Source organism: Tenrec ecaudatus, chromosome 5, assembly GCF_050624435.1.
Source record: "Tenrec ecaudatus isolate mTenEca1 chromosome 5, mTenEca1.hap1, whole genome shotgun sequence".
Classification (NCBI taxonomy): Eukaryota; Metazoa; Chordata; class Mammalia; order Afrosoricida; family Tenrecidae; genus Tenrec; species Tenrec ecaudatus.
Genome location: NC_134534.1, coordinates 29,120,465 through 29,408,822, shown reverse-complemented (window position 1 = coordinate 29,408,822; position 288,358 = coordinate 29,120,465). Strand labels below are relative to the sequence as shown.

Genomic DNA, 288,358 nt, shown 5'->3' with positions numbered 1-288,358 from the left:
AGAGTTTTGAAATTCAGTTTTTTGATTCAACCAAGTATTTTTTTCTTCTACAATCACTACCTCATGATGTTCAACATTTATCTGTCTCCTTCTTGGAGTAATGGACTATTTCCAAATGTCGCTACTGTCAGATGCTCAGAGTCGTCTTTCCTAACTTCTCATCCAGCATATAGTTACTTCTGTCTAGGAAACCGCATTCTGACATAAGGATTAGAGAATGCATATATCGCACATCTCCTTCCTTTTCTCTTGGCTCGCAAACATCTTTTTCCTAAATTTAATTCAGTAAACACTTGCCCTGTTGCTAAGAGTAATGAATTAGGAATGACGATTCTCTATCGTTTGTTTTCTGTTTAAGACTTCGTAGATTAAGGTTTTAATTATCTTGTTCAATTACAAAAATACAGTGGTTTCTATTAACTAAAAATTATGTAAAAAGTAAAGCATTCTCCGGGTAAATGAAAACTCAAAGAATCTGGGAGCAAATATAAGCAGCAAACATTTATGGCAAATGTACCTCATGTATAAAACAGGGCTAATTTTGTTCAAACCGCAAGGGCAAACCATCACCTTTTGTGTAGATTGTTACACAATGTCCTCATCAACCAAACCCATTATCTGTTTATTACCGTACCTCCTCACTTCCCATGCGACTCCAGGCTTAGCCATGTGGCTGCATAGTCCAAAGGGACATGGAAAAAATGGTGGAAACTTAGGCTTGTAGCACTTATGAATGACCACCAAAAGCAACAGTTTTCCATATAGATTATACCTCCATAGAAAGAGAACCCCCAAAACTCACAACCGGATCAACAAACATCATCATGATAAACCAAGAACAGGTTGAAATTGTCAAGAATTTCATTTACTTTGATTCACAATCAGGATATCTGAAAGCAGCAGTGAAAATATCAAAGACGCTGTATTGGAAAACCTGCAGCGGAAGATACCTCTGAAGTATTAAAACTAAAGATGTCCTCGTGCGAACGAAGGCCTGGTATTCCCCATTGACTCATAACCTTGTTCACACTGCACAATGAAGATGGAAGATGACAGCAGAGCTGATGCATTTACATTAAGGTGTTGGGAAAATATTCCAAGTCCTCAGGGCTGCCCGGAGAAGGAATAAATGTGTCTTCGAAGAAGTACAGCTAGACTGCTCATCAGAAATGAGGCTCGTGAGACTATATTACATTGATTTTGGTCATCTAATAGTGGGGAACAGTCCACTGAGAACACCATTCTTGGTAGAGGTCAGGGATAACAGGAAGACACTCAACGAGACAGACGCCACTGCGGTGGAGACAATGGGTTCAAACCCAGCAACGTGGGTGAGGGAGGTACAAGACGACGTGTTTCCCTCCTATGTGCTTGGGTGGCTACGCTTCCGGGCCAGCTCGCTGGTACCCACCAAGAACAGAAACTGATGAAGGTCTTGTGCGGTAAGGACAGGACGGCACCCTCGGAATGTCGCTCCATCAGGGGAAGAAGCCGACTCTGGACTACTGGAAGCTATAGTCCAAACCCAAACTATTCAGTCCATTCGGCTGTGGGCAGTAATAACATGCTGCTCTTTTTAAGAACTGGGTTTTGAGGTGATTTGTTATGCAGCAATTCACAACTATACTTTGTGAAACCTTTCTATCTTTCTTCATTTCTCCCTCTCTTTGGGCACGACAGAGCAAGTGGAGAAAAACCAAGTAAAACTGAAATTCATATAAGAAAGAATGAAAGCCTCTCAGTCAACTTTAAGACTATTAGAAATGCTGATGCTTCTCCTATTTCCCGCCTACCTCAGCTGTCCAATCCCCTGAAGCATTAAGACTTAAAACACTGATGAAGAATGTAAGCAACCATACCCAAAGGACTTCTTTTGTAACAAAGTTCAAAGAACAAAGTTGTAATAATTAATAGGTGCAAATGTTTTTGTTTTAACTTTACTTGAAATATTGAAATTTTTAATTTTAACTGTAATCCTACTCATAATGTGTAGCATTAATCAATAAAGAAACAGGCCACAATAAATATTTTTATTTTTTAAACAATGAATGATATATTTTCCATATAAAAAGATTTAGCTTCTGGTTTTAAAAAAATTACACTTAATATTGTTTTTATATTTTTACAGAAGCCAATTTTTCCTAAATCTGTACCTTCATGTCATAGCCTAGTACTAATTTTACAGAATTATATTCTCTTGAATGGATTTTTAATGTCTTAAAAAAAAAAGAGGAAGTTTTCATTGAAGACATCAAAGCTTAAAAGTCTGCATTGTAACCACCAGCCGTCTAGCTACCACTGATAACGTTTTTGGTACAGAGAAGCAAGCATGTTGAAGTTATTAATTCTCTGTATTTATCTTTATTAAAAAGAGGTTTTTGGTAGTGAGAACAAATAATCTCTCATTTGTTGCCTGAAAGCCTAAAATAGGGTCATTGGTTTCTAGGCTTGCTACTTGCTGCTTAGCAACCTGCCCTACTTTCCTGCCTTCCTTTCTGTTGTAAAGTACAGTGGACATGGGCGTGGGCTGGCGGTAGATGAATACTCGACGGAGACACTCGCAAAGAGCTGCATAGGAGTGGTTTGGAGCACAGGCAAAAAACTTTTTGTCTCTCTTTGATGCTTGGACGTAGCCTGTCAAGAAATACAAAACAAAAAAGAGATTAATATATTAAACATAAGGAGAAAAATATAAAATTAACATCTCCTAATTTTTATTACAAATACAAATGCCTGAGTCAAATAAATGCCATAGATACACAATGGATGAGCTCTGCGCTATTAATAACTAGCCACAATCAAGCTCTCCCGACTGGTGCTAGCAACAATCCCAATTCCTAACGAACAAACTAGAAGGGACTTTAAGCTACTCAAGAAAACACAATATTGTTGGTGTAAGACATGAAAATAATAATTTATAAATTATAAAGAGTTTATGAGGGAGGAAAAAGGAGGGGGAAAATGAGGAGCTGATACCAAGGGCTCAAGAAGAAAGAAGACGTTTTTTAAAAAGATGATGGCATCATACGTACAAATGTGCTTGACACAATGGATATATATATGGATTGTGATAAGAGCTGTAAGAGCTCCCAATAAAATGATTAAAATAATAATAAAAAAGAAACCTAGAGAAAAAAAGAAATGCACAAGATTGTTCCATTGCATTTCGATAAATGATTGAAGCTCCAAGTGAAACCAAGAGGAAGATGTCAACGTATTATTAAATGTCAATTTAACATTTGGCTCAAGAATCAGATGACATTAGAGAATCTTTTCTCTCCCCTTTCCTATCAAATAAACAGGACCACATTTATAGACTATCATCCCAACATGATTTCAGAAGCGTGTTCCTAACACAGGCCCCATCCTTTAAGAAGTACAGATACAATGTATTATTGTTATGACTCCTATAAAGTTAACTGTTTTTGTACACTGATGTCAGTTTTGTTGTACATCCCCCAGAAGGAGAACACTAAGCCTATTAGACAGGGAAAAGAAAACTCAAGTGTCTAATTTTTAAAACTGCATTGGAATATACCATGAAAATTTATTGGTTCTAATCTTATGTTTTTATTTATGTACATGTTTAAAAAGTACTTTTACAAATAAGAAAATGCATATCTTCTGAACTATAAATGAAACTTTTCAAACTAGGAAATGGTGACAGAAAGCTATAACATCTGAGGCAGATAGATAAAAATGTAACTTGAGATACCACTAAGTAATGGACAAACAAAATAAACATTGCACAAGGAGATCAATCCTGGTTTTTCAAAGTTAAGCAGGGTTTAAGGTGAGAAAGTGATGCACATATAGTAGCTTGGAATCAGCTTTCCAGGATGATTTGACAGTTAATAATGTATAAAATATTCTAAGATTATAGATAGAGTAATGCTTACTTAATTTAAAATAAAGTAAACTCTCTAGTAGGGGATTGGGGATACGAATGGAGGATCTGAATATATATAAATTACATCCTTCTTGATAAAACTTTCTTCTTAGCAAAGAAAGAAGAAATGGAATAAAAAATTAGGACTTGTCATGAGGTGAGAAATAATATAGTTAAATTATTTAGTCAATTTTGTATTTCAGATCATAAAAATTCATTTGGATTCCAAATTAAGCACTTTAACACCCTGAATTATTCAACTCTATGGGATAAATGGGAAAGCTCCTCTTCGATCAGAGCTGTCTATGTAGTCATTAAAATGCACAGTTTACTTCCTGCTGCTTCTTTTAAACAACCTTTTGGGAGTGCAGTCGCTGGGGGTGATTCTCCTGCGCGATACTCATGTATTTTGACAAGAAATCAATTATTGTTCAAGTCTACAATTATGTGGTTTAGAATATTTTAAGCCCTATATTTAGCACATCTTCAGAATAAATGAAAAATCTGCTTATTACTCCTTTCCATGAAGTGTTTTCATTTTCATGGCCTCCCACCACAGCTCCACAGAAGTTTCCTAACCAGCACGTCTGTTTCGTTTATGAGGATGACTTTGACCAAACCTGAATACAAGTTCCACAGAGGGTACTGTCAAGTCTCTTGTTCATAGTCTCACACTTTCTAGCTAGAGTAGAATAAGCAGATAGGCTGATTAAAGTGAGTCTCACGATGAGGATAAGCACTCTGATTTCTATCCAGTTGATCTCTACAAGCACGAACAGAGATCGGTGTCTATTCTGACAACCCTAACACTCATCCTCTACAGTACTCGACACCAAATTATGGTACAGATCAATCCAAATGTAATTAGGGTAGCTCAATTAAAAAGCAAGAAGTGAGCCTCAAAACACATGACTGTAATTCTTCATGTAATAAAAACTGTACCTAAAGCATTGAAAGTTGCAATGTGTTCCCACATCTCGTCGTGCTTGCTGCTGTGTGGCTGCCAGAGAAGGGCATCGACATCGTGGCGCAAACAGAAGCAGGGCATTGCTTTAGGATCCACTGTGACGGAGAATAGGTATTGATTGCTTCCAAGATTCACCTAAGAAGTGAAAGAAAAAAGAATTAGGAACTCACTCAACATCAAATTAATAATAATTGACACATAACTAAGTTTCAGTCACTTTTTTAACTCCTTATGTATCTCTATTTATCTAGGGAAGGAGTGCCTTTATTAGAGATGAGGACGCTGACGTACAAAGCATGTTAGTACTTGTTCGACACAACAAATGGTGTAGCTGAGATTTGAACAGACTCCAAGCTTTCGGCCTCTAGGCCACCAACCAATTCAAAACTGAACCCAGTGCTACTGAATGCAGACACCTCTGTAAGATAAGAGGCCAACTGCCCTTCCAGGTTGATTGAAAGGCATTAATGAGATCTTTATGGAGGCAGATGGTCTCATTTTCCCTTCACAGAGCGACTGGTGAACTGGAAGCACTCACCCTGAGACTGGCCGCTCAGTGTGTACCCTACTATGTGTACTTCCTCACGATGCTAAACTCATTCTTAATGGTTTGCTTCTAGTCTGGAACATAGCATATAGCATGCAACTTATCCACAGAAACTGTTTAAACCACAGAATACATATACATAAAGTCCATTTACTTGTACTTAATAATTATCAAGAGCAACATAAACAACTACAGTTTATGAGCACACAACACATGCCAAGTATGTTACAGTCATCACCTCAACAACTCTAGATTATCTTAACCCAGGAGATGAAAAAAAAAACTTGACTTGTAGGCTATACAACTAGAAAAATCAGAGTGCTGATATTCTAACCCACAGCTCTTTACCAGTTATTTGTCACATTAGTATATGGTTTAATGATCTGTCAATAATGTTTATGGCAATAATTATTGCCATATTGATTGCAAACAACATTTTAATATAGAAATATCCAATTGAGTCTCATAATTGGATTCCATCTATTATTATACCCTTTTAATTGATATACCCTTTTAATTGAGATGAATTGCTATGATATTCTCCTTTACTGTAAATATATTTAGAGCTAAAAATGCTCAATTGACTAAATGTCAACACAAATCATATAAAATGTTATCAAAGAGAAACATATTCATAGTACATGGCAATGAAGTGACCCCAGGAGTTTTAGAGCAGTGTGGAAAATCACAAAATGCTGGGTTAAAGTAAGGGGTAGGGACCAGACCTGTATTCAAAAGGCAAAGCTGTGAAGTGGTTTTTCATGAGAATTTACCGGGCCAGCTGGGCTAGCACAGACCACTGGTCAGAGAAGTCAGCGACAGCAGCACCAGTTCCCACTGCCTTGACTATTCCTGGGAATCAAAGGTGTGTGCGGGCCCAGTGCCTACTCTCCGAGGAAAGGGAGCACGCAGGCACATGGGGATCACCCCCAGCTCTGCTCTCCTCTGATAAGCACTGGCTACATGATGTTTACTTCCAGAGTCAAGATTAACTTGCCTTTTGTTATAAGTGTGATGGACTCAAAACTGCTTTAGCCCTTTTAGCTCTCCTCCTATCCTTAATATTCAAACTTCCTTACCAAGAAACAGCAATATCACCTGGTGTGCCTTGGTTGAACCTTCATCATGACACCCTTTCTACCTAAATTGCTCTTTTTTGTCTAATTAATTTAAACTATTCCTTCAAGACTCAGTTCAACTATCAGTTGCTACAGATGAATTCCCTACTTTCATGAGATGCCTAGATTCTGCGAACCCCCAGCATCATGTATATTATTCCTACTAAGTTATGCTCTATTAGGATGATTACTATACATGTAATAATACTCTCCCAAAATGATCATGTCCTAATCTCCTAGACTTAAGAAAATATGTCAGTTTAACTTAAATGGCAAAACAAAAGGGATTTTGCAGATATAACTAAATTGAGGATCTTAAAAGGGCAAGATTACCCTAGATTATCTGGGTAGGACCAATGTAATCAAAGCCCTGTGAATGAGAAGCAGGTGGGCTACAAACACAGAAGGTAACAGGAGGTATATGAACAGAGACAAAATGGAAGAAGCGACACTGCTGGCATCGAAGATGAATGGGTGGACCATCACTCAAAAAATAAAAGGAAAAGAAAAACCAAATTCATTGCCATTGAGTCAATTCGGACTCATAGGAACCCCACAGGGCGGAGAAGAGCTGCCTCTGTGGATTCTGAGGTTACGCATCATATCGGGAATAGAAAGGCTGGTGTGGTTGGACTGCTGACCTGGCGCTTCTCAGCTAATGGGTCACCCACTAGTCACAGGCTCCTCGCTAGAAGCTACAGAAAGCAAGGAAACCGATTCTGCCCTCCAGCTTCCATGGCAGCTGTTAATATATAATAATGGTCCTCCTATATCTTGAATTGATAGTGGTGATAACAGAAGCAAATTTTAGGACTTCTAACCTCCAGAGCTGTGAGACAATAAATTTATGTTGTTTTAAGTCACTAAGTTGTGGTATTTGGTTGCAGTAGTAGGAAATGAATACACAACCTATCGATAAGACTAAATGTCTAAACCCTCTACCAGCCGTTCTCAAGCTGTGGGTCGCAACCCCCTTAATAACAGTAGCAAAATTAGTTATGAAGTAGCAACAAAGATAATTTTATTTTGGGCGTAGAGTGGTTCACCATGACATGAGGAGCTGTATTAAAGGGTCACGCCATTAGGAAGGTTGAGAACCACTGCTCTAAAGATTCATGTATTGGAAAATCTTAAGCTGGAAATAAGAAAACAGTGGAATTTAGTTACAAAGTAAAATCATCAGTTTGGGTTATAAATCAGCAGTGAAAAGGCAAATGGCAGAACAAATAAGACAAAGAAGAGTTCTATTCGGTTTACACAAGAAACAGCAGCCAGCAGACATGAGCAGCAGTAGGAAAAAAATATATAAAACCAGAATTTTTTTTAAAGCAGAGTAGGTTGAAGTAAGTTACTTAGTCTAAGGGAAGAGCCTAGAAATTTAAAATGTTCACACTATTGGTCTTCAATACAATGTTACTTCGCTTCAGAATGTTCCACAGTATGTAAGACAAATTTTAGTAAGGGTCTATTGAAAGGGGGTGTGTGTGGAACTTTAATATAATTTAGATAGTTCATTTATTTAGAAAACTCATTCCTTGTTAATGCCAAATAAATGACTAATTGTAAATAACAAAAAACAAAACCTAAATCCTTTGGCTAATATAATGTAATCCCACATTCATTTTACTGTCATGCTTATTATAAAATGGCTATATTTGTCTTTTAAGTACCAGACAAGGCACCATTAGGGTAAAATATTCTTTACAGAAAAACGTAAAATGAAAATTTGAAATCGTCACTTGACTGTGTTTTTCTTCTCTTTGTGGAATTTGAGCAATTAAATAGTTATGAAGATTAAATGTCGTAGTAAAGACATTTTAACACTTTAACCACTGCAATTACCAAATTACATAGAAAAATAACATTAAAATCAGGATTACCTATTCAGAAATAAAGAGAATGTAGGCAAGCCAAATTGAAAAGTTAGTGACAAGAAACTTTGATTCCAAGTTAGTATCCTCTACACAGAACTGCTTACTGCGATGGTGCACTCTGAGTTCATCATGCACACAGGACTAGCTGGCCTGTGTCTACCACTTTAATTTTCACCACCTGAGAAGCAGGCACCTGAACATCCTCCCATTCTAGAGAAGAGGAAATGGAAACCCACGACATTAAGCATTTTAAGTTAAGAACAAGTGGTCGCTATGCTTCACAACCCAAGTCTTAATCACAGCACTACCTTCTCTTCCAGACCCCATGTTATAAGAATTATTAAGAAACCACCAGACTGGGTCCACCCTACTTGTGAAGTTTTTCAGATCTGGTAACCCAGACATCATAAAATATGACCCATGTTCTACTTTAGTGACTTAAGTTATATTGATAGGTTGTTCATGCAGGGTTTATCTTAAATGGATGTATGAAAAATAACTAAAATAAGTCCTATCAAATCGAGTTGCATTTTCATTGGAACATCCATTCATCAGAAAACAAAGTTGGTAAAAGATGCAATGAACAAATCAATCTCAAATATATTAGCCATACACCCAGCCTCCCCAAAACAGATCACAGTTAAAAAAGAAAATATTATGAATGTTTATCATGTCTCAACTAGGGCAATAATGTTATAAAAACATTAAGCTCAACAGAAACATAATAAATTTAAAGGATGACTGACTCAAATATATAATATTTTAAATGTCATTTAAGTATACGCTTGTGGGGGGATTAATGGCAACAATAACAGAAACAGTTAATGGGAAAAGTCTACAATATGACCTAGAACCAAATAATGCACTATGTAAAGAACTGAAAAACCTTCATGAATAAAACAAGTGCTTACAAGAGCAAAGACCATTTTTAATATACATAGAAGCCAACTTCAATGAGCCAAAGCAACTCAATAGAAACATACAGTCTCAGGAGGGCTTCTCGTAGGAGGGTGACCTTGGCAGATTTGCCAAGCATTTGATTTACAACCAAGACTAAGATATCAGAAAGAACATGAAGGAAAACATTCATAAGGGTCAGTAGACAGACCTGAAACTATTTATAGGCTTCTTTAGGTCCGTTCGCCCCTCCCTCCAACCCCCCCCCCCCCAGCCCATGTCTATTTAGAGGCAGGATAACCAACTCTGAGGAGAAAACAATGGGACCGAAGGCTCTGGAGGGGCATGGGAGAGGAGGAGCTAGGGGAAATGAGGGGGAAACCAACAAATGAAAGGACAAGAGAACAACAAGAGATCTAAAACCGATGGTAAGGAAGGCATAGAATGCCTGGTGGGGGTTGTTCAAGAGAAATGTAGCTGAGAGAAATTACTAAGAGCTGAATGAAGGTCTAATATGATAGTGGGACGGGAGGAAAGTAAAAAGAAATAAAAGAACTAGTAGACAAAGATATGTATAGAGGTGTAAATAAAGGTATGTACATATATAAATACATTACCATACAACAATAAGGATATAGGTCTATGTACATATATTTAAATGCTAAGTATCAAGGTAGCAGCCAGACATTGGGTCTCTACTCAAGTACTCCCTCAATACAAAAACACTTTGTTCTAATAACCTGGATTCTGTGATTCTCCCCTTCCCATCATGATCGCTGAAGACAAATGGGTGCATAAGTAAATGTGATAAAGAAAGCTGATGGTGCCCGGCTATCAAAAGATACAGCATCTAAGGTCTTGAAAAAGGCTTGAAGATAAACAAGTGGACATCTAGCAGAGAAGCAACAAAGCCCACATGGAAGAAGCATAGCAGCCGGTGTGACCATGAGGTATAGACAGGATCAGATATTAGAAGATCCCAAACAAGCAAATGAGGTAGGTCGCAGTGGAGACCCAAAGCCCATCTGTAGACAATTGGACATCCCCTCACAGAAAGGGTCACAGGAAGGAAAGAGTCAGCCAGGGTACAGCATAGCACCGACAAAACACACAACAGTCCTCTAGTTCTTTAATGCTTCCTCCCCCTACTATCATGACCCCAATTGTACCTTACAAATCCAGCAAGACCAGAGCATATACACTGGTCCAGATAAGGGCTCTGGACACACAGACTCCACGACAGATAACCCCCTCAGGAAAAGTAATGGGAGTAGAAATACCATGAGTAGGGGAAGGTTGGGGGAGTAGGGGTAAGAACTGGGAACTGATCTACCTATAACCCCGTCCCTGCTGACCAGGGAGACAGACAACAGAAATGTGGGTAAGGGAGACAGTAGATGATATAAGACATGAAAATAAGAATAATTTATCAAGGATTCACAAGGGTGGGAGAGAAAAAAGAGGAGCTGATAGCAAGGGCTCAGGTGGAAAGAAAATGTTTTGAAAATGATGGCAACATATGTACAAATGTGCTTGATACAATTGATGTATGGATTGTTATAAGAACTGTACAAGCCCGCAATAAATTATTTTTTTAAAAAAGAAAAAAAGAACATGTCTCTGAAGGAAGGATGGCTGAGTGAGCTGAACACACTGAAGGGGAATGGGGGAGGCAGAATCCATGCAAGCATCAAGCAGACCAAGGAACCGATATATACCGTATATGCTCGTGTATAAGTCGAGTTCTTCGGCACATTTTCAATGCCACTTTTGTGGTAAAATTAGGTGCCTCGGCTGATGTTCGGTCAGCTTATACTCGAGTATATATGGTAATTGAGCAACCATGAGTCAAACTGCTGTGCTGGAATCTCAAGGCAGTTTGCAGTGGCTGACAATCACAAAGGGCCACAGTGAATTATTGGCTTGCCAGCAGCACAGAAATGTAGGAGGAACAAAGAAACCGACACCACTACAAAATACCATACAGCAAAAGGACAACAAAAAATGGAAACTTATCAGTAATGATACTGAATGTAAATGGATTAAACACACCAAGGGAGAGTGAGTAGCAGAATTAATTTTTTAACAAAACCCCAAAACAGCCCTCTGCAATATGCTACTTACAAGTTACATACCTCAGGCACAAAGGCAAAAAACAGATTAAAAATCAAAGGATTAAAAAAATGTATCAAGCCAATGATAATTTTAAAACAAGAAATGGAAATATTAATTTCTAATAAAAGGTAATTTTTGACTTCCAGGTAAAATGGGTAAAATTCATTATGGGAGTCAGAGTATTAATTAAAGGGGCATTTGAACAAGAGAACAAACCATAACTATCTGCACCCAATGAAAGACCTTAAAATGTACTAATACCCACAGAGTTGAAGAGAGAACAGAATATTACAATAATTGTAGGGGCGCCCTGGTTGTACAGTGGTTATGCACTGGGCTTCAATCCACAAGATGGCGCAGTTTCAAAACCACCAGCTGCTCTCTACTCCTGTGAATAGTCAGTCTTGGAAACTCACAGGGGCAGTTTTACCCTGTCCTCCAGAGTCACTGTGAGGTGGAGCGGACTCATTAACAGTTGGAGACTTCAATATATCAGACAGAATGGAAAGAAACTCAATAAAGACACATGTGATAGTTACAGTTTATTGTGCCAACCTGGCCGATAAACACATATGGGATTAATTGAAGGGGGGAGAGATAATTGGATCGGTGAGCCTCGCCTTTTCTTGTTCCCTGGTCTCTTGTTCTCTGAAGGTCAGACCAGGGTGCAGCTGCCTTAGCCAGTTCTCTTCCTCAGCTGGCAAGCCTCACTTACTGTGAGACATCCCTGAAGAGAAGCCACATAGACATACCCTGATGCAGGCCTGGGTGCTGGAGAAGCCGTGTGGAGACCCTGCCAGCGCTGAGATGCTTACACGCTCACTGATTCCACACTGGGGCCAGGGTGGAGTTGGATTCTTCTCCCTACTAAAGCTGGAGGTTCATGCGGGCTTGACGCCATTCCCTCACTCACTTTACAACTGTTTTAAAGTACAGGGAGTCCAAGGAAATGAAAAGTATCGAGTACTAAGACTGAAGTTTAGCGACTACTGGTTATTCCTAAATAGGTTTACCTCCAATGTAACTCTTGCTCTTGTCCTTATCCTTCATTTTCAAACTCCCATGTGTGGTACATGCCCATCTCCTACCTTTCACAACTGTATTAACTAAAATGAGTTATTTCTTGTTTGTGACTCCTCAGGTTCCAATCTCAGTAAGTTTATTGATAAAAGCAAATACTCTTTCAGCTGAACATTATGTGAGTATTATCCAATGAATATCATCTGATCTGAGTTCATTGCAATTTTTTCTTAATCCTGTCACTTTTTGCTGGTGGCGTAGTGATTACACATTGGGCTACCAACTACAAGGTCAGCAGTTCAAAACCGCCAGCAGCGCCTCGGGAGAAAGATAGGTCTTTCTACTTTTGTAAAGATTTGCAGTCTTAGCAATTCACAGTGGCAGTTCTACCCTGTCCTCTAGGCTCACTCTGAGTCGCCATTGTTGTGATGGCAGTGAGTCACTTTTTGATTGCAGAATCCTCTTTTTATATCATTTGAACAATATAGATTACTGTTATCAAACAAAATATGTGAGCCACTTATAAAGTACTGAATGTTCAAGTAACCAACATTAATATATATAAAAACAGAGAAACTTATTTTTATAATCTTTATTTAACCTAACATATCTAGACTTATCATTTCAACATAAAAAGTAATATTAAATTCATTAATAATTTACATTTCTTTTCATGCTAAGTCTTTAAATCAGGGTACTTTACATAACATACCTCAAGTCAGATAAGCCACGTAGCAAGCATCCAATAGATACTGAATGTGTGAAGTGGTTGTTTTGAATAGAACAGCTCTAGGCAGAGACAAAAATAACTATAGTTGGATCTGCCTTCTAATCTCAGCTTTATACTCCAGTGCACACATCTTATTACTTTCTTCAATAATGATATTTAATATTTCTCTCATTATATAGCATCATAAATTTAACATTGTCTTTCCCAAAGGCCAAATTCTGATCCCAATCTTCATCCCTTTTAGAGATTCTTCTAGAAAAGCTGTCATTTACAATGTAGATTTTGACCTTTGTGCTATAGTGCATTTTTACAGTATACGGACATGCCATTCTGATAATTTCAACTTGTTCAGAGAGAATATCAGGAAGAACCTAGAAGTAAGGGGTATGATTTAGCGTACAATGTGGGGATTTTAATGAAGTTCAATATGGTTCCTATCAATGAAACAGCATTTTCTTTCTTCTGTGACAATCCAACTATTTTGACCAAAATGCCATTTTGATCAGGTGCACCTTGACCTGTATCATCCTAACAAATCACATCCATCTTTGTAAAGACTTGTAGCCACCCCATTTATTATCGCACAGCTACGCATTTAATTTCACTACACCTTGTCTAGCTTTACAAAACTGTTCAATAATAAAAAAGATGGTGCTTATGATAGTGAAAAAAAGATTTTAAAAAAATCTTGGTCTCCGATTTAATCCAAATATGACAAATCTAAGAACCTTTCATTTTAATTGTGTAGTGTTCAGACTCATACCAGATTGAACATTCAACTGTGATTTAAAAAACAAAAGTGTTTATGTACAAAATGGTGGAAATATTTCACAAGCATTATCTCTAAAAGTTAAGGTGCAATGAAGGGTTGTTTATATATTTAACTGTCTGATGCTAAAAACTGCTTATAATGAGCAAGTCTACCTGTCCTGAAGAATGCATTTTGTTCAGAAGTAGAGAAATGAACTATAGAGGTGTAGGGTTTCTAAACTGCAATTTGTAATCCTGGGGGCTCAGCGGGGAAAAGAAGTATACCGATTCAGTTTTTAATATTGGCTCTATCTTTGATCTCATCTAACCCCCGTCTATGCAATCCTGGCTCAATCCACCTATAAAATGAAGAAGATAAAGCAGAGGGCTTTTAAAAGTTCATGGAAAAAGTCCATTATCTTTTAATTCCATTTTTCCAAGAAATTGTTGAAGCCGCTTGTATAGACAGTACTACAGATCTAGAGTGTCTTCAAAGGTGGAAGGGTGTTCCATTATATTTCACACTTCTTCACTCCCGATAGCTCGAACTATGCAATTATGTAGAGCAGATTTGCTGGCACGACCCTCCAGCGTCCATACTAGGGAGTCAAGTGCTACATTGTAGCTTTTTGTCAGGGCAGTGATTTATTTAATGAGGCTCTTCGAGCTAAAGTCCCTAACTCCCAAAGAAGCTCTTTTCCTGCGTAGGTCTTGGGGAAGGTGGGAGAAGACACTGATAGGACTCACCTGTGAATAAAGGTTAAGAGGCTTCATTAAGATTGCCACCCTGCTGGTTATAAAATGACCCCTCTGAGAAGCAGGACAGGAGATCTCAGTACTAGCAGGGATCAGGAGTAGCCTTTGTCCTCTGGTCCCCGGCATTTCTACACAGTGAATCTCCTGGACGTAGAAGCAGCGTTGACATCGGAAGAGTGGCAGAGGTAAAGCAGCAGCAGAACCAAGAATCAGAGCAGGAAACAGAGTAGGGGACTCCCCAGCCCACAGGACAATGAAAGCTGAGCGCTTTGGAGCAGCAAACTGCCTGGCTTGTGAAGTGCTCTGGGCACTTACTTTCAGGGAGCTGGGGTTTGCTGATCCGTGGAGCTTGAGCTGAAAGACTTCAGGTTGACACTTATATCGTGTGGCACGCCCTTTGGTCATTTATTAGCAGCCCACAAAGAAACCTGTAGTTTGACTGGTCATCTGAATGGGCGCATTTCTCACCTGCACTGCAACGGTTAACTTCCACAATAAACCCTATAGTCATGAGCACGGTCTGTGACTTCCGTGTAACAAATTGTAGAGCCGAGATATGGAAGTAGAGACTGTTTTTGAGAGAACATAGTTTTTCATGTAGGAAGGAAGAGTGGATACATTTCTGTTCCATTCTATCACTTTTTTTCCTCCAAGGAGCTAGACACCCAAGAAGATGCTAAACTGGTTCAGCACTGCTGTGACTGTGGCTAAATCTGCCAAAATCCAGGGTTCTGAGATCAGGTCCGCTCTGCTCACAGACTGAAATCCATCAGTTATAAACGTTTAATTTGGTCCCCTTTCTGTTATGCCTTAGAACACTTCCTGGCTCCTGATTGATTACACGTGACAATTAAACCCTTCAATATGTGAAAAACACATAGAGCTCTCCAAGTATTTAATAGTTCATCTTGATTGAACTGTTACTCTCAGGCAAATGCAGCTCAGTAACTTTAACAAATGATTGGTAAATGGATATAATTGCTGCTATTTTATAGCTGAGGAAAGTAATTTGCTCAGACTGCACAGAGATTCAGCACTAGAGGTGAGGTTCACACTTGTCTCTGACTCCAAGCTCCAAATTCCAAACAGCCTTATTTTTCAAAAAGATCAACAACAAATCAAGTGGAAGGGCGGTCTGTAACAATTACACAAAGGAACCGTGGCAGTACAGACGGTTAAGTACTAGGATACTAATACAGCAAAGGCTTCATATAACAAAGATATTTTAAAAACAAAATCATGCATTAGGTAATAGATGTATACTACAGTCTCTTGAAACATCATATACACACAAATACAGCATCAGAGTACTAACCAAACATTAAAATAAGCATTGAATAACACGAAGTAATGCTTGTATCTTAATGTTGAATAAAAAAAGCAGCATGTATATCAACCAAATAGCAGAATCACAACTATACAAAAAGGAAGCAAAACAAAAACAGCCCTATTTTAAAATATGAATATTCATTAATGTTTTATTGGCAATGTGAAGTCTTAATATTCTCTATTTACTTCTCTGGGTTCTAAGATCCATTGTTATGGCTACACAGAATTCTGACAAAATTCATGATTAAAGGATTTATTAAGGAAAGTCACAAGTTGTGACATCAGTGTGAAAGGCTCCGGGTTGAGTTGTGTACCAGGATATAGTACAAAATTCTATCAAGTCTGCTCACAAATGCTTAAAGGGGCACCTCACTCTAAGCCTTAACCCAAAGGCATTCAGCTCAAGCTCCAGGGGCCACCAAGCCCAGCTCCCTGAATAGAATGCCTAGCGGCACCCCACTCCACTTACCCTCAACCAGAAGGCACCGAGCTCCATTTCCAGGGGCCAGTAAGTGCAACTTCCCCAATTACGCGCCAGAGGAACCCCACGCCACAGCTAGCCTCCTGCACAAAAGCACTCATCTTTCCATCTTCTGTGGTCTGGGGAGCCCAGCACTCAGTTCCAAGCTCGGTCTCCTGGTTCTGCGTCTGCACCTAGGATGGGGTAGCTGTCTTCTGGATTCAGGAGGTTCACTTCACAGGGATCTCGGTTCCATGGGATGGGCTCCATTCCTGACTCTTGGTGGTAACGAAATCCCTCTGCTTCTCAGAGGGCTCATTTTATAGACAGCAGGATGACACTCCAGGGAGTCTTGTTTGCAATTACTCAAAGGTGAATACTATCAGAATTTCCCCTACATTCTTACCAGCCCCATGCAGGGAAAAGTTGTTTGGTGGGAGTTTAGCTCGAAAAGCCACATGAAATAATTCTCTGCCTCTGCAGTAGGAAATATAGAAATATGCTATTTATTCTATAGGCAGTAGGAAATATAGGAATATGCAGTAGGAATATAGAACTATGCCATTAACAAAACAAAAACCAACCCATTCTTAAATTGATTAAAACTCATGGAGAACTCCTAAGTTACACAACAGAACTATTCCACAGTGTTTTCTTGGTTGCAATCTTTACAGAGGCTGACTGCCAGATCTTTCTTCCTTGGCACCACTACCAGGTGGGTTTAAACTTTGAGGTTAGAGGGCAAGTGCAAACTGCTTGTACCACCCAGAGACTTGACCTAGTAAATAATTACAAGTGAGGTCACCAGACTACAATCCAAGGTATCTCTACAACACATGTATTTGGTCATTCACTTTTTCATCTGAGCGACTTCAATTTATTGCTAAAAGATTTAAAATATGGGTGTGGGAGTGCTGTAGAAAAATAAAGAGATAAAATTTATCCATGAGCTTTGTGACGCCCCCTTCCCTGACGACTAACAAAAACTTACCACGTGAGTAGTTTTCAGTGTACTGCCGTCAAATCTGCATAAACTGGAGCTCTCCTCGAAGAAAATGTCACACTCTTCCAACTCCTGCGCATTACAGGGAGGCTTTCCTTTGTCTGGATTTGGATTCTTAAACCAAAAAATACATAAGCATGTAAGCAATGATAACAAATTGAGACATTAATACTTAGAAGTGTAGAAATCAGAACAATAATTAACCAATTCTAGACCCACAGTCAATGAAAACAAAATATAAAACAAAGCAGAAATGACATAATGATGAAAGTAGCAAAAAAGAACTCTGGAATGGTCACTATAAACATGCTCCATATGATCAGAGATACAAAATAAGCCGTGAACATTACAGAATTGAAAAAAATGTATATAATTTCAACTTTGAGACATAAAAACGCAATACCTGAAATGAAAATTTTAAAAATGGGATTAACAACTTATTAGACAGTACAAATAGATGGTGGTAAGTTTGAAGAGGGCACAATAAAGATTATTCAATATTAAGCACAAAAACTGAAAGAAAAAGCAAAAAAAGTTGGTCCAATATTAAGTAGTCTAACATGTAGACAACTGGGAGAGAGAAAACAAGAAAGAGATCAAGAAATAATGGCTAAACGTTTTCCAAATTCAATGCAGACTATAACCCCACAGATTCAAGATGCTCAAAGAATCTCAAGCAAAGCAAACAGTTCTTAAATTATAATTGAAGTGATATTATTTCAAGCTAGAGATTGGTAAGTTAAACACATACTGTAAACTCTAAAATCACTAAACACAACAAAAACATAAACAAAACCAAGTATTATCAAGATATAGCTCACAAGCCCAAAGTGGCAATTAAACAGAATCATGAAAGTAATTTCCACATGCTCTATTGTTATTACGTGCTTCACAGAAGGTAAAAGATAACAACAATGAAGCTATAAATTATGCACACACATGTATGTGGCAGCAGTAGTATCATAAGACAACTGACCAAATGTCTATGTATCTAGTTTGGCACAATAGCCGTGTTATTGAGAAGTTAACGGATGGGCCTCACTCAGTCTATGAGACTACATGGGTGCAAGTGTGGACCACCTCTGGACTAAACCCTGAGTGAGCTCGCTCACTGCCCCCGTGTCAAATCTGACTCTGAGCTCACTCACTGCCCCCGTGTCAAATCTGACTCTGTGCCTTTGAAGGACCGGGTAGAAGCTATCCCTGTGGGTTTCTGAAGCTATACATCTTTAAAGGGCAGAAAGCCTCATCCTTTTTCCTGAGGAGCAGCTGGCGAGCTCAAACTACTAACCTGTGGTGAGCAGCCCAACACATGACCCACAACTTGCCACCTGGGCAACAAATAACATGAAGAGATGCCTGAACTCATTAACTACTAGAAAGATGTAAATCAAAACAATGTCATCTTATCCCAACTATCACATGCGCGCTCACACAGCTACCAAAAAACCCCCAGAACTGCGCTGGAATGAGCTGAGAGCTTTCCTTGTAGGTATTTTTCCTGCTAGGCAAGCAGCAAGCATCTCGTGCTTAGTGCACCCAGTGGCATCGCCTGGGAAGGTTCTCTCTGGTCACAGTGAATTTTTTCTTAAAAGCAAATTTTGCTCAAACCTCGCTTTTTGTGATGGCCAATTTAAGAAAACTGTGGCTGTGAGATTTTGTTTCCTGCTCCTTGGGAAAAATGCCGCAGAAACTGTTGTGATGTTGAACACAACTTACAAAAACACTGCTATGAGAAAAACTCAAGTGTATGAGTGGTTTTTTCCTTTCAAGAAAGGTAAAATATCGATTGATGATAAACATCATTCTGGATGTCAGTCAACAACCCAAATCATTAACTGTTGGGTTGTGCATTAGGCATTGTGCTACTAACCACAGGTTTGTGGTTCAAACCCACTGGATGCTCTGAGGCAGAAAGACAAGGGGCTCTACTCCTGTGAGAGTTTACATGGTCAGAAATGTATATAGGGTCACCATGCATCAGTCAACTTGATGATAGTGAGTATAAGTCAGAAACAACTCCATGGCAGTGACTTTGCTGTATGGTTTTAGTTTGAACATGTATTATACATCCTTCAAACGTGGAACTGAATCCACTCCCAGAGATCAACTCTCAGCTGAACAACACTCAGGACTATCAAGTGAACACCAATACCCAGGAGTGACCATACATCTCAGCATTTGCCATAAAATTCAGTAGATAGAAAGGAACAGGAATGATGGGAGAATGGATAGAAGGTGTAGGAGGCCTGCTAGGGCTTGATCAAGGGCAATGTAATCGAGAGGAATCACTGAAACCCAATGAAAGCTGAACATGAGAGTGGGACAAGAGGAAAGTCAAAGGAAATAGAGGAAAAGACTAGGATGGAATTTATAGAGGTCTAAATACAAGCATGTACATATGTAAATATATTTATAGATGAGGATGGGGAAATAGATCTATGCGTATATGTTTATAGGTTTAATATTAAGGTAGCAGGTGGACATTGGACCTCCACTCAAGTACTCCCTCAATGCAAGAATACTTTCTTCTATTAAACTGGCATTCCATGATGCTCACCTTCCCGACACGATCGGTGAAGACAAAGAGGGTACATAAGCAAATGTGGTGAAGAAAGTTGATGGTGACTGGCAATCAAAAGATATAGCATCTGGGGTCTTAAAGGCTTGAAGATAAACAAGCAACCATCTATCTGAGAAGCAACAAAGTCCAGATGGAAGAAGCACACCAGCCTTTGTGATCACGAGGTATCACAGAACCACAGAGGTATCAAGCATCAAAAAACAAAAAATCCTATTATTTATGAATGACGCAGAGTGGAGACCCAAAGCCCAACTGTGGGCAACTGAACATCCCTTTACAGAAGGGTTACAGGGAGGACACAAGCCAGTCAGGGTGCAGTATAACAATGACGAAACATACAACTTTCCTCTAGTGCTTTGATATCCTGCCCCCCCCCCCAACACACACTATTATGATCCCAATTCTACCTTACAAATCTGGCTAGACCAGAGGATGTACACTGGTAGAGATCAGAGCTGGTAACACAGATAATCCAGGACAGATAAACCCCTCAGGACCATTAACTGAGAGTAGAGATACCAGGAGTAAAGGGAAGGTGGGGGGGAAAAAGGAAGAAGTGATCACAATGATCTACATATAACCCCCTCACTGGGGGGCGGACAACAGAAAAGTGGGTGAAGGGAGACATCGGACAGTGTAAGACATGACAAAATAATACTTTATAAATTATCATGGTTTCGTGAGGGAGAGAGGGTTGGGGAGGGAGAGGAAAAAAATTAGGAGCTCATACCAAGGGCTCACGTAGAAAGAACATGCAACAAATGTACAAATATGCTTGACACAATGGATGGATGCATGGATTGTGATCAGTCATGCGAGGGAAAAAAGTCATAAGAACCCCCAATAAAATGATTTTTTTTTAAAAAAAGTAAAGAAAACAGGACATTTTCGTCCATTTGGGAAGTTGACTAGCATCCAGAATAAGGTTTATCATCACCTGATGGAGGAAGTGGAAAGAGTGCTACTATCTTTTAAGGATTACATCTCATGCCATAGAACTAAATGTATAAAAATTACTGAAAGGGTAACTAATTTTCTCAGTAAGCTTTCCCCACATCAAAATAACGGTCCCAAATATTAATAATTTGTAATAATAAGTTGCCAACTGATGATATGACACTATGTCTAAAGCATTTGAGCAGACAGACACACCATCCTCGATTCTAAGGAGTAGTCTGGCTATACTTCCATGACAGATTTCTTTGTTCTTCTGATAGATCAATGGTATATTCTTCATTAAGACCATCATTCCAATGCATCAAATCTTCTTCAGTCTTCCTTATTCTTTGCCCAACTTTGAATGTAAGTCAAGATATTCTCTGTGTCTTCCTTCCACTCTCTTTTAATACTTCCTGCATCATTCAATATTTTGCCCATACAATTCTAGGCTTGAATTTTTCTTCAGTTCTTTCAGCTTGAGCAATGTTAAATGTGTTCGTTTTCCAGCGCCTGCTTTACACATTTCATCATAATGTTTTACTTTATCTTTTTAAACTGCCCTTTCAAACTTGGTTTACTTTGTAAAAGTTCATCATTTCTCCCATTTGCTTCAGCAAATTTGCATTCAAGAGCAACTTTCCAAGCCTCTTTTAAAATTCACTTTGGGTTTTTTTTCCTGTCCTTGCAAGGATCGTTTAAGTTTTCCATGTATGACCCAGTTTTCGGTCTCTGGTGTTCAATATGACAAATCTGTAAGTTCAGATAAAATATATTCAAGGCCATATGGAGGTTTTCATACATGTGTTTACATTTCCTACCGCTTCATCTTAAACTTGCAGGTCAACAATTAATGATCTCTTCTGCAGCAGACTCCTCAACTTGTTTTGATTTATGATATTGAATTTCTCCATCTTCTATCATCTCTTGCCACATATATAGTCTAGTTGAGTCTATCTAGCAAGATCCATGTGTACAATCACCATTTATGATGTTGAAAATAAAGTATTTTCAATGACTAGCATGTTAGCCTACTACATGATCTTTATTTCTAGTGCTAAGGGCCCATTTTCCATCACTTATTTCTCTTTGTTTAAACTTTCACATCCCAATCACCAGTAATTAATAATACATCTTAATTGCATACTTGATTAATTTCAGATGGAAGGAATTTCAATTTCTTCAATATTTGGATTTAGTATATTGAAATTAGCAAATTTAAAAACAGGGGAAATAGTCTAAGACGATGCAAGGTAATATGGCTGGCTCTCTTTGGGCTGAGGGAGAAAACTTGACGAGAAATGAGAGACAGCTAGTGTGCTAGTAATATTTTATTTCTTGATCTATGCAGTAGTGACAGAGGATATGTATATAGTTTCATACACAGGGCTGAATGGTTATGATTTGTTCACTATATAGATAAATAAAACTGCCTTTGGGCACAGAAGAAACGATCCTATGTCTTCAAAAATAAAAAAAAAAACACGCTGGTGTTCAGTATACATATCTTTTGCAAAAGTACCAATACTCATTAGAAACAATCAAGTTTAAAAGGTAATTAGCAGCAATTATGTACAAGCACAGCAAAAATTCCAGTAATACATTATTGTTAAATCCCTTGAGCCTACTAAAATTCGCCCAATCAATGTTTAAGGACAACATAGACTGCAGGCTTGCTGTGATATCTAGGTTTTATCCTATTACACGTGAATTCCACTACTGTTGTAAATTCCAGTTACTAGAAAAAAGGATATTTAGTTCCTCAGTTTGTACCACATTTTCTTTTGACAAATGTTCTTTCAATATTCTACTCTTTTCTTTCTTCGATTTTAAGATGCAACTAATGCTACATAATTCTTCATAGAGGGCACCACACTACTATAAATTCAAGAGGGAAACAAAATACTGTCCAGCAGTGAAACTGAAATTCGAGAGTATTGGTAGGTTTGTTCAGACTCTATACATTTTAATTTATGTCATCGATGTACTTTTATCATTGAAATTGTTAAAGTGAATTTCTTTTTCAGTAATAAGAACTGTATAGCCTATGTATACACCTTGTGATTTTCTACACTAGTCCATAGAAAATGACAAATGACAAGTAGCAATGTAAGCTATAAAATTATAACTTTTGTCCCTACGAAAACTCTTCAGTTGTTATTCTAATGGGGAATAAATATGAAACAGATACAGACAGATATATATGTATACACACACACATATATATACATATACCTGACATAACATATGTATAAATGTGTATCTATGATGAAGCTTCAAAAAATTAATAAGAAAATCTAATTTTAAAACAATGGATTTTCCTTGAATTTTTGGAAACCCATTTGTACATATATTTATACACACACACATAAGTACACATACAGGCACATATACATATGTATACATATACACATTAATGTTCTTATTTATAGAGAGATGAAAATTCAAACTCTAAGCCCTTTTCAAACAAAATGCAAGGAAATAAAGTTTGAAAAGCCTGGCAGAATCTTGCTTCACGTAGTGTACTTCAGGACCACTGGACAGTTAGTTACGCTGCTTCCGTGGCTTACCAATTCTTCAGAGGTCAGATGCATCAAGCGGTCCGCTATGGCAGCACATTGGGCCGAGTCCCTTAACAATTCCCCTTGTTTATCTCCGACAATTAGCTCTGGCCATGTCAAGCCTCCCCTCTTCTTCATCAAAGAAATATCCAAGCTAGAAATTTAAATGGAAAAGGTATGGTTACATTAGGCAACTATGCAAACTATGTAATTGATAAGACATACACACACACCTTCCATAGAGATTAATTACCTTTCTATTAACTAGAAGATGCTTTCCTGGAGATCTCGTTGAACTCTGCCTGTGATGGAAACCTTTCGTTTAAGGTTAAATTATTTATATTTGACAAACAAACAGGTAGTATCACTGGAGATTCTTCAAAGGCCATTATAAACATACTTTTGAAAAATCCTTTAATATGAATGTGCAGGGTGACTTGAAGAGGACAGTGACTGGCAAGAAGCGTGAGCGCCCAGGAAAGCAGCGTGCGGTCCCGAGTGTGCTGCTTTCCGAACTTAGGTGCCATGGCGAGGCAGGCAGCGCAGCTCCGGGAGACACGTTAGGGAAGTGGGTAGGAAATGGGAAAGGGGTCATGCAAAATTGACTGCAATGGACTTGTAGCTACAAGATATCTGTTGGTATAGGGAGCTGACAAGTAACTTTGTTCTCACAACTAGTAGCATATTTACTTATTAATCTGAACACTACACAATTCAAAACAATACAAATATTAAGTTTTAAAATATACAACTATGGTCCCTAGTAACTTGTTTAAAATCAAATGCTGTACACTTAAGCTGTTAGTCAAAAATTCCAAATGTACTAAAAAGGGCTCAGAGGACTGACTTCAAGAATTGATAGAGGAGGAAAGGGAGAGAGTTGAGTCAAGGCAGACTATGGACAAGGAGAGTAAAAGGTTGGGCCCTGCTCCTTTTAAAAGGAAATGAAACCACAGTTAGCTGCTTCAGCAGGAGCCCTGTGTCCTCCTACAGGGGAAGTAGCTCCTCCACAGAGTGAAGCAACTCTGTCCATGTAGCGTCTTTGCGAGACGTGCACCACACTAAGCCGTGGCCAAAGGAGAACCATAGCAAACAACTGCTGAGCATAAAGGCTATTATCATAATGATCAAATTGAACATGAAAGCTATTCTTTTTCAAGGTTGTATTTTCACCACTCCATGAATTATGCCATTTAACAATTTTCTAAAACTACTAAAGCACAATCTTGCTTATGTAATATGAGACCCTATTGTTAACACTGAAAATTGCCACAATTAACAATGCTCAACTTGAGCTATATTTTTCCAGAGGAAAGCTAATCTTGACAATACTGGTGATGATAAAAACAATAATAATCATCATGATAAGAGTAGCTTGTGTTTGCTTAATCCTTAAGCAATCCTAGGAACTTTACATTGTTTTAAATTCATGCTCATCACAACCAAATAAAATAGGTACTATCATTATCTCCATTACACATGTGAGAAAAAGAGGCTCTGAGAGTTTAAGAAATTTGCCAAGATCACATACTAGTAAATCAGTCTGGCTCCAAGTCTGTGTTTTTCCTGCACTAGCCAGCATCTCTGTAAAAGTACACATAAACAGCTATAAGGAACTTTTATCCAGTGATCAGAATGAATAGTGAATTGCTATGTAGAAAGGTTTGAAAGAATTCATACAATTTGTTATACTCTCCTTTTAGCATGACTGCATTTTCACATTTTAAAAACTCTGTTCTACTCTCCAAGCAAAGGGAAGATATAATGCCATATGTAACAGACTCCAGACATACTGACAAATCATCCTGAAATGAGAGGGAGTATTTATTGTTTGAGAGAGAGACTTTGAATAATCAAGCACAGAGAATGGTAAGTTTTTACCCTAATGATACCACCTACATATCACAGTAATTGCAATCTTTTGTAATAGAAAATAGTAATCAAGAACCTTAGATTTAGTAGGAAAAATAATCCTGGTCTTTGTTCAAGTATTAAATGAGCCTATTTTCATAAGGTCTAGCTGTTCCCTAAACTTTACTGTATTACTCCTTGATGACTTATATGTACACTATGTTATGGCTCATTTGCCTATAATACATGCTGCCCTCAAATCTCTCATTCTGAAATATGGCTAAATTTGTGGAGATACATATTTTAAAGAAACTTTCAAATAACAGTTTTTAATATATTTAAAAATGTAACTAAATCATTATATGTTGTCAGTAAGAAAATGAATTCAGGATACCAGCTTTAAACTTAAAAGCTGTGAAGTAGGTGTGTATTTCTTGCCACAATTTACATTTTTATCAAAGACTCACATGGGTCTACTCAAAGGCAATACTCAACATAAAAAATGGACTCAACCCTCCATGCAACATTAACCTGGTGGTCAGAAGATTTGCTTCTGACAAATATGATAACTTTTAACAATAAGTACCTAGTATTATTACTTAGCCTATCAATGAAATAAATACTTAACTTGATCTATAATGAAAGAAAGCAATCTCATTTATGAAAAAGGTTGAACAATGAAATATCTGAGACAATAGATTTACAAAAGGGCAATGCTGGGAAAGCAGAGGATTACAGTTTTTGTAAGGTTAACTTTAAAAGAAAATCAGTTTGCCTTTTTTGTATACTCCATTTATTGACGTATAACGTACAAATGGTAAAACGCATAGACTTTAAGTCAGAATTCACAGTTCTGAAAATATCTGTTTGTGTAACTGAGGGACGCTGCGGAATGTTCCTACCATCCCAGCTCCCTGTGCTCATTCCCAGTCAGTAACTCTGGAAGTCCCGGGTGTAGGGAGATCCAAAAACCAAACTCACTGCCTCTGAATCAAAGCTGACTCGTAGCAATCCTACCGGGCAAAGTGGTGCCCCTGGGGATTTCTGAGGCTTTGAATCTACAGGAATTTCACTCTCTAACTCTCCCAGAGCAGCCAGCAGTATTGAACTGCTGACCTGACAGCAGCCCAACACCTATCCACTAAGCCTCTAAGGCTCTAGGTGCAGGGAGATCGCCTCTAACGTTCTGACTTTGTAAGGAGGCCCAGTGGTGCTGTGTGCAGGCATCAGGCTGCTCACCACAAGATCACCAGGGCAACCCCACCAGTCACTCCATGTAGTTGAGGCTGTTTGCTGCCTTATGAAAAGAGAGACAGTCTCAGACACCCGACATAAGGAAGCTGAGTTGGCATCAGCTTGATGGTAGTGGTTTCTATCACTGTAGGTGAGTTTGACCAATCCTAGACCCACATGTGTGGAATCACATAACATATAATTTTAGGGGGGGGGGCATGGGCTTTTTCCTCACTGCAGAATACACTATTCATTCATACTGTTCCAGTTGTTCATTCTTTTTATTGCAGAGTAGTAGTCCATTATGTGTACTTATCCAGTCCTCTTGTAATGAGTTGTTTTCAGTTTTTCCCATTTATGAATAAAACTGCTGAAACACATATACGTCCTTATAAAAGAGAAAACGCATAGACAGGAGGAGGGAGCCGTGCGATGCTGTAGCTGCAAGGCAAAGAACACCCACAACAGCGGTTCTCGACCTGTGGGTCGCGACCCCTGTAGGGGTCGAATGGTCCTTTCCCAGGGGCCGCCCGATTCATAACAGCAGCAAAATTACCGTAATGAAGTAGCAACGAAAATAATTTTATGGTTGGAGGGTCACCACCACATGAGGAACTGTATTAAAGGGTCGCAGCATGAGGAAGGTGGAGAACCACTGGCCTAGAAGTTAGAAGCAAGGCAGGCAACAGAGTGTCCTTTAAAGCTTCAGAAAGAATTGACATGGCCAACACCCTGGTACTGGACCCCTAGTCTCCAGAATGGTTAGACCATACGTTTCTAACAAACCATCCAGTTTGTGGTACTTTATGACAGCACTGTAGGAACTAATACAGACTTCTTTAAATTGAGCACACAGACTCTATATTTGATATGTGGATGGCAATTATTTTCTTCATTCTTAATGGTATCTTTCAAAAGGAAGAAGCTCTATATTTTCTAATATGCAGAGGTTTCGTTTTGATTGTCTAATTTATAACATGTCCTGAACAAACACGAGGCTTTGAAAGTTCATGGAGAACTTCTAGTATCTTTCAATTTCATTTTTCCATGAACTGTTTGAAGCCTATTCATAGAAATCACACAGGCAAAAAAAACAAACAAAAACCAGTGACAATATACAGGAAAAAATAGTTAACCTTCACAATCTTCAGAAAAATTTCAATTATTCCACTTCTAGGAATTTATCCTTCAAGTCTATTTCTCTACATGTACAATTATATCAATATGAAAGCTCTTCATTATAAACAACTAAATGTGCAATAGGTAATGGATTTTTTAAAAGTAATAGTACAGTGGATAGATTAAAATACTACGAAATCACAAACAACTTAAACATATTTATGGATTCTTTAAGGAAAATCTCTAAAATGTATTGCTGAAAATAAGCACAAGGAAGGCATATTACTGTACATATCCAAAAATCATCACTGCCATCAACTCCATTCTGCCTTGTACCCCATATGGGGTTTCCAAAGGTATAAATCTTTTATGGGTGCAGAGAAACCGCTTTGTTTCTCCTATGAAGCAGTTGATGGGTTCCAATTCTTGACCTTGTGGATAGCAGCCCAACGCTTACATGTTAAAAGCGAGGAGGGAGACTATACAGACTTCTTGGTATGCATAAACTACCTCTGGAAGGAACCTACGATTACTGGTGGAGGGGGGGAAAGAATGGTGCCTAGATGGCTTAGAGGGTAGGAAGACTTCTCAGACTGTTTTCTGTATTTCTAAATCATGAGTAATGAGGATGCATTATCTAGTGATCATTCCAGTTAGACCTTACAAAGATACTTATTTTCACCTATCAAATTTGAAAATATTATTATATTACTGTTTTTTATTAGATCCAGGGCTGGTAATACAAAGCACTACTGTAGACTTCAAGGAAAAATTATACTACTAATTTAACCTTTGTTCTTTGACCCAGAAATTCCACTTTAAAGCATTTATCTTAAAGAAATAATCAGCAATGCCAAAGAGCCAACTGTTGCATTTACTTAAAAGGAAACAACCAGAACTAAACATTTAAATATAAATAAAGCAATAAAAATACCTATTATTTTCTTTAATTATCCAAGTACTACTTTCATGATCAATAGATGAAAAGAGCTTTCCTTCCAAAAACAGCTGCCCGTTCAACAAAATGTTGAGGTGATCTGGCAAAAACTGCACTTGAATGTCCTCCTTCGCAGTGTCTTCTGGAAGCCGAATCGTTATTGTCAGATCCTCTTCAGTCTGCTGCCAGTAATACAGCGGTTCTAGAGGAGGGAAAAGGTCCTTCAGGTAGTACCCAACTAGACTGGAATGCAGAAGTCTAACAGAAGGGCACCAATCTAAAAGAGTCTCATCTTACTTAGCGTGCTTCCTAATAACCAGCTTTCAAAAAACGATGAGGGGAGGAGTAATTTTACTGAGAAATAGACACATCTTGCTAGGAAATTTTCACTTACGGGCCTGTAGCTGTTGCCCTTGGCATTTTCTTCTTTCAGTCATACGGAAAACACTGACAGTAAACCTTTATTCTCATTCCTTCTCTCCTCGGTCAACCCACCACCCATCCCCACACAGTAAATCCCTAACTCATGGGATACTAAACAAGGCAGAAGCCACTCTCTGCTAGCAAAACGCTTACCATTGCTTGCATTTAACAACATGATAGCGAGTAACTGTGATACAAAGAAAGGGTGGTCGGGCACCATCAGCTGTCTTCACCACATTTGCTTATTCACCTGCTTTGTCTTCAGCGGTTGTGTCGGGAAGGTGAGCATCATAGAATGCCAATTTAATAGAAGAAAGTATTCTTGCATTGAGGGAGTACTTGAGTGGAGGCCCAATGTCCTTCTGTTACCTTAATACTAAACCTATAAATATGTGCACATAGATCTAGTTCCCCATCATCATATATAAACATATTTACTTATGTACATGTCTTTATCTAGACCTCTATAAATGCTCTTTGCCTCCCAGCTCTTTCCTCTAGTTCCTTTGACTTTCCTCCTTCCCACTATCATGCTCACTCCCCACCAGGGTTTCAGCAGTTCCTCTTGGTTACATTACCCTTGATCATGCCCTACTAGTCCTCCACACCCTCCTCACCACTGATTTGGATCACTTGTTATTCCCTTGTCCCTGGGTTTGTTAACAACACTACCTTGCCCCCCACCTCCCTCTCTTCCAAGTCCCCCCGTAACTGTTGGTCCCGCTGTTTTCTCCTCCGGATTGTTCACCCAGCCTATCTTATTTAGACAGACCTGCGGAGATAATACCATGCACAAAAACAAGACAGAGCAAAACCAAGCAACAATATACAGCAAAACAACAACAAACCAATGGGGAAAAAAACACAAGAAAGAAAAGCTTGTAGTTAGTTCAAGGATTGTTTATTGGCCTATAGGAGTGTATTCCAGTCCAGTCTGTTGGGGCACCATGCCCATGCCCCAAAGTCCACCTTCAGCATTCCCTGGGGACCTCGCCACTCCATTCCCTTTCTGTTCTGTTGCACCCCCTCAGTGTTTTGCCTCGGTGTGGCGGGATCAGATCGGGTGCAATTCCCACACTGTGTCTCTGGTGTTGTCCCTTGTAGGGCTATAGGTCAGTGAGGGGCGTCATATCTCATAGTAGGGCCGGCCAAGTGGTCCTCTCTGTGGACTGGCTGCTCTAATTGTGAACATCGTGCTCACGGCCTGGTGGGCCAGGATGTGCTCCACTCTCCTCCTCCTCCCCCTTCATCTTCTCCTGTGTGCTCCTATCAGATATGTCCCTCTCCCAGAGCTGCAGATTCAATGGCGTCCTTTGAAATCAATTCTTCTGGGAGGAGGGGCAGGTGTCCAATTAGCAGTTGGGACTGGGCTGGTCCCTCTCAGACTTCTCCACTGGTTCCCTACTCCACGCAAGCATGTTGCATTCACATCTTGGAGCACATCTGGGGTCTTAAAGGCTTGAAGGTAAACAAACGGCTATCTAGCTCAGAAGCAAGAAAGCCTAAATGGAAGAAGCACACCAGCCGGTGCAATCACGAGGTGTTGAAGGGATCAGGTATCAGGCATCATTACAACAAAACATCTTACCATAGTGAATGATGGGGGAGTGTGGAGTAGAGACCGAAAGCCACTGGACACCTCCTTACAGAAGGGTCTCGGGGAGGAGATGAGCCAGTCAGAGTGTGATGTAGCAACGATGAAAAATACAACTTTCCTCTAATTCCTAAATGCTTCCTTCCTCCACCCCCCACCACCACTCTCATGATCCCAATTCTACCTTGAAAGTCTGGCTAGACCAGAGAATGTACACTGGTACAGATAGGAACTGGAAACAAAGGGAAACCAGGGCAGATGATCCCTTCAGGACCAGTGGTGTGAGTGGCAATACTGGGAGGGTAGAGGGAGAGTGGTTTGGAAAGGGGGGAGCCGATTACAAGGATCTGCATGTGACTTCCTCCCTGGGGGACGGATGACAGAGAAGTGAGTGGGGGGAGATGTTGAACAGGGCAGGATATGACAAAATAATAATTTATAAATTATCAAGGGCTCATGAGGGAGCGGGCAGTGGGGAGGGAGGCGAAAAGGTGAGGACCTGATGCCAGGGGCTTGAGTGGAGAGAAAATGTTTTGAGAATGATGAAGGCAAGTACAGATGTGCTTTACACAGTTGATGTGTGTGTGGACTGTGATAAGAGTTGTGTAAGATCGCTCGTGATCCAAGTGAGTTTAATGAGAGTTAAAAGAAGTTTCAGGTTTTACGCGGCACCTATAGGATTCCTTTCGACCATGCAGTCTGGCAGAGACTGCTCGGTGTCACCCAAAGCTCTCTCTCCCAAGTTCTCCTCCAAAAATAGACCCCTCTCCCTCTGGGTTCCTGCCTTTTCAAGGATTCCAGGGGGAGGCATGGTGAACAACCCCAGGTGGACCCCACTGGCTGAATTGCAATCACCTGGCCCAGGTGGGCTGATCCAGGTTTAACGCCCACCCATGCCCTCCGTGGGAAAACCTAGGCCTTTGTTCTCGTGCTTGGCTCTCTTGGGCATGCATCAATGGACATTCCATCCCTGCCTATATGCCTAACAGTTGCATGTGTCCCTAATAAAACGATTAAAAAAAGAAAGGATGTATTTGGTAGGCTAATCACACATACACACACAAAGATGTCTTTTTCTTGTCATATATAGCTGTTGGCTATCCGACTCCACAACTTTGTTGCATGTGAGCAGAATCATAGGAAGTTCATGGGCTGTCAGCATATTCACTCTAATACCTCTCTAAAATAATCTCCCTTCATTTCTGTCTTTATCTCCTTGGACTAAGAAAAGAAAACAAGCTACTAAAGAATGTCTTTTGATTCACTACACTATAACTACGACACTAAGGAAGTAAAGTATAAATACAAAGTGAATAAATATTTGCTAAACAGCATTTATAAGCTACCTTTGATTTGTCTGAGTCCTAATCAGGACGGACTACAAAACAATGGTTAACAACTGAAGCTGCTGAGTTGCTTAGTCCTGGGCCCGAATCCTGGCTCAACCATTTAAAAATTTTGGCAAGCACATTTCAGCTCTAAATCTCATTTTATAGATCATCATTTATGATCTATAACATAACAAAAGAAAGAATTGCTGACATTTATATAAGTAAATGCATTTAAATAATTTCCTATAAATCTTATGACTTAGGGTATATTATAAACTCAGTCATGAGTCAGAATTAACTCGATGGCAGTGAATTATAAACTCAGCAAATGTGGCTTTGTTATTCTTAAAAATGAGTTTCATGATCCATTATAGAAAAATGTTAGGGATTTTTCATATGCTCAATACAAAGTACTATAATGTATTGTGGGGCCCGGATCTGCAACTGTTGGAATCAGCAGAGTAGAAGTTAAAACAGGCTGTGTGAAAGCCAGAGGTTTGAAGTAGGCCTAGGTTTTGGTTTTGGGTCACTGATGCAACATATCACCTGATCCACCTAACCAATGTGACATCGCCTGATCCAACCTAACCAACGGGACACATCACCTGACATTGCCTTATCCGACCTAATCAATGGGACACATCGCCTGATGATGCCAATAGAGTTCGAGTGACAGCCCACCAGTGACCAACCAATCAGGAAAGCACATGCGAACCTACTCACCAATCACTGCTGGACAATGCTGGTGCCAGAAGTTTTCTCCAATAAGTTTAAAGAACAGCAACCCTGGACTTCCCCCTGGTCTCTGGCCCTATAAAAGCCCGGGAACAAAGAGCTCGGGGCCGATTCCCTTTGGACGCTGCGGGGAGGAAGCCCTAGCTCGAGCTAGCAAATAAACTACTTTTGCCGCTTTTGCATCTCAACTGGTCGTGATTATTCCGGAGTCCAAGGTAAGCTCACCTTCCTTCCCTGAATCTAACAGTATCTTCCTGAATGATCACTTCTACTTCCTGAATGATTTACTTCTACTTGAAGTAAAAAGTAATTTACTTTGGTTGGATATCCCCACACAGAAGGGTTATAACGAAAGGATGATTCAACCAAGGTGTAGTATAGCACCAACAAATAATGGTAACACATTATTCTTCCAGTTCCTGAGTACTAGCCCCCCCACCCCACTACCATGACCCAGTTCTACCTTACAAATCTGGCTAGACTGGAGTACACACATTGGTACAGATAAGAGCTCTTGACACATAGAATTCAGGGAAGATAAACCCCTCACGGACAGTAGTGGGAGTAGAGATATCATGAGGGTAGAGACATGGTCAGGGAGGGGAAAGGGTAAGAAAGGGGAACCCATCACAAGATTGGATATGTAGCTCCTCCCTCCCCACCGAAGGGGATGAATAACAGAAATGTAGGTGAAGGGTGACAGTGGACAGTGTAAGATATGAAATAATAACAACATATAATTGACCAAGGATTCATGAGGGCGGGAGCCTGGGGAAGGGAGAGGGGGAAAAGAGGAACTTATACCAAAGGGTCACGTAGAAATGTTTTGGAAATGATGACAGCAACGTATGCACAAATATGCTCAATGCAATTCATGTATGGAATGTTATGAACTGTAAGAGCCCCAATAAAATGACTTTAAAAATTACTTTAACAAACATGATTATATTTTAGAAATAAATTTACAAAGGGGTACCTCCCAAAAAAAACTAAAGTGTTTTTTCTTAAGCTATATATTCAAATTGTTTTACAAAACAACCTTGTACTCTTCATTGCATTTAATACATTTGCCACTGCTATTTCATTCTTGCAAATATTTTCAAACTCATCTCTTTGGATGGCTGACAGTACCTCCCTCGTGTTTTCTTCACCTCTTCCACATCATCAAATCACTTACCTTTTTTGTCTCTCTTTATTTCCCAAAACAAAAATAAGTCTCACAAAGTGAGGTCAGGTGAGTCAGTTGCGAGGGGCAAGAGAGGTATGCTGTTTTTTGCCAAAAACTAGCGCACTTGAATGAGCAGGTGCATTGTCGTGGTGGCAAAACCAGTCCTGTCTGTCACAATCAGGCTTTTTTTGTTGTTGCAAACTGTTAAGATATCTTTTGAGGATCTTTAAATAAAAAGCTTGATTAACAGTCTGACCTGATAGAAAACAGTCTGACCTGGGAGTGGACATTTTTGTCCAGTTGGGAAGTTCACTGACGTCCAGAATGAGGTTTATCATCAACTGACATGTCACCTTTTTTGAAAACTCCTCATACACGTGTTTTTTCCCACAACGCTGTCCTTATAAGCTGTGTTCAACATCACAACACTTTCTGCAGCATTTTCCCCAATCAGGAAACAAAATTTCACAGCCATAGTCTATTCTCTTAAATCAGCCATCACAAAAAATGAGGTTTGCGCGAAACTTGCTTTTACGAAAATATTCACTGTGACACCTCTGAGCGCACTAACTCAGAGCAAGCTGCTTGACGCTCGCCTGGTGGGAAAGATGCACACTACACTAGCTCTATTCTATCCAGCAAGTCCAGTTTGGGGAGGAGCTCCTCGGAAAATCTAGATGGATGTTTAAAGATAAGCTCATGGCGTTGCAAAACCACCCTGCCTAGAGTGACCCAGCGTTTCTCTCACCTGGCTCTGAGTGCTGTAAGTATACATTTCAGGCTAAAAATTTGAAATATAGTTTCATTCTGTTGCACACAGGGTCACTATGAGTCAGAACTGCCTCAACAGGACCTGACAACAACAGCTCTGTCGCGTCAGAGGAGAGGTTAGCATTCTAATGAAGAGAGAACCCTGGTATCGCTCAGAAAGAGCTTTCGGGGGTAATCTAACCAAAGACATCACATATATGTGAACAGGTATCAAGAGAGTAGATATAAGAACATCAAGTGTAACTCCTTTATATACCCAGAGGAAAGGGAGATGACTTCTCACATGTCACTACATTGATATTTGCAAATATTCTTCAAATAAATTATCTTAATCTATAAAAATAGAGAAACTAAACATTACTTAAATAAGTAAACAAAAAAGGCAAATCAAGAGTAATAGGATTGTTAAAACATTATAAAAACACCAGGTAAGTATTTGTGATACTTTTAATTGTCTATAAACATAAGATATATAAGCAGTAATGCTAATAGAAAAATATTTTCCTGAATAGTTCCAAAAGATTATAGAGTTTACAAAATATATTTGTTCTTTCATGTTAAAGCATGACCTCTATGCATTCATTCAATCATTCATTCAACATTGTCAAAAATAGGTGATTCTAACTTTCTTCAGGTCAGTAGGAAGGGCAAAACAAGCTCCGTAGTATATACCAAAAATAAATATTAATTACCTTACTTTAAAAGATTAAAAAATCATAGCTCCACATTAATACAATAACATGTTGGCTTATCTAATAAATACCTACAGTACATAGAAACTATTTACTCATTAAATATTTATTCAACATGTAACTAGGCAAAGTTAATGTGCAGATTTTATAAAGCATGTCTGGTAATTACAAAATTATTCAATTAGTCCACATCATTTACCTGGTATAGTTTACAAATGCTCTTCTGGGAAATCTAAAGAGCAATTTAAAAATAAAATAAGCATCTATCTTGTCCTGCTAGAAACCGCAGCCTTTCCAGGAAGATAAAACGAGACATAAACGTGTTCACATAAGTACACACAAAGTCCGCACAGATTAAATGTGAACTTACCTTTGACTTGCTCCAGCTTGTTTTCACCCTCGGCTTCTTCGCCACCTTGACCAATGTCAACGAAACGGAACGACTTGTAGGAAACCACCATTAGACCACTGCCATCAGGCTCAAAAGCAGCATAATGTGGCACCGACGTTCCACGGAGAACGTCCCGTTTACTTATCTCATACTTCGTATTATCTGTAGGTAAAGAGAGCAATGTAAAATTTGATTCTGAAATATTTGCACATTAACTTTAACTAAAATGAAACATTTTAAACTTACTCTTAAAATGTAGATTATTCAGTCTTTTCATAAGAATAAAGAGTTTACAACCTAATTTTCTGAAAAGAAATCCTTAATTTTAAAAACTGGGTTTAACGAAATCTACTGACCTTAAGATTGTGTCACACAACCTACCTGCAGAAATATGGAGCAGAACGCTCACCTCACGCCATGCACAAGAACAGATTCAAGGTGGATCACAGATTTCGAGGTAAATCCCAATGTATTAGGGGCATCAACGAGGGAAATGGGACAAATCTAAGATCTTTGGCACAGGGAATACATAGGCTATCAGAAATAGGGAAGAACACAAACACAGAGGAAGCACAAATTGACAAGTGGGATATACTGAAGATAAAACACCTGTGTACATCAAAAGAATTCGCAGAGAGCCCACAGACTGGGAAAACATCTTTAGCAATGATACATCAGACAACGGTCTTATTACTAAAATCTACAATACTCTGCTAGCCTACAATAAGAAAAAAAACAATAGCCCGTTAAGGTGGTAGGCAAAAGACCTGAGCAGAAGTTTCACAAGGGCGGAAATCTGAATGGCCAATAAACATATGGGAAAATTTTTCCAATCATTAGCCTTAAGGGAAATACAAAATAAAATAGCTGTGAGGTACCGCCTAGCATCTGCAAAGACAGCCCAATTCAAAAATCAGAAGCAACAAGTGTTCGAGGGGGACTGGCGAGACAGGAACTCTCATCCACTGCTGGTGGTCCCCCAGGTATGTGCAGCCACGATGGCTGTTGATCTGGTGACACCTAAAACAAATGGAAATCGAGCTACCATATGACCCAGCAATGCCCCTCCTGGGCATATGCCAGAAGTAAGCAACAGCCGACAACCAGACATTATGCGCCGATGCTCATCGCAGAGCAGTTCACAATCGCAGAGTTGGAAACAACCAACAAATGGACTAAAAAACAACTCTGGTGTGTGTGTGTGTGGACACACCGTATATACGTGAGTAAAAGCTGACCGGAATATCAGCCAAGGGACCTGATTTTACCACAAAAACTGCATTAAAAATGTGCTGAAAACTCGGCTTATACACGAGTATGTACCACACACACACACACACACACACACACACACACACACTGGAGTACTAAGCATCCCTAAAAAGCAGTGATGAACACATAAAGCACATCATCTCATGAGAAGAGCTGGAGGAAATTACGCCAAATGCAGTAAGCCAAGCACAAAAAGACAAGCACAATATGCGCCCCTGAGGCAAGCCCAAGAAGCACAAAGAGCACTGGGGCACAGCTCCTTAATGACTAACTTCCCCGGGGAGGGCCAGACACTGACCTGACGGGGTCAGACCCAACCCACGGATGCATCCAACTAAAGAGGGGGGAAAAGAGATGAGGATAGTGGGGAGCAGGGCCCTAAGCCCACCCACAGGGAGGGTATTGTTTATGTCTCCACAGGACGGGAGAGAAGGACCAGGCCTCATCCAGGTGCACCAAGCCTTGAGGACAACATACTGGCATGGAGCAGTGACCCAACAGAGAGGCCTGCAGCGCTGGCCCCAATACGAGCTATACTGACCCCCTCCCTAGAAGAATGTACGACAGAGGGCAGCACTGAAGATATAGCCCCAGGAGCATGGCGGGTCTGCCCAGACCAAACTAAGAGGGGGAGCGAGGGAGACTCTCTTCCTAACCCACCAAGCCTCAAGGAGCACATTCCTGCTCGCAACTGTCAATGCAGAGAAGACTGTAGAGCCGGGCCCACCACAAGACACGACGTCCCCTCACTGACCCACAGTATATGGGGGACAGCACTGGAGCACAGTGCTGGGTCTGTGCCCAGTCTGACTGACCCCACACACCGGGAGAAACATGAAGGGAGCGCAACAGAGTGCTAAGGAGAGCAAAGCAACGAAGCCCACGACGAGTCCCCGAAACAGACTTCTGACTCGGAGGGCAGGGCTTGGCCCTCATCAGGACCAATTCAGAAAACATTCATGAGGATCGGCAGACGGACCTGCAACTACTTATAGCCCCCCCTCCATGTCTATATAAGGTAAACAAGATTGTTTATAATCCCAAGGAGGAAACATCGGGGCTGATGGTTCTGGGGAGACATGGGAGAGAACGCAGATGAAAAGGAGTGGGGAGCCAACAAACTCAGGGACAAGGAAACAACAAGGAATCTGAAATCAATGGTGAGGAGGGTCAAGAATGCCTCGTGGGATTTTATCAAGTGCAATGTAACCGAGCAGAATTACTGAGAGCTGAATGAAGGTCAAACATGATAGTGGGGCAAGAGGAAAGTAAAAAGAAACAGAAGAAATAACTAGGAGGCAAAAGCCATTTAAAGGTATAAATATAGGCATGTATATATGTAAATATATGATAGGGATATAGGTATATGTACATATATTTTTATGTTAAGTATTAAAGTGGCAGACAGACATTGGGCCTCTATTCAAGTCCTCCCTCAACACAAGAACACTTTGTTCTAATAACCTGGCATTCTGTGATACTCATCTTCCCGATGGGTGCTTAAGCAAACGTGGTGAAGAAAGGATGGTGCCTGGTTATTAAAAGTATAGTGTCTTGAGTCTTAAAGGCTTGAAGTTAAACAAGCAGCTATCTAGCAGGGAAGCAACAAAGTCCACAGGGAACAAGCACACTAGCCTGTGTGATCATGAGGTGTCGATGGGATCACATGCTTCAGAAGACCCAAAACAACAATCATATCTTTGCCAATGATGAGAGAGTCAGAGTGGAGACACAAAGTCCGCCTGTAGATAACAGGACACCCCTCACAGAAGGGTCACAAGGAAGGGACAAGTCTGCCAGAGTGTGGTATAGCACTGACAAAACACACAACATTCCTTTAGTTCTTGAATGCTTCCTCCCCACTCCCCCATCCCCTCCACTATAACGACCCCAGTTTTACTTTACAAATCCGGCTAGACTGGATTAATTACATTGGCACAGATAAGAGCTCTTGCACACACGGAATCCAGGACAGATAAACCCCTCAGGAATAGTAATGGAAGTAGCGGTACCAGGAGGGTAAAAAGGTGGGGGATTAAGGGGGAGAAAAGGGGTACATTGATCAACATATAACACCCCACCCCCAGAGGGACGAATAACAGAAATGTGGATGAAGGGAGAAAGTGGATGGTATAATATATGAAAATAACAATAATAATATATAATTTATCAAGGGTTCATGAGGGTAGAAGGGTAGAGGGAGGAAGGGGAAAAGAGGAGCTGATACCAAGGGCTCAAGCACAAAGAAAATGTTTGGAAAATGATGATAGCAGCATGTGTGCAGGTGTGCTTGATATAACTGATATATGGACTGTTATAAGAGCTTTAAGAGTGCCCAATGAGATTATTTTTTTAAAAAAGACTGTGTCATCCAATACGCTGGCAGGAGCCACAAGCTGACCATCTGGGGAAAGTGTATTATGGACCACTTTTCTGCGTGCCTCAGACACTGACTGGGAGTTTTCTTAAAATGAAATATGTTTGTATGGTTTTTAGTTACACTCGGAAATCTATAGGCCTCTGTGATCAAACCTTAATCACAGCACCTAAACCATGGTGGCATAAAGGGATTCTGCATTGAGCTCCTAACTGTAAGGCCAAGTATTAGTAGGAATCCACTCAAATGCAGTGGTGTCTTGTTTGGGGAAATTTTAAAGCTATAAACAGTTAATTTGGATCCTGAAAGCTTTAAGTACATTAAATGAATTGAATCTCCTAGGTCACTTTTTCCTTTAAAAAATATTTAATCATTTCACCCGAGTCTCTCTGTACTTGTGTTTGCACTCTGTTGTTTCATTAAAGTGAGCTAACGTATAAGCTTCATATTAAATAATAAAAAATTTATAATTCAATGTCATGAATTCTACATAATACACCTATTAATGACAGTCTGTTCATCTCCAGCATTCTTTTTACCTACATTCATTGATTACATAAGTATATAAGAATAAGTTTGGAATTTTGTGCTGAAACGAAAAACTCCTATACTTTATTTCCAAAAGAATGAGATTTTACATTCAGGGTACACAGTCCTGCTACCTTTAAAGAGCTCCCAAATCAAACACTATTTATTTTCTAGGATGGCGATTCCCAACATGTGTGGAACAAAAAGTAACAGATAGGTCTCAAAAAATGGGTTCTAGAGTAAAATAAATTCAGGAAATGCTGGGTTTTATCTAATAGGCAATTTGGTGCATACTATATATATGTATGTTATGCAACTTGGTACACCAATATTATGCAGATTGGTGTTTGTTATATTATCTTAGAAACACCAATATACATGATTTCTAATAGAAATACTGTATGCCAGATTTCAAACTTGTTTTATCACAAGTTTATCAAGTGTTACAATGAACAATTTGCAAAAACAATGCTCTATTAGGTTAATTTGGGGTAAAAATGGAAAGAGTAACTAATTAGTAATTATTGGGGGGGCATGAAAGGGAAAAACTAAACAATCAAAGGAGAAATGAAAAATAAAGTTAACCAGTGAGAGAATTTGTTTCTACAATTACAACCTAGGGGGAATCCGTTGAGGATATGAAGACGAAGCAGGTGGCGGTAACAAGCTAGACCAGTCTGGCTGTGTTCCCAGAGGGAAAAGGAGGAACATGCAGAGACTTCTCCTGTAAGACCTTACAGAGCATCCCTTACTAAAATAATGAAAGCTTCTTTTACCGGAAGCTTCCCAATTTTAAGTAAACAGGGCCTCGTGTAGGTATGGCTTTCAAGGCTATAATTAACTTTCAGAAGCAAATAACTAGGCCAGAATTCCAAAGCGCCTCTGCCAACCTTTCATCTAGCAATCAAGCCTTTCCATGTCCCACCCAAGGGCTCTTTATATCTAATGTCTAGTAAACTACGGCCCGGGGTCCCTATTGCAACCTCTGCCTATGTTTTAAAATGAACGGGACAAGTGTAAATCAAATACTTAATTACAGAAAAATGACTTGAAATTCAAATTCCCACGCCATAGCAGCAGCACTCTGCCCGCACAATGACCCACATACATTTCTGCACCATCAACGGTGGTGTTGGCGCCATGCCACTACAGCTGAGTAGGTGTGAAGGTATCATACAAAGGGCTCCAAAAAGTTCATAGAAAACTGAATCAAAAGGTCACAGAGTTTTCCCCATAGACTCTCTGAAAGTCCTTTGTAGAGTGCACAAAGCCTGGAGGATTTACCATCTGGCTCTTAACAGAAAAAAAAAAAAAAATCCCAACCCTAAAGGAGCCCTGGTGGCCCCGTGGGCTACATACTGGACTGCTAACTTCAACGTCAGCAGTTCCAACCCATCAGCTGCTCTGAGGGTCAAAGACGATGACACTTTCGGCTTCCTCGGTCATTTACAGCCTCAAAATCCCTGTCACTGTAAGTCAGAACCGACTTAATGGCAATGGGTTTATGAGTTAGAATCAACTCAACAGCAGTCTGTTTTTGGTTTAAGGTTTAAGTTCCTTCCCAAAGAGAAAACTACAACACTTTGAAAATAGGAACAAATACTTAAAAAAACAAAAACAAATTGGAGATACTTGTTCAGCTTACTATAAAAGAATGCTATCATATAAAAACAGAAGATAAGGAGGGAGAGTTGTTTTAAAACAAAAGGAATAGAAATGTCTAAGAGCCTTTAACAGATTGTATATTCACGGCTATAATAAGGAAAATACTCCTTTGGAGAGAAAATCATCTAAGAGGGTCAAGTTAAGTGAGTACATTAATAAAAAGTTGCTGAGAAAGAGAATCGCCATCATGGAGAAAAGCTCCCTTAGGTCTCAACTATGGAAGAAATACATATGGTGGGTCAATAAGGAAAGCACTGCCAGGGCAAGACCACACCCCAAGGCAGGGGTGCAAAGAGTCAGGGAAGACTGCATGGTTTACAACCAGGAAAGGTGTGTGCCAGGTTCATATCCCCCCACCACATCAATCTGTGTGCCGAGAAAATCATAAGAAAAGCTGGATTTTATGAAGGAGAATGGGAGTAAGTATTGGAGAAAGGCCATTCACAACCTGCCCTGTGCAGATGACATAACGTTGCTTGCTCAAAGTAAGAGGAGGCATTGAAGCACTTACTGGTGAAGATGAAAGAATGTAGCCTTCCGAATGGATTACAATTCAATGTAAATGAAGACCTAAGTCCTCACAACTGGACCAATAGGTAACATCATGCTAAATGGAGAAAAGGTTGAAATTGTCAAGGATTTTTCTTGCTTGGACCCATATTCAATGTTCATGGCAAGAGCAGTCAAGAGATCAAAAGACGTCTTGCAGTAGGTACATGTGCTACACAAGACCTCTTTAGAGGACTGAGGAACAAGGATGCTCCTTTGTGGACTGTGGTGAGCCTGACCCAAATCATGGTATTCGCCACTGAAACATGCTCTTCTCCAAGGAAGATCAAATTAGAAAGGAGGCATTTGAATTAGAGATGGAAAAGAATATTGAATGTACCATGAACTGCTAAAAGAACAAACTGATCTCTTGGAAGAAGTCAGGTCAGAGTACTCCTTAGAGGCAAGGATGGCAAGACTTCCTATCTTTGGATATAATGCCAGGAGCAACCAGTCCCTGAAGGACATCATGTTTGGTAAAGTGGAGGGGCAGTGACAAAGAGAGGGGCCTCAACAACAATGAACTGGGGCACAGGAACAAGAGTGAAGACAGCACAGGAGTGTGCAGTGCTGGGTTCTGCTCTGCATAGGGTCGCTACGGGTCGGAGCCGACTGGATGGCACCCAACAACAATAACAAGTAACTGCCAGCTTGTCAATCTGTGGAGGCTTTGTGTGTTGCTGTGATTCTGGAAGCTCTGTCACTGGCATTTCAAATGTCAGCAGGGTCACCCAAAGTGAACAGGTTTCAGCAGAGCTTCCAGACTAAGAACAGACAGCTCCCCAGTTCAGAGAGAAAAGGCATTAAAAACACAAATAGAGGTGAAAAATGCCAAGTTTGAGGCTAGACAGAAAGCTTTAAACAGGCTTTTCAGGACTTTTCTACATCAGTAAGCAAGTCAAGGGACAAAAAGTAACAATTTTCCTTGAGGTAGAAATAAACAACAGAGTTCAATCCAATTTTTTTTAAATCACAGTTGTGATTTAATGAAATAAAAGCATTCATTTCCACCAAGTACCTATATGAAATTTACATGTAAACTGAACACTGTATCTTATCCATTTAATTAAGTTTGTGTATGTGTGTGTTTGGAGTGAAAGCCCTGATAACACAGTAGCCTAAGTATTGGGTTACTAACTGCAAGGTCGGTTGGTGTCTGTCTGTCTGTCTGTCTGTCTGTCTGTCTGTCTCTCTCTCTCTCACTCTCTCTCTCTCTCTCTCTCTCTCTCTCTCTCTCTCACACACACACACACACACACACACACACACACACACATACACAATCATGAGGATGTTGTAGGACTGGGTAGTGCTTCATTCTGTATATAAGGATGATTTAGAACTCTGTAAAACTATGAGTTGGAACCAACTTGATGACAACTAAAAAACAGTATTAGCCACCCAGCTACTCTTTAATCCACTATGCCACCAACCAGGACAGCGTGCAGATGTTTAATCTCTCTCACACTTAAATGTCATATATATTATACACACACACATACATACATATATGAGGGGGTACCCCCCCGAAAGGGGAAAAAAGCTCTCATAGTATGCATTCTTCTCACTAAGTGAAAATCCAGCAGCTCACTCTGAATTAGTGCACCCAGCGGTGTCAAATGGGAAGCTTCTCTCTGGTCACATGAATTTTTTCGTATTTCGCTCAAACCTTGTTTTTTGTGATGGCCAATTTAAGAGAATAGGGTGTGACTATGAAATTTTGTTTCTTGCTTGGGAAAAATGTCGCAGAAACTGTTGTGATGTTGAACACAGCTTATAAGGGCAGCGCTTTGGGAAAAACCCAAGTTTACAGTGATTACTGACAAACCTCATTCTGCACATCCATCAGCTTACCCAAAGGATGAAAATGTTGACAACATCCATGCACTTGTGCTCAAAGACTGACGATGGACCACTGAAGAGATGGGGAAGTTATCTGGACTATCTTAGAGCTTGGTTCAGCGAATTTTAACAGAAGATTTGGGAATGAAGTGTGGATGCAAAATTTGTCCCGTGGGTTCTGAACAGGAAAAAGAGTGTCTAATGGAAACATGCTGTGCTTTGAAAGAAAAGCTCCGAAGCGACCCAGACTTTTTTCCCAAGGTCATTACTGGTGGTGAGACACGGTGCTGTTCTAATGGCCCTGAAAGCACACATCAATCAGGCCAGTGAAAGACTCCATCATCACCTCGCCCAAGAAAGGTGGTCAAGTGAAGTCAAAGACCAAGATGATGTGCCTCTTTTTATAGGAAGAGAAGAGTGTATTTCGAGTTCATTCCACAAAGTCAGTTAATCAAGCTTTTGATTCAGAGCAGCAGTTCTCAACCTGTGGGTCGCGACCTCTTTGCGGGTTAACTGACCCTTTCACAGGGGTCATATCAGACCATCGGAAAACACATAAATATTTCACAATATATAATTACATATTGTCTTGTGACTAATCACTGTTTTAATTATGCTCAATTTGTAACAATGAAAATACATCCTGCATATCAGATATGTACTTTATGATTCATAACAGTAGCAAAATCACAGTTATGAAGTAGCAACAAAAAATAATTTTCTGGCTTGGGGGTCACCACAACATGAGGAACTGTATGAAAAGGTCATGGCATTAGGACGGTTGAGAAGCACTGATTCAGAGGTTCTGAAAAGATTGTGTAACACTGTGACCAAAAAAGGCCTGATTTGTGGCAGATGGGGGATTGGTTTTGCCACGACACTGCACCTGCACATGCAGCCATCTCAGTGCGCCAGTTTTTGGCAAAAATCAGCATGCCTCCTTTGCCCCACATACCTTACTTCTTTGAGTTTCATTGAATAAGGGAGGGCATGAAAGGACAGTGACTTGACAACTTAGAAGAGGTGAAGAAAAACCCAGGAAGGTGCTGGCAGCCATCCAGATTGTTTGAGAAATGTTTCCAAAAATGGAATCGCAGATATAACAAATGTATTAAGTGTAATGGAGAGTACTTTGAAGGTGATACGGTTGTTTTGCAAAAAAATTTAAATACATAACTTTGAAAAAATAATACCACTTTTTTGGGGGGGTACCCCCTCATATGTACACACACACACACAATACTGAAATGGATAAATTACAATGCAATTTAAATATACTTATGTGTATGTAAGCATGCATGTAAACATATCTATACTCAATCATCCTTATCTAAAAGCTTCCTGATTGGAAGGAACATTGACAAGGTCAGTGGTTTGACCCATCAGTCACTCTGGAGGAGAAAGATGATGGGGCACAGCTGTCGGCTCCTATAAAGGGACAGTTCTGCTTTGTTCTTTGGGGTCACTATGGTCCAGAGTCGACTTGATAGCAGCGGCTTGTTAGTGGTTGGTGGTATGTAGAAGTATTCAGACACATGTATATATTTTAAATTCTTCAAAAATTATACAGTAACATTTCTTTTTATACAAAATGCATTGTTGACTTTGGAAGCACCCACTAAAAGCTCCACTGCCTTAGAGTTGATTCCAACTCATTGCAACCCTGCAAGGCTTTCTGAGGGTAAAATCTTGACTGCAGTTGGGGGGGGGGTGGGGTTTGAACTGCTGCCCTGTGGTTGGCAGTCCAATGCTTACCCAGATGCACCACCAGGGCCACCCTGAAAACACACAACTATACTGTCCTACTACGTATATCTAAGAGCTTAATGAGAGAGGCTCAGCCCACCAAGTGGAAAGTCCTAGAATTATAATAACATAATGCCCCAGAAAGTACAAGCAGAGTCTACAAAAGCAGCCTTGCACCTCAAAACCTATCAGAGGAGAGCAAGCACAGCACAGGGAGTCGGTGCCATTATATTTACCTTCGCTTTTCTTACTGAGAGTCACCCATTCCAAAGAAACATAGAAGCCGCTTCCTTTCTTAAACCTATCAGAGGAGAGCAAGCACAGCACAGGGAGTCGGTGCCATTATATTTACCTTCGCTTTTCTTACTGAGAGTCACCCATTCCAAAGAAACATAGAAGCCGCTTCCTTTCTTAAACCTATCAGAGGAGAGCAAGCACAGCACAGGGAGTCGGTGCCATTATATTTACCTTCGCTTTTCTTACTGAGAGTCACCCATTCCAAAGAAACATAGAAGCCGCTTCCTTTCTTAAACCTATCAGAGGAGAGCAAGCACAGCACAGGGAGTCGGTGCCATTATATTTACCTTCGCTTTTCTTACTGAGAGTCACCCATTCCAAAGAAACATAGAAGCCGCTTCCTTTCTTAAACCTATCAGAGGAGAGCAAGCACAGCACAGGGAGTCGGTGCCATTATATTTACCTTCGCTTTTCTTACTGAGAGTCACCCAATCCAAAGAAACATAGAAGCCGCTTCCTTTCTTATCCAGCTCCTCCTTTTCTATTCGAAGAAGCAGAGTAGCAACTGAATGTTCTCCATCTTTTAGCAATGAAATACTGTGAATTATGGTAAAAGGATTTCCAAGTTCTTCATTAAACATAATCTACGAAAAAAAAACACCCAAATATATAAACACACCAGTGGGCATATTACATGGGAACAACCCACACAGACAGAATACATTCAAATCGGATATACAAAAAATTAAAAATTAGGGGTTAAAAAGGAGGTCTTTAGATAAAGGTGGCAAGATTGAATAATGTCTCTCAATGAAAGCTTTTTAAACTACCTCTTGGCATAAGAGAAACATGATCATTATTCCTGTTTGGAAAACAAGGAAAACACCAGAGCATTTAAAAAGTATTAACAGTCAGAAAAATGAAGCCCTGGGAGGCAGGCAGGCCGGCCAACCTTCACCCAGTTCTTCTCCTGACTCAGGATTCATTTCTGCTCTGGACCCATTCTTTCTGGAAGCTCAGTGCCTTTTTCTCTGTTGGTGGTGGTTTGTTATTCTATTTGTTTCAAGAGTGAGCCAGAAGTCACAGGAATTGCAAATCAAATCACTGGAAAACTTTTTCACAAAGCTACTCACTTATCTTGCAAAGATATGATACATACTGTGAGCAGCATAAAGATATCTGTAAGACCGTATCAGATTCTTTATTATATTAAGAACACATAATCTCTATATTCTCATTAACATGAATATGAAATAGAAGAACTTTTTGAGAAAAATCCCTATTTCTAAATTAGATTTTCAATTAAATAACTTGAAAAATGAATAGTTTAAAAAATACCTCACTAAAAGTTATTCCTTTTATAAAACATATTTTAATTAATCCCCTTAAACCTTCTCCTTCCTGAAAGGTTGTAATAAAAAAATTTGCCTTAAAGTCATCAATTACCCTATGTGTTTGAATGCTTGTGCCAAAAAGATTTCCATTAGCAGAAAAAACAAGTATTATTTTTAAAATCTCAAGTAGGCATAACTGAAGTGACTGACAAAAATGGGGTTTTGGTTGGTTGAGTGTATTTTAGGTGCCTTGGTAGCACAGTGAGTTAAGCATTTAAGCATTAAGCTAAGAAAGCAATTGATGCTTTGAATGTACCAACTTGTCCACAGGAAAGAGATGAGGCAACTGCTATCTAATGTACAGACGTGGAAAACCTAGGAAGCAGCTGTATTCTGTCCTACACGGTCAGTAGAAGTCAGAATGAACTCAGTGGCAGTGGGTCTGGGTGTGGGAAAGGGTTTTGCTTCTGTCGGTGGGGTGGGTAGGAGGATGAGGGCCTCCTGCTGGTGCAGTGGCTCTGCGACTGTGTGAGTGAGAGGCCAAAGACCAGAGGCACATCAGCTAGTGCGGTCAATGTAGGAACTGGATGAGGAGGTGATGCAGCTAAATCCTCTCTGCTCATAATTACAGGTCTGGAAAGCTGACTCTGGTAGGGGAAGACCCTCACAGTTACGAGATAAGAATAAATCTCAATATACAGTCTCATGACTGAACACGAACCCTCCAAAAACCCCCTATAAAGGAGGTAACATATAAGATGTCTCATACTTGTGTCTCGCTATATTCCCTGTGCCTGGAGGTTTTCTGTAGATAAGAGCAATCAGGTCCTATAGCCAAACCACCTTAAAATGTAGCAAACCCCGGGGCTGGCTTCATGGGGGGGTTGAGGTCAAGTAGCACTAGGTCAAGACGGGGACTCACCTCATTGCTGGGTTATTATGTTATCTGCTTATGATATTATCCAATTTCTATGTAATACCATGGTAGCTATATGACATGCATGCCTTATGAAAGATCTGTAAGCCCCATTGTATATACCCACTGGACAAAACATTCACTCTCAGTTCTGACACGGGACGAGGAGCCCCTATGCCCTGCTATCTTATTTTCCACAATAGCAATTTAGCAACGTCACTCCTGAGGACCTGTTCAAGTGTTGGGGACCCTCCCAGCCCAACTTACTTGTATGGATAAGAAGATGTGTTGCAGACAAAAGAACTGTACTCTTAACATTTTACAACCTGCTAGCTTCCTAATAACCTCCACAATTGTGAGAATTGAGAGCTCTATGTGGCCACTGCAATGCATTGTTGAATGCAGGAGAGAAGTAGTGTGTACTGGAAGGGATGGTTGATGTCACAATAGGGTAAAGAGGAGGAGAGTGTATCTGACTCCTGCCCATGGAATTGATCTTTGGGTGGTGTTAAGACTCCTTTGTGTAAACAGAGGTGGTCATATTTGACCCACGTGCCATTTTCTTGATTTGTCATTCCTACACTCTCGTTAAAGTCAACAGAAACCAGATTGATAATAGATAAACTCTTAGTCATCTCTCTCCTGGAATTCATTAACAAAACCTCTTTCCAGGTAGTTGGATTATATCATATTGCCTCATTAAGAATAAACAAATAATACAATTATTACTGAAGACCAGAGGAGAAAATATCATGGCCAGATAATATTTATTTGAAACTAAGAATACGAATAGCTTCTGTATGCAGATTATTATTGTTTTGGTTGTTTATTATGGGCTGTTTTCTTTCTTTTTTAATCATTTAGATTTTTGAATGTACCTTAATCAATAGAGTAGGTTAGTTTTAGTAAGATAGGAAAACTATTTGGTCTTAAGACTTTACTGGTTTTTTTCCTCAAACAAGTTATGCCTGCTTTTGTGGATATCTGATAAAAATAGTTTATGAAAATAAATATATTAAGCTTGCTATTCATTATGTACCCAGAATGAAAAGCTACCTTCTGAGACTAGACTGCAACAGTGTAAGACAATAGGCTTATTATAATCCAAAGGAGCTTGAAGAAATAAATTATTTGACTAACATATCAGCATTATTCTTTTTCCGCCTTCAAAGATGGTGACTCTAAAGAAATTAATTTCTTATTTATTACTGCTATACTCTAATGCCTTCCAGATTAAAATCTATTCACTTAAAAAAATTCAAGAAAACAAAAGATTGGAGTACAGCCAGATTTAACTTAGAACATATGTACTTCTAAGTAGAGAATACATTGACAAACTTACTCTTTGACCAACAAAATCAGTAAAGAAAAAGCATACCAATATCCTCCTTTGGTCAATCCTTGAAGGAAGTCAATGTCAGAGCTTAGTGCAGTATTTGGCATATTTACATATTTCAAATATTTAGTAAATGACTGGAAGTCTTAATAACTACAATGACTATAGATCAAACTAAGAATGGTCCCATAGTTAAAATATTAGTCTTGTAAAGCAAATTAAAAATTTAACAACAAAAAGTTTCAAAACCTCACATATTAAGAAAAACAGAGTTCATATTTAATCTACCCTTGAAGAGTATTTTGAAGGATGCTAAGGCTCAGTTGCTAACCTGCTGACTCTCGATTCTGTATTTTTCCATTGCTTAAGCTTGCTAGTTTGCATTAGTTTTCCTGCCCAAAGCCACCAGATTCAAAATTTCCCCAGGCTGCTGCTGTCCACGCCCATAACGAGTACGAATGCCGGTGGCAAGTTCCCTGGCTGTTTATTCCCTAGTCAGCATGTGCAGTTGTGATTGGACATGAAAAGTCACCCCCCACACTGGTGGTTAGTGGCTTTATAAACCGGAGTTTTAGTAGCACTGGGACGAGAGACATTGAGCAAGCTGACTCATTCGACCAGTTCGGTGTGGTCCTGATTGACTTGGAAACTGGGTACAACAATTTAAGAATAAGTGAGGATAATTTATAAATATTCTAAATTTTGCATAAGTCATCTAAAAAAAAGTCACCAACACTCACCTCCCACTTTTCAGAAGCATTATTTCCTCGTTCACCCGTTGAAACGAGATAGAGTCTTCCAGTTCCATCGGATAAGGTAACCCAGGTAGAAGATGTGAAATGAAGAGATGCACAAAGGCGATTGTCATACACATTCAAATCTGAAGGGAGTCGGAACACCTCCCGTGGCTTTCCTAAAGCAGTGTCCTGAAAGGAAGCCAAACATTTTCACTCATACACTCAAAACAATTATGTTCAGTGTTCTGGTTTGAAATTATTGGTTGTCCACAAATTCTTTAATCCTATTTTCAAGAGATAGAGCTTATTTATCCCCCTTTCCTTTCAGTTCTGATTCACTTCTAACAAAACTAGGCAGAAACAACTGTGACATTTAAGACAAGATCATTAAAAAATACTACATCTTCCATCTTGCTTTCTTTCTTAGATCACATGCTCTGAAGGAGGTTCACTACCATGTGTGGTAGTTAAATAATCTGTTGTCAAATTGAAAGGATTAAGAGTGAAGGGGTGGAGTTTAGCCTGTTAATCAGATCCCAGCTTGATGACCTCATTTGGAGGCACTAAGGGAAGAGAGTTCACTGGAGGCAGGACACAGGCTCAGTCCCTGCGAGACAATTCTTGTTGACAAGCCACATGGAGACAGACTGATCGCAGCCAGAGACTCAGAGCTGGAGAAGCCACGTGGGGACCCTGTCAGCGCTAAGATGCTTACGCTGCCACTGGATCCACAAGACTTTCCACCCACAGGCCTGTAATCTTCCTAAATCTGGCGTCAGTTCATGTCTTTCATGAATCTGAAGAGAATTTTATAGATTGGTATCAGACATATGGGCTAATATCGGACGTATGGAATTGATCTGCACTGGGCTTGGATGTTGTCTTATGCACAATAATTACTCTTTATATAAAACTCTTTCTTATATACATACCATATATGACAAAAGTGATTTGTGGAGAGACCCACAGAGGGGAAAACTGAGGTCTCTTGACAATAACTGCCAGGCTGAGAATGAATCATTTTGAAAGTGTATCCTTCAGCCCAAGTAAAAAACTCAGACAGCTATAGTCCTGCCTGACTTTGGATACAGCCTTAAGAGCGGCCTGGACTAAGAACCACCCAGCTAAGCCACTCCCAGATTTCTGGCCCATAGAAACCAAGTGAGATCATGTTAGTTGGCTCAAATCACTAAGGTTTAGAGCAGTGGTTCTCAACCTGTGGGTCATGATCCCTTTGGGGTTCAAACAACCCTTTCACAGGGGTCGCCCGATTCATTACAGTAACATTACAGTATAGTAATGAAAATAATGATATATTTTAATATTTCTAAAATAATTTTATGGTTGAGGGGTCACCACAACATGAGGAATTGTATTAAAGGGTTGAGAACCACTGGTTTGGGGGAATTTTCACCACAGAAATAGCTAATGCATCGAACACTGTAGTTTTCCTTCTCATGCTATGCAGACTTCTGCCACCTGGTGTTTTTGATAAGAAATCTTTGTCTTGTCTACATAGCTTATTTATACAGCAAGTTCCTTCATTTAAAATGCTTTAGAGGAGAAAATATATAAAATACATAACATTCAGTAAATTTCTTTTCATACACTGAAGTATAATAAGCTCCACGTTTGTTGTTGTTGTTTCTAATGAAGACATTACTTTGCAGTTTGTTTCAGAATATCCTACTGGAAGCTCATAATCCTTGGCCTGTGCATTCTAGCCCCACTCCTGCACTGCCTGTTGGTGCTGGGTGCTGTCCCTACAGCACAGAGCAGACCTGTCCCGCAGGTTCCCTGGGTTGGGATGTCCATGCGAGCAGAGCACCAGGACTGAGCTCCTGAGGAGCAGTCGATGGGGTCAAACTGCCAGCTCTGTCAGCGAAAATGCTTACCCACTGAGTAGCCAGGGCTACTCCTGGAGCTGTTTAGACATAGATGTTTGTGGCATTAGAGAAATTTAAATGATATACACTATTTCCAGCCATACATTTTTTATGACCCATTAATGTTTTTAAAACACTGTTTTCATTTTCCTTATTTAAACAGCACATTTCCTTCTTTTTATACTCATATTTTTAGAATTTGCAATGACACTACGTTCATAATGAAAATATAATAGGCACAGCTAGCATAAGGTTTTTGTTTAATGGATCAAACCTTGGAGTCATGCAAAATACATACCAGCAGCCTCGTGAGTAGCTTACTGGCAATGACCATTACGCCCATGGTGATCTCTGGTCAGCATGTTTTGCAGAGGGAATCCAGTTACTTGGTTTCCAGTTAATACAGTTACCCAATTAAGTAGAAATCAGTTAAAGAAAGATTTACTGAACTGATGTCTATGTAAACATTAGGAATAAGATCTAAAATTTTCAGTTAATGAGGAAAAATGAACTAGTCAATAAATAATATTAGATGAACTATGTTCTGAGAAAGAAAATAATGCACCTTTTCCGTCACTTACAGAACACAAAAAATATTCCATAAGAAGAATATTAATCATCTAAATGTTTTAAGATAAATATATAATAACTTTTATTAAAAATTAACTGTTTTATAATTTCATGGTAGAAAAGATGTTCCTATATGAAATTAAAAGATATATAGGAACCTCCCCACTTAAAAAAACAAAACAACAACTCACTGCAATGGAGTCAATTCCAACTCATGGTGACCCTGTGACACTGGTCAGAACTGCCCCCATGAATTCTGAGACCAAAGAGAGCAGAGACGGGCTCATCTTTTCCTGTTGAGTGGCTGGTGGATTAGAAGTGCTGGCCTGAGATTAGCAGCCAAATGTGAAATCCACAATGCCACTAGGGGACTATAACACACTACAGCCAGACCAAAATGCTCCTTTAAAGCAAGAATGGTGAGGCTTTATCTCACGCACTTCAGGCATGTTATCAAGAAAGACCAGTCCCTGGAAAGGATATCAAGCTTGGTAAGGGGCCGTGGAAAAGAGTAAGACTCTCAAAAAGATGGATTGCCAAACTGGGTTCAAACATAACAACTACAGTGGGGATGGAACAGGACAGGGCAGCGTTTCTTCTGTTCTACATAAGGCACGATGGGTAGGGTAGGCACTTACTTGATGACATGTGACAACAATATCCATAACAAATAAAGAACCCTTAAAAATCAACAAGAAATAGGTGGAGATAAAAAAAGGAATATGAACAGGAAACCCATGGTTAAAACAACAACAAAAACTAGCCAAAATATTCAAATTCACTAAAACAAGAAACTATGAATTAAAATAAGTAAATCTGCTGTAAGAGACCTCTTGAAAGTACCAGGAGCAAAGAAGCCACTTTGAAGACTGTAAGGTGTGCTGGATTCAAGCCATGGTACTTTCGCCTGCATGTGAAAGCTGGACGGTGAATACAGATGACCCGAGAAGACCAGATACACTTCACTTATGGTGCTGAAGAGAACGTTGTAAGTACGGTGGACTGCCAGGTGTGTCTTGGAAAAAGTGCAGCCAGAACACTGCCTAGTCCTAATCCATCAGACAGTCAGTTGTGGATTGGATCACTGGCTGCACCGGGTTTTTATTGGCTGCTTTTCCAGAGTATATCATCAGGCCCTTTTTCCAAGTTTGTCTTAGTCTGGAATCTCTACTGAAGCCTGTTCAATATCATAGCAACATGTGAACTTCCACCAACAGACAGGTGACGGCTGTGTCTGAGGTGCTTTGGTTGGGAGTTGAACCCAGGGCTCTCCCCTATGGAAGGTGACAATTCTCCCATTAACCACTACCACCCATACGCACCTCTGGGAGAAAAATACATTACTACCATTGAGTCAATCTGACTCATAACAGCCCTTCAGGGCACACCAGAATCACCCCTGTGCGTTTCCAAGATGAACTCTTTACCTGAGTAGGAAGCCTCATCTTTCTCCCAGAAGCAGCTGGTAGTTTCAAACTGCTGACCCTGCAGTTAGCAGCCCAACGTGCTACCATCATCCCATCAGAGCACCTTGGACTCCTCATCCAGTCTACCAGTATGAGGAGCAATTCAAACGGACACTTGTTCAGTCGCTGCTCTTCATTCCACACTCAACTTTACGGATAGTTTTAAACCTCATGTGCCACTCATGGACCATGAGTGTTTTTATTTTAAACACAAGGTTCTACATGACAGACTGTTAGAAGTCTGACTATGAGATAAATGGACATAATATCCAATAGAGTATGACATAAAATTGTATGTATACGAAGCTACAATTACATGAGAATACAGGAGAAAAGATACAGTATCTTACTTCAGTTAAATAATATTTAAGAGAACCCAATCTAAAAGTTCCTGATTTTTGAAATCTAATTCTCAAAGGGTAAATTTTAACCGGACTGACTGTAGGCAATAAAATACAAGTTCAAAAAGTATGTGGAAAAGTGAAATGTTGCCCAGAACTTTTGGAAACCGCCTTAGATGTACTTCTGTAAGTCCTAAATTAGAACATCAGATTGCTTCTAAATAAACTCCAATGACAAGTTTCCAAGTTCATAATATTGCCTCCTATTACTAGCATTTTCAATACCCAGGTCTCACTCAATCATTTTCTCCTTCCTCACGAACAAAGCTAATGTAAATACGTTCAAAGTTTTGAATTCCATCCTAAAGAAACATTGCAAAGCTAATTTGAAGAGAAGTAAAAATTCATTGAGGGATAGAACAGTTGCTTAACGACGACAGTGTGCAAGTACTATATTAAATAAAGTACTTTGACTTTTTACCATCTCATTTAATTGTCAACAAATTCTATGACGCTGAAATATTATTACTACTTTAACAAGAGAATTTAAAAATATATGTAATTTGCCTGAAACGCCACTGCCAAGATTTAAATTCTAGTTAACTTGCCTCCAAGTTAATGTTATTTCTCCTGTTACATATTTTCTTAAAACAGATCACTTCCCAAGTTTTTCTACAATATACCTCAGATCTCATTGCATTTTCTAGAATTACCTTTAATATTAATAATGTATTTTGTGTATAAATATCATAAATAACAAATAAGTACAAATGCATAAACCATATTTAAGAAAAGCATTTCTAGAAAGTAGTTTTAGGGCTTTTCAGCTATGGCTACTGACAGTCTCAGAAATAACAAAGTCTGGCTCTCTTTTTGTATTTCAAGGAATATTAGGTCAGTACACCATTTACCACTAAGGCACAAAACTCCTCTTTTAAAGGATCTACCTTGTGAAGGATTTCATCACTTATGACTAACTCTATCTGCAAGAAAGAACTTAAGAAACTTCTCTTTCCTTTGTTTTTGCTAAAGCCTTAAGAAAAATATTTTTAATTCATTAGTCATATGCAGTTTTAAAAAATATGCCTTTCTTTTACCTTTTTTGAACCAAATAACTGACTACCTATGAATAAGTTTACTTACAGAAATTAAGTGGGACTTATGTTTAGAACCGGACAGTGAAGTTGACTAATAAACAACAGTAGCCTGTCACTCCATAGCATAGTGTCCCAAATACATTTTTGTAACTGGAATACATTTCCCACCCTACCTTTCTTCTATTCAGAGAAGCTGGTTTATGTGAATGCGGCATCAAGATTGGAGAAAGTCTTACTAACAACCTACAATATGTAGATGAGACAACCTTGCTTGCTGAAAAAGAGGAGTACTCAAAGAATTTGCTGATGAAGATCAAGGACTGCAGCCTTCAGTATGGATTAAAACTCAATGTAAACAAGACAAAAATCCTCACAACGGGATCGGTGGATAACATCAGAATAAACAGAGAAAAGATTGAGGATGTCAGGGATTTTGTCTTCCTTGGATCCAGAGTCAATTCTCGTGGAAGCAGCAGTCAGGAAATCAAATGAGGCGTTGCACTGGGTAAACCTGCTGCACAAGATCTCTTTAAAGTGTTGAGCAGCAAGGAAGGTATTTTGAGACTATGCCATATTTTCAATCCCCTCAGATGCACGTGAAAGTTGGAGACTGGATAAGGAAACCTGGAAGAATCTATGCGTTTGAATTATGGTGCTGGTGAAGGATACTGAAAGTACCATGGACTTTCAGAAAACAAGCAAACAAACAGAATGCTCCTTAAAGGCAACAATGGCAAGACTTCATCTCACATGCTCTGGACATCATGCATGGTAAAGTAGCAGGGCAGCAAAAACCAGGAAGGTCTTTGACAAGATGGTCTGACTCAGTGACTGCCCCAGAGAACTGTGAGGATGGCCAGGACCAGGCAGTGGTTCACGTTGTTGTTGTTGTTGTTATTGTTGTTGTTGTTGTCGTCCATAGGGAAGGAGGGCAGCTATGAGTCAGAAGCTGTGACTCAACTGCACCTAACAACAACAATCCCCTTCTTTAGCTTTAGCTACAAATTAAAGACCATCATGAGGTAATCCTCTTTTTCAGCAGAAACAAACTCATTTACCAGGCATATGGGGAATAAAGTATGCCAGAAATAATTAGGAAATGCTTAGGGAATATTAACAAATTAAACACATAATTAAAAAAAATTAAACAACTTTTAAATACACTATCATTTTGCATTCCTTACTTCTTTTTTTCTACTTCTGAAGCACACTTACGATCACAATGCACTGAAATTAAAACTTATATGCCCATAAAACTAAACTTACTTAGACATACCCGTATCGTATGTCTATAAAATTCTGTGCTGAACTGCTGCCACCTGCTGGCTCCTCACAAGGTCTGAAGGCTAGGTAATAATATGGGCGTGAGCTCAACCGTCTCAATTACTCAAAATGTTTGTGCACCAGGTACAATAAAAGCACCTCCTATATTCTCTTAAGAAAGGGTTTACAGTGTGTCCTCAAGGTAAGGAACATGTGACTTACCAACAACTCCTATTTGTCTTTCAAGTTATGCAAAATTGTCCTCACTTTGAAATGCAACAAATTTTTTAACACAATCACCAGTCTTTAAATAATTGACAATTCTTGGCATAAACCAAAAACCACACTGAACTCACTGCCATTGGGTGGATTCTGAGTCACAACCCTATGGACGGGGGAGAACTGCCTCAGATTTCTGAGACTAACTCTTTGTCAGAGCAGAAAGCCTCACCATTCTCCCTTGGTGGTGGGTGCAACTGCTGACCTTGTGGAGACCAGCTCAATGCACACCCTCTAAGACACACAGGCTCTTTCTGGCAGTAAAGCAATGTTTCTCAAAGTGGGCAAAACTGACTCCTGAGTGTGGGCTGGGATGGAGGCAAGTGAGAGGTTACTGGAAGGATCTAGGTCACTAGTAGAAAGCTACACTTTCTCCTGGATTACAGGCTGCAGTACAAATGCTTTTCATTGTCAGGAGGGTACTGAGTAAAGTTGTCTGAAAAGGGGGCAGTAGGCCAAATAAGTCTGGGAACCTATGCACTAAAACAAGACTACATAGGAACCAAGTGCTAAATAAATAATAGTATGAAGTACAAAAAGAGTATAGCATTAAGAACTATTAGAACTGGGCAAGTTGTAATGGGGCAACTGGACAACTTATTTGTAAATTAAAACAAATAAAATTCTTACTGCAGTTTCAAGAGATATCTAATCAAATTTCTTCTAAAAGAAACAGCAAAATATTATTGAAACGACTATCAAACTTCACTGAAAAATGTTTCCATAGGCAAAAATTATTCCTATTTTACTAAAAAAATAAAGGACAAAGAATATTTTATTGCTATATAATGGTGAAAACTTTTTTATTAAAGACTGCAAAAAATGCCACCATTTAAGAATTATTTTCAGCTAATTTTCCTTGGATGTGATATTAATGATTTTTTTATAGTGTCCACTTTCTGCTTGCTCACTTTTCTTTGGCATGGGCACAGATATGCAGCTGTCTCCCGGTCGGTTGGCCAGGTGGCTGTCTTCCAAATTTCCTGGAATGGAAGAGTGAGCGTTTCCTGCACCAGCTGCCTCCAGCTGCTGAACCACCTCCCACAGCATTGTCAATTCCCGGAGACTGGTTTTCACCACTGCCTCCAGGACAGGTGCGGCTTCTTCCTTCACTACCATCTCTCTGGGTCATATCTTCCTACAGAACTGGTTGGTTGCCAACTAATTCTGGTTTCATACATTGACTGTGTATTCCTTCCATCTTTTTTTCAGGCTTTCTGGGTTGTTTTTGTCTACAGAATTCATAAGAGTCTTTCATTGGGCCATTTTTTTCCTCAAGAGGTATATTGTCAGGTCTTTCTTTCTAGTCTGTCTTAGTTTAGAAGCCCACAGAAACCTGTCAACCATGGTTGATTCTATTGGTATTTGAAATACCAAATGCATAGCTTCCAGGATCACACCAAAACACAAGGCACCATGGTCCAACAAACATACAGACAAACAGTAAAAATGATTTAAATCCTTAAATTAAAAATATAGATCTTATAATAGGATTAAAAACAAGACCAAAATACATGTTTTTTTTACAAGAGACACACTTTATATCCATAAGGACACTGATAAGGTTGAAAGAAAAAAGGATATAAAAAGAGAAACACTAGCACCAATCTGTTAAAAAGCCATTATGATTATTATCAAGAAAAGTACATTAAAGATAAAATGCATTCCCAAGATAAAGCGGAACATTTCAGAAGGCTAAGAGGATCAACCATGGCAGACAAAACAATCCCGAATGTCTGTTTCTAATTAACATAGATTTTAAAATACATGAAGCTAAGTTAATTCAAAGGAAAAACAGAAAACTATATTATCAGAGTTAGAGTTAAGACCCACATAGGAAAAGTAGGCATGAAGCTCTATCACTCGTGACATAAAACACATTAAGATGCTGCCCATCAATAGAGAAAAATAAGAATAGAATAAAAGGAAAGATATTAAATTACACAAAAATTGTGCCTTACATAAACTGATTATGATACAGTTTCAGTATTCTAATTGTGTACCTTAACTCTCTGGATCTGAGTCAAATGGAAAGTTTACAGAGCAAATTTGCTATAAAATTCTATAACTTGCATATTTTTTCCTTACCAGCATCACTGTTAAATTCATAATTCTTCCAAGGTTATCAATGTAGTAGACACTGTCTTGATACCATGAATCACAGTGTAGGTAATTATACATTCCAAAAGCATGCATGTGCTCCAGTGTATATTGATCATCTCGAAGTTTTACTTCTGCCACAGCTGAAAGATAAAAAAGAAACAAAACAAAACAAGACATCAAGAGCTGTGCCGCAGGTTGTTTGTGCAGAATGCCTACCAGGCTAATGAAATCACAGAAAGCCAACACACAAAGCCTTCAGTGCATTTCACCGTGTCACTCACGCAACAATAAGCTCTGCGTACCTAGCAGGCACTGTGCAGAGGCTACACAGTGAAGAAAAAAGATATGGTGCCACCTTGATAAAACATCAGGGGAAGTAGGGCTTTTTATATAGGGCCTAGCCTTCTTTCTGCTACCGTACATACTCGTGTATAAGCCCAGTTTTCCCCTCATTTTTAATGCAGTTTGGGGGTTAATTTAGGTTAAATTAGGTGCCTCAGCTGATATTTGGTTCGGCTTATCCTTGAGTGTATACAGTAGTTACCTCTTCCTTATTATTACAGAGAAATATGAGATATTTTCTGATAATGGATTTCCTGATAAAAATGAAGTCCACATTACAAAGCATTTTATAGTTCTTAACAATCTTTTACTTCTTTTGTTTGAAACATTCTCACACATTAAGAAACAGAGGCTATGGTTTATTATCCCATCACAGCTAGAGAACTAAAAGGTAAATCCAAATGGTGACTTTTCCAATGCTACATTACACCTTTCTTAGGGGTAAGGAACAAAACAGTGGGGCAGAAAAAGGCCTTCTACTTACAAAATCTGTCAGATATGATCCTTGCCTCCTGGGTTTCCTTGCTCATCATTACAGCTCAGGGCAACCCAGATGTAGAATTGATTTCCATCCCAACAGAAAATATATAAGTGAACCATGGAAGGCCAATACCTTGCCTTAATATAAAGCTCACCTTATCACTTTCTTTTTGTTGAAGGATGATTATCTGTTCCTACCTCCTCTACCTGCCTCCCTAAGTCCTAGCTGACTTACATTCATCTGTTCATTCGTGAATTCAGCAATTGTAATAGGCATCAATACATAATAGTGAGCAGCAAACACAGAAACGACTCTCTCAGTGCTTATGATTCAATGAGGAGATAGACAGAAATAAATACATAATATTGTGAAAAATCTAGTAAATAAAAGCTAAGGGTAATATGAGAGTACAGAACTTGTGGAGTTATCTAGTTAAAAAAAAATAAAGGAAACCCCAAAGTTTGAGCCAAGATAAAAAGGATGAAGGACATTGACTTAATGAACATACCTACCTACACACAAATCCTCCATCTATTCCAGGCTGGAGGGGGCGGGAGGGGGAAGCAAGTAAAGTAGGAGGAAAAACTTGTGTTCAAGGACTAAATAAGACTCAAAACCAAACCCACTGCTAGCAAGTTGATTCTGACTCAGAGACCTTACAAGACAGGACAGCACTGCCCCACACCATTTCCCAAACTGTAAGTCCTTGTGCAGGCAGACTTTTCCCATCACTAGTGGTTGGTGATCAGTGCTTTAACCACTGCAACAAGAGACTCTTTAAAGAAAACTAAAACCAACCAAACAAACAACAAAACCCAAACCCACTCCATCTTTTTCCTGCAGGGCAGCTGGTGGGTTTGAACCAACTGCCTTGTGGCTAGCAGTCCAAGGCTTAGCCAGCAGTGCCGCCTGGGCTCCTGGAAGACCAGTCTGCCTGAAATGGCACAAGAAGCATTGTACAAAGAAAGGCTCTAAAAAAGGAGGCAAGTGAATGGGGCAGGAATTGGATCATGAAAAGCCTTCTTTTCACTTAACTTTGAGGATAAACTCAAAGCATTGAAGCCCCATTTGTGAGTTTTAAACCAGATAATAAAATTCACATTCGGTTTATAAACGCATTCTATGACTGTAGCATTCAAACAGACTGAAGCAGAGCAGGAACTACCCAGTGAGATCCATTGGGAAGCTGCAGTCTTAGCAGGATGACTGAATTACGGAGACAAGTCAAAGGTAACATCATGATCATTTTATGGCACATTTCACAGGAATTGAGGAAAATGTCATATATATATATATACCCCAGAAATTATTTTATAATAAACACTTGAAACACATCTCGCTTTTCAGGAGAAAGATCACGATCAACTCTTGGTTTCCTAGCACCACTGTGTGGATGAAATCACACATTACAGGAAAGACAAAGCAGCCATAATTGCACAAAGACCCCAAACCATTTTCTTCCTATGTGCCATACTCGTGGGCAACCCTGAGCCAGCCAGGTTTCTCTTATTATAATACTTCCACCTGTGAAGCAATGAGTCAGGAAAGCTATAGTTAGGGACCATGGTATCATAAGGCCCTCGACAAGATGGCCTGACACTGTGGCTGCAGCAATGGGCTCGGGCACAGGAACAATAGTGAGGATGGGCAGGGTAGGGCTGTATTTCGCTGTGATACATAGTGTCACTGTGGGTTGCAGCTGACTCGGTGGCACTTAACAGGATGTTGCAGTCACTTAAGATAGTGTATATGACCAAGAGGAATTACTGAAACCCAAATGAAGATTGAGCATGATAGTGGGACAAGAGGAAAGTCAAAGTAAATAGAGGAAAGGGCTAGGAAGCAAAGGGAATTTATAGAGGTCTAAATACAGGCATGTATATATGTAAATATATTTATATATGAGGATGGGGAAATACATCTATGCACATATATTTATAGGTTTAATATTAAGGTAGCAGAAGGACATTGGGCCTCCACTCAAGTACTTCCTCAATGCAAGAATACTTTGTTCTATTAAACTGGCATTCTATGATGCTCACCTCAACACAATCACTGAAGACAAAGCAGGTGAATAAGCAAATGTGGTGAAGAAAGCTGATGGTGCCCGGCTATCAAAAGAGATAGTGTCTGGGGTCTTAAAGGCTTGAAGGTAAACAAGCGGCCATCTAGCTCAGAAGCAACAAAGTCCACATGGAAGCACATCAGCTTGCATGATCACAGGGTGCCGAAGGGATCAGTTATCAGGCATCAAAGAACAAAATAATGTATCATTGTGGATCAGGAGGGGAGTGTGGAGACCCAAAGCCCATTTGAAGGCCACTGGACATCCCCCCCTTACAGAAGGGTCTTGGGGAAGATGAGAGCCAGTCAGGGTGCGATGGAGCAACAATGAAACATAAAACTTTCCTCTAGTTCCTAAATGCTTCCCCCTCCTTCCCCTGCCCCCCAACTATCATGTTCCCAATGCTACCTTACAAATTTGGCTAGACCAGAGGATGTACCTGGTACAGACAGGAACTGGAAACGCAGGGAATCCAGGGCGGATGATGCCTTCAGGACCGGTGGTGAGAGTGGCGATACTGGGAAGGTGGAGGGAGGGTGGGTTGAAAGGGGGAACTGATTACAAGTATCTACATGTGACCTCCTCCCTGGGGGATGGACAACAGAAAAGTGGGTGAAGGGAGACGTCGGACAGGGAAAGATATAACAAAATAATAATTTATAAATTATCTAGGGCTCATGAGGGAAGCGGGAGTGGGGAGGGAGGGGAAATATGAGCGGATGCCAGGGGCTTAGGTGGAGGGAGAGCAAATGTTTTGCGAATGATGAGGGCAATGAATGTACAAATGTGCTTTACACAATAGACGTATGTATGGATTGTGATAAAGAGTTGTATGAGCCCCTAATAAAATTATTATTTTTTTTAAATAGCATGTATATGCTACTCGGACACAGAAATGTACCTGTGGTGTTTTGCAAGCTTATTGTTTTGTATTAGCTCTAAAGGTGAACAGAGAAGGTGCCCCTCTGGTCCCGAATAAGAGAAAAGGGTTACAGTTGCTTTGCTGCGTCACTCAGCTCAAGTATCAAACAGGGAGCAGGGCAACAAAGAGAAGCAAGCTGTGTCCAGAGTGTGTCTGGACGTTAGCCCGCAGGCAGAGGTCCCTGCAGAGGGGTGCAAACCTTGGCTGGGACCGTGCATTGTCGTAGAGGTACCTCAACTAGTAGGGCTGAGATTCTATCCTGTAATGCCATCTCACATTGAAAATGGGAGGGTTCTGCTGAAAGACTCCTCTTAGACTTTCAAACAGAACTTGGGGCCCGACTAGAGGGGAATCTGTCTAATTGTTCCAATCCCTTACTCTCTATATATATCCTCAAAAACCTAGTTTTTCTCATTCCCAAAGTCTTCTGAAAGTCTGCTGTGCACCAGATACTGTACTTGGCATTGGATCACAAACACATGACCCCACACTACAGGTGCTAAAGTCACTGCTTGTCCTTTCAAATTCTACTGTGACGGTTCATGTGAGCAAAGTCCTGGAGTAAAGAGACAAGGGAGGTAAAGAAACTTGAAAACACAGGTCATTGTTGGACCATTTATCTTCTACTTCTATTGTCTTATTTTCACCTCGTTACCTTATCGCTGGCCTATGGTTAGCAGCCCAACCAGTAACCCAACACGCGGTCAGTGCTCCCTGAGAAGCATGGGTGTACACATGGGTACACAGGCAGAAGTATCTATAAGTACATGCACATATAAGGACATGCACGAACTCATATACATTCAAAGGAAAGTTACAGAATAGTTCTTCCAACAGCTGCCAGCACCTCACAGCTAAGCATTCCAGGAAGCAAGCACAGGTTGGCTGTGCAAAGCAGTGACTTACTGTCTATTAAACTGTAAGGCACATGCCTGTAAAGCAATATTCTTATTAGGATACAATATACTTACATCCTACAATGCATAAAATGTTCAAATGTACCCTGCAAAGAAGTTTCCCACATACACGGCTGTGAGAACTCCTGGAATGAAAGTGCCTGACAGAAACAAGTAGTCAGTAGTTTCACCAGCCAATCTCATTGGTAATAAAAAAAAGTCTGGTTTCATTTGTTTTGTTTTTTTTTTAGAGAGGGGGCGAAACTTTTTTTCTTTTCGAATTCTATAAATTAGTTTGTCATGTCTTATGGTCCTTTTTTAAGTTTGTAAGAGCACTTTAAGTACTGACTTACACTTTCTCACATATTGCTGCAAATATTTCTCTAGCTTGTCCCTTGCCGTGTAAATTTCTTTGCTACCAATGTTTATTTGTGTAAATATCGCGTTCCTTTGTGACTTCAGGTTTGATGCTATACATTAAAAAGAACCTTTTCCACCTCATTATGAAATCCATGTTGTTATTGTTAGGTTTTGAGTTGGATGCGACTCAGCAACTTTGTGGAAAACAGAACTCCACTCTGACAGACCCTTTGCCACACTCACAATTACTGTTCTGTAAGTCCACTGTTGCAGCCACTGTGTCCATCCACCTTGAATAAGTCTTCCTCTTTTTCCAGTACGTTGCCCTTTTTCTGGGACTGAGCTCTCCTAATAACATGTCTAAAATATTTGGGGCGAAATATCACCACACTCACTTCTGAAAAGGAGCATCCTGGCTGTGATTCTAGAAAGATCGATTTGTTCTTCAGGACACGAGTGGTACTTGTGATGTTCTTCACCAGCACCGTAATTCAAACGCAATTCACAACCCAAGTACCAGAGACCCTCCAAGGTGGCGGTGCTCAGCCTGTGGGTCACGACCCATTTAGGGGTCAAATGACCCTTTCTACAGGGGTTGCCTGATTCGTAACAGTAGCAAAATGACAGTGATGAAATAACAATGAAAATAATGTTATGGTTGGTGTGTGTGTGGGGGGTGGGGGATGGGGCTCACCACAACATGAGAAACTGTATTAAAGTGTTGAGGCATTAGGAAGGTGGGAACCACTGTTCTACGAACATGTGTTCCACTAATTGTATCAAAATGTATTATTAGCCACCCCCCAACAACAACAAAGAAATCCCATTTCACTCAAAGTGCCTTCTATTACTGAAAGCATATGGTTTTTTTTTTTTGGGGGGGGGGCGGGCGTGGTACCTCAAAGCAGAAATTTGTTCTTGAAAGGGTTAAAGGCACAGCCCAGGGAACCCAGTATTGTGTTCAGGTCCAATTTCCAATGAGACAGACTAGAAAGAACCTTTGGGAAAGAACAGGATTCCAATCAAAAGAACGCTAAGGTGTCAGGTAACCACCTCAGACCAGCTTAAGAGACAAGCAGCCCTTTGAGTTCTTGGATTTATTTCCTGAGCATGACGCCACCGGCAGATGACATGACGTTCTAAACCAGTGTAATGATGGAGGGAGATGGATATACTCCAGCCCGGGAGCATTCTGGCTTTTGAAGGGAAGAGCACCTACGTGCCTGTCTTAGTGCTCTCCTAATGCTCTCGCAATGGCTCTACTTTTACACTTGGTAGGTGGAACGGTTTTAATAACCGGGACCAAAAAAATGGTGTTTTATGAATAAAAGAAAAAAACCTCCCAACTAATAAATTCTACGGGTATCTTCAGTGGCTGAATGAGTCAGTTGGCCACAACGGAGCACCAGTTTCCACGGAAATAATAGAACCCAGGGCAGCTAAAATACAGGTACTATTTTGCCCTGGAAATTATGTTTTCCTCCTAAAAACATTTATACCTTCATGGATCATATTTTTGGACGTGACAAAATTCGTTGATATAATGACCTAAAAATATCTATTCTGGTGGTGGTTGCCAGGTGGTGATGAGTTGGCTCCGATGCCTGGCAATCCCTCGGACGACAGCATGAACCCTCCCGCAGTCCTCCACCATTCCTATGCTTGAGCCCCTCCCCCGGGCCGATCTGCCTCATCACTGGCCTTCCCTTTTCCTTTGTTTGCTGCCCCTCGACTTGTCCAAGCATCGTGTCCTTTTCCAGGGACACATCTTGCCCGATAACATATCCGCAGTGTGAGACAAAGTCTGATCACCCTCATTTCTAAGGAGCACTCTGGCTGCAATTCTCCCAGGACAGATCTGTTTCTTCTTTTGGCTGGCCAAAATACTTTCACTATTTCTAGTACTGAAAGTCAAATTCTTGAATATTCATCTGTGTTATCCAATGAAATCCTTTTAGGACAAAACAAAAAAATGGTAATTTGTATTTTCTAAACAGGTATTTCTTAAGTCATGTTGAAGATGCCAAAAATTCACTCATCATGTACAAACACTATATCCCTTTAGCATGAGATCAAAGATCAGTCTCACCTGCAAGTGGCAGTCTCATTGTGAATGACAGATCACACAATTCTGACAGAATGGAAGTCTGTGGCAATCTTGTACCATGTAAGTTCGTCAATGCTATTTTTACAGTAACATATACTCACTTCGTATTTCTGAGTTACATTTTGGTAATTGTCACAATATTTCAAACTTTTTCATCAGGCAATTTGTATACTTTAAAGTCTGCAGTATAAAACCTAGTCTAAACCCAACTATTACATACATTGGAAACCAAAAACTGCATGTGACTGGTTTTATTGCAATCATCTGGAACCACATGTAAATTATCTCCAAGGTCTGCATGTAGTACGATTCTTTAAATGTCAACTTTTTTTCCTCTTGACACAAAATACACCCAACATACATCAAGCTACACTGAAAACTGCAAAGCAAAATGCTTCCAAACCACATGCTTGTTTGCAGAATCAGCAAGTATGCTGTATCTGTTCCTTTTCTGACCATTAATTACACAGTATCTTCTTTTCCTGCAGGACTGTCCAAAACTTCTACCGTGCCTTTCCTACCTTCTGAATTAGGAAATATCATATTCTTGAGGCCACTTTCCAAGGGATACTGACATGTTCATCCTCAAACTCTCGCTGCTTTCCAGTCAGATGAATTCATCTCAAACTCAAGGCCACATCCATTTGTATATTTTTTCCATGGGTCTCCTCAACATTTCAGTATTAAACTAACCAGGTGGTGTAGTTGCCATTTCTACCCTGAACTTTCCGTCATCTGAGGGAAAAAGACCTGTACCTGCTCCAATAAGAGACTCTGATCGATCCAAACAGAAGACTGGATTTCTGGAATATCCCACATTCCTCCAAGCAACAGCTGGGCTCAGGCTGGGATGGCGTTCACGGAGTACCTCCAAACTTCTCACCTTTCCCCCAGCACACAGGGCCTTCAGAGCTTGTCAGCAGTCATCAGAGATGCAGGAACAATGGAACCAGCCACTACCAAATGAGAAGTTTCCCCCTCTTTGCCCTGCACTTCAGCAGAGCCTTTTCCTACCGTGTACTTTCCAAACGTCTTTGAAAAGCAAAGAACCTTCCAGTTTTCTCACCATTCATTCCCTCTAAAATGCATTTCAAGTTTTAGCTCCAACATTCTATGAAAACAAATTTACTTTTCCACTTAAAAATAAACATTAAGCAACTTTTGCTCTTAGCCAAATGGAGTAAGCGGGACCAGACTTATCCTTTCATCTGAAATCAGAAAAATAAACCAGATAAAATTATGTAAGTTAACGGTTTATGACACTAAACATGACTAAATAAAATATAATGGGCGGGGGGTTCGGGGGAGGGAACCAATGTGAGTACTACCAGGGGTCCAACTTACAGCTCTGAGCCAGTTATGATGCCACAGCCGGGGATGGGGAGTGGTAACCAGAGTTAGGAACAATGTAAAAAATGTAAAAAAAAGACTGAACTCAAACTTGCAGGTATGACTGAGTAACATCTCATTCTGTTACACACACAGAGGAGCCAGCTTGCGTGAGGGCCTTGGTTGTCATTTGAACTCTGGCCTTGAAGACGTGTTCTCAACATTTTAAAGCAAGAGAAGCAGCCTTGGGGCTCCAAGTTCTTTCAGACTGGCCAGATCTTCTTCATCACACCTCTGGACCTCAGGATGTGATAGGCCACTCATGGGCTGCTTAATTAAAGTGATCCACTTGGGTCACACCGTCAGGAGGGCGTCCGCAGTAATGACCACACTGGAGGTGTTGGAAGGAAAGCCCGGTACTCGGCTTCCAAGGTCCCAGCTAGGAGAGCCTGCGGGCATCATTCTACTGACACCCAGGGGCCCCAGCCATCGGCAATCTGCTCAAATACCAAGCACCTTTAGGAATGTTTTAAAAAGAATTAACCTATTACTCATCACCCTCAAGTAATTCTTTACCAAAGTCACTCACGTGAAATGTTGCAAAACCCTGCCCTTCAAACCGGTCCTCTGGCTCGCAGTCCCCTCACCTTCCAAACCTGACCTCCAGAGCCAGAAGATGTAGCTGTTCATTACCCTACTATGCTGACATCTTTGAGTGGCACCCTGTCACCTCCAGCTGTACATCCCCAACACTGGAATGAAGCCAACACTGGTGGAATGAGGGTGGAAGGGGGCAACTTAAGGTATGTTCATAAAGTTAACATATTAAATATAGTGATCTATTTTGAAGAAACTCTGGTGGTGCTGTGGGTTAAGCATCAGGATGCTGAGAGGCAGGCAGTTCAAATCCACTAGCTGCTCTGTGAGGAAAAAAAAACATGAGGCATTGGCTTCTGTAGATTTAGGCTCTGTTCTACAGAGTCAGCATCATCACGTAAGTTTCTGATTTTAATAGAACTTATAAACAAATACCTATTTGATACTCTACCCTAATGTCTCCTAAAAGCCTCGATCAATATTTCTCACACTGATCCACTGGCATGTACCAAGTCTTCAGGGTCCTGAAAGAGCCCAGGTAAGCATCAGACTGCTGGCCACAAATCTGGGAGGATCAAACCCCTAATGGGAGAAAGATGAGGCTATTGCTCCTGTAAAGATTTATAGCCTTGGAAATCTAATCCAGGCTGGCTATGCATTGGAATCGGATGCATGGCAGTTGGTTTGGTTTGGGTGTAGACCCTTATCATGAAACCAAAAGTACCTTGTTCTCTACACTTTAAAACTGTTCTAGAGACGTGCCCTACGACGGAGCCAAAGCCGACCAGGGCTTGGGTAAGTGGAAACGTTCCGAAATGGAATGGACTTGGTCTTTAAGTCCGGGGTTTCCGGCAGAGGAGGTCAGAGCTCGGGTCCTCTAAGGGACGTGTGGTCCCTCACCGTAAACTTTTACAGAGGATGCAGCAGGAAGATGCACTGCCCTGAGTTCGCCCCGCATCAAGGACGGGGCCGGGCCCACCGGGCAGCCCAAGTCCACGGCGCCAGCAAGTGCTGGGCGGCGGAACGGGAGTCACACAGCGCGGCTCGGGCCCAGAGTTCCGGAACACACGGGCCTCGGGAAGGCGGCTGTCTGCGGGTCCCGGGAGGGATGCCAGCACCCTGGATCCACCCCCGCCAGACGGGTCCTCCTAAAGGCCAAGGCCGCACTGACTGCCCAGCTCGGCCTTCGGGGAAAGCAGAAAAATGCAGGCAGGTGGCAACCGAAAGGTAAGGGGTGCAAAGCAAAGGGAGTGCCCGCCGCTTCCCACCTGCGTCAAGCTCCAGTTGATAACAGGGCAACGGCTCGAGGGAGAGCTTGTAACCCTCGAAACGGGGGTCCAACAGAGGTCTCTTCACCCGCAGGGAGCAGTTTGCCGCCACTTCCATCGCCTAATAAGTTCGTAGCGTTAAGAATTAATAAAGCTGTTGTTGAAAGGTCCGCGCTACCCTCCTCTCGACAAGGCTGGGACGCGGCGTGGTTCCCATCCCAGAACACACCGCGGTGCAGCGTGGCTTCTGGGAATTGTAGTGCCCGGGAGCAAGTTGGCCGCGTTGCGAGTCGGGCTGTGTAGTTTTTCAGGGCCTTAACTCGCGCGCCACGGAACCGTCCGGACTCATTTACCCAGAGGGCTGAGCGACCAGAAGGCGGCCCGCGCGGGTTAAACTCTCCCCTTATTGGCAGGCAGGCGAGGCCCCGCCCCGGAAATGCGTGTGCTAGCTCTCTGTGCGCTTAGGTGCCTGAGCTACTGAGGGTCTAAGTCTGGGCAGCCGAAGAGTGTGGTAGGTAACGGCCGTCAGCGCAAGGGTCATTTCGTCGCTGGGAAGGGACGGCCCTCGCCCGCGGTGATGGTGGTGAGCTATGCCCGTGGTCCTCAGGGCCGGGACCCGGGCCCAGCCCAGGCTCCTTTCGATGTGCTGTCTCTCGTTAGCTTCCCCGACCCGCGCTCGCGGGCCTGTAGGGCTCTCCACAGGGCGAGCTCGCGGAGTTGGCCTGCAGCCAGTGCTCGCTTTGTTTTCTGGCTCCGCCCCTCCCGCCGGCTCCGCCCTGTTCTAGTTCCCCCCGAAGGTCTGCGCGGGGAGGGGTTGGAGGATTCCCCTAGCGCCCTCCTTTTACCTGTGAGAAAACTGAGGCCTTTTAAGAATTTCGTGACTTGCCCAAGGTCACCACCCGTCGTTTAGGGGCTCAGACAAAAAGCAAGTGCAACATTCTAGCTGCGGCTTTGAGGAGACCTTCGTGTTTTATGGACGTTAGCTTCCCACAACAGTAAACGTGCCTTAGTCCTTCCTGAACCCTCATTTCTCCGTCCTCAAAAAAAAAAAAAAATCCAACTCGGAGAAACTCCTCGTCGCCAGCCTGAGTTTGCACGTAGGCGAAATGGGGAAACAAAAGTCGCTTCGAGTTCATAGGAGATTGGGGAGTGGGGGGGGGGAGAGACGTAACGCTTATGCCGAGTTTTATTTTTACCAAAACTTTTAAACATCTTGAAGTTTTAAAAACCTGACCATTCTACATCATGTTGGTTTGGGTTACCTGTGCTTTGGGGTTGTGGTTTTTGTTTTTAATAGCAAGTTGAGCTTTTTCGAAGTTATGAATTGGATTGACTTTTTGCCTGCCCCTAGCCCACCAACAAGCCTCCAGAAAGAACTGATTTATTTTTCGGTCACCTGCAACTGATTTAGCACTTAAATCTAAATCTGGACACACCCTAGTGAAGGGTAAAACGCCTCATTCAAATCATGCCTGACAATTTCAGTTCTTAAGCACAGTGATTAATCTTTCGCTGATTTCTCAGCTGTATGGTTTCTCCCAAGTTCTGTTGCAGTTAATGTGCACAAGTGGTTAGCTGTACATTATGATGTGCAGGTAAAATGCTTTCGGAGTTCTGGAGTGGTCAGAGTGCCAGAATTCAAATCCTGCCTTCACCATTTTCTAACTCTGTGCCTCAGTTTCCTCATGTGTAAAATATAAATTGTCGTTAATGCTTACATAATAGAGTTATTCTGGGAATTAAATACTTTGGTTTTGCTTTTGTGAATGCAAAGTGCTTATCCCGGTATTAGGGTCTATGAGCTTAATAAATGTAAATATTATTACCATCATCCAAAGGCTCCCTCATAGAGTACATGAGAACAAACCTGAAAAATGAGCTCATCATGTGACTTTTTAGGATGTGAGAAATGACATGAAGAGCCACGATACTATCTAAGGTCAAGTGTGCAGAGCCACGAGACTGTTAGCACAGTTCATTGAAACTTAGAGTCCCCTCAGTTGTAAGGCAGAATGTGAAATTGTTAGGATGCTGCCTGGAGGATTTAGAAGAAAATGATATGTGTTTTATATCTGAAAATAAATGTTGATGTTCAGGTTAGCAAGATGAACAAAGATGCGCAGATGAGAGCAGCAATTAACCAAAAGTTGATAGAAACTGGAGAAAGAGAGCGGTAAGTAATAGATCATGTTAATTATATTTTTAAAACTTTAAATTATAAGAATCTAAATATCCAGGAATAAACTGATGTCCAAGGAAAAAACAGTCACCAAACTCACTGCCGTCGAGTTGATCACCAACATATAGAGACCCTGTTGGACAGGGTGGAACTGCCCTGGTGTCCTCCCACACTGTACCTTCTGACCGCAGTAGAGAACCTTCTCTCTCCTGCTGAACAGCTGAGGGCTGACGGTTTTGAACTGCCAGCCTTATGGTTTGCAGCCCAGTATGTAACCACTATGCCAACAGGGCTCCTCCCATTCCTAACATGCATTAAATAAGAATTTAGGTCTGTTCAATATTGAAAGACTTGTGGGAGAGAGAATTCTGAAAAAGATAACCCAGAAATTACCGTATATACTTGTGTATAAGCCAAGTTTTTCAGCACATTTTTATGCAGTTTTTGTGGTAAAATTGGGTGTGTCGGCTGATATTCCGGTCTGCTTATACTAGAATATATACGTAGTCTCCCACCGAACCAAAAAACCAAACTCACTGTGATTGAATCAGTTCCAACTCATAGTGACCCTATAGACCAGGGGGGTAGAACCGCCACTGGGGTTTTCCAGGACCCCATGAGAGTAGAAAGCCCAGTCTTTCTCCTATAGAGCTGCTCGTGGTTTCGAACTGCTGACCTTACAGCTAGCAGCCCAACCACTACACCACCAGGATTATTACTCTCCCACAAAGAATGTATATCTAATGGAGAAAAGTACACATTCAAGTAGCCACAATTAAAGACAAAATGTTACCTAAGTTTTAACAAACCAGAAAGAACCAGTTTGAATTACCTATCTCTGCTAGCCTCCAAGCAGCCAGCATTTGTAAATCTTGTTCTCTGAAACAATCTTTTTTTTTCTCCTCTTTAGGCACCATCAGCTCATCTTCCACATCTTAATTTAAATAATCGCCTCTTTTAGAACTCATTTCCTAATTTGTCCTGCTTCAGCATATTCAATTGTAGCCACCTACTTTACCAGTTTGTATTCTCTAATAAAATATATTCTTGAGATTAGAAACACCTTTGTGTATCTAATGCTATGCCTGGCACATAGTCACGTTAATATTGGAAAAGGAAATAGGCTTGCCGGTACAAAGGAGAGACTAGGATTTCAGGCAAGGTTTCCTGGAAGCAGAGTGATAAAGTGTACAGTAGAAATATGCTTATGGCATAGAAGGGAGCCCCCAACTCAACCAGGAGTTGAAAGGTGATGAGGCCTGGTCTCGGTATAGTAAAAGGTAGTTGCACTGGTGCAGCAGAATTCCACATCCTCTGAGCTAGTAAAGATCAGACATTGTCGGCAGGCTGAACAGAGGGGTTGAATAACAGCATGATAATATTCTGGGTAATTGTAATTAATGTGAGGGCTGGAGGATTGAATGTGAAGCCTCGTTTGTACCATTGAGAGGAGTGTAGGTTTTGTAGTTGTCAGAATTCCTTAATTGGAAGTGACAAAACCGACTTGAATGAAATGCTTCAAGCTCATGGAACTCTAAAGTCCAGGGCTTGAAAATGCTACAGACTCCACTGGATCCACGCACTCAGAAGCTGCGGCCAAGAATATGTTTCTTTTCCCCTTAGCTCTGCTCTCCTCTGTTGTTGACTTTATTCTCAAGCAAGTTCTACCCACAAAATGGCAGAGATGGCCAGCAGCAATTCAAAATTTACATCCTTCCATCCCAGACAACCTTCTTGCCAGTAGTTTCAACAAAGATTTAGCCTGGCTGCCATTCTACTTAGGTAACAGGCCAACTTGGGTCACCTTTCTATTCTTAGAACCCTACCAGGATTTCATAGAAAATGGCCAGGTCCCCTTCCCCTCAAAGACACATCAAGGAAATGAGTGGTGGGATTTTCAAAAGCATCTGTTCTCCTCTTTACCCTTGAGAGATGAGAGTCTTTAAAAGATACCATGTAAGGGAATAACTAGGTCATATTTACACCTTAGGAATCTTACTCTGTCGTGAATAGACTTGAGATGAGCTATGTGACAGAAAAAAATCAAAAGATTATCAAAGGTATATTGAACAAAAATAAAATGGAGACCAAAAAAATAAATAAAAGAATTGGCTGCCCACGGTGTGAGTGAAAAGGAAGAAGGCCCCTAGAACAATGCGTTGGGTCACTGGACTTTGGTGTGTCCGACTAATGGAGATTGTTCGCTGTTTCTGGGCACGGGGGGTCGGGGGTGGTTTTACCATTCATTGTAGCTCACAGTTGACATTTCTACCGTATGTGGTACTGGAGCTACAAGAGTGAACAAGAGGAACTCTGATTTAGTAGCACTTGTGGTCTAATGGGATGGAACAGACAATACCTGAATATGCAGTGTGTCAGATGGTGAAGAGTGATGGAGGAATACGGAAGCAGAAAGCAAACCAAAAGGAAAAAATCCTCTGCCATCACATTGATTCCAATTCATAGTCACCGCAAAGGACAGGGTAGAACTGCCCCTGAAGGGGGCTTTCTAGGCTGTAAATCTTTATGGAAGTAGACTGCCACGGATACGAAACCACAGGGCAGGGCTTCCAGATTAAGGTCCTGCAGCGGGCATGTGCCTGGCGTTTTTGAGGAACTTGCGGAAGCCAATGGACTGGAGGGGCAGAGCGGTGTGAAAGTTAGACATACAGCTAGTGGAGAAGCAGACTGTGTAGTGTCTTTGAGGCTATAGTAAAGACGTGCTATGCAGAGAAAACTAGCAAATCACCTGGCATTTTTAACCAATGGAAAGAAGATTGCTTGTACAAGGGAAGAAATAGGAAGACAAGATAAGCTGTAGGACTAGCCCAGACGAGGTGATGCCACGAACTGGGGTAGTGATGGCAAATGTAGTGAGAAATATTTGGGTTCTAGGTAATTTTTAAAGAGCCTATGGGATTGCTCTTGGTTTGGGGGTGTGTTATTAACAGGAGAGTAGGCTGCTGCCAAGGTTTCTACCCTTAGGACCTAGAAACCAGAAGTTTCCATTTTAAGACTGAAAGAATTAAAAGTTACATTTTGTCCTTCTGAGATTGAAAGACCCAAGTTAAATACCATGATGGAAATGTCACATATTAGATACATATCTAGGAATACCAAAAGGGAAGCAGCTTTGGGGGAAAAGAAATTTGATTTTAGACATTGTGTGCTTAAGCAAAGAAATTGTATGACTTAAACGATTGAAGAGTTCTAAAGGTGGTTAAGATAAGAAAGTACCAGAAAGCCCTTGATTGTATCAGTGGTTCCATCGGTTGAATAATCCAGTATTTGCCACTAAGGAAAAGAGAAAACATTGTCAGTTAAATTATTATAAACATGCTGACTATTGAATTGTTAAGATGTGGGGAGGAGACATTCTTAGAATCAATGAACTACCATAATCCATGTGATTTAGAAGGACTTGATGGGCTAGGAAAAGGAAGGGGAGTCTGAGAACTAGATGGGTAAGGATTTGCGGTAAATGTGTTTGTACCTTTGAAGATTGCAAAGATCAACCTTGCAAGCTCAGCCCATGATAGCCTACCGATGATAGCCGCTGGGAACCTGTGCAAAGGACCTGCGAGTGTGTTTCTGTTTTTGAAGGAAAGTAGAAAAAGAGTCAGAAGACTAGAAGTAGAGCTTGAGCATCAACTGTAGCCATTCAGTTCATTTACTGAGATGGCATGAGACCCCACGTTTAACGATCTGCACAGGCCACGGAACTAACTAGTTCACGGTAGAACCAAGGGAAAATGTGGTGACTGGAAGACGGGATTTTTAGTGGAGCAGTTGAGAACTTTGCTTCAAACACCCCTATCTGACAGGTACATTATTGTAGTCTAATTTGAAAACACTTCTTTTTTCAACAGCCTCAAAGAATTGCTGAGAGCTAAATTAATTGAATGTGGCTGGAAGGATCAATTGAAAGCACACTGTAAAGGTAATCACTTTAGAAGTTGAACTAATTCCATTGCTCTAAACTGAGTTGGCTTGGGGTGTACGAGGGGAAAAAATAGTCATAGTATTTTAAGGTCTTATGGGTGTTCAAGCAAAAATTACACAAATTGAAAATGGAATTTTATAGTAATGGTTTCTTTTCCTTTGTGCTGTCCATGTGTGAATTCTTAATTATTAGCTTGTTATTTCCTTATGTGTGTTTCTTAAATGAGGCAAGTGTGCTTCCTTTGTTTCAAACTATTGTTCAGTATTCTTATTCAAAGTGAAACATTAGTGTTTTAAGTAGCTGACAGATTTTCATAGCAATTCTATCCTTCTTATCCTCAACAGTGTTACTTGAAAATAAACAAGCTCTACAGAATCTTAAATTGTGATATATGGGGATTACACTTGATAGATTATTTATATCACCAAAATGCATCTCCTTACTTTTGGGCTCAACTTTTGGCATAATAGAATTCCAGCTATATTTAGTGAATGAATGTCCTTTGTATTTATAGTGTTTTTTACAAAATGCCAGTAAAGATGGCTTATCATAGTGACCCTACGAGGTTAGCGTGTTAAATGTGGGAAAGCACAGGCTTTAGAGTCATGCAGACCTTAACTTGTGAAGAACCAGGACTGGAGAGCAACTCAGAAGAGTTATTTAATCTTTAAGCTTCAGTTTCCTCACTTTTTTCTCTGAAGTGTATAACATACCTAATCCGTTAGATTGTTCTGCAAATGAAATTATGTAAAGCACCTAGCTCAGACAATAAAAACAAACTTACGGCCATTGATTTGATTGAGAAGTGTTTCAGAGACTAAAATGGTTACAGGAACAGATAGTTTAGTCTTTCTCCATAGAACAGCTGGTGAGTTTGAACCTCTGACCTTTGGGTTAGCAATCCAGGGCTTATCTGACAGTGCCTTCAGAACTCCTAATGCGCATCCAGGAAATGTTAATTTCTTTACTTTCCTAGTCTTTTGACCTAACCTAGAGTAAAGAACAAACAAACATGTTTGCATTTTAATTTTGGCTATTAAGTTACACTTAAATAATACTTACTGCCTCTTAATACCTGTAAGACCTAGTACGGTTATGGTGAAATAAGATCTGCTCCATTAGAATTGGTTCCAAGTGCTAAAATTGAACATTAAAGTTCATATTTTAAGTGTTTTAATTCTTCATTAAATTATATATAATTTAGCTAAGAAATGAATAGTCTCTTTTAATCTGGAGATTATGAAATATACTATAAATTTTGAACAAAATAGTCTTCATTAGCAAAGAATCTGTGTTTTTTTGTTTGTTTTGAGGACCACAGTATCCTATAAAAACATCATCTTAACCCTTCCTCTGTGAAAATCTTTCTTACAGATAATGATTTTAAATGATATGATTTGTTTTTTGCTTTTGCATAAGAGGTAATTAAAGAAAAAGGACTAGAACACGTTACTGTTGATGACTTGGTGGCTGAAATCACTCCAAAAGGCCGAGGTACGGAATGGAAACTGTTAAAGGAAACATGGGCTAAAGACATGTTTTGTTTTCTTCTTCCTTGTTCAAGTTTTATTGCTTTTCATAAGGAGAAGCATCCTTTCCATAGTTATTTGGGTACTTGCAATTTATTGAGGTGGGAAGAGTTAGAACAGCCTGCCTGCTTCTCTCGCCCATTTTTGCATAACAAATGAGTAACAGGTATAACATGTTTTTTTAATATCAAATAATTTACAAATATAAGTTGACATGACTGTATAATTTTTGAAAATGGGATTTTTATAGCAGGAAATGTTATTTGAAGCTAGGATGTATTAACTTCATCAAGATAGGGCCTGACTTCAAACCACATGAATATTTCAAAGCTCCACATTTTACTCCTTTTCTGTTTCTTTTCTCTATTGAAAATGAACCAAGCTCTGTCTTCTTGAATATCTCATTAAGAATTTGGTAGCCATTAAATTGAGCGACTTGAGATTTTTCTCTTGCCGAAATGATCCAACCAATTTCAATTTCAAGTAAATTTGAGTAGTATTAACATAGACTACTTGTAATTAACTGCTACCAGCAAGGAAAATGCTCCAGGCTCCCGTGGGTCTTCCTTAACCATCTCTTTTAGCTTGGTGGCAGTGGAGGTTATGACAGATGAAAATCGGGGCTTTAAATTATGGCTCAGGAAGAGGGGCAAAAACACTTAGCATTTCCTCTTCCCCTTATGAATAATTTAAAATAATTCTCTCATTTCATTTTCTAGTTTTTTTAATGTTTATCCTTAGCCTGGTAACATTATTTAGGAACTGAATATTCAGGTTGAAAATTTTACTCTGTTTCTCCATTAACACACTTATATCTTAGACATTTAATTCTCATAACTCCCCTGCTGGAGAATGACTGTCTTGGTCAGTCTAGTGCTGTTATAACAGAAGTACCACACGGTTAGTTTAATTTCCCCTCCTCACAGGTTAGAAGTCTTAATTCAGAGTGCTGGCTCTAGGGGAAGGCTTTCTTTCTCTCTGAAAGTGGGAGTGCTGGTCTTTGTCTCTCTCCAGCTTCTGCCTAAGAAGAGACTGGTGATCTTCAGGTGGCGAGGTATCTCTCTTCCCCCATCTCTGCTGCTGCTTTCCTTGCCTGACCTGCTTTGTATAGCTCAAGAAGAGAATGACTTAAGCCACATTCTACACTGGTAGTGCCCATTAGCATAACTACAAAAACCCATTTCCAAGTGGATGATAACCATTATATATAAATAAGGGTTAGCATTTACAACACATTTGGGATGTGGGACACAACTCAGTCCATTACATGGGCGTATAAAGGAAACAGGTAAAAATAAATATGTATCTTTGTGTTCTTAGTCTTTATTGTCAAGAGTAGACATACGTATTTTTTTAATTAACATAGAGTAAAATTGACCTTTTTTTTTTTTTTTTTTTTAGTGGACAGTTCTATGAATTTTAACACCTGTCTAGATTCATGTAGTTACCACTACAATCAAGGTACAGAAGAGTTCCATTTCTCAAAAGCAAAACAAAAAACAAAACAAAATAAGAACTTCCTCTAAGATATCCCTTTGTAGTCACACCCTACCCCCTAACTCCAAGCAACTGGTCTGTTTTCCATCACCTTAGTTTTGATTAAGAGTAAAAATAATTTTAATATGTGTTACTGACCATATTTCCTGAGGGCTTAAATCACTGATGATGAAGACATTATTTCTAGGCAGGCATAAACTAAACATAAGTTGTACATCCTCCTTGATTTGTGTACTTGCGCTGTTTTTTATAGAAATGTGGAAACGTTTGAAATGTGCCGTTTCTCCAGGATATATATGCAAATGCATTAGAATTTTAGTTCATTCCCTCATTGCTTCATTTTTTTAGTACTAGAAAAGGAGAAACAATAGTGAAGATCTGTTGATTGACATTCAGTATTAAAATTTCAAAATACAGGGATTTTCTTAAGGATTTTTTTGTTTTGGGAGTTTTTTTGGTTTTTAATTTTTTGTTTACTATTCTGAATAGAAAATACTATGGATGGTTTATGGCTCAAATTTCAAAAAGTAATACTTAACAAATACAAGTACTATTGCAGCTTGTTGTCCATCTTTGCCAATCACAGAGAATGCGCATGTGTTATTTCAATAAAATACTGCCAAATGAGCTTCCATTTACACTCCCACGGGCCAATATGAGAGTGCCTGTTTCCCCGCACCAACAGTGTGTTACCAGAGCCTTTGGATTTCAGCCAAGTGATTGGTAAAACATGCTGTGCCCGTATAGATTTGATTTTTATTTCTCTTCTGAGTTGAGCATCTCTTATTTTAAAAGAACCATTTTTTAATCATCTTCTCTGTGAATAGTCTATCTCCGTTGCTCAGTTTTCTACTTGCCTGCTGGTCTTTTTTCTGTCAATTTGAAGAAATTGCGTAGTAGAGAGAGCCGCTCTTTTCTGTAAGAGCCTTTCCCCAATTTTTGCTTTTGCCTTTGTCGTGGTTTTTACCAAGGTTAAGCTATGTTTGAATCAAATTTAGTGGTCTGTTACAACCTCTGAATTTGAAAAAGGCCTACTTTGCTATTCATTTAATTTTCTGTACTTTCTTATCGAAGTACAAAGAGTTTAACTATTCCATTGTTGATTAAAATCATGTTGCATATCTCCTACCCCTGATATATTTGTTTGTATTTTATTGAAGCATGAGAGTCATTTATAAATTTTTTTCCTTAGTAATTCTGAATAAGACAGCAAATCGCAAATTGACATATATTCACTAGACTTGTCTTCTTACTCTTCTGTTTTTATTTTCTTGATTTCAGCCCTGGTACCTGACAGTGTAAAGAAGGAGCTCCTACAGAGAATAAGAACATTCCTTGCTCAGCATGCCAGCCTCTAAGATTGGATTAGATCATGTTGTTCTGTGGTTCTCTCTGAAAGTGAAACTTGCCATACATTAGAAATCCGTTTCCCAAAATAAAATCCTTTTTTGTATGACGTTATACAATTTTCAGTAATGATGTATACATTGTATTGATTTTTTTTCCCTAAATGTGTTATTTTAATAAATATCTCACGAATGAGTTCGAAGTTGCTTGGGTTTGGGAATGAAAAGGATTTTTTTCTATTACTAATTTACCACATTGGGACGAAAAGTCAATTAATAGAGCTGAGGTCATATTTTGTGTGCAGTATGGAAGTCTGTTAACAACTGAGGAGAACACAAATAAGCTGCCTTTCCTGATAAGCTAAATATAGCTTAGTCCTTGAATTCTCATAATGTTTTATAAAATTTTAATGCCCCATCATGTACTACAGTCATTTGCCTCATTTCTTATTTTGCTATAAATTTGGAGGGTTAGAAATGGGTCTTATCCCTTTGTGCCTTCCATTACGCCCCAGAGAATTTACTAACCAGTGCAAACAGGAGCGCTTGCTCATTGGCTCCACACCAGCCTCCCATGTATTCGATTCTGAAATGAACTTGGAAAGCAGATTAGTTGAATCCCACATACTATGGCAAAAAAAGAATTAAGTAGGAAATAATCTCTGTCTATTACCATTACTCTGACGTTGATATGACCTGCTAGAAAATGCGAGTGACCATCCTGACTGAAGTCCCTTCTGTGCCTTGAGTACCGTGTACACTAGCGTATAAGCCAACCTGAGTATCAGCCAAGGCACCTAATTTGACCACACAAAATGCTGAAAAACTTGGCTTACGCACCAGTATATACGATACCTTTTATGTGTGGGACTTCATGATGTTCTGAGGGTTCCTTCTTGAGCGTTCCACCTGACTGACTGGTGTGCTTTGTCCTGGATCAGTTCCAGGAAATTTGGGTGAGACCATGGCTTCAAATACCAACAGGTCGATAAAAACTAAACATCTTCAAGCCAGAGTTCAGCTCAACATTCAGACCTATAGACCTAACAATTACAGATCTACTTCCTTGGATGTCCCACAAGCAAACTGTTCCTGAAACAATGACTGTCCCCAACATCTTCCCTTGGTGGTATTCCTGATACCTGAAGGTACATTCTAGAGATGGCATACAGCTCACAGGAGCCTGTTAAATTGCTGAGTCAACGTGATAGGGCACGAGATCCTGCATTTCCCACGGGCTTCAGTGGCTACACTTGCCACCGTTGAATACAGCAACACTACAGATGGTTGCCTACCAGCCTTAACCTCCTTCCTTGAGGCGCAGCTTAATGCAGTAAACTAATGTTTCCTCACTAGCCCGGCCCGCCCCAGCGATCTCTTCCATACTCTTGCCGAAGTGACCTTACTAATTGCAAATCTGGTCGTTTTCCCCTATTTTTCTACATGCCATGCATTGGTACTGTGCACATGCACATAACATAGCCTACATTAGAGTATGTATATGGAGCATGTAGTTTATAAAAATTATTTGCATAAAAATTCAGTATTCCCTACTTGAACTTATCTCTGACCTCCAAGTTCACATATAACAACTCAGATTTGACAATTAAGCCTTTATCGTGATTAGGGCTTTGATGTGTCGAATCATTTTCTTCCTGGGGTCCTTTGGAAACAAACCCTTCGCTCCCATTGGTCTGGTTTCCTATTTTCAGAAAACAAAAACCACTCACTACCATGTAGTCAATGCCAACTCGATAGGGTAGAACTACCTCAGAGTTTCCGGTACAGAAGCCCCACCTTTGGAGGAGCGGGTGATAGTTTAGCAGCCCAACTCAACACTGCACCAGGGCTCCAGATTCCTGTTAGGCTCCTCCACATTGCTGCTCAAGTTGCTAGAACGTTCTCACAAGCCACGTGAGTTAGCTTCCCTTTGTGTTTCATTAAGAAGCACCCACGCCTGATTTTAGTACCGCAGTTTTCAAACTTTGATCCATGTCCTACTGAGGATAAGAACTTTCTTGACCTGTATTCATAACGGCCCATCTGATCTCCCAGGAGTCTCTGAGGCATGTATAATTTAAGGATGAACGGGTGAAGGTGTGCATGAATGAGCCAGAATAAGCTGGAACCACTCTTGTGCACACAAAAAGATTACCATGTGATAGAGTCGAACAAAAAATTTTCATTCACTTTTGACTTGCTGCTGGAGAGAGAGCAACTTATCTTTTCATTAAATTTAAATGTTAGGGTTTGAACTCCGGTTAATTGTCTATCAAGTTTTGAACTTGGAGAAGACACAATCAAAATCTACACAAAAGTTTTGTTTCACTTCACTTGGTGCAAAGCGATGGTTGCACTGCTCATTCTGAGAAAAGGAGGGAATTTTACCTGTTGGAAATAAATACCTCCTAACAGTGCGTGTGGCTGCAGATCAGACACGACTCCCAGAGATATGTCTGTGTCCTGAGAGAAAACGAAAGTCAATCAAGGTACTATGAAATACCTGAAAATGCAACTACACATAGATGGGTTGAAAGTACTGTCCAGCGATATAAACAGCATCAATCTCCAGTGGCAGTGCCAAGAACAACTCATCTCCCCCATCACCTTTAGGTTTGGGGGGTTTTTGTGTCTCTATTTGCATTCTGGACATGTCTTGCAGCTTTCATATACAACCATTTAATATCTTTCAAATAAAACACCTTTATGAACGTAATGGCGTATGTGTTGATCTATGTGAATTAGGCATACATTTTAAAAATCATTTTTCAATGTTTTTTTTAAATCATGTTGGGGACTCATACAGCTCTTATCACAATCCATACGTATATCCATTGTGTCAGCCACATTTGTACATTTGTTGCCATCATTTTCAAGTCCTTAATATCAGCTCTTTCCCCCATCCCCTTCCTCCCACCCTCCCTCCCTCCCCAACCCTGGATAATTTATAATTATTGTTTCTTCACATCTCAGACTGAATGATGTCTTCCTTCACCTACTTTTCTGTTGTCTGTCCACCAGGGAGGGGGTGATATATAGATCACTAATCAGTCCCTCCCTTCCCCCCCCCCCCACCTTCCCCTTACCCTCCTGGTATTGCTACTCTCATTATTGGCCCTGAAGGGTTTATCTGTCCTGGATTCCCTATGTTTCCAGCTCTTATCTGTACCCGTGTACATGCTCTGGCCTAGCCAGATTTGTAAGGTAGAATTGGGATCGTGAAGGGGGTAGAGCGGGGGGTGAAGCATTAAAGAACTAGAGGAAAGTTATATATTTCATTGGTGCTGTACTGCACCCTGACTGGCTTATCTCTTCCTTGTGACCCTTCTGTAAGGGGATGTCCAATTGTGTACATATGGCATTGAGTCTCCACTCTACACTCACCCTTATTCACATTGATAGGATTTTTTGTTCTGGGTTTTTGATGCCTGATAACTGATCCCATCAATACCTCATGATCACGCAAGCTGGTGCACTTCTTCCATGCGTACTTTGTTACTTCTCGGCTACATGGCTGCTTCTTTATCTTCAAGCCTTTAAGACCCTCAGACACTATATCTTTTGATAGCTGGGCACCATCAGCTTTCTTCACTACATTTGCTATGCACCCATTTTGTCTTCAGTGATCGTGTTCAGGAAGGTGAGCATCACAGAATGTCAGGTTATTAGAACAAAGTGTGCTTGCATTGAGGGAGTGCTTGAGTAGAGGCCCAATGTCGGTCTGCTACCATGACAATATATAAATATATGTACAGAGATATATTTCCCTATCATTATATATAAATATATTTACATATGTACATGTCTGTATTTAGACCTCTATAAATGCCCTTTGCCTCCTAGTTCATTCCTCTATTTCCTTTTACTTTTCTCTTGTCTCACTATTGTATTTGGACTTCATTCGGGTTTTAGTAATTTCACTTGGGTTTTAGTAATTTCACTCGGTTACATTGCCCTTGATCAAGGTCTACTAGGCATCCTACGCCCTCCTTGCCATTGATTTTAGATCACTTGTTCCCTTGTCCCTGGGTTTGTCAACACCCACTTCCTTTTCCTGCCTCCCCTCTTCTGTGTGTCCCCATGCCTGAACCGTTGTTTTTTCCTCTGGATTGTTTAGCCTGCCTTTCTTATCTGGATAAACATGTTGAGACAATAATAAGTCAAAAACAAGGCAGAGAAAACCAAACAAAACCAAAAACAAAACAAAAAAAACAACAAAAGAAGAGCCTATAAATATTTCCAGGTCTGTTTGCTGACCTCTGGTCCAGTCTCATGGGTGCCATGCACTGGCCCCAAAGGCTATTGTTAGTATTCCCCAGGAACTTCATTGCTTTGCTCCCCTTGCTGCTCTATTGCACACACTTAGTGTTCCACCCTGGTGTGTTGAGGTCAGATCTAGCACAATTCCCGCACTGTCTCCAGTGTTGTCTCCTGTAGTGCTATGGGTCAGTGAAGGACCTTGTGTCTGTATCTCATGGTGGGCCCAGCTCTATGGTTCTTTCTGGGGTTTGGTGGGCTAGGATGTGTTCCACTCTCGCCCCCTCCCCCTTCATTTGTTCCTGTGTGCTCTGATCAAAAGTGCCCCTCTCCCTGAGCTGTAGCTTCAGTGCTATCCTTTGAAGTGAATCCTTTTGGGAGATGAGGTGATGTCCACGTAGTTGGAATTGGGGCTGGCCCCATAGACATACATTCCTTAAAAGTCTTGCATCCTTTCATATTCAGTGGAAGAAATTCAATAGCAGGTTATTGTTACATGACTGTACTGAGTGAGCAAAATATTAATTAGGATAACTGTCAGCTTCTCTGATATAAGATTAAAGAAGCTCCAACTAAATAAATCATTTATGCAATCACTTTGCTTTGGCATTATAAGTGTATCATTTGGTTGAGCGGTGCCAAGCCGGGACTTGGGTGATGATGATTGGTAATTGGAGATGGAACTTTTATATAACTTGATAAAAGACTCTACCCAACTCGAGAATCGTGACAGCTGCCTAATGGCTGATGGTGGAAATGATCCCATGTGTTTTTTTTTTGTTTTTAAACCCCTTTGAAAATGTCTGTCTCATATTACTCTGTGACTTCATAAAACCTCTCACATTTGCCATTAGAAATCACACAAAAGTCATTGGATGAATCTAACAAGAAAACCAACAGGCAAATCAGACATTTCTGGTTCTAGTCTCCTCGATTGTAGTGAATTACCAGGTAAGACTCTCTTTTGTCCCAGTTTCCTTATTTGCATGATAGAGCTGATAATACTGAGCCAGCAGGAATTAGGATAAGTAAAACTATAAACACTACTAAAAAGGTAATCCAGAAAAGCAACAACGATTCTACATAAATAGATAAATGCCATTCCTTGAAAGAGCAGTCATTGTTTATTCTCTAAATTGCTACAGGAACAGGAATTCCACTTAAATGGAAAACAGCTGCCCATACCTTTCTCAGGAGTTTCTACTTATTTACTCCCAGTGAGATTTAGTACTAGGAGAATGTCTACAAATATCAAGATAACCGACATGACTTGATTTGAATAGAATTATGTGGCTACAGCAGCATTTAGCAAGGAGTGTTACTCTGTACATCTTTGTGTCCTTACCCTATAAACTCTACGATATATCTTGCGTCTCGATGCCTAACACAGTAAGTACCTGATAATTTGTTGGGGTTTTTTGGGGTTTTTTTTTGATAATTTGTTTTTCAGTGAAGAATTAAGAGGCAACAAAGGGGAAAATGTGGAATGTGCCTATTAGTCCAGATGATAGAATTATGTTTCAGTGTCTGGTCACCCACCACCAGGGTGCACTGGAAGCCTGTGTTTACGTCTTCTCGGGCCCTGTGTGATTGGATTTTTTTCCCATTTGGATATGCCCGATTCTAATTTAGGCTAGCAGTGCTTTTTAAGAGGAGTGTAACCAAATTAAGACATAATGTGGTGTGTGTGTGTGTGTGTGTGTGTGTGTGTGTATTACTTCAGAGTGCTTCAAGTAAAGTAAAAGGTAAAATTAAGCTACCGTTTATACTCGTGTATAAGCCGAGTTTTTCAGCACATTTTTAATGTAGTTTTCATGGTAAAATTAGGTGCCTTGGCTGATATTCGGGTCGGCTTATACTTAAGTATATACAGTACATGAGATATAGATAATGTTTTGCAGATACCATGCTCTGAATCCAATTCAGTAATTAATTGATTTGAGTAGCACAGACAATTGCTGAATCAGTTCTGTTTCAGCTACTTTCCTAAAAAAACAAATTCCTAATAAAGAGGAAAAGGCCCTCTACCAAGATCAAGTCTGAATTCTCTCCTATTCCTGTTGATTAGTAGAGAATGCCCTACAACATGGGACAGTGAGCACAGGTGTACAAAGTCCAGAATTAGCACATGTCAAATAAGGAATGGTGACTGGTGGGACCACAACTGACTATAACTCACTCTAACACACAGTGGAATGTCAAAACTAGCCATCTGAAAACTGGGATAGTCTATATTTTATTTTCACGCTCCCATCCAGTTATTAGATGGGGATTCCAAATACTACAGGTAGAAGAGTCGTACCAAGTATTTTTGCTTCACCACAATATGTCTAAGCTCCTGCTTGCAAGTCTTTTTGATATACAGTGTCCTAGGAGTGAAATCGCTAGATCCCACAGTATGCAGTTCTGCATATAATACTTGGAGGAACTGACCGACCATTTCCCACAGTGACTGCACCATTTTACATTACCACCACTAATGTTTGCATGCTCAGATTTCTCCATGGCCTACCCAACACTTGTTTTTTTCTGATCCTTATGTTTACTTTTATTTCTAAGAATGGCCATCCTAGTGAGTGGTGAGGACTCTCAACTAGATGAACCGATACATGGGCTCCAATGTAACATGTGAATGTAACATGTGAAAATGGCACAGGGATGAGTATGTTTCCTTTTACATGTGGTCACTAGGAGTCTGAATCAAAAGCATCTAACAACAGTAAATGTGATGTGGTATCATCACATGGTGTTTTGATTTGCATTTCCCTGGTGGCACAGTGGTTATGCACTCGGCTGTTAAACAAAAGGTCAGACGTTCCAACCCACCAGCTGCTCAGCACAAGAAAGATGTGGCAGTTTGATTCTATAAGGATTACCGTCTAGGCAACTATAGGGGAAGTTCTACCGTCATAAAGGATAAGTATGAGATGGAAGCAACTCAATGGCAATGGGATTTGATGACTAACGATCTTGAGCTTATTGGTCACTACTAACCCTTCTTCAGAAAAACATTTGTTCAAATCCTTACCCATTAGTCAATTGAATTGTTAGTCCTTTCTTGTTCACTAGTAAGAGTTTTTAAATAAATTCTAGGTAATAAACTTTATCTGCTATATTTTTTCCCTTTCAGTAGTTTGTCTTTTCACTTTCATGATATGCAGGCATTTTGTATTTTAATGAATTCTACTTTATTTTTTCGCTGGTTGCTCTGACTTTTGGAGCTATACCTAAGAATTCATTGTCTGAACCAAGGCCAGGAAGCTGTATCCTCATGTTCTTCACACATTTTTATACTTTTAGCTAGTACTGACATTGAGGGCATTGATCCATTTTGAATTTTTTGAGTCCTTAAAGCCTACATGATCTTTCCCCTGATTACACAGCCTAACACAACAATTATTTTCTTGTGTTTTGATTTTCATGCCTGTTCTTGGGACTATTTGGGATGTTGATTCAGAAAATTGCATTGGGTAGATGGCATTAGCTCTAGTTTCTTAGATATGGTGTTCCACGGTGTACTCTGCTATTAAGTTACACTAATTTATTAATTTATAATGCTAGTTTTAAGTATGAGAAGAATTCAGATCCACAAATCACAGGATAAGACAAATAAGGAAAGACATTTTTGAAAAATAATTAGGAATTCAGGGATTCCCAAGGGAAGCTGTATATAGACCCATGGTGACTGAGTGGTTTTGCATTGAGCTAGCTCAAACTACATGAAAAATAACCTGATTTTTTTTATTAACAAGCAAAGTGAACAGTGATATATGGCATGTTTTCTGTATCTCAAAAACTAGAACGGATAGAGGAAAACTGGTGCCATTTTTGAATCAGCAGATTCCACGTCAACAAGTCAAATATTGGAGGCACCAAAATATGTTTTGGCCAGTGACAATTAATATCACATAACGTACAATTTTGCTTAAAGTAATCCAAAATAGGTTGCAGCAGTACATCACATGGAACTGTCAAAAATTCAAGCCAGATTCAGAAGAAGATATAGAATTAGCAATATCATTGCTGATGTCAGATGGATCTCAGGAAAAGCAGAGAATAACAGAAAGATATTTACCTGTGTTTAATTAACTATGCAATAGCATTTGACTGTGGAACATAACAAATTATGAATAACATTGCAAAGACGGGAATCCAAAACACTAAAGTATACTCATGTAGAATCTGTATATAGATCAAGAGCTGGTAGTTTAAACAGAACAAAGGATTCAAGTCAAAAACTATGTGTATCAGGGCATTACCCTTTCATTATATTTATTCCCTCTTTACGCTGAGCAACTAATCCAAGAAGCCAGACTGTATGAAGAAGAAAGTGGCTAGGCGATATGAAGAAGCAACACAACTTTGCTTCCTGAAATTGAAGAAGACTTGAAGCACTTACTGATGAAAATCAAAGACTGCAGCCTTAGTGTGGATTACACCTAGGCATATAAAACAAAAAGTCTCACTCCTGGACAAATAAGCAATATCATAAATGGAGGAAAGATAAGGGTTTCAGTTTGAGTCCACAATCGCTGCCCATGGAAGCAATCGTCAGGGAGCCAATTAGGTATTGCAGTAGGAACACCTGTCGCCAACATCTCTAACATTTTCAAAAGCAAAGTGTCAGTTTGGGGACTCAGGTATCCCTGACCCAATTCATGATATTTTCTATTTCCTCTGATGCATGTGGGAAAAAAATCTGGACAAGGAATACCAAAGAAGAATTAGTGTCTTTGAATTAAGATGCTGACTAAGAATATTGAATATACTAGGGACTACCAGAAGCAAAAAGAAGTCTGTCTTGGAAGAAGAATAACCAGAATGCTCATTAGAAGCAAGGATGGCAAGCTTTGTCTTACATGTTTTGAACATGTTAATAGGAGGAATCGGTCTCAGTAGAAAAGCATCATGCTCTGTAGAAGGTCAATTAAAAAAATAAAAACCCTGAAAAGAAGGACCAAAAATTTAACAAAGACAACTTTCAGAGGGCTAGGAAAGGAGGAGGCATGGAAAAAGGATACACAGGGTGGTGGTGGTTGTTAGGTGAACAAACTAGAAAGAGCCCAGAAATAACTTTCTAGAAGTCCCACTGTGTCTCACAAAATTGTACAAGTCTCTGTTGTTATTAGCCCACATTGAATTGACCTACCGGCTCCTGCACAATTCTCATAATTGTTATGTTTGAGTCTATTGTTGCATCCACTGTGTCAATCCATCTCATTTGAGGCCTTATTTTCGCAGAGCCTTTCTAAACCCATGAAGAGTTCCAGTCTCGGGAGCCCATGGTAGTTGTACCCTCTCCTATCAAGGTCACCAGGAGCTGGAATCCAAGCAATGGTAATGGGTTTGGCTTTTGGTTTTGGTCTCTTGTGACAACATGTCCAAAGTACACGAGATGAAGCCTTACTATCCTCACGTCTAAGAACAGCTTTCTTCTAAGATAGGTTTCATTATTCTTCTGGCAGTCCAGAGTACATCCAATATTCATCACTAACACCATAATTTAAATGACTATCTTTTTCTGCAGTTTTTCTTGTTCAGTGTTCAACTTTCACATGCATGTGAGGCGACTGAAAATTCCATGGCTTAGGTCTGGCACACTGTAGTCCTCAAAGTGACATTGTTGCTCGTCAGCACTTTAAAGAGGTCTGTGCAGCGTGTGTACACAATGCATCATGTTTCTTTCCCTGAACTACCAGGTCCGTGAGCATTGATTAGGGATACAAGCAAAATGAATTTCTTGACAACTTCATCCTCTTCTTTGTTTATTATAATGCTTTCTGTTGGTCCAGCTGTGAGCATTTTTGTTTTCTTCACATCAGTCTGATTTTTATCAGCAAGTGCTTCAAGTCTTCCTTGCTTCTAGCTGGGATGATTACGCCATCTGCATATCACAGATTGTAATAAGCCTTCTTCCAAATGCCACATTTTTCACCATTTAGTCCTGCTTTGTCAATTATTTGCTCCAGGATGTTAAAGAGATGACAATGGATGAGTTGAAACAATATATATATGTATTATTGAATGGAAAACAGATGAGATGCTCTGTAAGCCTTCACCCATTTCACAATAAGAAATGGATTTGGTTGTGTTTTCTAAAGAGAGATGATTGACACAATGGCTGCAACCATGGGCTGAGACACAGTGCGTCGTAATGCTTGTGAGGATAGGCGGTATTTTGTGCTGTTACACAGAGTTGTGTTTCATTATGTTGTACATGACGCACTAATTGTATCACACCTAAGAACAGCAACATAGTAACATTAATTTGAAAGTAGGTAGAACAATATAACTATCACATCTAGTTTATCTAGTTTATTGCTTACCTACAATCTGTCCAGAATCTGTTAGATGTAGTAAAATCAGTTGAAATAAATTCAAGTGACATAACTTAAATTTACATAGGAAATGTCCGTGTATCCATCCATTTAATAAATATGTATTAAATTCCTTTCAAAGAGATGGATGGACACTGTGGCTGCAACAATGAGCTCAAGCGTAGAAACAAATGTGAGGCCGGCGCAGGCTTTGTTCTGTGGTGTATAGAGTCGCTATGGGTTGGAACCCACGATGGCATCTCATAACAACACGTATTAGAAACCGCTTTATGCATTTGAAACACTTTGGGTCATAGACATACGGCAGCAAATACGACACGCAAAGCCCGTGCACTCATAGAGGTTATAGCAAGGAAGAATGACCCAACAGAGGAAATGATTCAAAACATTGTCTTCTGTAGAGAAGAAACTTGGAAGGATTAAGAACTGTAAGTGGGCAGGGATGTAGGGGTTCCGGGAAAGCCCATGCAACTGAACAAGGGAAGAAAGGGTGGAGGGTATATGAGATGAAATTGGAGAGATAAGACTAGCCAACACACATTTTTATGTCTCAAATGTTAGACTTGTTTCAAGGTGTAAGGATTTGACCTGATGATTCAAAAAATGGCACAACTTTTCCCCTATCAGCTCCAGTTTTTGAGATACAGAACAGATGCCACTCTTTATTCTACTAGCCCATAAAAAAAATCAGGATATTTTAATGTAGTGTTAGCCAGCTTGAGATAGAGGAAATGCATACTGGCTTTATTTAAAGTAGTTTGTGTTGTACTAAGTATTTAGGTCACGCTATACTTGACATGGTATCCTCTGATCCAAAGGTATATTTTCATATTGCAAGTTACATGAACTTGGAAGTTTCTCCAAGTTCACTTCACCTTTACTAGGAACTGTATACCAGGAATTTCCAATTTGTTTTCTTACAAAGGGGCCAGAAATAAGACTTACTGTACAATAAATCAGGAGCCCTGATTATGTAGTGGATTACGTGTTTGACCGCTAACCACAAGGTTAGCTATTCCTTCCTGCCAACCAGCTGTAGACAAGCAAAAGATGAGGCCTTTGCTCCCCAAAAGATTTGCAGCCTCAGAAACCCACCGAAGGTCCACTCTGTCCAACAGGATCACAATGAGTGATCAGTTTACTGGTAGTGGGTTTGATGCAATAGAGTAGAGATTCAAATGTTATGAAACCCAAAATGGGTCTGTCAGAATGTAAACTCCTTTATTAAAATTAAAATGTACCAGTCTTGTTATACGATAGCACAACTTCTCCACCTGTGCATAGAAACCCTTAAAAGAACAGAATTTTTCATATAAAGAACTTGGAATCAACCTCACCTCTGAAACATTTAACATGGCTTAACTATGGACTTCTATATATTAAAGTATGAGTAACAGAAATGTGGGTGAAGGGAGACAGCAGACAGTGTAAGCTATGAAAACAATAATAATTCATAATTTATCAAGGGTTCATGAGGGTGGGGGAGGGGAAAACGAGGAGCTGATAGCAAGGGCCCAAGTAGAAAGAAAATGTTTGAAAATGATGATGGCAACATATGTACAAATGTGCTCGACACATGGATGGATGGGTTGTGATAAGAGCTGTAAGAGCCCTCAAGAAAATGATTTATTTTGAAAATAATAATAAATAATAAAAATGATCTAAAATATACTGCATAATTTGAAGAACAAAAATGTAGATCTTCAAAATATTTAGGAAAATGACTATGAAGTCTTACACCTTTGACACTCTAAATTGCCCTCACACCTTCCAGATATACGACCTTTTTCAATGTCCTTTTTTATGTTCCACTCTTCTCAAGCTGTGCTCTGGCTTTGCAGTATCCAGTGTGCAGTCTCTGGACACAGTGCACAACGTCCCACACCAAAACAGAAAACCTCATTGCCAGCTGACTGACTCTAATTCATGGTGACCCTAGAGGACAGAGAACAACTGCCCCTTCCGGTTTCCAAACCTTGAAATCTTTGCAAGCCTGAAAAGTGACTGGTGGCTTGAACCGCTGGCCTTATGACTAGCAGCTCAATGTGTAGCCAGCTGGCCACCATGAGTCCACATACAGCTTCTCTTAGAAGCTCCTGAATACCTCATTCTTTTTCAAATATTGATTACCTTTTTTGACTGTGCCTGCAATTTGTGGTTCTGGATTATTCTTAGATATAAAACTGGGATGACAGATGAATAAATTAGTATATCTTAATAACTGAAAATAGATTAGAACTCCATAATTAAGAAACTAGAGAAATGCAGCCTGTTCAATGCACTTTTCTGTCAGCATCCTATGTGACCCCAGGAACAAGCCTAAGTCTCAAGAAATCGTGATAGAAAGGGGGGATGGGCTGTGTTATTTTTGAAATGATTTCTGCATTACGTAGAATCTCCTTTTTTGGAATTGGAATGAACGTGCACATGAGTCTCCATTTTCGCAGTTGGGATTGCCTTAGCTTGCGATGTTTACGGGAGGAGAAAAACTCAGTGGAACTGGGGTCAATATAACTCATATTTGCATTTCTTATATATTATTTTGGGAAATAATGAATAAATTACCATGTGATTGAAACCTTCAAAACATTGCCAAAATGATCTTACCCAGTGTTGTGTTTTCCAGAATAGTGTATTTCAGATTCTAGAATTTTTAAACAAATTATGAGGTGGTAATTTTATTTTTCTCAACTCGTATAAGCACAGTACTTTGCACCAATTTTTACTACCAGTCTATGTGGCTAGGAAGTCATGAGATTCATTGCTGTTCCCATTGTCTAGATTTTGTGTAAGGAAAAACCTACACTTGGTTTAGAAGACCACACGGTTGGCATGACTTGCAACAAAAAACTAGAAATTTAAACAATAGAGTACATCTTCTCTTAATGAATTATTGCATAGTGGGAGTAATTACCCAGTAATATCATAACACCAGTCTTTTCCCACTTTGCCAAAAATGTGACAATAAGAAAAATAAAGAAAGACAATAAAGCTGCCACTCTCTATCCCCAATCTTGCCCCCAAAACAAGGTTTTACTGATAAACATTATTTTCTTGTTTAAGATATTTTTGGTTGCAAAAACAGGAAGTGACTCTGGCAAACTTAAGTTAAAGAATTTATAAAGGATTTGCAGGAAGATTGCAAGGAGTTCACATTCACTAGAAATGTGACCCAGTCAAGGTGGGAGCACAGGAAGGAAGCTGGTCACTTACTGTGTCTGTCTGTGGGACAGAAACTTCAGGGAGCGTTCGCTTATATGCACCGTCTGGTCTGCGCGCTTCCGAGTCGATGGATGCATTTCAGGGGTCGCTCTCTTGACTGCTCAGTGCAAAATTCAAGTTCCTGTGAGAAGCTGATTGCCTTCCTCTGGCTCACGTGTGCCGCTCCCACCAGCTCGCCTCACCAGACTGTTTGTTTAATGAGGAAGAGATTATGCCAGAGACAGGAAACTGGTATGATGTCAAAAAGAAAAATATATGAGAGTCACCACCAAAAATCCAGTGTCCACGTTATGCAATGCAATCAAAAATTCCCATGGCATTTTGAAACAAGCCCCTGAGGACAAAGGTCTGTTCTGTTCGTAGTGTATTTGGAATCTCTCTATAGCTTTCTAGTTACCTGGATTTTTATCTGAGGATGCTGCTGGCAGTGTCATCTTAGTGTGGACGAGCAACTTTAAAGCCTGAACTACAAAATCACAAGCCCTACTAAAGCCGCCTCTTCCCATTTGTGAATTTGCGTATCTCCAAGTAGCTGAAGAAAAGACCAACCATGTTCATTGGTTTCACTTTAGTTCAAGATCAGGAGCACAAGCTCAATTGTATATCCAGCGATTACCTTCTGTCCCACGCACCCTGCTCTACTGGATATCCAGCTGGGAGCGGTCCCCATGTGCCCTCTTTATTCCAGCCACTCAGGCCTCTGCTACTTTACACACCAGGCACCCTCCCTCCTGGGCACTTGTTCGCCAGGTCCTGGAATTCTCTTCTCCCCGATGGTCACCTCGCTAAGTCCCACACTTCCTTCAGGTCTTTACACAAATTCTACCTCAGTGAAGACTTTCTGGTCATCCTTTGTATAAACTATGTTGTGCCTACCACCCCCACAATTGTATTTTACAATGGTAACGTGTTACATCTGAGGCTCGTTTATTGGTTGTTGTCCACCTTCGTTAAGAATACGAGCTTCACGGGGACTCTCCTCACTACCACTCCATGCCAGGACATTGAATACTTTGTGGAATGCAAGCTATTGTTTTCAGATAGTCCATTTGGCTCATCGCCTCTCGCCATTCAGTGTCATTTGTAAACGGAGCAGTAGCACACGGCTCAAGTTAAGTGAAACATTCACAGGTAGATTCCTTATTCCCTCTTATTCTGCAAGAGAGATTATCAATCCCTTGTCAATTTCTCATTGCTCCTAAATCAAGGAGTCAACAGCTCTAAGTTTCATGGACTAAAGGAGGAGTTGAGTGGTACAAATTGTTTAGCACTTGACTACTACTCAGGAGGTTGGTGGTTTGAAACCACCCAGCATTTCCTTGGAATACAGGCATGACAATCTGCTCTGCCCAGATGGGTAGGTATAAATCAGGTTCAACTCTACAGCAATGAACAAGCAAAAGTCACACAATCCCGTTATAGCTGCTAAGTATTTCTATAAACTACTGCAATTGTATCAGGTAAATTTGACAAATTAGTCATTCAGTAAGTTGATCGTTGACTAATTGACTTCAGGAAAGTTGATTGTTAACAAATTAGTATGCTTTCTCATGTTATAGAGTCCTTAGCACAGAACTAGGAGCACACAAACCAAAGAACCAAACCCACTGATATATAGACTGATTGAAATTCAAAGCGGGCTCGATAGGGCTCCCAAGACTTCATCAATCTTTATGGGAGCAGACAGCTTCCTCTTTCTCCTGACAGCAGCTGGTAGGTTTCAGCCACCCTTTGGTGCAGCTGTCCAATGCATCCCACCAGGGTCACCAGGGATCTATGGGAACACACATGGCCCTGTTCAATGGATGGGTATGTGGTAGTTACATAATTTCATGTCAGCTTGATAAATAGAATGAAGAGATAGAGCCTAGCCTGTCAATCAGGTCACAGCCTGACCATGTTTCCTTGTGGTTGTGGCCTTCTCATGAGGATTCTAGAAACTTCCTCTTTATCCTGAGAGGTGGGCCACTCTCTCTCTGCTTCACCTTCCTGTTGACAAGCCATGAGGAGCCACACTCAGAGACCTGGAGGGAGCTTCATGCCGGCACTGAGATGCTTCCACCGCCAGTGGATCCAAACGGCTTTCCACCCACTGGCCTGTAATCTTCCTGCATTTGGCATCATTGCATGTACTGTGTGAATCTGAAGAGAAATCCATGGGTTAATATCTAACTTATGGACTTGATCCGGACTGGACTGGGATGTTTTCTTAATTTACAATGACTCTTTTATAGAAAGCTCTTTCTTACACACATATGAGGGTCTATAAATTTGTTTCTCTAGTCTTCCAAATGTCCTGGCATAGATGAGTGAGTGTTACCGGTGCTTCATAAGCATTCTGAAACGTTTCAATGGGTAGTCCATCCGTTCCCAGAGCATCCAGTGCAGTTTGAAGTTCTTCCTACAGCACCATTGCTTCTTGCTCATATGCTACCTCCTGAAACGGTGGCCTGTCAGCTAGTTCTTTGTGGTGCAGTGGCTGCATATGCTTTCCATCTTTACACTTCCTGCAGCAGTCAAGAGTCTTCCAATGGGATCTTTCAAAATGGCAACTCAAGTCTTGAATTCTTCTTGAGTTCTTTGTTTCAGATATGCTGAATGTGTTCTTTGTCCCTTTTGGCTTTCTAATTTCAGGTCCTTGCACAGTGTGTTTATAGTGTTTGGCTTTGCTTTTTCAAGCTGCTCTTTGAAATTTTCTATTCAGCTCCCCGACTTCATCCGTCTTCCATTTGCTTTAGCTACTTTACAATTAAAAGCAAGAAACTCTATGTTTAATGACAAGGTTTTGCGTCTCTTCTGACACTAATGTTGACCTTTTCTTTCTTTCCTGTGTTTTTAATGACCTTTTGCTTTCTTCATGAACGATGGTCTTGATGTCCACCCACAGCTCATCAGATCTTCTGTTATAAGTATTCAATGAGTCAAATTTGTTCTTTCAATGTTCTTGGAATTCAGGTGGGATAGACTCAAGGTCATATTTTGACTCTTGTGGATTTGTTTTAATTTTCTTCAGCTTTGTCCTGAACTTCCATATGAACAGTTAATGGTTTGTTCCAAAGTCATTCCTTGGTTTTGTTTTAGCTGCTGACATTGAGCTCCTTCATCATGTCTCCCCACAAATGAAATGATTTCGGTGTATTCCATATGAACAGTCATTTTTGGTGCTGTTGCAAAAAAATATTAGAACAAGTCATTGATTTTACAAAATTCTATCATGTGATCTCCAACTTTAGTTCTACTACCAAGTCCTTATTTTCCAACTGCTGTTCTTTTCTCTTTCCCACTTTTGCATTCCAATCACCAATAACTATCAATACATCTTGATCGCACATTTGATTCATTTCTGACTGAAGTCATTGGTAGAATTCTTCAATTTTTTCATCACTAACTTTGGTGGTTGGTGCATAAAGTTGAAAAGTAGTTGTACTGATTGGATGGCAGATAGATACAGTTCCATCACAGAGGCCAGTGTACTCCGTGAAAGATTTAGCAAGATGCTTTCTGACAATGAATGCCTCACCATTCCTCTTGCTATTCCTGGCACAGTAGTCATATGATTTTCTGATTAAAAATGGCCAATACCAGTCCATTTCAGTTCACTGATGTCTAGGATAATTGATCTTCATGTGTTCCATTTCATTTTGGGCCACTTCCAATTTTCCTAGATCCATCCTTTGTACATTCCAAATGCCAATTATTAGGAGATTTTGTAGCTATTTCTCTTTGCCTCGAGTCATGGCCCTTCAGCAAATGAAGGTCCTGAAAGCTCCACTCCTACAGGCTTTACTAGATCCACATCACCATGGTTGACTCCCCTCCGGGACATCAGCTCCTCTTCTGCCACATTTCAAGTATCCTCAGACCTGAGGGGTCAGCCCACTGGCAGTATCTCTGACAATGTTGTGATTCCTTTGTTTAAGCCTTCATTGTTCTGCATTGCTTCAAAGCTATACATAAGTTTTTCAGTAGCTTCTTCCTTCCAAGTGGGGAGCTCAGTCCTTCGGTGGCTGATCTTAGTCTGGAGGCTCCACTGAATCCTGTTCACTCTGGGTGACTCTGCTGGCGTTTGAAATACCAGTGACACCGCTTCTAGCATTACAGCAACACACAAGACATCTCAGTATGAGAAACTGAGAGATACCACATGTTATCCCCCAAAAATATGAACATGCTACTTAAACATGAGATCATACCTATTATACCTAATAACATAAATATTCCCAAGTTAATCTCTAATACCTGATGCATTTTCAAGTTACCTAATTGTCTTTGATAGTCTCTCTCCCGCACCCCCCCCCCCCCGTCCACAAAAAAAAAAAACCCCAAACGACCCAGGATCTAATCAAGGCTTATGTGTTGATTTGGCTATTATGTCTCTTAAGTACCTTGTAAGAACACTTTCAAGCATCTTGTAAGAGAAGTTGTAAAAGAAGAAATGGGAAGGTGGAGTGGGTAGAATTACTCACTTGATACCTTAGAAAAACATGAGTAGCTAAGGAGAAATGAAGTGTGAATATTCAGAATGGTGAAGATGGATTGGGATATCCTGCAGGATCATTACATAGGAAATGTTATACTACAAGCTCCAATGAGGATGGGAACACATGTTCCCTTTTCCCTGCTGTCTGACGGCCCAGGCACAGGAAGACAGTGCAGGGCCTCCGTGTATGCCACAGTAAGCCCTCCGCAGGCCCTCAGCGGAAGTCCGTTGATTGGAAGGCAGTGGAGGGGATCAGACTGACTGGAGTGGCTTTAAGACCTCACTGTGCATTTCTGTTTTGCTCATGGACAAGTTAATGGACCTCTCTGGGCTCCATTCAAGGGAGATAAGAATGGTCTGGGGATCGGTGTGAGTTGACTTCTAGAAAGCACTAGGCTCAGTCTGAAGCATGTGCCAAGACATCAACAAATGTTAGCATGAGTGTCAGAATCGATGCGTTTGAATTGCGGCGCTGGCAAAGATCATACGGACGGCCGAAAGGACAAATGAGTGTGTCTGGGAAGAAGAGACTAGAGTGCTCCTTCGAGGCATGGGTGGCGAGACTTCCTCCCTCCTAATTTGGACATGCTATCCAGAGAGACCAGTCTCTGCAGAGACTTGGTAAAGTACCAAGGCAGCAAAAAAGAGGAAGACTTTCCGTCAGATAGGTTGATACAGTGGCTGCCGCTGCAACAGTGGGTTCAAATCTAGCAAATGGAAGATGGGGTGTTTCATTCTGTTGTACATAAAGTCAGATCTGAGTAGGAACTGACACCACGCCACCTAACAAGAACACAACCACAAACTTGATGCGTGCAACAGGAAATGTGAGGTGGTGCATTAGAGATGGACTTAAAGGCACCTCTGAGGGCCAGGGCAGAAAGGGCAAATGAATTTTGGGCCAGAATTTTTTTTTTTTAAGAAAAGAAAAGGCGAGGTTGGCAGAGACATTAACTTGACCATTATCACCCTCTACCCAATCCCACCCCCCGCCAAAAGGAGTCGGACCATGGCACCTCTGGGGACAGACAGCCTGGGGTGGCAAGTACCCAGGTCGGAATGTGGAGGCCGGCTGATTAGACTGGCCTGCAGCCTGCTGGGCTCGCAGCGATTTCCCGAGGGGGTGGGAAGATGCAAATCCCAGACGCGCCCCGGGGGAGCAGGGCGGGGCCGGCCTGGAGCCAAGTTCGCGGTGCAGGGAGGTGAGTCCAGCGCTGGGCGAGCCCCGGCAGGCAGACGGCGGCTGTGAGCAGAGGGCGCGGGCTTGGCTTCCCGCGATGGGACCTCTGTGGCTCTCGGCGGGCTGGGTCCTCTGGGCGCTGTTCCTGGGTGTCGTGGAGGGCCGCACAGGTAACCCGTCTGGGCTCTGGGTGGCAAGATGGTGGCGGTCCCGTGCGCTCCGACCCCCTAGGGGTCTGCCCTGGTGGGGGACCTGGGAACTCGCGGGTCCTGGAAAGAAGCACCGAGTGTGTGAGGGAGGGTGCTTAGAATCCATCAGTATCGCTGTTTGGATGATTAAACTTTTCCTTCCGACGGTCTCAGCTGAAAAACAAACACACTGCCATCGAGTCAGTGCTGACTCTTACCCTACGGAGCAGGGGAGGGCTGCCCCCCACCCCGTGAGTTCACCGTTGAGGGGCATAGAAAACCCCGTCTTTTTCCTACTGAGCTCCTGGTGGTTTTGAACTGCTGACCTCTAGGATGTGGGCAGAACTACAACCTTGAGGGCAGATGAAAGAAGAGTTAAATTTGGTGAGAGTGTACAGGCTGAGGTCTCCTAGCCCTCCCTCGTGTGGGGCTGCGTACCCACTAAATGGAAGGCAGGAGGACAGGAATGGGGCTTTGTAGTTGGGTGTCCGTCATTTTCAGAGGCAGCTGCCTTATCTTCAAAGTAATGCCCAGGAGAGTGCTGGGAAGAGACTGATAAGAAATTGGAGTTGTCTCTGGAGATAGCGGAGGAGGATGAACCTGAGATGGTTGAGGAACAGCACAGTCTGGCGATAGGATCCTGCTCTGTGGTCTCAGGAGTTTCCTACGCTTGGCCGTGGGCTGCTGGGAGTTACCAGTGCGGGGCGCTCTGGGCCAAGACAGACTCCACGTACTGGGGGAAGCCTTGGGGCTGACAGGTGGTCTTCTTTTGGTTGGAGACATTCTGCCATTATAGGCGGAAGTCCACACGAAATGCTTTTTCAGTTAGGACTGAATTACAGTCATACTTGCTTTCGTTCCCCCCCATACATCGATGTATAGCCATTTAAGAATTTACATGCTTTTTTTCCCTTTGCATGCCCCACCTACTCTGCAAATTGGTAAAAGACTAAGAATTATCAGCTCTGTAAAATAAACTTTTTTAGCCAGCGTATACCTTTCAGTTGTTTTCAAACATCACTTGCAGTTTTCCAAAGACATCAGCAGCATCTCGCCCTCAGTCCAGAACCCCTTGGTCCCGTTTAATGAATTTCCCTCCTGGCAAGTTGCAACAGGGGCTCCCTTTTTTCCAGAAGCCAAGAGGCTGCAGCATTTGGGCAAAATGTCCCTTTGGAATCTGCCACTCAGCACTGCCTAGGTTCAACTCGCTCGTTTTCACATTCCCAGTAGTGTAGTTTGTTGAGTGAATTGGTAAACTTTCAATTAAGAACTCCCAATCTTCAATAAACTAGAAAAATGCTAGACAGCATCTTTCCAAAAGTCCCCTTAGCCCCTTAGGAAACATTTTCTTTTTAAAACACAACAGTCCTCTTTGTACCTGGACTGGTCTTTCAGCCTACCTAGCACTCCATTTCCTATAAGCTTTCATAATGACCATTTTGATCCACGAAGCCATCAGGGCTGTTAGGTGGGTTGGTAAACATTGCTGTGGAATGGCAGTCAGTCGGCCCTTGTATGAAATTAAGAGTTAAAAACAAAACATTTTGCAATATGGTATCAGACCTAAGTCCTGCTCCGTAGTGCCCAAGACAGAGTTCTGAAAATAGAAGAATGAGAATTAATGAACCATATAACCTAGTCCTATGCACTGCAGTCAGTGGCTAACAGGAGGGCCAATCAATGAAACTTTCAACCTGGCCATCTTCATAATGATATTCCTCACAAAATATTTCTATCTATGGTATAAAGTGTGATGCTTGAACTTAATGATTTTTACCCCTCCTGTGCTTTCATATGTTTCAGATGCCTTTAAAATCATCCCCAAAGTTACAGAAATAATACCTAAATATGGCAGCATCAATGGAGCAACGAGGTTGACTATCAAAGGAGACGGTATGGTTGCTGTGTATTTTTCAAGCTATTTCACATTTAGAGTATTATGGTTTAAAGTGTTCTATCTCTCTCTTGCACATATGCACACACACACACACACACACACACACAGAGGAGTTGTTTCTCCACTTCGCTAGAGTTGTAAAACTCTATCTCCTTTGATAGCTAAAGAAATTCCTGAGGGCCTCTATCAACCTGATCATCCGAATTCTTATTATAATTACTTAACGCCAACATCTGAATTTCAGTTTGTGAAAGGAACATCTTTAACTTAACTCCACATATGCTTGCTTTATTCCTCATAAGTCTAATCAAATTTAACTTATTTTTATAGCAGATAAATATTTTATAATTTGGGGAGTAGGATGTTAGTAACAAGGAAAACAGGTTAATGAAAGGGGAAAAATTCTGTAGTTCTTACCCTGCCACCCAGTATTTTATGCATCTTTATTTTTCCCTTGCCTGTTTGTCAGACATAGTCATGGAAGGCAGTAGTAAATATGTTTAATGAGCCGCTATTCCTAGGATTTGACTTGAACCCAGTCTTGGGTTCAAGTACATAGACTCAAGACATCCCTTACTTAGAAAAGGCGTAAAACCGTTCTAGCCTTGAGGCATTGTAGAAGGGCAACCTTGCTAACCTAGTTACATTTTCTCTATTGTGGACTTTTGAAGCAATTAGGTTTAAGAGTATGTATTTCTTGATTGTAAAACACAAAAAGCCATGGTGAATTTCTGATTTTACCAAATTTTGGGGTGCTTGATGTTTGGGCCAGGTCGGGACCAAGGCAGCCCCTTTTACCAGCTTCTTGAGAAGACAAATAACCTGGCTGAATTTCAAAACACCTGAACTTCAAAGCACCTGCCTTCAACGTTTCACAGAGCTTACCTCCTCCCCTCACAGAACACAGCCCCACTCTCCCTAGTATTGTTTCCTAAGAACAACATGACCTCCCTGGATAGAACACAGCCCTCCTCTCCCTAGCATTGTTTCCTGGGAACAACATGTCACCTAACAAAACATCACCTGGCCTGAAACTTGCAACGGCAGCACCAAAAACCTCCCTTCCCCTTACAGGCTCACATGCCTTTAAGCTCATACCCTATGTAAGTCCCATTGCCTGACTGCCAGGTGCGACTTCCCTGACCTAACTCATTAGGTCTTGAAACCCACCTGGGGGCTCAAGATGCCCCTATCCCTTTCCCTGCTCTCCCTTCCCGCAGGGAGTTTTTTTCTCCCTAATTCAATAAAATCTTTCTCAACTTCACATTCCTGGCTAAATTCTATCTCTGTTCTGTGCCTCCATCTCCAACCTTTCACTTGAGGCAGAGAATTATGGAATAGCCATAAGAACCACAGAGCCCTACCTGTTCACCTTGGTTTGTCTTCTTCTGGTGTAGCGGTTTCAATTTGGGCTTCGATCTGCAAGATCAGCAGTTCAAAGCCCCCAGCTGCTTTGAGGGAGAAAGAAGAGGCTTTCTCATCCATTAAAAAGTTATAGTCTTGGGAACTTGTAGGGGAAGTTCTTCGACTCAGAATTAACTCCATGGCAGAGAGCTTTCCTCCATTTTCATATTTACTTAGAAATGAGTTTTCTGAGATAGTACTCATCAGGTTTGCTGCTAACATTTTGGTGTAGCCAAATTATTTTTGACTGCTTCTAAACATGATAGTTGGTATTAAAGACGAAGAACATTTTTTAATTAAATCATTTCATTAGGGGCTCATACAATTCTTATCACAATCCATCCATCCATCCATGTGTGAAGCACATTGGTACATTTATTGCCCTCATCACTCTCAAAACATTTGCTTTCTACTTGAGACCCTGATATAAGCTCCTCATTTTCCCCTTCCCTCCCCGCTTACTCTTCCCTCATGAATCCTTGATAATTTATAAATTATTATTGTTTTGTCATATCTTACACTGTCCAACGTCTCCCTTCACCCACTTTTCTGTTGTCCACCCCCCAGGGAGGAGGTTATATATAGATCCTTGGAATCTGTTCCCACTTCCTCCCCCACCTTCCCTCCACCCTTCAGGTATCACCAGTCTCACCACTGGTCCTGAAGGGATCATCTGTCCTGGAATCCCTGAGTTATCCCTGAGTTTCCAGTTCCTATCTGTACCAGTGTACATCCTCTGGTCTAGCTGGATTTGTAAGGTAGAATTGGGATCATTATAGCGGGGGGGAGGAAGCATTTAAGAACTAGAGGAAAGTCATATGTTTCATTGTTGCTACCCTCCAGCCCCATCTTCACAGCCTACTGAGCTTCTGCAGTGCCCACCCCACACCGCCCGGTCCTTCGCCAAGCACCGCCCTTGGAGGCATGGGAGCCAGTCAGCTGGACTAACACTTTTTACCCCCTCCATAACCTGCTGCTCCTACTGCCCCTGCTGCTGCCCTCCCAGCTCCCAGCCAAGCCCCCATTGGTCCCCACCACTGTGGCTGCCCCTGCCCACCCACCCCCTACTGAGAAGGACGCTGGACTGGGGAGGGGGCTACTGCTACTGAGGCTGTGGGCCTGGACCCTTGCTCAGCCATGAGAATAAGCCACTCCTGCTCTCCCCCCAAAAAACAAACAAACAAAAAATACAAAAGCATTTTTACTATATTACCTGATGTAAAAGACTGTCATTTTAAAGCCAAAGGTTTATGATGCCCAAACAGTGTTCTGAGCAATGACAAAATCACAGAAATAATTACATCTAAGAGGACTGCTTTGAAGAGCAGCACTATCATTTTGAAAGTAAGTGCTGGGGTGTTTGGTTATATAATCTTCATACCTTGGATTTCTCAATTTCTTCCCTTGGTATTTATTTAATGGGAGGATTACCAGTATATTTCAGCTCTCCTAGCTATTTCCCTGTCACAGTGTCTAGTGTATGTGGAAATTCAGTGAATCTCTGTTCAATGAAGTGTTGAATTATACCATCAATTTAATGTCAACATTACAAGAAAGCACAAAGACTTTGGTCCTATCTCTTAGGTATATTCTAAGGACTGAAAAAAGATGGTTTCTGTAAGATTTTCACTATATTGGTATATATGTATGCATCTATATATATAAAGCTCCATATATTAGAGATATCTTATTTATGTAATTAGCTTTATGCATTCTAGTATCGGTTTGCTTTCATTTCACAATCCTTATGAGTTTTCTTACATTACCCTGCATTTCTCCTATGCAACGTTGTGAACAACACAGCTTTTAGGGCGATGTCGACAGTCTCAATCTTGCTTTCTAATGGGAGGAACTGCAATACCCCACATTGTACAGGACAACTATGGTCTCTACCAACACTGACATTTCCCACAATAACAGAACAGGTGTTATGTTTGGATTGCTTCTTTCCGGAGACTTGGGTTTGCGTGCCTGGCAATTCTTGTCTCCATTTTTTTCTGCAATAGAAAAAAATAAGTTACATCAACATGTCAGGAATTTCCATCTGAAGTTTCAGCTTGTTCTGTGTCCAGGGTACACCCAACGCTTCCTCTAATCATTTTGCTTTGGAGTACAGCCATTGTATCTTCTTTATAATCAATTACCTGCTAACAGTTATTTTTAAAATAAAGGTACCTTTTGCACTTAATTCCTTTGTATACTTTTTTCCTTTGCATACTTTCTAGCCACTTAGATTTAGTTTAAAAATTAGAATCGTGTCTGTACTTGCTGAGTTTTTCTTTAAATTCTTTTTTTATTGAGTTTATTTTTTAAAGCAAAATTTACACTGAAACTATTTATGAATCCTGTTGATTTGGTTTATTTTTTCCATGTATTTTACTCCTAGGACATTTTCCAATATATAACTTAAAATACATGCAAATTGGTATTCTATAGGTATAGTTAAGTAGATATATAATCTATAATGCCTTCAGCATTATAACAACGCCGGAACGAAAAACAGCATTAAATTTTGTTTGTGTGTTGTTGAGTATTGTTTTAGCTGTCTTAGGAAACCTAAAGAGCAGACCCATGTGACTGTATCATTGATGAGACAAGTTGCTACTAAGAAGGAAAAAACCAACATACATCACATCCTGAGCCACACCACAAGTAAAACTTTCCATTCTTTAGTTTTTCGCCAGCACAAAGATGTTTGTTCCAAACTCAATGTGAACACTAAAGATAAGCAGCAGTTGGCAAAAGGAAAAGGGGAGTTGACAAGTAGCTAGCTTTTCTGTTTCCATGTGTTCTCTTGCCATTCTGCTGTAGCAGTAACTCTTGTTTCTGCATACATGTGTTTGTCCTTGTATGTAGGGTCACCATAAGTCACAACTAACTTGAGAGTACCTAACAACAACAAAACTATTAAATTGAGCCCGAGTTCTGCTTGAGATTTAGACATAGAGGAAGAAAAACAAAACCCGAATTCACAGCAAATCGAGTCTATGTCAACTCATAGTGACCCTGTAGGACAGGGCAGAACTTCCTGTGAATTTCAGAGACTGTAACTCTTTATGGGAGTAGAAAGCCCCGTCTTTTTCCCACAGATTGGCTGGTGGTTTCAAACTGTCTACCCTGTGGTCAGCAGTCCAATACATAACCACTCTGCCATAAGGGGTCCTAGAGGAAGAAAATAGTTTATTAAAACTGCTACCTTTTGTTGATGATTTTTATTACTGTGTCTACAAACAAAAGATCAGATAGGGAGGTAGGAAGATAAGGTCAGGAAGAAGTTTCAATGGGTAACGAGTTAGTACCTGGGTTTGAGTCCCAGGCCCCCAGTTCTGCGGTATTTTAAAAGACAATTATTCTAAGTCATTTTCATTATCTATAAAAATGAGATACTAATACTTGCCTAAATCTCAGGAATGTGATGACTAATAATTAAAGGAGATAACTGTTGAGCTCTCAATATCTCAGCCAGGCAACATCGTAAGCACTGTACCTACATTCTCTTCATAACACGAATTCAGCAGGTCATTGTGATCATTTTCCAGAGGAGTGAGGCTGAGATTTTCTCTTGCCTGAGGTTTATAGCAAGGATTCTAACAACTGCTGGAGGATCCTAACCCAGGAGGTCAGGATTCAAAGCCTGAGCCTTTCCCCTTAAAGGTCATTGCCAAGCAACAAGCAACTGTGTCCCAGCTGCTGGATGAGCACAGACATATTGCCTGTATTAAATTCGTTCAGTTCTCCAGTCATCCTTCTTCATGGTGAATAAGGAACCTCTGTGGGATGAAATGCAAATATTCTGTAAGTTAAAAAAAGTTAAAAGCAGTTAAACCACAGACACTTGGCAACCCAAGTTCAGCTATTTAAACTGTTAAAGATTATTTCAGGCTAGTACATCGTGTCGTGGTGATGGCTTTGTTGAGTATTCTTGAAAAGTACTGATAACTTAAGGGCAATCCCAAACTTTATTTTTTCCTGACTAATAATGTAAGTGCATAGGATTTAAAGAATTGAATCCATATCTCCAGGGTTATAATTGTTTTCCTGTTTAATAATGTGAAGTTTCTTATTTTGTTGTGGTAAATATGATCTATAGGTGATTATGTAATGAAAGTGAAGTAAATGCCATACTTTTCTACATTAATGACCTGATGGATCTCTTTTAGTGTAAAGACTTTTCATTATGAATCCAAAAATATTCTTAGTCATCAATTTGGCTGTAGTAATGTTTTAACACCTGTGATATTTTAGAGAAAAATTATATTTAAGAAATCATATATTCTAAAAACACAAACATTAGGATTTTCACACTTTGAAGTAACCCAGGTAATTTATTTTTTCTTAAACATTCTCTATTTAGTCTTAAAAAACAATACCATAAAAACATAAAATCAATTCTGCATAGCGTAACAGTATTAAAGAACTTTTTCATTATTTTATTAGAACATTTAATTGTAAAGTTTCACAAACAGAAAATATCCACCTAATCTAATTCATAGACTACTTACTAGGTTTACTTCAAGACTTAATATTGTTTCTACAATATAAAATACTGTAGATGTAATTTAAAAATAAAAATTGCTTGTGTACATTTAATTACTCCCAAATCTCAGCTTTGATTTTTATGTATTTAGAATAAAATTTAAATAATCATCTTTTCTGTCTTATGTCATCCATTTCTTTCTTCCTATTGATTCACACCTGTCCACATGCAAACACACTGTTCTTTCTTCCGCATGAAAAAGAGGAAGCAAAGTCATCAGCTGCCTCACCTCTCTCCAGCTCTCAGCTCATGTCTCTTCTCTTGTCACTCAGACCCCTGAAGCAGAGTTGTCAGTGTTTGTTCCTCCTTATCAGCCTCTGACCTGTCTCTGAAGCCAGCTCAAACAGCGCTTGGTCCTATCACTTACTGACACGCCATCTCTGCTCCCCTCCCAATTTATTCTCAGAATAGCAGCAACCGATCTTCCAAATGCAAGTCACAAAATGCCATAGGCTTTGTTGCAGAGCCTCCAATGGTTCCCCACTCATAAATAAATAAATAACTGAATGAATGAATAAATTAATTAATAGAAACTGCTCCCTTTCCAGTCTCTCTTTCCACCACTTCTCCCCGCTCATACATCTCCAACAACATGTGCTCTTGTTTGCATCCGGAAATATGTTCATGCCGCAGGGCCTTGGTACACTCTGCCCCTTGGATCTGAAATGCGCTTTCTGTAGACATTCTCATGCTTTGCTGCGTGCAAAGCTCCCGTGACTGTCTGTGTCAGGTGTCTTCTGCATCTGTGGCCCGCTCACATCTTGGCATCATCTCTGCTTGCAGTCATCAATGCTGCAACGAGTTGATGGTCTCCGCTCATTTTCCACTGGTGGCGTCCAGCAGACAGAGCTGTGAGCACTACGTTGTGAGGCTTTCCAAAGAGGATTATAACTAGAGGGAGACATGGGAGCGGACTGGCCGCTCACTGCAGTACTGGTGTTGTCAGGTGCCACGGAGTCAATCCTGACTCTTAGTGACCCTGTAGGACAGAGTCGAACTGTCCCATAGGGTGTCCTACGGCTTGAAACCACCAGGTGCTCCGGAGGACAAAGATGAAGCTTTCCACTTCCACAGTTACAATCTCAGTAAACCACAAAGGCAGTTTTACCCTGTCTTATAGGGCCACTAAGATTTATTTATTTATGGTCATTTTATTGGGGGCTCTTGCAACTCTTACAACAATCCATATATCAAGGTCACTAAGATTTAGAATTGACTTCGTGGTCGTGAGAAATCTTTATGGAAGCAGATCATTCGGTCGTTTCTCCCTCAGAACAGCTGGTGAGTTTGAACCATGAGCCTTTCAGTCAGCAGCAGAGGGCTGAGCCTAGTACCACCGGGCTCCTAGCTTCAGCGCTACGCACCTATATTTATTGAATGATTCAATACTGAACGACCGCCGTTGCATTTCTCACGATAGGAGTTCACGAATAATAAAGTTTTCTTGTTTTTCCAGGTTTTGCCCAAGCAAACCAATTTAATTATGGAGTTGATAATGCCGAGCTGGGAAACACTGTGCAGTTAGTTTCTTCTTTCCAATCAATCCCGTGTGATGTAGAAAAAGATGCAAGTCATTCAACCCATATTACATGTTATACCAGGTATGTTTTTAAATCTTTTTTTCAATAGTTCAAATATATTTAAAAGACTTGTGAAATCATTACCACAATCAATTTTAGAATGTTTTCTTCATTCTTGTACCCTTTATTATTAGTATTTACCTGTTATTATTACCTCCTCATTTCTTCCCAGCTTCTCCTTCCATAACCCTCCCAAAACCAAACTCACTGCCATTGAGTCAATGCTGATTCATAGTGACATACCTATATGTCTGCCTACCTATATACCTATATGTCTATAGGGTAGAAGTGCTCCTGCAAGTTTCTGTAACACTCTAAGGGAGGAGAAAGCCCTATCTTTCTCCTGCAAGAGCAGCTGGTGGTTTCAAACTGCTGACCTTGTAGTTAACAGCCCCGCACATAACCACTACATAACCAGAGCTCTTTGTCATATCCCCAACGATCTGTTAACCTGTTTTCTGGCTTTACACATGATCTATCCTGGATTTCATGGAAAAGGAAGTCATACAAAAAATCCCAACAAGGATAGTAAAATAAAATACAGAGAAACCTCAATTAAAAAAACTGAATAAAAATGAACAAATTAAAAACAAATGACAATGTGGTCATTTGAACTTAACTACATTGGCATTAATCCACTTTCCAATGCAGTCTATCTGAAAGCACGGCTGTTCACACCGCTTGCTAATGGTGTGCGGGAGTTCAATGGAGGCTCAGTCCATGTGGGGATCTGCAAATGGACTTTGGACTTGCACCGTCATCCATAGCCTTCTGCAACCAGGTCTTCAGATTTCAGCTTGAATCCAATCCCTTCCCCGATCTTGGATATTATTATTTACAGTCCTCTTATCACACAGGCTGGTGTGCTCTTTCTATGTGGCCGTAGCTGACTCCTCACTTAGATGGCTGCTTGTTCTAAAACAAACGTCCATAAGACCCCAGATGCTAGTCTTGCTGGCAGCTGAGAACCTATTGATTTCTTCACCACACTTTGCTATAGCACCCAGATCTCCAAAGATCCCTTCATGAGTGCAAATATTGAGTAGGGCCATGTCACAAGAACCAATTGTTGGACTTGGAGTCTTCAGTGGCATACAAGTTCATCTCAAGCAAGGGTGGGGTGGGGGGGAGACTAATTCTTTTTAGATTAGGCCTTACAATTAAGTATGAACTCAAATTCCATTCATATATCCATGGCGTGTATGTCCCTGGTCCAGGTGAGAGACATCATCATCTTTTCATTGGGAACATTAGAGTAAATCTCCATAGAGCATAAGGTAATTCTAATGGTAGTGTTATTAGCCCGTGGTAAAATACTGTTGAGAAAATGAAAGTATAATTATATAGGACAGAGTTTTAGACTAACATAAATGGATTGTACAGATTATAAACTTAAGTGACTGACTACTATTTACACAAACAATGAGGGTTGGAAATATAGGACAAAACTTTCAATTGTGGTCATTCACTAGAGCAGAACTGTGCCTGCTGGACTAAGACATATCATAAAGAAGCAAATAGAGTATGAAAATAGGAAATATGTGGTAGTCCTAAATTGCCAGTTATTGAGCAAAAATCATTTCATACCATCATTTTTATTGTATCATCATGACGGTATGTCCCTAAGTACGATGATACTATTATGAGTAAGGAGCTGATTTCTGATCCCATAAAGATTTACGGTCTCAAAATCCACAGTCTTGAAATCCCACAGACACGGTTCTACTCACTTCTACAGGATCTCTGTGAGTCATAATTGATTAGATGGACGTGAGTTTGCTTTTGGTTGGATTTATGAGTAATGTTTTCCTGATGAGCCTTTTTAAAAAATTCATGTTTGAAATATTTTAGACCTTTATTTAATTATGGTGTTATTCCATTCTATCTCAGGATAGAAACATATTTGATATCCTTTCCCACCTATTTTTTATCATCACCAAGGTCTTTTGGAAGATAAATAGCCACTATTAAATTGTGATGATGTGCCTGAAAACACCAAAATTACGCTTTCTTGACTAGTTTAATTAATTTTGTGTAATATCTTGACATGGTCATTAAGATTAAAGATGGTCATTTTGTGTTGTGACATTTCAAGTTCCTTTCTATCAGCCCAAATTGATGGATGTTATTAGCAAGTTAGAAGATTCAAAAATATCTAAATAATTTTTTAATTGTAACTTTAGATATTTCCCTTAGAAATAGAGAGAACATGTTTCCTCTCTGTTGGGCTTGCTGGCTTATTTTCCAGCAACAACAGCTTCCCTTTGGGATATTTGATAAGCCAATGTCTTAAATACACAAAGTGTAAAACAGTTGGATTGAATGTGGTGGCATTTGGTTTCTAATAAGTAACTATGCACATAGTGACAATAGGCCTGAGGTTCATGATAAGTTTCACCGTCCATAGTTCAGGTGAAGAACTTTAACTTTGTATAGTCTATAATGGACTCTAACCATAGGCCAAATGGAATTTAGTGCACTTTTTGAAATGCCATGTACTTTTGGAGAGTTGTGTACAGAAGGTCAAAGGCCTAAGCCTGACTCGGACAGATAAAACTTGGCAGCAGAATCCCCCTATGATTCACGCTGGACCTGATCTTTTTTTCTTTTTTAAAAAAATTATGTATTTTGGAGTTGTATTGTTTGGTTTGGTTTTTGATTGTACATGTTAGGGGCTACCTCAGAAGTGTCATGTCATTGGGGGTCACCCCCTTGAAGTTGCAGTATATGTTTTTTTTCATGTTTTGGTGGATGAAAATCAGGACTGATGAACCCATAGAGTCAGCAAATGGAGTAAGGGTTTTGGTGGGAAGGGGGCACAGATATGGGGGCGAGGGAAGGGGTGATGACCTCAAGGGGGGAAAATAGAAAAAGACTATTTGGAAACTAATGGTGGTAGCAAATGTACCATTCTGCTGGGTGTGATTGAACTATGGAATGATTTTATCTATGTATTAATCCATGTAATCTAGGGCAGCATTTTTCACTAATGCTGGTTTGTGTGTAATCAAGTTGATTCCAACCGATAGCAACCCTACAGGCAGAGTAGACTGCTCCACAGGGTTCCCAAGGTTGTGCTCTTTATGGAATCAGATTGCTATGTCTTTTCTCTGATGGTGCGGCTAGTGGGCTTGAACTTCCAACCTTTTGGTTAACTGCTGAGGACCTAGCGATTGTATGGGTAGGGCTTCTTTTTCCACATTAATATTGCACCTTTAATAAAAGAGAGATGACGTTTCTCATATGTTCTCTTTGTGTACCTTCCAGAGCAATGCCAGAAGATTCCTATACTGTTAAAGTCAGTGTGGATGGCATTCCTATTACAGAAAATAATACCTGCCGAGGTCACATCAACAGCTGGGCCTGTACCTTCAATGTATGTAGGCGTCAATTCTTTAATGTATATATACAGTAAACCCAGGGCCTCAACGCTAACCCGGTCTAGAAGGAGCATCGAGATGCTATGCAGCCGAGTTTCAAATCAATTTTCCCCATAAGATGTAACTGAAAATGCATTAATCTGTTCTCGACCACCAAGTTTTTAGCCTAACCTTGCCTTTTTAGATAAAACATTACACAGAAATTTCCAAATAAATAAGTTCGGTGTTAAATAATATAATTTAAATAAGAAATATATTTTAAAAGTTTTTAACAACTACGGTATGGCCCATACCTTGAGACTGATGAGGATCTGGATCTGCAGACACGGAGGTGGAGAGGAGGGATGGCGAGAGAGTCATTGTTTGGAAGGGGAGTCCCCTTCCCTCAAATCGACTGGTAGCTGCTTTTCAGGAGGGTTTTCCCCGTTCTTTACCTTTTGTCCCTAGGACCAGCCTGGGCTTTCTATTACAAAAACCAAACAAACTGCCTAATGTGGTCTGCTGTTGGAGTTTCCTTAACTGTTTTCTAAAAGGGTTTACTAAATTATTATCAACAATATCGATAACACGGTTAGCCAGTTCCTTATCAGGATGATTCTTTTCAAAAAACTCTTTCTTATCTAAAACCAGTACAGGTTGCTTATCTAAAACCAGTACAGAAGGACACAAACACTAAGTATAGCAAAACGCTTGGAACTCAGCTGCAAAAGGTTTAAATAATGCGTGCCAACTGAAACACAAACTGCTTTTGTTTACAAAAATCACGTGCGTCAGGTCGGATTCTGATGTTTTGTTTGAGCTCCGATGCAAAATTTTCTCGACATTTTGAGTTGAAATCTGGTTATGCCGAGTACTGATGTGGTCCAGGACTGGGGTGCTACTGAAATTGACCTTGTGCATTGTTTCTCAGAAAACTGGATTTTTCTTTGATTTTTAGGACGGTATCTCTTCTCGTTGTTGTCATATGCCCTTGAGTTTGCTCTGACTGATAGCAACACTTTGTACAAAGAATGTAACATCCAGCCCTGCGCCATCTTTATGGTTGTTATTATTATTACTGTTATTATTATTTTTTAGCCATTTTAGTTACTTTCGATGCAGCCATTTCGTCAATCTGTTTCATCGAATATCTTCCTCTTTTCTGCTGACCCTCGGCTTTGCCAAGCCTGGGGTCCTTTTCTAAGAACTGGTCTCTCCTGATGACATGTCCAAAGTATGTGAGATGTCCAAAGTTCTGGCAAGACTTCTTCCAAGACAGATTTCTCTGTTGTTCTGGTCAGCCGTGATACTTTTAGGATTCTTAGTCAACACCATAGTGTAAGTGCATCAGTTCTTCTCTGGAATTCCAGCTGTCACGTGCATCTGAGGCAATGATGCTATCATGTCTCGAGTCCTATTTTTACCAATTCCACAGGAAGTACTAAAAGTATATTGGAATATAGCTAAAAATAATTATACACCATTTTAATTATCTTCCATTGTAATAAAATCTATTTTATCATTGCCACTTTGGCTCTCCTTTTCTTTTTTTTTTAAATTTTTTTTATTTTAACAATTTATTGAGGCTGATACAATTCTTTTCACAGTTCATACATATACATACATCAATTGTATAAAGCACATCTGTACAGTCTTTGCCCTAATCATTTTTTTCTCTTTTCTTCTTTTACATTTTATTAGGGACTCAAACAACTCTTACCACAATCCATACATATACATACATCAATTGTATAAAGCACATCCATACATTCCCTGCCCCAATCATTCTCAAGGCATTTGCTCTCCACTTAAGCCCCTTGCATCAGGTCCTCTTTCCCCCCCCCCCTCCCTCCCCATTCCCCCCTCCCTCATATGCCCTTGGTAATTTATACCTCGTTATTTTGTCATATCTTGCCCTATCCGGAGTCTCCCTTCCCCCCTTCTCTGCTGTCCCTCTCCCAGGGAAGAGGTCACATGTGGATCCTTGTAATCAGTTCCCCCTTTCCAACCCACTCACCCTCCACTCTCCCAGCATCGGCCCTCACACCCTTGGTCCTGAAGGTATCATCCACCCTGGATTCCCTGTGCCTCCAGCCCTCATATGCACCAGTGTACAGCCTCTGTCCTATCCAGCCCTGCAAGGTAGAATTCGGATCATGGTAGTTGCGGGGAGGAAGCATCCAGGATCTGGGGGAAAGCTGTGTTCTTCATCGATACTACCTCACACCCTAATTAACCCATCTCCTCTCCTAAACCCCTCTATGAGGGGATCTCCATTGGCCGACACTTGGGCCTTGGGTCTCCACTCTGCACTTCCCCCTTCATTTAATATGATATATATATACATATATACATATACACATATATACACATACATACACACACTTATATCTCTTTTTTTGCATGATGCCTTATACCTGGTCCCTTGGGCACCTCGTGATCGCACTGGCCGGTGTACTTCTTCCATGTGGGCTTATTTGCTTCTGAGCTAGATGGCCGCTTGTTCACCTTCAATTGGCTCTCCTTTTCTATTCATTTTATAAATAACATTTATATTTCCAGATAATTTTCTTATCTAGTTTGTGTTTTTTTCTCTTTCTGTATTCCCGCTCTTAGTTCACTTCTTTCTTTTACGTTTTTATTGGCTCACTCCTGAATTTTAAGTGGAAACATATCTATTTTCTCTTTCTCAATAATTACTAGCGTAATGAGATAAAATGTTACTATATGTAGCATCCCAGTCACTCAAAAGTTAGTTATCCTAAATCCTTTTTTATTGTTTGGACTTGATTTGGGTCACCAAATCTTCTCTGGTTCTCCCTTGTCTTCTGCCCGTCATTCACACTTTTAAGGACCCTTATGGTTACGCGGGCCAACCAGGATAATACGGCTTAGCTCCCTACGGATGATTAGCGGATTAGCAGGCTTCCGTCCATCTTCAAAATTAATCTCCATTTACCAGGTAACCTAACTGATCACAGGCTCTTGGAAGTTGGACACCCCGACCCCCACCTGCCTACCCAGGCATTAGGCACACTAATAAACTTCATAGAATTTCATTTTCCACAGTTCGTGTTTTAACGATTCTTAAGAATCATACGTGAAAAAGAAAGAGTTATACTTGATCTTCTATCGAAAGGTATCAAGTTGGTATTTAAAGCTTGCTTTACTGTGCTTTCCTCATGTTTTGCTTCTGTTTTCTAAAATATGCTTTGTGTTCCTTCATGAGTGGGATTTCGGAATGTTCCTCCACTGGATTCCTAAAAGTCTTGACTGGACAGCGTGACTAGTGTGGTTCTGCTTACGCTCGTAGCCGAAAGGATGGCAGAATTTTCAAAGTGCCACACTAAGCCTGTTCCTAAACTCACTGTGGCCGAACAAGAACTGCACAGGATCTTGAATCGTCAGAATGATCTTCTCCGCGACACTACCTATATGTAAAAGAGGCTATTTGACAACCACATCACAAGTACTGTTGAAATAAAGATTACGCACAAAGTCAAGATATTTCATGAAAGTCAGGAAAAATACACGAACTAGGTTTATTTTTGACTATTGTTTTACAGGCAAAAAGTTTCAGAACTCCAACAATCAGGAGCATCACGCCGCTATCTGGAACTCCAGGTCTGTTATGTGATAATTGAATTAATATAGTTTAAAATAGGAATATATTTCACATAGTCATGAAGATGCAAGTTATAATACATGAACATTTATAAATAATCTCTTTTTTATCATCAAGTACTGCAGCACTGATTTAAAATCAGTATAAGATTTAGAGTTTTAGATCTGTAATAAAAATTCAAATATGGGGAAGGGCAAACTTTACCACAGCAGCTAGTAGAGGGGGCTGTGAAAGGAGTAGCAGAGGCAAATAGGCATGGGAGCTGTGGGGACATGGAGTTGACCACTGTCAAACCAGTGTAATTTCCTTGGTTTCTCATGGAAAACATTTTATACACCTTTGTTTTTCTTTCCAAATTCCTTAAGTCCATGGGATTAAAAATTTTTTTTTGCTCATAAAATAATACTCAATAATTACAGAAAGCAGAGCAAATTATTAATAATCTTACCTTACATATAGAGCAAAATTTTGATGTTGTCTTTTGTTCTCATCTGTGAATTTATGTTCTACATGAAAATATATATCATCTTACAGAATTGGAATATATGTGGACACACATATAACATATATTTGTGTACTTTTTCCACTTAAAATTATATGGTGAATATTTTTCTTTTAAAGATATTCTTTAAGTGGTTGATTTTGTAAAACAATATTTCAAAATGTTTTTCAATGGCTGCTTATAAATCTACTGTATTGTAGTTAACTTTTCTTATATTGAACATTTGGCTCTCATCCCAGGATTTCATAATAATTAGAATCATATGAGTTAATGAACTTAACCGTACTCTTCAAGAATGCCAACTTCTGTTAACTTGAAAACTCTGGGTATTAACTTTTTCCCAATTATTTATATGAGAATATGTTAAGGCATTTAAAAACTCCATTTCTGTGGTTTATGTTATTAAGTTTATTATGCATTTATTAACTATTTGCATTTCTTCCTATTTTAGTTATCTGATCATCTCCTTTCCCTAATTTAATGCTAGTCATCTTTTAACATTTTAAATTAGAAGACTTCTTTATGTGTTAATGAAATTAGTCATTTCTATGCCATCTATGTGGCAATTTTATTTCACATTTAATATATGTTTTAAAAATGAATTTATGATTTTCTGTCATTAAGTAACTGCTGACTTTAATTATCAAGTCTATAGATCTTAATTGTCATTATAGCAAACTTAATTATACTATCCCAAGATTATATATAGTCACCTTTCTTCTAGCACGTCTATGGTTTTACCTTTTAATATTTTGGTTTTTTATTTCATCTAGAATTTACTTTGTTGTATTTAACATTTTCAAGTAAATCACTCATCGACCCCGTTACAATGGTTGAATATTGTATATCTAATCTTCCATGAAACTTCTTCTTAATCTAAAAATTCTTACAGGCCTGCACTCATGTTTTATTGTAGTTGCTGGAACTTTAAGAAAAATGCTAAGCAGTGATTGTAAATTTCAGTAATTGTAACTGCAGTGTATAGTTGCTAGAACTTTAAGAAAAATGCTAAGCAGTGATTGTAAATTGCAGTGTCTGGATACCGATTTTATTAGGAACACTTATAGAGTTGGATATTAAATTTAGGGGGAGATATTCTTACAGAATTTTGCCCTCTGTGTTTAGGTACATTAATAACAATCCAGGGAAAAATCTTCACTGATGTCTATGGAAGTAATACTGCACTAAGCTCAAATGGGAAAAATGTTAGGATTTTGAGGTAACTCTGTTATGCTATTTTGTAACTCAAAAATAGGATATGATATTCCAAAAAGAATGGATTCAATGATATTAGAAACAACCACAGTGTGATGGGACTAACCAACGATTTTCAGCCATATTATGGGTAGAAAACTAGATAGTTGGATAACTCGTGAAATCAGTTGTCAATATACTTTTATTTTATGATATGTTTTAATTCCTTCTCTTTCTGTAGTGTATTTTATTAATAGAACCAAAACCCAAACCCAACCTACTGCCATCGAGTCGATTCCAACTCACAGGGGCCTTACAGGACGGGGTAGAACTGTCCGTGGGTTCCCGAGATTCTTTGCAGGGGTAGAAATCCCACTCCCAAATGACTGCTTTATTTTGTTCTCACTGTAGCTAACATTTATTTGTGTATTATTAAAAACACAAACACACATAACTCACATTCACTGCACGCTCTGCACCCCTGCAGGACAGTGGTTCTCCACCTTCCTCTTGCCGTGACCCTTTCAGACAGGTCCTCATGTGGTGGTGACCCCTAGCCATCAAATGGTTTTCCTTGCTGCTTCTTCACTGTAGTTTTGCTACTGTTATGAATCATCATGTAGATGTCCGATATGCAGGATGTATTTTCATGATTACAAATTGAACATAATGAAAGCATAGTGATTAATTACAAAATAATGTAATTATATAGTATTACATATTTATTTTTAACGACAAATCAATGAACTGTTGTCTTGGAGCATGGTGTAGCCTGGGTACCAGTCATCACTCCGGGTACTCGTATGTGTGCGAATCTGCACGTGGGTGGACCGCCTGGAGATGGATAGAGGAGCGCTGTCTCGGTTCCTAAGACCATGGGAAATACGTGTTTTCCGATGGTCTTAGGTGACCCCTGTGAAAGCGTTATTTGACCCTCCAAAGGGGTCGCGACCCACAGGTTAAGAATCGCTACAATAGGACAAGGCAGTATTGTCACTATGGGTTTCTGAGACTCTTGCCGGGAGGGAGTAGAAACTTTGTCTTTCTCCCTAGGCGGGGCTGGTGGTTTCGAACTTCAGACTTAGCCTGCATTGCTGTTAGCTGCCCAATGCACGACTCACGGCTACCCCAGGGCAGTATCTTCTTTTAAGTGGGGGAATTAATGGGACTTATTTAACGAAATCACAGAATCCTGCAATCAAAAGGAGCCTCACAGGTCAGAGATTATAGTCCTTTACTCTGAAAACAGTTCTGTGTTACATACATTATTTTTATCATTCACCGTGAAATGGGAGATCTGCGAGTAACTTGCATCCCGTTTCTGCCATGTTGACAAGGATACTCAAAGCAAACTCTAAACTGACTGCCATCAAGTGGAGGCTAACTCATAGAAACCCTGCACGACATGGTAGAAATGCCCCTGTAAGTTTCTCGAGACAGCTCTTTCTAGGAGTAGAAAGCTCTGACTTTCTCCTACAAAGCAGCTGGTGGCTTCAAACTGCCAACCTTGAGGCTCACATCCAAAGTGTAACCACATTGCATGGGGGCAGAGTTTCATCACCACAGGAGAGAGGAGAGAGCAGCCGGCCTGTCTTACATGGAAAGACTGAAGACCCGAGTGGTCAGCCTGTTTCTGCTTTTCACAGCCTTGCGAATTCTGGCAAATCTACAATTCAGCTTAAGTATGGTAGGCATACCAATGAGTAACAGGTGTAGGGTCTAGGAGAGAGTACAATCTCATCCCATCCTATTTCCACTGAGTCCATCACAACTCGTGTCGCCCCAGTAGGATAGAGTAGAACTTCACCATAGGGTTTCCAAGACCGTAAGTCTTTAACAGAAGTAGACGGCAACAGCTCCCTCCAGCCTGTCCTTCATGCCCTCTATTATCTGTTTCTTCTTTCGACTTTCCTGTAATGCTTATTACGACCCCTAGTGGCCTTGTGGTGACAGGTTAGACTGCAGACTGCTTTGTGAGAGACAGGGCTTTCTACTCAGGTAAACTCTTTCAAACTCAGAAGAATCCCACAGGGGCAGTCTACCCTGTCCTCTAGGGTCGCTATGAGTTAGAAACGACTCAGCGGCAGTGATAGAATGCTAGAGAGTGGAACATAATATGTATTATGTTCTAAGATGCCAAAGTATACTATGATGATTATGTTTACTGTCCATCTCCCCCAGTGGGGGTGTTGGTCTTCAAGGTCAGGAATCCTTCCCTTGTTCACTGGCGTGTCCCCATACCTAGAGCAGGGACTACCACACAATAGGTGTTTGTGGAATGAATAATAGTAGTCAATGCAGAGAAAGAAATAAGGTGGCTAATGTGCTTGGCTAAGTTTGGTCTGAGATAATTTATAAGATATAACTTGATATTTTCTACAAAAATATTCACACAGAGTTTATGTTGGAGGAATGCCCTGTGAGCTTCTCATACCACAGTCTGATAACATGTAAGTAATTACAATAATTCTCTATCGAAAACAAATGGTACATAGAAATATACTTATTTTAATAGTAATTCCTAACATTATTTCATGGCTACATACATGATAATTTATAAATGAAAACATATGGTAAATTAATAATCTTTTATATAGTTAAGTGTTAAATCCCTTTTTCCAGTGTAGTAAGTTTGATATGCACTATTAATTAGATTATTATGTGAACAGATGTTTTAAGAAACATCTTTAACACAATTATTTCATTTGGCAATATTTTAAATACATCAAAATCAACATCAGTGGGACTAGCCAAATTAAGCTAAAAATATTCACCTGTTAAGGGAACATGTATTTAAACATCTTTAACCAAAGCTGGGCAATATTTTCCTTTTAAGTTAAAATTTTGTTTAATCATGATTTCTGTCCAGAGGCCCAGTTTTAAATAAATAAAATGTTTTTAAGGGGAGTTAATATTTTAAAACTTCAGTGCCAATATAAACCTTGATATTAACATGAATACTTGTTAGGTATGGTCTAAAACTAGACCACCTGAGTGGAGATTTGGGCTCGATGATTTGTAAAAGAACCGGGACTTACATCGGTAAGTACTGCTTACCGTCTCCATCATTCCCATAGGTACTTGACTCCACCCCTGCTCTGTATTTCCTTAGCTCTCCTCCACCTCTCTGCCTTTTCATCTCCTTTTTGATTTCTCCCTTTCCTTGGCATCTCTTCAGTTTCAGGAGCACACGTGTGACTAAGTTTTCCCCCTAAAGTTTATTTTTAAGGTAAGCTTATTCAAGTCTTGTCCTTTTTCCACTTTGCAAAGAACAAGGAGAGCATGCTTGTTTTACCTGTAGGCTGAATATTACTGTATTCCCACCTCCTCACTGACTCTGCACAGGGAGCCCTGGTGGTTCTGTTGGGTTCCCATCAGACTGCTCACTGCTAGATGCTCACTGCAACAGCTGTGCCAAGGGAGAAAGTGAAGGCTCTCTGCTCTGGGAAAGATGGGTGGCCTTGGAAAACCCATTTCCGAGGCTATAAATGAGTCAGAATCAACTGGGTGGCCGTGGCTTTTGTTTGAGGTTATGGTTTGTTCTTTTAAAAAATTCATTTTATTGGGGGCTCATACAGCTCTTATCACAATTCATCCATCCATTGTGTCAAGCACATTTGTACATTTGTTGCCAGTATCATTTTTAAAACATTTTCTTTCTACTTGAACCCTTGGTATCAGCTCCTTATTTTTTCCCCTCTCCCCCCCACCCTCCCGCCCTTCCTCATGAACCCTTAATAATTTATAAATTATTATTACTTTTTCATGTCTTACACTGACCAATGTCTCCCTTCCCTGGGAGGGAGTTATATGTAGATCATTGTGATCAGTTCCCCCTGTCTTCCCCCACCTTCCACTTACCCTCCTGGTATTGCTACTCTCATATTGGTTCTGAGGGGTTTATCTGTCCTGGATTCCCTGTGTTTCCAGCTCTTATCTGTACCAGTGTGCATGCTCTGGTCTACCCGGATTTGTAAGGTAAAATAGAGGTCATGGTAGTGGTGGCAGGAGCATCGAAGAACTAGAGGAAAGTTGTATTGATGCTATACTGCACCCTGACTGGCTCATCGCTTCCTTGTGACCTCTCTGTAAAGGGATGCCCAGTTGCCGACAGATGGGCTCTAGGTCTCCATTCTGCACTCCCCCTCATTCACGTTGATATGACTTTTTGATCTGGGTCTTTGATGCCTGATACCTGGTCTTATCGACACCTCATGGTCACACAGGCTGGAGTGCTTCTTCCATGTGGGCTTTGTTGCTTCTCATCTAGATGGCCGCTTGTTTCTCTTCAAGCCTTTAAGACCCCAGATGCTACTTTAAGCACACAGATCTTTTAGTTCTTGAACCATCACATTCCTCTGCTTCTGGACTTTCGTTAGCTTCTTATCCTGAAAATTTCAGATCAATGGCATGTTCTAAAGTTTCTTCTACTTCTTGATAGCTTTATCACGTGATAAGCTTATATCATAGCTACTGACTACCTCTGTCACTAACTCTGTGTAAGAGTTTAACAGTGTGCTCAGCTTGCATTTCTCAGCACCCCATTACATGTCTGTCTCAAAGAACTAGCTGCTAAATGAATGAATGAATGAATGAATGAATGACGTTTCAAGGCATTATGGTTATGGTATTTGCCTGACTTTCCTATCTATAACCTGGAACAGGTTCTCTGTATTTTAAAAAGTGTATCTTAAAAAAAGTGCATCTTATTAGTTTTTCAAATTGTTGGCACTTCTTTAAGGTTGTCCAGTTTTCATCTCTTTGAAGTTAATAGATGGTGGTATAATTATAGTTATGAATTATGCTTCTTTTCTCTGCTTTACAATCAGGTTTCTAATATATAGTTATTATTCTCCTGTGAGAGCATATTTAATTGTGTATATTTTAATTAATTCCAGGTCATCACAATGTCAGCTTCATCTTGGATAGTGATTACGGAAGGTAGGCCATTTTATAAGAAGTACCTTTCATAACTGATTTAATGAATGGAATAAAATAATATACATGAATATATATTTCCATAGTGCTACAGACCCTGGGATTAAAAATCTAGTGACTTTCACGCCCCAATTAACTATTAATATGTTGTAGCTCCATTCATAATTTGTGGAGCAAATATGACATTGGAATTACTGGGCAATCTAACATTAACTAAAATAATAACAATAAAATAAAAACTGATATTTTTATTAACAAGTGCTGTTTTGTGTAGTGTAGTTCTTCTGATTTGATTGTAGTTTTTCTCATTAAAGTAGTTGATTTTAATTTAAGACAATGGCAGTTAAGAGTAGATAAAATTGCAGAGTTGCCTGAAATCTTCAAATCAAGGAATAGAACGTAGTGCAAGATGGTAGCTGTGACTGTCAATTTTCCCCCTGAGCACTCATATTAATAACAGATGTGTGTTCTTTTTATCAAGACAACAACTTGTTTCCATTCTCCCTATACCCTCATTTTAGTAAAAATGTTTGTCACATGTTTACAGAAATATCCAAATATGAGAATTTCAGTATTTGTGGGAAGCCGCCTACTTTAGATAATGAAAACAGTGATTAACACTTAGTGGTGCACTTAACACTTCACACACGTCTTCCTGTTTAAAGCATCCAAAGATCTTATACATGGAGTACTGTCATCCATTCCCTACTGCATGCGGAGCAATCAATACTTAGAAACACAGACTAATCTACCCAGGGTTGGCCGGTCTAGGCACTGGGTATGCTAATGGCCTGTAGTAAGGGCTATGAATTTGCCAAACTAAATTAATTGTCCTCCCCCAAATGCCATCATGCCTGTGATTGAACAATGTGGAGCTAGTTGACAGAAATCCATAGATATTATATTACAATACTGCTACAGCTCTGCTAAACCAGCAAGCAAGCAGGACAGGTTTCGTGGTTCCCATTGTGAGTACTCTGAATAAATACTCAATGATTAGTAAAGCTTGAAAAAACAACCGAAGTAGATGTTTTTCCTGGCCAGTGTTCCCAGACTTATCAGGATGAGATTTAGTCCCTTCTTGTGTGAGTGTTACGGAGACCAACCTGCCATCACTGTGGTTGCAGGGCATTCCATTTTAGACCCTTATGAGCAATTGCCTTATAACCAAGTGATGCATGTATTCGATACTCTATCAATCTAGATCAATATAGACTGAACCCAAACCATGCAGATTACAATCCAAGGGCAAATTGGAGTGAATGAAATGTGAATAATGCTAGAATTCACTTTTCCAGTTTACACCGGGCAGCACATAACAGAGTCCCATGACTTCGAAGATATGACATACACATGGATAACATAGCTAGGTAGAATGATATGGATTTATTGAAAAAAGTTTAAAGCTATGTTAGATGCAAAAATCATTTTGTTTCAAATAATTTCCTGAACTCTAGGTAGCTCTCCTAAATATTTAACACCACTCTTCTAAAGTGAGGAAAATGAATTTAGTTCTGGGTTTGTATGAAAGCTATTAATAGCCAAATCCATCATCTCCTTCTCAGAAAAATAATTATCCCAAAATAGAATGTTTGACTGATCAAGCTTGAATATATTTGATAAGTATGCATATATATCAATATGGTATATTAACATGCACGGCAGCTTGAACTTTAAAAATTCCAAATAATACTAGACAAAAATATCCCGTCTGCTTGTTGAACCAGCGACCTTGATTTATGCTTCTTTTTACCAAACCACGGACCACAGGCTATCCTTTTGTATTAATCTCTCAGAATTTTGTTTCTATGTTGAACATTTTAAAGAATTTAAGATAATTGTTAGAGATCTAATATTCACAACTTTTAAAAAATCTAGTTTTAAGATTAGATGACATTGTTAAAATGTTAACTCTTATAAATGGTAAACTATATTTTACAAGTTTTAGGAGCATTTCTGACTATCAGGTGAACCAATTAAAGGCCATTGTGATAGCTATTTTTTATTTCTGTTAATATCCACCCATCTCTCCGCCATTACCCTGAGTGCAGACAACAGCTGTTCCAAACTGATAAGGTTCAGACGAGACTCCTTAATTGAGAGGTGCCCAGTCATTATCAATTAATTAGAGAAAATCACCTCAGTGTCATCCAAAATAAATTACACTCAAGTTTCATTTCATTTCAGCAGGCAGTTTTCCCACTAACTCAAAAGGCAGGGTTAATTTTTCCGATGCAATCTAACCTGGGGCAACACTATTGGAGCTACAGAGGTTTCACATCTCTGAGAAACAGACCCAAAAGCTACACTTAAAAATATAAGGTCCAGTATGTATGTCTTAAAGAACTGATTTGGCATTAACTCTTTCTGGGGACTCTAGTTTTACAAATGCACATTTTAATGCCTGCACGAGATTTACAGGGACTTTGCCTGCTGGATTCAACCAGAAGATTTGTATTATCCTTTTGGATTTGGGCTCAGTATTTATAATTACGATGAATGGCTCTCAAGCCTTAACATTTGAATCGTTAACTCTCCTAATCATGACTGCATGAGAGAGGGTGAAGGAACATTTCCTGGGGTCAGAGTTCTTGCCTCTTGCCCTCCAGGTAATGGAAGTGCAAATGTGAATCTTTAAAAACAAAACAACGGACCAGTGAACACTTTTCATCTTATTAAGGATGCTTATGATTGGGTGCATTGCTAGTTTATTTACTCTCATCCAGCTGGACTGTCATAGAATTAGTGGACAGGGAAGGAGGACCGCGTAGCTCTCAGGTTTGAAGACTGCATCTTGTCCTCAGTCTGCTTTATCTTGAACAAGAGAGGTGATCTCTCAGAGCAGCCCCGACCTTGTTGGGGACTTGTAAGGGTTAAATGGTACAGCAGATTTTTAGAAAACCAAACTTTTTGCAGAATTCCTGGTAGGTGTCTAATGAGTGTGGTGTTGGAGACACCAGTGGGTCCCGTCTGAGAGGAGAACTGGGTGGCCAGTAGCAGAGCCTGGCTTTGTCCCCTTGTCTGTTTTGTTTAAATGTCAGTATAATCTTTAAAAATAAGTTTTATTGATGTTATCATTGACCCATAATAAAATTCCCGTGTTTCATGTGTATCATTCAGTGAATTCGGACAAAGGTATCTCCATGTGGTGCCAGCAAACAGAGCCCTGGTAGCTCAGTGCTTAAAGCACTTGTCTGCAAACAGTCAATGGTTCAAGTCCATTAGCCAATCCAGGGGACGGATGTGGCAAGGCAATTTGTTCCGGCAAAGGCCTACAGCTTGGCAACCCTACAGGGCAGCCAGACCCTGCCCAGCGGGGTTGCTGGGAGCCGGAATTTGGCTCAACTGCACCAGGTTTAGTGGTAGCTCAGTTCTAGCCTCCAAGCCAGAGCTAAAGCTTTGAATGTCCTCAAAAGTCCCCTTCTCTGTGCTGCCAGGAGCCTGTCATTGATCCTCTGACATGTAGAAGGGGCTTCAAAAAGTTTGTGGAGAAACTCCATCAATTCTGCATAGGAAATCAAGGAAAGGTGAATCTAGAGACAGTAACTGGACGGATAGTTGCCTGGGGGCGTGGCAGGGGAGGTGGTGGTGGGGAAGGAATGGGGAGCTAGCTACAGTGGTAGGAGAAAGAAGAAAATATCCTGAAATTGATTGTGGTGGTAGTTTCACAACTCTCCTTAATATGAGTACATTGTATGGTATGAGGTATCTGCCAATAAAACTATTTGAAAAAGAAAAATGTAAAAAAAAATTTTTCCCCCTGAAATTTAAAGGTAATTTTTAAAGCAGGAATTTTAACTTTTCTTTTTTTTATCAATAGGAGTTTCCCACAAAAATCAACATATTTTGTTTCTTCTCTCAATAAAATTTCCATGTTTCAAACGTATGCAGGTAGGTGTCGTTGGTCCAGGTCTCTCTCTCTCTCTCTCTCTCTGTGTGTGTGTGTGTGTGTGTGTGTGTGTGTGAAACGAGAGGGTGGTATCTTCTTCCTTTCATTAAATTTAAGATAACAATGATTGAAAAGAGTGGGATTAGAAAACCCCAGAATTAAGTGAGGGTCCTGAAAACTATATTCTTCGTGTAAAGTTGATGGAGAAATAAAAGCAAAAGGAGTAGCAAGGAAGCCTGCATGTCTCAAGTTTGTGGGTGACGAGAGGCCACTGTTCCCAGCCTTGAGGCCGGAAGCCGTGCGTTCAGTGTGACTGGAAACAATCACCCTGTAGATGATGACGGCATTTTCTTTTAAAGAGGCCTCAGGTTGGCCTACTCCCAGGAGTGTCAGAAGCAGACAGATGCTCCAGGAATATCCTTCCTTTCAGGTCAGGGTACGTTTAGATTGCAATAATGTTTAAATGTAAACTAGCAGGTGTCTAAATATTAGTCAGACAACATTTCTAGAAATTAATTACATGTGAGAACTCATGTAAACCTAGATATTTGCAGATATCTCTGAATACATAGAACCTATACATTTGTGTACAGCTGTTGAGTCTCATTGTAGGAGTCCTGGTAGTGTTATAGGTTATGTGTTGGGCTGCCAACTGAAAGATCACTGGTTCGAACCCACCAGCTTTCCCAAGGAAGAAAGATGAGATTGTCAATTTCCATAAAGATTTACAGTCTTGGAAACCCACAGTCTTTCCTACTCTGTCCTCTAGGGTCCCTGTGAGTCAGAATTGACTCAAAGGCAGTGAGTGTGTGAAGATTCATTAATATTACTATGAGATGTATATTGATGTGCTACAAAAAATAAATAGGAAAAATGTCTCTGTAAGTACAAGAAAAATTCATTCTTCAGCAGCAAACGAGAGAAGAGACTGTTTCTTTTGGAACGGAACTTCTAAGGCTTGGCTATGAATTTCTTACAGCCCTCGGCCAAACACCACAAGTCCCGATCATCAGGAAATACAGGTCTTAGTGAAAGCTATATCATTGTCCTCTGAGGATGACTGCATTAGAGACACATATATTGAAACACCTACTTCATGTAGTAACCTAATATCTATCTACATCTTCCATTCTCAGCTCCAGGGCATTCTAAATTAAAAACAAGCATTTGAATTTGTGATTAATATCTGTGACATTTCACTTACTGTGCTTTCCCCACAGAAGTCACAGCCATCTCACCTGCCCAAGGAAGCCTGCAAGGTGGCACCTCATTAACCATCACAGGCCGGTTCTTTGATCAAACTGACTTACCTGTCCAAGTTCTGGTTGGAGGTATTTGTAAATTTTCATTCTTAATATATGATTTACAGAAGAACAACCCCTGGCTTTGGCTTAGCAATTAGTAGAAAGAGTAATAACCATTTCTTCATGTTCTAAATTTTTTTCCATATTTTAAATTTAAAACAAAGTCTTTTTCACAGGATCTGAGAGTTGATACTTATCCTGCTACAATATTGGTAACATTTACAGGTCATTTTTACAGCAGAATTTTTGCATTTAAAAATGAAACAAAACAGAGGTCATGTAGTCTTCTGTGACTGGAATGTGAGCTCTGAGGTCAGCACCAAAGGAATTGGGTGGCAACATGGGGCTGCCACCTAGAGGGGGGATTTGCCACTTACAAATCCCACACCACAATGTCGGGACACACCCATCCTCTGTGGAGCATGATATTAAACACCCTAGTTGAACTGTTGATACACTTCAGTAGGTTGACTAGCTATGGGGGCCATTTAAGTTAGTATTCTGAGACATCTCCTTACACCTATACCATACAAGAAGTATTGCTAGTTTTATTCCAGTTCCTGTGTACATGGGTTTATTGTGCGGAAGCGTGCTTAGACATGTCTCTGCCATCAGTAGATAGCTGCAGACAAGTTCTCTCAGGAATACATTTGTCTTAGACTTTTAGGGTGACTCCAAATCAAAATGAGGGATCTGCTGGGCAGAGGGGTCAGCTCAGAAGGTTTATGGCATCTGCTTTGGGGATCTTCAAAGGAAGGTGGTCTTGTTAGCCTTTCTTGAGGAGTTCTTCTGAAGAGGTGTTGAGAAGCTGACAACTGCGGTTGTAAGGAAAAGATGAGGACAGGTGAGTGCGGCTCTCTTATCCACCACAGCGGTGCACCTGCTCCTTCCTGAGCATGGCGAGGGCAGCCCAATGAGGAGTTCACCAAAACCCTACCTCGTCCCTTCTCCAGCTCTCACCTTGCCTCCTTTTTGTTCCCCAACGCGAAGAACTTTTTAAAGGAATCTGACTTGACTCTTTCAAGGATGTCCTAACTGCCTTTGTGATGGGGTGTAAATAGAAGGATGCAGAACCCTTTGGGGAATGGGCAGGGACATGGACTCACCTTCAGAACTAGATGGAGGTTATAGGGTGAAACAATAATTTCCCGTTGTGATCAAGGTTTCCAATACTTTGTAGCAATGCTTTATGACTTACCTTTATCCTTTCCCATTTCTGAATATCAACAATTACTGATGGCCTTGGCATTGGGAGGAGTATTAATGAATATATTCTGATGAGTGGAGCAATGAAGAAGGGACTGGGTCTCTGGTTATGCATTACTGTTAGCGTGTGCCATCTAGACCTGTCCAGTGCTTGGGAGCTCTCCAGCTCAGAGGGAAGAGAGCATCGTGAATGTGATGTGAGGAACTTGCCACTCCGTCTTAATGACCTTCTCTACCCCGAGAAGCTGTCGCCAGCTGAGAGGCTGGCAATTTGAGTCCGCACAGAGCAGCAGTTCTCAACCTGTGGGTTGTGACCCCTTTGGGGGTCGAATGATCCTTTCACAGGGGTCACCTGATTCACACCAGTAGCAAAATGACAGTTATGAAGTAGCAATGAAAATAACGCTATGGTTGGGGCCACCACCTCATGAACGGTATGAAAGGGTTGCGGCATGAGGAAGGCGGAGAACCACTACTGTAGAGGCTTCTCCTCAGCTGAACAACTTGGATCAGATAAATATTTTCTTCCCCAAGAAGACTGAGGGATTTCACACTCGGTGGGTTTAGGAAACTTCATCTTTAAGGAATAAAATGTAAGGCTTGACTTTAAAATGAAAATGAAGTTGGATCATGGCATCGTTTAACCATTTCCTCTCTCCTTTGCTCCTCGGTAATTGTGAGATTTCCTATGTGTGATAGTGGGCCAGGAGAATTTTGCCGTGTGGAAGTTTGATGATGAATGCGGGATAAGGAGAACGGAGAGCGGGAAAGGGAAATGGAAAGGCCCCAGCATGCCTCTTGCTTGCACAGCTTTTTCTTTTTTCCCCATTGAAAAGCCTTCACGATAATGTGGTCGCATCATGACACTTCGGTAGTCACATTGTCCATCTTCCTTCTCGCAGGCCAGCTCTGTGATGCTTTGAAGGTCACCGAGAGCAGCATCTATTGCAAGACGCCCCCCAGCCCTCATCCTCCGAGAACTCTATATGCAGGTAAGTTCTGAGAGAGAATAATCATTTCGATGTTTTCAGAAATGAGTATCAACAAATAGAATTAGGAGAAAATATTATTTTAGCTTTGAAAATTTTGATGGTGATCATTGTAATCTTTTACACCACTTGTATTTGGAAAAACCTGTATTAAAATAGCTGAACCCATGCTCCACCAAGGAAGGAAAGCCCAGCCCGAAGTCCCTGGGTGCCGTACTGAAAACGCCCTGCTTCTGACGATGGCATCTCATGGCGTCCTTCTTTCAAATTCAGAGATGAATAGTAAATGCTGGTGTAAGTTATAGAAAGATTGCAACAATGAGCTTTCCTGGTTTAAGAAAAAAAAGGAGAGTTTCAATTCTTACTTGCGTAGAATGACTTAATATTGAAAATAAAGAACAAGTGAAATACCAGCAAGCTGCTGACTGGAAGGACAGCTGAGGGCCTTGGAGCCGGCAGTGACGTGTTTGAGGGGCTGGATATACGTCTGTGTGTAGTCTAGCTGCCAAACCTCGTGCACACCCCTATTTTAAAAAACGTTAAAATTGGTTGTGGTAATAACTGTGCAAGTCTTCTTGATACGATTGAACCATTGAAGAATGTGACATGTAGATTATGTGCCCACAAAACTAGTTAAAAAGTTAAAAAATCAATAGAGAACTGCACAGGGTGGAGAAAGAAAAAAACTAACTCAAAAACCCATTTCACCTTACTTCAGGTTTTATGTTCAAATGTAAAATGCTGATCAAAGTTGTAGAGGGGCACACAACATAAAGGCCATTACCCGGGCGGGGGGGTGGGTGTAGTGCACGACTGGACACGATGGATGACGTCATACGATCAGCGGTCACTTTAAAGCCAAGAGGAGAAGATGGGGGCAGCTAGCGTATCGGAAATAGAACAAGTGGAGGGCAGCCAAAGGGAATGAAGGTGACTGTTCATGGAAACGTAACTAATTTCACTGAACAGTTTACGTAGAAATTGCCAGTTGGAAACTTAATTTACTCTGTACACTTTCACCAAAACACAATGATGTATTGTTTTTCTAAAATGTAATACATTAAAACCGTCTACCCCTGTTAACCTCCAGTCCTCATGGGAAGGTTGAGGAGAAGGTCAGGTCATAAATTCAGTGCTCTTTCCCACGCAGAAAAAGGGAAGCCCACACGTGTCGGGCATGTCGGGCTAGAACACCAGGGCCCTATGGTGAATGTTCATGTCCGACCAACTCCCTTAGTGACAGCTCTTCAGCAAATGAAGGAAATGATTCAAATTCTGGAGACTTGCCCAATCTCAAGAAAGTAGTAATGGATGGTAGAGGAAGCCAATTAAATGGTTTACCGACCTCTTAAATGTTTTGTGTGGAATGATATGGATCTGGGGGTTGGAAACATCATTTAAGAACACTGCAGTGCAAAAGGCCTGCTCTCTGATCAACGGCAATGGAGAGGGGTCACCATGGGGGGCCAGATTCCCCCACAATCTGAAAGCTATAGAGGAAGGCATGAGCCCTATCATTGTCTACTTTGGGGGAACAAGAGGGCAGGGGGCAGGAGAACAAAAAGAGGATCACAAGGGGGACCCTGACAAATGTTGGTGCTCCTTTAATGCAAATACTTTCTCTTTGATTCTGTCTAAGGAAGCGGGAGACCATACAGCAGACAGAATGTTGTTTTAAAAAGGGAAGAGGGGTTGGAGTGGATAAAGATCTCCTGGCAGACATCTTCAAATTAACAGTGACTGTTCTTTGATAAGTCATATACCAGTCATACCAGTTATATACCAACTGATTAAAAAAATCTATGCCTTGAATATTGTAACAAAAACTAGCTTTTGTTACAATATTCAAGGCATAGATTTTTTTTAATCAGTTGGTCTGAGTTTTGATGTCATGAAACAACGTCCATCGTATCAGAGGCAAAAATCATTGCATTATGGCTATCATATGGGAAGCACTTACTACGTGCTGTGTATTTGACATGTACTACATGACGTGTCTAATCTGTACAGCCACATGAAAATAGTATCATTAGTCCCGGTTTACAGTTGAGGAACCCAGGGCTCAGAGAAGTGAAGTCGCAATAAAGAAACTGCGTGCTGATGTCATGGCTCTCGGTGCTTTGGGTGCCAGTGTGTGGAAGAGTGTGTGGAATCGATTTCCCTGGGTACATTGTCTAAAAGGTAGACGGAAATAGAACCTCTGTAACTGTAATACTAGTCATTCTGGTAAAAGACTTATTTTATGATCTTTAGGTGGTAGAGGCCTGAAGCTGGAGGTGTGGAATAATAGCCGGCCCCTCCATCTTGAAGAGATTCTCGAATACACTGAAAATACCCCGGGGTACCTGGGGGCCACTTGGGTAGATTCCGCTTCCTATACTTGGCCGATGGAGCAAGACACCTTTGTTGCCCGTTTCAGTGGATTTCTGGTGGCTCCAGATTCTGATGTCTACAGGCTCTACATCAAAGGTGATGACCGGTATGCTGTCTATTTCAGCCACACTGGATTCCCAGACGATAAGGTAGGGATGCCACAGACTATTAGTTGATATAAAAATAGGGTTTATAAAAATATTATAATTTATTATAAACCAAAGCCAATGAATATTGGAAAGAATTTATGAGTGCAGTCAAACGCATGATTGGATTATTGGCCATTTTAATATATCCACTAAGAACTCTAGGATCCCTGGTGGTGCAGTGCTTATGCGTTGGGCTGCGATCCTGAAGGTCGCAGTTCAAAACCACCAACCAGGAGAAAGATGGGGTTTTCTACTCCCTTAAGCAGTCAGTCTCAGAAACTCAAAGGAGCAGCTCTGCCCTGTCCTCTGGGGTCACTATGACTTGGTATTGACTTGATGGCAGTGAGTTTGGTTTTTGAGATTTGGGGGGTGAGAACTATAAAATTGTCATAATAGAAAAACTCATATTTATTCCCGTAAAATGAAATTTTGTTTTATTCTGAGTAAATTATTATAATCAGATAAATTTATAAAGGAGTGAAATATTCCATTGTCATCTCTGAAAAACAGTAATTACTAAATGGAATCTTTACATAACAGAGATCATATGTCCAATTTCATATTTATATTTTCTCATACTTTGATACATATTTCCACACTTGATGAGAATATTTATGTAGCTGCCATTTCTATCAGTGACTGTTGTATCATTAGATGGGTTTTCTAAGCTTATATCACAATCTCCCTATGGATACATATTTAACTGATTTTGTAAATTTTTTAATGACAAAGCTTCATTGAACACCTGTGCTTATTTATTTTTTTGTATTTGGGATTATTTCCATAGGAAAACTTCACAAATGTGAAAAAATGAGACCAAAAGGACAGTTTTATGACTTGAGTTATATTATAAGACTAGTTACCAAATTGACATGCTTAAATTGCTATCTGTAATACATAGATTCTGACTTTTACCATAGCCTGTCTTCGAGCATACTCTGCAGTTGCTACAGCCGAATGGAAAGGCTAAAATCTTCTCACTTTAGTCTACAGATCCATCTAGTGCTCTTGATGTCCTTCAAGGACACACTTACAGGACTTAGTCTTGATTAAATTCCTCAAGGTTCTCTCAGATCAAAACAATATTTTATGTACCAACAACTACCTTCGTCCTACTAAGACAACAATAATACATAGAACCAAACCTATTGTTATGGAGTTGATTTTACCTCCTGTGACCTTATTTGCTACAGAAGAAAACCATTGCATAGCTGTTTGGCTGTAAAACCCTTATGGTGGCAGCTAGCCTGAGCCTTTCCTCGGTTGTACTACTGGGTGGAATCAAAGCCCCCCTTTAAGTTGGTAGCTAAGTGCAAACTGCTTGCTCCACCTAGGGATTTTTCCTCCCAGCTGCATCTTTTCTGTAGCAAGGTTGATAAAATAGTTTTAATATCAGTTAAAGAGAGGTGAGAATTGAACTTTGGTAAATTGCACAAATTTCATTTTGTCATGTCAAACTTGATAGCCAATACAGGAAGAAAAAAAGGAGTATTTTTTTCTCATAATTCTCGTCATAAAAGTAAAAGTATGACAACTAACAAATCTTAAATGATAGCCAGAGAAATGTAGTGATGACATCGAAAAGATTTATTAATAAACTATCTCTCTTTTCTCTCATAAGGTGAGAGTTGCATATCACTCTGCAAATGCCAACAGCTATTTTTCGAGTCCAACACAAAGATCAGATGAGATTCATCTTCAAAAAGGAAAAGAGTAAGTGTTTTCCCCATAAATCATTGTGGAATATTTAAAACCTATACATATTTTGGGAATTTTTCAAATTTTTTGCTTGTTTTTGGAAGTGATATTAACCTATTGGCTTGCTTCTTTAAATTTTTAAATTAAGTTTTTAAATAAATTTGCCAGAATACTGGCATATATCTAATCAGGAGTGTTTGACATCTAAATTGTTCCTCTTACAGAAATTATGACTTTGTGAAATATACTGAATCCTGTTTTTTAACCATTTACTAGGACTTTTTGTTAGCCACTTGGCTTCTCTGTTTCTAAATTCACCTCTTAAACATTGCTAGAGAAAAATCACAAACTGCATCAATTAATGCCCTGTTATTATTTACTGATTTCCGGGCCTATGTAAGCTCTGGGAATGTAATAAAACATATTAAAATATACTACACATCCAGAGAACAGGAGAGGATAATAACAAAAGAGCAGATAATTCCATTTATTGGTCACTCGGGATCCTTAGCAAACAAAAAGGGCCAACACATGTGGAGAAAGAACGTCCAAGAGATGTTGGGGTCATCTTCCATTTAGTACTTGTATCTGTTAGCTTTTACGTCGTAACAAATCACCCCAAGCTTCGGAGCCTTTTGAATGATATGAGAATCAATTTAGAGAAACTCCCAGCTGCTGTCTCCAGAGGTGGAAGCAATGATAACATTGGGGGAGGTTTAGGGGGAGCAGCTGGAAACTTCCAGTTACTTGTGACACCTTATCTCGGGGGAACATTTGTATGATGTACAAGGGACCTTAGATAAAGAATTCCAAGTGTAATAGCTAAACCCTGCCCAGCTGGTTGGAAGATTAATGTCAATCTAATGAAAAGGGGTTTCGTAAAGTAAACTTTCATTGTCTAAGTTAAAAACAGTGCCAAGATCTAAGGCACGTGGTGTTTGGAACGTTCAGCCTTGACCCATACAACCTCTCAGTTGGCAAGACAGGTGTTAGGTCTGCTTAACAGGCTCACTTTCATTTACACATTAATTATTTTACTTCTGTGTCACCTCTGAGTTGTTTGCCAGGGAGCTAATCTTATAATCTACAATGATACTGCGTTTTAAGCTCTCTGAGGATAGGAATAGTATCTTCAATAAATATTTGTTGACTAAACCACATGAATTGATCATGTATGAAGATATATTTACTGATGTGGGTATCTTACAGAATTTGTTTTACATATTAGCAAACTTTGTAAACCTCTCAATATTTGACTATGTTAAAGTGGAAGTATTAAATTAAATCATGTAACAGGCAGGTATTTACATGTGGTACTGAAATTTCAAGGAGCTTCTAGTAGCAAAGTCTATGAGCTCTGGCGGCATAATGGTTACTTACACATTGGGTTGATAACCAACAGGTCAGCAGTTCAAAACCACCAGTTGCTGCATGGGGGAAAGATAGGACTCTCTACTCCCATAAAGAGTTACAGAGTCAGAAACCCACAGAGGCAGTTCTATAGGGTCTCTATGAGTCAGCATCGAGTCTATGGCAGAGGGTTTGTTTCTGTTTTTTAGTGGCATAGCTGATTAAAATGTTGGGCTTCTAACTGCAAGGCTAATGGTTCAAACCTACCAGTTGCTCTGCAGGAGAAAGGTGAGTCTGGAAAGATTTATAGGCTAGGAAGACTTAGAGTCTAGGAAGACTTAGAGTCTAGGAAGAAGAACAGACTAGGAAGACGTACAGGCTAGGAAGACTTAGAGTCTAGGAAAGCCTAAGGAGCAGCTCTAGTGTTTAGTGAGGTCACTGTGAGTCTGACTGCAGTCAATAGTAGTGGGTCCTGGTAGCTAAACTTTGCTCACTAAGAAAAGAATGTTATGAAAATGTTCTGGGAAAAATGTATTCTTTGGCTATGTTCATTTCCAGGTATTATATTGAAATCTTACTGCAGGAGTATAGTCTAAGTGCTTTTGTTGACGTTGGCCTGTACCAGTCTAGAAATGTCTATACTGAACAACAAACAGGAGATGCAGTAAATGAAGAACAGGTTATCAAATCCCAGTCGACTGTTGTTCAAGAAGTGCAGGTAGGTCTTGATTATAAATCTACTATATTGGAAGCAAATGTCCAAAGATACAAGCTCTTTTTGGTCATTAGTCTTATTAGGTAAGATGTTGTTTTAAGGGGAAGCAATCATAGAGTGTTCCAGAATTGCCCGCGAGTTGAAATATCTGTATTATAAACTAAAGAAGCCATTACTTGGTAGAATTTTTAGAGTTTTAAAATATAATTTGATCATTTGTAGTAAAATGTAACAATGAAGAGGCTTTGGATATCTAAATTATTATGCTTGTCAAGGAATTTTTTTTGGCATACTAAACATCTTTTTTAACTGGAAAATAGGTTATAACGTTGGAAAACTGGGAAATGACCAATGCAACTCACGAAGTGCAGAGGATCACGGTAACCAGCCCTTGTGTGGAAATGAGCTCATGTTCACTTTACCAGTACAGGTTAATCCACCACAGGGAAAAGACTGGTACGTAGCAAAAACAAGGGAGATTTAAATTCTCTCATGTGTAGCTGTTGCTGGAAAAAAAAGAGAGCAATTCCTCTAGTCAAAATCTATGGTCTGAAAATAGCTCTGAGAGTATGCTATAAAAAAGAAGCAGAAAAGTGTGAGGAAAGATGTTCTCTTTTAGTTGAATAGGACAGAAAAGTACATCAAACAGTTTTGGGGCACATGCCATCATCTTTTTTTCTCCAAGAATCATAATAAATTTGTATCAACACACGCAGGATTGTATGTCTTCGTGTAAATAGGATAATAGAAGATAAATTGGAATAATAACAATAGTAATAAGGGTTCCTGGAGGAAAGGTGGGGGAGGGAGGGGAAACAAGGGGAGCTGATATCAAAGAGTTCAAGACATAAGAAAATATTTAGAAACTGATTGTGGTAGCAATTGTACAACTATACTTGATCTAGTTGAATTATGGTATGTTATGATATCTGCAAGAGCTCCCAATAAAATGATATAAAAAGTCAAATTCATCATTTTACAGTAACACTTCTCTGCAGTTCTCAAATTAATTGATATATATGAATTTATTGATACATATGAACTTATTGATTAATAAACATGATTATATTTATGTATTTTAAACAAATATTGGAAATGATTTGTTATGTTTGTTCATTGTTTTAATCCGTTAGTAGTCATGAGTACTTATTGTTCACCTAATACACTTCTTACTTCTACGAGAATACTTTAATTTTTTTCTAGATACTTTTATTGGGGCTCTTACATCTCTTATCACAATCCATACATTCATCCAGTGTGTCAAGCACATTTGCACATATGCTTCATCATTTTCAAAGTATTCTCTTTGCACTTGAGCCCCTGATATCAGTTCCCCGTTTCTTCCCCCATCCACCCCACACCCACCCTCCCTCATGAACCCTTGATAAGTTATAGATTATATTTCCATATCTTACATCATCCTCCATCACCCCTCACCCACTTTTTCATTATTTGTCCCCCTAGGAGGGGTTTATAGGTTGATTCTTGTGATCAATTCCCTCCTTCTCCCCCCACCCTCCTCTAATCCTCCTGGTATCTCTACTCTCATTGTTGGCCCTGGGGAGATTGAGGTCATGATAGTGGGGTTAGGGAAGCACCAAAGAACTAGAGAAAAGTTGTGTGTTTCATCAGTGCTATACTGCACCCTGACCAGCTCATCTTTTACGTGTGAGGGGATATCCAACAAGCGGCCATCTAGCGCAGAAGCAACAAAGCCCACATGGAAGAAGCACACCAGCCTGGGTGATCATGAGGTTTTGATAGGATCAGGTATCAGGCATCTAAGACCCAGAACAAAATCATACCCCATGTGAATGGCGGTGGTAGTGGGAGGGGGGGGTGGTTGTCATGGAGGAGAGACCCAATGCCCAACTAGATAACACGAGAATACTTTTACAATAAAATGTGATCCCTTTCCTCAAAATGATCACAGTCTAATTATGTATCAATATTGGTAAACCTGAATCTATTTCAGAATATAATTCAACACCCATTTATACATTTCAGATTATTGGTGATTCAAAAATTTAATTATCAGGCATCATTGTAGGCTGTGGGCGACCAAAAGATTTCAGTTTCTGTATTAATTTATCTGACAGTCCCGCTACCGGCTGATGCTTCAGACTTCATGTTGCAGTCAGCCATCAATGGCCTGTGGTCTCTAAAACCTGACACGGTTCAAGTAACACGGACACAAAATCCCGAGAGCTATATCTACCTGATAACCTTTATTTCAAGTCGAGGTAAGCACGTATTCTTTTTTATGCTCCCATAATATGGCCTAGCCTGTGCAGCTCAACTGAAAAGGGAGAATGTCTCATTAAATGACAGAGGAAAAGAGATGAATGCATCGTCTTGATTGCTGTGAGAAGAAAAGGAAATGAAATAATGGTGGACCTTATGGTACTTCATATTTTACTTATCTTTTGAGGAAGGAATAATGTGTAATGCCAATGCATGAAAGATGTACTACTGTATGCACTGCACATGCATTGGCAATATGAGAGCCAACTATGCAAATTAATAAAAAATAATCATGCTGCAAATGAATGTTTAGTCGATCAGCACCGTCCAGGAGACACCGACCCGGTGACTCTTCCTGAGGCAAGTATGCTGTGTCCACGTTCACAAGGGAAGCACTGCATGCCTGGGCGCCTCCGTGCTGAGACACAGTGCTCAAAAGCATGCGAAAACTCCCACGCAGTCCTTAAAAAGAAAAGGCACCTGTGTTTAATGCAACATTTTCCAAACGTGTTTGACATCTCTACTTGCTCCCACCCCAAGCAATAGCTATTCAGGGAGTCCTGGTTGTGTGGTGGGTGACACTTTGTGCTGCTAACGACAAGGTTGGCAGTACAAAACCACCAGTCACTCTGCGGGAGGAAGATGAGACCAACTGCGTTCACAAGACTTTCAGGCTGAGAAACCCTGTGGAGGAGTTCTCCTGGGTCCTCTTGGGTATTTATGAGGTGGAATCGACTCTGCAGCTGCAGGTTTGGTTTTGTTTTTTTAGGAGCTATTGGCTTACTTTTACATGACTATTTTCCTCCAAGGGCCTTTTGGAAGTAATGAGATCAACATTCTTCTTTAAACCTTGCTTAGCAGTCCATTTGGCTACTTGGCATCTCTAGTTTAAGACATAGTTTCTTGAATACATTTGGTTTGTGCTTTGGGCAGTCATTATTTTAAAAGTACCTACCTTTACCTCCTGACTACCATCCATCCCAGAATTTATCTTATAACACTGTGTTTATAAAACATAAAAGACAGAATCATAAATGAATAGCATTTCATTGGCTGTTTCTGCTGGAGATAAATATTGCTCAAGCTCGAGGACCTGTGTCTTCCCCATTCATCTTGGTTTGTGGTGGGAAACTTCATTGAAATCCAATTTGGCTCAATGTAACTATTTTAGATATCAAGCCAAAACAAACCCCACTGCTATCAAGTGAATTCCAATTCAAATCAACCTCATATAGGGTTTGTAGGTCTATAAATCTTTATAGGAACCAACAGACATCTTTTCACTGAAGAGCTTTTGGTGGGTTTAAACCACCGACCTTGGGATTAACAGCTCAACACCTAACTCACAATGCTGCCAGGGCTTATTTATAGGTACACTGGCCTTGAACTATGTACTTGTAGGTGTACCGGTATTGTAATATTGTACTATTTATTTGTAGGTATGCTGGTATTGTAGTATTTATTTGTAGACATACCGGTATTGTACTATTTATTTGTTGATGTATTTGTATTGTACTATTTATTTGTAGACACACCAGTATTGCACTATTTTTTGTAGGTATATTTATTTGTAGACACATCGGTATTGTACTATTTATTTGTAGGTATATTTATTTGTAGGTATGCTGGTATTATACTATTTATTTGCAGGTACACTGGTATTATAGTATTTATTTGTAGGTACACTGGTATTGTAGTATTGTACTATTTATTTGTAGGTATACCAGTATTGTGCTATTTATTTGTAGTTATACTGGTATTGTAGTATTGTACTATTTATTTTTAGGTACACCGGTATTGTACTATTTGTTTGTAGGTATACTGGTATTGTAGTATTGTAGTAGTTATTTGTAGGTACACTGGTATTGTACTATTTATTTGTAGGTGTACCAGTATTGTACTATTTATTTGTAGACATACTGGTATTGTAATATCGTACTATTTATTTGGAGATATACCGGCATTGTACTATTTATTTGTAGATATACTGGCAGTTTAAAAATACCCTTGGAATTTTTTCACAGGAGACTTTGATCTACTTGGTTATGAAGTATTGGAAGGGAATAATGTGACACTGGATATTACAGAACAAACCAAAGGAAGACCCAGTTTGGAGACATTCACACTGAACTGGGATGGCATTTCTTCTAAGCCTCTTACCCCGTGGTCATCAGAAGCTGAAGTATGTTCTGGGGATGCTCCGATCATGCATTTTCCCTGAAGCTTCTCACAGGCTACTTGTAGACAGATGGGAAAGAGGCATTTCTTCAAACAATCACTATGAATCCTTTTACCTAATGTGTCATGTACACTTTGGACCAAAAGGAGCCACAGAAAGCACCCAGGACGACAGCTCCCAGTTCTGGTTGAGAGATCTTGAGACCTCCAAGGCTGCCCTCTTCTACCGTAGAAGGACTCTCCATTCCCCTGATGTTTTTTTAATTTTATTTTAACAATTTATTGTGGCTGATACAATTCTTTTCACAGTTCATACATATACATACATCAATTGTATAAAGCACATCTGTACAGTCTTTGCCCTAATCATTTTTTTCTCTTTTCTTCTTTTACATTTTATTAGGGACTCAAACAACTCTTACCGCAATCCATACATATACATACATCAATTGTATAAAGCACATCCATACATTCCCTGCCCCAATCATTCTCAAAGCATTTGCTCTCCACTTAAGCCCCTTGCATCAGGTCCTCTTTTTCCCCTGATGTTTTTATTCTAATTTTTTTCACCTGTAAAAGATGAGCCAGAAGCTTTAGTGTAGTACAGTGTTATCGTCAAAGTATTTGTTAGTTTCAAACCCTTGTTAAATATTCATAGCTATGAAGTGTCCGCCTTATCTAAATATTGCCTTAAAGAGGAGTTGCACACTCTCCTACTTGGCACGATGGGTGGCAGCCAACTCATAGCCTGTGAGGAAGGGAAAGGTGGCAAGGACAAAGGGGAGACTAGGAGAGTTCTCCTGTTCTCATACATCTGTGCCAACAGAGCCTAATCCATCTTCATCTCGGGCAGTTGACCATAGAAAAAGGAGGTTTGCTTACAAGTTACTGAATCTTTGAGTACTGCCTCTGCAATGAATGTAAGTTAATATGTGTTTGATGACTAATGATTATACATTTTCTTAAGCCCATAATTCTAAGTATCAACAATTGCCATTATCAGAGGTATCGTGAAACTGTCCTGTGTAAATCAGAATTATTTATAATGTAAAAGAAATCATACATCCTGACTTACAATATCTGCATCTCCTTTTAACAAATAAAATACATTGAGCTGTATAGTCTTTTACAAAAAGATAATTTCCAGTTAATTGGGAAAATAATATATTTTTAATCTCCTGGGTGCTAATTCATTGAGCTTCACATCATTGCTTGCTTTAACAAAACCAAGAAGCCAATTTGGCTCCTTTGTAACTTATTCAATTAAGTTATATATTAGTTGTGAGCAACTAATGACAAGAACAGCAACATATCATTTTAAAAATGTTGGGAAAGTCGTTGAACACTTAAATGATCACATATTGTATTTATTTGGGAAATAATGTAATTATGCCTAAAGAAATTTATTTAAAGAATTAGCAGTAGAGTTACTAATGTCCTGACCCCGTATGTTATCAATTTAGTTTCAGGTGGCATTGGAGGAAATGGTTAGTGCCAAGTGTCCACCGCACATTGCAAACTTTGAGGAAGGATTTGCTGTGAAATACTTCAGAGATTATGAAACTGATTTTAACCCGGTATGAAATGTTTAATATTAAGGATATAATAAGAATTTATAGAAATCTTTGGAGTTTTGTGATACTCTACAGAAATTAGCACTAGATCTTTTCCATTCAAAGCTATGTGGCAAAAATCATTTTGTTACACGTGTCTTAGTAAGGCCCCTGTAGCATCTACCTGCATTGTAAAATGAATCACTCATGAAAGCAGTATTCCCACCACACTGGTGAATTTTCTTGATTAATAGAAAATAGGCAAGATGGACAGATGCAAAAGCTGCTGGGTCTGATTGTTTCATTTAGATGCAAAATACATCCTTTCCCTCCTCATCAGCTTCAGCTAAGATGTATACTGTGTAGTAGAGCACTACTTCGCTTTTTGAGATGACTCTTTAATTTTTCTTGGTGAGATATAAAGATTTTCTTTTATAGACAATAAAGAAAGAAAATAAAATATATACTTTCTTTTCTAATTCCTGTTTTGAAGATTTGGGGAAGCCAGGTATTCACTATTTCCAATTGAATACTATAAGATTATATATATATGTATATATATATGTATATAAATTATCTAACTCATATCAATTCCCCAGATGAGGAAAAACATGAATCTTTGAAAATGCATATCACATGATACTTTATAAGAGTAGATTTATTAGTGGGGAAACAGGACAATCTTACCACAAGGTGTCTTTTTCAACTTAATTCAATAAATACATGTATATTTTGGTTACTTTGTCCCGAATAGGGAACCCTAGTGGCACAGTGGAATCCCTGTTGGGCTGCTAATCACAGGATTGGCGGTTCAGCAACCTCAGCTGCTCCGTGGGAGAAAGATGCTGGGGACAATACTATTCTGTCCTGGAGGGGCCTGTGTTGGGCCGGGCAGTCAATGGGAACAAATCCAGTAACATTCACTATGGACTAAACAAGAGACTTATATTAAGAAGTAATTTTATACATCAAGAAGGCGGGTCAAGCCCATAGGCTAGATGCTAGTTCATAAGTTCCTCTTCAGGTTCATGTAGCTCCATGCCAGGGACGCATAAAGGTGAACCAGGAAGCAGATGGGTCACAGGCCAGTGGATACAGAAGTGCATGGATCCCAAGTCAGTGGGAAAATGGCAGAGCACAGGCAACTCTCAGGGCCCCACATGGGGCCGCCCTTCAGGGCAGGCAGTGTTCCAGCAGGCAGGAAGGCAGAGGGGCAGAAAGAAAGGCAGTTACCAGAGTCCCTCATTCTTCTACAAAAAGCCATGCCTTCAAGGAAGGGTAATCAAGCTACCTCTTGATTGACAGGTTTGGCTCCACTCCTAGCTAGGATTGTCTGACATAAAAGCACCCCGAGAGTCATGAGTTTGATTTGTTGGGTTCTTTTTGTGTGTGTACTGAATGTAGTACTAGAAGCCACAAGAATTGCCCAAGTGATTTATATTATATTTCGTTTCTGATTCATTTCTCGTAACAACCACAATACCCATTCTATGCTTCACCTAACCTTAACTCTCTGCGTTCCCTACCACCAGGCCTCTCCTATTTCTGCTGCTTTGTGCACATGCTGCCCTCTTGCTAAAGCTTCTTGGCCCCTTTCCCATTTAAAAATCACAGTTAACATTTTTTTTTCCTATTTGAGCAGCTCCTATTTATCTTTAAAGACTTTAAAACTCCTTTGTCATTTTTTTCCTGAATTTTATGTCTTGATTCACTTATGAAGATTTGATGATCCTCTTCAGCCTTGGCTTTATCATAGTTTGTCTTCCTCTGATTTGTGAGAACCTGTGTGAAAAGATAGTGTACTATCCTTATATATAAATACAAGAAAGCACAAAACGTAACAAAGCCTGACACGTTGTAAACACAGTGTATGCGTTTGGAATGAGGAATTGTCCTAGAAGAAGACAATAGGAGGAAGATGACCATTGCCCATCTCCATGGAGTCCATCTGGACTTGTAGCAACCCGACAGGACAGAGCAGCACTGTTCCCAAGGCGGTAATCATTATGGAAGGAACCTGCACATCTTTCTCCCACAGAGCAGTGGGTGGGTTCGAATTGCCCACCCAGCCATTAACCAATGCCCCACCAGGTCTCCTTTGAGGAGAAAGATAGGACTGGGACACGAGTCGCATACAGGTACAAAGAGCTATCAATCAGTGTCTGTGCTTTAGCATTTCCAAGAAGAGAGAGAGCGTTTGAAATGAAAGGCGTTTGGGGAGTAAGGGGATCTGAGCTGCACCTTGAAGGCTTGGGTGCAGACATGGGGACGAACGCAGGACAATAAATCATGTGGCCATCTGATATCTTATTGCTTCTGTAGGAACGCAGTAATAGCGGGCAGAAGACAGCTGAGACCGATGCTTATTGTGGCCGTTATTCCCTGAAAAACCCAGCTGTTCTTTTTGACTCAGCAGATGTGAAACCCAACAGACGACCATATGGAGACATTTTATTATTTCCTCATAATCAGGTAAACACAACAAAGTGATATGCTAATTGAATCAGGAAAACACATTGGTAATACAATTTCACAAAAGTTTAATACCAGAAAAAATAGACATGTGTCGAGTGAAATCTTGTTACATTGAACAAGCATTGCAGTTCACATGATATGTGCTTATTATTGTCTTTATGGTAACTCTCAAAAAATTAAAAAGGAAATATAGAAGTAGCACCAGCTCTATTGTATTCTGGTTTGTCCATAATCTTAAAAACAATTGCACGTAGGCTGAAATTCAAAGCCAGGATAATTCTCATATGCCTCTTTTAGTTCAGAAGACAGAAAAAATGGATCATCTTCACAGAGCCACCTTGTGTACCCAGTCAGGGAAAGGGTAAGGGAAGAGGGAGTGCCGGAGTTGTTGGTTTTAACATAGGTTTTTGTTTTTTTAAAACTACCATTCTCTCGCTTTATAATTCTCAGATGATGATGCAAGTTCCAAAGTGTACATGTAATCTGACTAAAAAAGGGTTGTGCATTGGGCTGCTAACCCAAAGGTCATCGATTAAAACCCTCTAGTGGTGGCTCGGAAGCATGGTGAGGCTGCCTGTCCCACAAAGTCTTGCAGTCCCAGAAACTCCCCAAGGTGGCGCACTTGGCATGGACTCGCTAGCAGGGGTCGGGAGACGTGGTCAAAGAAGCCCCGGTGATGCCGCCACGGTGCTCGGCGGCTGCCTGCTGTCTGAACCCAGCAGCCATTTGCAGAAAGAGGTGGCAGTCTGCTTCCAGGAGCACCACCACCTTAGAAACCCTCTGGAGCTGGGCCCCTCGGCCCCAGGGGGTTGCTGGGAGTCCGGACTGGCTCCATGTGGGACTATTCCAGATGGTACTTCAATGCTCATCGTTTAGGGCAGTCCTCATCTCCGTCTTTACAGGTGCCCAGCCTATTCACATTCACATTTGGGGCTGAAGGGGAGGTTTACCTTCCCTCCCTTTACATGTGAAATGGACTTTAAAAAAATCATTTTATTGGGGGCCTTATACAACTCATCACAGTCCTTATATGCATCCTTTGTGTCAAGCACATTTGTACGTTTGTTGTGAAATGGACTTTTTTTTATTCACGAAACATTTCAGTTGGAGCTGGGTTTGATTAATACATGGTCCGTAGGGAGTGACTTGTTCCCATTTTGGTAGGACACAATAGCTAACAAAGCAATCATGATTAATTAGTAATTGTTAGGTCACTTCAAGTTCACTTCATTTCTGAGAAAGCCTTTTTGAAGTCTTCTTTTTATGGTAAGAGGCTGAAATTAATCTTTCCTTACTCGATTTTTGATGTATTTTATGGGAAATAGTCAATAAATATCTACTGAGTTAGTTTGGATTGCTACCAAACAATACAATGATAAGCTATTGTTACTGACTCTCCTCACCTCCACCCCCGTTTCTTATGTAGTTATGTTTGGCATATAAAGGATTCCTGGCAAATCATATCGGCCTAAAATTCCAATACCAAGACCACAGCAAGACTACTAGAAGCACAGACGCACAGTTTCCATTTCACTTTGCTTCTGGAGACAAGTAAGTTACTCCATGAATTAAAAAACTTAAGTTATACTTACTATGTAAACTATGCAGGGAAATGAAACTCATGTCATGCCTTCTCTTCTTTTGGTGTAACTCATGTGCTTCATGGATCTAACTGCAATTTTTCTTGCCTCAACATATTTCCTAACCAAAATAAATGTACCAAAGGAGATCCTTAGACTATGTACATGAAAATAGGTTTGGTGCCATCATCACCAAGGACCACATAAAGATCAAAATAATGGTAGACTGTAGCCTTTTTAACTTAAATATTATTAAATTTAATGATTTTTCTTAGTTATAAAAGGAAGACAGAAAGAGATTGCTTTGCCAAGTACTATTTATTAGGCTTCAATCATGAAAAAAAAATGTGTTGCTGTGTGTTAATGGAAAAAACCCTGTATTTTATTAATGACCCAAAATTAAAGTAGGAAAATTAGACTTACAGAATTGGAAATTCTATAAAATTCTGTAAAAATGGAAACACTGAGTGAGCATGGATCTAAGGATCATGATTATCAAGCCTTTGAGCACAATTTACTTCTCTATAATTATGTTTTGATTCATACTGATTATTATATCATCTGGAATTTGTCTGACTCTCAACTTTGCATTTTCAAAAGCAATGCACACAAAAGATTCTCAGAAAGGTAAGAAAAGCATTTTAGTCTTGCTGGAAGTAGACTACAGCATCTTTCTCCCTTGGCATGACTGGTGGGTTTCAACTGCTGGCCTTCTGGTGAGTTGTTGAAAGCTTAGCCATTATCCCACCAGGTCTCCTTTTAAAGTTTCATTTATTGAGGTGTAATTTACAATAAGGACAACTTATTTTTTCAATTAAAAATAAGTATGCAGTTTAACAAGTTGACAGATGTCTATATAGTCATGAAACCAGTACTCAAATGATATGTTCTTTCCACATAATTTTAGAACATTTTTAAAACTCAAAGTTTGTGACATAAAACAACTATGGTTTGAGTCCATCTCTTTAAAATTTTTTTAAATAAATCATTTTATTGGTGGCTCTCACAGCTCTTAGAACAGTCCATACATCAATTATATCAAGCATATTTGTACATATGTTGCCAGTATCATTTCCAAAACATTTTCTTTCTACTTGAACCCTTGGTCTCAGCTTCTCTTTGCCCCTCCCTTTCCACTCTCATGAACCATTGATAATTCATAAATTACTTTTATTTTCATATTTTACACCATCCGTTGTCTCCCTTCATTCATGTTTCTGTTGTTTTTCCCCTGGTTTGAGTCCAACTTTTGAAAAGATTTGCTTGTATATCTTGAAATGTCATAGCTACATTAAAATATCTTGTGTAGAATTATACAGTTTATATTCTACTTTACAGTTGTGGGCCCTAGACTCAACTCTTACTTATAGCGACGGAGTAGAACCACCTATAGAGCAGAGGAGAATGGCCCCATTGGGTTTCTTAGCCTAGCATCTTCACAGAAGCAGGCAACTACATCTTTCTTCCACAGAGCAGCTTGTGGCTTCAAACCCTTATCTTCTGGTTAGCTGCTGAGTACTTAACCATGGGTGCCACCAGGGCTGTAGGTTATGTTTTTAAAGTGTCCTTATATTGTGATATATGAAGGGCATTATTCTCCCCTCAGCATAAGGATGAAGCTATGATAACTCAGAACTATCAGGGATGGAATATATATATATGAGAAATCAGCCCCTCCCCTTCACTTTGAGACAAGAGGGGAGGTGGAGAGAGAGAACCCAGAGTTGGAAATAGAACCAAATGCTAGCCATGAATAAAAAAAAAGAAATAAAACCAAGGTAGATGACCCGGAGTCTGAATGACTGAATGGGAAGAGAGTTGAGTAGGAAGGATTGACTTGATGGAGGAGCTCGTTTCGGAGTGAGGATCCGGTCAGTGGGCTTGTTTTCCACATCTGCACCTTCACACGTTCTGATGCGTCCATTATTTCAAAACCATTTTTCATGCCTTACCCCATTTCCATAATTTTTGATTCTCTCTCTGCCCACTTGTGTTTTCCAGCTGCAGTGGCAAGCTTTCGTTCCATACCACTAGAAAACCTTTAATAAACAAAGCCATCCTTCAAGAAAAGAACATTCCATAATTCTTCATATTAGGCTTGAAGGATGACTTTGGTTATTAAAGGTTTTGAAAACTTTTAGTATTCCAAACTTCTAAAGTAGTGTTTCTTAAAACTGCAGAGGATATTATTAGTAGCATAATTCTGTTTAGGTGTCCATACGTATGTATAGATTTTAAAGAAGAGTTGAATTTAAAGTAATCATGCTACGATTTTCTAACTGACACGTGCGGCCTACACTTGACTTCATTAGAGGTGGCGCCTATGAGGAGTTTGTGGACCATAAAGAAAATGAGGGTGAAAGGCATTACAAGAACTAACCAGGGCGCCTGATAGAGACTTTTGTTGCCACTTAATTTAGTTATTTGGATGATAGTGTTTATCTCTTCATCCCAGCTCTTCATAGCTGGATTGCTTGACTATAATTTCTAGGATCCCAGTGCAGTTAATATTTAAAAGAAAATCAGAGGCACTTGACAGATGTACTAGTGCTGTCAGGAAGCGAAGGAGCCCTGAAAGGGTAGGGTAGCGGGCTACACATGAGGCTGCAAGGCCAGCAGTTTGAAACCACTAGGCTCCAAGGGAGAAACATGTTCTTTGAAATGCACAGGAGGCGTTCTAGCCTCTCCTATGGGGTCGCTGTGCATTAGCATCACCTGGATGGCAGGGAATTTGTTTTTGTGTAGATGATCTTAAGCCTTTTACTATCAATGTTAGTTCTGCCCCTGTGCTAATGAGCTCCTTGTGAAAATTTGTGTTTATACTTTAAGCTTTTAAAGTTTTGAATATTACACTTGTTTATATTCAAATGATCTGTACACCTAATTGTAACAAATCATATTTCAGCTGGACCTACACTTGCATAGACCTTCTGGACCTCGTGCAAACCAAATACGCCGGCAGCAGTTTTTCTCTCCAAAGGATTGGTTTGCAGAGAGCAGCCCCCTCACAGTCCTTCTATTTGGACATAGTTTACATTGGACAGACATCTACAGTCTCACCATGGGAGGGTATTTTGTTTTATTACATATCTCCTTATATCTTTTACCTCTATGTTGTAGTGAAACTTCACCATTGTAGTGATACCTGCATTTTTAAGGCAAACTTTCTCATTGCGGCAAGAAGTCGTTTTATAATCCTGAGTTCTACTTAAGAATAAGGAAATTACCACAAGCATTTCAGTGTTATTTTATCTTTGAGAAAATAAATACCAGCATGGGGAGACTGAAAGGCAACTATGGGCCTTGACATCTGTTGAGTAAGATTGAACTGAAACTTTCTATAGAAGCAGTCATGTTAACTAATAATACAATATTACAGATAAAAGTTTGAATGCCAGCATTGCTGTTTTAGGCATTTTAATAGACTCATACATGTATGCAATATAATAATAAAATATTTCTTAACTCTACTGCCTTCTTTAAAAATCAGCATATCTCTAAATAACCAAACAAAGCAAGCAATTGCTCTTGAGTCCATTAGTCAGGACAGAGTTGAACTGCTCCAGATAATTTCCAAAGCTATCAGTCTTCAGGGAAGCAAACAGCCTATCATTTCTCCCCAAGGAGCAGCCGATGGGGTCCATCGCTGATCATCGGGTTCACAGTTGAGTGATGAACAATTGTACCACCAGGACTCTTTCCTAACTCCAAATAGTCACCTGAAAAGGTCACTATTCCCGTTTTTCAGAGGAGTTTGAAATCCTTTCCATAATCTGGTTTCAGGTTATGAGTCAACAGATAAGAAAAGCTGAATGTTACTTGTTCATAGTCACACCCTTTGAATATGCCATTACGAGTACTCTCTTAGGGCTGGAGGACAGATGTGGGGAGGACAGCAGGGATATGGTGGTGTGAATGATGTAGATCATTCAACATCATTCATTCAGCCTTTACCATATGTGCAACACTGAGTCAGGGACTAAGGGAAGAGCAGTGAACAAGCAAAACAAACAAACAAACAAAACCAACCAAACAAATTCCCTGCCATCATAGCAACCCAGCAGGGCAGGACTGACCTACCCCGGTGAGTTTGAGACTATAACTCTTCACGGGAGTAGAAAGCCTTGTTTCTCCTGCAGAGTGGCGGGTGGTTTCAAACTGCACACCTTGAATATTGCAGCCCGATGCGTAACCACGATGCTACCATTAGGGAACTGGTCCACAGGGAGCTTCGTGGGGCCAGGGCTTAGTGTGTTTTAAATACTTTGTTTTGTTTGATGTGATGTTTATATGTTGGAAGACATTAAAGATTTATATTTTATAAGTGCGAGTTTACTAAGCTTCCCAGATTACTTTTCTATGGCCTGTTCTATGTTGGGTTGACAGAAACTAAGAAAGACTGTCCCCCGTTTTCTTTGTTTACTTATGTTCTTTAGAAATGCCCAATAGAAGACTACCAGCATTAGCAAATAAAGGAATATTCTTACAGCACTTCCAAGTTAACCAGAAGAAAGTAAATGGATCGGCTGTCAGCAGCCAGTACTCAGTCATGATGACGGTGTACAATTGCAGTTTTCATATCCCTATGATGGCCATCAGTTTTGGTCAGGTAAGGCAAAATCGGGGGCATCTTTCAGAGCACTAGTTTTGATGTCATAAACTTTTCTGTTTTGAAAAGAGCTCACATACAGGTCACACAATAGGACCAGGAAATTATTCTAAGGATCAATGAAGATTTAGAGACTTTTCCCACATGAGCATGAAAATTCCTCCGAGCCTTGGAATGTCTTCAAGCAGCAGATCGAAGGGTGCAAAAAGGAGGAGAGCATGTCCTCAGGAAGGAGAGTTGGTTCGATTTAAGCAGTGTTCCCTCAGCTGCCTCAAAAGGAAAAATGTGTACTCTTCCAGTAAATATCTTGTAACCGAAATATTTGAAAGAAAAGTTCAAATTCGACGTTGAGGTAAAACCGAGTCCTTCATGCATACACACCCCTCCTTTGTAATCGTAGCAACCTTGCCTCAGAAGGAAAGGAGGTGGGCCCCAGCACTTCAAAAGGAGCGGAACCATGTTTTGTACCGGTTTAATCTTTTAGAACAGAGTTCAGCAAATTTGGGGGATGGAAGAGCCAACCGTGTCCTTCACCACAATTTAAAACATTATTTGCAGCCTCTAACTGCTTTCCAAACAAACGAAGTCACCAATCTCTGAAGCATAGCCTTTACAAAACTTCAATTCCACTTCAAAGCCACATCGACAAAGGAGCCACCATTTGCCAGCCCCCGGTTGAGACGATCATGAATTCATTAACTATTGCCACATAGGATGAGTCTTTTAAGTTTAGCTCCCTATGAAATATAAACATGTTAACATAGCTTCCCACAACAAACAAAAGCAAGTGTGCATGACAGGTGCAAGATGAAAGACTAAGCAGTACATGAGCTGTGAGGAACCCTGGTGGCTCTGTGGGCTAAGCATTGGACTGCCCGCCTCAGAGTCGATGGTTTGAGCCCACCGGCAGCTCTGCTGGAGAGAGAGGAAGCTCTTTGTCCCCATAAAGATGTACATCTTGGCAACCCTATTTAGAGTTGCTAGGACATGGGATTGACTAGATGGTGATAAGTTTGGCTGTGGTGTTTATAGTTATGCTGGGTCTCACAGAAAGAACTTTTTACTGACTGAATTGACTTCTCTCATTGATTAGTTTGGACTGTTTTAAAGCTTCCTGCCAGTGGAATGACGCTGTTTGTACTTTTTGAATTTCATTGCTTTTCACCTCAGGGCCAAATCGTACATGAACATTTTTGTACCTGTGTCGTGTTGCTTATATTTAATCATTTTATGGGTATGGGACTCGACATTTTACATTCAGCAAGATTAAACGATAGCACAGTGCGACCAGGGGGGGGGGCGGGTAGAGCACCTTCCACCCCTGCCGCGGGCAGTTGTTGAATGTCTGGAGCCCCTTTTCTTCCATCACTCGGCTGACAGTCACTTAGTGTGAAACGAGTGTTTCCTGCCTCTGGGCCACTAGACTGATCACATCCTTCCTTGAGTTTTCATATCTCTGCGTGTTATTTTTCCAAAGACAGTTTTAGGTTGCTCATAGCCAAGAATGCCTCTCAGACTTCTTTGCCTCCCTACACTGATTATCACTGTACTTGGAAGCGACTGCCTGTTGGAGGGATATTTATTCCTGGTGAGGGAGGTGCATTCGGAATTAATGAGGGATTGCCACACACATGACTGAGTTGATGTTGGCCTCATTACTGCAGCCATGCAGGTCTGGCCGGTGTTGATTTATGGGACTCCCTCGGATGCTGTGAAGAATCTGAATACATTCGGCTCATTTATGTCATGTCACAGGTTTGTACTGTGGTCACATAGAAATCATGTTAGCCAGTTTCGAGCTTAATCGTTTTATCAATATTTATTTTGGAAATTAGATAATCACAAATGAGACAGAGAATGAGTCTGTTTACAGAGGAAATAATTGGCCGGGGGAATCTCAGATTCGCATCCAAAGGATTCGAGCAGCGTCCGCACCTCTCAGTGGCAGCTTTGACATTCAAGCTTATGGACGTATTCTCAAAGGTATTTGAAAAATAATCAGGACATTTGTGCATGTGAATACACACTCTCTAATGCGATAAAATGCGTTATTTCCCTTGAAGAATTATCACTTGCTATTTCTTTTAGTTCTCTCTTTCAAATGATGTTAAAATATGTATAACAAAACATTTGCCAATCCGACCACTTCCTGGGTCCACCTCAGAAGCAGTAAATACACTTACCATGGTGTACAACCATTGTCACATGCCATCTTTCATTTTTTAAAATTTATTTTTAATTGGGAGTTAATACACATAGCTTATCATTTCGTTGTTCAGTCACGTCAAGCAGCGTTGTACAATTGCTACCACGATCAGTTTCCACACATTATTTTCCTTCCTGGACTCCTGGACGTTGTCTCCCTTCTGCCCACCACCACGAGCACTGTACCCCTGCCCCACCCCAAGCCCTTATTCTACTTGCTGATTCTATGGGTCCATCAATCCTGGGTTTCATATAACTAAGAACAGAAAAACATAGAACACGATTTTATTTTGATCAGTGCCCCTTAGGCCGCAACTCCCCATTTCCTTTCCCACCCGCCCCTCGTAACCACTGATCAACGTTGACCTCTCTATATTTGCCTGTTGTAGCTATTTCAAGTGAGATTATATACAATATTTGTCCTTTGCATCTGAATTCTTTTTTTCTGTTCATCCAGTATGTCACCTATAGCATTTGTTCTGTGCTGCGTGCATCCTGCATGTTGTTTATTCCTCTGTATGTTGAGGCACAGTTGAGCTGCTGGGCCTTTGGGCCATTGTGAATAGTGCTGCAATGATCAGTGAACACATATTAGTTTGTCTCTGCTTTCAAATCTTTTTTCACTGAAAGAGAATTTCAGGGTTACTTACTGTTGTTTCTCCCCTTAAATGTATAAGCATACTAGCGAATGAATATTAGTGTGTAACATATTATAGTTTCTTAATGGCCAATTGTAATGTTTTTATTTTATGCCCTTTTGAAAATAGATAAGAAAAGGATGCACTCATCCAAAGATAATATTTTAAGTAGTGATTATTTTTACTTTTTCTTTTTTTAAATTAATTTTATTTTTACTTTTTCTTAAATATAATATATAACTCTAAAGTCGTTTCTTTGAAAATGGTTGAAACCATGAATTTCTTAAGTTTTAGAGACCTTGAAAATAATATATAAATTTTTCAAATGATTGTTCATTGCTAGGGTGACTGGAGAAAGAATAAAACTATAAAATGGAAAATTAGAATATTATCTTTGCCATTGAGAAGTTTAATTATTTAAATTTCATTTATACTTATTGAGTTGGTGTATTATTAAAATTTTCTTTTATTTTTCATAATTCCTCTTATTTGTTGTTGTTGATATACACAGCAGAGCACATACCAATTCAACAAATTCTCCATGTACAAATCAGAGACATCAATTGCGTTCTTTGAATTGTGCAGGCATTTTCACACCTCGTCTCTGATTTGTTCCTTCCCCTTAGAGAGTAAATTTCCTGCCCCTTAAGATTCTTACCTAATCTTTTTAGTTACTGTTCAATTTGATGCCACATAGATAGACCTTAAATGATCATAATGTTACAGGCAGACGTTCTTGACTAGTTAAGGAAGACTTCCGTTTGGTTTTAAGATTTCTGGGGTGTTCTTGGTACAAGGTTTAAGATGAACTCAGGATCATACTTTTTAAGAGTTATCCAGCCTCTGTGGCTACAGAAAATCTGGTGGCTGTGAGAATTCAAAACTCCCTTCTGCAGTTCTACCCTTGTGATCAGGATTTTCCTATCGACTCTTTGATCACAATGCTCAGTCATGGTAGCTAGACACCATCTAGTTCTTCTGTCTCAGGGAGGGAGCTGTTCAGGGAGGCAATTCCATTCCTCCTCCGGTTCCTGACACTTCTATCTTCTATCATCATTCTAGATCAATAATGGCCTATTGTTGTACTTTAAGGAATAGTATTTTTCAAAGACAACTGTGGTGGGATAATCTAGATCTGTTCTGTTCAATGTGAAATCCATAAGGCTCACATCAGTACTGAGCATTTGGGACATGGTTCGTATTACATGCTGAGTAAACAGCATTTTGAATATAATGATGAGTACAAAAATTGGCAACTAGCTGAAAGGCTGGTGATTCAAAGCACCCTGAGTGTTAAGGAAAAAAAGCGATAGTGGTCTGCTGTAAGATTACAGCCAGGAAGACCCAGGGGAGCCCAGTTCTGCTCTGACACACATCAGTTTGCCATAAAATCGATCCAGTGGTAATGGGCTTTTATATAAACAGTTAAATACAATGCATCATTGAAAGTCATTTTACTTAGACCTTTTGTTTTAACTCTTAAAGTATAAGGATTAGAAAAAAATTAAACTGTCTATGGCTTTATATCATTTGGACAGTGCTGACATAGACAACTGTTAGTGTATATTTTCTAGTCTTATTTACTTACATAATTTATATAGCTGAGATTACGCCCATGATGTGATGCTAAATGATCCAGAACAAACATTTGAATTTTTTAGTTGCTTCCCTGCCTCATCAGATAAGAAAGTTTACATTTCACAAGTGTGTTGCTCATCCATAATGATGGCTTATAGATTCTCTATAAAAGGAAGTGATTACTTTATAGAAGACTGACTGTTCAGTTTCCTTCCGCGATCACAGGCCTGCCCGCTGCTGTGTCAGCTGCAGACTTACAGTTTGCTCTCCAGAGCCTGGGGGCAATGGGACACGTCTCCGTTACTCGAGAGGGGACCTGCGCTGGACACGCATGGACCGTCAAGTGGAGAAGCGCGTGTGGGAGGCAGAACCTGCTGCAGGTGTTCGACCTTGTGCTTGTTCCTATGTATTGTTTGCTTATTTGTACTCTGCTTCATTCCAAAGAGAAGATTAACTTGTGTATGTATGTATGTATATATACACATACCTATAGGTATATATAACATGAAAATTATAGACAAAAATAGAAGACGTGAAAGGGATATGTTCAGGAAGATGAGTATTTCAGAAAAGCCTTTTATTGAGTGCAGGAGGAATCTAGGCAGATCCACTTTCAGAACTAAACCTGCTTAGAGACTAATCTGAATCAATCTCGCTGTCTGTAATTCTAACAGGGGAGCTGTGTTTTAGGGCTACCAATCATGTTTAAATTCATAAGTGTGTGTCATAATAGGCCATCATCTAATTGCTTGGTTGAGGGAGGAAAGGAGTTGGGGAAGAGGTCTGGGGCCCAGAATATTTGAAGCAAGGAGACTACAAGAGATTGAAGACACAGGCTCTCTCATAAACTAGTGGGAATTAAGGAAATTATAACTTTCTTGATGGATAACTTCCATATAGATGTTATATGATTCATCAATCTCGGTTATATAAATTAAAAAAAATCATTTTATTGGGAGCTGCGACAACTCACCACAATTCATCCATCCCTCCATCCATCCATTGTATCAAGCACTTTTGTACATATGTTGCCATCATTTTCAAAACATTTCCTTCTACTTGAGCCCTTGGTATCAGTTTCTCATTTTGCCGCTCCCTCCCTAACCTTCCCTCCCTCATGAACCCTTGATAATTTATAAATTATTATTATTGTTTCATGTCTTACACTGACCAATGTATCCCTTCACCCACTTTTCTGTTCATCCCCCTGGGAGGGAGTTATATATAGATCATTGTGATCGGCTCCCCTTTACTTCCCCCAACTTCTCCTTATCCTCCTGGTATGTCTACTCTCAATATTGGTCCTGAGGGGTTATCTGTCCTGGATTCCCTGTGTTTCCAGCCAGTCAGGGTGCAGTACAGCACTGATGAAACATACAACTTTCCTCTGGTTCTTGAGGCTTCCTCTTCTATCCCCTCCCCACTATCATGACCCCAATTCTACCTTAAAAAACCAGCTAGACTGGAGCATGGACACAGGTACAGATAAGAGATCGGTTATACAACTTCATCATACTAAAGTTATATATATATGTCGCACACTATAGTCAATGCAATTTTTTTGAATGACAACAAAACCCTGAAAACGTAATTCATATGAGAATGGTTATTTAAGTGGTACAACTTTAGCATGGAGACTGAACATACACTCACCTCAATGATGGCCATGACCTAACGCAGAAATAAAAGGCAGACTTACTTATAGAAACATTTCTAGATAGGAGGAAAAAAATTGGGGGTGGAGGCGGATAAAGAAACCAATTAAAGGTACATACATGGAGAAAACAAGTCTGTATGGCCATGAAAATAGTCAATAGTCTTGGGGTTATTTTAAGAAAAGACCCAGACTAGAATTGGAAAATTCAGAAATCAGGACCACACTTGAGTTGCTCCAGCAACTTCGCCTTCTGTGGATCTCTTCCTCTGTTTGTGCATCTCCCCTCGCGCTCATCGGACCAGGCTACTGTGCTTGATCATCCTTTCTGTTCGCTCCTCACTGCCTCCGCGTGGTCCGACATGAGGATACCATATTGGCAGAGGAATCTGGAGTGAGAAATGTGGCATATGATGCCTTGATTTTATTTGATTTTTATGATTGAGAGGGAATATAATCTCAGAAATGGAAGATAAACCATCATAGCCTCACATGAAAAATGCTCAAGGGAAAAAGTTGACTTTCAGGAAGAAAGATCATTCAATGCTTCCATTATTTAACAATCATTTATCAAAGTGGCCATCTTTTGAAAAATAAGGGAACTTTAAAAAAATGCGTTTAGTAAATGGGAGAAAGGCTGGGCTTTCTAATTTCATATAAAATTGCAGTCTTTGTGGTCGCTATGAATCAGCATTGACTTGATGGCAGTGAGTTTTGGTTTGGGTTTTAGTAAATTTATTTTCTTTAGATACAATTTATTAATTCTGTAAATTAAGTTAACAACTCCACTTAATATTAACTACAAAGTTGTAATTAATACAATGGATGATGTCACAATGGTCTTATTCATATTTCCTTTGGATAAATTTTGTTTTGTCTTTTACTTAAGAGAGACTCCTTTTTCCAGACATGTGACAAAGTGGTTTTGAATTTTTTTCTTACATCTTTTAGCTTAGGTTCACTTTTAAATATGTTTAAATTTGAAAGAAAAATTAATGTTATATTTGTCAGTCTTTCTGATGAAATGATTTTGTGTAAAACTAGGTGAACGATTCACACATTATTGGAGAAAATGCTACGGTAACCATTGCAAAGGTAAAAGAAGGTGGCTTATTCAGGCAACGCATTCTTGGAGACCTGCTTCGTGTACCCCACCAACAGCCACAGGTATTTCTGAAATGTCGATCATGATATTTAACATAATTTTAAATGTATAACTTACAGGTAATATACTAAAGAACTAGGAAAATATGCACGTGGTGACATGTTTATTTGTGTTATTAGTTGACCATCAGAAGATGATGATTGTCGTCCTTTGGGGGTCGTTAGGAAAAGGCAAGGAGTCTGTGGCACTGTGGTCTAGGCATTGTGCTGCAAACTGTACGGACAGTTTGCAAGAGAAAGAGTCAGCAGTCTACTCTAATAAGGATCAAAATAGATTTACTGAAGGCAAGACTAGGTTTAAACTGAGGATAAACAGAGTCTACAAAGTGAGCTATACTCTCAGCTAGGCAATACTGATACTGTTAAATGAGGAATTAGCAACATCACATGGCAAGTGACTTACGTGTCGTCACCTTGGTTAGGTGTTGCTGAGTCCGTTTTGACTTCTCCAGAGCAGAGTAGGATTGCCCCAGATGGTTTTGGCAGCGGCCTTTGTCACAGCAGCAGCTCGCCAGGACTTTTCTGCCACGGTGTGGCTGCTGGGTGAAAGCTGCTCGTCTTTAGGTCAGCAGCCAAGTTGCTTCATCATTGCACCAACAGGCCTCCCACTGGCTTCCTAATGATTGCTAAAAGCCAACGGCAGTTAGGAAAAGCGGAGGCTTTGCAGTAAATGGTTAAAAGAGTCTTTTTTGATGAGTTACTACTTGTTGGTAGGATTTTTGTTGTTGTGTTTGTTTTTTACTACTTGCTGCTGATAGGAACCCTGGGGAGGAACTAAGAGTGTTAACAAAGCAACCAGGAAACCTGTTTTGTTCCTGCGAGTGTAGCTTTATTGTACAGTGTGGTTCATGGGACTAGCTTGTCTGAACTTACCTGCAATGAAAGCGTTTTGTTCGAGGCTGAGTTTTCTGTTGACATTTAGCTCCTTATAATACAGCAGGTCTTTTCGAAATGAGTTTAAGTCCAGGCCCAGAAGCAGCCATCCCTTAGTTAAGCCAAGTGCCCCAGAGACTTACATTTTAGGATGCTCTGTTTCATTTCTCCCTTCTGATCCGCATTTCCATGAAAATTCCTCGTTCACTCTTGGAGATTTTCCCTCCTCTTCATCTCGCAGTAGCTTAGCTCCCTGTCTTGAGGGAGTCGTGCCACCAGTCTTGCGATCTTGTTGTTGTTGTTCAGTGCTGCCAATTGACTCTGGCTCGTAAAGAGACATCGCTCCATCCTCATGTTCACCATCAGGTGTGAGCCATTGAGATGGCGATCATTCTTTCCTTGAACACCCACAGAGGAGGAAGTTTCCTTAGGAAGGACAATACACGAAGCTTTTGTTTGATTAAGATTTTGAGCCAGCCAAACTCAGGAAAACAACCTTGGCATAATTGAAATAAGGTTTGTCTGGAGTAGGAAGCTATTTGAAAGGGCAGTTTGTTAATTTGCATAATATTTTCATAGTCATTGTAGTAAGGGTGAAAGTGTTTGATATATATTTTATAGAACATTTCATTATATTTGCAATAATCAAAACAAAAATAATTCCTCTAATGAGCAGATAGATCTAATCCAAGGTTCAATACAACTTGGTAAATCATTAAAGATGCCAAGCAAAGGACCATCATGGGACATATTGAACGTAACCACATAGCCTTCTGGTGGGCCTTTGTTAAGTCTTATTCAGTTTCTTCAGGTGTAGTTATCAAAAAAAGCCAGAAATATTAACAGTGAAAGATTTCTCCTTGTGTAGCCAAAAGAAAACTAACTTATTATATTTTGACATATTTTATTAAAGATTCTAAAGACTTCTGCTGGACTGTCATCCTACAAGTGACATTGTTAGCATCTGGATGATATTAGCTGATAAGACGTGAATGGATTTTTTTTTTCTACCTGCAGTATACTGAATGGGGAATGAAGCTCAAAGACTAACTCCCCCATGCCTATATTGCAAGACTTAATCATTCCTAATGCAATCAATAATCTATCTGCAATAATACATAAATGGCTCTTTTAAAAGATCTTTCATTTTTAGAGTAGCAATGAGTATAGATCTACAGTTTTAAAACTCTAGCGGTAAAGTGGTCAGAATGATCTTTCGTGGACTGAGGAGAAGAGTGATATCCAGCAGCAGTCTGTCAAATTGTCAGCATTACCTATGTTCTTATATAGGTGGTCTATTCAACGAACTTAATGAGGACAAATTTCTTCCTAAGTGATAGAAGGAGTTAAAGAAAGTAGTAAAAGGAAATTTTCTGCAAAGCCTTCAGAGTGGAGGGAAATAAAGTAGCATAAAATAATTACTGTAACCAAATAGACCCTTTCAGTGATTTGCATGAGGGGTAAAATACCATTAGAGAACAAAGCTTGCTGTCACAACAAAGCAGTTTCAAATGCGAGGCATTGTTAAGAAAGTGCCTTATTTTAAGAGTTGCCTAAGACTAAATGAATTTAAAGTGTACGACAGCTATCAGAATAAAAATGGCTATTATAATAAAAGCACAGAAATACACATTTATATAAGCAATTTGCATGCATTATTCTAACTAGCTGATGACTCTATGTGTATAAAACAATGCATTTTCAAAGACATCAAGTATAAAATAACTTGCTATAATAAAACAGAAGACAATAACTTTGTGAGTCTACATGAATTCTTGTCTGTGTTGTTGGATCAGCAGTCTACTCAACCTCGTCTATTTTAGGCCTTGGGCATATTTAAGGGTCTACTTTGCCAGGAAAGACAAACTGAAGGGGGAATGGTATTGTATTCATCATCAAAAAGAACATTTCAAGATCTATCCTGAAGAAAAACATTGTCATTGATGATATACTATCCATATGCCGACATCAAAGACCAATAAATGACTGCTATCCAAATTTACCCACCGGACATTAAAGCCAACGATGGGGAAATTGAAGCTCTTTACCCACTTCTGCATTCCAAACCTGATCAAACACGCAAGCAAGATGCGTTTATGATCACTGATATTTGGAATATGAAAGTTGGGAGTAAGGATCAGTAGTTGGAAAACACAACCTCTGATTGGGATATAAATTGCCTTTGTGGGAGCGAGCATAACAAGACCAATGACTTATGTGGATCATAGCAAACTGAGGACCACAGAATGGGACTCCCAGAACACTTCACCGGGTTTATGTGAACCCTGAACATAGACCATGAGGCAGTCATGCAAACAGAACAAGGGAATATTGTGTTTAAAATTAGGAAAGGTGTGTGTATCAAGGTTGTATTCTTTCATCATATTTATTCTATCTGTATGCTGAGCAAATAACCCAAGAAGCAGGTCTTTATGAATAAGAACACAGCAGGAAGATGAATTAGCAGCCTACCATATGCAAATGACACAATCTTGTTTGCTGCAAGAGAAGAAGATTTGAATAATTTAATCATGAAGACCAAAACCCATGCCTTCAGGACGGATTAAAACTCAATATAAAGACCAAAACCCACGCCTTCAGGACGGATTAAAACTCAATATAAAATGGACAAAAATCCTCATAACTGGAGCAATAGACACATCTTGATACATGGAGAGTAGAATGAGATTGTCATCAACACTCATGGAAGCAACAGTCAAGAAATCAAATGACTATTACGCTGAGCAAATCTACTGCCAAAGATTCCTTTAAAGTGTTAAAAAGGCAAAGACGTCACTGTGAAGACTCAAATATGCCTGATTCTAGCCAGGGTAATTTAGCTTGTTCCATATGCATATGAAATCTGGGCAATGAATAAGACATATCAAAAGTATTGATGCCTTTGAGTTATGGTACTGTAAAGAATATTAGGTACTGATAAAGAATATTAAATATCCTTCATATTGTGTATGAGGATCATGAGTCAGAACCAACAACAGTGGTTTCAATGGATTTTCCCAAAAGATACTGGACAAGCACAGGTACTTCTTGGGAAGAAGTGTTTAGAAAATTGCAAACTGCACTGGTGAAGAAAAGGCCAGGCAAGTTGTGCTGATCAATTGCTTCCAGCCACTGATTCACTTGTTCAGTTTTTATGACTGACAAAGCCTATCTTAGAAGGATTTTGATGAGAAACCCTGTCCTGTTCACCCTAAAAGCCCTGATCTTTCCCTTTGAGATTACATTTTGTTCCCCAAACTCAGAGACTATTAAAACACAGCATGATTTGAGTCCCTTGAAGATGCCAAAACAATAGTTTGGACACATACAAATAGAAAGGTGCAGAATTAGGGGAAGGACTAGAGAGATTGAAGCGCCACTTCCAGAAGTGTGTAGACCCAGGTGGAGGACATGTTGAGAAACAATAGCCTTAAATTTTGTTATTTTTGTTGAATAAAACTTTCTATGCTTTTGTAAACTTTTCTATATTCTTCATAATTATTCTTCTACAAATCTAGCACAGTTCTCTAATCTACCATCTCAAGAATATAAATTGGGTGACATCGTCTGATTTTTAAATGCAGTATTTCCACCACAAGTACTCAACGCAAGTGGGTCCATTTGCTGAATGAATGAGTGAATGAATGAAGCAGACAAATATATAAAACAATATAATCTTCTGTTTCTAAATTCTGTATATATTGTACTTTACCCCTGTTCTCTAGCTGCGTGTGTCTTTATTTTAAGGTTCAAGTCTATGTCAATGGAATTCCAGCTAAATGCTCAGGTGACTGTAGGTTTACATGGGATCTCCTGACTACACCCCAAGTCTTCAGCATGAACCCTTTGCAAGGTAACCTTGTGCTTCTTATCTTGGAATGTAGGGTAGAAGGGAACTAGCAAATACTCTGGTCATGGCATTTTTTATGTTCTCACAATTGAGGCAACTAGACAGATAAAGTAAAAAAATCTATTAAATTAGAAAGCTAATGGAAAAACTAATTAAAAAAGGACTATTGTCATTGAAGTCAGATTCCTTGGTCCTATGTTCCCGGTTTCACCTGTTGGAACCAATCTCTATTATTCTTTTTAAATGGAGTTTCCTAGGATATTAATTGGAATTGTTCATTATGTGAAATCACTTCCTCTGGGAGATTTAGGAAATTCTTAACAAGAACTCGTTCTAGAGGACATGTTTTACTGTCTCTTCAATAGTATATTATTACTTTTAAAACAAAGAATTATACTTTGCATCTAGCTCCCCAGGATTAAAATAGACAGTAGGATTTAGGACTGTAAAGGGCATTTTTCCCCAATCATAGAGATAAGCTCATATGGAATAATTACAATTTACTCTTGATGGCTAGCAGGAAAATTTACCTCTAATTTTCTATCAGCAAAAAATGATATACATGAAAAAAATTTTAATGAATGAATCTTTGTGTTGAAAATATCTTCTTCAGGCATTTTTTTACTTTCACAATAGTACACCTACTCTTTACTTTCTGACTATGTCATTATGACATTTTGCATTTACAGCAGTAATTTAAAAATCTACTATCCCAACTCTTTTGTGAATTATCAATGAACATCTTGCAGTAACAAATGCCAAGCATATTGTGAGAGTAATGCTGACTGGGATGGTTAAGATTTGCATCAAGTTACCTGGGCCATGAGTCCCAGTGGTTTGACAGTTATATAATTGTGTGGTTTTAATAGTTATGTAATGATGTAGTCTTCCTGTATTTTGTGATCTGTTGTCATCATCCTCCATTGTGTACAATGTCAATCTTCAAATAACATCGTCTTTGGAACCTAATTTATCAATAAATGAGGAGTGTTGAGTATTAACTTTTGGATAATTTACGTTACGTGATGCCAAATCTCAAAGGATTTGTTGTACTTTACTACAGTCTTTTGGTATTAATTTTATTAATCTTATGTAAGCATGGTTTTGTAATGATTTCTACTTTGTAATGAATTTTAATTTTTACATGCACTTCTTGAAAATAATGATTTCTCATTCTAACACACTGAGCTGAATAACGTTTTGTCACATTTTGATAAAGGTAAAAGTAATGAAATATATGTAAAAGGAATGTTATAGAAATACCTATGGTCCCCTTACTGAAAATTCATATTTTGCCACGTTTACTTCTCTTTAAGAAAAGTACTACAGAAACTGTTTAGTTCCCCTCAGGTACTATTCCTTGTGGTAGTGTGATACAGATGCCCAGGGGTCATCACAATAATCACTTTTGTGTGTATTCTTCCATATCATTGAAAAATATTTTCTATGTTCCACACCTACATGTGGTATTTTTGCCAGTTTTTTTTCAAGTTTTCAAATGAGATATTACAATGTAAATATCTTTCCGTATCTTGTATCAGTCAGCTTTCATTCTGATACGTATGCAGTTGTATGTACATCTAATTCCTCCTTTTAAACTACTTCATGAATATATCCATTCTTATTTATTTGTTCTGCTTTCAGTGGACTTTCAGACCATTTCCAAGTTTTGACTTTGCAAATCGTGGTCTTAGTGTTGAGCTTTGCTGTACTCTTTCTACCTGTGTCCTCTATTCTTTAGCAGATCCCTATCTGCCCCAAATCATTAAGAGAGTTGATGAGAGTCTAATGTTTTAGAGTCTTGTTTTCATTCTTGGCTGTTTAATTCCATGTGGAATCTATGTTGTGTATGGCATTATCAATGTTGGGGAGTCCTATCAAACACTTTTAAGAATGAATGGAAAGCTATTCAATATCCTTGGACAACAGGTTTTTATCCACGTAAACTGACTATATCTCAGACACTTTCTTAATATGTAATACACTAGGTAGAGTAATCTTATTTTTATTCAAATGGAATGTGCTTACGCACATATTACCTGGTTTATCCTTTCCTCATGGGGTTGTGATGGCAAATCGATCCTATGCCAAGTTGCCACCTAGGGATATTGCAGTTTCATTTATTTTTCATAAGAATATCTTTATTTTCCTAACTCATTTTTATACTTTCAGTCACATCATGATCTCCACTGATAACTGTCAATATTCAGATTCTAAATATGAATCAATGTAAGGTAGTTAAATGAGAAAAACAATAGCCTGGCTAAATCTATTTCCACTCCCCACCATCCCGCTTCTTGCTTATAGATCTATTGTTTATGTGTTTTAGGAGATATTTTATGTATTTTATATATCTTCCCTAAGAAATATCTGATTTCCTAACAACAGATTTTATAATTTTTGTTATTTTAATATTTAAATTGTTCTTTGCAGGGTCCTATGAAGAAAACACAATTCTCACCATATTAGGCTCTGGATTTTCTCCTAGTTCATCTGTATCAGTCTCGATTGGGCCCATAGGTTGCTCTCTTCTTTCTGTTGACGGTAGGTCCTTTTAAGACTTATTATTATTATTATTATTAACTTTTTCTTCTCTTAAGAGAACATTGCCTCAAAAGAGTGCTATCACAATTACAATTACGCTATAGTGCGTTCTATGGTTTTTTGAAATTGGTTAAATGCCTTAAATTTTTCACAGTCAAATTTGAGTGTCTCTTTCACATAGCAGTTGGTTTTTATTCATTTTTCCTCCGTCATTAGGTTACATGAATACTTTCTTGGCTGTTACTTTAGAACACAAGAATATATGAATCACTAGTCTGGCGTCCCATGTACTCTGACAAGATCCTATCAGTCAGGTTGCAAGCTAACAGGGTCGTCTTTCCAGACTTCCACTTGGATCCTCTGTTGTTTGCCATACGCGCATCCAGTGGCATGGAGGGGCACACATGACCTCTCCTGGCTCATCCAATGGCGTGGAGGGGCACACATGACCTCTCCTGGCTCATCCAATGGCATGGAGGGGCACACATGATCTCTCCTGGCTCATCCAATGGCATGGAGGGGCACACATGGCCTCTCCTGGCTCATCCAATGGCATGGAGGGGCACACATGGCCTCTCCTGGCTCATCCAATGGCGTGGAGGGGCACGCATGACCTCTCCTGGCTCATCCAATGGCATGGAGGGGCACACATGGCCTCTCCTGGCTCATCCAATGGCATGGAGGGGCACACATGACCTCTCCTGGCTCCCTTGTTGCAGTAGGCAGCATCCAGACATGCCTTTACACTCTGCCCCTCTATACTCCGGTCGCACGCCAACTGCTCTGTCTAAGGCACTGCACTTCTGTGCTGGGCTTGATCATTCATTCCAGTGGCTACCCAGAACTCACAGACATTACTCACAACTAAGGGGATTTATTAATAGGTTACGACCCATCAGGATCAGCAAACAGTCAGGGTACATTCATTGGTCCATGGCAGCAGCTCCCCTCGGCCAGCAAGGAAGTCTTCCCTGGTTCTCCGCCCCTCAGCCAGGGCTTGTCCTTTGCCCCCATGCACCAGGAAGTCAGCCTGCCTGTCCCTTTCTCTCACAGTTCCATGGTCTCGGATCACATGTAGAGACTGTATCTCAGAGTCTCTGCTACATGTATCTCAGAGAATGTATCTCAGAGTCTGGTGCATTTGGCCTTGGCAGCCTCTCCTATTTCAGATGTCTTGCATATGCTCTTCCAAATGGTCCTGTGATTTTTTTCCGTGTCCCAGGTGGCTCTTCTATACTAAGAATGGCTTTGATGGAGGTGTGGTTTTCTCTTTAGACCAGATCCCCCAAGGAAAGCAATGGTCACCCACAAGGGCAGTTCTACACTGTTTTACAGGACACTGTGAGTCAGAATCAACTCAGTGGCAGTGAGTTTTCTCCCACTGTGCCCCTGGTGGATTTGAATAGGCATGTGGTCCAAAAATATAATACATCCAACTATAATGCAAACAATATGTAAAAATATCAGGAATTATGGCTTAGACTTAAGCAATGGATTGACTAAATCTCAATACAGATGAATAATTATTTACATTTCTGCCTCTTGAAATAATGAGAACTATATATATTTCTCTAAAAATTGTCTTTTATAATTCTAGATGTTTACCTTAATTTTAGTAGATTGGAATGACATGAGTGAACCCATTTACCAAATCAGTGATGTTTTCAATCTAGATTTTTCTATAAATTCTTGGGATTTAATAGTCAAAATTGCCCCTATATTATAAATATATACACCTTATTCTAAATGAAGCAAAGATATTTTCATTTAATTTGTAACCTTTCTCGATCAATCTTAGTGTTTTACTGAATTTTAGACTTAGCAAAATATTGGACCAAATATTTTATAACTGTTAGCAAAAATGACCTTACCAATTACGGTTATGGGTACTATCATAAAAACTTTTGGGGAGGGGGCATAGGACCAATCATGAAGACATTTTAAAAATGGTTTTCTTCATTATTGGTTTGCCTGTTTTCTCAGAGAATCTGATTCATAACATCATGTAGTTTATAAAGGTTTTTTCTCAATATATGAGTTATCTGTAGACATATTTCTTGGGTTATAAAAATGAAGTCCAAGGTAAATATTTGCAAGGAGACATTTTTCAAGAATTTTGCCTTACAAGAAATACTTGCTTTTTCCTTTACCTCGTTATTATCACAAGAAAACAACATCACATGCCAGGTTCTGAATGGAAGTGCCGGACAGTTCCCAGTTGCTGTGTCCATCGCTGATGTTGGACTAGCACAGAGTACGAACAGTGAGGCCTTTTACTTCACCTATCACCAACAGCTCTCACGCATCGGGCCTTCTTCTGGAAGTCTCGCAGGTATAACAAAGAACATGACATCTATTTCCACCATTTGCTTGTGCTGTGTTGGGAACGGGCTGAGGGGAGGGGCCCTAATGCCGTGGAACAAAGCAAAGTACTCTGTTAGAAGGTACAGTGACTAAATGGCTGGCTAATTCTTTTGTTTCTTATGAAACACAAGTCAGGGTGATTGCTTATACTTACATCTTAGGTCAGTGAATTAATATCATCAATTATTACATGTTTCTATAACAAGCTCATCAATTATGTCAAGATAAGATTTATTAGTTAGTATTCTGCTTACCAGCTGCTCCATTTGTAACCATGGTCTCAGTGGAGCTACTTGACCCAGAAAAAGTTCTCGGAACACATCAGAAAAAGGAAGGCTAACGCCCAGAATAGAAAGAAAAGCACACATTATTTCCCCCTGTTCTGTTCCATTTCCGTTTGCTTTATTTGTTGCTATTTTTTACTACACTAGGTTTTAGACTCTGTGCTCTGGATTTGAATTGGCTTTATGATTTGTGTGTACTTAAATTATGCTTTCTTTAAAAAAATTGTTTTCTTTTGCTTCCTTTTTACTGAGAAGTATGCAAGTTGAGTTTGGTGAGAGTCTTAATTCACCCACATTTCCCACCCACAGCTGCTTGAACAAAGAAACCACCTAATTTCTTTGTAGGATAAAAAAGTTACCGTGAAAAATAGTAGTTTCTGGTAGTAACTGCCCAAAGCAAATAGCAATTACAAATTTCTTGTTTCATTAAACTGCTTTGTGGAGCACCTTTCTAATCCCAAAATTCAGTGTTGGGGCTTGGTATGCGTTGGTTATTGGATAAAAGCTAAATCCCTAATCCTGAGTTTTCTCCTTCATCTACTTGCCAATTCATCTCTTGAATGATTAGATAATCAACGAATGAAAAATTCTATTATTGACCCCAATTGTTGTTGTTGTTCTAGCTGATGTGTTCTTTGTGTTGCTTTCTCATAAAGGTGGTACTCTTCTGACTCTGTCTGGATTTGGCTTTAGTGAAAACTCCAAGGTCGTAGTTGGGAATGAATCTTGCAATGTGGTTGAAAGGGATTCCAATACTATAACCTGCAGAACACCAAAAGTAAGGCATCGCGTTTAATCTATTTTTACTTTTTTAATATGCCCGATCTTTTATGAATCAAAGAACACTTTATAAAGGGTGACACAAGTGGGGTATTTATCTAAAAACTACAATTTCGTTTATGCTGTTCAATAATTATTTCTTCCACATTTTCTGTCTGTTAAGATACAAAGACAAACATAACCTCCACATTCTAGACACTTGAAATGTTGAAGGAGAGCAGACATATAAACAAGTACTATGCAATGTGATTCTATTTTAAGTTATAGAAATAGATACAAAAGAAAAAAACATACATCAGGAAGAATTCATTGGGAACTGTTTTGAAGAATAGTTGATGATCTGTCAGAGTTTGATTAATCAACAGAACTTTACCATTTAAATCAAAACCAAAACCCTACTGCCATAGAGGTGATTCCTTCTTATAGCCATCCTGTACTGATCTTCCAGAAAAAAGTAGAATTGTTCTTTTGGGATTTTGAGACTAAATCTTGAAAAACATGTTAAAGTTTCAGTTTGCTTAATAATAAAATCAAAGTTTTCCCTGAAATATTGCATCTTTGAGCCAAAAATAATGCTTCAATCTAATCCAAGACTCTCACTGGTTTATTATGTGTTAAGTGATGATGAATCTAGTCATTAACACTGAAGGGAACAAAAAACAAAACTATAGCAGAGTAGGTTGGGTTTTCTGTTGTAGAATATGTAGGAAAGAAATCTGAGAATGAACTAGACTGAATGATGGGTGTTGAGACTCTGAGGAGTATAGTAAGCATACTGTGTTTAGACGCTATCATTGAGTCACACACTGTGTGCATTGCAGAAGCACTAGTGTACTAGGGGAGAATTCCCTATGTGTTCCAGCAGTGAATACACAGGTCACAGAAAGCTGGGGCCCGGTGGGGCAGTGGTGAAGCACACAGCTGCTAACTGACACATTGGTGGTTTGAGCCCAGCAGCCAGTCTGCTCACGGAAGCTGTGGCTCATCTCTCTCCCCAGACTTCAGTCTTGCAAACACGATGGAGTACCTTGACTCTGTCCTACGATTCACAATTCGCTCAACAGCTACGGGTTTTTGTTGTTATTGTTGTTTGTGGAAGCAACACATCTTTTCCTATAAGATCCAAGTGCTGGCCTTGATTTCATGGACTGGGCCTGAAAAAATAAACCCCACAATTCTGTGTTTTATCGGGTAAGAAGAATCCAACTATATTTGAGTCTGTTTTAACTGCAAAAATAAAGTGACATCTGCCTTATGCGTGTTAAGCCCAGGTGCAACAACTGACTCAGTTGTCCAGAGTCTTTAGACTGTATTGCAGGAATCCAAATAATGTATTTGTCTATCAATTGTTCACGAGCAGCTAGACACAACCTTAACATATACCTTTATCTCTAGAATTCAAACTCACTACCTAAGTTTGACACCGCAAATTAAAAAATATCTAAACGCTTATTTTTATCAAACATAACACCTTCAGAAGTTGATTTTAAATGATTCTGTTTCAGCCATTGTATGTCTTCTGCATTTGAACATTTAACGTTTTCTGATGATTCGCGTTATCCTTCTCTTGCTTAGAGACTTGAGGGCACAGTGGATGTATCCGTCATCACCAATGGCTTTCAAGTCACAGCAAATGATGCTTTTAGTTATAATTGTTTGCAGACTCCAGTTATAACTGATTTTCACCCTAAAGAACGGGCAATACTAGGTAAGAAATTCTTAAATAATATCAATCATTTAACCTAGATATTAACGTACAGGAGCCACATCTAGAGAGTCTTTCAAAGCACAGTTTTCTACCATGATTCGTCTAGTAGTTCTCCGTAAACACGTTCAATCAGGGGAAAATGTTACAGACAGGGGAGAAAAGGTACTTTGTCATCCTGGTGTGTGTGTGAAACAATTCAACAAAGATTTTATTTGTACCTGGTCATTACCAGTGTTTTCTTTTTTGCTACTGAGAATATTAAGACTTCCAGAATGACATGGGCGCTAAGTTGGCCTCTTGACTATGTATGTTTCACACTTGATCGTGCATTGAGTCTTTTTCTTGTTTTTTCCCCATAAATTATAGGAGAAGTTAATTTAACAATAAAGGGCTATAATTTTGGAAATGGACCCACCCAACACATGGTCTATGTTGGAGGAAAACCGTGCCAGGTCCTTCACTGGAACTTTACAGACATTACATGCCTCCTGCCCAGCTTGCCTCCTGGCAAACATGCTGTCAATGTCGAAGTCACCGGCTGGGGGTTTGCATCCAACAGGTATGGTAATCCCTTTATCCTGGAACCAAATCCACCGCTTCTGTTCAGCCAAATAATAGATGACCTATAAAATAAACAATGGCACGCATAAGGAATGTGCCCTTTTGAACCATCAGCTACGTGAGACCAAACTGTCCACATCTTTCTGGTCAACATCTCCCAGCAGCAAGCGCGAGAAGACAAGGGACACTGGCCGGACAGCAGGAAATGGGGCAGCCCGGGTAGACATGGTGTGAACGCCGGCACATTGCAGGGGCTAGCACTATAGTCACGGAGCAATATAATACGTACGCGTCATCTAAATGGGATTTGATTTGCTGTGCACACACTCCCCTCAGACACAAAACGTTTTTACGAAGACACAACCATGAACGGAAGTCAAGGCACCTGGGGCTAATCGTATGCCAGCTAGGAAAGAAAGCCATCAGTTTTATAATCTGTCGATGGTTTCCATTACCTTGCTGCTGCTTCTTGTTGCAAGTGACTTTGAGAATATACCCCAAAAAGCATAGTAATGCTTGGGTTTGCGGTCAATGCCGTTCAGGTTCAATCGTCAGAACCTCTGTGAAAAGGCCTTGCTGTACATGTCAGATGATGTGCTTCCATTAGGAAACGAGTGATCAAGCAGATGCTCTGGGGCAGGCCCTTGCTCCGGATAATGCGCAGCGGCGAACAAGAAGGGTACTGTCTTTGCCATCTACCTGTGCCTACGACTTTGTGGGGGATACAAACTTTAAACAAAAGACTGGAGCAATATTTTAGGTGTAAAAGTGAGAAATACTATAGATTAAGGGGTACCAGATGATGTAAGACTATAGAATAGAAACCTACTGCCTTCTAGTGGATTCCAGCTCATCTTGCGCTATCTAGGCCTCTAAACGCCTTCTAAGTCTTCATGGGAGTAGCCAGTTTATCCTCCTCCCTTGGAGGGGCTACGAGGTTTAAATCATGGGCCCCGTGGTGAGTAATCCAACCCTGACCAGACACCGTCACCATGGTTCCTTAAGGGTGTATCAGAAAACCTACCGCCGAGCGTTGATTCCGACTCAGCCTCTCTATAGAGGGTTTCCGAAGTTGTACATCTTTACAGGATTAGGTAGCCTCAATTATCTCTATAAGGATGACTGGTGGGTTTGAACTGCCAACCTTGACGATTGACAGTCCAATGCTTACCCAACAGTGGCACTAGTGCTCCGTAAGAGTATGTAATAATAAAACTGAACCAACAAACTCACTGCATGCGTCGATGCCATGGAGGACAGGGTGGAATGGCCCCAGTGAGTTTCTGAGACTAACTCTTTCAGGGAGTAGAAAGTAGCAATCCAATGAGTATCCACTATGTCACCAGATCTCCTATTAATCGTATGTAATAGAGGGAGCTAACTGATCCTGAGAGGTGGGGAAGGGCTCTCTGAAAACATGTTAATGAAGTCAAGATGCAAAGGATGAGTGGGAGCAGGCTGTCTGAAGAAGAAGAGAATCCTTGCCCAACTGTAAGCCCCCTAAATAAATGTGGAGTATTTTCATCCCAGCACTTGCGTGCTATCTGATAAAATTTTAGTTCTGAAATGAGAAAGTTACCGAATGGAATTTTAAAATTGGAAATAGATTTAGGCATTAAAAATGCAAGTCAAGCTGATATTACGGTATCATGAGAGATATAGTCCTGGAATCTTATGAAGAGTGAAGAATGGCGAGCAGCAGGAAACACAAGCCTCAGAACTGCAGCCTCTCTGTCCTTCAGGGGGTGGAGCTGAGGTGGGTTCTGTGGAGTGAGAAAAATGGGCAGGCTGATACGGAGCACCACTAAAAATATGGCAGCATATGTGCAAGTGTGCTTGACTCATTGGAGCAATGTATGGATTGTGATAAGACATGTAAGAGCTCTCAATAAAAGTTTATGTGTGTGTGTTAGAGAGATATCAATCCCATTGATTGTTCTGGGGAATTAAATAAAAGTTCATAGAAAGCCTCATTTGAGTTGCTCTATTGCTCTCTGTTCTTGGTGGCATCTGGGAGAAATGCTTCCGAGAAGGTGTACTGTCCATAACAAAGCAAAATACATTAACAGCCATCTTACTGAAATAGTGGGATAGGAGCCTGAGTAAGTGTCTAATAAAGATAGAGTCATAGATTAATTGCATAGAATCTTTTATTACTCTTATAAATGTGTGGAATTACTTTGCTCTCATTTTTTAAAATAGTGCCGTCTTTATGTTCTACTCTAATGAATATATAAAGTATTTGAAGGGATTTCATGTATTTTTATAACCTCAATTCTCATAAGCATATTTTTTCATAATATTTTAAAATCTTCCATTTAAAATTCTTCTGCCTTGAGATTTTTGGAAGTTGAATTTTCATAGGTAGGGAGAAGCAGTGATACATAAACCATTAGATGAAATAGGGGCCATGATAATTATCTGATTATCTAGTTAAAAAATTAATGTCTGATTAAATATTCAGTTGCTGCCTCCTCCTAAAGAATTTGTATCCGTCTAACACTTGAACAATATGAACCTTTAGAAAGCTCAATGAAACATCACCTCTTCCCCACGCCTCCAACTCTCTTTCAGAGATAAGTTACAAGCCTCTATACAGTATATTTTGGAAGTGACCAACATGTTTCCACGGAGAGGGTCCTTATATGGTGGGACTGAAATCACTGTAACGGGTTTTGGGTTCAGCACGACATCAGCGGAGAACACGGTGCACTTAGGTAAGAGCTTCTTTCTCACCGAGATGCTATGCTATCAGTTTGCTTGGCTCAGATAATGTGCACAAGGTGCATTGTGGGAGATTTCACACACACTGTCATAGAAACTTTATTTTTCTTCCAATGTATGTTTATTGAACACCCTGGGGGGTAGAAAGAGGGTCATTTTTGTTCTGAAAATAAACAATACTTAAGCATAATTATTATCAGACAAATTAGAAAAGACAGAGTTTTCTCTAGACTTAGGTTTATTAATTATACATCATCTTAATGACTCATTGTATAAACATAAAAAAGTTTCAGGAAATATTTTTTCATCTTTATTCTTTCTAGGTGCCTTTCCTTGCAATGTGATATCATCGTCATACAATGTCATAAAATGTGTTCTTCGTTCAACAACGAATGTGTTCAGGGTTACTAACAATGGGGAAGATTCAGGTATCACGTCATATTTATTTTACATAAAGGAGGTGATGTTTTGTATTTTGCTCTTAAAATTCAAGTGCTTGAAGAATATGTATTTCTCTTTTTTACGCCCTGGTTCAAGGGTATTTTTGTTTGTTCTTTACATAGGTGATCACATAGAGGGTGAATCTGTGGAAGGCTAGATAAGCTTTCCCATTTCTAAGTTCAGGAATTGTCATTGGGTTTAGTGTATTAGTGTATTCTGTAGTTGGTTAGCAGTTAGGATGCTTCTGAGTGAACGTTAAATGCAAAGTATATAGATTTTGCATGCCTATACTGGAAGAAATCCAAACATTAGCTCTCAAATTTTCTCTTATGTTATATATTTCTGAACAAATTGTTTATCAGCTGTTCAATTATTTTCCAAATTATCATTTGATCATCAGTTTTGGAGTTTTACAACATTTTCCTCAAGGGTGTCAGTATCTTCCTTTTTGTTCTTTTACTGCTAGATATTAAAACTGCACACGCAGCAAAGTTGTATAAAGTTAATTGGCAGTTGTTTTCCCTGACGTTCATATAAAGAACAATATATTTTCAAGTTAATGACTGAGACATTTCTCATTTTTAAAAAATATGACTCAAACCTTGCTTTCAGAACATGGATCAGGCTATGCGTGGTCTCCATCAGTGTTAAATGTATCCGTGGGCGACACGGTGGTGTGGCGCTGGCAAGCACATCCGTTTCTTCGGGGGATAGGGTATAGAGTTTTCTCTGTCTCCAGTCCTGGAAGTGTAATTTATGATGGCAGAGGATTTACAAGTGGAAAGCAAAAATCTGCATCTGGTATGTTTCCATGCTGTTGAAATTTATATCGTATCTCCTTTTCCAAGATCTAATAAAAAAACATTTTGTTTAGATTCAAAATGCTTTCACATAAATTGTATAAATGAGGGCTTTTCAAAAGTTTGTGGAAAGATTCTATTTTCTTTTAATTCCATTTTCCACAAAGTGTTTGAAGTTCCCTCGTATGTCTATGAGTATGTAACATTTGTGTGTATATCATTTAAGTGTGTATATAATATATGCCTCTAGAAGAGTATGTAATATATAATGCCATAATGAAACTTTATAAACGATCATCAGCACGGTATTTTAAACACATTAGAATTTTGATATTAGAAGCACCTTTATTCATGCTGCAAAAATAAATCAGAAAAAATAGGGAAAGAAGTAAAAACAAAATAAATACAAATGTGTTTTTTTATCCTGCCAATTTGATATTAACTCATTAACTTTTGTGCATTGAAATCAGCTAGAGAAGGAACATTTCTGTTGAAGCCCTCAGTGTGTCTTGTAGACAGATTGTTTTATAGCAGTATCAAATTCTCACTTGAAATTTATGTATTCTTTGCTTCTTATCCCATGTGAGTTTTTCTCTAAATTCTGGTAAGTTATGCTAGTCTTGATCTGATTTTCTACAAAATTAATGCTGGCTCTTATCTTCCCGGAATGTAATTTCGTTAGCCAAGATCACTCTTTTATCGCCTTTCTCCTTCCTGCTGAATTACCACACGCATGAAAAATAAGAAACCTGCCATTTAAAAATGCATTTAAATGGTCCTTTCAGAATTGTTTTGCATGCTTTTCAAAGCCTCGTTAATTGCTTGTATTTATTATGAACAATCTTATTTTATGACAGGTTCATTTTCGTACCAATTCGCATCACCTGGAATTCATTACTATAGCAGTGGGTATGTTGACGAGGATCACTCTATTTTTCTCCAAGGAGTCGTTAATGTTTCACCAGCTGAAACCAGGCACATTCCCTTGCACCTGTTTGTGGGTAGCACTGAAGCCTCATATGCTCCGGGTAAGATGGCCTGAGATGTAAGCTCCAATACTGGGTCCACCCAGGACGTAGGAGATGCCTTAGAATAGGAGTGCAGACGATGGGGGCCACATGACCCCTAAAATGATCCTGATTAAGCCTTGGCTGCTCAGAGGTTGGATCTTCCTCCGTGAAATAAAGACCTTGTTAAGGGATCCTGCCAGTCTCTGAGAATCCTTATGTATTTCCAAGGAGATGCCATCTGAGAGAGGCCTGGCCCTCTGGGCATGCCCCACTATGTGAAAATGTGAGGTGATGTTATCGATTCTTCTCCAGCTCCCTTGAGACTCTGACCTGAGACAAATTAACTGAAACGTTAGACTTAGATTTCTTACTCCCTTTTTACTGTACCAGCTCTGCTCATGTGTTTAGGATCTTTGCATTGTCTAGCGCACATCTTGTTATTTAATATTTTAAAAAATAGAATTTCAGCTACCAGCATCAAAATAATGGGAAAATCAATCTGAAAACAGCTCTTATTTTAGGAGGCATCCACGACTTACAGGCAATTCTTTTATCTAAAGCAGGACCTGAGTACTTGCATGGGGGAAGCTCTCTGGCAGGCTGCCTAGCAACGGAACCCCTGGGTAACCGGAACCACACTGAGGTTAAACATGCAAACAAATTGCTCTTTGAGCTTTCGAGTTGTTTTTCACCTTCAATAAACAGCATTAGTCCTTCCACTGGCACAGTGAATGAATTGATAACCATCACCGGACATGGCTTCAGTAATGTCACAGGTGCAAATAAGGTAAGACTATATGGAAGCTCGTCATCTACTTCTATATCCTCAGTAACAGGAAGATGTCTTAGTCGAAAGCTCACAATTCAATTGTTCGCAACAGCTCAGCTGCTAACGGAAATGGTGATGGTTTGGATCCATGCATTGTTCAGTGGGAGAAAGATGTTCCACTCTCTTTCTGGAAAGACTGGGAGCCCTATCGAGCAGTTCTACTCCGCTCTGGAGGGTTGCCTTGAGTTATTGATGTACCATTCACATGCCACACTGTTACCCATTGAAAGTATACGATTCAACAGCTTTCGGTATATCCTTAAGAGCTGCCCATCCATCCGCACAATCAATTTGAGCCCATTTTTCTTGCCATCAAAAGAAGCTCTTGTACCCCTTTGCTAGCATGCCCCAACCTCCCATATGCCTTGTAAAGAATGTTTTCAATGTTCACTTATGGTTTCATATGTGTGTAAAACATAAAACAAAACAAAAATCGGATTGCCAGGAAATCAATCCTGACTCACAGCAGCCTTATAAAGGGTTTCCAAGATTGTAAATCTACGGCGGAGTCGACAGCCTCCTCTTTCTCCCCTGGAGCAGCTAGGAGTTGAACCACGGACTGTGGTTAGCAGCGCCGCCCTAGCCCACAGCACCCAGGCTCCTTCTAGCATCCATATCAGCACTCACTTTATTTTTATGTCCAAATAATATTCCAGTTACAAATATGCTCCTCTTTGTTTATCTCTTTATCAGATAATAGTCATTTGGGTTGTTCATTAATTATGGCTGTTATGAGTAATGCTACTGTGAATATTCGTGCACAGTCTTAAATTATTTTCAATATCAATCCAAGATGTGCTTTAAATAATACCCTGAATTAATTTTTTAAAATTCTTTACTGTAAATTAGGTGAAGGTTTACCAAAAGCTTTATAGGTTTGACTTTCAACAATTCGTGCAGATTGTATTTCAGTGTGTCCTTGGCCATCCCCATACGACTTCCTCCTTTTCTGCTTCCTTTCCTCCTTTATTCCTGCGTGCAGGCTGAAGGGATGTGGAAGCTTACCCCTGAAAATATATGGGTTTCACAGAGACAATTTGTATATGCATATTTTTACTTGCTAAGGAGCCCTGGTGGGATGGTGGTGACAGGTTGGGCTGCTGATTATAAGGTCAGCAAGTCGAAGCCACCAACTGCCCCTTGGAAGAAAGATGAGGCTTTCTACCCAAGTAAAGACTTACAGATTCGGAAATTCACAGGGAGCGTTTCACCCTGTCTGATAGAATTGACTTGATGGCAGTTAAGTTTGAGTTGTGTTGACTTGAAGAAACGCTGATGGCATAGTGGATGATGAACTGAACTGCTAACCACAAAGTAAGCAGTTTGAGCCCACCAGTCACTCTGCAGGAAAAAGAGGAGGCTGTCTGCTTCGATAAAGAGTTAAAGTCTCAGAAACCCAAAGGCAAAGTTGTACCTTATCCTGTAAGGTCTCTATAAGTCGATGGCAATGAGTTTGATCTATCCTTATGGTAAATGGATCCATGAATGTGGTGGAGCATACAAAGAGCAAAGCTGTGAAAACTTCTTAGTCATCACCAAAGATTTTGAGGGAATGAGTCGCTGGGTCGGGGAGATCGGGGCCGGAGTTTTGTGGGACACCAATGCCAACAGACATCACATAGTTCAGAAAGAAAGTGTTCTACATCCTTTTGGTGAGTAGCAATTGGGATCTTAAAAGTTTGTGGGCAGCCATTCAGAGGAAAGAATAAGGATGAAAATAGAAAAACAGAGGCAAACAATTACTCCGATTGGCGAACGGGCCCTGCAAACATCAGTCTTCATGATCCTCAGGCCTGAAGCGCTAGATGGTGCCTAGCTCAGACTACCAGCTTCTCTGAAAAGGGTCACATTTGAAGTTCGTGTGTAAAGGATGTGTGTGGGGGTTGGGGGTGGGGTGTGTGGAATACAATTAAAAGTCATGAAAGAGACCAGGCTTACTGGTCAGATAGCGACTGGTGGAACCCCACGACTATGGCCTTTGACACTGAACTTCCCTGGCCCTGTGTGAAAATAATCAACGATTTAAGAGTAAGAGGTCTTAATTTTAACAATAACGTTTATATGTTCAGGTGTTTTGAATGTTAGCTATTGCTAAGGTAAGATTTAAGTTCACTCTAAGGTGATGCATCGAATTGATTTATTTCATATTTATTCCACTTCTAGGTTATAATTGGTAGCTACCCTTGTGTTGTAGAGGAAAGCAATGAAAATTCTATTATATGTCATATTGACCCTCAAAACTCAATGGACGTTGGTGTCAGAGAAATCGTCACATTAACTGTCCACAACCTGGGTACTGCTATCAACACACAGGCCAATGACATGGACAGGCGATTTGTCCTTCTACCAAACATTGACACGGTCTGGCCACCTGCAGGATCAACTACAGGAATGACGAGAGTGACCATAAAGGGCTCTGGATTCGCAGTTTCTCCTGCTAATGTAGATGTCTTCCTGGGGCCTTTCTCCTGTAAAGTTCTGTCCGTGAATTACACAGCCATCGAGTGCGAAGCTCCAGCTGCCTCTCAAGAGCTTGTGGATGTCCATGTTCTAATACACGGAGTACCAGCCCGGTGCCAAGGGGACTGCAGCTTTTCCTATGTAGACAGCCTTGCACCTATCATCACAAGCATCACCCCAAACAGTGTCAACCGATCTGTGCAAGTTCTCATCGAAGGAGAAGGTCTGGGGACTGTCTTGGAGGACATAGCTGTTTTTATTGGAGGTCACCGGTTCCCAGCCATAGATGTAAATGGAAACACTGTCACTGTTCCCGTGACGCCTCTCCCAGCGGGGCTTCATTCACTCAGGGTGGTGGTGGCAACGAAGGGGTTGGCTCTGGGAAACTGCACCCTCAGCAGCCCTGCAGTGGCCACTGTCACACCCACTTCTGGAAGCACCGGGGGTGGAACGATCTTGGTGATCGCCGGGAATGGCTTCTCTCCGGGAAATACCTCAGTCATCGTTGGAGAGGACCCTTGCGAAATTCTTTCCGTCAACTCCAGTGAAGTTCACTGCCGCACCCCACCAGGGAAAGCGGCCATGATGGATGTAAAGATCTTTGTGAATGCAGTCGCTTACCCTCCACTTCCATTTACATACGCCATAGAGGACACTCCGTTTCTTAGGGGAATTGTCCCAAGAAGAGGTATTTTACTACCAAATCTTTGTGTTGTCTTGGTAACCTAATGTCAGCAGTATTTGGTAGTATTGCTTAGGAATACTTGTTCATAATTACTAAAATGTTTTTAGACCGCCTATTTAACCCAATTAATTTATGTGATTCAAGTTCTGCATAGTTTCAGTTTTATGATTAGTTTTGCGCTTTCCTTGGGTAAAAACTTTAATCAAATTCCGCATTTCTATTCAGGACCCAGGTCCTGAATAGAAATGCGGAATTTGATTAAAGTTTTTACAATAACTTGACTTAAATTTCAATAGGAGGAGAAATACATGAATTGTATGGATTGAGTTGATAATTTATGGCAAATAATGTTGATACAAAACAAGAAACATACATCAAAACTCACATATTTGAAATTATTTGTTTTAATAATTTTTATAATCAGAACATTTAATGGAGATAATGAATAAACATTGTAAAATAAGATTTACTCACTTCTATAATCATGACTCATTTCTTAAGCTCAGGATATTACAATATTCCTTGGACCTTTGCACTATGTTATTCTATTTCATGATATTGGAATTTGAAGTCATAAATCCTTGAGAGGAAACCATAGTGCAATGAATTAAGATATATGTATGAAGTCCATCCTTGAATGAGCTGCAACATCAATAAAGTCTTGAAATAAATTTTAAATAGTAATCCCTAACCTTTAAAATAAACTCCTTACACAAACACACCCAGCTCAGACATCTGTACTTCACTTCTGATCTTCCTTTTCTCTCCTCTGTATACTGCTATCTTGAGTTAATCATTTGCAACCCGTAGAATGGAAGAAAGGCAAAAGAATAATAAGCTTTGAGATAAATCACTTCTAGCTAGTATATGAGACTGTTACATGCATGTATTGGTAATATGCATATTACTTTACCACACTAGATATTGTTTGATTTATAAAGTAAATGCATCTTTAACCATATGTGTAAGCATAAGGGTTTAGATATAGTTATATTCTTATTTATTTTTTTTCTTTTAGGTCCACCAGGGACAGAAGTTGAAATCACTGGATTTAATTTTGGTATTGACATCCTGGAAGTGTCCGTGATGATCAGTAACATTCAGTGCCACATAACCATGGTCAATGATAGTGTGTTGCAGTGCATTGTGGGCGAGCACGCAGGGGGCACTTTTCCTGTTTCGATGCACCATAAGACAAAAGGCTTTGCTGTGTCCACGATTGTCTTTGAGTACCCACTTATTATCCAAAATATTCATCCAAGCCAAGGTAGTCATGAATGTCAAGAGCCTATACATCTTTTGCCTATTTGGAAGGGAAAAACGTTCTTCAAATACTGTTAACTTTGAACACATTTAACAATAGTTTTAATTATGTACAAATAAATAAATATGCAAGAGTATCGTTTAGTCATATTAAAGAATTGAAGCTCAGTGTCATGTATATTAGTTCAGTGTCATATGTCTTTTAGTGTTCTGAAATTTTTGAAATTTTGTCCTTCCTAACTAGGTTCCATGTGAAACTTTCTAAAAATTACATTTAGACATAAGTGTTATGTAATTACTTTTGGTTAAAAACCTTAGAAAAGTATAACTAATGCATCACTTATTTAATGAAATCTTTCTTTTATATTTGACTCTTCTGAAATTCTTTGTGGCATCTCCTTAAATGAAATTCGAAATCTAAATGTAACTTAGATAAACAAATGTGACATTCAGAATAGTCAGTTTTAAAATACTTCAACCAAGAGATTCTATTCTATAAAAACTATATATGTAGTACATGATATTTCATAATTTAGCATTATGTTATATATAGTATTCTAATTTTTAAATGTAATTTCCATCCTGGGTTTTAAAATAAGGTTAAGCAAATATGCACACAGACTATTTTTCTGTAATTATTTTTTTCTCCTTATTTGTGTTTACTAGGGAGCTTTGGTGGAGGTCAAACTATGACAATAACAGGCACTGGGTTTAATCCGCAAGATTCAGTTATATTCCTCTGTGATTCAGAATGTGCAGCTGACAGGCTTAGATCTAATTACACAACCTTATTGTGCAAAATTCCACCTAATAATGGTAAGTGTTCAGAGAAGATAGTTGGCAGTCTGTGAGAAAAGACTAATTTTATAAAGATCAAACTCTAGATTTATTTTTTCAAGTTTCTAGCTTCTTTGGAACAACGGAGTCACTCTATCCTGATTTTAAGTACTTTCTTAAGAACATTGGTTTCTAGGTTTGTCTTTCAAGAGTCCTAAAATTTAGGTTAGATTGAATTGCTTATGATTTCACTTTTCAGTTGATCACATAAAGTGATGACTCTTAGTTTATTGCATGGCTAATGGAGAGTATGTTTTTATCTTGCCATAATACTAGCTTTTCCTTACAGACTAAATAGTGCTAGTGGCTAACAGTGTGGATCCTGCTAGAATATTGCCGAGTTTCAAAACCAAGCTTTTTATTATTGGGTATTTCAACTTCTCTGTGCTTCAATAGGAAGAACACCGGTGGTACAGTGAATTACTCGTTAGGTTGCTGACCACAAGGTCAGCAGTTCAAAACCATCACCTTCTCTGCAAGTGAAAGATGAGGCTGTCTACATCCATAAAGAATTACAGTCTCCGAAACCCACAGGGGCAGTTCTACCCTGTTCTGTAAGCAATCATTGTGAGATCTCACTACCTTCAGACCAACCAATTCTACCCTCTTCTATAGGGTCTGTATGAGTCAGAATTGACTGAGTGGCTGTTGCTGTTATTGTTGGTGGTGTTTTTTTTTAAGTTATTCAATTAAAGAATACTGGTGGCACTGTGGATTAGCCAAAAAGACGAAGTTGGCTGCTCCTGTAAAGACTTATAGTCTTAGAAGCCCTATATTGACCCAGTTGAGGTAGGTTTGATTTGGATATTTGTTTAGTTGTGCAGAGGGTTATATGCTGGTCCGATAACCAAAAAAGGTGGGTGGTTTGTACCTACTAGCCACTCCATAGGAGAAAGATGAAGGAGTCTGCTTGCACAGAGATGTACCATCTTAGAAACCCCATGAAGCAGTTCTACTCTGTCTTCGGGGTCATTATGAATTGGAATAGAATGGATGGCAGTGTTTTGGGGTTTTAGTTGGTACTTCAATTTCCTTTCCTGTAAAAATGAAGATAATCATGTGTGTTAGGCAGGGTCCTCTAGTGAAACAAAACCAGGACACTTATGAATTTATATATATAGGGATAGGTTTATACAGCAAGAAGGAATATAACTGCTAATTAGTCCACACAGCAGTAGAGGGCTCAGTTCAACTCACTTTCATGGAACAGTTAATATACTGGAAGACCTTCAACTCACATAGCCTGCAGGTTCAAAGTCAAGGAAGCAGACAGCTAGAGTCTTCCTTCAGGCAAGACTGGCAGATTCTGTGAACAGGCAGCAGGGTGGGTCACCAGCAGTCAGTAGCATGGGAGCTTATTGAAGCTTGCCCCATGCGATCTCAAACTCAAATAATCAACCAGCATCAAGCTCAAGCAATGTGCATGCCAGCAGCATGTCAACGCAGGTCTCGAAGGAGCCTCAAGCCCTAGCGACAAGATCCACAGGTTGGCTTGTCCTGCAGGTAGTGCAGCAGCAGCACACTAGTCCAATCACCAGAGAGAGAGATGGGATGCCAACCATCTTTATTTATTCCAACTGCCCTCCAATCAAGCTGCAACCTGATTACACTCTGCCCACATATTCCTATTGCTAGTTGACACAATAAATCTAACTATCACGTCATTGTAGCCTGCTTTATAGTATTTTTGCAGGGTTTAGTAAATCAATGTATTTAAGGTAGATGGGATGATATCTGGTACATATTATTTTTCATTTGTGCATTTATTTTTATTTAGCAGTTAAGAACATTGGCTTTGAAAAGTTTCTGAAACTCAGTTTTGCCACATCCTGTATCTCTTTACCTTTAACTCTGCTGCACTTGTCTTTCCCACTCCATTACACCAACCTTGTGGTGAGCAGCCCAGTGCTTAACCCTCAGTGCTAGTAGAGCTCCTTAGTAGAGCTATAATCAGTCCTTAATTCAGTGAGCTGTTTGAATCAAATTCAAACTTTTGGTATTCTGCATATTTGATATGTTAGAATTATTCTCTAAAAACATACTCTCAGGAAGGTTTTCATCCAAAGTGAATATGCTAGGAAAATGAAGGATATGTTTTATGTGCAAACATTACTAAAATTTTATGAAACTTTTCTAAATAATTTTACTCCTTGCCTTGACTTTTTAAACACACAGATATTTTTAGTAAAATGTAACCCCTTTATGATTGGGTTTCCTTTTTCCACTTGAACACCAGATTTTGTATTCTGACTGAACATGCAAGAGTTCTGTCAGCATCTGTGGACTTTTTTTAGGTTGTCTGTTGTTTTTAAGTTTTTGCATCTATTTCTGTAGGTTTTTATTGTATGTGTATATGTGGAGGTGTGTGTGTGTGTGTGTGTGTGTGTGTGTGTGAGAGAGAGAGAGAGAGAGAGAGAGAAAGAGACCTGGCTTCCAGCTGTCACTCTTGGCCGCCATCAGTGTGTTTACCGCTAACATTTCTACCTGTTCTAATTTCCTACGCTGTATCCCCTCAGCTTGGAAAACCAAGCAAGCACATGTGTAGAATCATCTGCCATCATGGATTCCAAGTGAGAGGCTGAGATTTTAACCCTCTGATCATACAAAGAACTTTGTGATGTTCTCAGCTATTGATAGAGATCTCTGTTACTTCAAATATAGTCTGTTTCCCAGGAAAGTGATTGCTGGGAAGGGAGGTGCTATTGAAAAGTTCCGAGGTGATGGTGACAACTGCGGGCCTCACCATCCTCACTCTATCCCATCTGATCCTCTTTTCCTAGCAAGAGTCCTTGAGCAAGCCTGTGAAGTGAGTGTGGCCAACGGGAAGCACACTTCTCAGTCCATGATGCCATTTGTATACAATGTGTCGCAGACTCCAATCATCATGGAAATAGCTCCCAAGAGAGGCAGTACAGCAGGGGGCACCAGACTGACAGTCCTGGGATCCGGATTCAGGTAATGTCTTCACATGCACACACGTCAATGCCTATGTCCAGATTCTAGTCACTACTCCCTTCCCTGGGGCCACATACTGCTTACATATAGTCGTGAATGTGTGCCCAGGGCAGGGAGTCACCTTTGGGGCCTGTGACAGTCCTAATACTTAATAACGTTTATTGAGTAGTTACTGTGCTAGACAACTTCCAACTCCAGAAACCTTCTGCTTTACCTTATGAGAGTTTAAAATTGCCATTTAATGGTGAGGAGACTTAAAATGTGGTTAGGTGCTGCTGAGTCAGTTCCAATTCATAGCGCCCCTCTTACCGCAAAACGAAACGCTGCCCAGTCCTCTGTCATCCTCAGAATTCTGGTTATGGTTGAGCCCACTGTTGCCGCCACTGTGTCAATCCATCTTGCAGAGGGCTTCCTCTTTTTCACTTCACTTTACGAAACGCGAAGCCCTGGTGGTGTAGTGGGCTGAGCTGCTAACCATAAGGTGAATGATTCGAACTCACCAGCCTCCCCGAAGAAGAAAAGATGAAGCTTTCTACTCCTGTAAAGATTCAGCCTCGGAAATGCAAAGGGGACAGTTGGATTCTGTCCTGTAAGGTGACTATGAGTTAGAATTGACCCGATGGCAGTGAGTGAGTCATAACTTGCTGGCTATGGAGACTAGACTAGAAATGACATAACCTGGCTCACACATTAGTAAGCAGCTCCACAACTTTTAGTCAACTTCTTCTGTTTCCACCATGATTGTTTCTTTGGGTCAATGACTGTGTTTTCAAGTATCAGGTCCATTCCACTATAATTAGTCAGGCTGCTTTTTCTCATATTCATTATTGGCCTACATGCTTTTATCATTCTTCTGAGAGAATAAGACTGACTTTCATACACCAAATGATTTAAGCCATAAAAGGAAATTTTAATTACTCAAGTACTTATGATTACCTTGGAGTTGCATTTTTATAAGGAGGTTAAAAAGTTCTAAGGTCAGACATTATGGTGAAAATTATCACATAGACAAAATAATTTTTAAAAGTCACTTGCCGAAAGTAGAGCACAAAAATAAATAAAGTCACTTGCCATGATATCCACTTGAAGACTAAGGTAGCATCTCTGAATAGTTTGAACCTAAGGAATTTTCTTCCAACCCAGGAACATTTTGTTATCTACCTAATTGAATATTCTTTCTCTAAGCTTTGACCTGAGATAAAGGATAGAGTTCTCATTTACGGATGTGAGTCTGAGGGTGCAGTTTTAGTATCATGACAGGCTCTACGCATGAATGTGTATCAACATGTGTATATTCACTTATTCAAGAGCTAGACTGGTCCCGTTTATACCCCGTTCAAGAAGACACATGATCTTGCCCATTGCCAAAATGCTGGTTACCAAGCAAAAGAAAAATATTGTCTTTTTCTGACTATATTAAAATATATGGTGAAAGTCTATTTTTTATTTGAAACAATCCCATTTCCCACCCCACTCCTTTTTAACATATCATTTGGTGAGTCGTGCTTTTGACTGGCTCATGGGCCATAACTTCATTTCAGTTTCACTTTAATAATAGACTTGCTATTAAAACACAGACCAGGCATACTGGTGAGCGAGAGACTGGTGGAACCCCAAGGCCATTTTGTGTAGTCAGCACTCTTCAGGCCTAAAACTGAAATATGACCCAATTTCCAGGTCTATAAGAGGAACAATAACGCTAGATGAGAACACGTGCCTCAGAATAATCAACCGTTTCATATCAAAAGGGCAGCACTTGACCAAAGACAAAGGTCAGAAGGGTTCAGAAACACGGGAGAATGACAATTGGAAACAGAGAGGGAATGGGATAAGTGATGTTCCCATGTGAGGATTGCACTGAATGACGTTGAAGCAAAATGTGTATGAATTGTTGGATTGAAAACTGATCTGTTCCATAAACATTCACTGAGTTTATAATATGGAAGTGTTTAAAAAGTAAGTATTTGACCCAAAATAGGAGAGTTAATAAAATTTTTCAAATGCACGAACAATTGAAGACAGCCACACATCGCTAGTTAAAATGTTTAAAAGCTATCACACACTTAGAGTCGTGCCCAAAAGGACAGGGGCATTTCAGTACTTTTCAAGCAGGAAGACGCAGCAGCACGACGCGGCCGCCATCTTCTTCTGTAGCACGTCTCAGTGCCGTATTTCCTACAGTTAAATTTCCTACTGGATGTATTTTCAGTGATTTTCTCTTTTAGTTCGACAGCGTTAGAATCAAAGCAGATGGCTGCTAACTACTCAGCAGTGCTTCATACTCTAGACCAGAGTTAAGTCTGCCGCTCCTCCTGCTGCTCATAAATAATGCCTAACATCGCATCTGACAAAACTATGGTCCTGCTAGCCGCATGCAGACATAGATCAATAAAACTCCGACTTCTCCCTGGGCAGCACTTGACCAAATAAATTTGCAGAGTTCCCCCAATTAAACCTTTCTACCAAGAAGGCAGAATAAGAATAGTTAAATCTCTTAAGTTGTGTTTTGTGTTCATTTATAAATACATACCAGCAGTGGGAAAATAGTGCTCTTTTCTACCATCTTAACCTCTTGGTTTACTTTTTCTCAACAAATATTTCAAAATCACAACCTAGCCATTTTGCAGTTATTTTTGCAATAACATAAATAAAAATGAATACTGACCTAGAAATTTGAAAAAAAGAAAGCTGTAAATGTTTTATCCCCCCCCCTTTTTTTCTTTATAGTGAAGATGTACAGGATGTTCACGTCTCGATAGCCGAAACCAGATGTGATGTTGTGTTTTCCAACGAGACACAGATCATCTGCATGACGAACGCTCACGGTTCTTCAGGATGGGCACCAGTTCATGTCAACATCGGAAGCATGGGCATGGCCAAAGGGGTAATAGTGCTCTTGGGAATGGAGATCACAGTATAAAAGTTAGCATTATGGGAGGTGAAAAGGATGATAAATATTAATGAATTGTAAACATTTTTTACTTAAAAACAAAAATAATGCTGTCAAGTTGAGTCCAATGGAAGCAATTCTATATGACATAGGTTGTTGACTTTCTGCTCTCACTGAGAGTTATAGCCTCAAGAACACCCGGGCTGTTCTACTCTGCCAGGGAGGGCGGCTCCGAGTTGGCGTCACCTCAATGGCAGTGAGTTTGGAGTTTGCCTTGAACTCGCTAGAGAAGTAAGTAGCCTCATCGTTTCCCATGGAGTGGCTGGTGGGTTCAAACCATTGACTTTGGGGTTACCAGCCAAGTGCTCCAACGCTGTACCACTCAGAATCCTTATTTTTTAAAATTTTATTATTTCATATTTTTTAATTATTACTTTCACTTTGGACATAATTGGCAATGAGGTTTTTTCCTTCTTTATTACAAACCCCAAACTAATGCCCTCCAGTAAATTCTGACTCACAGTGACCCGAAGGACAGTCGAATGGCTCCTGTGTGTTTTCCAAGGCTATCAATCTTCACAGCATAGAAAGCCTCATCTTTCTCCCTCAGAGTGGCTGGTGGGTTTCAGACGCTGACAGTGGGGTTAGCAGCCCACTGCGCTACCAGGGCTCCTGTGAATTAAACACAAAGGCAGGGGTATCTATTCAAAGGCAGTTGCATGTTATTAATTATTATGAAAAATATTTATCATACTTTTGTCTTGGAATAAATAAATTAAGATTTCTTCTAAATCTTTTTTATTACCAAGTTTCTTGTATTTTATTACAGGATAATGCCGAGTTCTTATACACTGATGTGTGGTCTGCCAACGTCTCCTGGGGAGGGAAATCTCCCCCCGAGGAAGGCTCACTGGTTGTTATTTCCAAAGGACAGACAATTTTGTTGGATCAAAGTACCCCGATTTTGAAAATGTTGCTTATTCAGGGTAAATTTCTGAAAATCTGTTAATGCTATCGAATCTTTCTATGAAGTTCATCTAATCACAGTGTGTGATTGTGAATTTCCCTGTGTCATATTTTTAATCCAGTATGCAGTATAGAGTTGTGGTTTATTGTAATTGAGGATTAAGACCCCTTGGTTGTTATGGGGTTGATAAGTGACTTACTATCAGCATTTTAAAAATGAATTAGATTAGAAAATGTCAGAGGACATATAGTTTAGTGTTGCATCATGAAACTTTTTTCAATAACAATGTGAGTACGAGCACGTACTGTAAAAGGCATTCTTAGAAAAAATACTGTGGTCTGAGGGGTTATCAAATCACAGCCATTTGTGAAATTCTATCCGTACCTGACCCTTCCGACTTGCCCTGAATGCCAGACTGAGATTCTCGTCCTGTATGTGAACCTGCCTGGGGTTGTTAGCCGGGGTCTCCTTGATAGCCTGTTCTTGAGATATCAAACCCGATACCCAAACCGTCCTCACTGCACGCAAATGCAGAATCAACTGGAGAAAGTAGGTTTGCATTTTGTTTTTAACTCCTGATGGTGCAATAGTGTTTCTGATATTTGAAATATTAAATTCTGGACCTCTGGGTGAGCCCAAGTGTTATTTTCAACAAATGGACATTTGTCTCATTAAATATTCCTATCCAAGTACACACCTTAGTGGTGCCCATCAAGCTATAACGGCTGCAACACACGTTATAGGGTCAGAATTCAGGGCATTATATTGACTTCTGCCATTCTTTTGCTCCGAATTTGTGTGGAAGTCCTGAGTTTGTAGAATTATAATTTTTACAGTAGCATCTCTTCAACACTCAAACCCACTGTCCAGTCTGACTCCTAGCAACCCTGTGGGATCAGGAACTGTCTCAGGAGGGTTTTGAGATTGTCGCTCTTCACACGAGTAGAAAGCCTCATCCTTCACCCGCAAAGCAATTGGTGGGTTCAAACAGCTTACCCTTTGGTTACCATTCAAACTCGGAACCCACTCTGCCTCCACGGCTCCTTACAGCAATTAAAGGTCGAGGCAAAAACATCCACCCTGAGATTTTCCCTTAATGCCCTGGGTTTTTTTAAATAGAGTTTTAGACTTTTCTGCTGCCAGGGAGCTGAAGTGAAGGGACATGCATCGGGATAGAAGGGCCAGAATGAAAAAGTAGATCTCAATGTTCCATTTCAGAGGTAACTTTCAGTAATACTTTTCCTCATGATACATTTCCAAATTGTGTGGTTTACAGGTGGAATGTTAATATTTGATGAAGCTGACATTGAACTTCAAGCAGAAAATATCCTCATTACAGATGGAGGCGTTCTTCAGGTATGTGAGAGTATTTGACTAGCATTCTTGGCGAACTTTTCTCAAATTCTTGTTTGAATAAAAGAACCCAAAACCAAACTCGCTGCCATCCATCAGTTCTGACTCCTGGGAACCCTACAGGGAGGGCAGAACTGCACCTGTGGGTTTCCAAGACTGTAACTCCTTATGGGCAAAGAAAGCCTCATCTTTCTCCAGAAGAACAGCCGATGGGTTTGAACTGCAGACCTCAAGATTAGCAGCCCAATGTATAACTACTATGTGTAAAATGAGAAGTTTTCGTGGCCCAATGGTTAAGTATTTTGCTGATAACTAGAAAGTGAGGGCCCAGACTTCTCAGGTATCCTGGGGGATAAAAGACTTGACAATTTCAGCCTAAAAACCCCTCTGTGGGCAGTCTGCTCCATCCTATAGGGTCAGTATGAATCCAAATTAACTCGATAGCACTCAGCAACACGAATGTGTGAAATGAATCGCTCACTATGTCAACCTTTTCCGGGTTTTCCTTTGGTTAGATTTCTGTTGCTATAAAACCCTTTTGAAGAAGAAAAGTTTCTTTTACAGAGAAATTTTTTCGTGTGTTTTTTTCCCCCCATGTAAAGATGACTATGTTCTTGTTGGGCAGTTTTTAAAAGAAGAACAGAAAATCACTAGTTCTGTGATGTAACTAACCTATATCCTTCCCAAAAGTGGCATGGTGTGTTTGACTGACTAGATAAGTTAAGCTTTGCATTTTGGGGAAAAAGGTACTCACACACAGAATCAATTCTCAGAAGTGACAGGATACAAGGAAAGTACGACTTTTGTGTCATCAGAATTGTGGCTGCTGGGCTTTTATTTCCAAAATGATGCTCGGGAGCTCTCTTTCAGATTGGGACTGAAGCCTCGCCATTTCAGCACAAGGCAGTCATTACCTTGCACGGGCACCTGCGATCTCCTGAGCTCCCCATATATGGAGCGAAAACCCTGGCCGTCCGAGAGGGCATCCTTGACCTGCACGGTACATACAGTGGGCTGTGTTCGGAGAGCTGGTAGAAGAGAAATTAGCCATGAAACCAGAAATCATAGTCCCACTAAGACTTTCAAAATGACCCCTTGCCAGGCTTTCTCATGACTTTGCATCTTCCTGTCCTACCACCCGTTCCCCCTCCCTGCTGCCTATCCAGGCCAGGTTCGTCCTTCATACTCCACTGCTGGGGGCCCTTCCGGAGCCTTCTCTGTACCCACAGCACCTATGGTCAAATTTGCCACTTTCACAGGACATTGTGGTCATCTGTCTACCTGATTCATTTATTTTTTAAAAATCAGTAAGTCTAGAAACAGAAAGTTGTAGTTTCTTATGTTCATATCTGAAAATGGGCTCTTCCTAAGAAGTAGCATTCAGGGTTATACCTTTCTGTGAGTGTACTCTGGAAAAGTACAGCAAAGAAAATGGATTTTGACCACATGGACAGGACTAGGACAACCCACTACTTAAAGGAAGTGTGCAACAATTCGTTTTATGTTGAAGAAGTCTTCCACACAACAACAATAATGTATCTCTTTTCTAAAGTTAGAATGTCACAAGCGTGATGCTCTATTATCATCCATGGCATGCTTTGGACTAAATCTATTTACATAACTGGAATTCCTTAAGAACTAACACCTTTCATTTGCCTCTAGGTCATTAGTTTAAGCAATTCCTTTCAAGAATGACAAAGAAAATAGACCTCTCTTCGTTTCCTCGATGCTATCACACAATATTTATAGTTACTATAAATAAAACTATCAGATGGAGTATATCATTGCAGAAGGCTTTTTTAATAGAAGATTACTGAAATGCAATGTTCCCTTTTACATAGCAAGACTATAGCCCTTTTTATTTTTAGAAAAGCCAAAAAGCTAAGGTGGAGCGCCCCTTGCCCACAGTGAGGCCATCCGGGATGAGAGTGCAGAGCCCGATGCGCGCCCTTCCCATAAGAAACACTTGCTTTGCATGTTGGGTTCTAGGTCTGCCTCTTCCTGTGGTCTGGACGCGGTTGGCTCAGACTGCTGAAGCAGGGGACAGGACTCTGCTTTTACAAGAAGCTGTGACGTGGAAAGCAGGAGATGACATTATCATTGCAAGTACAGGACACAGGTAAGGGGCTTCTGATGTAGAGCAGATATTTTAAAACTACGTAATACAGGGATGATTCAGGGGATTGCAGTACATGGCGTGGCGATCAGTCCTGACCTCCCTAGGCTTCTCTATTGCCACAAGGCAGGGCTCAGATGTGCTTCTACACTCCGTCTTTTTGTTCCTTTTCCTTGGACACCAGCTGTCCCTCCCTCAGCACATCACTTGGATGTGCGGGTTCGATAATGTATCATGGCCGCCACCCAGAACTCACAGACAATGTTAACAAGCATTGGGCTTTACAAGGGAAGTGAATGGATTACGAGAAGACAGGATCAGTCAATAGAAAGGGTCGCGTCCTTAGTCCACAGCAACATCTCACCTCAGTCAGCAGCCAGATCCCTTTCCGGCACACAGCCTCATGACCACATGGTCTCTTGACTTCTGCCTCTGTGGGCCAGGAAGCCGGCTTGTCTCACAGTCCCATAGTCTCTGGGCCACAGTCTCTGATGCTTCTGATTCTGGCCTCTGCCACTCAGACAGTGACCTGGCAGTCCTCGGCTTGCTCTCTCGGCTGCTGCTTCAAAGATGGCTTGTCCTGACAGCCAGGGGCGCAGGGGAGGAAGGTGTTAATGAAAAATTTAAAAACCCTGTTATTGGTGTTACAGATGCCCTCTTTGCATCTCACTGCTGTGGAGTCAATTCTGACTCACAATGACCCTGTAGGACAGGGAAGAGCTGCCCCCTACCCCCTGTGAGTTTTTGAGACTGTAACTCTCTACAGGAATAGAAAACCTTGTCTTTCCCTGGAAGAGCAACAAGTGGTTTTGGACTGTCAACCTTGTAGATCACAGTCCAATGTGTAACCGCTTCAATCCCAGGGCTCCTGTCATATGAATATATTATACTATATCAGTATATGCTTATAAAATATTTCATCTATTTTACATGGTTAGTTTCTGTGTAAAACTGCATTCAGTGGGGGTAGGGGGGAACACGATGCTAAAAATCACTTGAAAATCTATGATTTACAGTTTAACTAGACTGGTAAGAACCTACTGCCAATGAGTTGATTCCAAAGAAAATGTCTACAAGAAGGGTGCTTCAAAAGCTTATGATAAATGGAATAAAAATAATGGAATCTTCCCATGAGTTTTTGGAAGCCCCCTCATATCAATTCAGGCAAAATATAAATGATCTTCTTTGTTTGAGGTCATCAAATAAGTTGACAGAAAGCAGCTACGAAATTCTTATTGGATGCGCTTGGCAGTGGTTCCCAGAAGTATTAGTAACCATCAATTCAAAAGGAAGAAAACATCATTATAAAATGAGTGGTGATTCACATGACCTTTGAGATGCTTGACATTTCAAAATTAGAACTGCTTATAACCCTCATTTTCTGGTTAATTATTTATCGTAGCAATCAGTCAATAAAAGGAAAATAATAAAACTCCACCAGTAAATCAAGAGAAAAAGGAAAAAAAGTAAGAAGAGCCTTGTTTTCACTTTCATGTTAAAATTTTAGGTGATAGTAAATTTGGGTGCGATTTGGCTTATCAAAGAATAAGTAGTAGTTTTATGACAGTAAACAGATAGATTGGATAAAGGCCCTGACTCAATTTAAAATTAAAATGTAAGATGGCATTTTGGGTTTGCCATTTTCAAGTTAAAAATAGATATGCAGATGTTAGGAAGAATTAAATATATACTTAGCTTTATAAATTCTTGCTTTTTCCTACCCTTGGAGGAAATCTTAATTATATAATGGCAAAAAAGAAAAATAAGCTGAAAAACAAAAGGACTTACTATTAGAATAGAAAATACTCATTGTTATCTTCCTGTATCAAATCGAAGAAGTTTAAAAGTTAGCATTGAAGTACTTGGTTTTAAGAAGCATGAATGAAGAAACATGTTAACTAAATATAAACTCACTTAGTCACTGTTTCATTGATAAACCCTGTTTGTGAGTTTGGAAATCAAGTCTTTAAGCACAGGGCTTCTAAAGTTAGCCTGGGTCCCCCTTACCAATATCACTTACCAGTCCTATGACCAGATTATTTCACTTCCCTGTACTTCAGTAGAAGTAGGATGACACTAAACTAACATCTATCTTGTAGAATTCATGTCATGATTAAATAAACTAATATATATAAAGCACCAAGAGCAGAATTTAGCTCAAATTAAGTGCTTTATGAGTTAAATAATTTAAGAAAGAATAGGTGTATTTAGGTGCACACAACACATAAAAATTATTTTAAGAGCCTTTTTTATTCCTGAAGAAATTGCTTTATCAGTGGAGCCCAAGGGAAGACAGGACAGGTTAATTTATTATGAGAATTTGATCTTCTTTACACTGAGTTATAATCCACACTGGAAGCAGAAACCCTGATCGTCATCAGCAGATGCCTCAAGCCCTCCTGGCTTTCAGCAAGCAAGGTTGTGCCACCTGCATATTGCAGGTTGTTAGTAAGCCTTCCTCTGATGCCGATGCAGCATTCTTCTGCATGTAATCCAGTTTCTCAGATGATTTGCTCAGCATACAGATGAAATAAATCCAGCGAGAGGAATAACATTGACACCACCTTTCCTGATTTTGAAACATTCAATCTTCCCTTGTTCTGTTCCCACAGCTGCCTCTTGATGCTCTTGAAGAGTTCTGGAATTCCCATTCTTTTCAGAGCTATCCATGGACGGTTACAATCCATCGTCAAGTACCTTTACACAGTCAATAAAACACAAGTAAACATCTTTCTGGTATTCTCTACTTTCAACCAAAATCCATCTGGGCATCAGCAACGATATCTCTTGTGACACATCCTTTCCTGAAGACAGCTTGAATTTCTGGCAGCTCCCAGTTGAGGTACCGCTGCAACCATTGCTGGAAATCTTTAGCAAAATTTTACTCACATGTGACATTAATAATATTGTTCACCAGTGTCTGCATTCTGTTGGATTACCGTTCTTTGGAATGGACACAAAAAAAAGCCCCCAGAATCCCCACACCTGAACCAATGGGTACCATCATGGTAAATCAATAAAGAAGTGAAGCTGTCAAGGACTGCTCACACCACAGTCCCCCCGCAACACTCTAATTCTATGCTGTGCTCCATAATGTGTTACAATGACCACACAGCCCTCGTAGCCAATATTCACCATTAAGGGTAGTGTCGTGGTTATATGTTGGGCTGTGATCTGCAAGGTCGGCTGTTCAAAACCACCAGCCACTCCTCAGAATGATGGGGATTTCTAGTCTCATAAAGAGGTCATGTCTGAAACTCACAGCGATAGTTCCACCCTGCCTATGGGGTTACTTTGAGTCACTGTTGAGTCGATGGCAGGGAGTTTGTTCTATGGTTAATTGGGGAAGTTATTAGGTTACCACTAGTCAGGATCAGGAAACAGGATTTAGTTTTTGGTCCACAGCAATCTCTGTTCAGGCAGCAATGAAGCCTGTCTGGTCCTCAGCCTTTCAGTCCCATGGTCCCTTGGCCTTTGCTTCCATGGGCCAGGAAGCCAGCCTATTGCTCTGCTTCACCATCCCATAGTCACTGTTCTGCTCCACGTGCTTTGCCACTGTTTCCGGGCCATCTGGTCTCGGCAACTTCTGCCACGTCAGACAGAGATTTTGGATGTGCGCTTCTAGTGGTCCTGGACCTTCTCCCCCTGAGTCTCATGGCTCCAACACACAGAGGAAGGCTTTGATGGACGTGTGGTCTTTGTCTTTCAGCCCCAAGGAAAGCGGAGGATGGTGTCTAAAGTTACACCCTCCACTAAAGTGCTCTTAAAAATATAAGTGTCACCCTAATCCTGTAGCAGAGAACACCGTACAAAATGAGATTATAGTCATAGGCATAGAGACCAGAGTTACAATACATCACATAAGGGATTATGGCTAGAAGGAACATATTAATTAGCAGCCTATCAGGTGTCAGTAGAGCCTGCTAGTTGTAACCCACAAATATGTCTCCCAACATTACCAAATGTCCCATGGGGTCATTAGATTAAAATTAGATTTCTCGTGTGACCCTAAAAGTTATCAGTGAATATCCATACCCTTCCTATCAACTTCTCCTTCTGAATGCAGGGCTTTGCTTCCCCAAGGCCTCTGTGCCACTGAGTTATGGTTGCACTGCCTTTTCCACGGCCTCTTCCAACAGAGAGGGCTGGCTGCTTGGGACTGCACTTGAGTGCTGGTCCTGTCTGAGCACTTTCCCAGCCCCTCCAGCTCAAGATGGTATCGTCAATCTTAGACCTCCTATAAGAACCTCTATTTATTATACCTCTCCTCTTAAATTTGTTGTGCGTGTGTCTATATGGGAGCATTCATTTCATTGTGTAATTTGGGGAATATTTTAATGTGTGTTGGGTGTGAGTTTACAAAGCACACTCGTTTCCCTGTCAGCAGTGTAGTCATAGATAGCTTCATCACTGTTGCCATCCGTTTAATGGATCAGTGCCCTCCCCACTTCCACCCTGCCTTCTCCTTTTCTAGTCTCAGCTTCCTTACCCCTTCCGGCTGTCTGCATTTTGCTGTGGGGTGCATGAGGCATTTGGACTCATAGTGGACTGTTCTGAGGGGCCGCTTCCTGGTGGGTGCTACTGTTCACTCTAGGCCTGCTGATGGGTGTGCCTGCTGGGGGTAGCCAGGAGTGGATTTAATTCTGAGTTTGAAGGGTGTCAGAGGACTGTAGTCTTGGAGAGACTATCAGTCTCTATCAGACTGATAATTCTGATCTTTATGACTTAGAGTTTTGGTCTACATTTTTCTTTTACTCTGTCCAAAGCCTTCCATGGTGATCCTGATAGAGCAGTTGGTAGTAGTGACTGGGCATGATCAAATTCTGATTCCACTTCGTTCATTAGATTCTTAATAATTCATGTATTCATTAGATACTTAATAATTTAAATATCTGTTCATGTGTTCATCAGATAGTCAATAATTTAACAAGTGTTTGGTTGTTGTTGCATTTTTGCCATTGATTTAATTCCAACTAATGTATTTTATTTCCCCCAGGCACGTTGAGCATTTAGGGGAGACTGGCAGTAAAAACAATACAAACTTACTTCATTTTTGGAGCTTACAGTGATTCAGACAGATAATTAGTAAGTGACCATAGAAGTCAGAAATACTATGGAGAAAAATAAATTTAGGCTAGAGGAGTAGTAAGAGAACCTTCTGAGTCCATGCCACTGGGTGCACTAACTCAGAGCAAGTTGCTCCATGCTTGTTTGGACGGGGGGTGGAGGTGGGGGATTATTCTTTCTAATTCAAAATTAACTATATCAGTCCATTTCAGCTCAAGATGCCTAGGATATCCATCTTTATATGTTCCATTTCATTTTTTATCATTTTGAATTTTCCTAGAGTCATCTTTACACATGTCACATCTGAATTATTAATGGATATTGACATCTGTTTCTCATTCTGAGCCATGCCCCATCAGCAGATGACTGTCCTTCATGCTCTACTCCACTCACATCACGAAGGTCCTCCCTCTGTGGAGGAGGCAGCTGGTCCTCCTGTCTTCCAGCCCCAGGGCTCATCTTCTGGTCTATATCAGACAGTGTTGCACGGCGATTCATAAGGTCTTGTTCAGTGGTTAAACCCTCACAAGATGTCATCTTATTTCTTCTTTCCAGTCTGTCCTTAGTCTGAAAGTTCCACTGAAGCCTGTTCACCATGGGGATCCTGCTAATATTTTAAATACTGCGACACAGCTTCCAGTATCACAGCAGCATGTACCCGCCACAGGATGACAGTGTCAATTACTCTCATCAGTTCACACTCAGCTATGACAAAAACTCATGCAATGCAAATTCATCATGTTCCCGTGGAGTATTTTGACAAGATAGATTATTTTGAACTTCATGTTAATTTTATAACCGAAAAATAGCATCTCCTTGATGTTTTGAGCTGTTTTTTCACTTGAACCTTTTCCCAGTATCCTGTTATTACATTGATAAAATCTTAACTGGTGCATTATAAGTAATTCTTCCTTTCTTAACAGAAATCCAAGAGAATAGTATTTGTATCTACACCATCTTTAAATTTTTGACTTCCAACACATGGAGACTTGGTGGCACATTGGGTTAAAAATTTGGCTGCTAAGCTCAAGCCTAGTCATTCAGACTTGCCCATTGCTTCAATTCAGTTCAATTTTAAATACTGTCTTAGAGTTGATGCTGAGTCTTAGTGAGCCTATAAGACAGGTTACAACTGCCCCCTTAGAGTTTCAGAGACTGTCACTGTATATGGGAGTAGAATGCCTGTCTTTCCCATTTGGAGAGGCTGGTGGTTTCAAACTGTCGACTTTGTGGATTGCAGCCCAAAGTGTAACCACTATGCCACCAGGGCTGAGCAGGAGAAAAAATGAAGCTTTCTGTTCCCATAAAGATGTATAATCTTGGAAGTCCTGGTGATGCTGGGCTGCTGACCATAAAGCCAACAATTCCAAACCATCAGCTGCTTCACAAGAGAAAGATGAGGCTTTCTATTCAGATAAGGATTATAGTCCCATAAACCCGCAGAGGCTGTTCTACTTTGTTATAAGAGATCACTCTGTCGGAATCTACCAGATGGAAGTGAGTATGAGTTGGAATGTACTGAATGACAGTGGACTTGCTTGTTTGTTGTTTGGTGAACAAATGCCCAGACATGCTACTAGCTCAATAAGTATAGATGAGCTGGTTAGGTGAAATCAGAGTTTCCTATTCTTGCTCATTCACTAATTATAAACAAGTACTTTTATTAATTTATATAATCATTTAGAATGGAGGTTAATCTTTGGCCATCAAAATTTAAAAAAAATTTTTATTACAAGATCATTTTATTGGGGCTCTTACAATTCTTATAACAGTGCAAACATTAATTGTATCAAGCATATTTGCGCATATGTCGCCATCATTCTTTTCTAGACATTTACTTTCTATTGAGCCCTAGTATCAGATCCTCTTTCCACACCCCCACCCTCGTGACCCCTTGATAAATTATAAATTACTATTATTTTCATATCTTACACCAACTGCTGTCTGTCTCCCTTCCCCCATGGTTTATGTTATTCATCCCCCTGGAGAGGGTGTGTGTGGTTATGTGCTGATAATTACAATCAGTTCCTGCTTCCTCCCCTCCTCTCTTCACTTTCCCTCAGCCCTTCTTGTATGCTATTCCCATTCCTATTCCTGGTTTATGTATGTTGTGAGCTCTTCTCTCTTATCTCTAGCTATGTACATGCTCTGGTCTAGTCTGAAGTGAGAGGCAACACTGGGGTCATGATGGTGAGGAGTGAGGAAGCCTCAAAGAACCAGAGGGATATTGGGTGTTTCATTGGTGCTTTCCTGCACCCTGGTTGACTCATCCCTTTATCTAGAGATGGGCTTTGGGTCTCTACTCTGACCCCCCTCATTCTCAACAATATGTTTGTTTGTTTGCTATGGGTCTTCAGATGCCTGTTACCCAGTCCCAGTGACACCTCATGATAGTGGTGCTTGTTGCTTCTCTGCTAAATGGTCACTTGCTTAACTTCAAGCCTTTAAGACCCCAGGCACTATATCATTTAAAAAATCATTTTATTGGGGGCTGTTACAGCTCTTATCACAATCCATATATACATGCACTGTGTCAAACACATTTGTACATATGTTGCCATCATTCTTTTCTTTTTTTCTAAATCATTTTATTACGGGCTTATACAACTCTTATCAGAATCCATACAGACATCAATTGTGTAAAGCACATTTGTAAATTCATTGCCCTCATCATTCTGAAAACATTTTCTCTCCGCTTAAGCCCCTGGCATCAGCTCCTCATTTCTTTCCCTCCCTCCCCGTTTTCCCCTCCTTCATGAACCCTTGATAATTTATAAATTATTATTTTGTCATATCTTGCCCTGACCGATGTCTCCCTTTGCCCACTTTTCTGTTGTCCATCCCCCAGGGAGGAGGTCACATGTAGATCCTTGTAATCGGCTCGCCCTTTCCAACCTACCCTCTCTCGACCCTCCCAATATCTCCACTCACACCACTGGTCCTAAAGGGATCGCCTGCCCTGTATTCCCTGTATTTCCAGTTCCTATCTGTACCAGTGTACATCCTCGGGTCTAGCCAGACTTGCAAGGAAGAATCGGGATCATGACCGTGTTGGGGGTGGGAGTGGGGTAGAAGCATCTCAGAACTAGAGGAAAGTGGTATTTTTCATCATTGCTACATCACACCCTGACTGGCTCATCTCCTCCCTGAGATGCTTCTGTAAGGGGATGTCCAATGGCCTACAAATGGGCTTTGGTTCTCCATTCTGCACTCCCCTGCTCATTCGCTACGATAAGATTTTTTGTTCAGATGATGCCTGATACCTGATCACATCTACACCTCATGATTGCACAGGCTAGTGTGCTTCTTCCATGTGGGCTTTGTTGCTTCTGAGCTAGATGGCCACTTGTTTACCTTCAAGCCTTTAAGACACCAGACGCTATCTCTTTTGATAGCCAGGCACCATCAGCTTTCTTTGCCACATTTGCTTATTCACCCATTTGTTGTTAGTGGTTGTATCATGGAGGTGAGCACACAGTGATATGATTTTTTGGTCTTTGATGCCTGATAACTGTTCCCTTCGGCACCTCGTGATCACACAGGCTGGTGTGCTTCTTCCATGTGGACTTTATTGCTTCTGAGCTAGATGGCTGCTTGTTTACCTTCAAGCCTTTTAGACCCCAGATGCTATATCTTTTGATAGCTGGGCACCATCAGCTTTCCACACCACATGTGCTTATTCACCTGCTTCATCTTCAGCTATTGTGTCAGGAAGGTGAACATCATAGAATGCCAATTTAATAGAAGAAAGCATTCTTGCATTGAGGGAGTACTTGAGTGGAGGCACAATGTCCTTCTGCTACCTTAATACTAAACCTATAAGTATATGCACATAGATCTGTTTCCCCATCCTCATATATAAATATATTTGCATATGTTCATGTCTTTATCTAGACCTCTAAAAATGCCCTTTGCCTCACAGCTCTTTCCTCTTTTCCTTTGACTTTACTTCTGTCCCACTATCATACTCAGTCCCCAACTGGATTTCAGCAATTCCTCAAAGTAACATTACCCTTGATCATGCCCCACCAGGTCTCCCACACCCTCCTCACCACCGTTTTGTATCACTTGTTGTTCCCTTGTCCCTGGATTTGTTAACACCACTACCTTTCCCTCTACTTCCCTGTCTCCCATGCCCCACTGGAACTGTCAGTCCTGTTGTTTTCTCCTCCAGATTGTTCATCCAGCTTATTTTATTTAGACATACCTGTGGAGATAATAACATGCACAAAAACAAGACAGAGCAAAACCAAGCAACAATATACATAAAAAAAAAACCAACGACAAAAAACAAAACACGACAAGAAAGAAAAGCTTATAGTTAGTTCAAGGATTGCTGGTTGGCCTTTAGGAATGTTTTCTAGTTCAATCTGTTGGGGCACCACTCCCTGGCTCCAAAGTCCACCTTCAGCATTCCCTGGGGATGTTGCCGCTCCATTCCCTTGCTGTTCTATTGCACCCCCTTAGTGTTTTGCCCCAGTATGGCGGGATCAGATCATGCGCAATTCCCAGACTGTGTCTCGGGTGTTGTCCCCTGTAGGGCTATGGGTCAGTGAGGGGCATCATGTCTCATAGTGGGGCCGGCCATGTGGGCCTCTCTGTGGACTGGCTACTCTAATCGGGAATATCATACTCATAGCCTGGTGGGCCAGGATGTGCTCCACTCTCACCTCCTCCCCCTTCATCTGCTCCCGTGTGCTCCGATTAGATATGTCCCTCTCCCAGAGCTGCAGATTCAATGCCATCCTTTGAAATAAATTCTTCTTGGGGGGAGGGGAAGATGTTCACTTAGTAGTTGGGATTGGGGCTGGCCTTCCAAACTGCTCCACTGGCTCCCTACTCCATGCCAACATGTTGCATTCACATCTTGGAGCACTGGGTTGAAGTCTGATCCCTCTGGAGATATAAAAAATACCCTCCCCTTCGGTGGGTTAGTTCCCTGTACCCCCGCTACCCATTTATTTATTATTATTATTTTAAATCTTTTTTAGTTGTTTATCATGTGTATCCCTGTATGTCTGGTCTCTGCCATATTATCTGGTCTTCACCCCAGGAATATTTGTATATTGTAGCTTTTTCCCTATGCCCCTTTTGTAATTTTTTTAAAAAGCTTAACTCAGTGAACTCATGTTGTATTTGTCCTTTTGTGCTTGACTTACATCACTTAGCATGATTTCCTCCAGTTCTTCCCATGCAGTGATGTGCTTCACATGTTCATCACTGTTTTTAGCGATGCATAGTACTCCATTATATGCATATACCACAGTTTTTTAATCCAATCGTCAGTAGATGGAAATTTGGGTTGTTTCCAACTCCTTGCAATTGTGAACTGGGCTGCAGTGAACATTGGAGGACAGATGTCTGGCCTTGGTTTGTTTCTTGCCTCTTCTGGGTATATGCCCAGTAGGGGGATTGCTGGGTTGTATGGTAACTCGATTTCCATCTGTTTTAGATATTGCCAAATCGATTTCCATAATGGCCATACATACTTACAGGTCCACCAGCAGTGGATGAGAGTTCCTGTCTCCCCACAACCCCTCCAACACCTGTTGCTTTCTGATTTTTTGAATTGGGCTATCTTTGAGGGGGTTAGATGGTATCTCATTGTTTTAATTTGCATTTCTCTTATGGCTGAAGATTGGGAACATTTTCTCATATGTTTGTTGGCCATTTGGATTTCTGCCCCTGTGAAACTTCTGTTCAGGTCCTTTGCTTACCTCCTCAGTACGCAATTACCTTTTCTTTCTTTTTGGAAGCTAGCCTAGTGTTACAGATTTTAATAATAAGGCATTTGTCTGATGTGTCATTGGGATAGAAGTTGTCCCAGTCCGTGGACACTCTTATTACTCTTTTGTCTTCAGTATATCCCATTTGTCAATTTGTACCTCTTCTGTGTTTGTGTCCTTTCCTGTTTCTGATAGCCTATGTATTCCCTGTGCCAAAGTTCCCAAGTTGGTCCCAATTCCCTCATTGATGGTCCTAATAGTTTGGGGTTTAACTTAAAGGTCTGTGATCTACCTTGAGTTTATTCTTGTGCATGGAGTGAGATAAGGGTCTTGCTTCATTTTTCTTCAGATAAGTATCCATTTTTCCCAGCACCACTTGTTAAAGAGGGCACCTGCTTCCAATTTGATATTTTTGGGTCCCTTATCAAAGATCAGTTGGCTGTATGCTGATGATTTTATTTCTGGGTTTTCAGTTCTATTCCATTGGTCTGAGTATATGTCATTGTACCAACACCATGTGATCTTGGCAATGATGGCTGTATAGTATGTGCTACAGTCAGGTAAAGCAAGTTCTCCCACTGTGTCCTTCTTCTTAGGAGTTCTCTGCTAATTCGGGGCTTCTTCCCTCTCCATATGAGGTTGGTAATCAGTTCTCCACTTCTTTGAAGAAAGATGAGGGTAATTGTATTGGGATTGCATTAAACTTCTATAGTGCCTTTGGCAGAACTAACATCTTGACTATATTGAATCTTCCAATCCACAAGCATGGAATATTCTTCCATTTGTTGAGGTCATGCTTGGTTTCTTGTAATAGTGTTCTATAATTTTCCCCATTTAGATCTTTTGTTCTTTTAGTCAGGTATATCCCTAGATATTTCAATTTGTGTTTGGCTATTGTAAAGGATATCACCATTTTTATCGCCTCTTCTGTGGTCTTATCCAATGTGTATTACAGTCTGATGCACTTCTGTTTGTTGGTCTTGTATCCTGCCACGCTGCCAAACTCCTTTATTGCTTCCAGTACTCCACTTGTGGAGCTTTTGGAATTTTCCACACATAAAATCATATCATCTGCAAATAACAATAGCTTCACCTCTTCCTTCCCCAGACAAATACCTTTGATGTCTTTTCTTTGCCTTCTGCTGTTAGCTAAAACATCCAGCACGATGTTAAATAAGAGTGGGGACAAGGGGCTTTCTTATCTGGTCCCCTTTTTCAGTGGGATTGTGTTAGTCTTTTCTCCATTGACTACCACATTGGCTGTTGGCTTTTCATATATAGCTTGTATTGTCTTGAGGAATTTTCCTTCCATTCCTATCTTCTCAAGTGTCTTAAGCAGGAATTGGTGTTGGATGTTGTCAAATGCTTTTTCTGCATCTACTGAAATTATCATGTGGTTCTTATAGTTTTTCATGTCAATGTGATGGATAATGCTAATGGTCTTTCGTAGGTTGAACCATCCCTGCATCCCTGGTATGTATCCCTCTTGGTCATGGTGAATTATTTCTTTTATATACTTTTGTATTTTGTTGGCTAGTATTTTGTTAAGGATTTTTGCATTGATGTTCATTAGGGATATTGGTCGGTAGTTTTCAATTCTTGTGGGATCCCTGCCAGGTTTTGGTATCAGAGTTATTCTAGCTTCATAGAAGGAGTTCAGGAGTTTGCCGTCTTTTTCTATGTTGTGGAAAAGTTTGTGTAGGATTGGTTTTAGTTCTTCCCTAAATGCTTGTTAGAATTCTCCAGAGAAGCCATCTGGTCCAGGGAATTTTTTTGTTGGTAATCCCTAAATAACTTTGTCTATTTGTTCTATTGCTATGGGTGTGTTGAGATTCTTGATGTCCATTGAAGATAGTCTGGGGAGGGACTGTTTTCCCAAGAATTTTTCCATGTCTTACAAGTTGTTGAATTCTTTTTTATTTCATTAGAATCTGTTGTAATGTCCCCTCTCTCATCCCTTATCCTTGCTATTGAAATTTGTTCCCTTCTTTCATTGGTTAGGTTTGCCAGCAGTCTGTCGATTCTGTTTATCCTTTCAAAGAACCAACTTTTAACAGCATTACTTTTTTCCATAGTTATCTTTTTTTCCCTCTCCTGAATCCCAGCCCTGATTTTTATAATTTCTTTTCTTTTGCTATTAGTAGGATTGTCCTGCTAACTCTGCTCTAGTTGTTGTAAATTGTGTGCCAGCATATCAAACACAAGTCTCTCTCCTTTCGCAGGTGTGCATGTATTGGTATGAAACTAGTGTGCTCATTCTCTTTGGTTTCTAGACATTTCCTAATTTCAAATCTGATCTGTTCTAGTACACACTCCTTTTGAATTAGAGAGTTATTCATCCTCCAATTGTTTGCTCTTGTTTCCAGCCTTGTGGCACAGTGGTCAGAGAGAGGTCTGTATGATATCAATGTTGTTTAAATTTATGTCGATTTTACTTATACCTCAGCATGTGGTCTATCTTCAAATATGTGCCATATGGATTTGAAAAAATGTTAATTTTTTTGTAGTTGGATGAAAAGCTCTGTAAATATCAGGTCACATTGTCTAATTGTAGTGTTCAGATCTCTAGCCTTCTTGTTGAGTTTCTTTTCTTGTGATCTGTCTTTCTCAGAGAGCAGTATATTAAAGTCATCCACTATAATGTTAAGGCTGTGATTTCTTTTTTCATCTTTTGGAGTGTTTGGTTGACATATTCAGGGGGTCTCTCATTTGGGGAATATATGTTTATAATGCTTGGTGGTTCTTTATCTACCATTCCTCTGAGCATTATATAGTGTCCCTCCTTATCTCTTTTTATGGTTTGCATTTTGAGGTCAATTTTATCCGAGATTAGGATTGCAACCTCTGCTTTTTAAAATTTCTGTTTGCTTGGTATACCTTTCTCCAGCCTTTCATTCTCAGCCTATTTTTGTCTGTTGCCTTGAGATGTGTCTCCTGTAGGCAGCAGATTGATGGGTTGTATTTTCTAAGCCAGTCTGCTTATCTCAATCTTTTAATTCCTGAGTTCAGGCCATTGATATTCAGGGTTATTATCTGCATCTGTGGACTCTGTGATGTCATCTTATACCATTTGTGTTGGGTGTTTTCCTACTTTCCATTCTCATTAGTGTGTTGTACATGTGTGTGTGTGTGTATCATTCTTGATTTCTTTCCATCCTTAAGCCAATGCTATCTTGGGTCTGATTTCTCTTTGTTGCCTTCTGGGTAAGGTTGTTCTATGTGGCGGTCTCTTTTTAATGCTTGGTGTGTGTTGTTCTTCTGCCAATGCTAGGTTGGCAATGATCTTTTGTAGGTCTGGATTTCTTCTAATATATTCTTTGAGTTTTTCCTTGTCTTGGAAGACTCTTACTTCTCCATCTATCTTGATCGATAATTTGGCTGGGTAGAGTATTCTTGGGTTTGCATAGTTTTCCTTCAATTTTTAGAATATGTTACTCTACTCTTTCCTCTTCTTCATAGTTTCTGATGATAGGTCTGAGTATATTCTTATTTGGGAACTTTTATATGTGATTGCTTGTTTTTCCCTACCTGCTCTCATGATTTTCTCCTTTTCCTTAAAGTTTGTTAATTAAACTATTATGTGCCTAAGTGATTTCTTCTTGGGATTCAGTTTAGCTGGTGTTCTTTCAGTCTCCTGAATAGTTGCTTGGTTTACATTCATTAAGCTGGGGAAGTTTTCCTCCAAGAATTCTCTCTCTATTGCTACAGATGACTTCTTTGTTGTGTCTTCCTCCGGTAATCCAATCATTCAAGTATTGTCCCAATTCATAGCATCAGACATGGCTCTTGGGTTTTCTTCCACTTCTCTGATGATCTTATTAGATTTTTGTTCACAGTTTTTAAAGTCTGCTTGGCTATTCTCCAAGTCACTGATGTGGTTCTCTTCTTCCTCCAGTTGCTTCTCTAGGTCCGTGTTTCTTCTACTGGTTTTTGTTATCTCCTCCCTAAGCTCCTGTATTTCCCTTTGGTCTATGACCTTTATCTCCTCTATCATTTCTTCCTTTGTTCTGTATTGTTTCCCTCATATCCTATATGACTCCAAGCAGCATTCTGAAAATTTCTTTCTGTGGCAACTCAATATCTGGTTCTTCTATGCATGTCGTTATGTTTGGGACATCTTCTGCCATTTCCTTTGGTTTCTCCTGTTTTTTTTGTTGCGGTCATTGGGGCTTATATTTGTTTGCATTGTGTTGTTTTAAAGGAGCCAGGTGCCATATTCCAGGGAGTTGAAGAAAACTGGCTTTCTCTGAGAGACTTGTAGGAATGCTTCTTCAAACTGTCTACAGCTAGTTTCACTATGGATAACCTACCACTTTATCCTCCTGTGGCTTCCCTCTCAGGGAAGTGCCACAGAAGGCTGATGCATTGCCTGCTTTGGTGTTGCGGAAGGTTTGGCGTAAGTTCCTGCAGCAGCTTGGAATGTTGATGCGTGTTGGCCGAGCTGCCTTAAGCCCCCAGGCACACAGGCAGGAATTCCTCAGTAAGAAGTTGGGCAGCATATCCCCTGGTGGAGGTTGGCAGGGCTTTCTGCAGCCTCAAGCTAGCTGCACATGGTGGAGCTCACCTAGCTGGGTGTAGCGCAGTTGTAAATGCCCTAGGCTAAGGGGAGTGGTCTGGAGGTCAGCAGTGGCATATCAGAGAACAGGAAAGAGACAAAGAGGAGGAAAAAAATTTAAAAGAAAGCCAAGTGAGACTATGCATGGATATAAAGAAGAGAGGAAAACAAAAGCAGTAATGTAGCTGAGTCCCTATCCTTGCCCATGGAGCTGCAAGGGTTTAGTCCCTGCCCAAGGAGGCACAGGAAACTGTGGCTGTGTTGAGAAAAGGCCCCTGCACAGCCCTCCAAGACTGTGGGGGGATAGAGAGAAGAGATGGAAATGTAAGTTACAATGTAGCTGAACCTTGATCCCTGCCCGTGGAGCTGCAAGGGTCCAGTCCATGCCCTGAGGCAAGTGGCAGCAATCTGGTACTGTGTTGAGACCAAGCCCCACTGTGGGCTCCAAATGGTCCCGGCTCTGGTAGAGACAGTGACAGGGCTAAGGTCAAGATGCAGCCAGCCTCCACTGTTGTAAGCCAAAAGCCCCAAGCTCCTCAAAACCCAGTGGATTTGTGCCTACTTATTTTATGATGTTCCCCCTGCATTCCAGCAGGATTGAATTTCTCTCTAAGCAACTCTCTTAGGCTGAATTCTTCAGAATCCCTCTGATTTGTGTCACTCTGTCACCATCTTCCCGGAAGTCTCTGGTATCTGTTTTTGCAGTTGCCTCGGCACTATATCTTTTAATAGCTGGGCACCACCAACTTTTTTCACCACATTTGCATATGCACCCATTTTGTCTTCAGTGATTGTGCTGAGAGGGTGAGCATCACAGAATGCCAGTTTATTAGAACAAAGCCTTTTTGTATTGAGGGAAGGTATGAGCAGAAGCCCAAAGTCCATCCATGGCAGTGTATTGCCATATAAATATATGTACCTTAGCTAATATCTCTATTTTTAATTAATGCATTTACATGTATACACATCTATGCTTATACCTCTATCCATAGCTTTTCTTCCTAGATCATTCTTCTGTTTCCTTTTACCTTCCTTTAGCCATCAAATGTACCACAAGCATTTTTCTCATTTTGCTCTTTATTTTCATATCTTCCAGTTCTATTGAACACCATATGTAGACTTTAGCACATTTCTATGCACAAATAATATGTTTATGACATATATATAGATTCTGACGATGGGCATATATATGTATGCACATGCATGTATGTACATGTCCATATATACATATGTACATAGATACATGTACTCATCTTCAGAACAAACATATTTATCTAGCTCAAAATATTAAGCATTAACATGATTAAAAACTAAATATGGCCACATATGTAAAGATCTATAGTAAGGTTGAAAGGGGTTTTGTTAATTTTTTTTACAGACACAGCCAACGAGAGAATGAAAAAAGGACCGTAGCCTCTGTGTCTGCTGATGGCATCCGTATAACGCTGACTCGCCCCCTGAACTACACACACTTAGGAGTCTCGGTCAGACTCCCTGATGGAACCTGGTTTGAAGCAAGAGCAGAAGTTGGGGTTCTTACAAGAAATATTGTAATAAAGGGATCTGACAGGGTGGAGTGGAATAACAAAATTCCAGCATGTCCAGATGGGTTTGACACAGGTAATTTTAGCAGCAATAGTGTGGCTGGCATGATTACGTTACACATTTGCAACATGTATTTGTGTTCTACTGAGATATGACATTGTAATCTCAAACTCCAAGCTGTTATCTGATAAGTATAATTAAATGCTGAAAATTTGAAATGCTAATGGTATTTTGAAGGAAGCCTTCTGGGCCTAAAAAATAAGGAAGAGGCGACAGATTTCTACTTGGGAAATTTGAATTAGGCTTCAAAATCTACCATATATACTCATGTATAAGCCAAGTTTTTCAGCACAATTTTTTTGTTGTTGCAGTCTTTGTGGTAAAATTGGGTGCCCTGGCTGATATTCAGGTCAACTTATACTCGAGTGTATAGGTATATGACTTTTCTGCCTGTACTGAGCTAAGTAAGTCAAAAAGTGTTATGACGAGGGGACCAGTTCATACATGCACAGATTTATTTCAAACAGAACGTGTTTAAATCTCTTTGACCATGGGTGGCTGCAGGTCAGTTCGCTCAAAAATACACCTGCGTTAGTCTCATTGGGGTATCTTCAAAAAAACTGTACAACCAAAGCAGTGGCTCCCAAGGGGCCCAGCTGTGCTTGTTGAACTGAAGGCAGAGAGGAATGCTCAAAAGAGCTTGGTGACTGTTTTTGGAATTCCAACGGGGTTGATCTTGATTGATTTTCTTGTAGGACAGCAGGAAAATTATGGGGGCTTCTGATAAAGTTTTTTTTAAATCTGAAAACTGAATTGATGAGGAAAAGGCCAGGAAAGTTGTGCTGAGGATTTTCCCCCTTATTACATTTGTGTGGTCAATGTTTTACACCGTCATTTGCTCTTCTTTAAGAGTAGCAAGGGCTGTCTTATGAGGTTTACTTTGGCAAGCTTTACCCCTTTCACCCTACAGTTCTGATCTTGCCTCTTTAGATATAATTTCATTCCCAAAAGTCAACATTTAAAATGAACACAAGTTGAGCCCCTTGAGGATGCCAAGATGCCCATTTTGATGGGCATCAAAGGGCACAGAATTCTTAGAAGGGTGTTTGAGGGATGGAAACACTGCCTTCAAAAGTATATAGACCTAGGAAGGACATGTCAAAACAAAATACCTTCCCATTTTGGTATTTTTGTTCCGTAAATATTTCTATGATTATAGAGCAATACTTTGACTTTTTCTCACATGCATGCCAAAGAGCACTATAGTTTGCTACTACCCATCTGTTCCATTTTCTAGAGTCCCCAAATTGGTCAGCTCTTACCACAGATTACTTCATGTCAGAATACTCTGATTATCCCTCATACCTATAGTGTGGTCATTAAACCTACTTTTTAAGATATCTGGAGATGCTGTAAACATTGCACTGCTAACCACAGTGTCAGATGTTCAAAGCCACCAGCTGATCCATGGGAGAAAAACGAGGCTGCCTTTTCCTATAGAGCTTTACAGACTCAGAAATCCTGTTTTGGGTGGCTATGTGTTGGAATGGGCTTGCTGGCAGTGTCAATGTGATAGTTCTGTCTCTGTCCAAATACTTAGAGAGATCTTGATAGTACAAAAGGTAACTCACCAGGCTGCTAACTGAAAGGATGGTGGTTGGAGTCCACCCAAAGGTATCTCAGAAGAAAGGTCTGGCTCCCTGCTTCTGAACAATGAACTAGTCCCTGTTCTCCACTGCTACTCTGACCCACAAAGGGTCATCAGGAGTCTGAGACCACGTGACGGTAACTAGGGTTTTCATATCTGCTGTTATGTGCACACCTCTTGGCTTCTACCACCTTTAGCCCCATTTTTTCCCCTCTGAGGTCAGAGAACTCACTTCCACTGCTTCATCTTCCTTCAGTATCTCTGTGTGTTAGTCTGGGTAGACTAGAGAAATAAATTCAAAGACAGTCATATGTGTGTAAGAAAGAACTTTATATACAAGAGCAATTGAATATTGAGAAAACATTCCAGCCCAGTCCACATCAAGTCCATAAGTCTGATATTAACCCATATGTCCGATATTAATGTATAAAGTCATCTCCAGACTCATGAAGCACATGACACCGAATGCAGAAAGATCACAGGCCAGTGGGTAGAAGGTCTTGTGGATCCAGCAGCGGTGTGAGCATCTCAACGCTGGCATTGGCCTCCATGTAGCTCCTCTGGCCCCAGAACTCTAGCCTAGTTCCATGTATCTTGTCAATGGAGAAGTCTCACAGGGTGTCCTGCTTCCAGCAACCTATTTATCTCTTTAGCACCTCCAAATGAGGTCATTAAGCTGCGACCTGATTGACAGGCTAGCCTCTACCCCTTCACTTGTGAGTCTCAAATTGACCAGAGATTATGTAACTACCACACTCTGCCACTAGAGAAGGTCGCTGAGTACTGCAAAGGGCTAGTGAAAGCCAGCTTGGGCCACAGCTAGGCCTGAGTTGTTGAGGAGAAGGGACAATTCTGTTAGGCTGCAGACAGAGAGAGCTGGTGACAAGGCTGTCTGGCGGAAGTTGTGCCCTCTGCTTGGGGGATGCAGGAGCCCACTGGGACCTTCTCACCCGAGGGAGGGGTCCAAAGAACAACCCCCCCCCCCAAGTTTACCTTTCTCTCGTCCTTTCCTTTTCTTCTTGGGCTCATAGAAAAGATAAAGTAGAAATCACTGTGAATAAAAAGGCATCAGTAAGTGGAGGTGAAAAAAATATCATTATTTAATAATAATTCTGTAAAGTGGCTTTTTTCCTATGATATTTTCCAAAATAAATCATTTTTTACAGGTGAATTTGCTACACAGACATGCCTCCACGGAAAGTTTGGAGAAGAAATTGGAAGCGACCAGTTTGGAGGCTGCGTGATGTTTCATGCTCCAGTACCTGGTGCTCACATGGTAACTGGAAGGATAGAATATGTAGAGGTAAGAGGTGTCATTATTAAATCATAGTAGTTTGATACCTCCAACAGGTATCGAGCTCCTACTGTTTTCCAGACGCTACTTATCCGCATGTAGAGAAGACAGATAAATAAATAATATCAATATGCCCAATTATAATTTTATGTAAGTTATAGTATTTAGATACATGTAAAAGTATGTCAGTTTCCATGAGATTATGAGAATATATATATATCTTATTCACATTTAATCTACATAATCAGGTTTTAGCACAGCTGCTGTGAAATATCCAGTAGAAGAAAGAAATCCTAAAATGAAGACAAAACGAGAGGGAGGGAGGGAGACAGGGACGCAGGGAGTCGGGGCGGCATGAAAGGGGAAGGAAGAACCAGAGGAAGAAGGAGAAAGGAGGAGAAAAATCCAGAAAGTGCAATAGAGCAATGCTATTACTCAAGCGCCTGCCTCCTGCTCAGTGATGAAAACAAGGCTGAATGGAGGAAGTGCATTACAAAGCAGAGCGCTCTGGGGGCAAAGGCAGCCTGAGGCCAAGGCAGCAGACACAGGGCATTCTAGCAAGGGAAGGAGGACAACTGAGCGCAGCCATGTGTTTGCCCAGGACTATCGATTCACAGCCTGTTCATAGAGCAAATGGATGTCCCACGGAAGCATTTTTTTGTAAGAACCTTTACAAGATAAACTATGAAAGCGTGGCTAATATTAAAGCTATAAAGTTAGTTTAGACAAAGATAAAATAGAGATATTTGAGAAACGTATTCATCAATGAAGCAAGGGAATGAAAAGTCTTGAAAAGAATAACTAAAAGTGAGGCTTCTCTAGCGTGGTATTCCTTTCAAGAACAAAATTTTAATCACACCCCTCTTGGTGTGTGAATGCTTATTTATTTATAAGATAGGTACATGTATGATTAGTTAATTTACTCCAAGCAATGTGCGTTGTCCACAGGAATGAATGTGTGCATGCCTCCAGCATCCTTCTGGACAACACTGGGGTGCTGTGCTGCTGTTCTTTCTGGTTAACTGCCTCTGCTGCTGCTTCTCACAGCACTGCTGACGGAAGTCTCCTAAACGTAGAACAAATGCCCGCTCTCCTACATTTATTTTGGGGGGTGGTGCTTGTGTTATTATGCTCTTTGATTCACGCTTTCTTTTCAGGAATCCTTTTAGCCCCTTGGCCCATTTCCAGAGGGCCAAGTCAATCAAAACCAGATAGTAAAATCCATAAATATGATAATCCAAACATACCTCTGGGTAAAAGCATGCAATCGTGGCTTCTATGGGGTGAAACTTCCCTCCTCTTAATTAGGCTGCAGCTGTGTCCCACCTGCGTACACACTGAGTGCAGACACTCAGGTTAAACCATGCACTAGCCATCAGTAATGCTTAATTTTTACTTTTCAGTTAATCTAAAAATAAACAGTATTAATATGATTATACACACACACACACACACACACACACACACACACACACACTGGCGTAAGAAGCCAGCATGGCACAATGGTTAAGAGTTTGACTGCTAACCGTAACGTTCGAATCCACCAATCACTCTGCAGGAGATCAAGTTGGGAATCGGACTCCACTGAGATTTATAAGCTTAGAAACCCCAACAGGGCAGTTCTATTCTGCCATGGAGGGTCACTATGAGTTGGAATCGGCTTGGTAGTAGGCACGTGTATAATGTAACTAGAACGCTGACCTATTCAGAGACAGCACACAGTGTTTTACAGGAGCACAGTGTGAGAGGCAGGACGAGCTGGATTAAATGTTTGGGGATCGAGCAAGATATTCAACCTTTCTAACCTAAGGTTTTTTCAATCATAAAATGGGATTGGTGGTAGTGGCTACTTTGTAGGATTTTGAAAAAGAAGACAGTACAGACATTAAACATGTGGCACATATTTGGCACGTGATAAACATTTAATAAATGTTCTTATTAATAAATAAAAAAGCAAATTATCAGGGGTTTCTGTGAATCATTCTCTTTCAGAGGAAAGGAGTTTTATCTTTGAAGCACACAATGTTGTTAATAAACTAACATGGAAAGCTGAAAAGTTAAAGATGACTTTGAGTTAAAAAACAAAACAAACAACTCATCACCACTGAGTCAATGCTGATTCACAGTGACCCTCTGCAGGTTTTATAACTGCCTACGGGGGTAGAAAGCCCAGTCTTTTTCCCACGGAGCTGTTGGTGGTTTCAAACATCCGACTATGCGGATCACAGCCCAAAGCTCACCCACTATACCACCAGGGTTCCTCCATGAGTGTATTTGATAAAAAATAAGACTGTTACACATGAAACCTATAAAAAAATAAAGAGGGATCAATAAACATTTTCAAATGAGATACAAAAAAGGGAAGATAGAAGTATATTTAAAGTTAACATAAAATTGAAAACATTTTAGAGCAGAAAACTACAAACAAGACAAATGCTGAGTCTATGTGGATCAGTAAATGGCTTTGATTTCTGGACCTGACAGGTATTCCATGCCGGCCAGGCTTTCCGGTTGGGGCGCTATCCAATCCATTGGCACCTGCTTGGAGATATGCAGTTTAAATCTTATGTAAGAGGCTGTTCGATTCACCAGACTTATAACAGAGCCGTTACTATCCATAACACGCATCACCTGCTGATCGAGAGGAATATTATCTACGATATCAGAGGAGGAGCATTTTTTATAGAAGATGGTATTGAACATGGCAATATCCTGCAGTATAACCTGGCCATATTTGTACACCAAAGTACTAGCCTTCTGAATGATGATGTGACCCCAGCTGCATTCTGGGTAACCAACCCAAACAATACTGTACGGCACAATGCTGCTGCTGGCGGCACTCACTTTGGCTTTTGGTACCGAATGAACAACCATCCTGATGGACCATCCTATGACCGAGGCATCTGCCAAAAAAGAGTTCCTCTTGGAGAATTCTTTAACAATACTGTTCACTCTCAAGGCTGGTTTGGACTGTGGATATTTGAAGAATACTTCCCCATGCAAACAGGATCTTGCACATCTACGGTGCCAGTGCCGGCGATGTTCAAGTCACTCACGACTTGGAATTGTCAAAAAGGCGCAGAGTGGGTTCATGGAGGTGCCCTTCAGTTCCATAATTTTGTGATGGTAAATAATCACGAGGCTGGAATCGAGACCAAGAGGATCCTGGCTCCCTATGTTGGAGGTTGGGGTGAAACCAATGGAGCAGTGATTAAAAATGCCAAAATAGTTGGCCATCTCGATGAGCTGGGAATGGGCTCCGCATTTTGCACAATGAAAGGCCTGCGTCTCCCCTTCAGTGCAGGCTTGACTGTGTCATCCGTACACTTCATGAACTTTGACCGTCCCAACTGTGTAGCTTTGGGTGTGACATCCATCACTGGAGTTTGCAATGACAGATGTGGAGGCTGGAGTGCCAAATTTGCTGACATCCAGTTCTTCAACTCGCCAAACAAGGCCGGGTTTCGATGGGAGCACGAAATGGCCCTGATTGATGTGGATGGCTCGCTTACAGGTAATGTTGCTTTTCATGGGTGACCCAACACACTGGAAATAGACTTTTGTTCAGCTAGGAAGTGGAATTATCAAGGAAAATTCAGGTAAATCACAGAGATCCCCAAGGTCCCAGCTGTGTGATGACGTTAAGCTTATAAGCAAGCACTAGGCACAGGCGAGACCTTGTCTGTAGAAGCCCCAAAATGAAAGCCTCTGACCCCAAATACATCTTTTCTCTCTAGAGTTTGCACCTCTCATTTTCGATTTACAGCCAATTTTGAGAAATGTTTGTGGAGACATTGGTCACAAAAGGAAGTCATTTCAGTTTTCCAGTTCCTCCACCTTATTGTCCACTGGTTACACTAGTAAGACACTGTATAGATGACCGTGCACTTTCTCCAGCCAGCGTGTCCGTAGACCTGTAAGTACATTAAGAAATCTGGTCTCGCGGGCACATCTGCTAAAAAGTCCCTGCAGGGTCAAAGTCATTTATAGGCCTGCTGTTAACCCTTTTATTTCCATGTTGAAATTCAGAACTTGTTCAAGCAATATGCTAACTCTCGTACAAAATTCAGTAGATTCCCTAGCTCAAGTATTTTTAGTATTTCAAGTTCAGAACATGTCATATTTTCTGCTGCAAACATTCATTGCTTCTAGAATTTAGAGTCTTAAAAATGTATAGTGTTAAAGGCATGTCTAAGTAAGAGCAAGGATTTCTGTAGTAAAATAAGAGTGTCGGAGAAAAGAAAGATGTCTCTCCAGGAGATAGATGGGCGCAAGGGGCTACAATAATGGGTTCGAAATTTAACCACCGTTGTGAAGATGGGGCAGGATCTGGCTGTGTTTCATTCCATTGTACGCACGGTTGCTATGGGAACGGACTTGAGAGTATACAAACAACAATGAGGCACACTGCGTAATGCTGCGTAAGAGACAGAAAGCTTACCGGTGTTTCCTTTCAGAAGATTCTCTGAAAATGAAACACTATTCATCTCAATATTTAAAGTTCTCAACAGCAGTTGTAGACTTCTGTCTCAGATCTAATCGAGTCTTTACAGAAGGAGACCATTTGGGCCCTTTTGCTATGTAACTCTGGGTAACTTTTATTGTGTTACATAGTTCGGCGTGGATGTTTACTGTTAGTTGGCAGTACAGTAGTTTACATGGAAAGTTCTACGGTCAGATTCCCAGAATTTGAATCCTGCTTTCAGTTAGACTGCTAATGAAAGGCCGGAAAGTCAACCCCACCAGCCACGCTGTGGTAGAAAGACTACTCCCGTAAAGATTGACCGCATCAAATGCCCTAGACGGGGATGATCTGAGGCGGCAGCCACTGGATGGCAGAGGTGCTGGTGTCCTTGACTGTATTCTGAATGTCCTTCCATCATCTATCCTGCAAACACGCGAGTGCTGATGCTCTATTTCAGCCACAGCCATGTTAAATCTTTCACCAAAGAGTCAAATCAAATATTGTTTTACTAGCACTTATTTTATCACTTATTTTTTTTACTATTCTTACTTGATCAAGGTGGTGTCATGGGCTATGCAGTGCCTTGCTAACCACAAGGTCAGCAGTTGAAACCCTCCAGCCAGTCTGAGGAAAAACAAGGAGGCTTTCTACTCCTGCAAAGAGCGACAGTCTCCGAAACCCACAGAGTAGTCTTACCCTGCCCATCAGGGCCGCTTTGAGTCGGAATCAACTAGATGGCAGCAAGTGTGGTTTCTTGTTTTCCTGTTTCTCTCAGTGGTACAATGGGCCACCGTGCTTGTACATCACAGATAGTTCGCCAATGAACAACAATAACGAACGTGAACTAGGAAATAGACAGTTTTGTTTCTATCCTAGGATACCCAGGACACACTGTCATCCCACACAGCCCATTGCTGGATCCGTCCCATTGCACCCAAGAGCCCGAGTGGAGCATCGGATTCCCTGGGTCTGTCTGCGATGCCTCTGTCAGCTTCCACCGCCTAGCGTTCAACAAGCCTTCCCCAGCATCGCTGCTGGAAAAGGACGTGGTTCTCTCGGGCTCTTTTGGTAGGTGTGTTCCTAAGAAGTTCCCCTTTTCTTTCGTCTTTGCTAGATGCAGCATCTTGATATCTGTGCAAGTCCGGGCAGAAACAAATAAACTCAATACTTTTGTTTTTGCCACTAAAGCAAAAAATTCATTTTATTTCCTGATGGAGATGAAATGAGAGACATATTTGCTAGCTGAGTAGCAGCTATATGCCAGTTCCCAGAGACTGGCTTGATCCACCTGTGTTACAGAAAAGAAGCACACCTGGAACCCCAGATGTGCTTGTGGGCTGGACTCCGGTTGGTTCTCTAAGGCTCCCTCTGAATTTCAGGCTAGAGGGCCTATCATTCGCCGTTCTAGTGTTAAGTAGGATCCCTGTGAATGGAAACCCAGCCAAGGGCAGTGAGTGTTGTTTTTTGTTTTCTCACTGCAATGGCAATTTCAAAAAAGCACTCTCAAGCACGCTCTTTTCAAGTCATTGAGAAAGTTCTGTGGTTGCCATTGGCAAAAAAACAAAAAAAAAAAAGAACTGTCAACCACCAACAACAGAGCAATCTACTCCCCCTACTGGCACAGTGACTGCAAAGAGAACCTAAGAGCTCAAACCAGGGCTGTAAGGCTGGCATGGGGGTGTCTCCTTCTGTTGTACACAGCGTTGCTATGAACCAGAGCCACCTTAAAGACACCTCACGTCAAGAACTCTGATTTCAGAAAAAGAAAAGAATGCAGGGATAGTTGCTGAATCATAATCCAACTCAGTATAATTCTTCTCATTTTTTCAAGGATTTTTATGGTATAAGCTTTTAGTGGCTCTGTCAAGGCCCTTCAAAAACTACCCTTAACTCAAACCTTAAGAATTTATTAATTTCTTTCCCTTATATATTTTTTTGTTTTTCCACTTCCCAAAAGGACTCATTTAGTCCACAATTTTACTTCTAGTTTCTTCTCTAAAATATTTAAGAGGTTGCTAATCTAATATAAAATTTAATCAACTTGGAGCGAGAAAAAAAATACAGCATAGAATGAATTCATCGCCTACCTTTCCTTACATTGTAAAAGACCTTTTAAGCTTTTCTCCTGAAGCTGTCAGGCACTCTCTCAGCACCACAACATTTAAAAATTATATATTCTTTTCCAAGGCATTATTAAATTAAACAAATATATTTTCCTATCATGTCTTCTCGGTTCCAAGTATTCCATTCACAAAATTTAGGGCATGATGGCCAGTGTTAGGTGTAGGTCCAGTTGCAGCCCAGCCTAGGAAGGGCCCTAACTCAAAATTTTCCATTGGCATCTAGAGGGATTTTGATTAGCTCAACATACATAAGAGAATCTAATAGAGAGCCAGAACTTATATTTGCGTACACCATGAATCAAGGATTCTGAAGAATCAAGTTTTTAAAAGGATGGAAGTGGAATTCTATTTTAGATCAGTGGCACTGAAAGAGTAGTGGCAATACACTGAAGCACTTTTATCTTTGTAATAGCAACTGTCACCCTCGCTCCATTTTATATTTCTATAAGGAACAAAAGCTCCGTCTGCACTCAGATTTCCAAATGAAAAAGTATTTTATGTTTCACTTAAATGAAATATTAAACATTCAGGGCCGCCAGTGGAACAAAGACATTTAGAACATGAAGTAATGACCTGCAGTTCTGACCTCTTTGGAGAGCCCCATCGACCAGAGCAGACTTTTACACGTGCACTTGCGCTGAGGACAGATCATCCTCTGTGGGCTGAGATTGCCTTTGATTTTGTGTGTTCCTACAGGCACAAGCATTGTTCCTTTTCAGAAGAAACGGCTGACTCATACATCGGGATGGATGGCTCTCATTCCAAATGCAAATCACATTAATTGGTACTTTAGAGGTGTAGATCACGTAACGAACATATCATATACATCAACGTTCTACGGATTTAAGGTAAACAAAGACACATCACATCTGTATGCTGCTCATGACCATTGCCTATTACACTTGTATGTGCACACACGACTCGGCACACTCAGAATGCCTTTGCTCTCATGACCTTCTGGTAAAGTCCTGCACGTGGCCTAAGCCTTTGTGACCTAAATCACCTGTCCTCTAAGGAGTGGGTCATGAAACACCCCTCTGTTGAGAATCAGCTATAACCACTGATGCTGCCGTATGCCCATAACACCGGTTTTTGTGCACCTGTTACTGTCACCACTGCAGTTAACAGCATGGGGGGGGCGGTGTCTGACCTCCTCTGGCTTTTCGGTCGCCTCTGGCCTTTACCCTTCTGTTGCTAGTCTGACACCAACTGCTGCTGCCACGCCACTCTACATCTCTTCTGGACTCAAGGTTGTCACACAGCTCACAGGTTGTGCTCATGATTAAGGCAGTTTTAGGAAGTGTACAGGTTACCGCACGCCAGGATCAGGAAAAGTAAAGCTACAGGTGTCGCTCCACAGAAACACCTGTTCTCAGCAGCCAATCAGGTCTCTCCTGGGCCCTGAGCCTCTCCTGCCTCTGTGGACCACCAGGTCAGCCGCTTGAATTCACAGTGTCTCCCCTGAGAAAGACGAGACTTTCTGCTTCCGTAACGATTCACAGCCTTGGGAACTCACAGGGACAAATTCTGCTGTGTGCATTTCAACTCACAGCCACCCTGTAGAACTGCCCTGGGTTTTGTTTCATTTTTTAATGGGTTAACTTGGGGTATATCAATCCTTACCATAAAAATCTCAATGCTAGCCATATCCCATTGCCATTTAGTTTGCTGTCCTGTGTGCATGAAGCCTTGGAAAAGGGGTCATCTTGAGGCACAAGGCTCCCTCAGAAAATGTTTAAACACTTTCCAAACCCAAACTCACTGCCATGGAATGGATTCGCACTCATAGCAGCGCAGTACAGGATCCCTGGGGCTGTTAATCTTTACAGGAGTAAACCTCAGCTTTCTCCCCGGTTGCTGCCGGTGAGTTTGAACTGTGGATATTGGGCTTAATAGTCCAATGATTATCAAAGGGTGTCACCAGGTCCCTTAGAAGCATATTCAGACATTAAAAATAAACTATGCTGAGTTTACTGTATTCTTGACCGTGTGGAATCTCGGCTGTCATGAATGTATGTGTGTATGTGTTGTATGTGTGCACACATGCTCTGTCATGTACCTTCCTACCCACCTATTACCAATCTAGAGATCACAATGTAAGTCTTAACTGATTGGTCCTTTCCTTGACTTATTGATGCAGTTAGCATTATTGCCATAGATGTGTAAGGTGTTTATATGAAACAGAGGCAAGAGAAAAACCAAACCAAAACCCAATCTTTATATTTTAAATAAAGGGCTAATTTTATGTGATAAAATCAACATGCTACACAGAGTATTAGCACATAAGACAAGTCATATTTTGCTATAAACTTTTACAGAAAGAAGATTATGTAATCATATCTCATAATTTCACTCAAAACCCTGATATGTTTAATATTATCGATGTGAGGAATGCCTCTTCAAATCCCTTGACTTGGAATACTAGCAGGAATGGCGACTGGCACCTGGAAGCAAACACAAGCACGCTGTACTACTTGGGTTGGTATTCATGAGACGGAGGTGACTGCTTTCACCTTGTGCTTTGTCTAAACCAGCCCTTTACACATGGGCCCAACCACTTCATCTCACAGAACTGGAGGAAATGGGTACCACACAAGCAGATTTATATATTTTGTTTTTATTATTTTTGGAAAATTCAATATTTAAGAATAAATATTGTCTTAAGGTTCTAAAGCATCTATTTTCACCAAGATATCTGGATTATGGTTTTCTCAACAAGACATGTGTGCTTTGGCAGGATTTCTCCATCATATTCCATAAGTCTGAATTATATGAGCCCAAGTTGTTATACATAGTGACTGTGACCCACCAGGTTGGCAGTTCCAAACCACCAGCTGCTCCTCATGAGAAAGATAGGGTTACAATCTCAGAAGCCCACTGGGGCAGTTCTAGCCTGTCCTAGAGGGTCACTATGAGTCCACCCTGACTCAATGGCAGTGAGGTTTGTTTTTTTTTTTATTTGAATTATTATTGACAGAATATCTTCTAAGAATGTCATGAATTTTGGAAGCACTTTGATTCTCATATTAATTTAAACTGCTTCTGTGTCACTATCAGTGTCAGGAAGAAGTGACCCGCCGAGCCAGCCTGTGTCTGGGACTCTGGATCCCGAGGTGAAAGATGTCACTATAAATTTTCAAGCTTACTGTTGTGTTCTTCAAGACTGCTTCCCTGTGCATCCCTCCTCAAGAAAACCAATTCCCAGGACGCGACCTGCCACATATAAGTGAGTAGGCCTTTTCTTATGTAATATCCTTCGATATTTCTTACCATAACCATCTTTCACATGCTGCCGAATGGTTAACTTCATTAGCTCATCCTTGTCAATTTGAGACCATTTTTCTCACCCCTCCATTCACAGAGGCAAACAACATCTCCCTCCCATTTTCCCCATGAAAGAATAAATGAAATTTAAATGGGCCTTTAAATTTAAAAGTTAGCATACATTCATGTTAACTTTTCTGTCATGGAAAATCTTACAGGAGATTTAAATAATTTACATTTCAGACAAAGGGTCATAGGATTTAGTGGGAGGAAAAAATGATACCAATTGTGAATGGAAAGCTAATTTTCTTCAAAAAGAAAAACTATATTGGTAGTTTTTGTGTGTTGAGTACTTTAGTAATTGCTTATTAACTTTTCTATTTAGTGAAACTATGAACTACCTTGCAATTTATCATCTTAAGACGTTTAGCTTAGTGCTGCAACTAAGATTGTCATTATTTTCAAGGGGGATTCTGGAAGTTTGTAGAAAAATGGAATTAAAAGATAATGGAATTTTTCATAAACTATTTGGAGTCCTCTAGTATATAGATAAGGGAGCCCTGGTGGTGTAGTGGTTATGTGTTGGGCTGCTAACTGCAAGGTCAGCAGTTCAAAATTACGAGCTGTTCTTTGGGAGAAAGAGCTTTCTACTCCTGTGAAGAGTTATAGTTCCGGAAACTCCCAGGGGCAGTTCTACGCTGTCCTTTAGGGTCACTACTCATCAGCATCGATTTGATTGCAGTGACTGGGTATGCTGAGAGGAGCCGTGGTTGGCTGCTTTAAAGTCAGCAGTTTGAAACCACCAGCTGCTCTAAGGCGTTCTGCTTTCATAAAGGTTTTCCACCTTGAAAACCCTCAGGGGGAGTTCTACTATCTCCTCTATGGTCACCATAAAGCAGAGCCGGCTAGTTTTTGCATATAGAAATAATTAATGAGAACGTTTCTCTCTTTTTCCCAGTGTATGGTCAAATGATTCATTTTGGCAATCATCTCGAGAAAATAATTATACCATACCCCAGCCAGGAGCAAATGTGGTTATTCCTGAAGGTAAAAACAAATAGATATATGTGTCTATATTTATAGGTTTAGTATTAAGGTGGCAGAAGGACCTTGGGCCTCTACTCAAGCACTCCCTCAATGCATGAATACTTTCTTTTATAAAATTGGTACTCTATGATGCTCACCCTCCCGACATGACACAACTGCTGAAGCCAAAGCGGGTAAACAAGTAAATGTGGTGAAGAAATCTGATGGTGTCCGGCTATCAAAAGAGATAGTGTCTGGGGTCTTAAAGGCTTGAAGATAAACAAGCGGCCATCTAGCTCAGAAGCAACAAAGCCCACATGGAAGAACACACCAGCCTGTGTGATCACGAGATCCTGAAGGGATCAGTTATCAGGCATCAAAGAACAAAAATCATATCATTGGCTGCACACCTCCATGATACAATCACTGAAGACAAACGGGTGCATAAGCAAATGTGGCGAACAAAGCTGATGGTGCCTGGCTATCAAAAGAGATATAGTCTGTAATCTTAACAACTTGAAGGTAAACAAGCGGCCATCTAGCTCAGAAGCAACAAAGCCCACATGGAAGAAGCACACCAGCCTGTGCGATCACGAGGTGCTAAAGGGAACAGGTATAAGACATCATGCAAAGAAAATACACATATATATATGTATATATACACATACCATAGTGAATAAAGGGGGAAGTGCAGAGTGGAGACCCAAAGCCCATTTGTCGGCTACTGGAGATCCCCTCACAGAGGGGTTTAGGAGAGGAGATGGGTCAGTTAGGGTGCGAGGTAGTACCGATTAAGAACACAGCTTTCTGCCAGATCCCGGATGCTTCCTCCCCCAAACTACCATGATCCGAATTCTACCTTGCAGGGCTGGATAGGGCAGAGGTTGTACACTGGTGCATATGAGAGCTGGAGGCACAGGGAATCCAGGGTGGATGATACCTTCAGGACCAGGGGTGTGAGGGGCGATTCTGGGAGAGTAGAGGGTGAGTGGGTTGAAAAGGGGAAACCCATTACAAGGATCCACATGTAACCTCCTCCCTGGGAGACGGACGGCAGCAGACTTTCTTAGAGCATCACAACCAGTCATTGAGTGGTGTGATTAGTAAAAACTTCAAAAACCAGGCTTATTGATATGATTGTTGACATAGTATCTGGATTATGTTAAATTTCTTATATAAACTTATTGTTCTATAGGAACATGGATTGTAGCAGACACAGATATACCCCCAATGGAAAGGCTTATTATTTGGGGGGTTCTTGAACTGGAAGATCCATATGATGTGGGAACTACCAAGTCTTCTTATAGGAAAGTTGTTTTAAATGCTACCTACATATCACTGCAGGTAAGAGTGGGAGAGAGGGTGAGTGTCTTGTATAACCTTATTGATTAAATCCCAAAATGTAGGCAATTTACTGAACAACAAAGTATATTTAAGTGGTGTAAAGTACAACTCTCATTAAAAAATATAAGTTCAATTTATGCATTCCTTTAAATTGTACATTAACTTTCCTTAAAGACCCCAGAAAACCAAACTCAGTTCCATTGAGTCAAAGCTGAATCGTAGTGACCCTATAGGACAGTGTAGAACTGCCCCTGTGAGTTTCTGAGACTGTAACTCTTTATGGGAGTAGAAAGTCTCATCTTTCTTCCACAGAGTATCTGGTGGGTTTGAACTGCTGAACTTGTAGTTAGGAGCTCAACCCCTAACCCACCACACCACCAGGGATCCTTTGTGTTACGATTAACTGAACCTAACACCTTGCTCAAAGAAGCCAAGAATTTAAGCCTTAAAGGAAGAATAACAACAAAGCTTTAAATGAATCACATGGATGGAATTATAACAGCAGGAACAGACAAATTAACATTTCAGTTTTTCACCTCATTTGCTCATAAACCTCAGATGGTCTTCAACATGTGATCATTTAATCAATTTAATTGATCTGTCAGTCACTTACTTATTTTTGCTCATTAAAAAGGATAGTGTATCCAAAAACCTGCTAAACCAAACTCAACTGCCATGGAGTCGATTCTGCCTCTTAGCAACCCTGCAGGGTAGAACTGGCCCCGTGCTTTCCAAGGCTGTCACCCTCGACCAGAGTAGAAAGCCTGGCCTATCTCCTGCAGAGCAGCCTTGTGGGGCACTCGCTATGCCACCAGGGCTCCGGGGAAAAAAATGAAACAAAACAATAAAAACCTAGTAAGTACAGCACCATTAAATGTATTTAGTAAATTCTCTTTGGTTATAGTGATAAAGTCCAGATTAGGTCGCTAATGCTTTTTTAAAGCATACAGTCCATCAGTTAGACATGTGTTGTTGTAATTGTTAGGTGTCATTGAGTGGATTCCCCCCGCAGTAACTCTGTGTACAGCAGAATGAAATGCCAACCTCTCCTGAGCCATCCTCACCGCTGTTCTTCTGTTTAAGCCCATTGATGTAGCCACTGTGTCCATCCGTCTCATCAAGAGCCTTCCCCTTTTTCTCGGCCCCTCTGCTTGACCAAGCGGGGTACTCTTCCCCAAGGGCTGGTCTTTCCTGGTAACATGTCCAAAGTACACAAGACAAAGTCTCTCCATCCTTTTCTCAAAGGAGCGATCTGGCTTGACATCTTCAAGACAGATTTAGGCTTTGAATGCACGGGTTTTGAAATCTTAAGTCACCAATGATCAGATGGATAACCTGCGGTAAATTCTGACCTCTTTCAACATTAGTTTTTTTTCACATGTGAAATGAGAGTAATAATACCAATTCATTTGGTTTAAATGCAAAAGATAAATGATATATGTAAAGCCTTATTTATAAGTTGTGCCTTTTCATAGTATCAGCAAATGTGTAAATGGTAGCTATTATCAGTGATGGATCATAAAGGGTGTAGCTTAGATGCAAGTGTGAAGAACCTATCTGAGATATGTAGTATGTTAAAATGCAGGGTGGCTTGTTTAAGCCACCCTGCTTTCCATCTTAGGAGGTTTCAGTTCTATATACAGCCCTGATGGGAGCAGATACTGCAGTTGACATGGAAAAAAAGCCATTTCAATTTACTGACCCATAATGTTAGTCACCAGTCCCTGGCGATGGACATCATGCTTGGTAAAGTGGAGGGACAGTGAAAAAGATGAAGGCCCTTAGGGAGACAGATTATCACGGTGGCCAAAACAATTGACTCAGGCATAGGAATGGTTGCCCGTATGACACAGGACCAGGCCGTGATTCGTTCTGCTGTGCATAGATAGGGTCACTGTGCATCAGAACCTACTCCTAACAACATCAATAACAACCCGAAGTGAATTTGTTAAGTTATATGACTCTAATCTCTATATCACAGCAAAATTCACTCATTTTGCTAGAGGAAATTACTCTTTTATAAGGTAATTCTGAGGGGCCGGCCCCAACCCCAACTACTACGTGGACCTGCCCCTCCCCCCAGAAGAATTTATTTCAAAGGACGGTACCGACTATGCACCTCTGGGAGAGGGACATATCTGATCGGAGCACACGGGAACAGACGAAAGGGAAAGAGGAGAGAGTGGAGCACATCCTGGCCCACCAAGCTGTGAGCACAATGTTCCCAATTAGAGCAGCCAGTCCACAGAGAGGACCACATGGCCGGCCCCACTATGAGACACGACGTCCCTTACTGACCCATAGCCCTACAAGGGACAACATCAGAGACACATGTGGGAATTGCGCCTGATATGATCCCGCCACACCGAGGCAAAACAATAAGGGGGTGCAACAGAACAGCAAGGGAATGGAGTGGCAAGGTCCCTAGGGAATGCTGAAGGTGGACTTTGGCGCTAGGGCTTTGTGTCCCAACAGACTGGACTGAAAAACACTCCTAAAGGCCAACAAACAGTCCTTGAACTAACTACAAGCTTTTCTTTCTTGTGTTTTGTTTTATTTGTCATTGGTTTATTGTACATTTTTGCTTGGTTTTGCTCTGTCTTGTTTTTGTGCATGTTATTATCTCCACAGGTCTGTCTAAATAAGGTAGGCTGGATGAAAAATCTGAGGAGAAAACAATGGGACCGACCATTCTGAGGAGACGTGGGAGAGGGGGAGGTGGGGGGAAAGGTAGTGGTGTTAGCAAACCCAGGGGCAAGGGAACAACAAGTGATCCAAATTGGTAGTGAGGAGTGGGTAGGAGGCCTGGTAGGGCATAATCAAGGGTAATGTAACATAGAAGAATTGCTGAAACCCAAATGAAGACTGAGCATGATAGTGGGACAAGAGGAAAGCCAAAGGAAATAGAGGAAACATCTAGGAGGCAATGGGCATTTATAGAGGTCTAAATAAAGGCATGTATATATGTAAATATATTTATATATGAGGATGGGGAAATATATCTATACGCATATATTTATAGGTTTGGTATTAAGGTAGCAGATGGACATTGGGCCTCCACTCAAGTACTCCCTCAATGCAAGAATACTTTCTTCTATTAAATTGGCATTCTATGATGTCCACCTTCCCAACACAACCACTGAAGACAAAGCAGGTGAATAAGCAAATGTGGTGAAGAAAGCTAATGGTGCCCGGCTCTCAAAAGATATAGGTTCTGGGGTCTTAAAGGCTTGAAGGTAAACAAGTGGCCCTATAGCTCAGAAGCAACAAAGCTCACATGGAAGAATCACACTAGCCTGTGTGATCATGAGGTGCTAAAGGGATCAGTTATCAGACATCGAAGAACAAAAATTTATATCATTGTGTGCTCACCTCCCTGATATGATCGCAGAAAAAAAATAGGTGCATAAGCAAATGTGGCGAAGAAAGCTGATGGTGCCTGGCTATCAAAGATATAGTGTCTGTGGTCTTAAAGGCTTGAAGGTAAACAAGTGACCATCTTGCTCAGAAGCAACAAAGCCCACATGGAAGAAGCACACCAGTTTGTGCAATCACGAGTTGTCAAAGGGATCAGGTATCAGGCATCATCAGAACAAAAAATCATATCATTGTGAATGAAGGGGGGAGTGTGGAGTTGAGACCCAAAGCCCATTTGTAGGCCACTGGACATCCACTTACAAAAGGGTCTCGGGGAGGAGATGAGCCAGATAGGGTATGATGTAGCAGTGATGAAAAATACAACTTTCCTCTAGTTTCTAAATGCTTCCTTGCCCCCCCCACTATCATGATACGAATTCTACCTTAAAAATATGGCTAGACCAGAGGATGTACACTGGTACAGATAGGAACTGGAAACACATGGAATCCAGGGCAGATGATCCCATCAGAACCAGTGGTGTGAGTGGTGATACTGGCAGGGTAGATGGAGGGTAGGTTGGAAAGTGGGAACTGATTACAAGGATCTACATGTGACCTCCTCCCTGGGGGACGGACAACAGAAAAATGGGTGAAAGAAGATGTCGGACAGGGCAAGATATGACAAAATAATAATTTATAAATTATCAAGGGTTCATGGGCGGGGAGGGGAAAAATGAGGAGCTGATGCCAGGGATTTAGGTAGAGAGCAAATGTTCTGAGACTGATGAGGGCAATGAATGTACAAATGTGCTTTGCACAATTGATGTATGGATGGATGGTGATAAGAGTTGTATGAGCTCCTAATAAAATTATATTTAAAAGGTAATTTTTTTTGGCTCAATTTAAAAATAATAACAATTTTTCTGTGTCCCTGCAGGGAGGCAGGTTGATTGGGGGCTGGGAAGATAACCCTTTCAAAGGAGAGCTACAGATTGTCCTTAGAGGAAATCATTCTACCCCAGAGTGGCCTCTACCAGAAGGACCAAATCAAGGGTCAAAGGTCTTAGGTACGTGTCACCCTTCTCCAAGTGTTGTACCAATTTTGAGAATTTGAATTATAGAAGTAAAATACTGGTTATCAGCTCAAGATGGTTTAGTATCAGAAGTTTTTACAGGTAGTGATTTCATTAAAAGAGTCTTAAAGAAAAAAAACACTAGAGTTTTAAAAAAGTAAATCGTGTGACATTACACTAGATAGTAATATTATAGAGGTGGATTTCATAAATCAAAACATATGATTCATTTTAAAGTTAGTCTATTAACACATTTCTCAGTTCATTGATTGTTTTTCTAATTTTTTCTATAATCTTTTCCCAGTATAAGTAACAACACTTTTACTATTTGAATGATTTTACCCCCAAAAAAGAATGTTCTACTTATGCTTCTATCTTTAGTATTAGTAAATAATAATGTGGGTCAATTGATGTTACCATCAGTTATTCAATCACAGTGTTCCTCAGATTGAATTTGCCAAGGGCATCGCTGAAACTCACTCAGTGGCATAGAGTCAATTCTGATTTATGATGACTGTTGAAGACAGAGGGAGACTTTCACTTTGGGGTTTCGAGGTTGTACATCTTTGTAGGAGTAAAAAGCCTCATCTGTGTCTCAAGAGGCTGTTGGTTTTGAACTGCTGACCTTGCAGTTAGCAATCCGATGCCTAGCTCATTATGCCCTAAGGGCTCCTTTACATCACTATATCATGACTCTTCCTACTAGATCTATGAAAAATAAAGGGCCAACAATGCCATAGACAAGGGGACAACTAGGGAATTAAAATCAACAACAAGGAGGACGTAGAGATACTGGTGGTGTTGGAGCAACAACATCTAAATGAGAGGAATTAGTAAAAGGCAGAAGAAGGGCGAGCATGATAGTAGGGCAGGAGGAAGGTAAAAGGAAATAGAGGAAAGATCTAGGAAACAAAGCTATGGATAGAACTATAGACATAGGTGTGCCCTTATATAAATATATCAATTAATAAAAAGAGTTGTTGGCCTATGTACATATATTTATATGGCAATACATTGAGGAAGTGGGCAGATTTTGAACCTCTGCTTAAGCCCTCCCTCAATGCAAGAACACTTTGTTCTAACAACCTGTCATTCTGTGATGATCACCCTCCCTACACAATTGCTGAAGACAAAATGGTATATAAGTAAATGTGGTGAAGAAAGCTGATGGTGTCTGGCTATCAAAAGATATAGCATCTGGTGTCTTAAAGGTTGAAGTTAATTAAACAGCCATCTAGCAGAGAAGCAACAGGCCTTATGGAGGAAGCACACCAGCCTATGCAATTATGTTGACGGAATCAGGTAACAGGCACCACAAGACCCCAAACAGAAAAAAACCCAAACATATTGAGAACGAGGGGGGTTGGAGCAGAGATCCTAAACCCAACTCTTGGCAATAGGATATCCCCACACAGAAGAGTCATAGGGAAGGGATGAGTAAACCAGGATGCAGTATAACACCGATGAAACACAGTATTCCTCTGGTTCTTTGAGGCTTCCTCACCCCCACTATCATGACCCAAGTCGGCCTTTCAGTTCTGGCTAGACTGGAGCATGTACACTGGTACAGGTAAGAGCTCACAACACAAAGAATCCAAGTCAGATAAACTCCTCAGGAACCGAATTGGGAGTAGCGATACCAAGAGGGTAGGGAGAAGGTGGGGGCAGCAGGGGTGGAAGTGTTCCAGGATTCCCATTCTTCTCAAAGTTATCCATTGTTTATTATTATGGCCCACACTGTCTACGGTCTTTGTATCATCAATAAAACTCCAGTAAATACTTTCTGGTATTCTCTGCTTTCAGTCAAGATCCATCTGACATCAGCAATGATGTTCCTTATTCCACATCCTCCTGAATCAGGCCTGAAGCTCTGGCAGGTTCCTGTCAACGTACTGCTGTAATTTGTACATTGGATGATCTTAAGCAATATGTTACTTGTGTGCAATATCAATGATATTATTCTGTAGTTTGAGCATTCTGTTGAGTCACGCTTTATTGGAATGGGTACAAATATGGAACTCTTCCCATCAGTTGGCCAAATAGCTGTCTTCCACATGTCCTGGCCTAAATAAGTCAGTGCTTTCAGTGCATCTTCAGCTTCCTGAAATATTTCAATGTGTATTCCGTCAATTCCTGGAGCCTTGTTTTTAGTTAATACATTCAATGCAGCCTCAACTTCTTCCTTCTGCACCATTGGTTCTTGCTCATATGCTGCCTCTTAAATGGTGGGATGTTGATCGGTTCTTTTGGCTACCGTGATTCTTGGTATTATTTCCATCTTCTTTTGATGCTTTCTGCATCATTCAATATTTTCCCCATAGAATCTATTAATATTGCAACTTAAGCCTTGAATTTATTGTGAGTTCCTTGAATTTCAGATAGACTGGGTGCTTCCATTTTGGTTTCCAAACTCTAGATTTTTGCACATTTCATTGTAATATTTGCCTTTGTCTTCTCTAGCTGCCTCTTGAAAACTTCTATTCATTTCTTTGATTTCATCTTTTCTTACATTTGCTTTAGCTATTCGATGATTCAGAGCAAGTTTCAAAGTCTCTTCTGCCCTCCACTTTGATCTTTTCTTCCTCTCCGTCTTTACAATGACCTTTGCTTTCTTCATGACAGATAGCCTTGATGTTGATGTCCTTCCACCATTTATAAGGATTTCTGTTATTAGTTTTCAATGTGTCAGATTTGTCCTTGAGATGTTCTTGAAATTCAGGTGGGATAGACTCAAGTTCATACTTTGGCTCTCATGGACTTGCTTTCATTTTCTTCAGCTTCACTTTGAACTCACATATGGTCTGTTCCTCTTTGCTCCACAGTCAGCTTCGACCTGGTTTTAGCTGTTGATATTGAGCTTCTCCATCATCTCTTCCCAAAGATGTAGTCAAGTTGATTTCTGTGTAATCCATCTGGACAAGCCCATGTGTGTAGTTGCCTTTTGTGTTGTTTAAAAAAGGTACTTGCTATGAACAAGTCATTGGTCTTGCAAAATTCTATCATGAAATCTCCAGCTTCGTTCATATCACCAACTCCATATTTTCCTACCACTCTTCCTTCCTCTTTGTTTCCAACTTGTACATTCCAATCACTAATAAATTAAAATGTATCTTGACCGTAAGTTTGTCTAATTTCCAAGTGAAGTCATTTGTAGAATTCTTCAATTTCTTCATCACTAGCTTTTGTGGTGGGTGCATAAATTTGAATAATAATTGTATTACTAGACAATTGCTTGTATGAACACTAAAACCGAATGCAGTGCTGTCACTTCTGACCCACAAGGACAGAGGCGATTGCTAAGGGTGGGCATCTGTAGCTCTCGCCCGCCACACTTCTCCTGAGGACCAGCTGGTGGCTTCAAATTGCTGAACTTTTAGTTCGTAGCCAATCTGGTAACTACTGCACAATCAGTGATCCTTTAACTAAGATTATTGTGTATTTATTTAGAAGACATGCACATGTGGGCTGCACTTGCTCCCCCAAGCAATATCTAAAACTGTGCCACAATTAATGAGGAAATACACACGTACACATATGTGCTTTTATGTGTGTTCCCTCACCAAAAGTCATTTCAAATGATACAGAACAATGTCAGGGAAAAATATGCACAATTCCAATCCCAACTCCTCACTGCTGAGACTCATGCGCTACAAACTGCTGTGTCACAATGTTTGTTTGGAAACATAATTGATGAACTAAATTATTGATATGGTTCTTTTCTCATCTTTCATATCAATAACAAAGAAAAAACATCATTTTATAATATACTCTTCCACTGTATGAATATGCTATCATTTACTCCATATTTTCCTCATTGATGGACATTTGGGTTTATTTTGGTTTTTGCCCTCTTGGAACATAGCAGTGGTAAACATCCTCACTTGTGTGTCCTTGGGCGCTGGCTTTGACCTCTGTGGACTGGATTCCTAGAAATGGGATTTATGCCGTCCATGAGCAGATAGCCCCAATTCATGGCATTCATCGAAAAATGTTCAATTGCTAATTAAAATGTATCAATGAACAGATTCATACTCAGATCTAACCCCTTAGTGCATGATGGATAAATAGGAGTGTGTTTTTCTCATCAGGGGTATTTGGTGAGCTGGATCTTCATGGATTCCCACGTTCAATATATAAAACTAAACTCTCAGAAACTGCAGAGGCGGGTTCCAGAGTCCTGTCCCTGATGGAGAGTGTGGATTGGCAGGTAAAGGATTATGGTCGAAAGTACAGGTGTAATCAGTCCGCTTAAAAAGATGGTGTTTCTTTTCCAAGGGCCTCCACCCAACTGAGAAATGAATTTTACCATCAGTTTACACTCAACCAACTGCCCTGATTTCAGGTATTTCAAAACCTGTGTCTCTAATATCTGTCAGCATATATGAGGATCATTATGTTTATACTAGTCATGAGAGACAATATGAAAGTTTAAGGTGAAATGTTTTCTTTGAAAATTCTTATAAAACAAATAATAAGAATGTATTTTATTGTTATCTCAGGTACCTCTTTGTTTTTACTTTGCGAAAATACCTATTTAGAATACAAATAGTGGCAATTTCCACCTATATTTCACTCATAAACGTATGCTAGTCTGGGATTGCACATGTTTTACCAATATGCACTTTCATACTCAAGGACCAAGGAAGCAGACTCATTTAATTTCTAATTGCTCAGCTCACAGTTTCTTCAGAGAGTTTTCCGTTCCTAGAACTAAGCCTTAAACTGAACAAATCATTAAAACGTATGCGTTTGCTCTCTTAATGTGGTTGGAAATTGTTAAACAGGAGACTTTATTGGACTGTGTTGCGATCTGTTTTTAATATATTCCTACTTATTTGTGATAGCTCAAGTATGATTATTTTTAGGAGGGCAATTAAAGGATTCCAGTATCCCTATTACTTATCCAATTAATATTTTCTAAATGCCTCCTGCTGACCAGAGAGGCTGGCTGAATGAATATATGTCTGTACAGAGGGTTTGTGCGTACGATGAAAGAGACAAAACCACCAGCTTGATGGGAACTGCCGTGGTGGGAGCGGCAGATAACGCTAATACGATGGCCAGAGAAGCCTGTCTTTAAGGTGACATTTACACAGAGACATGGATGACAGAAAGGAGCTTAATATGCCAAGATTAGATCCTAGGTCTTCGCCCTGGCCTTTAACATATCTCTGTTTTTCTTTCCTTCCAGAAATACCAAGTGATGAGTTCATTAGGTGAAGGAAATTGGGACAATTTTTTTCAAGTTTTAAAAATGTGTCCTGACAAATCTTTCATACATATATGAATATATCTGTTTTGATGAGTTCTTTATATATATTGCAATAATTATTTCAAATGCAAGAATAAAATTTTTTTAATGAAACTACAATTCAAAATGTTTCATTATTAATAGCAATCACAAGTATATTTCATTTTAGAGACGTGAAAGCACAGTTTACTCTTTTTTGACAATACCATGACTGCCTGCTGAGATATAAATTAAAGAAACTTATGCAATGGTTTTTACTGGGTGATAGATACCCATTTAAACTGCTGTTCTTGAATTTTTCTAAGGAGGGTGAAGAGATTGTGATAACAACCACAAGCTATGACTGCCAGCAGACAGAAACCAGAAGCATTATAAAAATCCTGCATGACCACAAAATTCTCATACTCAATGATACCCTTTCTTATACTCATCTAGGTGAGTGGCTGTTCTCTATCAAGTATGTTCATAATTAAAATGTCTTGAAATGCTCACATTTGCTCCTTATTTAAAATTACCTGATAAAACATCTCACACTTATATTTCAGAAGAACATTACACTCAGGTTGGCACCAGTATCCAAGCACCACTATAGTGTCTGCTGACTTCCAACAGTCCTGACCATATGTATTTATTCACTCAGCAAATTTTGAATTGCTATAGCATGCCAGAGAGGAGGAACAAAGCTAACATGGTTCTTGGTTTGCTGGTCATCTCTGGGACAGCATCATAAATATCTGTATAGCTGATGGTCTTTTACAATGAACTGTGATCTTCTCAAGTGCAGAGACATGCTCCAATTGCATCCTAAATATTTAATAAATATTGATTGGCTTACTTTACCCTTGCTTTTTATTTACCAAGGTGACAACTAGAAGGTGAAGAGCTAACTTTTTAATTAGAATTTTAAATGGTCACTTTAAAATATATATAATTAATTGTATTATTGTGATTTTCCTTGATGATGATGATGATTCAAGTAAAATGTAGTCATGATTGTGCTAAATAAAAGGCTTAAATATGTATATTTATCTCCAAACTGTTTTAGAAATTGGAAAACGGGGATATACATTTATTGGACTCCCTTCCTTTCAAATTTCACAGTGTAAAGAGATCAATATTTTTGAGTTTTAAAAAAATCAATATTTCTTAATTTAGCAGGATGATTATTTTCCTTTTAGTTTTCAAAATTATATACACTGCTCTTTAAGAAGTCTTCAGTTTTGTGTGTAGTTTCATCGCCTTCCATCTTGTTTAGCTGGTTTCATGAGGCAGAACCTAAGAAATCCTCTGTGACTGAGGAACGTGTCCTACAGAAACACACTAGGGAAACAGTGCTCACGGCCATCTTGCTGCAAGTGTATTCACAGACAGGTGCACCTGCCTTAGGGTGACTGGCAAAAGAGGGAGGTTGGTAACGATAAAAAAGGAAATGCATAGGCACCCCCTCCAAGACTACCCTGCTGCATTCACTGAGGTAAGACTGGGCACTCTCTTTTTAAAGCAAATGTCTAGGTTATTCCATGCACTCTGAAATTTGAAAACCATTGATCTAAGAACATCACTGTCCTAATTGGTTTCATTGACACATTCCGCAATTGTAACTGCCTTTAGGCAAGCTGCCGGGAAATAGTATAACCTTAATTTTCAAATGGAGAAAGAATAATCAGAATCATTTGAAGATTGTTTTCTAGGGGAGCGGTTACTTCAAGGTGGATCTTGACATTTTGTTTTTGAGGATGAATACAATATCACTACATTCATTTATTCATTTATTTATTTATTGTAGTTAGTCTACACTTATTTAATCTTCCTTTCTCAATTGTGTTGGTTTCTTTAACAATCATTTCGTTGGGGGTTCGTACAACTCTTATCACCATCCATCCATCCATTGTGTGAAGCACATTTGTACATCTGTTGCCATCATCATTCTCAAAACATTTGCCTTCTACTTGAGTCCTTGGTTTCAGCTCATCATTTTCCCCCTCCTTCCCCTCCCATCCCTCATGAACCCTTGATAATTCATAAATTATTAGAATCTCATTTTTAACATAGGTGGAGAGCCTTACCAGAACCTTGCTTTCTCCTCGTGGACCAGATAACCCTCATCCGAAGTTCAGGAAATAGGAATAGTCAAGAATGTAACTGATGCTCAGGAGAACTGAGCTGTAAGGTGGTGTCCTTAACTGGGAATATTTGAGGAGTGAGGGGCAACTTTTAAAATCATTATTTTGATGGAAGCCCATGTGTCTATGTTTCCATAGTACCTGTTTTTAAAATTAAAACAATAAGACTAGTTTAATTGTAAGGAGCAACAAAGCCCACATGGAAGAAGCACACCAGCCTATGTGATCACAAAGTGTCGAAGGAATCAGGTATCAGGCATCATCAGAACAAAAAATCATATCATTGTGAAAGAGGAGGGGAGTGTGGAGTAGAGACCCAAAGTCCATTTGTAGGCCACTGGACATCCCCTTACAGAAGGGTCTCAGGGAGGAGAGAGTCAGTCAGTGTGTGATGTAGCAGCAATGAAACATACACCTTTCCTCTAGTTCCTCAAGCTATGACAAAATAATAATTTATAAATTATCCAGGGTTCATGGGGGGGAGGGGAAAATGAGGAGCTGATGCCAGGGGCTTAAGTGGAGAGCAAATCTTTTGAGAATGATAAGGGCAATGAATGTTCAAATGTGCTTTATACAATTGACGTATGTATGGATTGTGATAAGAGCTGTATGAGCCCCTAATAAAATGATTTTAAAAAGAAGAGTTTAATTGAAGAGGAAAATTCTTTTTTGAAGTTTCTCATTATAGAATCTTTCACTTAAGGTACTAATCATTTCTCTCTGCTTCAAATTCACCCTTACATTTTTGTAAGGCTTGTAGAAATGTAGTAATTAATTTATGTTATATTCGACAAATCCCTTAATATGTAAATACACATATTGTGTCTGACACACTAGTACATATTTATAAAGTGTGTGGTTGATAAAAAAATATGCTATAGGGAAAATGAAGCCAAGCCAGCTTTGAGAGAGAAAATCACCAGTGAGTTACTAATTCCCCAAATGACCTTGGGCTACTTCTTTCGCTTCTCCCCACATCTCCTTATCTCTTTAGATTACAATAAACATCTCAACATCTCTTTAGATTACAATAAACATCTCAACATCTCTTTAGATTACAATAAACATCTCAACATCTCTTTAGATTACAATAAACATCTCAACATCTCTTTAGATTACAATAAACATCTCAACATCTCTTTAGATTACAATAAACATCTCAATTTACCATGAAACAGTGTTTCCTGGTATAATTGGCAGTGGTTGAAGACCGCCTTCAAAGTCTGCGAAGCAATAATTCCATAATGACTGATTATATAATATTCACCTTGGTATACATAACAGATATATGGTTTCTGTTATATTTAAGTTTTGAAATTAAAAGGTATCATACCTTCAAGTCTGACATCTACCTGTGTTTAAACGTGCAAATCTAATCAATTCATGCATTTGTGTTAACTTTTGGACTAATACATCATTCTTTAGCCAGTGAAATCATAAGCCAAGGTAAAGGCAAAGAAGTCATAGAATCTAGTAATGATCGGGGTTTCTCAGCACTGGTAATAATTTAGTTGACTTTCTGTTGCAGCCGCAGAATACCAGCTCCCGGGCACAGGTCTGAGCTACACGCTGGCAGCTGATGTTGGGATACTGAGTCGAAACATCAAACTCGTGGGTGCAGATTACCCAGGGTGGGCCAAGGAATCTTTTGGTGCACGAGTCCTGGTCAGCTCATTTACAGAAAACATGGTGACATTTAGAGGTTTGGTCCAACACTTTATTTTTTCTAAATGAAATATTATATGATCACTTCTAATTTTCATAATTCGTCAATAATTCTCCACTTTTGTATGGGGCCACATGGAAAAACAGGCGTGAGAAGAATTAAGTAGCCCAGGCTTGATCTTCCAATCAGATTTCCTAATGTGATCAGGAGTTATTTTATCTTCATAAACCACAAAAATTACTGACAAGTCACTTTTGATAACTGCTTAGACTAGCCTCATACTTAGCAAATATACAAATATCATGTGATAAGAAGTACAACAGATTATCTCCTTGTTCTATTTCATTTTAAAGAAAGCATCAATGTGTACCCCCCCAAAGAGGAAAGAGCTGAATTAATCCTAATGTGCTCATTGCCAGGTTGTAGTCATGAACTTTAGCTAATCTTATTTCTCATTCCTTTTCCCTCTTTTCTAACCCTGTATTATTTTGAAACCATCATCTCATCTACAGAGAGTTCAGGAAGTAGCTCAAATGGTGGCACAGGCTTTCTACTCGCCTAAAGATGTAGCGTCCCGGAAACCCACGGGGGCAGTTCTACTCTGTCCTATAGTGTTGCTATGAGTCGGAATTGACTCATGGTGTTGAGTAATCTGTAATACAAATATCAGACCTATTAAAATGGTAGTAGTAGTTACTCATCAAATGTTTATACCATGTACCAGCTGGTTCTTTCCCTTCTTCCTTTTTATTATTCCTTCCCCTTCTTCTGTTAAAATCAGAATCTAAAAAAAAATCCATGTTGTCATTCATTCTGAATTTTAAGTCCCTTTGATTCATTTCTCTTTCCTTGAAATTTGCTTATAAAAGTAGCTGGGTCACCTACCCAATAGAGGTTCAAACAGTCTGGAAGTTCCCGGGTGCCTCCCTGGAACTGAATTGCTCTTCTTGCCCTTGTATTTCCATTGTATGAAGAGGTAAGAACTAGAAACTTGATCAGATTCTGGGCCACTTTTTAGGAAGTGTTCTTTAAAGGTGGTGTGTGTTTTCCATTTCTCGCTGGGTCAAATAGCTGCTAATGATCACTATGAGAACCCATTAAAGCACTGGTTTTAAAATGGTAAAATTCGAATTCCACCATTCCTTTATAAGCTGGAATGCTTCCATCAAAAGAAGTTTCCCCCTTCTTGTACGTAATAAACCCCCTCCATTCCCTTCCACTAGATATCACTTTTTAAAGCAAGAAATAGCCTCGACTGCCTGATATTAGTGCTTTCCTGTCTAGAAGGTCAGAGAACAGTCTGTAACTCAGAGGATGCTTTAGGAGAACAAAACACCCCTTCACTCGTTGCCTCTTAAGCACTTGGCACAGAGTGCTCCCTCCTGGATCGCTATGACTGAAATTACTTGCCTATGACACTGCCTCTTCCTACATTGATAGCACTTATAACAAGCTGGCCAGAAACTATTTTCCACGGTACTGTCTGAAAGCAAAGAGATGAAGGTATTGCCCTAAAGCTTGTCTACATCAGAACCGACGTGTTGGAGCAAGTCCACCCGTGCCTTGAATTCTCAAAGGGGGCCCTGTCGCCCCAATGTGGTGAGAATTTGGTCCTGGGAAGACAGCAATTTGATATATTACCATGGTTTTTTACCTTGCAAAAGGCCACCATACATTTAAAAGTATTCAGTGTGTTTGTGGCATTAAGATGTCATAGAAAGAGGTGGAGGAGTTAGGAGAAAAAAGTCTAAAATGACACATAAGTAGGTCAATGAAAAAAAGTTGAGAAACACTTTCTTATTGGGATTAAAGAAACAAAGGGAAACAAAACCAATATGATTTCCATGAAATTTTAATGCAATTTTGAGTACATTTAAAAATATATGTATTGCTTAAAAAACGATGTATTTGTTTTATTAAAAATTTTTATTTCATTTCCCCCCACCTTTAGGAAAAGCAAGAATAAGTAATGTTGAATTTTATCACAGTGGTCAAGAAGGCTACCGGGATAGCACTGATCCAAGATACGCCGTAACATTTCTTAACCTTGGACAGGTTTGTGCTTCATTAGTTCAAATTGAGTGTTTTATGTCTATTTTCTCTTTCACTAACTCTACCAACTAACCAGTTGATGGGAAGAAATCCATATTTGTGCTCATTACAGAGAACATGGCCTCAAGAGACTGTCCAAACTATCGAAAAATATCATTGATACCACACACAAATAAATTGTGTTAAAGACCATCCAACCATGATTCTAGTAGTACACCGACAAAGAACTGCCAGAGCTGTGGGCCTGATTCAGAAGAGAGCAAGGAACAAGGGATATCATTGCTGATATTAGCTAGATCTTGTTTCAAAGCAAAGGATTCTAGAAAGATACTCGTGTTTTGTTGACTGCGCCAAGGCATTCAACTCCATGGACCATAATAAGCTATGGATAACCTTGAGAAGAATGGAAATTCCAGAACATCTGATTGTGCTTATGTGGAACTTGTACATGAAGCAAGAGGCAGTTTCGTGAACAACACGAAGGAATACATCATGGTTTAAAAATCGGAAAGGTATGCGACACCGTACTTTTCACCGTACTTTTCATTCTGTGTGCTCACCGTACTTTTCACCGTACTTTTCATTCTGTGTGCTCAGCAAATAATCAGAGAAGCTGGATTACATGAAAAGGAATGCGGCATCAAGACTGGAGGCAGGCTCATTGACAAGCTGTGATATGCAGGACACACAACCTTGCTTGCTGAAAGTGAGGAGGACTTGAAGCACCTGCTGGTGAAGATGAAGAATTGCATCACAAGGGTGGGACCCGGAGAGGGAGATAAAAAGAGGAGCTGATACCAAGGGTTTGAATCGAATGTAAATGTTTAGAAAATAATGATGGCAATATATGTCCAAATATGTTTGATACAATTGATGTATGGATTGTTATAAGAGCTTTAAGAGTCCCCAATAAAATGATCTTTAAAAAAAGAATTGCAGCATTCAGTATGAATTGTGAATCAATGTAAAGAGTGACTCAGTTCCTCACAACTGGACCAATAGGTGATATCATGATAAATGGAGAAAGGGTTGAATTTGACAAGTATTTTGTCTTGCTTTCACCATAATCAGTGCTCACGAAGCAGCAGTCCGGAGCTCAAAAGACATCACATGAGATAAATCTGCTGCGCAAGACCTTTAGCACATTGACAAACAAAGATGTTACTTTGAGGACAAAGACGTGCCTGACCCAAACCATGGTATTTTGTATTGTCTCATATGCATGTGAAAGTTGAACATGGAATAAAGAAGACTGAAGAAAAATGATGCATTTGAATTTTGGTGCTGGGGAAGAATATTGGAAGTACCAGGCACTGCTCAAAGGACCACCTCATTGGTCTTGGAAGAAGTATGGCCGGAGTGCTCATTAGAGGCAAGAAATGGTGAGACTTCGTGTGCTCTACTTAGGAAGTATTGTCAGGAGCAGCCAGTCCCTGGAGAAGGACATCATGCCTGGGAAAGTGGAGGGGCAGAGGCAAAGAGAAAGGCCCTCAACCCGATGGATTGACACATGCCTATGACTAGGGATCAGCCATCGAAACAACCGCGAGGATGACACAGCCAGGCAATGTTTCAATCTTTTGTGCATAGAATCACTGTGGGTCTGAGCTACCTTGATAGGGCCCAACAACAGCACTACAGAACCATATCTAAAAATTATTTTTTTAAAACCCCATAATCTAATACAATGAAATGTTCTGGGATGTTTTTCTTAATCATCTTTTTTACTTACAGCAGCAGTTGATTCCACCCATGTTTTGCATATATTTAAGTTTAGTGAAAGAGCCATGGAAAGGTAGCACAGCTGAAACTGTAAATGCATAAAATGTGCATTCATGTTATTTTTATGTTATCTAAAGTAAATATGCGTTGGCTTTATTTCATCATAACTTCAAGGCATATGGACATTTCCCTGTAGAAAAGACCCACTGGGAAAACATCTCCCATAACGGAAAGTAAATTGAGCATTTGTCAAGGGTTTTCCTAAACGGGATCCTATTTCAAATGGTTTCCTTCCATTGTGTGTTGCTTTTCCATTCCTCATTGAGGCCCCTTGTTTTGTAGATCGAAGAACGGGGCTCATCTTATGTCCGAGGCTGCGCTTTCCACCATGGCTTTTCTCCAGCAATTGGTGTGTTTGGGACCGATGGACTGGACCTGGATGATAACATCATTTACTTTACAGTAGGGGAAGGTAACGTGATCTCATCTGCAAAACTTGTGAACAATTGATCTTTCTGAAAGGATAGCCATGTTCTAGATCGGCACTAAAATAAACCCAAGCAGCTTAATACCACTGAATCAATGCTTACGCATTGGGTCACTATAGGTCAGCATAGAGCTGCCCCATTGGGTTTCTGAGGCTGTGAATCTTTATGGGAGCAAAAAGCCTCATCTTTCTCCTGCAGAGCTGCTGGTGGTTTTGAACTACAGACCTGGCAGTTCCAGTCCAACACATAACCCACTGCTCTATCAAGGCGTCTTACATCTGCACTAACATAGTAATTAGTTAGTCACAAAGACTGTTGAGCTCTGGACATGTGGTTCCTGTGACTGAGGGACTGAGTTATTTTAGTTGTACTAAATTTAATTTGTATTTAATTCTAATTTAAATAGCTGCATGTGGCTATTGTTAAGTACCCCTGGTGGTACAGTAGTTAAAGTATTTGTCTGCGAAACCACCAGCCACTCTACAGGAGAAAGATGCATCAGTCTGCTTCTGTAAAGGTTTACAGCTTTGGAAACCCCACAGAGCAGCTCCACTCTCTCCTGGAGGCTGGAGATGAGTCAGAATCTGCATGTTGGCAAGGAGCTTGGCCTCAAGGACCCTACTGAAGGATGCAGCCCTCAACTACGGAAGAATTATAATCATATTCTAAATCCTTGTGAGTCATCTAGTCATCAATAGTTTAAAGTATTGTTATTTTAAAAAAATACTCTCCACATGTTTATAGAAAGATTATTCACACATAAAGGTTATTGTCTTCTAGAGATTATATTCAACTTTAGACATTTTGAATATTTTGAAAGTTGATTTCATGTCCATAAAAATCACACGTGTATGTTGAGATCTGAAGTGAAGCTCATGAACCCACATATTTTACAAGCACCCCAGGAGATCCTGATGCAGATAGTCTATTAAAGAGATAGCATTTCATGATCATAGGTCCTAGACATAACTCAAAGGGGCTTGTTTGGCAAGTAAATGTAACAAAATAATTTCACAGAAAAATTAGACATTCTTCCAGCACCTGTGACAATTTGCATTTGGATTTGGGGCTCTCTCTCCCTCTTTCCTTCCTCCTTTCTTCTGAGCAGGAATAAGAATATGGGGGGATGCCAACAGAGTCCGAGGAAATTTGGTTTCACTTTCGGTTTGGCCAGGAACCTATCAGAAGAGAAAAGATTTGAGTTCCACTCTCTGGCATGCTGCGATTGAGGTAATGCAAACAAGTTAATAACTCTCGCTCACGTTGACCCCATGTGACAAAGTACACCTGCTTTCATGGTTTTCCTGGAGCCCAGGAGGTCAACAGGTCAAAACGACCAGCTTTCTGCAAGAGAAAGATGAGTTCTTCTACTCCCACAAAAAGTTACTCTCAGGACAATGGACAGTGTAAGATACGAAATAACAATATATAATTGATCAAGGATTCACAAGCACGGGAGGGTAGGAGAGGGAGGGGGAAAAGAGGAGCTTATACCAAGGGCTCAAGTAGAAAATGTTTTGGAAATGATGATGGCAACCTCTGGACAAATATGCTTGAAACCATTGATGTATGGGATGCTATAAGGGTCCCCAGTAAAATGATTTAAAGAAAAGTTAGTCTCAGTAACTGGATTAATGATTTCCCAGGACAAGGGAGTTTGAGGGAAAATGGGGAGCTAATAACAAGGAGTTCAAGAAAGAAGAAATGTTCTAAAATTGGCTATGGTAATGATTGGTGATGAGTCTTTTTTATTGAACTATTGAATTTTATGATATGTGGATTATGCCCCAATTAAACGGTTAAAAAAAACAAAAGTTACAGGGGCAGTTCTACTCTGTCCTGCAGGGTCGCTTTGAGTTGGAATCCACTCAGTGGCAGTGAGTTGAGAATTTTCATGGAAGCAAATCACCCAGTCGATGTGGGTTTTAACTTCCTTCCTTTCAGTTAACAATTAAGCGCTTACCTGCATATTTTCGGGCAAATAATTCATGCACTATACTTTTTCTTTAATCTGTGAAACCCTCTCATACCCAGTGGCTATAACAATAGACTCAGACATACGCACAATGGTGAGGAGGGCGCACGACAGTGCAGTGTTTTGTCACGTTGTACAAAAGGGCCGGAACCAATTTGATGGCACCTAACAACAACAACAACAACATATACACGTAGATGATACACACGTGTGCGCCTTATTGATGTGGGCATATGATATGCTGTAAAATATTGTACCTCCTGTTGGGTTTCTTTCTGCTGATGTCCGTTTGTTTAAAGCACCTTTTATCCATGATTCTTCAAAATGTATCACTGAGAGTCCTGATTTCAGATTCTCTCTGCTATTACGTTACTGAGTGCCTTGAACATACTGCTTTTAATTCTCTGGATTTGGTTTCCATCCTCAGATGAACAATTGGAATGATTTGAGGGGGATTTTAAACATCCATGGGTAGATGGAATTCAAATACAATGGAATCTCGAAAGTCCCTCTCTTGTCTAAAATTGTTATGATTCTACATAAAGCTTATTCACACTTACCTGATTGGATCCTTCTTGGTTTCCATGAAGTTTCTTCATTTGCTGTAAGATAAGATGACTAGCAAGAAAATAGAAAGTACCAAGAAAGAATTTGGCGGAGAAAGGTGTCAGCTTCCTCTTGCTTTTTAATACTTACCTCTGCATAAGAAAGTGGGATACTTGAAACGGAATTTTTTGAAAGTGGGATACAGGTGGAGTTTTGTTTTGTGCAGTTAATTAGGGATCCCCGGTGTCACTGTGGGTTATGCATTGGGCTGCTAACCCAAGGGTGCAGTTCAGACCCACCAGCTGCTCCACAGGAGCGAGGCTCTCTGCTTCCATGAAGATGCAGTCTCAAAAACCCCGTACTGGGTTGCTATTAGTCAGGATGTTAACTTGGAGTCATTCATAACTACCTTAAACCAACACCTGAATATCTGAGGTGCAGTACGTACCTCTGTATTAAAAAGAAGTCCTTTTCCCATCTTTTTACAGATGTTAAAACTCAATCAGTTGTCAATTTTCGTTTTTAAAAATTAACTATAGGCTTGTACATTTAAGAATTTCATTAACTCTATTCTTATCATGATGTTAAAGGATGAGGTTATTTAGTATGTTCTCAGTGATTGAGACTTCTGACCATTTTGCTGATGTCATTGGCAAGAAGGGACACGTATTTTCCTTCCTAACACTGTGGCTTAGCACGCATGCTCACCTAGGTTTTTCATGGTAGTAGATTTTGCTTAAACGAATGGATGATTCCATCAAAGTAGAAGGGCAGCAAAAAGAGGAAGGCCCTCAAGAAGATGGGTTGAGACGGTGACGGCAGGAACGGGCTCAGAGCTGGCAATGTTGTGAGGATCGTGCAGGACTGGGTGGTGTGTTCTTCCTTTGTATATCGGGTCGCTACGAGTTAGAGCCAGATTGACGCCACCTAACAGCATAAATGCCACGGTGTTTTCTTAATAAATAACAGTAAACATAAATATAACAGATAAAAATATATTACAGACTGTAACAAATAGTGCAATAAAACACTTATAATTTACATAATACCTTAATATTCACATTTGGTCTATCGCTTTAAGACCAGGGATTTCAGACCAGCAGATTCTGTGACTAAATGAAAACCTCTTTAATGCAGTTTTATAAGAAAGTCCAGCATATAGAATATCTAGTGAGGGGTTGACACCAAGAACTATTGTAATTTATACATGTTATGTATCATAGAATGGAATGAAGTGAACAATGTCTTAAATTTTTCCTTTTGAATATGTCATCATAGCTAGAGATTTTCCTGTGTGTATTATGCATGTGTTTTCATTGTATACACAATGGTTTATGAAAAGGCCTGACCCAAAGCATTCCCTTTATCACTGCACTAGATAAACAGAGGGACCAACACAGTCTTACAAAATAACATCGTTGCTGGATTTGGAAGGGCAGGCTACCGCATTGATGGTGAACCTTGCTCAAGTAAGTCTTTCCAAGTAGAATAACTAACACTAATACATAAATTGTTCACATTTGTAAAAGATTAGTAACTATTTGAGTAATAAATACAAATCAGTAACTATTTGACACCTGGCTCAGCCATGGTATTTTCAATTGCCTCATATGAATGTGAAAGTGGGACATTGAATACAGAAAACTACGAAAGAAGAATCAATACACTTGAATTATGGTGCTGGAGAAGAAAATTAAAATGACCATGAACTGCTAAAAGAAAAAACTGATTTGTCTTGAAAGAAATATGGCTAGATTGCTTCTTAGAGGCAAGGATGGCAAGACTTTGTCTTATATACTTGGACATGTTGTCAGGAGAGACCAGTCCCTGGAGATGGACATCATGTTTGGAAAAGTAGAGGGTAGGGAAGGAGAGGAAGGCCCTTCAGGAGATGGATTGACACTGTGGCTGCAACAGTGGGCCAAGCATAAGAACAGTTCTGGGAATGGCGCAGGGCTGAGCACTATTGCACTCTGTTGGGCATAGGGTCGTGATGGATTGGAACCGACTTATGGTGTCTAACAGTGACAATGATTGTTTACCTGTTCACTGTGTGATTTATCTTCCCTCTTGGCACTGAAAAAAATCAGCAATTATTTTAAGACAGCATTTAATTTTTTAAAAATGGATAGGCTTTTAAAGATGACTGTATTTCCATGATCATTATCAAAAATTCTATGTAACAATGTTCTTGATTTGGCTCATATTTGAATAGTGAGTAACTTCCCCATTACAACTTCCACTTTTTTTTAGATTATTGAATTTCTAAAACCCTCCCCCTCATCTAAAATTACTATGATTCTGTATTGGAGGTTATTTACAGTTATAAGCAGCATAAAATCACTATGTATCAAAATCCATTTGGTGGCAGTGATGCTGGTTTGTTTTTATTTTCTCTTTTTGGATGGGGAGGTTTGGAAGAAGTCCTTCTAAGCACTGAGGTGCATATTTACAGGAATATACCGCTATTTCGTGTTCTCATTTTAAATGAATAAATGCGCACTGTAAGGAGCCCCCGTGCTGTTTCTGGGTAAAGGTATCACAAACGACGAGGCTGATGGCAGTTCAAACCCACCAGTCACCCTGCAGGAAACAGAGGAGGATCTCTGCTCCTGGAAGATTTATAGTCTTGGAAACCACATGCAGGGTTGCTATGAATTGGAATCCACTGTATGGCCGTAGGCTCGATTTGTTTTTATTGTTATTATTTTCTACAAGTTAAAACCTGCTAGCACGAAAAAGTCAAAAGCTACGAACACAGAGTCCTGGTGTATTTCTCTTTATCTGATTAGTAAAAATTATGAATGAACTGAGTAATTATCCTTTTGGCAAGGCTGTTGGCAAACAGGAGCATGTGCACGTGGTTGGCTAAAGGACAGGGTGGTATACAAGGACAATCACGCAGTGTCTGCCTGAAGGGTGGGTGGATATACCTCCCACTCAGCAATCTCACTTCTGATAAGCTAGCTACTTGGTTCTACCATGTGTGCGGGTGTCTAAAACCTGTGGCACATGGTGGGTGTGAACAGGGCAGCCTGAAAGTGGGAGCTTAGCTGCATCTTACAGAATTGACAGGCTCTAGCCATGTTGAATTTTAAAACTGCCTGTTTCTCTAACCTTTGTGCTGCCCTAGCCATACACCCTAAAGGAAGTATTTACTCTGTGTTCTGGCATATGGAGCGTATCACAATCTTTCCCCCAGAGGTCTTTATCCTGTTGTCCAACAGATGCAGGATGCAATCGCTGATACCCAGAGGGTCTTGGTACACAGCATTATTAATAAATCTTCTTTACAATGGGCCCTGGGAACAGACTATTGGGAAAGCAATTTTTATAGCAGCTTCCTGCCGTTGTCCTGTGACCATTCTATCATTCTATCGTTAACTGGGGAGCACAAGCACGTGTGCTTGCAATCATTCACCCTTAGCCAGTCAAGTAAGCCGCATATAGTGCTAACGCCAACCCACTCCCACTGAACTGAGGTCTAACTCAGGGTGACTCAGTAGGACACGGTGGAATTGCCCCTTAAGGTTTCCAAGACTTTCCATCTTTATAGAAAGAGATTACCACGTATCTCCCTCCGTGTAGCTGGTGCATTTAAACTGCTGATCTTTCAGTTAGGGCCCATGTATTTCATCTCTGTACCCCCAAGCCACCTGTTACCCACTAGTCACTGGCTTCAGTTCTTGAGTTGGTGGTATTTGAACATTAAGGATTGCATCCCACTACCTCTGCCACTGTTCTTTTTTAAAAAACATTTTTGTTGGCATATAATCCACCTATCATATAATTCATTAGTTTAATCCTATTAAGAAGAGTTAAGGAATCATTACTTCCAAATTTACATCATTTCCTTCTTTCTTGTACTCATTATTCGTCCTGTTTCCCCCACACCTCCACAGACATGCCATTGAAAGATCATCATTCCAGTCACTGCCTCTAGATTTAACTTCCCTGGATTTCATACAGAAAAACACCCCCCCCCAAAAAAAACCAACAATAACAAAGTAAAACAGAGGAAAACATCAATAGAAAAGAGTAAGAAGTAGAGCACATTTAAAATGGGTCCAAAGGGAGATCAAGTGATATGGTGTTAAATTTTAACCTAACTGCATCTGCAATCACCCGCTTTCCAATGCCCTTGTGTCGCAGCAGCTCTTTGGCCTGTAGCCAGAGGAGATTCATTCACTGGAGGTTTAACCCACACCCATTTCCCCTCCACTTTTTCTTTAACTGAAATCACCTTAAAATGGGCCAAAGGGGAGATCAAATGATGGGATATTGCATTTTAATATAACTACATCTGCCATAAGCAGCTTTACAAGACTCTCCGTCTGATTACAAGGCGTTTCACATCACTTAAGAGTTTAATCTGTACACGCCAACCATTCGTGTCACTGTTTATTTTGTCTTTTTGAGACTAACGAGTCTCTAAAATCCCTCTCTAGTCAATTCTTATGACTCTGTATACATTTCTATTACACCTCTATTTACCAATTGCCACAAGTCAATGTTTCCATTTTAAAATGTTCAGTGTTCACGATTGTTACAACATGCTAGCATGAAAAAAATCCAAGTTATCCCCCTACCATATCCACTCTCAGATACCTTGACCTTAACTCCCCAGATAGCCTCTCAGCCGATCACAATGCTGTGTGATCCATTCTGCCTTCAACTGCGGGAGAAGGCTGTGTTCTTTTTTTTTTTTAACCAGGCTTTCATTTTTTTTTCTTTTTTTACATTTTATTAGGAACTCATACAACTCTTATCACAATCCATACATATACATACATCAATTGTATAAAGCACATCCATACATTCTCTGCCCCAATCATTCTCAAAGCATTTGCTCTCCACTTAAGCCCTCTGCATCAGGTCTCCTTTTTTTGCCCCTCCCTCCCCGCTCCCCCCTCCCCCATGTGCCCTTGGTAATTTATACATCGTTATTTTGTCATATCTTGCCCTATCCGGAGTTTCCCTTCCCCCACTTCTCTGCCGTCCATCTCCCAGGGAGGAGGTCACATCTGGATCCTTGTAATTAGTTCCCCCTTTCCAACCCACTCACCCTACACTCTCCCAGCATCGCCCCTCACACCCTTGGTCCTGAAGGTATCATCCACCCTGGATTCCCTGTACCTCCAGCCCTCATATGTACCAGTGTACAGCCTCTGTCCTATCCAGGCCTGCAAGGTAGAATTCGGATCATGGGGGGAGGAAGCATCCAGGATCTGGGGGAAAGCTGTGTTCTTCATCGGTACTACCTCACACCCTAATTAACCCATCTCCTCTCCTAAACGCCTCTATGAGGGGATCTCCATTGGCCGACACTTGGGCCTTGGGTCTCCACTCTGCACTTCCCCCTTCATTCAATATGGTATATATATATATATACACACACACACACACACACACATATATATATATATACATATATTCTTTTTTTTTTTTTTTTGCATGATGCCTTATACCTGGTCCCTTGGGCACCTCGTGATCACACTGGCCGGTGTGCTTCTTCCATGTGGGCTTTTTTGCTTCTGAGCTAGATGGCTGCTTGTTCACCTTCAAGCCTTTAGGACCCCAGACACTATCTCTTTTGATAGCCGGGCACCATGAGCTTTCTTCGCCACATTTGCTTATGCACCCATTTGTCTTCAGCGATCCTATCATGGAGGTGTGCAGTCAATGATATGATGATTTTTTGTTCTTTGATGCCTGGTAACTGATCCCTTTGGGACCACTCAATCAACCAGGCTGGTGTGTTCTTCCATGTGGGCTTTGTTGCTTCTGAGTTAGATGGCCGCTTGTTTATCTTCAAGCCTTTAAAACCCCAGTCACTATCTTTTGATAGCCGGCCACCATCAACTTTCTTCACCACATTTACTTGTTCACCCACTTTGGCTTCAGCAGTTGTGTCGGGAGAGTGAGCATCATAAAATGGAAGGCTGTGTTCTTTATTGTCAGGTGGAACTGCCATCTTCCCTCTGAATTTGGGGATTTTCTCCGTATAAATTGTCTCTGGGCTTTCAAGAAATCTCATAATTTTGTATTTACAGAGCGTCAGTCTTCGCCCTGGGTTAAAGCTTATACAACTATCTGTGAACAATATGATTTATCATAGCATTGCCCTAGCAGACAACTGAAAACCACCTATGTCTAATAATGGTAAACTAGTTGGCAAAGCCAAATACTGAAACTGAGTCCATTCTGACTCAGGTGAACACATATATGTTTCCAAAGTTGTAAATATTAATTGGAGATGACAGCCTCACATTTCTACCAAAGAGGGGCCATTGAGTTTGAGTCACTGACCTTGCAGCTGGCATTCCTATGGTGTTACCAGAGCTCCTCATTGAAGCAGTAGGGCTTCTGAGAAAATAATGAATGCAAGCTCTGTGTATGGATGTGGGAAAATCTCTCGAAGAGTCCTAAGTGATAAATGGAGGATGCAGAACGATATATAACACCATTGCGCACATTGTCCATTTTGCAGGGAAAGGATACAAAAATAATACATTGACATTTGTTTGTGTTTACATTTTAAAAAGAAACATAATATATACAGTCCTGTTTTTATCTTCTGAAGAGCAAGTCATTCATTTTATGTGAGTTATCACACTTTATGTTAATCCTGGTTAGGTATAGAAACATTTTACATATGATGAAACTGAGGTTCTAAAAGGTTCGACACTATTTTTCAAAATCTACACATATTGATTCAACAAATGTTTAATGAGCTCTACTGTACTTCCGAGGCTCCTGAAATATTCTAGATGGAGAATGAGCTAGACAGAGTGTCTCCTCATAAAGTGTACATCCTAGTAAGAGAGGGGAGATGGGTACTTCACAGAAAAGCAATCAATAAAATATTAAATAAAAAAAGTTCCTTGCGATGTCTAGTGATAAGGAGTTCCTTTGAATTGGGTAAGCAGAGAAGACCATCTAAGGATATGGTACTTACCTTGAGAATGAAATCATGAGAGAAGACCAAACAAAGGTTGTGCTGGGGAAGCATTTCACTAAAAAGAGTGTGGCGTCCTTTGAAGTTTAGGCTTGTTTGGATCCACATCATATACTCTTTCTAATAGAATATGTTTTTAATCTAATGCAATAAATCAACCTTATGTAAATAATTATACAGTTATTTTGAATAACAACAAAGATAAATTAGAAAAAATAAATAGCAAGGAAAAACATACATGGTATATTCAAATTCTATGTTTTTAATGTGAACACAGTACATTTGAACCACCGACCTAAAAGCTTAATGCATAACCACATAACCCACTATGCCACCAGAGTAGATCTATATGTATACACCCACACACGCAGCCCAAACCCACTGATATTGGGTTTATTCTGATTCATAGTGAGGGTTTCAAAGCTGTAAATCTTTACAAAATCAGGTAGCCTCAATTTTCTCCTTCAGAATACCTTATGGGTTTGAACCACTGACCTTTAGATTAGCAGTCCAGTGCTTACCTGACAGCACCACCTGGGCTCCCTCTCTAAATATAAAACCAAAACAAACTCACTGCTATCCAATTAATTCTGATTCCTGGAAACCTTGTAGGAAGGGTAGAATTGTCCCTGTGGGTTTCCTAGACTGTAACTCTTTACTTGAGTTGAAAGCCCCCCTGTCTCCTTTGGAGTACCTGGTGGTTTTGAACTGTGGACCTTGCAGACTGCAGCCCAACTAAAAACCACAAATTTATATACACACTTATGTATTTGTAAATCTGCACATTTTAAATTAATTTTAATAACCTCAACTAATACTGTTTATTGAAGTTACATGACATAGATTTTGATATCAATGTTGTGATTGTATATTATCTTTCCAGGCCAGGCCAGTCCATTGGAAAAGTGGTTTAACAATGAAGCCCATGGAGGTTTATACGGTATCTATATGAACCAAGATGGTCTCCCTGGATGTTCTCTTATACAAGGGTTTACCATTTGGTCATGCTGGGATTATGGAATTTATTTTCAGGTAAATGGGACCCATGATGGTGATTATATATTTTACTATATTATTGTCCTTAGTACTATGTAACCTACAAATTGTATTACAGACCGCAGAAAGTGTCCTGATCTATAATGTGACCCTGGTTGACAACGGAATGGCCATTTTTCCAATAATTTACTCACCAGCTGCTGTATCTCACAAAATTGCCAACAAAAAAGTGCAAGTTAAGGTAAAAAAATGAATACAGCTTCAAAAAGGAGAGGTAAAATTGTAATATTACTAAAGAGCTAGTGAGAGTGATTTATTTGACTTCTACACGTGACTAGACCACAACTCCCTGCCTTTGCTCTCACTGCTTTCTTCTGGGGTGCTTTGCATCCTCTTGCCTCTCCCCTCGTCCACCTCTTCTTGATCATCACCTGCTCATCTTACACAGGCTAAATCATTCACTTCCTGTCCAAAACATTTCCTGAACTCAATTAAGGTGTGTTGACACTCTCTCCAAAACTGTTCCTCCTGTACTGTGCACAGAAGTCTCTGGGTGACAAAAGGGTTTGCACTTGACAACTAATTCATGGAAGTAAAGTCTAGTGATTTGTTTCTGTCAAGATTCCAAACCAAAGTCAAACTCATTTGCCATTGAGTCAATTCCAACTAAGAGGAACCCTATCGCACAATTTGAACTGCCATGTGGGTTTCTGAGACTTTAAATCTTTACAAGAGAGGATAGCCTCCGCTTTTTTCTTGGGTGCCATGAGTGGATTTGAGCCACTGACCTTGTAGATATTGGCTTAATACATAGCTCATGCCACCAGAGAACTCAAGAAACCCTTTGGAGCAATTCCACTGTTCCATATTGTTACCATGAGCCAGAATGTGCTTTATGACACCAGTTTTGGTTTGGGGTGGAATCTTGGATGTAGTTCTGTCTAATGAATATGACACATCATTATGTATAACGACAGGATCAACCTCTACTGTGTTTAGTCATTCTATTAAGGGCAAAAGTCAACTTTGTTTAGTTGAAACTTCTTGAAACTTCTGGTTGTCTTTTGCTATTGTGAAATTTGGTATTGTTCATGATTGTATTTTGATTTGGGAATAGCTCTTATTAAAGCTACACTGTTGGATCCCTTGTTTTCCTAGAAATCATTAATTGTTGGAAGCAGCCCAGCATTTAATTGCTCTGATGTCCTAACAAACGATGATCCTAATATTGAGCTGACTGTTGCCCATAGGAGTTCTAGACCGCCATCAGGTGAATGGTTTGGAAACTTTCATTTTGGTTTTCATACGAATGTATATTTAAATTTCATGATTTTTTTCTCCTATACAAGGTGGGAGGAGTGGGATTTGCTGGCCTACCTTTGCTTCAGCCCATAACATGGCCCCCCGGAAGCCCCACGCGGGAATCATGAATTACAATGCCATCAGTGGTCTTTTGGACGTCTCAGGCAAGTTTAAGGACAGTCTTGTTCAACTAAACTCTATAAAGAATACTGCAGAGTATATTTCATGGTTCAAAAAAACTGTTTGTTTTTTAATGAAAGCCTTAAAAAAATTTTTTTTAATGAACCTGCCCAATAGGACAATCAAAGAAATCAAACATCAGGGTCAAAAGTTTCCTGGCATCTCTGGGTTACAAATGAGATTCCCTCGGTGTCTTTAAGAATGTGTGGGAAGTTGGACCGGGAGAATACAGCGCTTTTAGATAGGCATTGGAACACTAACCAGAAGGTTAGGCGTTTAAACCCACCAGCTGCTTTGTGGGAGAAAGATGAGGCTGTCTGCTCCTGTAAACACTGTCATCCACAAACCCCCTAAAGAGCAGTGGTTCTCAACCTTCCGAATGCCACGACCCTTTAATACAATGTCTCCTGTTGTGGTGACCCCCCCAACCATAACATTATTTTCGTTGTGACTTCATAACTGTAATTTTGCTACTGTTATGAATCGTCATGTAAATATCTGATATGCAGATGTATTTTCATTGTTACAAATTGAACATAATGAAAGCATAGTGATTAGTCACAAAAACAAAATGTAATTATATATTGTGAAATATTTGTTTCTAAATGACAAATAAATTAAATGTCTTGAAGCATGGCGTAGCCTGGGTAACAATCTTCACGTCGGGTACTCGTAGGTGGGTGTATCTGCATGTGGGTGGACCAGCCTGGAGACACATAGAGGAGTGCTTTCTTGGTTCCTAAGACCATCGGAAATATGTGTTTTCCGATGATCTTAGGCGACCCCTGTGAAAGGGTTGTTTGACTTCCAAAGGGGTCGCGACCCACCGATTGAGAACCGCTGCTATAGGCTCCCCATGAGTCAGAAATGACTCAATGGCAGTGGGTTTAGTGCAAGAATAGGCTGGGAGTCTTTTCAATTATTTAAAAGCCGCAGATGTAGCAGTGGAGGTGATGTCATAAACTATTTGTAGAGAAGGGGGTGGTTCAGTCCTCAGGGACTGCCTGTATATTGAAAATTTGGCATTTAACTTTCTTTCTAAGATATTAAAAACACTGGCATGCTGGTTTAAGAGTTATGAATTCTATGATTTATTGAAACATCTATCAATTCACAACCTTAGGAAACTTGAGTTCAATGGAGTTTCCAGATTACCATGGTTGGTGGCAGAGAGAGGATTAGAACCTAGAACTCAAAATCCACTGCTCTTATACTGAACCCAGCCTGCCTCCTTAAAAATTAAGATAATTGTGTAAAAATGAATGCCATAGTGGGGGGTGGGGGGGAGAGAGAATGCCATGAATACAAAGCTTTTAAAAATTTTTTTACTTTATATATAAACTACCCTGAACTCAATCTCCCTTCTACGATCATTTGAATGAGTATATCTTCACATAAAGCAGCCAAATAAACTAGACATTTCAGTTTTGATATATTATTTCCCATGACTTTCAATCCTCGAAATCTTAAGCCTGTGATCATCATTTTTTAGTGTTGTTTGTTATGATACCTTTGGGAAAAATCATTTAACAGGCAATTTAAGATTTTGCTTTTAATAAAAATATGTCCTGGAATAAGTTGGAGTCTTAGGAATGCAGTTTCTTGAAGGAGAACATCATTTTAAAAGATAATATATGAGTGATGCCTATCTTGGGTTGAATGCCCCAGAAGCAATTGTCTTAAGTGGCAATTTTTGTTGAAATGATTTCTTGAAGGAATTCTTTCAAGATAAATGGAGTCAAGGAAATAGAATAGGGCAAGAGAAATAATGGCTGAGCAAGGAGAAATCCCTGCACTTGACCCCATAGAGAGCCCAGGAATATAAATTGTACCTAGTTGATTTCACTTTTGGTCGAGAAAGGGATTTGACCTTTCATATTTGTATCTTGGTCATTGATTGCTACTAACCATGGGTTAAAATCCTGTGTCATGGGAGAATACCCCCATATCTGTACTACCCCTTATCCAGCTTCATATCCTGCCCTCCTGGCCCCAATACCATCACCAATATTTCAATTATTTGCTTCAGTTAGTCCACCAAAATATAGAAACTAAATAGCTCATGGTTCATTCATGATTCTATGAAATGCCATTTTGCTTAGCTCAGTGGCTCTTCTGTTCCTCGCTGCTAGACTAGACTTATCTATTAAATTGCGGTCTGCGTACAGAGTGGCGGGAGGCTGGTTATTCTGGAAGGTTCACCGCAATGTCTGGAGACTAACACTTTCACTGGCTATTGGTTAGGGAAGGGCTGGTCGGGATGACGGGATAAATCAGCCTCCTGTCCACAGCAAACCAGCCCAAACTTGCTGGAAGTCACAGGCTTCCCAAGAGCTCCAAGAGAGAACAGGTACTAATATGTAGTCATTTTTCATATCTTTATTAATGTTGTGATGACTTTCATCCCAATAATGGTCGATATGCAAATATAAGTGGTACACTTACCTACCATATCAACTAAGAGCTTCATATTCAAAGATATGTTCAAGGATTTGGTGAGAAGGCATATGGAAAAATACTGATTTTCACATTTTTGATAGAAAATGATTGTTTCCTTATTTCTGTTTTAGGTTTAACATTTGTTGGATTTAAGAATGTTTGTTCAGGTGAAACTAATGTAGTGTTCATTACTAACCCTTTAAATGAGGATTTACAACATCCAATCTATGTGAAGAACATACAACTGGTTGATACTACCGAACAATCAAAAGTATTTATACATAGGCCTGATATAAGGTAAAACATACAAACACTCAGATATTTTTTTCCTATTTTTACAGTTTTCTATTTTCCCTTTCCTTGTCTTCAAGCTGAGAAAAAGTTGCTGTGTTTTAAAATAAGGGCGAATTTCTATAAAACCTTAATCAGATTGTGAAAATTAAGACTGCTTAACAACTAAGTATTCTCGGATGAGTTTAAGAAAATGGCCCTTATCAGGTATAAGGCATCATCAGAACAAAAAAAAATCTTACCATAGTGAATGAAGGGGGAAGTGCAGAGTGGAGACCCAAAGCCCATATGTTGGCCACTGGAGATCCCCTCGCAGAGGGGTCTAGGGGAGGAGATGAGTCAGTCAGGGTGCGATGTAGCACAGATGAAGAATACAGCTTTCCTCTAGTTCCTAAATGTCCCGTCCCCCACCCCCCGCCGCCCCCACTATCATGATCCGAATTCTACCTTGAAAGTCTGGCTAGACCAGGGGATGTACACTGGTACAGATAGGAGCTAGAAGCACAGGGAATCCAGGGCAGATGATACCTTCAGGACCAGGGGTGTGAGTGGCGATACTGGGAGGGTAGAGGGAGAGTGGGTAGGAAAGAGGGAACCGATTACAAGGATCCACATGTGACCTCCTCCCTGGGGGACAGACAACAGAAAAGGGGTGAAGGGAGATGCTGGATAGGGCAAGATATGACAAAATAATAATTTATAAATTATCAAGGGTTCATGAGGGAGAGGAAATAAAAGAGAACCTGATGCAAAGGGCTTACGTGGAGAGCAAATGCTTTGAAAACGATGAGGGCAAAGAATGTACAGATGTGCTTTACACAATTGATGTATGTATGGATTGTGATAAAAGTTGTATGAGCCCCTAATAAAACATTTAAAAATTGGCCCTTAGTGTCAATTTTTTCACATGTTTTCCCCATGTATCATTAAATATAAAAGAGTTAGGGTCAGGCATGTGTTTTACATGAATATCTCTTTACTAATAGTCATCAAAGGTACAAGGCACCTGTATAATTTCTTCCCTTTCTTTGACCTCTTTTGCTACTAGTAATTTTCTAATGCTCTCATCACACTCGCTCCAACATGTGCTCAGAAATCAAATGTCAGTCATTAAATCTTGACTGAATATGCAGACTTAGAACTGCGATTTTTCTGAACAATGAAATGTTAGACTATTTCTAGAGACGCATAACTTAGATTCCAAGTCTTAGAAAAATAAAGCTCATCGCTGTAAAGTTTTCTAAGAAACACAGAACAGAATTTGGATATCAGGCAATATTAAAGGCATTAGGAGGGAGGAACCTTTCTAGTATAGATCTTGGACCATTTTCAGTACAGGGCAGAAGACAAAGGATAATGTAGTCTAAATAGACATCTCTTCAGACAAATAGATATGTCATAAATAGTTTAATATCACTTGATTTTGCTTTGATGATAGCCCAACACCTATTCATCTAATAATTGTTGAACTGCGGTGTTGTTTTTTTTAAATCATTTTACTGGGGGCTCTTACAGCTCTTATCACAATCCATCCATCCATCCATCCATGTGTCAAGCACATGTGTACATATGTTGCCGTCATCATTTTCAAACATTTTGTTTCTACCTGAGCCCTTGGTTTCAGCTCATTTTTTAATTCATGAGAACCTATTTCCACTAGCTCCTATTTAGTTATTACTGACTCAGGTAAAAGATGTATTTTTGATATTAAGGCCACGAAGAAAATATTTCATTTTGATGTTTGTGAATCCTGTGCATGCAGTTGTTGCTCTGCCGGATTCTCTGTGCTAGGCACTGTACCCCTCTTCCCCAAAGCTCCCAGTGTTGACAGATAACTGCTCCCAGTTACCCGGTTCTTTGTAAAGTGTTTGCATTACAAAGACAAAGGTCTGCATGAATATGCATTAATCCGTAATTGGTGATGAAGCTAAAAGCTTGGGATAGGGAGGTGAAGGGGACTGAACTTTGATTAAATATTTATATTAAGCATACAATACTTTGATAATTTTTTAAAACCATTCTAAAGGACAAAGAAGGAACAAACAAAGAAGGCTTTCCTGCTGAAGTAGGCATTGTATGTATTCTGTAAAGCAAGTGGTCATTCACATACAGGACAATATCACCATATTATGGGCAAGGCACCAGCATGAAATCTTCCCTTCAGCATAATATGATTATCAAAATGGAATTCTAATGTTATGTCCCACAGGTATACCGTGTCCTTTTGAAATGTTAATGAATTCATAATAGACCAAATCAACACAATGGAAAAACAGACCTCATTACATTGATGATTATACATGCTATTTGGTCCCACTTTGTATCTTTTTCTGAAATGACAGGATTCAATCAATCAACTTGTCTCTTTAGTACCCTATTAGCAAATATTCAAATATATTCAAATTTATCTCTAAGAGCCAGGGAAGAATAGCAAGTCTAAGTATTCCTTCATTTTGCCTTTTCTCCACAGCAAGGTGAATCCATCTGATTGTGTAGACATGGTTTGTGATGCCAAAAGGAAATCTTTTCTTAGAGACACGGATGGCTCCTTTCTGGGGAGTTCTGGTTCAGTGATTCCTCAGGCAGAGTATGAATGGAATGGAAACCGTCAACTTGGAATCGGGGATTACAGAATTCCTAAAGTGATGCTCACTTTCCCTAATGGAAGCAGAATTCCTGTCACCGAGAAAGCACCTTCTCAAGGTTCGTTGTTTGTCCTCACACTTCTGTTAAACAAATCGTATCACTTTTCTTTTGAATGACTGATGTCCCCAACCAGTAACAGATCCCCTGCTTACTGAACGTCTATTAATAAAGGAGAGATTCCCCTTCATTACTAAAATATATACACATGTTTTCAGGGATTATTAGGGATGCAACTTGCAAATACATTCCCACGTGGCAGGGCTACCAGTGTTTTGGGCTGGAGTACGCCATGATGGTTATCGAAAGCCTGGATCCTGACTCGGAAACACGGAGACTTTCACCAGTGGCTCTAGTGGGCAGTGGTTACGTTGACCTTATTAATGGTAAGTGTTGAATAAAAATATAAAAATGAATTAAACTTTTTCAAAGCATGAACTTTGTGCTAAATGCATGGAACCATCTCAAAAAGTACTTCCCACATAAAGCTAACAAACACTTGAGCATCCTTTGCCTTCCATTTGTAAGGAAGCCCTATGACTCTTGCCGTTCGCTCCTCCTACTAGAGAGCCAGCTCACTTCATCCAAGTTCACCGTTAGAAGAAGGAAGCATTGGGTGGGAAGACATGTTTCTCGAGTGACCTTCATACCTACATTGATAATATAAATATTTTAGAAAAACAATTGTCCCGAGTATCTCCAAAAAGACAATTTGCCTTCCATAAATTAAAACACTGCAAAGGTGAAATGTAGGTTAATTGAGAAAGTGGTTCCCTAGCCTACTTATTTTTCATTCTCATGAATTTTCCTAAGAGTTATCTAAAAAACACTGTGCTTTTCTCATCTGATTCCTTTGACTATCAAGAACTGCTTGGTAAGCTTGAGAGTCCAGGCTCCTTATGCCCACTGTCCGCTCATTGTGGCACAGACGGAAAGTAGCACTGTCCAGAAGGGATCAAGACCAAGTTAGGAGTCCAGGGCTTTTTGAGTGGGGAAAGGTTCTGAAACATAGGCCAAAGATTCACTGTACCTCCTTGAACTGACACTGAGTTTATCAGATTAGTCCTTGTGCTGACTGAAGGCCTCTCATGTGTTGAAAAGCCACAGATTCTGGGTCACACACAGATCTCTGTGCCTTGATAATATCATAATATCAATACTTGATAATCCTAGTACTTGATAGCACTGAAAAATTCTAAGGTTTATAAGCAAAACTGCACAAAAATATCAGTTTTTCCAAACTCATTAAAGAGAATAGAAGCATGAAACAAGGATAATTCAAAGTTTGATTATTTTTTTTTAATATTTTGGGGGGGTTGCTCATACAGGTCTTATCACAATCCATCCATCTACTGTGTCATGCACATTTGTACATATGTTGCCATCACCATTTTAAAAACCTTTTCTTTCTACTTGAGCTCTTGGTATCAGCTCCAAAATTTTTCCCCTCCCTCCACTGCCCTCCTTCCCTCCCTCACCCTTGATAATTTATTTAAAAATTTTTTCATGTCTTACACTGACCGATGTCTCTATTCACCCACTTTTCTGTTGTCCGTCTCCCAGGGAGGGGGTTATATATAGATCATTGTGATCGGTTCCCCCTTAGTCCCCACCTTCCCCTTCTTCCACTCCTGGTATCACTACTCTCAGTATTGGTCCTGAGGGATTTATCTGTCCTGGATTCCCTGTGCTTCCAGCTCTTATCCGTACCAGTGTACATCAACTGGTCCAGCCGGATTTGTAAGAGTCTGATTATTTTAAGGATCTTCCCACAGCTCCTACCTCAACATCTGATCTGCTTGTTGTCACGTGGTCTGCAATCAACCAATTTTAAATCCCACCTTTCAGATCTTGCCAAGCAGAGACACTGTGGCAAGGCTCTAAAAGCAGCCAGTGACTAAGAGGTGCTCTCGAATGTTTGGTTTCGTATGGTGAAGAAAGATGACTATTGATTTAAAGAACACTCGTTTTTGTCAATAAGTAATAGTAGATGGCAAAAATCATGAAGGTGTGGCGAATCACTGAAGCTTAGCCCATTTATTGCACTGGACAGGGGCACATTTTTTCCTACAAGGAAGCTTATTGAATTTCACTAATGTTTCCATTGAGATGTCAATATTCAATATTATTTATTTTTAAAATACTCCTTTTTGACACTCTAAGTTTTTCACTTTTATACTAGGCACTTTTTTAGCAAGTATTTTCAAAACCCACCAAGGTCTATTTTGAAAGTAGACTTTATAGTCTGCATGCTTAAGCAAAGGCTATGTTTCACTCAAGCTTTCAAAGCATATATTGATTTAAAATTCAATTGCAGTTCAGTTATAAATATTGATCATCCTTCCAAGTCAGCCAAGAAATTCAGAGAAGCTAATGAATAAATGCATCAATAAAATTCATCTTTCCATATTCTACTCAATGTTTCATTCATGTGTAATTCCCGCCACTGTACAACTGCAGTGAGATGGAGAAGTGTATCGTGAAGTCATGTTACACCTGTTCTGGCAGTGTCTAGATTCAGGTAGTGGAGTGTCCACCACCTCCGGACATTCTAGAAGGCATAATAGAGGCTTGTCCTCTGAATATTGCAGTTTGTTAATGATGTTGGCTGTCAAAAATATACGATTGCAATATATATATATATATATAGAACAAGAGTAATATATTTGTATATATAGTTCATGGAATATATATATATATATATTCTATGAAATCAATGTCTTTAGCAAAAATATATTTAAGATACCACAGAGTACTATTGAAGAGTGCCACAGTCTCATGCTTGATGAACATGTAAATTAATGAATAAATGAGAAAGTGAAAGAGTTAATGAAACAGTCGTTTAAACATACAGATATTCATGTTTTCCACAGAGGTCCCATTATTAACATATGAATTGTGTTATAGAACATTTTTCAGCAAAAAACCTGAAAAGTTGATACCGGGGTGCCCCCCACCCCCAACCTTACACTGGATAAGATAAGGATCAATCTTTCCTTCCCCCCCCCCACCACACACCCACCCAGGGACTGGAGCTTAAATAGTAGCCTGGCAAGCACGATTCTTAAAGTACAGATAACTATAAATCTACTAGTCCCCTCAATGGCTTCCATATGAATCCTCCTCGGGGCATTACTTATGTTTCGTTTTTCCGGCCAAGGTAAGAAGAAGGGAGGAGTTGCTTCCCTGTCGTTCTTTTTAAGCTAAGGTTGGAGAGATTGCTTGGATGGGTGGATAGATGGATTGACACACAAAGGGTGTAAATGCTGACCTTGACCACTGTAATCTATTTCTGATTCAATGGCCTTCAGATGTTGCACTAAGAGTATTCACGATACAGGGAATTGAAGGTTGGTTTTGTGTGAACTTAGGCCCACAGGATCACGGCTGGTGTGCTGGGTACACTTGCCAGAGAAGGCTGTCCCTGTTCCACAGCATCGTCGCGCTGAACAAATCTTACGAAGTTTACTTCACCGGCACCAGTCCTCAGAATCTCCGACTGATGTTACTTAATGTTGACCATCACAAGGTAAGGCAAGATAGAAATCATTCCTAAGGGTTATTGGTGTTGGCCATTTGCCTATAAGTCTATCTGCTAAGAACTTTTTCTCTGCCCCTGTCCTCTAGACCATGGTCAGTCTAAGAGCTCGTTAGCTCTCAAGGATCTTCAGAGGACCACAAAAACTCCATTAGCACAGGTTCCATGAACCTGAACATGCCCAAGAATACCATATTCTCCCCCATAGCCGCTTGATTTTGCTGCTCAATGTATGAGACCTATAACTTATGTAATTTGCAAGCAAACCCAAATTTTAACAAAGTAATGGTGTCCCTGTAAAACTTTGTTTTCTTGTTCACTGCCATCCAGTTGGTTCCAGTAGTGACCCTTTGTGCAATAGAATGAAACACCACCCAGTCCTGTGCTAGCCTCACAGCCGTTCTTGTGTTTGAGCGCACTGTGTCAGCCACCGTGTCAATCCATCTTGTCCAAAGGCTTCCTGTTTCCCCGCCGCCCCTCTACTTCACCGAGCATGACGTCCTTTTCCAAGGACTACTCTCTTCTGACAACGTGCCCAAAGTATGTGAGACGATGTTTCACCATCCTTATTTCTGAGGAGCATTCTGGATGTACTTCTGGCTAGACAGATTTCTTTGTTCTTTTGGCAGTCCATGGTCCTTCCAGTATTCTTCACCAGCACAATTCAAATGCGTCCATTCTTCTTTGGTTTTCCTTCTTCAATGCTCAACTTTTTTGTTGCTGTTGTTTGTTGTTTTAAATGCTCAACTTTCACATGCAGATGAGGTGATTGAAAACAACATGGCTTGGGTCAGGCACACCAAAACTAGCCACTTGGAATTAAATTTTTATTCTACACTGTTAGGATTATTTATACACATCATATATATATATACCTCTTTGAAATTTACTTTAGAAATTATAGTACACTATTAATATATCTTCAATAATGTCAGTTATTTGCTGTAAAGTGAATTGAGTTGTGTTCTTTCAATGTTCTAGAATACCATATTCTTCAGTGGCAGAATGGGTTACACTGTGGGCTGCTAGGCAGGAGGCCAGCAGATTGAGCCCCACAGCCACTCCACAGGAAAAATATGAAACTTTCTGCTCCCACACAGATTCACAGCTTCAGAACCCTCTGCAGGATGGGTATGAGCTGGAATCAACTTGAAGGCAGTGTGATGACAAGAGTTTTATAATCAGATTTTCTTTTCAAGGTGAATGACACTTCCAATTCCTAGAACAGTGGTTCTCAACCTTCCTCATGCCGTGACCCTTTCATACAGTTCCTCATCTTGTGGTGACCCCCAGCCATAAAATTATTTTCGTTGCTACTTCATCTGTCATTTTGCTACTGTTATGAATCATAATGTAAATATCTGATATGCAGGATGTATTAGGCAACCCCTGTGAAAAGGGTCGTTTGACCCCCAAAGGGGTCGCAACCCACAGGTTGAGAACAGCTGTCCTAGAGTGTTAGGAATGTGAAGCAAAGGTGATGATAAGTGAAGTAAAGAGAGGAGTTAAGAAAGGAAATACCTACTTCTCAGGTGGTAGCAGTCCGATACTTTCCGTTGCTAAAAATGCCTGCTGGGGTTTCATCAAGTGCAATGTAGCCGAGAGGAATGACTGAGAGCCGAATGAAGGCTGAGCATGATAGTGGGGCAGGAAGAAAGTAAAAGGAAACAGAGGAAAGAATTAGGAGGCAAAAGACACTTGTAGAGGAATAAATACAGGCATGTACATATGTAAAAATATATTTATATATATAATGATAGGGATATAGGTCTATGTATACATATTTATATGCTAAGTTAAAGTAGCAGACGGATATTGGATCTCCACCCAGGTAATCCCTCAATGCAAGAACACTTTTGTTCTAATAACCCGGCATTCTGTGATGCTCACTTTCCCTGGAACAATCACTTTAGACAAAATGGGTGTATAAGAAAGTGTGGTGAAGAAAGCTGATGGTGCCTGGCTATCAAAAGATACAGCATCTAGAGTCTTAAAGGCTTGAAGATAAACAAGCGGCCATCTAGCAGGGAAGCAATAAAACCCACATGAATGAAGCACACCAACCTGTGTGATCACAAGGTGTTGACGGGACCAGGTATCCGGCATCAGAAGACACTAAACAAACAATTATATTGATGCGAATGAGAGGGTCAGAGTGAAGACCTAAGGCCCATCTGTAGACAATTGGACATCGCCTCAGAGAAGGGTCACAAGGAAAGGATGAGCTGGTCAGGGTGCAGTGTAGCACCGATGAAACATATAACATTCCTCTGGTTCTTTAATGCTTCCTCCCCCGACATTCATGACCCCAGTTCAACCTTACAAATTTGGCTTGACCAAAACATGGGCACTGGTACAGATAAGAGCTCTTACACAGAATCCAGGACAGATACATCCCTCAGGAACAGTAATAATAGTACCATGAGGGTAGGGGGGAGAGGGTGTAGATGGTGGGGGAACCAATTGCAATGATCGCCCTATAACCTCCCCCACCCCAGGGTGACAACAACAGAAACATGGGTGAAGGGAGACAGAGGACAGTGTAAGATATGAAGATAATATATAATTTATCAAGGGTTAATGAAGGTGAGAGAGTGGGGAAAGAGGGAAATAAAGAGGAGCTGATGCCAAGGCTCACGTAGAAAGAGTTTTGAAAATGATTATGGCACTATATGTACAAATTTACTTGATAACAATGGATGCCTGGATTGTTATAAGAGCTGTAAGATCCCCCAATAAAATTATTTATTAAAAAAGAAGGGAAAGGAATGCCTTGTAACGATCTTTGCTCCTGTCTCTCATGAATTAATCTAATTCATCTTCAGATCCCTTTGAGTGTTCCTTCGGTACCCAGACTCTGCCCGCTTCTACCGCCTCCACTACTACCATCCACTTTGATCCACTAGCATCTTTTCGCTGCATCAAGGCACCTGCCTCCCAGTTCCCCTTCCTGCTTCTACTTTTCCTTCTGTAGTTGATTCTGACCACAGCAGCCAGGGAGGGGCTTCCAAAACACAAGTCAGAGCAGGTCACTTCTCTTCCCCAAAGCCTCCAATGTTTCCCATGCTTCTCTGTACAAGAACCAGAGTCCTCGTCACGTCCTACAAGGCCCGTGGGAATCCCTGTGTCCCATCCCTTCCCTCTCATTCATCCTCTTTTTCTTTTCCAGTCACACTGGTCCATTTGTCATTCCTCAACACACCAGGCAATCCGCCAACCTTACCTTGCTTTTAACTATTGTGACGGCCTGGAATATTCTACCCTAGGTAGCTGTCTCACCCACCTGCTTCAGATGCTTGCTCAAACCCAATCCCTCAAAAGGCCGACCCTGTCCACCTCTCCTTGAATTGACTCTCCCAGTTACTTACTCTGCTCTTTTCCCCCATAGCACTCATCATCACCTAACATGGTCCATACTTCTTATTACTTCTATCATTTCCGGCCTCCCTTCCCGCTCTAAATGAAAGCTCAAAGAGACCAGGGGTTTTTGCTAGAGAACTGAATAGTGCCTAAGAACCCTGGTGGCATAGGGGTTACAGGTTGGGCATGCACTGCAAGGTCAGCAGTTCGAAACCACCAGCTTCTCAGTGGGAGACAGATGAGGCTTTCTCCTCCTAATAAAGAGTTACCGTCTCAGAAACTGACAGGGGCAGTTTGACCTTGTCCTATAGGGTTTCTATGAGTCAGCATTGACTCAATGATAGTTGCTTTTTTTTTTTTTGGAGAACAGTGCCTGGCTCAGAGTTGACATTCAAGTTTTGGTTTTAAGATATGACAAAATAACGATGTATAAATTACCAAGGGCACATGAGGGAGGGGGGAGAGGGGGGGGGGAAAAAAGAGGACCTGATGCAGAGGGATTAAGTGGAGAGCAAATGCTTTGAGAATGATTGGGGCAGGGAATTATGGATGTGCTTTATACAATTGATGTATGTATATATTAGGTTGTGATAAGAGTTGTATGAGTCCCTAATAAAATGTAAAAAAAGAAAAGAGGAGAAAAAAAATGATTAGGGCAAAGAATGTACAGATGTGCTTTATACAATTGATGTATGTATATGTATGGACTGTGATAAGAGTTGTATGAGCCCCTAATAAATTGTTTTAAAAAAAAGAAAAGAAAAAAAAGAATTATTAAGATGAAAAAAAAATTTAAGTAAAAGATAATACTTTTCATTTTAAAAATAAGTAAGGTTAACTACACACTAATATGACAGCTACTGTTCTGCACCTCCACAGGCAACATCAAAAGAAAGCTGCAAGCAACACTGGGTTTAGCTTACTTGGCTCCCTGACCTTTGATTGTTACGTTTCCCTGCCCTTACAAAAGCACTTGCTTGATGGTTATATCTTATAGTGTGAAATGTAGGGAGAATAATCCTGAAAAATGGACAAAGCAGAATCATAACACATAGTTATGTTTACTGATCTTTAAGCCTTCTACCAAATTTTTCTCCAAGCTAAGCATTTTTCCCCACCATCGATGAAGTACTGGACCTGATTTCATGGTGCACATTACCCCTAGTGTCACTAAGCCTCCTTTCCGCCCACTCGTGGCTTGCAAAGCTTATATTGCACTTTGCTCAAAGGAATACTTTCACCGTCCTTTACATTTTTCTACTGAGCACACTCACTCTGCATTAGGAGTTACCTTGTGACGTCTATGACAATGGCTAAATGTAAGCCCATTGATCAGCTTCAGTCGGATAGTTGTTCCTAATCCATAAAAGTTAGAGTTCATCTTTTAAATGTTTAGAGGGCCTTCTAGAGTGCCAAATTGTAACTATTCTGTCTCATTGCTCGCTTAAGACTGAAACGACTGTTTCCTTTTCACAGGCTGTTCATGTGGGCATCTTTTTTTCCACACTTCAGCGTTTGGATGTCTATGTGAATAATTCATTGGTTTGTCCCAAAAATACAGTATGGAACTCCCAACAGAAACAGTGCAAACATAGTAGGCCCCGATACACAGGTATGGTATACGTACAGCCAAATGTAGCCCCTGTGATATATGTTCTCAGTGGTCTATAAAATCCTTTTTAATGTCTCATTACTACAATTTTAGTTCCTTAGGGTGGGGAATCTGGTGGTATAGTGGGTTATGAGATCGGCTGCCAATTGCCGGGTCTGCAGTTTGAAACCACCCTGCGCTCGGAGGGAGAATGATGAGGCTTTCTGCACCGGTAGAGATGTACAGCCTTGGAAACCCCAGGGGGCAGTCCTCCTTTGTCCTCTAAGGTCAATACTAAATCAGAATTGACTCACGGGCAGTGAGTGAGTTTTAGGATAAAGAATAACTGTGAGTTAAATAGAGTCGAGGCTTTCTACTCCCATAAAGACTACCGGCAACAGAACCCCACAGAGGCAATATGAGGATCCCTCGGAGTTAGAATGGACTCAGTGGCAGTGAGTTACAGTCAACAACAAAAGAACGAAGGTCACAATTAGTGTGCTAGTCACAGTCCACTAGGAACAAAGATGTGCTCCTCTTGCCATGTGTCTCCGGAAAATGACACTTGACGAAGCTTTTTCTAGCTCCATATGTGCGGATGAAAGGGTCTCTGTCTGAAGGACATGCCTTTGCCCCTGGGGAATGTTCTCATAACCTGGAGCCAGTTGTTCCTGTGTGCACAAAAGGTTGTCACTTAGAATTTCTACCCTACGTCGGCTTTAGTTCATAGAACTCAGAACCTCAATAGGAGGCGGCTTCAAAGGTTCATGGAAAAATGGAGTGAAAAGTTCATAGAAAATTTCCATGAACTTTCTGAGGCTCCTAGGAAGCTTGCCAAGAAGGCCAGGATATTCCATTAATTGAACACCATGGAGCAGATCGGATCAAAGGAACTCCTGATTGAAATAAAATATTTAGAAAAAGCTACGTGCCTCCATTTACCAGTATTTATAAAATAGGATTTAGCTCTGCTCTTTGAAGACTTGGTCAGACAGACCAGGGTCTTACCCACAGTTCCTACACGTTGGTATTTATTATTTTCACATGCAGTCCGTAATCTTGGCCAAACATTTAGAAACATGTGCTATAGCTCAGGATGAATGGGAAACCCATATTCTTGGAATAAGCCCTCTTTCTACTCCGTTACCAATAACTAATGTTTCCAGAGGCGTTACTATGCACTGGGCAAGTTTCTGAGAGCTTTACATACTCATGATAGTCTAATAACTATTGGATTCTAACTCATTGTATAACTCATTATATTCTAATAACAACCCTATGAGGTAGGTACAGATAAGTAAACTGAGGCCAAAGAAGTGAAGATACTCATTGATATTATGAATCGGATAAGGGCAGAGCAAGTGAGTCTATCTAAGAACCCACCCGCAGAGTGAGCCCCTCGACTGTATTGGCCCTTATAGGTTCAGAGGTTAGTGCTATCATTTCTTACATACAAGTGATTGTACATATTTAGAGCTTAATTTTTATAGCACTTTTATTAGCACAATAAAACCAAAGTCGCTGCAGTGGAGCCCATTCTGAGTTAGTGTTCCTGTAGAACAGAGTGAAGCTGCCCTTGAAGTCTGAGACTGTGAGTCTTTAAGGCAGCAAAAGCCTCATCTTCCTCCTGCCCAGCAGCTGCTGGTTTCACACTGCAGACTTTGCAGTCACAGCGCAATGCATCCTCCACTTTGCTACCACGTACTACATAATCCAAAGTCAGGAAATTAGAAATTGTCTCAGCTCTCTTCATGTAGAGAATTGATAACACAGACGCAGGAGGGCTAGTAAAGCCAAAAGAGGATTGTAACTGAAACTAGATGCTACTCCGTGAGCCAGGGAAGGGTTGGGTACACACACATCCATATATATGAGGGGATTCAAAAGGTTTCTGGAAATATATCATTATCTTTTAATTCCATTTTCACACTCATTTCTGAAGTCTTGTAGTTAACTCAAGTTCAGTCTCTACTGTGTCGTTCGTAGAACTAAAAGAGTGGTTCTCTTGACGGGCAGTTTGTACGTGGAAATTTAGGAAACAGAGACATGTGAACATGGGAAAATGTTCCTGACCCTAAGGGTGATGCAACATAGAGAGTGGAAGGCCATGGGATTTGGAGTCAGACAAATTCCCTCCCTTCCAAGTTATATGACCTTAACAAGTTGTTTAACTTGGCTTACTCACCGTGTCTTACACACTACCTGGGCCCTCACCGGGCTGAATAAATAGTGGTAGATACATTTATTTGGGCATTATTTTAATGCATTTATTTGTTTTATTGATAAGAATCTCACCCTCTAGGGATCTGCAGCAGTTATTGAACTTAGACAGATAGCTCCAGCACCCATTGCCATTAGTGTTAGATTGGCCTCTGATGATAGAACAGCTTCTATAAATAGAAAATATGGGATATTGATTACAAATTTTTAAATGCTACATTTTAAATTCCTGTTTTGCAGTGCATTCTATGTTACCCCAGCATTTTATTTATTAAAAAATAACAATACCACTGTTTTCTTACAGACCTAGGGGTTTGCTATTATTGTTTATAAAAGTAGGAATGTTTTTTAATGCATTTGGTGAATTGGCACTTGGGTTGCAAATTAATATGTAAATATATTTTTAAGTTTCCCCAAAGTTTTACTATGTCCACGTCTCTCCTCCTTCCATTGCATGAGAAAATCACCCAAGACAAGTGAGTAGACATAGTAGCTTGAAAATAACTTCAGCTCATAATACAAAAGCACATGTATTACACTCACAAAACTTTTAGGACAAACGTTTATCTCGAAGCTCTACGACTCGGCAAAATAAGTACATTTAGAAATACTGGCATGATTTTTAATACTATCATGTAAAAAGTTTCATAGGGACCCAGTTGATATGAATCAGAATCAACTCGGTGGCAGTGAGTTTGATATTGCATTTGCCAAGAATACTATTTTGTTTCTAAAATTTATTTTAATTATTTTTTAGTAAGCTTCATTATGAAATATGATGAGAATCTGCCACAAGCTCCTTATACTACTGCTAAACATTACAACCTTTAGACTTAATTTGTAATAGTGAAATTGTTACAAGGACTAAGATGTTATCAATACATGAATCTTACATATATTTATATATTTGTGTGTCCAAAAATTTGCTCCCTACTTGTTTTACATTCATTAAAGATTTTTCAGGCTGAACTTTAAATCTGTCCCATTGGTATAAGTTCCTTCTGAGATGTTTTAGTATATGCTTGATTTTTTTACCTGCTTTGATTCTAGATAAAAATTAAAACCATTGAATTATAGGTGTTTCTTAAGAGTTTGTTAGTAGTACTGTAAAAATTAGATGTGTACTAAAGTTAAATATATATGTTTAAATTACCAAATACCTTGGGTCTAAATTGTGAAATTTTCTAAGTACAAATTGCATCACCTGTACATTATAGGCTATGAGTCCCATATTAGATTTGAGTTTCTCATTCATACTGTCTATAGCTTTTTAAAAAAATACAATATATAATGATTATTAATGCTATAATAAAGAACCAGCTTTAATTTTGCATGTCAGTTCTGTAATATACCTTTTCAAAATATATGCTCTATTTTTAAAAAATATCTGTTCTTATGAAGTAAATAGTTCAATCAAAATAAGGAATGATAATATTGAATGGTTCCAGAATTTTCTAAATTCAAACAAAATATTAACTCCCGCATGATAACTGTAGGAAAGAGTACGCATCTGCTTACCTGTGCTGTTTTGGGTTTTTCTCTGTGTAGAACAATTCCTTCCTACTCTGGACCCCACTGCCCTTGGAGAAAACTACTTTGACAGACTCTCCCAGATGCTTCACGTGTTGGTTAAAGGCACCACACCAGTGGAAATCCACACCTCTGCAGTCATATTTCTTTCTTTCCAACTCCCTGCTGTAACCGAAGAGGACTTTTACAATTCCCACAATCTGGTTAGAAATCTTGCCTTGTTCCTAAAGATACCAAGTGACAAAATCCGTGTCAGCAACATAAGACGGGAGACGAGTCTGCGGAGCAAGAGATCCACGGGACTCACGATCGAATTAGAAATCGGAGACCCTCCCCCTCAGTTCCTGAGCAATGACACCTCAGGTAAGAGTCACAGAGGTCTGAGACAGGAACGCGATGATCAAATTCACATCTGTACAGAACCCTGTCCCTGCCTGGTGAGGCAGACCTCAGGAAATCTTCCCATTCCCACAACCTGAGCTCTGGTAGGGCCCGGAGAACCTTTTCTCTACTCCTGTAATCTCAAACTATTTCAGTTTGGTAAAGGGATTTCCACTTGAATTTGTTCTTGTGGCAATTAATAAAAAGATGCACCTCGTGGTTTCAAACTGCTGACCTGGCAGTTTGCAGCACAATGTGTAACCACTATGCCACCACGGCTCCCGAAGAAGACCCAGGAAGGCCTACTTAAAGAGGTGACCTGATAGACGAAAGATTAAACTGATAAAAAGAGAAGGCAGAGAGGGCTTCCGGCTGAGGCTGGAAAGAGTATGATGCCTTTGAAGAACTAGAAAGACCCAAGGGTCCAGGCTGGACAGCTGGCGGGAGGTGGGGGGGGGGCAGTGGACAAGCTGCTGCAAACAAGTGAGACAGCTCCACAGGTGCTACAGGCTGGAGAGGTTGGTAATCCAAAAGAACTGTGAATGTTGTCTCACCGGTAGACCCTGGGAGATGCTGAGCAGTGGGGTGGTGGGGTAGACCTCCACGGTGCAAAGAACATGTTCTTTAATTCAAATAATGGATTTAATCATCTTCACTAGCCACTGCCTCCCCGATGTGTTCACTTCCAATACCCCTATTTTTATCAGAAATTAAAAAAATCATAATAAGCCAGACTATCCCATCACCAATGGTTTAAATAATTTCCCTGGAATGCCTCCCTTTGGGTCTTTGGGTCAATTCTAAGGTGTTCCGGGTCTAGCTCTCCTTCTATGCTTCTCCATCTACGAAGGGGCTTTTCTGAGCAGAGCCACACGTTTGCCAGTTGTCGTCAGACTCTCTTCTCTGCCTGAGTATCTCCTGAAGCACAGCTGAACTTCGCAACCTTCTGGCTCACAATAGCATCTGATGGCCACTCCCAACGAAGCTCTTGGCCCTGGTGGTCAAGCGTCCCACAGTTACTCTTACCTAGGCATACCCTCTTCCAGAAAATGAAACAGGTTTCTGTCAGGGGAAGATTGGCCACCCTACGAGTGAAACTTAACTTCAAGGTCCCTGACAGGCGCCTTATTTATTTAAGTATTTATTTTTAAATCCTAGAAGGGGTCCTGAAAATATCAAGCCTCCAGATGTTATTTTAAAGGGTAACAAAAATAAGAAGGTTCTGAATTCTCTTCCTGAAGGACAGCATGCAGAATTGTATAAATTTGTAGACTTCACAAAATTAGAAGCTGCCCTATCTCTGCCCAGTATCTTTTCCACTAAACGCTCAGACTTTCTTAAGGGAAGGCGCCCTGGTGGCCACGTGGTTAAGCACTTGAGGCTAATCACAAAGTCAGAGGTTCCAAATGACAAGCAACTCCACAGGAGAAAGATGCGGCTCTGCTTCCATACTGATTCGAGCCTGGAGAATTCAGAGACAGTTCTGCTTTGTCTTGCAAGGTCAATATGAGTCGGAATTCAACTCAATGGCAGTGAGCCTGAATTGTGTTTTTTTGTTTTGATTTTCCCTTACAAGTTGGGCTGCAATGCACATGGTTGACGGTTTGAAACCACTAGCAGTTTCACGGGGGAAAAGCCTGGGTTTTCTACTCCCATATATAGTTCCATTCTGGGAAACCCCCAGGGGTACCCCTAGAAGTCAGCATTGACTCAATGGCCAGTGAGTCTGGTTTGGTGTGCATCGACTTGAGTACTGGGAGATGTTCTCATCTTCTGCAACGAAACGGTCATCACTCATCCTTCCCAGGAAGTTTGCATCGGAAACCATTAACCTTGTGAGCCCTGAGCCCTGCCCCAACTTTCCCGATTCTATCAGTTTTGCAGGAAGAAGGCCCTACTCTTGAGGAGATAAGCCTGTGGAAAGAGCTTCCTGGCGGGGGGGAGGTGGGGGGGAGTTACGGACCAGACTGTTTACAGAACCAGGAAAAGCAGATCAGATCGCCCACTATGTTCTCTGCCTGGTTTCACAGTTTGTTTTCTTGCACCAGCCCTGAGTTTCCTTGCACTTACAGGATCAGGGCTTTGAACCCAACATGGGCTCTCTTCCCATTAAGTTAGTCTGTGAGTTGAAATGGTGCACATACAGATTACCCAAGGGCTTGTATAAATCACTGGTCAGCTGGCAAATGTAACAGGGTCCAGAATTTACCACACTCGCCATTTGATGTCCAAAGTAACATTAGCTTGTTTTCTATTTGTGATCTTCGTTTCTTCATATTCAATTTATCTCAGCCCCTAGTCTCAATTTGCTAGTCTAGATAGAGAAGAGGGGCAGAGAAGGGGGGATGGTGAATACTAAATATTTCCCAGACATAGACTGGGGTAGGGTTTCCCATCTTGAGGAAAGCCCCACAAGTTGGCATGGAACCGTAGCTCAGCAGGATTACTCAGAAGTGGTCAGAAAGATGTGTGTACAGTGGTATTCCCATCTCCCCCACAGCCTCCGCATAGTGTCAGGATATCCAGAAGTCCCAAGGTATCCTAAGATGTCATTGGGGCTAAAGCAGTCTCTGGATGCGGAGAGTCCTCAGGCCGGAAATAAGGGACCTTCAAGTTAAGGACCTCGGCTTCTAGGTGGAAGTCTGCAGAAATGGATGCCTTTCCATGTCAGCTGGAGACAAGAACCTGTGTGCAGTGAAGACCAGACCAGGCCTGCCACTCTGCACCCCAAACCAGTGAGGACACAGTCATAATATCAAATAGGCACGAGGCACCTTTGACCTGCTACCATGCGGGAAGAGGAGAGCCCTAGAGAGGGGAAGGAAATCAGACAGCCTGAGCCTGTGTCCAACAGAACTCAGGCCATCCAAAAGAGACCTTTCAAGGGGGAAACTGAGATTTCCCAGGACAGGGATTTCCAAAGTGTCACGTGAGAGCCATTGTTCAGAGAGAGTAGTGCCTTCTTTCCCTAGACACACCAAGTCTCGTGGCTCTGCCTGAGTGGGGGAAATTGGGTGGTCTGAGTCCCCAAGGCCTGACTCTTGAGACACAGGTCACAGGTACAAGATAGCTAAGCATGAAGGATTAGAAAGGCCTATCAAACACCAAAATGTTATTTTAGTTATACCTTATAAATCACTCTGACTACAGTGTATAAGATGGCGTGAAAGGGGGTGAGACTGGACATAAGAAAATAAATTTGGAAGTCGATTTAATAACCTAATGGTGATGGCATTGGCTAGAGCTGTGGCAGCGGGAAATGGGTAACTGACTTAGAAATGGGTAACTGACTAGATGTGGCGTTGGGAGAGGTGAAGAAACGAAGGGGCAGGGGAGGTGTCAGGCTTCTGACGAATGAACAGGGTGAGTGGAAGTGCCATTTCATAAGCTGAGGATCCCTATGGGGTCTGCATGAGTGGAAGGAAGATACCAGACCTGCCGAACTCGAAAAAGAAGAACAGAAACTAGCCTTGACACTAACCTTACAAATTGTCAAATGTCCCGAGTAAGTAATTTAATGGCAAATTTGTTCTAAATTATGATAATCCAAATGTCCTAATTCTGTTTTCCCGTAGGTCGGATGCAATTATCTGAACTCCAGGAAATAGCTGGGACCCTTGGACAGGCTGTAATCTTAGGAAAAATCAGTAGTGTCCTTGGATTTAATGTTTCGTCCATGTTTATTATTTATCCGCTCCCAAGTCCAACTGATTCTGGATGGGATAAGGTAAGAAAATGCCACTACAAAAAATCAGCTCTTCCAAAGTGTCTTGTTTCTGAATTATTTTAATTTTTTTCTTGCTATTTCAAGACAAAAGTTTAGCGGCCTTTCTGGTAGCTCTGTGCATTAGACGGTGGACTGCTAACTGCAAGTTACCAGTTCACACTCACCAGCTGCTCCATAGGAGAAAGGAGGCTTTCTGTTCCCATAAAGGTTTACCGTGTCAGAAACACTACCTATGGTCAGAATTGACTTCACTGGCAATCGATTTCTGTTTTGTCTTTGTTTTAACTTTTTGTTGTGAATTGGCTAACAGCTCCTGGGTTTTATATTCAATAATTCATGCACACTTTGCTTCAACACATCCGTGGCAGTGTGGTCTTTGTTTTGCTTCCTCGTTTATCGCTGGCTGTTTTTTCGTGAGATCATTCAAAGGTAATGAAGTAACTGGAAAAACCCACTACCTGTCATTGAACCAATTCCTACTCACAGCAGCCCCATAGAACAGAGTAGGACTTCCTCCTATGGTTTCCAAGACTGAAAATCTGTAAGAGAGCAGACAGCCTCATTTCCTCTCATGGAGCAGCTGGTGGGTCTAAACTGGTAATCTTAGACTTAATCAATGAAAAGGACTGTATATTTAAACCACTATTTTTGGCATAAAATATGCTTTGCTTTGAATATTTGTATTGATTCTGTATGAAATCCATCTAGAGTAACTATTGTAAAAAACGTAAATTTTACATATTGAGCATCTATTTTAACAAACTGAATATTATGCTTAGCCTACCTAAGATGCATTAGCTGCTGATGACAATGTATCATGCAAAAACTCCTTCAATATTCATGTCCTATGCAGGTGACTGCCCTACCAGTTGAAAGGTCTGCGTTTCCTGTTCATCTGGTGGCCTTCGTGTCCTCGCTCTCAGTGGTCACTCAGCCAGTGGCAGCGCAGCCAGGACAGCCCTTGTCCCAGCAGCCTTCCATAAAGGCAGTAGATTCAGATGTAAGTCAAAAGTCAGTTAAGTGAAGGAAGTCAGCTACACATTCTAGACAGTGAGTCCAATTTATTCAGCTTGATAGTCTTGCTCCTTGAGGATTACAGCACCTCGCAGAAGTTGGACAAATGCCAACAGATAGCATCTTTAAGCAATTAAATCGTGTTCTTAGAAATGAACTTTTTCTGTTGCTCCTATTGTGAATATTTTGTGTAAGAAAGGGGTGCTTCTTCCTGTTTTAAGTTTATAATGCAAGCATTTAAAAAAATGCAACAGGGCAATTGTTATATTTCTCTATTTTCCCCCTTTAGGGTAATTGTGTATCGGTTGGGATTACGTCACTAACTTTGAAAGCCATACTAAAGGACTCCAGTAATAGTCAAATCAGTGGTCTTGGTGGAAATACAACAATTCCATTTAGCAGCTGTTGGGCCAACTACACGGACTTAACTGTTCTTAGAAATGGTGAGTCTAAATTTTGCATCCTCACATATATACCCATCCATGGGGACAGTAATAAGTTTAGGATCTGAGGCCTACTCTCCAAGGTGGGCTGTAGACGGTCATCCCCGCAGACGCTGTTGGACCAATCAACCTTGATGACTGGTCCTGAGGCCCCAGGCCTGGTGGCTCCTTTAGTGAAGGTACATGGCATGACTAAGTTTTCCTATCTTTGTTCCCTATATGAATATGGGTATCCGTGGTTATATTTACAGGGTATTTATATACATACATATGTAGAAATGTCCTCTGTCAAATCTATACATTCATGTGTATAATTCCATTTACCATTCACCCGTTCAGCTTGAGGGTCTCTCTGTATATCCACTCATAGATTATTCTTAGTGATTGCAGGACTAGGTATGTCAGAGACACAGAAACCACTGTTGCCTTTAACTCAGTCTCTCCACCAACATTTGTTGTTTCTGTGTTTTTGAACTTTGCTAATAATGCTGGGGTGAGGTGCTATTACACTGTTGCTTTGATTTGCATCTCTTATGACCACTGGAGCCCTGGTAGAATGGTGGGTTATGCAGAGGGTTGTTAACCACAAGATCAATAGTTCGAACCTTTCAGCTGGTCCTCTGGAGAAAAAGAAGGCTATTTGCTCCTGTAAAGATTTATAGCCTCTGAAACCCTACATCAGGTCACTATGACTTAGAATCAACTCGTGATAGTAGGTTTGGTTTTGGAGTTTGGAGGATAGCTAATGTTCATGAATATTTCTTCATGTATCTGCTGGTCACTCGCATGTCTGTTCATGTCCTCTGCTCATTTTTTGATTGGGTTGTTTGTCTTTTTGATGTTGAGGTGTTAAAGTTTTTTCTACATTTTAGAGATGTCATTGACATCGTTTCCCCTCCTCTCTTTTGGTTCTCTCCGTCCTCTTTTGAGGCACAGGAATGTTTTACTATCTAGGAGGTCCCAGTTATGCAGTATGTCTTCTGAGGTCTGTGCAGTTTTCCTTATGTTTGGTAGTGTATTTACGTAAGCCTTATATTAGAGTCCTTAAGTCAGCCCTTTTCCTTTTCTTTTCCTTTAAATTATGAATTGGGATCATAATAGTTGCGGGGAGGAAGCATTAAAGAACTAGAAAAAAGTTGTGTGTTTCATCATTGATACACTGCACCCTGACTGGCTGGGCTCTTCCCCACGACACTTCTGTAAGGGGATGTCCAGTTGCCTACAGATATGATTTTTTTGGTTTTTTGATGCACGATACCTGAACCCATCAACACCTTGTGATCACACAGGTGGTGTGCTTCTTCCATGTGGGCTTTATTGTTTCTCAGCTAGATGGCTGCTTGTTTATTTTCAAGCCTTGAAAACCCCAGATGCTATATCTTTTGATAGCCAGACACCATCAGCTAACAGAAGTAGTAGTCCTCTCTCCCACCCACCTACCTGTGGGTAGTGTTCTCTCTCTCACCAAAGAACGGATCACCCAATCACTAACCCATCCCTGAAATACACTCTCCTGTGCTCAAACCAACACTGTCCATCAGATTGCATGTGTACAGCTTCAAGTAGTCCCTAAGGACCCTGAGGGTGGTTGGAGCACAAAACATAGGCCAAGGATAGAGGGAAACCTCATCAGATCAAAGGTGAAACACAAACCCTCAAGGCAGTTAGCTATAGGCAGCCTGCTGAAACACCAATACTAACCTCCCAAGGAGAGAGCCCAGGGCTCTGAAAACCTGGGAAAATGGCACCCAGTTCCAATAAATCGACCAAAAAAGCAGCAAGCTGCTTCCACAGCTTCAACAAGAAAAGAGAAACAAAATCCAATGCTAGAGGAGCACCAGGACCTAATGGCAATCATAGAAAAGGCAGATGTTGACCCCCCACAGCAAGAAATCTTCAGAACGCTGCTTGAGCCATACAGGACAGAGGGAAGCATTACTGAAAAAGGATGAAATGATAGAAGAGATAAAGGCCATGCACCTAAGGGAAATATAAGAGCTAAGGTGCGAGATAAGAAAAACTTATTGCAACCTCATGGACTTTCCCCAGCAAATGGAGGAGGCAGAGAACTGCATCAGTGACCTAGAGGACTCACAAGCATAAATTAATTAACGTGAGAATAAGTCTAACAATTCCATCAGAGAAGCTGAAGTAAACCTCCGAGCTATGTCTGATGCTATGAGAAGGAACAACATCAGAATAATTGGGATATTGGAGGAAAGCGCATCAAGGAAATCAATGTCCAAAATAGTGATGGAATTCTTGGAGGAAAATTTACCTAGTTTAATGAATGAAAACCAGGCAACCATCCAGTAGGCCGAAAGAATGCCAGATAGATTTAATCCCAAGAAGAATTCACCAAGACATATAGTTGCTAAACTATCCAACTATGAGGAAAAGGAAAAAATTATGAGAGCAGTTAAAGTCAAGCAGATAAGAATATGCTCAGACCTATCAGCAGACATTATGAAGAAGAGGAGAGAATGGAGCAGCATATTCGGAAAATTGCAGGAAAATAACATAAACTGAAGAATACTCTATCCAGTCAAATTATCGATCAAAGTTGATGGAGAAGTGAGGATCTTCTGGGACAAGAAAAACTTCAAAGAATACACTAAAAGGAACTCAGCACTACAAAAGATCCTCACTGACCCAGGATGGGCAGAAGAACAACACTCACCAAGCACATACAACAGACCGCCACCCAGAACAACTCCACCCAGGGACCATCAAAGAGAAAAGAGTCCCCAAGATAACACTGGCTCAACGATGGAAAGAAGGCAAGAATGAATCACAAACAAACATATGTACAACCCACAGAAAAGAAATGGAGGTAGGAAAACACTCAATGCAAGAGGGATAAAATGACATCACAGATTCCACAGATAGATGTAATAACCCTGAATATCAATGGAATTAACTCAGGCCTTAAGAGACAGAGGTGAACAGATTTGCTTAGAAAATACAACCCCTTGATCTGCTGCCTAAAGAGACACACTTCAAGATTACAGACAAAAATAGGCTGAGAATCAAAGGCTGGAGAAAAACATACTATGCAAATAGCAATTCAAAAAAAGCAGGAGTTGCAATCCTAATCTTGGATAAAATTGATCTCAAAGTGCAAACCATAAAAAGAGATAAGAAGGGTCACCATATAAGGCTCAAAGCAACCATAGACCAAGAACCACTAAGCATTCTAAATATTTACTCGCCAAACAAGTGTTCAGCGAAATGTCAATTAAATGTTCCAAAAGATGAAAAAAGAAATCACGTCCTTGAAAATTATAGTAGGTGACTTCAATAAACTGCTCTCAGAGAAAAATAGATTTCTGGGAAAGAAACTCAACAAGGAAACTAAAGATCTAAACACTACAATTAGATGATTTGATCTGATAGATATCTACAGAGCTCTCCACCCAAACACACAATAAATTCACATTCTTTTAAAGCACACATGGCACTTATTCAAAGATAGACTACATGCTGGGGCATAAGTCAGATCTGCATAAATTTAAGCACATTGATATCACACAGACCTCTCTCTCTGACCACTGTGCCATAAGGCTGGAAATCAAAAAAAGGAAGATGAAGAAAACAAGGTTAAAAATAGGAGAATGAATAACTCTCTATTGCAAAAGGAGTGTGCACTGGCCAAGATTAGAGATGAATTTGGGAAATTTCTAGAAACCAATGAGAATGAGAACACAATGCACCAAAACATATGGGACACAGCAAAGGCAGTCATCAGTTTCATAGTAGTGAATGCACACATAAAAAAGGACGAGACTTATGATTCATACACTGGCACAAATTTAACAGTAACTAGAGAAGAGTCAACAAGACAATCCAACTAATAGCAAAAGAAAAGAAATTATAAAAATTAGGGCTGGGATTCAGGAGAGGGAAACAAAGAAAACTATGGAAAAAATTAATGCTGCTAAAAGTTGGTTCTTTGAAAAGATAAACAGAATCAATAGGCCTCTGGTGAATGTAACCAAAGAAAGGAAGGAACAAATTTCAATAGCAAGGATGAGGGATGGAAGAGGGGACATTACAACAGACTCCAGTGGAATCATAAGAATAATTACACAGTACTATGAAGGACTGTACTCCAAAGAATTCAAATACTTGGAAGACATGGACAAATTCTTGGAAAAACAATCCCTCCTTAGACTGTCCCCTTTAGACATCAAGAATTTCAACAGACCCATATCAATAGATGAAATAGACAAGTTTATTAAGGGATTACTAACAAAATATCAGGTCAATTACATCTAATTGTAATTTTTAGATCTGGCCTCTTTGTTAAGCTTCTTTCCCTGTGATCTTTCTCAGAAAGCAGTGTATTAAAGTCACCTACTATCATTGTTGAGCCTGTGGTTTCTTTTTTCATCTTTTGGAGCATTAGAGTGACAAATTTTGCAGGTGTCTGGTTGGGTGCATATATATTTATTATGTTCACTGGTTCTTGGTCTACTGTTCCCTTGAAAATTATATAGTGACTCTCCTTATCTTTTGTGGTTTTCACCTTGAGATCAATTTTATCCGAGATTAGTATTGCAACCCTGCATTTTTGAATTGCTATTTTCTTGGTATGTTTTACTTCAGCCTTTGATTCTCAGCCTATTTTTGTCTGTAATCTTGAGATGTATCTCCTGTAGGCAGTAGATTGAGGGGTTGTGTTTTCTCAGCCAGTCTGCCAGCCTCTGCCTTTTGATGCCTGAGTACAGTCCATTGATATTCCAAATGCAATTGTTTTTAAGTCAATGAAAACCCAATTGGCTTTTTCTTTCCCCCAGGAAAAAATTATAAGATTGAATTTATCCTGGATGATGTTGCACGGGCAGAATCCAGGACATTCAGCCTCCCAGTGCAGTCTCTGTCAAGCAGCAGTGGGGGCAGCAGCAGTGGTGGAGGCAGCAGCAGCAGCAGTAGCAAAGCAGCAACTATAGGTACTGCTGCCCATCTGGCTATAGTAATTAGCACTCTCACAGGTAGACTGCTACTTTTGGAAATATGGCCGCAGTTTTGAATCTGAATGTAAGTAGTTCTTTTTTTAACATAATATTTCTCTCTTCATACTGAGATACCTGTATGAGCATACTTAATACACACTTTGTTCACCACTTGCGCAAGGCACTACAGGGCTCCTAAAACACACTTTCAGGCATTGGGGAAATCATGGCGTTATTAGTGAGCAAGAGCACTCTGCAGGAAGTGGTATAGGTCCTGTGCAGTGGTATGTAAGAATGTTCAGGATGAGCTGCACTGGAAATATTGGGAGTCTTAGAGTTGCCCAAGACAGAAGCTCATCACAAATTGGTTTTGGCGATAGAATGAACTCACTTGACTGAGAAGTCATCAAGTAGTCTGGCTTCTACCACAGCTAGATCCAAGAGCTAACCCGAAATCTCCCAGAACCTCTATCTCTCTCTTGGCTCCATTCTCCTCTGTGCTAGCTTCGCTTCCAGACAGACTCTCCATCCCCACCATCTTCACCACCCAAGGAAAAGGTATCTTCTAGCACCTTCAAGTTTATATTCTACCAGCCATGATGCTAAGGCAGAAAGAGCAGAACGCTTTCTTAATCAATTCAGAAAAAATTCCAAAGCACTGTCATTGTCCTGGCTTAGGTCAACATGAGGTGAAGTGTGATTTCCCAGAAGGAAATCAAGATAGTGACACCTGAAGTAGCAGAAAGAGAGAAGTCATGAATAATCAGTGAAATAAAGAGGAGGGGAGGTCCCTGTGGACTAGAATGATGACAGAAGACTCTCAATGTCACCCGAGGAGCTGCACTTTCAATTTCAGACTAAATATAGGATGAGTAAGATTTGGAGAGCAAGAGCAAAGGCACGCACAATAGGGGTGGGAGAGGAACAATGAAAAATGCAGAAGTGAAAATAGGCACCACCAACGATCCCTGTTCAGCACAGATTCTTCAACCTGCCCTTCCCAAAGTGTGTCTTCCTCTGCTGCTGTGTCATCTCAATTAATGCCATTGTTGCTTCCTCACTGAGATTGATCACCTGTTTCTCCCTTTCCTTCACGCTCCACATCCCTTCATGTGCTCCAGACCGTCTAGATCCAACAACGATGTCTCGTATCTGTCCCTCCTTTAAAGTTTCATGGCTCTATCTAAAGCAACCTCTGACTTGACCTTGGACAATAGTTTCTGAATACCCTGTTTCAGAACCCCTTCAGCCCACCCTCCAGACTGCGGCCAAATTTAGATTCCTAAAACACTTGATCACCTACAAATACAGTCATTTCAAATCCTCTCAGGTTCCCTAACATAAGAAGCACAATCAACACAAAAGGCCCTACAACCAGCCTTATCGACTACAGACTTACCAAAAAAAATTATTCTCCGAAAAAAGTCTTTCCATTCCCATACCCTATTCATTTGAATTGTCTTTTCAATTCAATAAGTGTACCTCCCAGTACCTGCTCAAATATGACCTCCACCTTTCATTCTTCCAATCCAACATTCAATTCTCCTCTCCCTGTCTCCACTTTCATTGTTTATACCATTATCACAGCCATTTCTGTAGTACACTTGTTCTAAACATACATACACACATCTACCTCCCCCCACTACATTCTGAGAACTGAGAATACGACTTCACAAGTCTTACATAGAGTACTACAAATATAGTTTAAAAATGTAAAAATACATACACTTGTTAGAAATATGGTTTAATTGAGTCTCAATCTTAAAAAGCAGGTAAGTCCTTTGCCCTGACTTTGAGGGAAACGTTGCATAGGACTTTTATAGGCAACTTGTGAAGAATTTGACTGGAAGATATTAATCAGTTTGCAGTTGGTTCAATGAATGTGTGAGCAAGGGAGGTTGTGCGACAGGATCACTGTCACAGAAACGAGAGCATCACTGAAGAAACGCTGACACATCGAGAAAGACTTTCATTGGGGAAACATTAAATAATCAAAGTTGAGACTAGGTTTTACATCTCAAGCAAAAAGGACAGAATTAGGGAACATGATCAATTTGGTTCTGAGAGTGGCAAAATAAACTTGAACCTGGAATTTCAGAAACAACAATGAAACAGGAAGGAGTGAGTCCTTATTTCCCTCCTAATGGTAGAGATAAATTAAGCCCAGGTGCCCAGCCTCTCCTGATTGAATATAGAAATGTTTGGAGTTGAAAAATAATAGACGACCAGCACAATATCATATTTTATGTCAATTTTAGCTGAGTTCAGTTTTTCTTCTTAGAAACACACTAGAATTCATGCTTCTGACTGTTGTTTCTGAAATCCCAATAGCTGATTTCATCCTTGCTTTTTTTGTCGCTCTGGGAGCCAAATATATATATATATATATATATATATATATATATATATATATATATATATATATATATATATATATATATAGTTGTTTGCTTCCTCATTAAATGCCTTGTTTTCTAATTACCTTCACTGTCTTTTATCCTGTTTTCCCTTGATAATGTTGATATTTTACCAAATTCAGAAAATTCTGTTCTCAAATTTTTGAAAATTATATAGTTGCTGTTTTTTCCAGATAAATTCCTTTGCTACCAAATATTCTGTCTTGCTTTAAAATACAAGATGATTTTATTAATCATGTTTCATTAAACATTAATAAATTTAAATGCTAAGTTTCTTATAACTTTGCATTCTGAACTAATAATATTTTACTTTTAAGAGAAAGAGGATATTTCATTTAATAAAATGGCAAAAGTTGAATGTGGAAAATATAGAAAATGTGTAAGTAACACCATTGTCTATTCCACATATCCATAAAAATACAGTATTGATTCCAACATTAAATTGGTAAACTTAGAAATAACTAAATTTTAAATATGAATTTTGTCTTAGTCATATGATTAAATATTAGAAAAATTAGCAAACTATATCTTAAGTCACATTATGTGTTGTAACTACTTTAACAGTACTTACTTTTGTTTTCCTGTTTTAGGAAGTCACTCACGTGCTTTTCTGAAGAACATACTAAAGCTAAAAAGACAAGAACTACTTATTAGCTATTTTGTGGCACAAGAAAAAGTTGATAGCATTTTTCAGAAAATGTATTAGAAATATTTTTATAATATATATACCATGTACTAATTAACTTTAAACACAAAATAACAAATTTCTTCTAAATATAAATTTCTTTTGATTCTGCATATTTGTTTGTTTTATTTCATTACTGGAAACTAAGAAATCTCTGATTGGGAAACAGATATGTCACTTTCAAGTTATTTTCCCAACAAATCACAGACTATTTCAAAGAGTTAAAAGAGCTTGCCTTGTTTCTACCTAACTTCTTTGGACTAAATTTCCAACATGTTGAAATGTCAGGGAATAATAATTTTCTTTATTAAGAAGGCTTTGATTTCCAAGGAGCTAAACTAGACCTGTTGGTACTGCCCAGTAAGCATTGGAATGCTAAAACAAAACTCAAAAATTCCAAGTTCATTGCCCTTGAGTTGATGCCAACTCATAGCGACCCTACAGGGGAGGGTAGAACTTCCCCTGTGGGTATGAGACTGTCACTCTTTGGTCATAGAAAGCTTCAGCTGTCTCCTGTGGAGCCCCTGGTGGTTTTGAACTACTGACTTTGTGGTTAGTGGCCCAACATGTAACCATTACACCACAAGGCTGACAGTGCTTTAAACACCCCAGCTGCTATGAGGGACAAAGCTGAGGTGTTCTGTCCTGGTAAAGAGTATGGCCTGGGAAGCCCTTCATAGGGTGACCATGAGTTAGAATGCACTTGATCGGAGTGGATTGGGGTTTGGGTTGGTTTGAAGTCAGTCTAAAGGCAGGGTAGTGTGGTGAGTTATTTGTTGGGGTGCTAACCACAGGTCAGCAGTTAGACCCCACCAGATGCCTTGAGAGAAAGATGGGGCTTTTAGCACTGGTAAAGATTTACAGCCTCTGAAGCTGTACAGAGCAGTTCTCCTCTGCCCACAGGCTGGATATGAGTGGGTATTAACTTGATGGCAGTGGGCTAGTTTTTTAAGTCAGTTTTAAAGAATCCCTGATGGCACAATGGTTAGGCACTCCATTTATAACCTAAAGGTCGGTGGTTTGAACCCACCAAGAGCTCCATGGGAGAAAGATGTGCCACGTTCTGCTTCCACAAAGCAAACCTTAGGAGGCAGTTCTACACTGACTGTCCCACAGGGTTGCCATGAATTGGAATTGACTCAATGATAGGTTTTAAACTATTCTTATTCCCCTGGATCTTGGAGATACGAGATTACTTTAGACTTTTCTCAAACTGAGTTGCTGTTTATCAGATCTACAGTAAGCCTAGGAATTTTGGACTCATCACTGTTTCTGGGATAGCCAAACCCTAACCGGTCTTAGAAGCAATGTATTGGTATTCCTGGGGCAGACTACTGGAACAAACCCAAACTCTTCAGCGTCTCCTTCCTTCCCACTCTAAACTGCCACTACTAAGAGCATAACCTCCCTCAACCTTATAGCACACTGAGACCACAGTCTTACTTCAAGGGGATAAAACTAACAAAGACCAAAAAAAAAAAAAAGAGGCACAGATTAATGTAGCTAAAGTAGCCAAAATCTCAGGGGGAGGAAACAAAATGTGTATGAATTGTTGAAAGTTAAACTAATAACTTTATCCAATTGATAATCAAAAGGTTAAAAAATAGAAAATCATACATTTCCTTAATAAAATTCTAATGGGATTACTTAAATTAGCAGAGCTCCTAATAAAGATCTTGTATCCCTGTCCAGAGCAGGTCAATTTGACACTCACAAAAATTACCTTCCAGCAAGACCACTCAGCAAGAGTTTGGAGCAACTGAGAAAATTCCGCAAAGCCGTCACATTTGTCTCTTGTACACCATTTCCGCATCCAGCCACCCCAGGCCGTTTGCTGTATTTGTTTAGCAGAAATATTATTAGAATTCACTAGGTAGTAAAGAATTATAAAAATGTATAAATATTACTAAAATATATTTGTAATGGGCATGTGGTTCAGAGGAGCAAACATGTTTTATTTTTTTAGCATTTACTAAGTCTCAGGCATCCCTCATCTAGAGCAGTGGTTCTCAAACTTCCTAATGCCACGACCCTTTAATACAGTTGCTCATGTTGTGGTGACCCCAACCACAAAATTATTTTCATTGCTGCCTCATAAATGTCATTTTGCTACTGTTGTGAATCAGGCGACCCTCGTGAAGGGTCGTTCGACCCCCAAAGGGTTACAACCCACAGGTTGAGAACCTCTGCCCTGGAGAGTGAGATCACCGCTTGGCATAAGATGCTGTAACAATCCTCCAAGAGCTGACAGTCTAAAAGGTGAAACAATAGTGAAAATGGTTACTTTCAAAAGTTTGTGATGTGTGTGAGAGAACGATGGGAGGAAGAAAGAAGAGGCGGGAGGTAGTACTCTGTGCGGATGAAGATAGATAGAAGGAGAGTGTTGAAGGATGAAGTATGAGGCTAGGCAGAGAACGGGGTAATAGCAAAGAGAAGGTGTAATAACCAAAGCAACGGCCGAAAGACCACTCGATAGCAAGCTCCCTGGAGGCAGGGGCTGTCCTTAGCTCAGCATTTCCCGGTCATAGAGCCAGTGTCGGGCCTCAGTATATGCTTATCCATGATGCGGTGGATGAATGCAGCATGGGGTGTGGGGCAATCAAGAGGCCGTTTGATATTAACACCACACCAGGTCTGACGCCAGGA

At 40.1% G+C, this 288,358-nt stretch overlaps 3 protein-coding genes across 7 annotated transcripts; 2 read left to right on the top strand and 1 right to left on the bottom strand.

The window, feature by feature from the left end:
- Positions 1-2,030: 2,030 nt before the first annotated feature.
- NUDCD1 (NudC domain containing 1) lies at positions 2,031-69,909 on the bottom strand. The gene is made up of 10 exons (XM_075549356.1): positions 69,693-69,909; positions 59,311-59,465; positions 50,324-50,509; positions 46,461-46,641; positions 35,761-35,943; positions 28,674-28,878; positions 23,546-23,690; positions 17,444-17,569; positions 4,832-4,991; positions 2,031-2,634 (listed from the first exon to the last, which is right to left on the bottom strand). The coding sequence occupies exons 1-10, from the start codon at positions 69,808-69,810 to the stop codon at positions 2,342-2,344; spliced, it is 1,752 nt and encodes a 583-aa protein (XP_075405471.1). The 5' UTR covers positions 69,811-69,909; the 3' UTR covers positions 2,031-2,341.
- ENY2 (ENY2 transcription and export complex 2 subunit) lies at positions 69,318-80,382 on the top strand. 5 transcript variants are annotated; one of them, XM_075549358.1, is made up of 6 exons: positions 70,097-70,203; positions 71,789-71,865; positions 75,741-75,811; positions 77,234-77,308; positions 78,745-78,804; positions 80,122-80,382. In XM_075549358.1, exons 2-6 carry the CDS (start codon positions 71,798-71,800, stop codon positions 80,196-80,198), a joined length of 351 nt encoding a protein of 116 aa, XP_075405473.1. In that variant the 5' UTR covers positions 70,097-70,203; positions 71,789-71,797; the 3' UTR covers positions 80,199-80,382. The 5 variants fall into 5 exon arrangements, 3 of the variants coding, with proteins under 3 accessions (XP_075405473.1, XP_075405472.1, XP_075405474.1); XM_075549357.1 differs by having other exon boundaries at positions 70,125-70,275; XM_075549359.1 differs by lacking the exon at positions 78,745-78,804 and having other exon boundaries at positions 70,125-70,275.
- Positions 80,383-99,760: 19,378 nt separating this feature from the next.
- Positions 99,761-282,687, top strand: PKHD1L1 (PKHD1 like 1). The gene is made up of 77 exons (XM_075550546.1): positions 99,761-99,833; positions 101,655-101,744; positions 109,146-109,290; positions 112,537-112,645; positions 116,195-116,252; positions 117,881-117,974; positions 120,346-120,399; positions 120,918-120,991; positions 122,848-122,890; positions 126,708-126,778; positions 127,997-128,107; positions 130,189-130,278; positions 132,529-132,797; positions 134,419-134,510; positions 136,404-136,563; positions 136,881-137,016; positions 138,660-138,803; positions 140,829-140,986; positions 142,446-142,559; positions 144,858-145,007; positions 146,437-146,561; positions 149,496-149,659; positions 151,027-151,199; positions 153,035-153,182; positions 155,846-156,000; positions 158,319-158,441; positions 163,059-163,164; positions 165,595-165,705; positions 167,873-168,037; positions 169,010-169,131; positions 170,709-170,841; positions 171,208-171,400; positions 173,977-174,119; positions 174,450-174,554; positions 175,180-175,368; positions 176,225-176,395; positions 176,938-177,164; positions 179,370-180,354; positions 181,370-181,618; positions 182,281-182,434; positions 185,236-185,406; positions 188,134-188,290; positions 189,126-189,282; positions 190,540-190,619; positions 191,487-191,616; positions 192,606-192,735; positions 209,459-209,700; positions 212,440-212,576; positions 215,052-216,081; positions 217,909-218,100; positions 219,852-220,003; positions 221,474-221,633; positions 222,213-222,381; positions 223,378-223,466; positions 224,641-224,789; positions 229,084-229,213; positions 233,308-233,426; positions 234,776-234,905; positions 238,122-238,295; positions 240,211-240,314; positions 242,376-242,505; positions 243,630-243,751; positions 246,421-246,511; positions 252,884-253,032; positions 253,115-253,237; positions 254,155-254,266; positions 254,346-254,462; positions 257,049-257,214; positions 259,679-259,911; positions 260,070-260,237; positions 263,223-263,380; positions 268,226-268,361; positions 272,109-272,453; positions 276,047-276,198; positions 277,052-277,198; positions 277,502-277,655; positions 282,455-282,687. Exons 1-77 carry the CDS (start codon positions 99,761-99,763, stop codon positions 282,685-282,687), a joined length of 12,714 nt encoding a protein of 4,237 aa, XP_075406661.1.
- The last annotated feature ends 5,671 nt before the right edge of the window (positions 282,688-288,358 follow it).

What these genes read in the sequence shown, in the direction of transcription:
- ENY2 (XM_075549357.1), top strand. An exon ending in GAAACTGGAGAAAGAGAGCG is followed by an intron (nt 71,866 to 75,740) that starts GTAAGTAATAGA and finishes TTTTTTCAACAG; the next exon opens with CCTCAAAGAATTGCTGAGAG. An exon ending in AATCACTCCAAAAGGCCGAG is followed by an intron (nt 77,309 to 78,744) that starts GTACGGAATGGA and finishes TTTTTTTTTTAG; the next exon opens with TGGACAGTTCTATGAATTTT.
- PKHD1L1 (XM_075550546.1), top strand. Translation starts at nt 99,761, where the DNA reads ATGGGACCTCTGTGGCTCTCGGCGGGCTGGGTCCTCTGGGCGCTGTTC. An exon ending in AAATGTGGTTATTCCTGAAG is followed by an intron (nt 223,467 to 224,640) that starts GTAAAAACAAAT and finishes ATTGTTCTATAG; the next exon opens with GAACATGGATTGTAGCAGAC. An exon ending in TAAAGGCAGTAGATTCAGAT is followed by an intron (nt 277,199 to 277,501) that starts GTAAGTCAAAAG and finishes TTCCCCCTTTAG; the next exon opens with GGTAATTGTGTATCGGTTGG.
- NUDCD1 (XM_075549356.1), bottom strand. Translation starts at nt 69,810, where the DNA reads ATGGAAGTGGCGGCAAACTGCTCCCTGCGGGTGAAGAGACCTCTGTTG. An exon ending in ATGCTTCTGAAAAGTGGGAG is followed by an intron (nt 46,642 to 50,323) that starts GTGAGTGTTGGT and finishes TTTTTTTCGTAG; the next exon opens with ATTATGTTTAATGAAGAACT. An exon ending in ATAATTAAAGAAAATAATAG is followed by an intron (nt 23,691 to 28,673) that starts GTATTTTTATTG and finishes TTAAATTTCTAG; the next exon opens with CTTGGATATTTCTTTGATGA.